Source organism: Schistocerca serialis, chromosome 5, assembly GCF_023864345.2.
Source record: "Schistocerca serialis cubense isolate TAMUIC-IGC-003099 chromosome 5, iqSchSeri2.2, whole genome shotgun sequence".
In the NCBI taxonomy this organism is placed as follows: Eukaryota; Metazoa; Arthropoda; class Insecta; order Orthoptera; family Acrididae; genus Schistocerca; species Schistocerca serialis.
Genome location: NC_064642.1, coordinates 642,779,196 through 643,067,553, shown reverse-complemented (window position 1 = coordinate 643,067,553; position 288,358 = coordinate 642,779,196).

Here is a 288,358-nt window from a genome sequence, read left to right as displayed (position 1 = left end):
CGCAGGTTCGAATCCTGCCTCGGGCATGGTTGTGTGTGATATCCTTAGGTTAATTAGATTTAAGTAGTTCTAAGTTCTAGGGGACTTATGACCTAAGATATTGAGTCCCATAGTGCTCAGAGCCATTTGAACCATTTTTGAACACAACCTATACATCGTGAACAGTCCGAATGAGCTACACACCCACATAGTGCCATCGGGAGCCAGCAGCAGAACTAACAAACAATTGCAAATGCACTTTCGCTTATAATTTGGTGGGAGGTCATGGATGGCGCTACTCACAGCGACCATAACGCTATCATCATGAACATAGACACACACATATACACACCTACACAGGACAGACGTCAGCGATTGTTCATTCAAAAGGCGGACTGGGCAAAATTAAGATAGATGATTGAGGTCTTCCCCCTACATGCAGTTGAGGGGTCAGTGGATTATATAGCACGTATTTTGACTGGCATGCTACAAGAAGCACAAAGGGCTGCAGTTCCGACCGCTGGCACAGGACGGAAGCTAAACATACCATGGACTAGAAGACTGACATGGTTACGCAAAGAAGCAAGCAACAAACGGAATTGGTATAAAAGAGCGACAGCGGCAAGAGACAGAATGTCAAACTCATACAGTTCAGGGAAGCAAAACAGCGCTACAAACAAGAGTTACAAAAACAAGAGAAGAACATTGGAACACACATGTGCAGAAACAGCTCCAAACGAACATTTGAGAGGGACCCTTCATAATACAAACAGAGCGTCTGAAGACGCTAGTCTTAGCAACGCTGAGACGAAATGAGGGTACCATAACAGAGGGATGGAGAAGTTCTCCACAGTTCCTGCTAAACAAATTCTTCCCTGACGACGAAGAGCAGATTCGTACTGGGCAACAACCGGTAATGAAATCTTGCAATGAAAATGGTACCGTCATTATTCCATTTGCATGTGAGGAGGACGCGCTTGCGATTGCAAAACTAAAGAATAAAAAATTCCCTGGGCCACGTACTATCTATTCCGAGACACTAAAAATTGTCGTCCCTCAGATTGTTCCATAACTGACGGATCTACTCAACGAAGCGCTACGGCTGGGAACGGTATCTGCGTTTTGGAAAACAACAAATGCCGTCATCATCCTTCATATCCAAAAAACGAATAGACCTATATGCTTAATTAACACCTTGGCCATGGTGTTAATTAAGTAAATAGGAACGACTTCTGTAAGACCGCTTGCAAACACACAGGGAGCAAGTTGGAAATTTGTGGTAAGTTTTGTGGGACCAAACTGCTTAGGTCATGGGTCCCTAAGATTACACAGTACTTAACCTAACTTGAACAAACACACACAGCCAAGCCCGAGGGAGGACTCGAACATCCGACTGTGGCGAGGGGGGAGGGGAGGGGGGGAGCTGCTCACAGGGAGCTCCTCGGCCTTAGTCCGCACCAATTCGGTTTCAGGGTGGGAAAAGCTATAGAAGAAGCACAAGATAAGGTAGTTGCTATTCTTATAGACATACCGGGCGGCTTTGGTAATCTCTGGTGGCCCGCTAATTTCGCAAGACTCAGAGAGCTGCAGGCACCCAAGACCCTCTACGACAGCCCCTCGGACTACTGTAAGACTGAATGGCGCCCGAGAAACCAGAAAATGATTAAAGAAATACCAAAGGTTACTCGCAGGTATCAGTCTGTGGCCCCGTCTTTTGGGAAATCGGCTCTGAACCCCTCCTAAATGAATTGGATGGGGATAACGTGCAAACAGGACGATAGCAAACTCAGATCACCTACTGATGATGGTCTCCGCGGACTCAAGAGTGCAGCTCGAACACCGGTCAACACAGCTACACACAGGCATTAGCCATTGGTGCAAACATAATAAACTTCAGATGGTTCTACAGAAAATAGTGTATATACTACTCAAAGCAACACTACAAAGTGATCCAACCATCGAACGATACGACATTAGCATACAAAGGCAACGGAAAACACGATATCTTGGTGTGCAATTCGACGAACGACTGTTCTTTGGCGAACACATCAGAATAACGACTCACAGGACAGCGAAGATCATGCATAAGTTGGCCAGACGCAACATAACACATTTCAGGGTACCATTACGAGGGCAGTTCAATAAGTAATGCAACACATTTTTTTTCTCGGCCAAATTTGGTTGAAAAAACCGGAAATTTCTTGTGGAATATTTTCAATCATTCCCCCTTCGTCTCGTATAGTTTCATTGACTTCCGACAGGTGGCAGCGCTGTACGGAGCTGTTAAAATGGCGTCTGTAACGGATGTGCGTTGCAAACAACGGGCAGTGATCGAGTTTCTTTTGGCGGAAAACCAGGGCATCTCAGATATTCATAGGCGCTAGCAGAATGCCTACGGTGATCTGGCAGTGGACAAAAGCACGGTGAATCGTTTGGCAAAGCGTGTGTCATCATCGCCGCAAGGTCAAGCAAGACTGTCTGATCTCCCGCGTGCGGGCCGGCCGTGAACAGCTGTGACTCCTGCAATGGCGGAGCGTGCGAACACACTCGTTCGGGATGATCGACGGATCACCATCAAACAACTCAGTGCTCAACTTGACATCTCTGTTGGTAGTGCTGTCACAGTTGTTCACCAGTTGGTATATTCAAAGGTTTGTTCCCGCTGGATCCCTCGTTGTCTAACCGAACACCATAAAGTCCAAAGGAGAACCATCTGTGCGGAATTGCTTGCTCGTCATGTGGCTGAGGGTGACAATTTCTTGTCAAAGATTGTTACAGGCGATGAAACATGGGTTCATCACTTCGAACCTGAAACAAAACGGCAATCAATGGAGTGGCGCCACACCCACTCCCCTACCAAGAAAAAGTTTAAAGCCATACCCTCAGCCGGTAAAGTCATGGTTACAGTCTTCTGGGACGCTGAAGGGGTTATTCTGTTCGATGTCCTTCCCCATGGTCAAACGATCAACTCTGAAGTGTACTGTGCTACTCTTCAGAAATTGAAGAAACGACTTCAGTGTGTTCGTAGACACAAAAATCAGAACGAACTTCTCCTTCTTCATGACAACGCAAGACCTCACACAAGTCTTCGCACCCGAGAGGAGCTCACAAAACTTCAGTGGACTGTTCTTCCTCATGCACCCTACAGCCCCGATCTCGCACCGTCGGATTTCCATATGTTTGGCCCAATGAAGGACGCAATCCGTGGGACGCACTACGCGGATGATGAAGAAGTTATTGATGCAGTACGACGTTGGCTCCGACATCGACCAGTGGAATGGTACCGTGCAGGCATACAGGCCCTCATTTCAAGGTGGCGTAAGGCCGTAGCATTGAATGGAGATTACGTTGAAAAATGGTGTTGTGTAGCTAAAAGATTGGGGAATAACCTGGTGTATTTCAATGCTGAATAAAACAACCCCTGTTTCAGAAAAAAAATGTGTTGCATTACTTATTGAACTGCCCTCGTACATACAGTGAGAACTTACCATTGCGCGGTCTATGAGCCTGTGGTCTGTTTAGCATGGGCCCACAGAGCACGTCTGGTGACGAATCGGAACAACATGCGGCGAGGGCAGAGAAGTGCCCTGGTAAGGCTGACAGGAGCTTTCAACACCACCTCAGTGGAATCACTCTGCGTGTTGCTTGTAACCTTCCCTTTCGTCATAACCATTCAGTTTCTGGCTGCAATGTACTGTTGAGGAGGGGAAGACAGGAGAAGATAATCGAGATAACCCGACAGGACATTACAGAGAAGCGCCGACTCGTTAAAAGTCGGGTTGATACCTGGTAAATGGAATGGGAATTACGTCATAAGGGCCGTAGGGTACATCAGTTCTTTCTGGGCATCAGGGAACGTCTGCCCTGAGCTATATCAGTCCCAGCCGGGATATGGTCAACCTTCTGACAGGCCAAGGCCATTAATCTGCGCACTCACACCGCGTAGGCCGCAGCCAGAGTGCTACTGGTACATATGGGGAACATGTGTCCCCAGAACGCACACTTTTTCACTGTCTCCGGTACAGCAACGGTAATAAATCGTGCTCGGGTAGCTCAGTTGGTAGAGTACTTGCCCGCTAAAGGCATCGGCTCCGACGTTCGAGTCCCGGTCCGGTACACAGTTTTAAACTGCCATGAAACTTTGACTAGCAGGTCCCAGTCTGAAATGATAGTGGTAACCTTAATTCTGCTCCTTGTTGTAGTTTCCATACGTTAATACCCACAACTAAAAATGTTGGCAACCGATTGTGAACTTTTACAGCAACACCAAATTCGACCAACATTCGCATTTTATTAAAATAATACAGAGGTTACAAAACGCTGACTGGCAACAGTAAGAACAGCGTTTCTGAAAAAGGGAAATTTGTTAGCATTGAATTTAATTGTTAGGTGGTCTATTCTGATAGTAATTTGCGGAAGTGAAACGCGGTTCAGTATTAAAAGAGAACAGAAGTTTTTCATATGATGTACAGAAAAATATTTAATGGGTGGATCGGATAACCCATGAACAGAACTAAGGATAAAATAAATTTACAGAATAAATTGGTCAGAAGAAGGGATCCGTTGATAGGATGCATCCTGAGGCATTAAGGAATTGTCAGTTTGTCAACGGAGAAAAGTGGGGGAAAGGGAGACAAAAACGGTAGCAGGGCGAGAGCAAGAGGGTTCAAATGGATGTAGGCTGCACGAATTATGCGAAAGAGAGGTTTCGTACAGGTACGCAAGCGTGGGGGGCACAGCAAGCCAGTCTACGGTCTCAAGATTACAACAAATACATCAACAATGACACGTCATTCATTTGGAAATTTGTGGTAAGTTCTCTGGGACCGAACTGCTGCGGTCATCGGTCCCTAGGCTTAGACACTACTTACTCCAACTTAAACTAACTTACGCTAAAGACAACACACACACACCCATGCCCGAGGGAGGACTCGAACCTCCGACAGGGGGAGCCACGCGAACTGTGGCACGACGACCTAGACCGAGCGACTACAACGCGCGGTGCCATTCATTGCTCTACGATTCATGTACATTACTACTTCAAGTCAAGTGGGATAAAAACCGGCCGGCCGAAGTGGCCGTGCGGCTAAAGGCGCTGCAGTCTGGAACCACAAGACCGCTACGGTCGCAGGTTCGAATCCTGCCTCGGGCATGGATGTTTGTGGTGTCCTTAGGTTAGTTAGGTTTAACTAGTTCTAAGTTCTAGGGGACTAATGACCTCAGCAGTTGAGTCCCATAGTGCTCAGAGCCATTTGAATCATTTGATAAAAACCGCAACCCCAAGAAGTTTTGCGACAAACATGAATGTTGGCATGCGTGTTTCTACAGCTGAAAGATGGTATCCATTCAAATTTCGAGTTTTAAGGCGACAAGGACTCCGTTATCAACACCTCACTGAGTTTGAACTCGGTCGAGTAATAAGGCTACGAGAAGTGGATGTTCCGTTTGCGACACTGCGGAATGACTTGGAAAGAATGTAGCCATTTTACACGATTGCTGGCAGCGGTGGTCACGAGAATGTACAGTAGCAAGAAGCCTGGACGCCGGACGGCCACGTGGCATTACCGAGAGCGAAAGGCATCGAGTTCAGACTATGGCTCTGGCGCATCGTACTGCATATGAGGTTTGTCCGGAAAATACGTATAAAAGGTGAGTAATGTCTTGATGTTACAAGTTGCAGTCACCGCCAGGTGGGACTACTGCTGTAATCAATCCCATCAACGCTCAGTTCGAGTCAGAGCACTCTGCGTGAAGGTGGGAATGTGTGGCATCTTGTTGACAGTTACCCTTTTTCACCTGCCGTCGGCATGGAGCTCTCTCTGATTGAGGAACAGCGCGTCAACATCAAGTTTCTTGCAAAGCTGGGCAAGAATCGCAGCAAGATTTTTGAGTGTTTGAAACAGGTTTCCGGAGACAATTCTCTGAAGGAACCAACCGTGAACAAGTGGTTAAAAAGGTTCCGGGATGGCCGAGAAGAAGTGAACGATGACCCTCGCCCAGGACGCCCGTCGACATCGAGTTCCGATGCAAATGTAGAACGAATTCGGGCTTGTGTTCTTAAAGACCGTAGATCGACAGTCAGAATGATTGCTGACGAACTGTCAATCCCCAAAACAATCGTTGACGAAATCCTGTGACAAAAACTTGAAATGAAGAAAATGTGCGCGAAAATCGTACCGAAGCTCTTGAAGCCAGAACAGAAAGCAAAGAGGGTTGCGTGCTGTGAGGATTGGTTGGAAGCAGAGGAACGAGGGGACTTTCTCAACTGAGTCACCACTGGAGATGAGTCCTGGTTTTACGAATTCGATGTGGAGCCCAAATCTCAAAGCAAGGAATGGAAACTAGCAAGAGAACCGAGAACAAAAAAAGTCGCGAAAATCAGGGTTCAATGTGAAGACAATGTTGACTGTTTTCTTTGATTCTGGGGGCATTGTTCACAAGGAATTTGTCCCTCCCGGCCAGAAAGTGAGCGGAAATTTTTACGTTGAAGTTCTGACACATCTCAGAGCTCGTGTGGCCCGAGTTCGACCGGAGTTGGCAAAAGGGAGCAGGTGGGTCCTTCATCACGACAATGCACCCGCTCACACGTCGCTCGTTGTGCGCGAGTTCTTGGCCCGAAGTTCAATCAGCGTGACAGACCACCCGCCTTATTCACACGATTTAGCCCCGTGTGACTTCTTCATGTTCCCGAAATGCAAAATGGTGCTTCGGGGGCGGCACTTGAGAGATGTGGAAGCCATCAAGGCGGAAACGACACGGCAACTGAGCAACATCACAACTGAAGACTTTCAGCAATGTCATCAACAGTAGAAACGGCGTTGGCAGAAGTGTATCGCGTCTCAGGGCGAGTACTTTGAAGGAGACCATATTGTAATACCTGAATATTTGTAAAATAAAGTTATTATTCAACTTTTATAGTATATTCCGGACAAACCTCTTATGCAGCAGCAATTGGCCACACAGTGACACAACGAACACTAACAAATCGTTTACTTCAAGGACAGCTCCGAGCCAGGCGCTCCTTAGCGTTCATTTCACTGACTCCAAACCACCACCATTTATGACTTCAGTGGTGTCAGTCGAGAGCTTATTGGAAGGCAGGTTGGAGGTCGGTAGTGTTTTCTGATGAAAGCTGGTTGTGCTTCGGTGTCAGTGAGGCCATGTGATGGGCCTACCACCGACCTGTCTGCACACTAGACACTCTGGACCTACATCTGGAGTTGGGGAGCGATTTCGTATGACAGCAGGAGCGCTCACGTGGTTAGCTCACGCACCGCGACTACAGTGTGTACGTTCGTCTAGTGGTTCGACCTTTCGTGCCGCCATTCATTAACAGCTTTCCAGGAAATATTTTCCAGCACGATTACCGTCGCCCACAATCCAAAGTGCTCTACGGAGTGTCGATGTGTTGCCTTGATCTACTGAATTACCAGATGCATCTCCGGTCGAGCACATTTGGAACATCATCGGACGATAACCCCAGCGCCATCCACAGACAGTATTAACAGTCCCTGTACCGACTGACCAAGTGCAGCAGGCATGGAACTCCATCCGGCAAACAGACACTCGGCACCTGTAAAACACACATCATGCACTTTTGCGTGCTTGCATTGAACATTCTGGGGCTCACAACGGTTATTAATGTACCAACGATTCACACATGCAATGATTAACCTCGCGCTTCCATCAGTCTGTGATCGTGCAGTGTTAATCACTTAAATACGTTACGCAAACAAATGTATTTCCGAAATTATTCTACATTAATCATTTTTTGGTGATGCAATTTTTTTTCCTTCACTGTATTTATAGTATCGTAACACAGCTTTATCATTCTTAGCCACTAAATTAAGCCTTTCTTAAAATCTGTTGACCTTCCAGCCTCTTCTCTCCCTTACCTACACACAATACACCCATCCCCGTACAGTCTCAAGAATAAGAGCCTCTTTTAAAACGCCTTGTACGTTTCTCAACTTCTGAGAAAGAAATAGTTGCTCCACCCAGTTGCTAGTCTAGGCTTGTCTTTGAAAACTTCCAACGCACTTCCCGTACATTCAGCACGCTGGACATAGTACAGAGCAGTGGAATAGACTTGTCCGACGCGATCATGTTTGTGAGACGGTGAGACGAGGTGCTTGCCTTGGTAAACCTCCCACGCTACATTTTCCGGCTGCACCCTGCCAGCGATCACGTCAACGTTTCCAGTCGCTAGACCTCATTGTCGACTCGTGCGTCTTATCAGTTTGTTTAGTCAAATCTTCTACATCCTCCACCTCAAACAGACCTAGACGCACACAGTCGCTGGACAGGTTACAATTGACCACCTCCTTAGGTTTTACCTCGCAGTCTTCATCAACAAAAATCGCCTGATCTTGACTGCATTCCCTCTAAGTGGGAAGATATCAATGCTTCTTTATTCACCTGATAATTTTTCCATCTTTGGACACCTTGAAGGCGTTCATTTACAACATTCCTATTAACGCGATAAAATAATCGCTGGTAGAGGATTACAGCTGCTTCACGCCAATTTGGAAACGATCTGGAGTTTTTCGATAGAGTGTGAAACTCAGTGTGATAACGAAATACTGAAATATATCCAGCTGCAAGTGTTTGAACTCCTCTTGTAACAGATACTAATGAATAGTAATTGCGATACTGTGACTATAACATTTTAAACCAAGGCTTTAGTCCTTGTTCATTAAAAGTAATTGTACCTCGATGAAAGCGAGCAATAGTCCGTTTCTAGCTTGCTTATGTAGAATTTGTCGCTTACCACCACCAAGAGATATGACAACTGGCAATAAGTGCAATGGTTCAAATGGCTCTGAGCACTATGGGACTTAACTTCTAAGGTCATCAGTCCCCTAGAAATTAGTACTACTTAAACCTAACTAACCTATGGACATCACACACATCCATGCCCGAGGTAGGATTCGAACCTGCGACCGCAGCGGTCACGCAGTTCCAGACTGTAGCGCCTAGAACCGCTCGGCCATCCCGTCCGGCAATAAGTGGAATAAAAATTCAATAAATGTCTCGTTTAGTGCTACCATTGGCTACGACATTCACAGCAGAGCACTCAGAACACTACTGAACGGTCACTGGCTGGCGGAGAATGTGAGCAGAACAAGGCTAAATCCGACCGCCATCGTTCGTAACACCGACTTTAACCACTATCAATTTCGTAAGTAGGCCGACTCTTCACTGGCAGTGAGGTCAGCGTCTACTCATTACATATCGTTATTATTATAATTAAAAAACCCAGTCTTGATCGCAAATTTCTTTTAATCCGAGTGACCTGTTTCAATCCTCAAGTATCATCTTCAGACTCCAGAACGGCAGGTGAACTGACTGCTCAGCGTCGTGGGTCGGCGCAGCTTGCTCCACGGAAGTCCACCTGCCGTTCTGGAGTCTGAAGATGATCCTTAAGGTTTGAAACCGCTCACTCCGATTAAAAGAAATTTGCGATCAAGACTGCGTTTTTTAATTATAATGTTAATAATAAATTACTGATAATGTTTCCAAAAATGTTATCTCGTTATTATATAGAGAACTATTTTTTGGGTACCTAGAGTTCACGGAGATGTTTTTACTTCTTGTATCGTATACCTTCAACAGAGTCAGTTTGCGTCATTATTATGATACAGCCGGTGCCTCCACGTAGGGTGCAGGAAAACTAATTTTATAAACTTTTAAAAATAAAGATGAACAGGAAAAAAATTATGATCGGAAGTAGCAGTCAGAAATTTAAATCTTTGCCTTATGGACCTGACCGTGAATGTGATAGAGCGAAGCGAAATTACAATGTTAGCCTACACGTTTTAAATAGCTTTATTTCTGCATGTACAGTTCTCGTATCTGCCACCGCATCACGCTGTGTAAATTCCACTCGGGCGACGGAGTCGATAACTGTTTATTTAACAGACCCACCGGGAAAGACTGAAGTGTCGATTTTACTTCTAGTTCATTGGTACTACAGCAGCAGCTCAACATTTCCAATTTCGCAATTCAAATACAGAGTGTATCTGATAAAAACAGGCGGACGTAGTCACTGGCATTTAGCCGACAATGTCGATGCTACAGAAAAATGAGTCACGATATTTTCCACTCTCTCCATATATCTGGAATACACTAAAAAACACCAGCCCAACACTGCCATGTGCGAAACAAATAGAAAGGTATGTTTTTTCATAAAAATAAAAACTTACTTTCACTGCCAGAAGTTATTGAATAAATTACTTATTAATTATAAAGATGTAACGGAACCAGTAATGTTGCTTTGCTGTGTAGTCGTGACAATATCTTCTTGAAAAAAGTCTGGCAGAACTTCCATATTATTTGAAACGATTTTACGATTAGTACTGACAGTAATTACGTACGTAAATTATTTCAATAAGGAATTTAGGAAACTTGATATAATCGTTTTAACAAATCAGTGAAAGGATTATAAATTAATAAACTAATAAAATTCTGGCTTCCAGCCACATCAACTGATTTAAAATCCACGAGCTTTCAGCTGAGTGCTACTTGCCCACTCTCAAGAGGTCACCATTTGACAGATGCTGAGGAGCACTCGGCTGAAAGCTCATGGATTTTAAACCACTAGACGCAGCTGAAAGCCCGAGAGAATTTTTTCAATATGTATCGCCGCGAAACCATGCAGTCATATACACTGAAGGGCCAATGAAATGCGATATACACTTTGAATATTTTTGAAACATTCCATTCGAAACAAAAAGCAACTTCCTATTTCAGTGATGGTGTTGTAGGATTTTGAAAATAACTTCCTAGGAGTATTCTAAGTAACATTAATACTCAAGTACCTGCACTATTACAAAAATGTTGCATCAAGTACACATATTTGAGATATTCCCGTATCTCTAAAGAATTCGCAGTATGGCTGACAGCTACGAGTGTTGACAAGTAGAGTGGTACTTCTGATAATTGCAGGTTCCCACCCAAGTACAGAGACGCCCCCATTTTGTTGAGTCTGCACGTAAATTGTGAAGTGACTAAATATCAGATGAATCTAGTCCTTCAAGTGTCCATAATTTTGTCACAACCATTACTTTTTTATTTTTATTTCTTTCAAATGTGTCGCCACACATCACTTTTAGAATTCACGCATTGCTGCACTAACTTATCTACGCCAGAAGCAATAGCCCAGTTCATCAATTGCAATCTACACATACATACTACAAAACGCAGACTTGACAGCGAGACTGAACTGAGGGAACTACCGTATCGATGGCTTTAGACAGAGAGGTTCAAGTGGTTCAAATGGCTCTGAGCACTATGGGACTTAACATCTATGGTCATCAGTCCCCTAGAACTGAGAACTACTTAAACCTAACGAACCTAAGGACAGCACACAACACCCAGTCATCACGAGGCAGAGAAAATCCCTGACCCCGCCGGGAATCGAACCCGGGAACTCGGGCGCGGGAAGCGAGAACGCTACCGCACGATCACGAGCTGCGGACGATAGAGAGGGAATTCACCGTCATTGCAGTATCAAATGCATAGGAAGGTAAGCGAGTTATACATGGTAAGATACGAATATAAGTGAAGTTTGTAGGCAGACTTGTATGAAGATTGATAAATAATAATTAAGTGCTTATATTCAGATGAGATGAGACGTTACGTACGTCGATTTGATGCTATGACTAGCGTTCGACGTTACCCTATCAAGTTCGTTCAGATAATGGTGTACAACCAGTCGGTTTCAAATAAACATTTTTCAGTACTACAGGGCAATCAGTGAAAGCCCGTTTAGTACACCAGGTACCTATAAAAGCACTCGAGGCTTAATTATCTGAAACTGATAATAATGCTTTGGCTCCTTCGTCCATCATTATAGAGTCATATACAGCCATCGAAAATTTCAATTGTCCCCCAGGAGTAAGGTACGTTAGCAGACCGGCGGAAATATGTTTATACGTCAACAAACGCTACGATGGTTCTGTTAGCCAGTGCTTGTAATGTGTACATAGCTAGTTCTACCACAAGACGTCGACCACGTCTTCCTGTTCGTCCAGCAGCACATGTCCCAGGCTTTTTCACGACTAGGAAAAGGACATACTTAGAAATCATTTATATGAGACACTGGTAAGTTCGTATATTGGCAAAAGGAAGAGATGGACATAAAATGTAGGCTGTAATATACCTACAGCTTCATTAAAGCTGTATCTTCATATATGTCTTCATATCTACATATACACTCAACAAGCTGCACTGTGCATGGCGGAGAAACCTTGAACCATTATTAGTGATTTCCTTTCCTATACCACTCGCAAGTAATGTTGTGAAAATGACTGTCTGTATGTCTTTGCAGGAGCCATAATTTTTCACTTCTTATATTTGTGGTCTTTACGCGAAATATACTTTGGTGGCGGTGGCATCGTTCTGCAATCAGCTACAGGTTTCGTTTCTCTACATTTTATCAATAGGTTTTGCGGAATGCACCTCCTCTCCTCCCCTTAAGAATGTCCAGATAGTTCACGGAGCTTTTTTTCTAATATTGGCACGTTGATCAAACCTACCTGCGACAAACTTAGTAGCACGCCCCTGAATTTGTACTTCTACGTCTTCCCTTAATCTGACAAGGTACAGATCCCAAACACTCGAGCTGTACGCAAGAATGACTCGCACTAGTTCCTTTATTGATGAGCTACACTTTCCTAGAACTCTCCCCATAGACAGAAGCTGAACATTCGTCTTTTCTACTGCCAGCTTTAACTTTTAATAGATATAGTTTTCCAATGAAGAAGTAAGTATTCATCATCCCAATGTACACAGTTTATAACGGATAAGTAACACACAGTTCATGTTCACACGGGAGCGCGTAATTGTAGCGACGGGATTGAACGTAGCCTCCACGACACGAAAACGAAGTGAATGTTCAACCACACATGGTACACTGGTGCCCAGAGTTTAAGAACGAAAGTAACTTTTTCATGGTGTGCTCGATGAAACTCGGACCACACATAGAAAGAATCACACTGAAGTCACCGCTGTTCAAGATGGTCACCTGTATATTGCAAAAGGTGGGACACAGTTCTTAACGGATGGTAATGCACATCTCGGAATGTTTTCCAATGTTGGCTTCAGGTTGGTAAGGAGTTCTTGTGGTAGGGCGTTCCATTCCTTCAACAACGCAGTTAATTACTGTCGGATGTCATCGGTGCATTTAGAAGCGCTGCAATGTACGCTGAAGCGCCAAAGAAACTGGTACACCTGCCTAATATCGTGTAGGACCCCCGAAAGCATGCATAAGTGCGCAAAACGACGTGGCATGGACACGACTAATGTCTGAAGGAGTGCTGGAGGGAACTGACAGCATGAACCCTGCAGGTCTGTCCATAAATCCGTAAGAGTACGAGGAGGTGGAGATGTCTTCTCAACAGCACGTTACAAGGCATCCCAGATATACTCAATAATGTTCGTGTCTGAGGAGTTGGGTGGTCAGCGGAAGTGTTTAAACTAAGAATATTCCTGGAGCCACTCTGTAGAAATTTTGGACGTGTAGGGTGTCGCATTGTCCTGCTGGAATTGCCCACGTCCGTCCGAATGCACAATGGACATGAATGGATACAGGTGATTACACAAGATGCTTACGTACGTGTCACCTGTCGTATCTAGATGTATCAGGGTGCCATATCACTCCAACTGCATACGCTTCACAACATTACAGAGCCTACACCAGCTTGAACAGTCCCCTGCTGACATGCAAGGTCCATGGGTTCATGAGGTTGTCTCCATAGCTGTACACGTTGAATGGTTCGCACGCTAACACCTGCTGATGGCCCGGCACTGAAATCTTCGGCAATTTGCAGAAGGGCTGCACTTCTGTCACGTTGAACGATCTTCTTCAGTCATCGTTGGTCCCATTCTTGCAGGATCTTTTTCCGGCCGCAGCGATGTTTGAGATTTGATGTTTTACCGGCTTCCTGATATTCACAGTACACTCGTCAAATGGTCATACGGTAGAATCCACTTCAGCGGTACATCGTAGATGCTGTGTCCCACCGCTCGTGCGCCGACTGTAACACCACGATCAAACTCAATTAAATTTTTATAACCTGTCATTGAAGCAGCAGTAACCGTTCTAACAACTGCTCCAGACACTTGTTGCTTATATGAGCGTTGCCTACCGCAGCGCCGTATTCTGCCTGTTTACATATCTCTGTATTTGAATACTCATGCCTATACCAGTTTCTTTTGCGGTTCAGTGCATCTCCCCAACGCGTCCCAGACGTGGTCGATGGGATTTAAGGCGGGGGAATGGGTAGGCCATTCCATTCGCCAAATATCCTCTAGTTCCAAGAGCTTTTGCACCAGCGCTATTCGAAATTTCCGCGCATTGTCAGTCATAAAAATGAGGACCGAACGCATTCTGGAATGGGTATGCCTACCCAGTCGGGTATGCCTAACCTCTTCATAATAACTGGACCATCAAAACGATTAAGTTCGACAGTGGTGAACATACCCTCATAGGGCGAGAGGTGCGAATACGTATTGCAGGCAGGAACATTGTTGAGCATAATCGTTTTGATGGTCCAGGAGTTATGGTGTGGGGAATCATATTGCTACGATGGCGTACTGACCTCTGAGCAAGGTACACTCACCTGTCAACGTTGTTGTGCCACTGTACTACGTCACCCAATGTGTCTTTTCAGGGATGTATTCGGCTCTCACTTAATTCTTGGATGACAATGCATGACCTGGCAGCGAGACGCCACGTAAAAGTTGCTTTCGTCCTTCAGTTTTGCACCCCGGTGTATATCTTCATTTAACATACACTACATCCTGACAGAGCAACGGAAAAAAATGTTCAAATACATGCAGCAACATGTCCGTCTCTCTCTCTCTCTCTCTCTCTCTAGAATGCATCGTCAGTCTACCATTAAATCCTACCTCGTTACAGCTCCATCTCACCCTACCACTCCATCCACTCGCTGTCATCCTTTAACGCATATTCAAGTAAGTTTAGAGGCAGATGGTTCTCTTTTTTTCTAGGAAAGCATCGAAGACATCAGTCATATAGGTAAGAAAAGGGGGTCGCTACGCTTTCAACTACCGAGTTTCAACTACCTTTCAAGGTCATCTCTATTTCGGATGAAAGAAATGGGTGACTGGATGACACCCGCAAAGCAGTGGAGGGGTTGTTTAGCAATGATACAGAAACTTGTAAGCATGCTGCCACATCATTGTTTAGTGTTGAAATTACGATAAAATTGCTAAAATTGATCACGCTATCAAGTATAATGCTTATTATTACAGTACATCGACAGTGTCTTTTCCATCCCAACAGTCCACTGGTACGCTGTTGATTACCACATAATGTGATTTAAACTGTACGATGTCTGATTTCCCCAGGGGGAGTCAAAGGAACAAATGTGTTAATGCCAGTTTAGAATCTGACACAACATCGAAGTAGTGGCGGAAAAAAAATTTATGGGAGTGAACTAAGCGTGTTGCAACAGAAAAAGCAATGTATCAAACAACCAAACAGGGTTCCTCTCCTGCGACTGATAACATGTGGGAGAAGATTCTCGTACAGTACAGGCATTGAAACTTTACACGAGTCTGTGCAAGCGACGTCAATCACTGACCGCCTCCTCCAATGGATAAATATCTGTATGTTTAATAGGATTGCCACATATGCTCGATACCATCAAGTACACGGTATTCGTTTTCGATATATCGGAAGAGAGAGATGAGGTAAAAATCTATCAGATGCTGTTCACAACACACATGAGGTAGCACCTCTGCTGAATGGTACAGAATAACGATGATAGAATGCTGGGTGACGACGTGAATGTATCCTGAGGGATGCGGATCTGCTTCAATGTTGAGTCTTCCTCATTTTCCCAGCAAGAAACGGCACCGTAACTGTTCGTACCTTCGTCGTGTTGCAGTTGCAGGCTTCTTTTGACGCTGACCTTAGACATAGTACATGGGTGGCGGAGCTATGACAATATGTTCCCACTTCCACTGAGTGGCCAAACACGCTCCTACAGGACTAACTCAGCTTACTCTGTTTCTATACAGGTTGCAGAATGTGGTGGCTATTGCTCTCCCCAACTTCCGGGTAAAATTGATAAAATTGATCTCGCTATCAACTACGAAGTGTATTACAGTACATCGCTCCATATCAATGGCGTCTTTCCAATCCCAACTGTCCACTGGGTATGCTGTTGATTACCACATAATGATTAACTGACACCACTCCATTGAGATGGAGGGAACCTTGACGAAACACTGAGTATCTGTTAATTGTCACTGTGAAACATGGGATTAAATGTAGAGGTCATCACCTTAATACAGTTCCTCATTGCTACAAAAAAAATGGCTCTGAGCACTGTGGGACTCAACTGCTGTGGTCATTAGTCCCCTAGAACTTAGAACTTCTTAAACCTAACTAACCTAAGGACATCACACACATCCATGCCCGAGGCAGGATTCGAACCTGCGGCCGTAGCAGTCGCACGGTTCCGGACTGCGCGCCTAGAACCGCGAGACCACCGCGGCCGGCCTTCATTGCTACAGACTCAACCTATTTCCATATGCTGCGATACCCTGCACATGTTTTTATTTTTATTTTTTTATCCTTTTTTTCACCAATAAGAAACCAGTACCCCTTTATATTTGTGCTACCTCATGTGTGTTGTGAACAGCATCTTCCGGCGATGGTCAACACTGGAACAGTAACCGTAACAGGAATCAAGTACCTGACTGCAAAATGGAGGAACAATGATTTTCGAAACGGAGCACCAAGACATCTGCTAACCTGTCGATGGGAAGATGAGACTAACTGTACAGGAATCACTTTCAAATAGCTGTTGGAAGCGCTCTACAATACCTCAAACTCTTCCAGTTTCTGTATGTTGGGATGTCTTCCACCATTTTCTCACTGAGAAACATCGTGTCTGTGTTTTATTTCTACCAGCCCGTGTTGTGGTAGTTGTATTGCTTATGCCATGCGATGTTCAGTTTTCTTTGAGAGCCAGAGGATCGAAACGTCTTAATGTCGGCTAAGCAGCAGCTGACACGAATCTCTAAGTCATGCTAGAAAAAGAAAGTGTATGGCGGTGTACACTGATTGGGTGTGTTACAACCGAAAAAAATGCATTAAACTGCTTATGAAGGAACAATACAGGAAACCTCTCATGTGACAGATAGTCTGTTGGATATGGTCATCCTACAGCACAAGTGATGAAACTTACATTGGTCTGTGGAAGCGACTTTGTTCAAGAACCACCTGCTTCAATAAACCAATACCTGTATATTTCATAGGATCGTCACATATGTTTGGGTGATAGACATGAATGCACCCTGAGAGATACAGATCTCCTTCGGACTACTTGTATGTAGTTTGGAGATGTGTCGCAAAATCTTCGTCCTTCCTCCATGCCATGTATGATGTGTAGTCTTCCTAACTTTCCTAACAAGAAACACCACCATAACTGTTCGTACTATCTCTTCTATTACCTTGTGTTGCAGGGGAAAACTTCGTTTGGCGCTGACCTTACACACTGTACATGGTTGGTGGAGCTATGACACCATGTTCCCTTTTACACCGAGTGGTCAAAACGAGGTTCTGTGGCATTAACTCAGCTCGTCCTGTTTCCCCACAGGATGCAGAAGGTCTTAGGTATTGCGCTCTCCGACTTCTGTGCAGATCAGACTTAAACTGGGACAATCACATGGACTACGCTACAGGAAGGAGCAGTTACAAGATGTGGAGGGACTGTCTAAAAACAGCGCTGAAGTTCTTGGTTTATGGGATCCTTAGCAGATAGGTTCGGAAAAAAAAGTGTGACTCGTTTCGAGATACAAGAGTGGCACGAATATGATTCACTAGTGCCTGTAATCATTAAAAGACGTACCTACAGGAGCTAACGCAAATATGTTGTTGAATAGGTAGACTTGATTCCAAATTGCTGCCAGCATATCGGACAGCATTTCTGCCTGAAAGCTTAACACTACCGTGTGTGTGTGTGTGTGTGTGTGTGTGTGTGTAGAGACTCAATACCGCTTTTTATGCAGGGTGATGGTAACATAGGCAAACGATCGTGTTTTTTTAATAGCGTAGTCCTTACACGAAAGGTGTGTTGTGGGTTGTAGAATCCCTCTGTGGTCAGCTTCAGATGTCATTTCACAATAGTGCTCCTCGAAAAGAACATCATGTTCCCTCCATGAATTCCCTGTTGTCCTACTTGGCGAATGTAATCCGACTGCTGAAAAAACATTACTCGCCATACAAAGTGACTCTTATGATCAATTTAATTAATCAGCCTATCAAACAGATATCAATGACGTGCAGTCTGGCGGCTGGAAGAGATGGCTAGGGCAACACGGAATGATTCTTGACATGCATCTCTTTTTCTTGGTGCGACGGTATCTTTTAACGAAATTTCCATCTCCCACTTACACAAGGCGGGACAGGCTCTCACGATTTTTTTCGTAAATGCTAGTATGATATAGCATCGCACTACTAAAAGTGGACCTGTCGCAGTGTACAAAACAGCTATGTTCTCTGGAATTATAGTTTCTTGTTGTCAAACGTTGAATGAATGTGGTTTTTTTGCGACATGTATGGAAATAGCGTGAAAGAATGTCAGAAATGTTTGAAATACACACGTGCATGAGAGTTTATTTGCAGACAGCAAACGTGTGAGACAATTTTCAGACACCAAACGTGAGAGACACTCTCAGGTCGTGTAATACTTCAACAGGCTGGAAGAAAATGCTTAATATAGATTTTTTATTTGGAGTTTAAATTCTCGCTTTTTCTTTACTGTGATGACGGTTTCGAAATAACGAGGTCATTCTTCAGTGATCAGTAGTTCTCGCATCAGAACAGTTGAAATTTTCTTTCCTGTTTTTACACAGTGTGGTCATATCTCTGCTGATATTTTGTGATCGGTGGCGGTACACTTCGCTGGATGTCACAGTAATAATGAGATGCGACTGCAGTGGAATGTAAAAACTATACCGATTTTGGTCATAAAACCAAAAGAAAATGGACTTTACCTATTTTCATGGAAAGAGGACATTTATTATGGACACAAATGTGTTTTGGTTTTTTTAATAGATGCTTGATTATAGATGCGTTGACGTCAAACACAATTGTTCTCCATAACCGAATGGTGGGCTGCTGTGGGCGAGGAGGATGGGGGGCCGTGTCTGTCCGGGGGGGGGGGGGCTATGGGGGCTCTGTCGCTATCTTTTTGACGAATAAGTTGCACTGGAGGCGGCCATCCTTTTAGCTCCTATTGTTTAGTTGACTAGCTGCAGGCATAGGAGCGTCGCCTTAAGGCGGGGGCCAGATGGTTGAAGCCAAGTGCGGGCAGCAGCCTTAGATGGTGATAGCATTGGTGCGAGACACTTGGCAGAACATTGTAGAGGGGGGAGGGGGAGGCATGATGCGAAGTGAGAAGGCCTTGGTTTTCGGCCATTTGTGATTGTACATCGAGAAGAATGCACATTCAACTACCACCCCCTCTTCACTCTGAAGTCTTTTATGATGACGATTTTCCCTCAGTACATGTGCTGCATTATGACCCATTCAGTATGAGTGCTGGTTTTTTTCATGACAATTTCGAAATGTAATTAGAACTGTGACTCATTTTTTTCATCAGTCGTGGTAGTGTGTAGGCTATTGGTTGTGGTAGCGTGCATTGGCTTCGATTACCTGGGCTGCAGGATGGTTTTTGAGCAGGCATCTGTAGCGAACTCGTCAATACGAGATAGATACTGTACCCTTACAGGTAATACACTTTAAAAACTCCTCTCTGTACAACACCAGCGTTTTGGCAGCAGAAACGTATTTCCCACAAAAAGTATAAAGATAGTACCTTACATCCCTGCCTTTTTCCTGCCAGCTTTTAGGTGTAGAGTAAAGTTTGAGTGTGTCTGGTGCTAGTTGCGAGCTGTATTGCGTAATTTTTTCTCAGCAGGGTAACACCAGTTGTATGGTGTCGTCAGTTTTTGAGCTGTATTGCGCTTTTATGCCGGCCATGTGTAGCGCTATGAATATAGTTGTGTAATTAGGCCTGATATTTGTGATTAATTACGTAATTAGAATCGACTTTTACGTCAGTTTCCCGACCAAAATAAAGTACACTAACCTAACCTTCCTCTCCCGTATCTGGACAGTTTCCATGTGTTATGGCTGCACTTGGGCTTTCCATCCTGTAGAATCAGGGTTCGAGTCCCGGAAAGAGCACAGCTATTTTTAATTTCCGATCAATTCCAAGTGCCTATGGTGGTTTAATTGTGTTAGGGGGGTACACTTGAGCTTTCCACCCAGGAGGACCAGGGTTTGAGTCGTGGAAAGGCTACTGCCAATTTTAGGGTTGGATGTCAGCACAGCCCTGGGACAAAGAAATTCCCACAAAAATTCGAAATTCCCACCAAAATTCGAAATACCTGGCAAAATACGAAATTCCCGCCAATAAGGTAGGTTGAGGGGAGGGGGGGAGGGGGAGGAAGGGGCTGAGAAAAGGATTGGGAGAGGCGGGGGTGATTAATTGATCAGTTTAATTAATTTGCATATCAATTTGATATCAAAATTGCGCTCCTAACCCCACTGTACTATTACTAAAAGAAAGCTTTTGGTTAGTTTTGTAAGTATACTTGCAATTCGAATATGTTTTTGAGTTACTGGTTCTTCAGGGAGAAACACAGGTTGTTTCTTCAATTGGTGTCACTGTGATCTAATGGTTGAGCCAGATCATAATCTGAAGAGCTGGAATTTTGCAGCAATTACTGGAACTAGCGTTACTGTCTGCACGTTATTCATCCAAACAAACAACGTTTCTATACTGGAAATAGATCTGATTTTCCACAAATACATTTGGGTCCTTAAACAAAATTTGCTGTTGTTAGTAAATCTTTTCCACTTGAAACCCAATGCATGTAACAGTCTCATAATCCATCGACAGATAATATAAATTAGATTATTTCCCTGACTTCTTCTTCTCTACTGTGCAAATGTGCCTTACATTATTTCTTATATGAGTCGTATCGTTATTGTCACAGAGAAGTTCTGCACGTATTTTACGAGGAATATAAAAGAGAAGATTCACCACTGTAATTCCCTCTCTTCGACTTTTATAATAGTTCTTATTGATATGCAAGCATAGTTGCAGTTCACAAAATATTTCGTTTCAAGATATGGTGTTTTAATATTCGCCATTATTTCTCAATTCCCGTGACGAATCGTTTATCCCATCTTGCTCTCTGCGAACACTGTAGAGACAGAAGAAATCATTTTGGTGGTACTGGTTTACCCAGGGTTGCCATCCATCCCGATATATCGGGACTGTCATCGTTATGGACCTTCTTGCTCCCATGTCTCGACAAGACCCAATTTTGTTCCGATTTGCAAAATACTATGTTAATCGACACTCAAAGGTGTCTAAATGAAAGGCAGACTGCCAGTTTTATTGGCACGCAAACCAAGATGAATTTGAACAAATTAAAGAATGAGAATCCCAACCAAGTAATTAATTTGGGTTCCAAATCGATAAAGAGACAATAGCTTTCCATACCATAGCGTTTGATTGCTTAGAGAAATGGGATATTTATTTTAATAAATATCTAGTATTTGACTGGATCACGCTATCTGAAACACCATACTGGGTGATGATTATTATATATATCTGACCAAAACTGGTGTAAAGGTTTCAGGCGACAGTTGTTTTCAGGAATATATGTATCTGAAGAACTTTTTACAAACTAAGCGTGTCTTGTAAGAATGGAAGTCTAAACTCTCGGTGGAAGAAAGGTGGATTTAACTTAATAAGGAAACCGAAAATTCTGAACGCAGATGCCAACTGTAAAAGCCATCTGAGTATTTGTTTTCTATTCCCGCACGCAACGCCACTGTGGAAAGAGTATTTTCTTTGATGTCGGCCCAGTGGACTGATTAAAAATCGACTGCTGCCAGGGATTGTGGAATTAATCTTACAGCGCCAGTTTAACTACAAGCGGACTTATATGCAGTTTTATAAATACATAAAAGGGAAATAAGACTTGCTGCAGAAGGTTAAATCTTCCGATAAATATGGTGTTCCCACTATTTTTACCGCAACAAGTTCCATATAATTGTGTTCTAAACATAAAATAATTGCATTAAATAAATTTTCTATTTGATTACTACACCGCTATCTCTGAAAAAAAAAAAAAAGGTTCGAATTGCTCTGAGCATCATGGGACTTAACATCTGAGGTCATCAGTCCCCTAGAACTTAGAACTACTTAAACCTAACTAACCTAAGGACATCACACACATCTATTCCCGAGGCAGGATTCGAACCTGCGACCGTAGCGGTTGCGCGGTTCCAGACTGTAGCGCCTAGAACCGCTCAGCAACACCGGCCGGCGAATCAAGCAATGTGAGACAATAATGAAACAGAAAGCACGGATATAAATAACTAAAAAATGTAATACAGTAAAGAAAGAAAGCTGGTCACTTTAAACTGCAAACAATGAAACACAACTTAGCGACTCAACATTCAGTAGTGACGCGCGATACGAGAGCCAGAACTTCCAAGTTCTCGTTTCCAACAAGCCCTAGTTGTTCCCGAGAACACAACATGGTTCTGTATTAGTTCTCCCTTCTAATGCTGTATGTCGGTTCTCGGTTCTCCTTTTCATATTTGGCTATCGGTTTTCGTTTCACAGTTCTCCATTTTTAGTTCCCAGATGTGCATTCCTTTCTGTTGCCCAATCGAGGCCGAAGTTCTCCGTTCTCGAAATTATATTTCTTTTAAATTTGTCTACGCAAACTCTTATCACAGACATTCGGGCATCATTGATTCACGCTCTTGTCACGCAAATTACGGCGTTGCGTATATTAAAATATATGCAGCAACAAATACACAGAACTATTTAACTAAATGTCCCATTAACCTTATAAGAAGACTATGAAAATGCAAGAGGATAAAATATTTTGGAAACGTTTTGTGATGAAAATAATGAATTTGTTTCCATAAATGGTAAGTGAAGCGGAAAAATTGTTCGTGAGCGCCCCGAAAATACAGGACGGCTGTCGAATTGCTGCACGACCAGGTGACATAAGCCGTCAGCTGATCATGTATCCGTAATTTCAGGGTGGTATTAGCGAGAAGACAGACGGCGTATTTTCGAGATCAATGAATTTCAATATGTGCCGTGACTTGAAAGTGTCTGTTTCATTCGACTTTTTGTGGGATGGAGGGTGGGAGGAACATTACAGAGAAGGTTGTATGTTTCGCAAACGGCCGATGTTAGTGTCAAGGTCACTATATTCAGAGTCACTAGAATTATTAATAACATGACAGAGCTTGGTGAAATAGAATATTGTAGAAATACTTATAAACGAGTTAACTGTTTAGAATATTTCGTAAGGAACATGAAATGGGAAACATCAACTTTTCACCCCATTATGTTCTGAGACATTATTCATCGTCCTATAGAGACAAAACATAGGGCAATACAATCTTTCTTAAATAGCACTCACTTTCATGTAGCTTCCTCCGACATTCAGAACATCTAGGAATGGCTCAGCTACTACATTCAATTCGTTGAGGGGAAGACGAGGACAGAAATTTTTCTTTAAGGCTAACTTTTTTATTGCTTTAATGTGTTTAATAGACAGTCAATTTTTTAGATTCCTCTATAAAAGTGCGCCCTAAACGTCAAAATATGTTAAAACGTCGATTTACTGCATGGGGGTCTAGCGCATCCGAGCGCTCGAATGCTACCGATTTAATACTATAATAGTTACCGACGGAACACGGGTCCTTTTAGTTTCAGGTAGTATCACAGATGGCGTTAGTATCAATTAAAGCACTATTCTCAACAACATTTCTCTTCGAAACATGATTTATTTATGGTAAACAGTCTGAACACTCTTGTCGTCTCACGTCTGCTTGTCATCTGGCTTGTTCTTTTTACGTAGTAAAACGCGAGAGTGGCAGGGAGATGGCAGTATCGGCCAACTTTTAGCATCAAATTGATATATTAATTAATTAAATTGATCCATTAATTACCCCCACAAACGATGTCATCTGTTTTTCTCAGCCTGCACGTGGGACTCCGCCCCCTCCCCCTAAGCATCCCTTCTCCTCCCCCACCTTCCCTATTGGCGGGAATTTCGAAATTTTGGGCGGAATTTTGGAGAGAATTTCAAAAATGATGGGAATTTCTTTGTCCCAAGGCTGTGCTGAAGTGCCATCCCCCCCCCCCCCCCTGCGCCTCCTCCGCACGCCCGCCTGGGAATTGGCGGAAAATTCAAAATGGAAATGCCCTTTCTGGAACTCGAACTAATACTAAAGATCGATGCAAATTACATAACTATATGCGTAGCGCTACACAAGGAGTGCCTAAAATCGCAATACAGCTCAGTAATTGACGATGCAATACAACTGGTGTTATGCGGCTGGTAAAAAATTTCACAATACAATTTGAAACTAGTCGCAAATTTACTCAGACTAAACCCTTCACCTACAAGCTAGGAAGAAAAAGGCTGGGGTGGAAGGTACTATCCGCATTTTTTTGTGGGAATTGGTTCAACTGATGAGACACTGGTGTTGGACAGAGTAGAGTTTAATAAAAGTATTACCTGTAAGCGTACAGCTCAGGACTGTATGCAGATGGCCAGACAGCAGAGACATGTCACCCTGTGTAAAACTGGGGGAAAAACTTCCCCTTTTTCCTGTGAAAACTACCAATCACCGCAGAATCTCCCCATTAGTTCGAAACAGTCATTGGAATAAAGGCAAAATGAGAATTTAAACTACGAAGAAAAAAAATCTATGTTAAGCAATGTCTTTCAGCCTGATTGACAAATTACACGACTTGAAGCGTTCCTCTCGTTCAAATCAATACCTGTAAATAAAATGTAATTCCCATATGTATTACAACATTTCAGACACATGAAGTAACATTAGGGAATACAATCTTTCAGACCATTTGCTCACATATGGGAAAAACAAAATCACTTTACGTTCGACAACAACAACCTATATTTTAAGAGGATGTTGCTGTTTTGTAAGCTATGGCAAGTCCTGTTTTACAAATGTGAAGCTACGTAACACCGGCGTTTACGAAACCAATCGTGAGAACCTGTCCTGTAATAGAAACTCCTATAAGATTTTGCTGCGTCTCCCTTTCTTCCCATATACCGAAATCAGATACCGTCTGCATGCTACATTTGACATTTTTGCTCCAGAACTCTCCTCTACGAACCTGCGTGTAACATTGCTTTAATTAAGGAGGCAATCGTTCGCAATTACAGTTTTATAAGCAGTTTGATCATCACAGCCTGTTTCATGCAATTTACTCACATGTCGGGAAGAACACTGTCGTTTCAAGGTTCCACAAGGTACTATAACTCAAGTGGTGTCTACTTTGCAATTAGAGGTTATGAAGTACGAAATAACACATGTCAGCACAGCCCTGGGACAAAAAAGTTCCCACCATTTTTGAAGTTCACGACAAAATTCAAAATCCCACCTTCATTCGAAATTACCGCCAATAGGGTAGGTGTGGGAAGAGGCAGGGGTGGTGAGGAGTGGGGAGGCAGAGGGGGCGTGGACCCACGTGCAGGCTGACGGAAAACACGTTACATCATCTTGGGGGGAGGAGTGAGTGAGGGGTGGGGGAAATGGTGAGAGGAGTCTTTGATTGATAAATTTAATTAATTTGCTTATCAGTCTGACGTCAAAAGTGGGCTGATATCGCCATCTTCCTACTACTCGGGAGTGTTTGAAAATCACAAACAAACAAACGTACACACCTGGAAATTGAAATAAGAACACCGTGAATTCATTGTCCCAGGAAGGGGAAACTTTATTGACACATTCCTGGCGTTAGATACATCACATGATCACACTGACAGAACCACAGGCACATAGACACAGGCAACAGAGCGTGCACAATGTCGGCACTAGTACAGTGTATATCCACCTTTCGCAGCAATGCAGGCTGCTATTCTCCCATGGAGACGATCGTAGAGATGCTGGATGTAGTCCTGTGGAACGGCTTGCCATGCCATTTCCACCTGGCGCCTCAGTTGGACCAGCGTTCGTGCTGGACGTGCAGACCGCGTGAGACGACGCTTCATCCAGTCCCAAACATGCTCAATGGGGGACAGATCCGGAGATCTTGCTGGCCAGGGTAGTTGACTTACACCTTCTAGAGCACGTTGGGTGGCACGGGATACATGCGGACGTGCATTGTCCTGTTGGAACAGCAAGTTCCCTTGCCGGTCTAGGAATGGTAGAACGATGGGCTCAATGACGGTTTGGATGTACCGTGCACTATTCAGTGTCCCCTCGACGATCACCAGTGGTGTACGGCCAGTGTAGGAGATCGCTCCCCACACCATGATGCCGGGTGTTGGCCCTGTGTGCCTCGGTCGTATGCAGTCCTGATTGTGGCGCTCACCTGCACGGCGCCAAACACGCATACGACCATCATTGGCACCAAGGCAGAAGCGACTCTCATCGCTGAAGACGACACGTCTCCATTCGTCCCTCCATTCACGCCTGTCGCGACACCACTGGAGGTGGGCTGCACGATGTTGGGACGTCAGCGGAAGACGGCCTAACGGTGTGCGGGACCGTAGCCCAGCTTCATGGAGACGGTTGCGAATGGTCCTCGCCGATACCCCAGGAGCAACAGCGTCCCTAATTTGCTGGGAAGTGGCGGTGCGGTCCCCTACGGCACTGCGTAGGATCCTACGGTGTTGGCGTGCATCCGTGCGTCGCTGCGGTCCGGTCCCAGGTCGACGGGCACGTGCACCTTCCGCCGACCACTGGCGACAACATCGATGTACTGTGGAGACCTCACGCCCCACGTGTTGAGCAATTCGGCGGTACGTCCACCCGGCCTCCCGCATGCCCACTATACGCCCTCGCTCAAAGTCCGTCAACTGCACATACGGTTCACGTCCACGCTGTCGCGGCATGCTACCAGTGTTAGAGACTGCGATGGAGCTCCGTATGCCACGGCAAACTGGCCGACACTGACGGCGGCGGTGCACAAATGCTGCGCAGCTAGCGCCATTCGACGGCCAACACCGCGGTTCCTGGTGTGTGCGCTGTGCCGTGCGTGTGATCATTGCTTGTACAGCCCTCTCGCAGTGTCCGGAGCAAGTATGGTGGGTCTGACACACCGGTGTCAATGTGTTCTTTTTTCCATTTCCAGGAGTGTATTTATACAGATAGAAAAGGTTCGAAAAGTAAACCCAATCGCGCAAAAAACGCTTCGAATGGTACACGATAAAATTTCAACTAAATGAGAGTTTTACAACATCGGCAAAAAAGGCTAACTGTACAGTATTGCCTTTGTGATTAAAGGTTTTTTTAGTGTCAGTATTGAAAAACACAAGTTTAAACTTTAAACGCTTGCTTTATCAAAGCAACATTTTTCAAGTTGGCGAGAGTTGAAACACATGAAATATACATGCAGTTACATTACAACATTTTGTCGCTTCCAGCGACTTGTTGAGCCCATGCCACGTCGAGTCTTTGCATTATGCCGAGCAAAAGAACGTCGGACACGATATTAGGAGGTATCCCCATGATTTGTGTCACTTCATTGGATTTGGTGTCTATTCTTCCAGTCATGTCCATTACATCAATGGGGAACAGAACTGTCCATCATTGTCTTAATTATATATTTATATGTAGGGTGCCTGCTCTTTTGGACATGACCAGGCCAAATTGTCCGATTGATATAAATCATTTCCCACTGGCAGCTAATGTCTTTAATACCTTTCGGTCGTTGTTTACTTCAGTTACGTTCAAATGGCTCTGAGCACTATGGGACTTAACATCTGAGGTCATCATATTACTACTTATACCTAACTAACCTAAGGACATCACACACATCCATGCTCCAGGCAGGATTCGAACCTGCGACCGTAGCGGTAGCGCGGTTCCAGACTGAAGCGCCTAGAACCGCATGGTCACAACGGCCGGCGCTTCAGTTACGTTTGCCACGTCAGACAACAACGAATTAATCTTTTGGGGCTGAATACCGAGCCAGGTGGAAAAGATGAAAATTATTTAGATTGATAGGGTAAGGAATGAGGAGGTTCTGTGCGGAATCAGAGAGGAAATAAATATGTGAAAAACAGACGAGAAGAGGGGACAGGATGGTTAGACGTCTGTTAAGATATCAGAGAATAAATTGCATGGTACTAGATCAGTGATTCCCAACTGTTCTTAGACCATTACCCCTGAGTGCAATCAGACGTTAGCTAGTGCCCTGCCCCCACCCCCTCACCCCCTTGCCATCTGTTACACCCCTCCCCTCCCCCAGTTTTTCACCAACTTTGCACCTAACTAAACTGTAGAATGAATGACTTTTAGCCGGCCGCGGTGGTCTAGCGGTTCTAGGCGCTCAGTCCGCAACCGCGCGACTGCTACGGTCGCAGGTTCGAATCCTGCCTCGGGCATGGATGTGTGTGATGTCCTTAGGTTAGTTAGGTTTAAGTAGTTCTAAGTTCTAGGAGACTGATGACCACAGATGTTAAGTCCCATAGTGCTCAGAGCCATTTGAACCATTTTCTGAATGACTTTTCTTGGAACACTCATATTTTTATAATGGTGAAAGATGAATGATATTTAGCTTGTATGTGTGTGTGTGTGTGTGTGTGTGTGTGTGTGTGTGTGTGTGTGTGAGTGAGTGAGTGAGTGAGTGTGTTAAAATGAATTACGAAGGAATTTGCGGTTCATCGCTCAGAAAAGAAAACAGTATCCATGGTGATGGTACACACTTAGTACAAAACATGCTTCCCCTGCATTATTCCTCTCCATTTTAGCACTAGCTTCACACGCACATGGCAACCCCATTTAAAATCAAACAAGTTCAGATCCATGCACTATACTTACTGTTCATATCGCTTCATTGTTGCACCTCTTGCTTCTGAACTAGCAGAAATTGGACGACTTCAGGCTATTAATGCTTTGTGTCTAATCACTCTAGTAATAATAATAAAACTGTGGTTAGTACTATAGTAGCCCTTATGTAGTTTCTGCTGTGTCGTGCTGTCAATTAATTCACTTACCTGAAACTTCCTGGCAGATCAAAACTGTGTGCCGGACCGAGACCCGAACTCGGGACCTTTGCCCTTCGCGGGCAAGTGCTCTGCCATCTGAGCTACCCAAGCACGACTCAGGCCCCCTCCTCACAGCTTTACTTCTGCCAGTACCTCGTCTCCTACCTTTCAAACGTACCTGTTTCGAAACAAGTAATAAAGCACTTTGTGGACTTCTGCAGTTACTGCCTACAAATTGGAGAAGACATTTTCTTGAGACATTTAGCATTTATGACCAACTTTCATGATCAGCGACGTACGAGACAAAACACAACATAAGTTTGTAGTGGGTGGACTATGTGAGGAACCTGTAACCTCCATCGCATTAATGCTACTAATTGGGAAAAAGCAATTATTGATAATTTATATAATGCTAGAGTCTTACAAAATTGTAGTAATAGTAATGATGTTTTGAAAGTAATTTAGTTTCGTGACTGAAACAGAATCTAATCGTTTAGTTTTTACATATCAGAAAATTTCATTTCACCCCTCTAGGGGGGTAATTATCCCCAGGTTGGGAACCACTGAACTAGATGGGGCTGTAGGGGGCTAAACCTGCAGATGGAGACAGAGACTGGAATACATCCAACAAATAATTAAGGACCAAGGCTGCAAATGCTACTGTCAGATGAAGACATTGGCACATGAGAGGAAGTCATACACTCATTCTGGACGACAACGTTTCAAATCCACGGCTGGCCACCTTGGTTTAGGTTTTCCGTGATTCCCCTAAATCGTTACAGGGAAATCCCGGGATGTTTCCTTTGAAAGGGTACTGCCTTACCATCCCTTCCTTAATCCGAGATTGTGCTCCGTCTCTAACGACCTTGTTGTCGACGGGACGTTAAATGCTAACTTCCTTCTGGAGCTGAATGTTTATTTTGTTTTCAAACGAACGTGTTTCATTTTTTCATTGTGAGTGGTCTATAGTGTGAAGAAAATTATTTAATTATGTACGTTTCAATAGAGTTTCCAGGTAGCACATTTTAATTATGTATTTACAGTTATGGAGTGTTAATTTATCACTTACTTCCATTTTTCTGTTCTTTTCATGTGTCCATTAGTTCTTCTGTAGGCACTATGTGCACACAGTAAAGGTTTGAAAATTGATAATATGCTGTACTTCAACGCCTCACTGCACGTAACGCTTGCTGTTGCCCACTGGACATTATCTTGTCCACTTGCTGTAGGTCTGACCGACAACGAGTTATCATCCTTTGTCAAGTAATTTTTGTAAGTTCTTTATATTAGTTTACTTTGTTTTTTATGGTAAACTATGTTTTAGTGAAAATTTTGTCCTTCTGTTGCTGCTTTCTTTTGTCACTGAGCACGAGCAGCTCCGGTTTGTGTTGGGCTGGAGCGCATGATACAACGCTAGTTGTCTCACAGCAGGTACACACACGTGGCAGAACCGCCCCATTTGGAGCTCCTAAGAGCTACGGAACACGGGCGTCGATTTCGTCACCCGCTTCCACTTTAAATTACTGGCGCCTCCCAAGCACACTAAACAAGCTCGCCGTTACCAGGAAGGTTTAACAGAATTAGTGAGGGCACGCTTTACGGAAGCGGTACGAGCGCCTACGTCCAGTTCGTTTTCGGCCTGCTAGGGCTCGCCAGCCGCAGAAAATGAAAGCCAGCGGCAGCCGCTCTGGAGCAATATTTCAAAGCAGAGTCCGACAGCAAAGGCGCGCTTGTAGGTCGTCAAGTTCTCGTATCGCGACTCGGGTGTCAGAAGGCGTCGACCCGGCGCCGGCCTTTGATCTCGCAGCTACGAAAGAGAACGCCTCGGACCAGAGGAGGTGGCGCGACAGAGGCGAGCAGTTTCCGCCGTTTCGTTACACAGAGGCAGCAAAAAGGGCTTCCGCGGAAGCTCGACAAGTGACGACACTGCCCCGCACGACAAGTGCCGCCTGAGGCTTCACGTGCGTCTTTCGATGTTATCGCTGCGAAATATCTCCCATTCCTTCACTTTGGCATCCGGCCTCTCATCTCTCCTTTCTATGAACCTCTGAATGTATTCCTGCGTCACACAGTAATTTCACTCAAATGTCTCACACAGTGGAGACGGTTTCTATCTTTTTCTTTCAGAGACATCCTTCTAACGACTACGCAAAATCATTTACCTTTAATTTTTAGCGGTGTACATAGTCATTACAAGCTGACTTACTGCTCACTATAGACATACACTACTGGCCATTAAAACTGCTACACCAAGAAGAAATTCAGATGATAAACGGGTATTCATTGGACAAATATATTATACTACAACTGACATGTGATTACATTTTCACGCAATTTGGGTACATAGATCCTGAGAAATCAGTACCCAGAACAACCACCTCTGGCCGTAAGAACGGCATTGATACGCCTGGACACTGAGTCAAACAAAGCTTGGATGGTATGTACAGGTACAACTGCCTATGCAGCTTCAACACGATACCACAGTTCATCAGTAGTAGTGACTGACGTATCGTGACGAGCCAGCTGCTCGGACACCATTGACCAGACGTTTTCAATTGGTGTGAGATCTGGGGATTTTGGTGTCCAGGGCAGCAGTCGAACATTTTCTGTATCCAGAAAGGCCCGTACAGGACCTGCAACATGCGGCCGTGCATTATCCTGCTGAAATGTAGGGTTTCGCAGGGATCGAATTAAGGGTAGATCCACGGGACGTAACATATCTGAAATGTAAAGTCCACTGTTCAGAGTGCCGACAATGCGAACAAGAGGTGACTGAGACGTGTAACCAATGGCACCCCATACCACTTTGCCGGGTAATACGCCAGTATGGCGATGACGAATACACGCTTCCAATGTGCGTTCATCGCGATGTCGCCAAAAACGAATGCGACCATCATGATGCTGTAAACAGAACCTGTATTCATCCGAAAAAATGACGTTTGGCCATTCGTGCACCCAGGTTCGTCGTTGAGTACACCATCGCAGGCGCTCCTGTCTATGATGCGGCGTCAAGGGTAACCGCAGCCATGGTCTCCGAGCTGATAGTCCATGCTGCTGCAAACGTCATGGAACTGTTCGTGCAGATGGTTGTTGTCTGTGGTGTCACCGCGAGACACAAGACTTGCTAGGTGGTAGCCTTTAAATCGGCCGCGGTCCGTTATTACACGTCGGACCCGCGTGTCGCCACTATCAATGATTGCAGACCGAGCGCCGCCACATGGCAGGTCTAGTCTAGAGAGACTCCCTACCACTCGCCCCTGTTGTACAGCCGACTTTGCTAGCGATGGTTCACTAACTACTTACGCTCTCATTTGCAGACACGACAGTTTAGCATAGCCTTCAGCTACGTCATTTGCTACGACCTAGCAAAGCGCCATATTCGGTTAATGCTACTAATTACTTCAAGACTGTATTCTAAACAAATAACATTGTGAATCATGTACCGTCAAGAGCGACGTCCATCATTAATGGATTACAGTTAAGTATCAAACTTATTCCGTCCGCTTTCTGAATTCTAATTCCTTGTCATGTTCCAGACCTCATGTCAGTATAGTTCTTCCCTCCTCACGCCAACCTGCGTGAGCTAAAACGCGTGCATTTCGGCTTCCATTCGTAACACGGTGTTGGCTCTTCAGCCGACACAACATTGGCGACGAGTGTAATAACGGTGTTCTTATCTCTACTGCCCTGATTTCATTGTGTAATGACTTCGCCACAATCTCCAGATGTACTGTCCGAATTTTATCGCTTACAGAATCAGCAGACGCAGGCATTACTGGATGCCCTTGGACAGCTCGTCCAGGGTCAACGTGCGATGCAAAACGATGCGGCAGCCGCCGCTACACCGCTAACACAGCCACAACACGCAGTTGCACCGACCTTCCGACCTTTTGATGCTGCACTGGAAAGCTGGACGGAGTAGTCACGCCAATTTGGATTTCATCTCGCCGCCTACAGAATTCAAGGTAACGAGCGGCAGCCTTTTCTTTTGTTGTCCGTCGGTGTGCATACGTCCCCATCTGTTGACTCAGGGATCGAGACGTGGCTGCACGAACCGTTACATCCATGTGGATAAGATGCCTGTCATCTCGACTGCTAGTGATACGAGGCCGTTGGGATCCAGCACGGCGTTCCGTATTACCCTCCTGAACCCACCGATTCCATATTCTGCTAACAGTCATTGGATCTCGACCAACACGAGCAGCAATGTCGCTATACGATAAACCGCAATCACGATAGGCTACAATCCTACCTTTATCAAAGTAGGAAACGTGATTGTACACAATTCTCCTCCTTACAGGAGGCATCACAACAACGTTTCATCAGGCAACGCTGGTCAACTGCTGTTTGTGTATGAGAAATCGGTTGGAAACTTTCCGCATGTCAACACGTTGTAGGTGTCGCCACCGGCGCCAAACTTGTGTGAATGCTCTGAAAGGCATCTTCTTCCTGTCGGTTAAATTTCGCGTCTGTAGCACGTCATCTTCGTGGTGTAGCAATTTCAATGACCAGTAGTGTAAAAGAGGTTTATATGATAATCGTTCACCTATTCATGCCACTAATGCAAACTGCACTTACACTTCTGTGTCATTGGCAAAAAAAATTCTCAATTAATTCTCTGTAACACTGTTGGGAACAATGAAATCAAACAGGCCAAAAAGTCCTCCATTATCAGACATCTTCACTGCCGTAAAAGGAATAGTGTAATGTTTGCTCTCAGTGGTGAAATCACTCTTCTATCCTGTTGCCCTCCCAAGGAGAAGAAAAAGATTCCAGCTATTCAGCAATGCATCACAGAAAGGGTGAGTGTGGAACGGACGGAGTTGCCGAAATCGTAGAGTTCTTCAGTGTCACAAGGGGTGGCGTTGATGGCTTTGACAAATTAAGCCATATTTACTCGGTGCCTAGGAGGAATCGTAGATAGCTATGCATATTCTGAGGGTTGCTGAAAGCTGTTGGATGCTACGGTCGCAGGTTCGAATCCTGCCTCGGGCATGGATGTGTGTGCTGTCCTTAGGTTAGTTAGGTTTAAGTAGTTCTAAGTTCTAGGGGACTGATGACCACAGCTGTTAAGTCCCATGGTGCTCAGAACCGTTTGAACCGTTTGAATGCTGTTGGAATCAACTCTGCGATACTTCTGAATGATTCTGATTCAAAATCTAAAAAAAAAAAAAAAAAGCCCTACCAAATAAGTTTGCTATTAATTTGATAAGGATACATTTTGAGGCAAGAATGAAATTCCAAAGTCTGTCTCGTAGTCTCCAAGAAACAATCGCAAGGATTCCGGGTATACCAGCACAGCGGCCATTGTCTATCCAAAGAACGCTACTTCAGGGAAATGTGCCTCTCCACCCGACCAACGATCGCAAGGGTAAAACTTACTGCAACACATCCAAAAAACTTGTATGTCTAGAAGAAGAAGTGAAAATACTCGCATGTCAAAAATGTACAAGAGAAAGAGAATAAACAAAGAAGGAGAATAAACGAAGCAAAAGCCGGCTGCTGTGACGGAGCGGTTCTAGGCACATCAGTCCGGAACCGCGCTGCTGCTGCGATCGCAGGTTCGAATCCTGCCTCGGGCATGGGTGTGTGCGTTGTCCTTAGGTTCGTTAGGTTTAAGTAGTTCTAAGCCTAGGGGAGTGATGACCTCAGATGTTAAGTCCGATAGCGCTTAGTGCCATTTGAACCATTTGAAACAAAGCAAACGCTTCTGTGGTACATAATTACCTCAACTCTATTGCGAAAACTGAAATGCTTTAATTTTAAATCCTCAGTTTTTCTTCTTTTTAATGTGGGGTTTTCCAGTTTCCCGGGCACGGTTACTGTAATATGTGAAACGAGTAGTATTTGAGGCTTAAATAACCCCATAGCAACAGCACCTCTTCACTGCGACCCTGTTTATTTTGAAGTCAGGGTGTGTTTCTGTGGCTGGTGGTCAGTCTATAGACATTACACAGCACGGTCCCACGTTTTAGGCGCAATGGTGAGAGCTATTTTTTTTATAAGTACATATACCTGTTTATTTCTACAATGGTATACATCAGTTTACAGCTTGAACATTTAGCTATTTTTCGACATAACCACCATTTCTGTCGATGTATTTTTGCAGACGCTGTGGCAGTTTTTGTATGCCCATGTCAAACCATTTCGCCGCCATGCTGTTCAGAAAGTTATGAACCTCTTCTTTCACCTTGTCGTCGGAGCTGAATCGCTTTCCGGCCAAATGTTCTTTTAACCTAGGGAACAGGTGATAGTCACTGGGCGCCAAGTCAGGACTATAGGGTGGGTGAGTGATTATGTTCCACTGAAACTGTTGCAGGAGAGCAACGGTTTGCCGAGCGATGTGTGGGAGAGCGTTGTCATGGAGAATGTGTACGCCCTTGCTCAACAGCCGGCCGCGGTGGTCTCGCGGTTCTAGGCGCTCAGTCCGGAACCGCGTGACTGCTAGGGTCGCAGGTTCGAATCCTGCCTCGGGCATGGATGTGTGTGATGTCTTTAGGTTAGTTAGGTTTAAGTAGTTCTACGTTCTAGGGGACTGATGACCACAGATGTTAAGTCCCATAGTGCTCAGAGCCATTTGAACCATTTTTGAACCTTGCTCAACATTCCTCTTCTCCGGTTCTGAATTGAATTTGATATCCATACACGACTGACCATACACTGCCGTCAACTGACGATGGATTTCAATCGGCGCAGTGCCTTTTGAGTTCAAATACCAAATAACTTGGCGGTAACTTCCAACGGGAGCTCTATTCTCAACGGCTGCCAAGACTGAGCGCCTCAGCGCGGCGTGCGCATGTTTACACTAAGCGCGTGAAGCACTCTTCATAACAGTGTGACCAACTGCCACACAAACAGAGTTCTGTACTTATAAAAAAATAGGAGACCTTCCTTTTGGGATTACCCTCGTATAAGCACGCCGAGAGCCGACAATAGATTACCGGTCAAATCGGAGAAACAGTCATCTTGTTGCTCCTTTGTTGCGCCAATCAGATCATCGGGAACCACGTTGCAAAGCATTATCCCATTATATATCTTTCCATCGCCTTCATTTACATATTTTATTTGTGTCCTCTAATTAGTTATATGATCTTGCTTTATAGACAGTGTTGTCTATCAATACAGTAATAACTATCTGGTATCCAAGAGCCTTTGATATCTGTTTACGTACCTTTTTATTCTTTTCCACCTGTGAACAACTTTGTTAATATGTTTGTGTGTGAAACTTCCTGACAGATCAAAACAGTGTGCCGGACCGAGACTCGCACTCGGGTCCCCAGGATGAACCATGTCTCCAAGGAGCCTCTCTTCCAGGAGTGCTACTCTTCCAAGTTTCGCAGGAAAGCTTATATGAAATTCGGAAGGTGAAGACGAGGTACTGGCGAAAGTACGAAAGTATAGCTGTGAGGGCGGAGCCGGGGTCGTGCTTGGGTAGTGGATTGAAACTATAGTGTTCTCTTATTTATGTAAAGCTGTGCTCCCCCTTCCTTCCTTTACCTATCCACTGTGATCGTGGTGACAAGTTCAGACCACGTCTCTAGTAGGAGACGAATTGGCTGCTTTAGGCACAGTCATGGCAAGACGTAGGTTTCCAAGCCAGACATCTGGTAACGCGGTTTCACGTTTTCACAGTCCCTCAAGAGAAAGTATCAGCCACAGGATACCCTACCATAAAGACTCATTTTATTAGGGCGTTTCTGTAACCGTTAGCAATAAAGTCACTTCTGGTGGACAGCATCGTTTGCATTTGTTGGCCGGCCGCTGTGGCCGAGCGGTTCTACACGCTTCAGTCGGGAACCGCGCTGCTGCTACGGCCGCAGGTTCGAATCCTGCTTCGGGCATGGATGTGCGTGATGTCGTTGGGTTAGGTTTAAGTAGTTCTAAGTCTAGGGGACTGATGACCTCAGATGTTAAGTCCCATAGTGGTTAGAGCCATTTGAACCATTTTGTATTTGTTGGGTGTCGTAGCAAGCCTAGATTTATTTCAGGAGGGGATCGAATGTTTACTACAACACACTTTTACTATAATTCTTTAATATAGAATACTTAACTTAGACGTATTTCATAACCACTTCAGTGAGTGTTGCAGAGAATAAGAATAACTGCTTATATGTGAACAGGACCGAAAGACAGTGACATCAGTATACATTTCAGAGTAACTATACATTTCGTCATCAGTTCTGACAGATTATACTAACGGAGCAAGATGTGAAATACACTTCCGGAAAAAAATTGGTACGCCTGGGGATAAGACGTCGATTTTGATTGGAAGACGGCGTATACCACAGAGGGAGTCCGCCAACAGATAGCGTAGTCGCATAGCTACCAGAACGCCATATATTTCTACCCTTTAATAGGGAATTCTCACAGCCAGAAGGTTCAGTGTGTTGCAAACGTGTTAAACAAGTAGGCAACCATGTCACGAAGACGCACTAGTGCATCCTACAGCCAACTGAGCGAATTTGGAAGTTGTCAGATTGTGGTCTTCCGAGTGGCATGATGGTTCTTTCGGAGAACTGACACACAAGTTGGACGTGCTGCGTCAGCTGTGCAACGATACTGGCTAGTGGTCACGTGAACATTCTCACATACGTAGAGTTCGCTCTGGACGCCCACATACAACAGACGTCCGCCAGGATCGTCGTATTGAAAGGGCAGCAGTTGCAAGGGCAGCAGTGGCAGATCTTACATCTGCCACAAGACAGATAATAGAGGTTGTGAGCCTGTATGTGTTAACACGAACTGTTGCGAACCTTTAATTAGCAGCGGGATTACAGGTACGCGAGCTTCTAGCCCATCTTTCACCCGCACCACACCATCGACGTGCACGGCTCCACTGGTGCCGTCACAGGGCCACGAGGTGAAGTGGCGCGCCTTTGTCTTGAGCGACGAAAGCAGATTCTTCCTGTGCGCAACTGATGGCCGTTTGCGTGTACGACGTACAGCTGGTGAGCGCTGTCTTGTAGAGTGTATTCGTCCAACACACAATGGCCACAACCTTCCCTTTACGGTGTGGGTTACGATAAAGTATAACTCTCGTACACCTTTGGTGCTACATGCACAATGTTGTCAGACCCATTCTTTTACCGTTCTTGCAACGAGAAGTTGATGTGTCGTTCCAATAGGATAACTCTCGCCCACGCACTGCCCATATAACGCAACGTATTCTGCAACTTCCTTGCCAGTCTGATCTCCGGATTTGTCACCGATCGAGCGCCTGTGGGATATTATGTGACGTGCCACTCGTCAACAAACTCTTACAGAACTACATGAACAGGTCGAGCAGGCGTGGCATAAAGTATCCCACGACAGAATACGCCATCTGTACGACCGACTGGATGTCAGATTCAGCGCCTCCATTGCCGCCCGTGGAGGCAACACCATGTACTAATAAAGGGCTTTCACCACGTGTCGATAGCCCCTCAGAACCGCTTGTGCTGTTGGTCTGTAAATGTAGTCATTTCATGCACTCCATATTCACTGCTACAACAATACATCTGGAGTGAATTGGAAACCTTTAAAAGGCTGCATTAATTTTTTTCCGGCAGTGTAATCGACAGTAAGAGAGTGGGCCGAGCGGCAGTGTGCTCTGACGTAAACAGACGTCCAGCGGCGGCGGCGTATGGAACCTATTGAGGACGTATCTTCGTGGATGAATCTAGTAACGACTGTTTTTAGCTTGTGATGCCGTCGTGGCGTACCAACTGTAACCTTGGGCCTCACTCTCCAAACGACACCACATAAACAGGGTGGTCCATTGATAGTGACCGTGCCAAATATCTCACGAAATAAGCGTCAAACGATAAAACTACAAAGAACGAAACTTGTCTAGCTTGAAGGGGGAAACCAGATGGCGCTATGGTTGGCCCGCTAGATGGCCCTGCCATAGGTCAAACGGATATCAACTGCGTTTTTTTGAAAAATGGCAAACCCCATTTTTATTACATATTCATGTATTACGTAAAGAAATATGAATGTTTTAGTTGGACCACTTTTTTCGCTTTGTGACAGATGGCGCTGTAATGATTACAAACGTATAAGTACGTGGTATCACGTAACATTCCGCCAGTGCAGACGGTATTTGCTTCGTGATACATTACCCGTGTTAAAATGGACCGTTTACCAATTGAGGGAAAGGTCTATATCGTGTTGATGTATGGCTATTGTGATCAAAATGCTTAACGGGCGTGTGCTGCGTATGCTGCTCGGTATCCAGGACGACATCATCCAAATGTCCGGAACGTTCGCCGGATAGTTATTTAGGAAACAGGAAGTGTTCAGCCATATGTGAAACGTCAACCACGACCTGCAACATATGATGATGCCCAAGTAGGTGTTTTAGCTGCTGTCGCGGCTAATCCGCACATCAGTAGCAGACAAATCGCGCGAGAATCGGAATCTCAAAAACGTCGGTGTTGAGAATGCTACATCAACATCGATTGCACCCGTACCATATTTCTATGCACCAGGAATTGCATGGCGACGACTTTGAACGTCGTGTACAGTTCTGCCACTGGGCACAAGAGAAATTACCGGACGATAACAGATTTTTTGCACTCGTTCTATTTATCGACGAAGCGTCATTCACCAACAGCGGTAACGCAAACCGGTATAATATGCACTATTGGACAACGTAAAATCCACGATGGCTGCGACAAGTGGAACATCATCGACGTTGGCGGGTTAATGTATTGTGCGGCATTATGGAAGGCAGGATAATTGGCCCCAATTTTATGGATGGCAATCTAAAAGGTGTAATGTATTCTGATTTCCTACGTAATGTTCTACCGATGTTACTACAAGATATTTCACTACATGACAGAATTGCGATGTATTTCCAACATGATGGATGTCCACCACATAGCTCGCGTGCGGTTGAAGCGGTATTGAATAACATATTTCATGACCGCTGGACTGGTCGTCGAAGCACCATACCATGGCCCGCACGTTCACCGGATCTGACGTCCCCGGATTTCTTTCTGTGGGGAAAGTTGAAGGATATTTGCTATCGCGATCCACCGACAAAGCCAGACAACATGCGTCAGTGCATTGTCAATGCATGTGCCAACATTACGGAAGGCGAACTACTAGCTGTTGAGAGGGATGTCGTTACACGTATTGCCAAATGCATTGAGGTTGACGGACATCATTTTGAGCATATATTGCATGAATGTGGTATTTACAGGTAATCTCGCTGTAACAGCATGCGTTCTCAGAAATGATAAGTTCACAAAGGTACATGCATCACATTGGAACAACCGAAATAAAATGTTCAAACTTACCTACGTTCTGTATTTTAATTTAAAAACCTACCTAAAAGTGTGAGCCATATGTTTCTGACTATTACATCGCCATCTATCACAAAGCGGAAAAAGTGGTCCAACTAAAACATTCATATTACTTTACGTACTAGACAATTATGTAATTAAAAAATGGGGGTTCCTATTAAAAAAAAAAAAAAACGCTGCGCCATCTAGCGGGCCAACCATAGCGCCATCTGGTTTCCGCCTTCAAGCTAGACAAGTTTCTTTCTTTGTAGTTTTTTCGTTTGATGCTTATTTCGTGAGATATTTGGCCTGGTCACGATAAATGGACCACCCTGTAGTTACAGTAATCTCCGAAGCCACGAGTCTAGAAAAACCGAAGTCCACAGTAAAATACCGAAACAGAAGTAACTGATACTTCAAGTTCCTGAATTTGAGCATCTATCACAGGAAGCAATCGGTGACAATTGATAACAACCTGAGCGAGTTTCATTAATGTTCCACAAGATCTAGGCCAAGACAGCACAAAATTCAGGAGGAAAGCTTTCCGAATCTATCACCTTGAAATGTGCCTCTACCAGTTGTTTACATAATACAGTCTAAGTCACTGATGCTCATGCACTTCCTCGGTGTAGCGTCTTAAGTGTCTGCGTGTCTGTGCAATTGTTAATACGTTAGAGAACACCATGCCAATGAAAAAATTATACTCATCTTTCCTGCATCCATTTGTGATAGTCGTTGTATTCAGGGAGATTCTTATGGTCCTCAGGTTGCTTTAATGGTGAATGAGAAAGCTAGTACTTTATTATTTTCAGAATTTATTGAACCATCCAGATCAGCACAGTCGCAACAGAATCCTTACTTCCGCCATAAGGCATAAACGTCATCCAAAGCGCTTCCAAAGTTCTCCAATCCAGAAACAAATGAATAACAAAAGATCACATGACAACAGCACAATCACAGACATACATTACTAGACTGGAAATGCCGTATATGGTGTCATTGGTGTCACTGAAGCCAGCACTTCAGAATAGAAATATGGCGGCGATAGCAAAGGACGTGTAAACAGTTGTTTATTTGCTGATAAAACAGCCGAAAGAAATGGAAATAAACTGACGCAACTGCGTTACCTTTACGGTTTTTACATAATGGTTAATACATGCGTCGTGTTTGGCAGCTGATTTCGCCCAGCAGACGGAAGGTACAAGCAAAGGAACATGTCTCAAAACAAGCATAACTAAAAGCATCTCACTTAATTTTGCTTTCGCATTGTACATAAGCCTAGATAATTGCATTACAGTTTGCCTTATCTGAAATACCCGCAGTTTTTAAATAGTTTTGAATATTTTAAGGGGTTTAATAACCTAGCGTTAACAGACGTAGCTTAATGATGTGCTTTTAACCAGTTTTGATCAACTTTGGCATTTCTTCGAATAGTACGCTTGTTATGCAAGTGCTCCTACAAGTATAACGTGCTATTTGTCGTTTATAACAAATATCCTTAGTCATTTGAGTGTTCTTATGAAAACTACGGTCTGCATAAAACGTGTAGGCCTATATGTATAACTTGATGTTCTTCTCATAGCACATTCTACACTGTGTGTGTTAAACTGAAATAGTACGAACATTTTTGCTCAACTGCAGAACTTATTTAGACCATCTCTTACAGCTTACACTCTGACACATACAAACTACGACTGAGCGGACTTTGGCGCCAAACGCTGTGAACTATCTCTCACAAGGAGAATGGAAGTACAGAAGAGGATGCAAACTTCAATTAACGTTGTACTTGGCAACTCTAACCTCATGGGCCTTGGAGATCTTTACATGGAAAAATTCAGTTGTATTCAAAGATGTAAAAAATTGGACAAAAGTTTTATCACTCGTTACTAGCGTGATACCATTTTCTTCTTGAGAGTAATATACCGAACAATGAAAAATTCCTTTTTATTCTTTGAGTAATGTAGTGGCTACACAGATTTCCGTTAAATCTAGTTAGCTGTTCGTCGGAGACGCTGCAAATTCTCGTCGAAAGCTCATATATTTAAATTCATTGCTCTCCCCCTCAGATCGACTGGAAGCCATCGATGCACTACGACAGCGTATTTAATGAAAAATAGGTTGTAGGTTCGTTAATAGTATTCATTAATTGCTTTTGAAAAGAATAACAGTTTTCTTCGAAATTGGCTTCACCGTGCATGCAGTTTCGTGCTACCAATACAGTTTGCATTAATCCGGACAATCAATAGGACGCCGCGGTACTGCATATTGAGGAGTCCAGATTTTATATAGATATTTAAATCAGGCTATATCCTTCAGACAACAGTTTCCTTGCATAAATTCCAACAAATTCTAGGTATGATTCTTTCGCATTAACAACTCAAACTTTCTTGAGATCAAAATATACGCAAAGGCAGATTACAACAACGTCTTTAATTTACAAAGACCCTCTCTGTAAAAAATTTACTTAATTCTCCAACATCTCACATAAAAGAGTGAATGCAGCATTCCGGCGTGCTGTTAATATCTGTAATTCACAGACTAATGCTGCGAATCTAAGAGCGCTGAACTTACCAGTAGGCGTTTCTCTTTGAATGTTAATTATAAGGAAATTAATGCTTCTTTTAATAAGATCGCAGTTCTTCCCTGCTACGCGAGACAAAAACTCTTTTAAAATCACAAATACAGGGAACTGACCTCGCTCGTATCAAAGTTGACTGACCGCATGTAATGGTATACTGTATCTCGTATTTATCATAAATTGCATTGTTCTACAAAACACTAGAACAATGCTGTCAAGTTAATTTACATAGTTAACATCCGGTAATCACAAACAGTGAAAAGGTCAAACAAAGTGTACTATTGTTTTTAAAACTCTGTAAATCGTAATCGTGATGGTGAAAAGTTTAAATAACTAGAATAGCATTAAAAGAGTGCGAAATATATGCCTCGGAAAAGATGATTTTGTTTTACAAAATTGCATTTTTAGGCATGTAACAAAATTTTTCAATGAAGTTATATACGTTTTTATAATCAGATGTTAACAAGTGAATTATAAAACGTAACGGAATACATTATGGAACAGATTTGGAAATCCGTAAGCAAAAATGGTTTCTTTGAAACCAAAAATTGCTGAACAGAAATTAAATTAAATATTTCTGGCATGGTAATATTCCTTAAAATTATATTATTGAACATCTTTAATGTTTAATTAATATGATGGCTACTATCCTGTGACTCAATATTCGGTTGTCGAACTTCTTCAAAGCGCAGTCTTTGTTTCGCCTTTCCCACAATATTATCTATGTGGTCTTTCCAGTTTAAGTTGCTCGTAATTGTAATTTCTAGGTATTTAGTCGAATTGACAGCCCTTACATTTGTGCGATTTTTTGTATACCCAAAATTCATCGGATTTCTTTTAGCACCCATGTGGATGACCTCGCACTTTTCTTCGTTTAGTGCTAATTGGTACTTTTCGCACCATACAGAAATTCTCTCTAGATCATTTTGTAATTGGAATTGATCGTCTGACGATTTTATTAGACGCTAAATTACAGCGCCATTTGCAAACAATCTAAGGGGGCTGCTCAGATTATCACCTAGATCATTTACGTAAATCAGGAACAGCAGAGGACCTATGGTACTACCTTGCGGAACGCCAGATATCACTTCTGTTCTGCTCGATGATTTACCGAACTGTGACCTCTCTGAGAGGAAATCACGAATCCAGTCAAACAACTGAGACGATACTCCATATGCACGCAATTTGATTAGTAGTCGCTTGTGAGGAACGGTATCAAAAGCCTTCTGGAAATCTAGGAATATGGAATCGATCTGAGGTCCGTTGTCGACAGCACTCATTACTTCATGGGAATAAAAAGCTAGCTGTGTGCACAAGAACTATGTTTTCTGAATCCGTGTTGGTTATACATCAATAAGTCATTTCCTTCAAGGTGATTCATAATGTTCGAGTACAGTATATGCTCCAAAATCCAACTGTGCGTAGCATTGCCTGTACCAGAGTCCAGCGGCCGACGGTCACATGTCGTAGTCATTAGCGATTGTGGTGTAGCTGTGACGACCATCGTCTCTGACATCGGCGCGTCCTCGTCTGCCGATGGCAAATACCTAAAATCTATGTATGAGGAGTAAATGACACTTCATTACCACATCGAAACGCACTTGACAGTCGACTGCACAGCTTACCAAGAAGTGTACACTGAGGTGCCAAATCTCATGGGGTAGCGATAAGCACATATACAAATGGCGTTAGTATACCGAGCACAACATGTAAAAGAGCAGTACATTGGTGGAGCTGTCATTTGTACTAAGGTGATTTACTTATGGCCGCACGGCGGGAATTAACAGACTTTGAACGCGGAATGTTAGTTGGACGCAAGGGACACGCCATTTCGGAAATCGTTGTTAAATTCAGTACTTCAAGATCTGCAGTGTTAAGAGTGTGCCGAGAATACCACGTTCCAGGCATTACCTCTCATAACGGACAACGCATCTACATCTACGTATATATGGTGGAGGGCACAATTCGCTCCGAAGTAATATTCCCCCCCCCCCCCCCCCTCTGTTCCACTCGCGCGAGGGAAAAACGACTGTCTGAATGCCTATGACCTCTTATTTCCCTTACCTTTGAACGGTGATCATTGCGCGATTTGAAAGTTGGTGGTAATAATATATGCTCTACGTCCTCGGTGAAGATCGGATTTCGGAATTTTGCGAGCAGCCCCTTCTGTTTAGAGCGCCGTCTATCTGCAAGTGCGTCCCACTTCAAACTTTCTATGAGATTTGTAACGCTCTCGCGATGGCTAAATGTACCAGTCACGAATCTTGCCGCTCTTCTTTGGACCTTCTCAATCTCTTGAATCAGACCCAACTGGTAAGGGTCTGATGACTCTCACTTAACGGCGTAAAGTTGTCAGTGCTAACAAACAAGCAACACTGCGTGAAATAACCGCAGAAATCAATGTGGGACGTACGACGAACGTATCCGTTAGGACAGTGCGGCGAAATTTGGCGATAATGGGCTATGGCAGCAGACGACCGACGCCAGGTCTTTGGCGTCAGCACGACATCGCCTGCAGCACCTCTCCTGGGCTAGTTACCATATCTGTCGGACCATAGACGACTCAAAAACCGTGACCCGGTCGGATGAGTCCCGATTTCAGTTGGTACGAGCTGACGTCAGAGTTCGAGTGTGGGACCGACCTCGCGAAGCCATGGACCGCCATGATGTCAACAAAGCAATGTGTAAGCTGGTGATGGCTTCTTAATGGTGTGGACTGTATTTGCACAGAATTAACTGGGTCCTCTGGACCAACTGAACCTATCATTGACTTCAACTCGTTATGTTCGGCTTCTTCGTTTGAAGCCAATCAACGATGGGATTTTTATGAATGACAGTGCGGGTCACAATGGTTAGGGAGTGGTTTGAAGAACATACGGACAATTCGAGCGAATGATTTGGTTCCCTGATTACCCGACATGCATTCAATGGGACGTAATCGAGAGGTCGGCTCGTGCACTAAATCCTGCACGGCAACACTTTCGCAATTATGGACGGGTATAGCGACTCCGAGGCTCAGTTCTTCTGCAGGGGATTCTGAAAGGCTTGTTGAGTCCATGCCAAGTCGAATGCTGCACTACGCCGTTCAAAACAGTGTGCTGCGGCCACACTCTCGTGGTTCTTTTTCATCTGAAGATGCGCTTATATTCACCCGAAAACGGTCGTGATTGATACAATAAAACTATTTGGAACTGAAGAGATTTATTATCTAATCCACGATGCTCGGTTGCAGATGACCTATTAAAGAAACATGGGTTTAGAAGGCATCGTTCCTGTGACACACAACTAGCTCTTTACTCACATGAAGTGGTGAGTGCTATTGACAAGTGATTTCAGATCGATTCCGTATTTCTGGATTTCCGGGAGGCATTTGACACTGTACCATACAAGCGGCTCGTAGTGAAATTGCGTAGTTAAGGAATATCGTCTCAGTTATGTGACTGGATTTGTGATTTCCTGTCAGAGAGATCACAGTTCGTAGTAATTGACGGAAAGTCATCGAGTAAAAGAGGAGTGATTTCTGGCGTTCCCCAAGCTGGTGTTATAGGCCCTTTGTTGTTGATAATTCTTCCGGGTTATATGGCCGTGGTCCATGGAATTCTTCTATTCCTAACGTTTCGTCCAATACTACGTTGGACATCTTCAGAGGTATGGCTGGTCCTGCTGAGACCTGTCGACTGACGAGTCGGGCGTCGGAGAGCGGCCTAAATACCGCGGAAAGTGGGCGTGGTCTAGCGTGCACATAGTAGCAGAGAGAAAACTAGTCAAAGATAAAATGTAACTATCGATAATAGTCCGCCATAGATAAAAATCACTTATCGATTCTGTAACGCCACTGTCCATATCTCGCTTAAGATAAGATAATTTTAATAGAAAAGAAGAGCCCTTGAAATTAAGCGAGATATGTACACTCTCGTATCTAGCTGATTCGAACACGTTTTGTGAATGAAATATCTTTCGTGAGTGTCTGGTCGGCAAATCGAGGAGGTGTGCTGACATACAGTTCCTGATCACCAGAAATATTGCCGATGTCCAAGGTTAAACACCTAACATCTCCATTGTGTCTCGTGGAGGCCATGTGACACTGATGATGGTGCTTCGTCCGTCGGGTGGAGACATTAAGCTTGGTGTCCACCTGCTCTCTCCTCTCTCAAAGTAACCGACCACACTAAAATGACATTAAAACTCGACATGAATCCAACAGGTACTACGATCTTAATAAGTCCACTTTACGTGAAGGAAATTTCAAAATTTGTACCAAGTAGTACGCTAAATCTAGCCCTCGTGGTTCTCACCGAACAATGCTAGACAAATTTACCTATTTTTACTTTAATAGGTGAAACCAGGTTGGTAGGTACTCATAGTGTACACAGGATAAGATTATGATTGTGGATGGGGCCGTACACAGTTGCTGTGAGCTGCACAATCAAAAACACAACTTTATTATTCTAAGAACCACTCATTTACACACTGATTTAAAAGATCACAACCAAACAATACGGCTGAAGGCCTAGTTAAAGAACTTGAGATTCTTTCTGGGCTGAAGGCCCAAAACCACACTAAAAAAAACAAGAACAGCTGAAGGCCTGGCTTAGAAATCAAAATCAATTAAAAATAGAAGATAAAATTTTTTTCCCTTTGAAAAAAAAGGGCAATTGAAAACAATTAGCGGCTGAAGGCCTATCCTACGAGTCTGAAGAACAACCTTAGTAGGTGTCGTATGACATGCGTTTCTTGCAAAAGTCTCATGAGAGCTGGAGGACACGCAAATATCGGGTGTGCAATAGAGAATGACTGACGATAAACTGTATGCCTGTCCAAAGCCGACCATATGTTGAAAAATTAGCGACCCCAGACTACGTACAACTGCTCACGCTAATACGTTTCACGTAAAATTGCGAATTTCTGTAATCAGACGAATTGGCTGGTTCAAATAGCTCTGAGCACTATGCGACTTAACTTCTGAGGTCATCAGTCGCCTAGAAGTTAGAGCTAATTAGACCTAACTACCCTAAGGACATGACACACATCCATGCCCGAGGCAGGATTCGAACCTGCGACCGTAGCGGTCACGCGGTTCCAGACTGAAGCGCCTAGAACCGCACGGCCACTCTGGCCGGCTCAGACGAAATACAGAACTTCTGTATCACTACGTATATTTACCAACCAAACAGTGCATGCCGATTGATGCATTCTGCAAATGTTCTTTCCAACAGACGTTTTTCCTTATTCCGTTCATGGGAGCTACACAGAACCGACCACCTTAGCCTTTCTTAGTAGTTCCTGTTCTTCCGAATTTTAGGTGCAGCAAAATGGTACGGGTACTCCAGTATATCCTTTGAAACTTTTCTAAAATGAGCAGCTCAATTTTCATTTCATTACCACTGATGCATCCCTCAATCCTCATCGCAAAGAGTTCCCTTCGTAATTCCCATCGTAAAGAATATCCTTGGAGTTATGCATATTGTTAAGCAATTCTACACAACACCGGGACGAAGATTCTAAACGTCAATACAAAAGAGTTTTCAAAAACTGCCACAAACAGAAGTCTTATAAGTATTTTATATTTTCATGGTACCGGAAATCAAGTCCGTGAAGGATACCTGTTAACAGTTATGTGCTCACCAAGAGTGTAAAAAACACTTAAACAGTTGGAGATACGCCTAAGGCAAAAACCTGACTCGCATGTTAACACAAGCAATGACGTGAGCTGTACTTCAAATTTACCTACAGTAAAATGGAACACAAGAAATTGCCAGAGATCCTAAAATTTACAGCTGAACCAGCGTAATGAATGGAGCATTTCAAAAATGGTTCAATTGGCTCTGAGCACTATCCTGGAGGATACTCTCACTATGAATCAGTTGGAACGAAAAGTACATCTAATCTCATCTAATGTAAACAAATATCTCTGGGAAGCGAAATCAACGACAAGCTGGATCCGAGGAGTTGAAGAAACATAAAAGCAGAGGTGGTAGCAGGAAGAGATATTTTCGGAAGGATAGTGTTAAACATAGGATTCCAAAGCAAGTGAATTTAAGGCAGCAGGTACGAATTAGTCTGAAGGATAAAAAAAAGACATAGCGGTGAAAAATTAAAGAAATGGAAACACGAGTACATGAGAAACAAATGAAACTGTGACGTGGTCTCCACTTGACAAAAAGGAAAGGAGAAAAACAAGACAGAGTATGTACGTGATATTCAAATAAGTGTGTTTTCAATATTTCCTTGTAAAAGAGTTCAGTGGTCTTCAGAAAACACAAGTTACACCACAAAGTGTAAGACATATACTTTACATTTCATATGGTCTCCGTGCCTTTGGACAGCATTGGATTAATCATAATGTAGTCACTCGGCCTACAGCCAATTAATAACCACGCAGTCGTAGCGCTTTGAGAGCCCTGCAGATGACGCAGCAAGACGAGCCTTCCCGCGCCGGCCTGCAGGACTCTCGCCGCCAGAAATACGTTTCTTTCAAAAGTTAATCTCCCGCCTCGGAATCAGATTTGGCCGCTCGCAGGCTCTTGTTTCCTGCAGAGAAATCCTGGCCACTAAATCCGCCGGCGCCCGCGGCTCGGCTGCTGATCAAAGACCCCTCCAATAACAGTAATTCGATAAGGCCTATCCCTCCAGTCCCCTCCCCCCCCCCCCCCCAATACCAACCTCTCCTCGTGCCACGCTGCTACCCAGCGTGTAATCAATCCCAAGCGGCCTCCTTGCAGGCACACAATTCGGGCGACGCCACACTTTTTCACGTTAAAGATATCTCCGTTTCTCAGAGACCATGTTCATCTCATATTCCCAGCCTTATGTCAGCGTAGCGACTGTCCGGTCCTGGGAGTGACACTGTATTTGCTATGGCCCATTTCGTCAGTCTCTGTTAATAGAAGTATTGAGCAATCTCGGATCCTAATTTTATGCTCCTCTTCAACATTTTTTTCTGCAAAAACTTATTTTTCATGCAAACCTTATCAACAAAGAGAAGTGCTTATCTTAAATATTATGTAAATAAGTTTGGCAGGTAAATTGATGAGCCTATGCAACACAAAACGGCGGCCAAAATACGTCTACCACGATTGCACAGCTAAACGATTCGCGCTATTGAGCGTGTAGGTCTACAATCAGAATTTAACTTATCTACATTATCAGAGATAAATTCTCGAAAATAAAATTTCCTGAAGTGCAAATCACAATGGCGGCCACTTTAAAACGTAGGTACTGAAACTCGACATATTCTGTTGGCTTTAAGTATAAATAGAGAACAAACATTGTGAAAAATGTATTTTTTTCCGTTCACGCCAAAAATACAAGCTTCTGTTTTATTGAGTCCAAAACGGCATCGAATTTTACCGAGTAGCTTTCTAATCATTTGATTCAGCTTAAAAAACGTTGTCTCGAGAAATGCGGTTTTACATTTTTGAGTTCGATTTCTGTGTATATAACTTGAAAGTTTTCCAACTTAACCATTAATCTGCTATTCCTTTGCCACAGGAAAAGCCTGCCTCTTCTTCGAGATCTCATATTCTAAAGCGTGCTCCCCTCCAGCCGCAATTCTAGCTATGTCGCTGCTCTGGAACGAAAGCCAGTCCGAACGCTTGAGATGTTTCTCGTCCTTTTTCGTGGCGAATGAGCAAGCCATGGTGCCCATAAATACTCCCATGCCACTCATGTTATGCAGGACACCCTTAAATCTGTCGTTAAAAATTACGCGTATCCGATTGTTGTCAATTTGGACGACTTTTACACTCGGAAACATGTGTTTTGCGGCGTAAGTCCAAATTAATGAAGTCAGCCCTTCACTTTTGTTCTGCGTATTGGCTCCAAGGCATCTCTTCATCAAAGTGTCATCAGTCAACTGTCGGTACGCATCAGGAATAACTTTAATAACTTCCTCAGTGGTGGTTTATGGTCAAAAGTACCCAGTGTCCCATTCGTCCAAGATTGCTTCCATTTAGACCAAACTTCAGAACAGTACTTGTCCTACGGATTGATATTCTTTCGGAATGCTGCGATAAAGTGTCGCCCTAGCGCTTTTTTCGACTCACTTTTGTCCAAATCATGAAGTTGAGCCATCTTTCGGGCAAGTACAGCACCTATATCGATATCTGCTAGAATGAGATATCCATCGAAGTTACAAACCGCCCCACGTCTGAGAGTGGCTAGAACGGGCGTATGGGCGTTACCACTAAAGTGTGATTTTCTGGTATAAAGAATAATTTCCCGGCAAAATCCTTTTGATTGCATATTGTTAAGATTATAAGGAGTCAAAATACCAAAACATCGCTTTTCTGAAAACTCGAGACCAGGAATCCCCCTTAATAATCTTGATGAATACGTGACATACCCTAAGACAAAAAAGAAAGACACACCTCGAAGGAATTATCCGAATGGAACGGAAAACGGTAGAGGTGATGTACATGTAAAGCCAAATATACGACCGCAATTGTAGAAAAATTGGGATATTTATTCAAGAGAAAGAACGTCACAAACTATGTCAATAACGCATTGGCCCACCTCTGCCACTTTTGCGAGCAGTAACCGGCTTGGCATTAATTGAGGGAATTGTTGGATACCCTCCAATTGGGGCGTTAGAATGTCAAAACGGCGAGCTGATTGGTGCTCTCTGCCCATAATGCACCAAACACTCTTAATAGGGCAAAGATCCTGTGACCTTAATGGCAAAACTAAAGTTTGAAAAACACGAAAACTAGCAGTAGAAACCCTCTTCGTGGGTGGGCGGGCGTCATCTTGCTGAAATGTCTTAGGATGATTCGTCATAGAGCGCAACATAACAGGACGCAGAATATCGTCGACGTAGTGTTGTGGTGCAAGGTTGCTGCGGATAATAACCAGATAGGTTCTGCTGTAAAATGAAATGGCGCCCCACACGATCACTTCTTGTTTCAGACTTGTCTCCGCTGGTCATCAGAACAAATTCGAAGCGGATCTCATCACTGAAGACAATTTTACTCCAGTCAATGAAATTCCAGGCTGAAGACCTGTCTGGAGATGCTTCCGATGTTCAAATGTTAAAGTGTGTGAATTCCTAAGGGACCAAACTGCTGAGGTCATCCGTCCCTAGACTAACACACTAGTTTAAACTAACTTAAACTAACTTATGCTAAGAACAACACACGCACACACACCCATGCCCGAGGGAGGTCCCGAACCTGTGGCGGGAGGGGCCGCGGAGTCTGTGACATGATGCCTCTAACCGCGCAACCAATCAGCAGGACAGACGCTTCGGACAGCGGTGGGCTACCAAACTGCCTGTCGGCCGCCATACGGTTCAAAATGGTTCAAATGGCTCTGAGCACTATGGGACTTAACATCTATGGTCATCAGTCCCCTAGAACTTAGAACTACTTAAACCTAACTAACCTAAGGACAGCACACAACACCCAGCCATCACGAGGCAGAGAAAATCCCTGACCCCGCCGGGAATCGAACCCGGGAACCCGGGCGTGGGAAGCGAGAACGCTACCGCACGACCACGAGATGCCGCCATACGCCCCCCCCCCCCCCCCCCAACCGGAAGTGAAGGTCAGGGGTGACATTTCATTTTATAGTAGGACCCCTTTGGTCGTAATTCGCCGCACCCTTACATGATTATAGTACGCCGGAAATATTCTAAGCCCGGTTTTGTTGCCCTTCATGGTGAGCCGTGAGGCAACGGCCTTGCCGCAGTGGATACACCGGTTCCCGTGAGAAGTTAAGCGCTGTCGGGCGTGGTCGGCACTTGGATGGGTGACCATCCAGGCTGCCATGCGCTGTTGCCATTTTTCGGAATGCTGACCCCACACCCCTCCTATCTGCATCCTCCTCTGACAAGGGAACCTCCCCATCGCACCCCCCTCAGATTTAGTTATAAGTGGCACAGTGGATAGGCCTTGAAAAACTGAACACAGATCAATCGAGAAAACAGGAAGAAGTTGTGTGGAACTATGAAAAAAATCAGTAAAATATACAAGCTGAGTAGTCCATGCGAAGATAGGCAACATCAAGGACAATGGGAGTTTAGGAGCGCCGTGGTCCCGTTGTTAGCGAGAGCAGCTACGAAACGAGAGGTTCTAGGTTCAAGCTTCCATCGAGTGTAAAGTTTAACTTTTTACTTTCAGTTTATGTAACAAACGCTTATATTTTCATCAATTTTTTGGGAGTGATTATCACATCCACAAGAAAACCTAAATCGGGCAAGGTAGAAGAATCTTTTTACCCATTCGCCAAGTGTACAAGTTAGGTGGGCCGACAACATATTCCTGTCGTCTGACGCACATACCGTCACCAGTGTCGTACAGAATATATCAGACGTGTTTTCCTGTGGAGGAATCGGTTGACCTATGACCTTGCGATCAAATGTTTTCGGTTCCCATTGGAGAGGCACGTCCTTTCGTCTACTAATCGCACGGTTTTGCGGTGCGGTCGCAAAACGCAGACACTAAACTTATTATAGTGAACAGAGACGTCAATGAACGAACGGACAGATCATAACTTTGCGAAAATAAAACTTTCACTCGAGGAGAGATTTGAACCAATGATCTCTCGTTTTGCAGCTACTCACGCTAATCACGGGACCACGACGCTCCTTAGCTCACATTCTCCTTGATGTTGCCTATGTTGCGCATGGACTACTCAGTTTGTATATTTTATTAATTTTTTTCGTAGTTCCACACAACTTCTTCCTGTTTTCTCGATTGATCTGTGTTCAGTTTTTCAAGGCCTATCCACTGTGCCTATAACTAAATCTGAGGGGGGTGCGATGGGGAGGTTCCCTTGTGAGGATGACACGGCGGTTGGATGGTCCCGGTAGGCCACTCTTGGCCTGAAGACGTAATGAGTGCTTCATGGTGAGCCGTGCTGGGCTTACATTAAAACAAGATAATGCCCGCCCACCGACAGCGAGACTTTCTACTGCTTGTCTTCGCGCTTGCCAAATACCACCTTGACCATCAAGGTTGCCGTATCTCTCCCAAATTGAGAACGTTTAGAGCATTATGGGCAGGATCTAACGCGCCATTTGGACAGAATGTGGCACGATATCCGTTAGGAGGAAATCCACCAAATACATCAATCAGCCCACACTCGGCTGCAGAGTGAAAATCTCATTCTGTAAACATTCCCCAGACTGTGGCTAAGCCGTGTCTCCGCAGTATCCTTTCTTTCAGGAGTGCTAGTTCTGCAAGGTTCGCAGGAGAGCTTCTGTAAAGATTGGAAGGTAGGAGACGAGGTACTGGCAGAAGTAAAGCTATGTGGACGGGCCGTGACTCGTGCTTCGGTAGCTCAGATGGTAGAGCACTTGCCCGCGAAAGGCAAAGGTCCCGAGTTCGAGTCTCGGTCCGGCACACAGTTTTAACATGCCAGGAAGTTTCATGTCAATCAGTGCCAAGCTGAATTACTGCTTGCATAAGGTTCCGAACTGGATCAAAGCGTGTTACTGACATGCTCTATTTGAGAAGCTCTTTCTCTTTAATAAATCATCCAATTTTTTTCTGAAATTGTAATCATTTGTTTGTCATTACAGTTACAGCACATCTAGCGATTTCCGTCCCAGTCGAATAATTCCTTCGTGATGCATCGGTTGTGTGTGTGTGCGTGCGTTTTATAGTGTATTATTTTCATCAGTTTTTCTAAAATAAATTGCGTCTACAGATCCATATTTTGTGCGATAGAAAATGCTTCTTATTTGGTTACCCACGTATATACATGTTATATGGGCTATAAAACATCCTCCCTTTGAATGTAGAAAGTGTCGTTTAATATGTGGTCGTTCGTTTCTTGGTGTACCTTACCGAAATGAACACGTCATGCATGAAAAATAATGTACACCAACGATATCACAAATAGCAACTGAAGTATTGTGAGTAGTTAATATGCCTGGATTTTAAAGAGATGCCTACTTCCTGACCTTGGATGGACACCATACATTATCCTCACAGCACACCTTTGTGAAATAAATACTTTGTGTTTATCTGTGTAAGAGACTAGGAAAATGAGTCCAAATGACATTATTGAATGGAAGTACGCCCCAAACACCAAAGTTCTAACTTTCTTTATCTAAATCAGCATTTACAAGCAGAGTAGAAGCTGATGAAGTGAAGCGTTTTGTAAGATCTATAATATTTGATTTCCAACTCAAATTCTATTCAGTATGCACATGTAGAATTCGAAACATACGCTTATACATACCTTTCCCCAAGATTTTGACTGATGTCGTATACAGATTTTTTTTCTTTATTGTTATTTCACTTCCCAAAATGGGGCGGGATAGCAGTGGCAAAATACACTGCTCTTCAGCCAAGAGAGCTACAGATAAATATAGTCAAACGAGAAAAGAAAACATAACATAGAATGGTATAAATTGTTGAATAAACAAGAACAAAAATACATGAGTATAAATGGTAGATTTAAAAACATAGACGAGGGCCACAGACACATGCAGAGAATGAGCACTGTAAGTCGACACGAAAAAAGGAAACACCGCAGTGAGAACATAAATGAATGATGCTGACGACACTGTTGGTGCTGGTGGAACGTAGCACCGCACATGGCACTTGAGAAACACTGAGACCACAACAAAAACGTCAAAAATCAGTGCACAGAAGGGGACCTGCCACTGGGTGAAGGGTAGGAGGGGGGGAAGAAAAGGGTGGGGGGAGAGACAGTAGGGCGGAACCAGGAGGTTGGAGGAGGGGGCGGTGGAGGGGAGAAGGAGAGGAGCCAGAAGCCCGTGGGGGGGGGAGGGTGAAAAGGAGAAAGAAGGTGGTCAGCAGGGGAAAAGGAGGAAGAAGAGAAGGGAGGAGAGAGAGAGAGAGAGAGAGAGAGAGAGAGAGAGGGAGAGAGGGAGTGAGCCCTGAGGAGGGGGGGGAGAAGGAGGGATTATATCTGGCAGGAGGGGTAAATGAAAGGCACGAGGACATCATCCGGGAGGGGGTGTTGGCGGAAGCCACCTTGGGCGATGGTATGGAGCGTGTGCAGATGGAGACCAGGCGGTACATGTGGTACACGTGCGGCAGTGGGCTAGGGTGGGAGAGGGTGGGGGAAACCAAAGGATGGTGGGTGGATCCAGTTTGCAGGAGACATACAGGATCTGTATTCGTTCAAGGAACAGGAGGAGATGGGGTAAGGGAATCAGATCATAAAGGATCCGAATGGGGGATGGGAGACGAATGCAATAACAGAGGCGGAGTGCATGGTGCTTAATTATTTGGAGGGGTTTGTAGTAGGTAGGGAGAGGGGTGGAGATCCAAGCGGGGTGGGCATAACATAGGATGGGGTGGATGTGGGACTTATAGGTATGTAGGATAGTGGAAGGGTCTACTCCCCATTTCGATCAGAGTCGTATACAGAAAAGTAAATTGCTTTTTATAGAAGTGAAATTATTCTTATTTACCGAGAACCAATCTTTTTTCTGTATTTTCATTTATAGTACACTAACATATTTATAGAATACTAACGAATAATATCATGGCCCAGCAGGTCTCAAAAACGTTTAGGTGGATTATGGGCCGTGAAGTGAGGTGGCCAGGAGAGTGCTTTGATGAGTGTCTGCAGACACTTCTTGCCTTGCAAGAATGCGGTTTCCTAGCCAGAGAAGACAGTACCATGTATTGTGGAGTTTTATACCAAACCAGACAAGAGTTCCACCCATCAACTGGTGGTAGAGAATCCCGCGAAAGACTATCGCGAACATAACAACACACTGACGGCCTTGTGTTCGTTCATCACGGGTTGCAGAGTGCTCTTCCTTCGGAATCTTATAGCGGAACATAATTTCTTGGGTTTACAGACAGATCGTGTCCTGAATGATAGCAGATGGAAATGAATGTGTGAGATAAATGAGTTGAAATTTATTCCGTTATGTGCTGACGAGTGAAACAAGAAATAAGAAATTGTTCCTGAGTGAGCTCTTCGCTGCTTTGTTTCTTTTGAGGGACGAAGGAGAGGGTGGGAACCGCCTTTGGCACGCTTTCTGGTAGCCGGAGACTTTAACATTGTCACATTTGGTCGTCAGGAGTTTCTGCCCTGAAAGCTCGTGTCTGGTAATGAGCTGCAGCGAACAACCATTAAAACAAACCAGATCCTAATAAATGAATAATTACTTAATATTCTACCTTCATTTTGTACATTTCATTTATTGTGTAGTTCTCTAGTGATGGAACGGTTTGCGGCAAAGAATGCACGAGTCTACTCGATATCTTTACAGCACAGGAAAAAATAGATACATGCTTCAGGATTTGCGTTTCTTGGCCCTTCGTTCAAACCTTACGTATGAAAATGAGCTGTTAGATATATTACTCTGAAGTGAAGTCACTAGATGAGACAGTTTCGTAATTTGGAAATGCGTCTTTGGTTTACTCCCTCACGTCATATCCATTGCCTGTTACTCTAGTGACTAAGAAGGAACAACTAAATCATGGCCTAATCAACAATAATGTAACAGGTGTCGGAAAGTGAGTAGGGGAGCGCGTATGTCATTCTGATATGTTGTGCATAATTCAATTCTGACGTGGTCCAACCCGGAGAGGATTCTCATATCCTCTCTCATTACTCACGTTGTGGTTTGGGAGAAGCCTTAGGGTGTTCGGGATATCTTTGCATAAATGGTGAGATACTTCTATAATTTACAAAGACAATATTTTATTTCTGAAGGCAAAATTAACTGGTTCCACCGGCGTTGTACAATATCAGTTTGAAGATTACAACAAGACAAGTGGTCCGCTAACACGCAATAGTTTCAGATTCAGTTTAAAAAAAATATCAAAGATGCACCCGTAAGGCGAGGAACTCGGGTAATCGTTAGTGGTGAAAGAAAAAAAGAATATTACTCCCTTATTTCTCATAGACTCGCATGAGAAACATAAATTTCTACTAATAACCGTTTACTGCTGTAAAACACTGGTGACCGAGTACGGAAGTACCGTTGCCTAACGCCGAACAGAGGTCTGACGAGGCTCCTATTAAATTCAAACATGACCATGAAACGAAAAAACTACACAAAACGCTTACCTAACATAACTGAGCTAAAATAAACGTGGTCGAATACGGAAGAATCCCAAATCAATGTAGTCTAATACCTTTCTCCCAAGACTAGGTAGAAGTGGTCTGGCGAGCTCGTGTGCTCACTTAACTGATTGAGCAAGAAGTGATTCGAGAACATGCTCAATAGCGAAGCAATTACTCTGCCCATAAGAGTTGGGAGTGGGAGAGATTCGGTAAGTTTGAAGCGATAAATCAAAATTTTCGCTCCTGTCGTAACTTTTTCATTCATGTCCGAGAGTTTCTGCATCTCCTTCGTGTGTCTTACTACCTTGAGCATCTGTGTTAGCCCGGTAGTCCTCCATCCCCAGTCCCATTATGGCTAACTTCCTTAAGCTATGTTACGAAAGGTCTGGTTTCAATAGCCAACTGGTGGGCACCCCGATTGATTATTAAATCTTATTACTACGAAGTTCTGCTAGGTCTTTCTCTGTTTACTTGATTCGCTGAGAACGAGTAGATATGCCCTTGTTGGTCACTTTGATGATCTTAAAGGATCTACTATGGGGGCCATTCTAGACAGGTAGCCACAGAAAGTCAATTTTCTTCTTCTGACGCCATCGATGAGGTTTTCCCCCTTTAGGTCTGAACCATCATCTCCCGTCGGGTGTGATCTTTGGTCCCACTACCTTTCGTGAGAATTTCCTTTCTTGTAATTCGATGATTCTTATTGGGGTATTCTTTGTTAGTGATAGGCACTCGCCTGCAGAGAAGACTGACAGTCTGCCTATCGTATTATAATGTCTTAACTTGATATTCATCAAGAGACGTTTTTTGTGCAAGCATAGTATGCCCCCTCTAGTCTGATTTTCCTCTGTTAGAGATCTACTGTTTCACTGAGATCAGCTGAGATCCATTATCGAAGGTACTTTACAGATGTGCTTTACATGTAACGCTGATTCTTATCACTCGAGGTGCGTCATCAATATTAGTAATGCTGTTTACGGGTTTGATGCTGCCCGCCACGAATTCACTCCTGTGCCCTGTGCCAATCTCTTCATCTTGGAGTGGCACTTGGAGCTTACGTCCTCGATTATTTGCTGTATGTATTCCAATTTCTAACACATATTCTACCATCCTGCCCCTCCTTCTTGTCAATGTTGTCCACATATTCTTCGCTGCGTGGTGTAACCGCGCGGTCTTAGGCGCAATTATGATACGGTTCGTATAGCCCCCGTCGGAGGTTCGAGTCCTCCCTAGAGCGTGGGTGTGTGTTGCCCTTAGCGTAAGTTAGTTTAAGTTAGATTAAGTAGTGTGTAAGCCTAGGGACCGATGACCACAGCAGTTTGGTCCGATAGGAACTTACCCAAATTCCCAAAATTTTCCATACATTCCTTTCCTGTAAGATTCTGAGGTCAACCTCCTCACTCATTACCTTATTAGTCCACCTAATTTTCAACATTCTTCTGTCGAACAGGATCTCAAATGCTTCGACTCTCTTGCTTGAATCTTAAAATTGATATACGAGATAAGTCTCTGCCCTCATAGACAAATTCAGTGTGCTCTTTCCACCTATCAGCTCTTCCTCTGCTTTTAATAGTGGAATTCCCATTGCACTGTTAATGTAACCAGTCTTGCTTTTAGTTTCACGGAAGACTGTTTTGACTTTTCTATTCCCTTTTCGGTTTCTTCATTTTTTTTCAAGACGCCATTTCATCTTAGCTTCCCTGCACAGCCGGCCGAAGTGGCCGTGCGGTTCTAGGCGCTACAGTCTGGAACCGCGAGACCGCTACGGTCGCAGGTTCGAATCCTGCCTCGGGCATGGATGTGTGTGATGTCCTTAGGTTAGTTAGGTTTAAGTAGTTCTAAGTTCTAGGGGACAAATGACCTCAGAAGTTGAGTCGCATAGTGCTCAGAGCCATTTGAACCATTTGAACCTGCCCTGCACATTCTGTTTATTTCATTCCTAAGAGACTTGTATCTCTGTGTTCCTGAATTTTCCTGAGCATTTTTGTACCTTCTTCTTTCATCAATCGATTGAAGTGTTTCTTCTGTTATCCGTGGTTTATTCGCAGTTACCTTCTGCGTACCTATGTTTTTCTTTCCAGCTTCTGTCATTGCCCTTTTTAGAGATGTCCATTCCTCTTCACCGGAAGTCTATTGATGTATTCCTTATGAAAATACCTACAGCCTTGGAGAACTTCAAGCTCATCCCTTCATTCCTTAGTACTTCCGCATCTCACTTCTTTGCGCATTGATCCTTCCTTTCCAGTCTCTAAAACTTCAGCCAACTTTTTATCACTACTAAATTGTGATCTGAGTCTATACTTCTTCCTGGGTATGCCTTAAAATCCAGTATCTAATGTCGGAATGTCTGCCTGACCATCGAACAGAAATCTTCCCGTATCTCCTGGCCTTTTCCAAGTACAGCTTCTCTTCTTATGATTCTTGAACAACAGAGTACTAGCTGACACTTAGTGCACAACTAAAATAGGCTAGCTCCTCTCTCATACCTAATACTAAGTTCTTATTGTCCATCAGTCAGCGGCTCACGGTCTAGTGGCTAGCGTTGCTGCCTCTGGATCACGGGGTCCCTGGTTCGATTCCCAACCCAGTTGAGGATTTTCTCTCCCCAGGGACTAGGTGTTTGGGTTGTCCATCATTTCATCATCATTCGTGACAGTGGATCGACTGGAATGTGCAAAAATTGGGCTGTGAAAAATTGGGACTATGTACGGGCGCTGATGACCGCGCAATTGAGCGCCCTGCCAACCAAGCACCATCATCATCATACTGTCCATAAACCCTTTCTTCTACTCGTGCCCGTACAAACGCATTCAAATTCCCCATTACTACTATTTTTTTTCATTTCCGTTCATGTACTGAATTACCCGTTCTACATTCTCATATACTTTATTACGACCACTGTATGTATCCCTGAACTGTCATTTCGATGTTGGTTTACTGTTGATTCTGATGAGGACAACCCTATCCTCGAAGTAGTCACAGTAACTCACTCTCTGTCCTACATTCCTGTTCATAACGAATCCTACTCAAGTTATACTATTTTCTGCTGCTGTTGATATTTCTCTTTATTCATCTTGCCTTCTTCCCATTTCACTTCAGGGCCCACCACAATATCTAGATTGAGTCTTCACATTTCCCTTGTCAGATTTTCTTGCTTCCCTATCATGTGCAAGCTCCTGACATCCCACGCCTCGACTCGTAGAACCTAATCCTTTCGTTGTTTACTCAGTCTATTTCTCATGGTCACCTCCCCTTGGCTGTCCCCTCCCAGAGATCAGAATGGGGGACTAGTTCGGAATCTTTTGTCAATAGAGACATCTCATGACATTTTCTTCAATTACAGGATACACGTTATGTGTCCTTAATGCAGTGGTTTTCATTAACTTCTGCATCCACATGCCGTTGATCATTGCTGATTCTTCCGCCTTTAGGTGCAGTTTCCCATTATAAGTGCAAGAGTGCCCTGAACCACTTTCTGCTCCTCCCTCCTCTTTGACATGACCGTTGGCAGAATTAAGGTGACTTCTTATGGCCGTCGTTATTGATCATTTTTATTCAACTAAAATGTTGTTGTTGTGGTCTTCAGTCCTGAGACTGGTTTGATGCAGCTCTCCATGCTACTCTATCCTGTGCAAGCTCCTTCATCTCCCAGTACCTACTGCAACCCACATCCTTCTGAATCTGCTTAGTCTATTCATCTCTTGGTCTCCCTCTACGATGTTTACCCTCCACACTGCCCCCCCCCCCCCCCAATGCTAAATTTGTGATCCCTTGATGCCTCAGGACATGTCCTACCAACCGATCCCTTCTTCTAGTCAACTTGTGCCACAAACTTTTCTCCCCAATCCTGTTCAATACCTCCTCATTAGTTACGTGATCTATCCACCTAATCTTCAACATTTTTCTGTAGCACCACATTTCGAAAGCTTCTATTCTTTTCTTGTCCAAACTATTTATTGTCCATGTTTCACTTCCATACATGGCTACACTCCATACAAATACTTTCAGTAACGACTTCCTGACACTTAAATCTATACTCGATGTTAACAAATTTCTCTTCTTCAGAAACGCTTTCCTTGCCATTGCCAGTCTGCATTTTATATCCTCTCTACTTCTACCATCATCAGTTATTTTGCTCCCCAAATAGTAAAACTCCTTTACTACTTTAAGTGTCTCTTTTCCTAATCTAATTCCCTCAGCATCACCCGACTTAATTCGACTACATTCCATTATCCTCGTTTTGCTTTTATGGATGTTCATCTTATATCCTCCTTTCAAGACACTGTCCATTCCGTTCAACTGCTCTTCCAAGTCCTTTGCTGTCTCTGACAGAATTACAAAAATGGCTCAAATGGCTCTGAGCATTATGTGACTTAACTTCTGAGGTCATCAGTCCCCTAGAACTTAGAACTACGTAAACCTAACTAACCTAAGGACATCACACACATCCATGCCCGAGGCAGGATTCTAACCTGCGACCGTAGCGGTCGCGCGGTTCCAGACTGTAGCGCCTAGAACCGCTCGGCCACTCCGGCCGGCACAAAATTACAATGTCGTCGGCGAACCTCAAAGTTTTTATTTCTTCTCTCTGGATTTTAATACCTACTCCAAATTTTTCTTTTGTTTCCTTTACTGCTTGCTCGATATACAGATTGAATAACATCGGGGATAGGCTACAACCCTGTCTCACTCCCTTCCCAACCACTGCTTCCCTTTCATGCCCCTCGACTCTTATAACTGCCATCTGGTTTCTGTACAAATTGTAAATAGCCTTTCGCTTCCTGTATTTTACCCCTGCCACGTTTAGAATTTGAAAGAGAGTATTCCAGTCAACATTGTCAAAAGCTTTCTCTAAGTCTACAAATGCTAGAAACGTAGGTTTGCCTTTCCATAATCTTTCTTCTAAGATAAGCCGTAAGGTCAGTATTGCCTCACGTGATCCAATATTTCTACGGAATCCAAACTGATCTTCCCCGAGGTCGGCTTCTACCAGTTTTTCCATTCGTCTATATATAATTCGCGTTAGTATTTTGCAGCTGTGGCTTATTAAACTGACAGTTCGGTAATTTTCACATCTGTCAACACCTGCTTTCTTTGGGATTGGAATTATTATATTCTTCTTGGAGGTTATTTCGCCTGTCTCGTACATCTTGCTCACCAGATTGTAGAGTTTTGTCAGGACTGGCTCTCCCAAGGCCGTCAGTAGTTCTAATGGAATGTTGTCTACTCCCGGGGCCTTGTTTCGACTCAGGTCTTTCAGTGCTCTGTCAGAGTCTTCACGCAGTATTGTATCTCCCATTTCATCTTCGTCTTCATCCTCTTCCTTTTCCATAATATTGTCTTCAAGTACATTGCCCTTGTATAGGCCCTCTATATACTCCCTCCACCTTTCTGCTTTCCCTTCTTTGCTTAGAACTGGGTTTCCATCTGAGCTCTTGATATTCATACAAGTGGCTCTCTTTTCTCCAAAGGTCTCTTTAATTTTCCTGTAGGCAATATCTATCTTACCCCTAGTGAGATAAGCCTCCACATCTTTACATTTGTCCTCTAACCATGCCTGCTTAGCCATTTTGCACTTCCTGTCGATCTCATTTTTGAGACGTTTTTATTCCTTTTTGCCTGCTTTATTTACTGCATTTTTATATTTTCTCCTTTCATCAATTAAATTCAATATTTCTTCTGTAACCCAAGGATTTCTACTAGCCCTCGTCTTTTTACCTACTTGATCCTCTGTTGCCTTCACTACTTCATCCCTTAGAGCTGCCCATTCGTCTTCTACTATATTTCTTTCCCCCATTCCTGTCAATTGTTCCCTTATGCTGTCCCTGAAACTCTGTACAACCTCTGGTTTTGTCAGTTTATCCACGTCCCATCTCCTTAAATTCCCACCTTTTTGCAATTTCTTCAGTTTTAATCTACAGTTCATAACTAATAGATTGTGGTCAGAGTCCACATCTGCCCCTGGAAATGTCCTACAATTTAAAACCTGGTTCCTAAATCTCTGTCTTACCATTATGTAATCTATCTGATACCTTTTAGTATCTCCAGGATTCTTCCATGTATACAACCTTCTTTCATGATTCTTGAACCAAGTGTTAGCTATGATTAAGTTATGCTCTGTGCAAAATTCTAACAGACGGCTTCCTCTTTCATTTCTTAGCTCCAATCCACATTCACCTACTATGTTTCCTTCTCTCTCTTTTCCTACTGTCGAATTCCGGTCACCCATGACTATTAAATTTTCGTCTCCCTTCACTACCTGAATAATTTCTTTTATCTCATCATGCATTTCTTCTATTTCTTCGTCATCTGCAGAGCTAGTTGGCATATAAACTTGTACTACTGTAGTAGGCATGGGCTTCGTGTCTATCTTGGCCACTATAATACTTTCACTATGCTGTCTGTAGTAGCTTACCCGCACTCCTATTTTTTTATTCATTATTAAACCTACTCCTGTATTACCCCTATTTGATTTTGTCTTTATAACCTTGTATTCACCTGACCAGAAGTCTTGTTCCTCCTGCCACCGAACTTCACTAATTCCCACTATATCTAACTTTAACCTATCCATTTCCCTTTTTAAATTTTCTAACCTACCTGCCCGATTAAGGGATCTGACATTCCACGCTCCGATCCGTAGAACGCCAGTTTTCTTTCTCCTGATAACGACGTCCTCTTGAGTAGTCCCCGCCCGGAGATCCAAATGGGGGACTATTTTACCTCCGGAATATTTTACCCAAGAGGACGCCATCATCATTTAACCATATAGTAAAGCTGCATGCCCTCGGGCAAAATTACGGCTGTAGTTTCCCCTTGCTTTCAGCCGTTCGCAGTACCACAACAACAAGGCCGTTTTGGTTAGTGTTACAAGGCCAGATCAGTCAATCATCCAGACTGTTGCCCCTGCAACTATTGAAAAGGCTACTGCCCCTCTTCAGGAACCACACGTTTGTCTGGCCTCTCAACAGATACCCCTCCATTGTGGTTGCACCTACGGTACGGCCATCTGTATCGTTGACGCACGCAAGCCTCCCCACCAACGACAATGTCCATGGTTCATGGGGGGAAGTCAAGTAAAATAATTCAAATTAAAAATTTAAGCAGTGGAGAGTTTCCAAACCGTGTCCGAGGCCGTTTTGATTACTATCCCGAGATCCCGGTTGTCAATAGATCTGGTTCCTCTGCTGTTAGATGTAGTGCTTGGAGTTGTGTAGAAGCCTCTTGCAGGTCATTTTCCAGTTACATCAAGTCATCAGTATAAGCCAGGCATGAGGTCCTTAGATCGTCTGCTTTGATCCCCATCCTTAATCCGGTGCTCACATGTAGACATCTGGTCCATTCCCTGATTATTCCTTTCCGGGACACAGTTAAACAATGTTCTCCCAAATATTGATCTGGAAACTCTGTGAGTTGTCCTGTGCTTTGGATATGGTGTTATAAAGGGTGACCTGCACTACCCTATCAAGTTTTTCATTAAGTCCTAGTTCTCTCAGTATTCCAAAGAGTACATTGTATCCATGGAGTCGTACGCCTTTTGGACGTATGTGAAGGTAGGGGCTAGTCTCTGGAAGAAGGTCTTGAGGTTTTGTAATTGCAAGTACAGGATGTCAGTGCTCTGAAACATGGCTTGATATTCTTCTAACTCCTTGTCCAGTTGCGTCGTAAGGTGTCGTACGAATATTATGGAACAGCTTTTGCATGTGTCTCCGAGAGCGATATTCCTCTTCAGCTTCGGGTCTGTTTTGTATTCTTTTGTGAGTTGGGTGGATAACGGCTGAGGACAACGCCTCTGGGAATTTTTCGCTAGCCCATATATCCAGGGCTACCATATGAGTATGCCTGTGTGTGTTTTCTCTCTATTTCTCCTCGACTTTAAATTGGCTTGATACGTGATTTGTGAAATATGATTGAAATAATACTTTGGCATAGATGTGGTGATTCGGCTATGTAAAAAACAGTATAACTGTCCAGCTTATAGCCAAGATCTGATTCCATCTTGCGGAAGTACACTTCAGCTCTGAGTATTACTCCGGCACTCACAGCTAAATAGATCCAGAGAATAAATGATAACAAGGGACCTCGCTGTACGATGAGTGTTCTCAAAATACATCGGCAAAAACACTGGTAATATCAGTCATAAGCTTCCGTTCCAGGTTTATAAACCAGTATCATTATTTGCATATGTCCCGGTTGTATCGAAAATGACTATTTCGAGCCTCTCAGCGGTGGTTAACGAACCTAAAAGTTTCATATTTCTTGTAAATGTTTCGACTTTGCTAAATTAATCACTGGCAAATATTTTTACTCAATCCTATCTCGGTAAATAGACCTTACTGCCTTGGACAAGTCAGTTATATTAGTGATTCAGTACTCAGTATGCCAACAGCACTCTTGTCCGCATAATACAAGAATGATTCTGCAGGACATGGATTAAACAAGTCCTTGGTAGGTTTGTGAAAGTTTGTGGCACGAGATTAAAATACCCGCAAATTATGATCAAGTAGCTTGTGGGCATGGAGCTGGCGTTCGATAGTGTCCCAGATGACTTCTATCCGATCCAGATCAGGCGAATTTGGTGTCCGAGACCTCTGAGTTCAATGTTACGCTACTCAAACCATTACCGCACGATTCAGGCGTGGTGATAGAGACTGTTATCATGCTGGAAAATACCATCGCTGCTGGTTGGTTAGTCGGTTGGTTTGTGGGAGGGAACTAAACAGTGATGTCGTCAGCCCGATAGGATTAGGGAGTGATGGGAACGGGAATTGGCCGTGCTCTTTCAAAGGAATCATCCTGGAGTTTGCCTGAAGCGGTTTAGAGAAGTCACGGAAAATCTGAATCGGGATGGCAGGACGCGGATTTAAACCGTCGTCCTCCCGAATGCTAGTCCAGTGTGCTAACCACTGCGTCATCTCGCTCGGTGCCACCACTGCTGGGCAAGACATCAAGCACGATGCTACGCAGGTGGTCCGCAATAATTTCCATGTACTCCACACTTGCCAATGAGCGTTTATTACTACCGCAAGAATCTATGTCCTTCATTGCACAATACTGCCCCCAATTGGCACGTCTGTTGCGCAGTGCATGTTTCGAGAAGCAGTTCGATTGGATTATGACATCTCCAGACACCACCATCGACACTGTGTGACGAGAAACGTGAATTCCTAAGGGATCAAATCGCTGAGGCCATTGGTCCCTAGACTTACACACTACTTAAACTAACTTGTGCTAAGAACAACACACCCATGGACAAGGAAGGACTCACACCTCCACGGGAGGGGAAGCGCAATCCATGACAATGTGCCTTAAAACGCGGCGCCAATCCGGTGTCATCACTGCTGGGCAAGACATCAGGCACGATGCAACGCAGGTGGTCCGCAATAATGTCCATGTACTCCACACCTGCCAATGAGCGTCGATTACTACCACAGGAGTCTATGTCCTTCATTGCACAATACTGCCCCCAACTGGTACGTCTGTTGCGCAGTGCATATTTCGAAAAACAGTTCGATTGGATAATGACGTTTCCAGACACCACCATCGACATTGTGTGACAAAATGGGTCTGACAAAATGGGTCAAATGGCTCTGAGCACTATGGGACTTAACATCGGAGGTCATCAGTCCCCTAGAACTTAGAACTACTTAAACCTAACTAACCCAAGGACACCACACACATCCATGCCCGAGGCGGGATTCGAGCCTGCGACCGTAGCGTTCGCGCGGTTCCAGTTGGAGCGCCTAGAACCGCTCGGCCAAAACCGTCCCGCCATTGTGTAACAAGAAACGTGAATTCCTAAGGGACCAAACTGCTGAGGTCATTGGTCCCTAGACTTACACACTACTTAAACTAACTTATGCTAAGAACAACACACACACCCTTGACTAGCGAAGGACTCACACCTCCGCGGGAGAGAACGCGTAACCCATGGCATGGTGCCTTAAACCGCGCGGCCACTCCGCGCGGCGGCAGTGTTCATAATGTTTGGTTCATCGGCATTCGTATAGACAACCTGTCAGTCAGTATCTATGACCTTTTCGTGAGTGGATTCCACGCGACACACTCCATAAGCTGCTCGCAGCGGAAGCTACATATACCAGATACCTACAGTGCAGATTTCCTCCGCCAGACAGCCGATTCCAGGAGCGCGATGCGCGCCCCCACGCCATCCAATTTCAATCTGCACTTTGGCCGAATGAACGGCCACCGAAGCACTCGCCGCCGGGCGCACTAATCGCAGAGTTAGCGTCGCATCGCAGGTGCCGGCCGGAGTTACAACAAACGTAAAAAGTTACGGCCTGTGAAATTCACGGCCGCTAATTTTCATTGGGAGGCGAGTCGCGGTTATTCCTGAGGCGGGACGTGCCTCGGCGATACTTTGCGACGGCAGCCAATCGCGACGGCCGCGCCAGTCAGATACGGCCGCCGTAATTTGATTCGGCTCCCCGCGGCGGCCTATAAAGGCCACCGGCGCCATGAATCAGTAAACTGTGTGGGCATTACTCGCGCTCGGCACGCGTCCGCCCTGACTCCGGCGAGCATTACTTCCGATTAACGCGGCTGCCCCGTCCGCGACCGACCTCGCTCTCTGCAGTCGCATATCACTGGCCTGTGTCACGTGGGCAGAACATCTGTTGCCCTACCACTTGCGACTGACAAAGAGGATACAGATGAAGCGCTTATTGCTAGACGCGTTAAACAAGGATGATCTTTGTCACCAAGGGCATACCCAGGATCTGAACTAGGGGGAGGGGGGAGGGCAGGTCATACTAGTCTCAGGAAACAAGGGCTTGAGACAACATACAGTACTTCTTATTAAATAAAACAGTAAACTAGTGAAAAACTGCTTTCAATAAACATTTCAAATATAAGAATGCACTTGTTTAAAATACAACTTTTTAATTCAGTCATAATCTTCTAGGATTTGCCGACAGTAACGTGCCGAAGACGTAAAAATTACTCCCTGATCTCGCTGGGTACGCCCATGTTTGTCACCAGAACTTTTCATTATATGTGCTGGAAAATTAACAAACAGAACATTATAAAAAGCAGATGCCATAACAGCAAGAGGAAAAAGGGTAAAAGCGAGAATGCACAGCATCAAGCAGTGCCGTTTACATCAGCAGTCGTAAAAGTGGAAAAGTATGTGTAATGATGATTTATTTTGAAAGACCAAAGTAATGAGATCAAAATGGTTCAAATGGCTCTGAGCACTATAGGACTTAACATCTGAGGTCATCAGTCCCCTAGACTTAGAACTACTTAAGCCTAACTAATCTAAGGATATCACACACATCCATGCCCTAAGCAAGATCCGAACCTGCGACCGCATCAGCAGCGCGGTTCCGGAGTAAAGCACCTAGAACCGCTCGGCCGAAACGGCCGGCAAAGTAATGAGAAAAGACAATCATGAACTTCCCTACACTGGTGAATTTACTTTATGTACAACCTTTGAAGCCGGCCGGAGTGGCCGAGCGGTTCTACGCGCTTCAGTCTGGAACCGCACGACCGCTACGGTCGCAGGTTCGAATCCTGTCTTGGGCATGGATGTGTGTGGTGTCCTTTGGTTAGTTAGGCTTAAATAGTTCTAAGTTCTAGGGAGTGATGACCTCCGATGTTAAGTCCCATAATGCTCAGAGCCATTTGAGCCATTTGCACCACAAGCGTTGACATAAAATCCGGCTGCCGACTGGCTCCTGCAGAGAGCAAGTCCGTGTCATTCACTTAAGGTAGTAAAAGTGACCATCTGGCAAGTCATATGTCTGGCCATCTACACAGTCTCGAATACTGTACGATGCCAAGATGTTGTCTTCAGGTTGAGCTGTTCAGGCACTGTATGTTCCCCTGGTCTATTGATTGAGAGCTTTGTAGTGCACTCTCGTAAATAGAAAAATTCCGACTAAGTCCAGGTTCCACGCAGACCATATAACAGACTTGCCTATGAGTATAACATGCCGGCCGTTGTGGCCGAGCGGTTCTAGGCACTTCAGTCTGGATCCGCGCGACTGCTACGGTCGCAGGTTCGAATCCTGCCTCTTGGAACGGATGTGTGTGATGTCCTTAGGTTAGTTAGGTTGAAGTAGTTCAAGTTCTAGGGGACAGATGACCTCAGATGTTAAGTCCCATAGTGCTCAGAGCCATTTGAACCAGTATAACATGCAACATAATTGGCAGTGCTAAACACAGAACTTGTGCAGTTTCGAATGAGATATATGGGATTACAATTTTAAACATGGCTGACAGCAACAAGTGGAAAGAAACTTTCAATAAATGACGCATATAGCCCATTGGTGGCATAAAAGTTATTGTAATAAGCCTTGACCAGGTTTCAATACCACTAGGGGCACTTTCTTCAGAAGTAACAAAGTAACATTACTTTAAAATTACAAGCATACGTTGTTGGCATACATTTTAGCACACAGTGTAGGCTTATGATTTTTACTTATCCTGACTTTATTCCTACTGAAGATGAAACGCCTAGTGGTACTGAAATGTGGTCAATGCTTATTAGAATAAACTTTGCGCAACCAAATGACTGTGCACGTCATTTATTGGAAAAGTATGTAATATTACATAAGACAGAAATTGATAAACGTTGGATTACACCGAATGCACTAACAGCAGCTTATTTCATCAACCATTATTAAATACCGTTTACAGAGACGAAATGGTGTAAATCGGTCAATAGGGCACATTGTGTACTACATCCTGAGTGAAGAACACAAGAAAAATCGAGATTTTGCGATTTACCTAATAATACACCGCCGCATGATCGAATGGCGGAAAATTGCAAGGACAATTTTGCCAGTTTCGTGATAAAAACCATTACTTAAAACAAATTTAGAAATGAAACTCCCTGGCAGATTAGAATTGCGTGCTGGATCGAGACTCGAACACGAGACCTTTGGCTTTCGCGGGCAAGTGCTCTACCATCTTATCTTTTCATTCTGTTCGGTATTGTTCGTTGAGTTTGTTCTGGACGGACATCACAAGACATCCGTTCAAGTTGATCGTTGATTCCTTTACTCAGATTTTTTATTACAAGCACGCGTCACGCCCCCTCCTCACAGATTTATTTCTGCAAGTAACTCGTCTCCTGAGCGCACTTATCTGCGCAAGCAAAGGCGCGTTCGCAGAGAAACATGTAACAATCTTCAGTTTTCGTTTATTTTTATATTTATTTGGAGTTTAAGAGCAATCATTGCAACGTCGACGGGGGGGCAAACTAATATGTATGCTCAGATTTTAAGATTTTATGTTCTTCTGTTTACAACTTATGCAGAACCAAGTTTTAGTCTCCCCTCAAGAATATGAACGCTAGAGATGAGATATCTTATGTTACATGATGTATGTAAAACGTTGTTAGTGTTCAAATTCATTGCAAATCTTTACTTATTTTAATGAACATATTTTAATTAGAGAAGAACATGTGCAAAACACACACGCGCACACACATACACACACACACACACACACACACACACACACACACACTTCTTGCGTTACAGTTCCCTGATTTCAATCTTAAGAAGAATACAAATATCCTTTTCCATTAAGGAATATAAATGTACAACCAACGAGAATAACTACAACAACCGCACTGACCGTTACAGTTTCGTATGTGTGCAGAAGATAAACAAATGAAAAACATCAACAAAACACTTGCCCGTAAAAGATGAAGGTTGCAGGCTGGAGGAAGAAAACGAATCAAACGTCGCTCTGGGCAAATACAAAGCCGCTCCCTCCTGTATTATTTAAACTATATTTGTTCTGTCTACTTTTCAGTCTGATGGAACCTTAAAGATCATTTTTCACTTTCGAACCATCAGCAATAGCAAACCCTTACAGAAATATTTCCGTGAATTAATACGTGGTTTCATTCGAAGGTTTCTCTGTGATGCAGCGTCTAGCGACATCCAATCACTTGACGCCACCTGGCGTCGATCCAGGTGATAGCTCACTGGCGCACCTTGAACACATTTCTACTCTGTTGTTGGGAGTCAAAAAATGTATTATTATTATAGTTTGATTTAACACACAAAATAACTTCGGAAAGCCAAGATAACACATTGAAGTAATACATCAGACGTTGGTTGCTTTGGGCGTATTTGATCAATTATCAATTTGCTATTTATCCTTATGGTACACTGAGGTGAGAGAAATCATGGGATACCTCGTAATATCGTGTCGGACCTCCTTCTCCAGGCGGAGTGCAGCAATTCGATGTGGAATGCACTCAACAAGTCGTTGGAAGTTTCCTGCAGAAATAGGGAGCCGTGCTGCCCCCATAGTCGTCCATAATTGTGAAAGTGCGGTCGGTACAGGATTTTATACTCGAAGTGACCTCTTGATAAATGTTCCATGCGACTCATGTCGGGTATCTGAGTGGCCAGATCACTCTCCAGAATTGTACTGGATATTTTTCAGATAAATCACGAACAATTGTGGCCCGGTAAGATAGCGCACTGTCATCCATAAAAATTCCATCCTTGTTTGTGAACATAATGTCCTTGCATAGCTGAAGATAGTATCCAGGTAGCCTAACATAACCATTTCTAGCCAATGATCGCCTCAGTTGGTTCAGAGGACACAGTCAATTACCTATAGACACCGCCCACACCATTGTGGAGCCACCACCAGCTTTCACAGTGCCTTGTTGACAACTTCGGTCCGTGGCTTTGAGGGGTCTGCACCACAATCGAGCCTACGATCGGCTCTTATCAACTGAAATCGGTACTCATCTGACCAGATTACGATTTTCCAGTCGTCTAGGATTCAACTAATACGGTCACGAGCCCAGGAGACACGCTGCGGGGCAGTCTGCTGCCATAGCTCATTAACGCCAAATTTCGCCGTACAGTACTAACAGACACTTTACACATGGATTTCTACTGTTACATCACGCAGTATTGCTTGTCTGTTAGCACCAATTACGTAAACGCCACGTCTCTCGGTCATTAAGCGAAGGCCGTTGTCCGTAGTGAGAGAAAATGCCTGAAATTTTGTATTCTCGCTACACTCTTGACACTGTGGATCTCGGAATACTGACTTCCCTAACGATTTCCGCAGTAGAATGTCCCATTCGTCCAACTACCATTCCGTATTTAAAGTCTGTTAATTATCCGAGGTGCGGCCATAATCACATCGGGAACCTTTTCGCATAAATCAACTGAGTACAAATGACAGCTCCGCCAGGTCACTGTCATTTTATACCTTGTGTCTAGGGGTAGCGTCTTTGATTCATAATCAAAACGTCTTCGGTTCCAGGTTCGAATCCCTCCTCTGCTTAAATTTTGATAAATAATCAGCATTGGCGGCCGAAGAGTTCCGGCATAAGAAGTCAGCCTCATTCTGCCAACGGCCTTGTCAAAGAGGGCGGAGGAGCGGATAGAGGTTCAGGGCACTCTCTTGTCCTAGGGGTGGGAAATTGCCCCTAAAGGCGGAAGAATCAGCAATGATCAACGGCATGAGGATGCAGAAGGCATGGGAAAACACTGCATAATGACACGTAACGTGTATCCATAAGACATGTGGCCTCTAATTAAAGGACGACGGTTCAATCCCGCATCCGGCCATCCTGATTTAGGTTTTCCGTGATTTCCCTAAATCACTCCAGGCAAATGCTGGTATGGTTCCTTTCAAAGGGCACGGCCAACTTCCTTCCCCGTCCTTCCCTAATCTGATGAGACCGATGACCTCGCTGTCTGGTCTCCTTCCCCAAACAACCCAACCCTCTAATTAAAGAATTGTCATGATGGTCTCGCCTTTGGCAAAAGATTCCGGAATAGTCCCCCATTCGGATTTCCGGGAGGGGACTGCCAATGGGGAGGTTACCATGAGAAAAAGAGTGAATAATCAAGGAAATAATAACGTTCTACGATTCGGGAACGTAGAATGTCAGAAGCTTGAACGTGGTAGCTAAACAAGAAAATCTGAAAAGTGAAATGCAAAGGCTCAATCTTGATATAGTAGGGGTCAGTTAAGTGAATTGGAAAGAAGACAAGGATTTCTCGTCAGATGAGTATAGAGTAATATCAACAGCAGCAGAAAATGGTATAACGGGAGTAGGACTCCTTATCAATAGGAAGGTAGGGAAGAGAACAGTTCAGTGACAGGGTCATTCGCATCAGAATCGACAGCAAACCAACACCGGCAACGATAGTTCACGTATACTTGCACACGTCGCAAGCTGAAGATGAAGAGACAGAGAAATTGTATTAGGATACTGGAAGAGTAATACAGCACGTAAAGCAGAGGTTCCCAAACTGGGGGGCGCGCCCCCCTGGGGGGGGGGGGGGGGGCGTGATGATGTTGCAAGGGGGGCGCGGGTGGAGTTAGTGGTATAAACCTAATATTTCTTTTTAATAACGATATTTTAATAAAAATGAATGTGCAGGTATTAATGATAGATTATGGTGCTAAATGCAATCGTTTGGCGTCCCACTTCCCGCAATCCTATCTCAATAACCTATCCTAGAACATACAGCTTTTGAATATCACGTTTAGAATGTCACGTTTAGAATGTCTCACACAGAAATTCTCAAAATAACGAAGGCGATATGCGTTAATTCCAGTATATCAGATTTGTAAACAACTTACTTCTGACAATTAGAAAACAGAAAAGTCAGGTATTAACTATTCCGTACATTTGTACACATGAACTGAACGTAATCATGTCATAACTTTTAGCCGTAGTAGGCTATGTTCATCAGAGTAATAATCACTTATACTGCGTAACTGCAAAAATGCTGTTTTATTACCATATCAACCCGCGGATCCCCATGTGATGCGATTACAGTGACTTTAATAAACTGTATACGCTTCAAATGAACTGGCGGGTTCGTAATTTGGACGCCAGGGTTATGCCCTTTGTCACCAGAAAAATGTGCAAAACGTGAATGCGAAACTAGTACAAGTGTTCGTTCTGAGCAGAGTACTTCATACAGAAGTACGCTGGCTCTCAAAAGGAAATATGCTAGGAAGATTATTTGAACTTCGAGACGAAGTGATGCAGTTTTTGGAAAATAACAAACAAACTGAATTGTATGTGGAATTTAGAAAGCCCGGTGTTCATGTTGCATTGGCTTATCTGTTAGATGTTTTCGAATCTTTAAACACATTGAATTTGAAATTACAAGGTAGAGAGTCAAACATAATTTTTCATCGGGATGCCATCAAAGCGTATAATTTTAGCCTTCAATTATTCCTGCTTTCCCAGATTGTTTGGAATCCTGGAAGAAGCCCGATTTCAAAACGATTTTAAGGATACTGATACTAAGAGTAAAATATCAAACCATTTGCAGCACCTCACTTATGAATTCGAACGATACTTCCCTAACAGTTGTGATGATAAAATTTATTATAGGTTAGCGACGGATCCATTTCACGTTGACGTGGATGTGTTGTCAGTCAGACTACAAGAGGAAGTCTTAGAAATTAAAAATCATTCTGCAGCGAAGTATGACTTTGAGAAGATGGATAAGCCTTTATTTTGGGTGAAACATCTCACGGTGTATCCCAGCACAGCAGAACAAGCACTGAAACTGTATTTACCATTTTCAAGCACTTATTTGTGCGAAAGAGCATTTTCAGCGGTAGAGGGGATAAAAAATGAGGTTAGAAGCAAACTCAGTTTTGCCAATGATTTACGTTGCGCAGTTTCTACTATTCAGCCAAGAATTCAAAATCTTGTAAAAAATATGCAAGCTCATCCTTCACATTGATTTATTTGTTTGTTTCTTGCAATATGTGTGTGGAAATAACATTTTTGTAATAAATACGTCACATCATAAGAGAACTTGTTATTTTCCTCCTAACTATCCTTACACGTAGGTAATACTGTAAAATTATAAAAAACTATTTCGAAGAAACAATGTAAAATAAACCTAGTGAATCTGATTTAAATATAAATACTGCGTGTGATCCTTATGGATTCTGATGTTACGTGTGGTATGTTATTTCAACTAATAATAGTATTTCTTCTGGATGAAGACACAGCGAAAGTTTATCCTAGATATGGCAAGCGAAGAGCAGTCCTAAAATCGTATACGGGTGAAGAAATGGTGTGCAGCAAGGGAACGTAATCAAGGTAAGGAAGTTGTTTTATTCATATTTTTAAAGTTCTGTGTAGTCTGCACGATTATTGCGTGAAACTAATTTTTTTATTTTTTGTCTGGTTCTGGGAACTGGGCCTTCGTCGCCGTTCGGTAACTGTCGTCGTTGACATAAATGCCAACCTATGCGCAATGACAATGAGGAGCGCTATAGGCGTACAAATCAGTGATGTTCGTTAACACCGTGACTGAGTGACTATTTTTGATAATGAGTGAAAGTAATAAACTACACTCAACTTAAAATAATAGCCCGCATCCACTAATCTGCAAAGGTCGCGAATATTTTTCCTTGTTTACCAAGGACTTTCTTTGCTTTAGGAGTAGCCTATAATCATAAGACTAGACTGATGACGTAATATCTGTGACTCGATACATTAACAGCCCACCATGTTATATGACGTCACCATCACAAATTTTTCAATAGTTTCTTGATAATTAATAAAAATCTCTACATTTTTTTTTTGGGGGGGGGGGGGGGCACGGAAGTTTTATTTTCGGCAGAAGGGGGGCGTGACAAACAAAAGTTTGGGAACCTCTGACGTAAAGGGATATGAAAATCTAAGAGTCAGGGTAGACTGGAATGTAGTTGTAGTGGAAGGAGTAGAAGAAAAGGTTACAGGAGAATACGGGCTTGGGACAAGCAGTGAGAGAGGAGGAAGACTAATTGAATTCTGTAACAAGTTTCAGCTAATACTAGCGAATACTCTGTTCAAGAATTACAAGAGGAGGAGGTATACTTGGAAAAGGTCCGTTGATACGGGACGATTTCAATTAAATTACATGATGGTCAGCCGGAGATTTCGAAATCAGATACTAGATTGTAAGGTGTACCCAGGGGCAGATATACTCGGATCACAATACAGTAGTGATGAAGAGTTGGATGAAGTTTAAGACATTAGCAGGAAGAATCAATACGCAAAGAAGTGAGATACGGAAGTACTAAGCAATGACGAGATACTCTTTAAATTCTCTAAGGCTATAGATACAGCAATAACGAATAGCTCAGTAGGCAGTATAGTTGAAGAGGAATGGACCATTACAGAAGATGGGAAGAAAAGTATGGGTATAAAGAAGGTGACTGCGAAGAAACCATGGGTAACAGAAGAACTACTTCAGTTGATCGCTGAAAGGAGGAAGTACAAAAATGATCCGGGAAACTCAGGAACAGAGAAATGCAAGTCGCTGAGGAATGAAATAAATAGGAAGTGCAGGGAAGCATAGACGAAATGGCTGCAGGAAAAATGTGAAGACATCGAAAAAGATATGATACTCGGAAGGACAGACTCAGCATACAGGAAAGTCAAAACAATCTTCGGTGACATTAAAAGCAAGGATGATAGCATTAAGAGTGCAATGGGAATTGCACTGATAAATGTAGAGGAGAGAGCGGATAGGTGGAAAGAATACATTGAAAGCCAAAGAATACATTGAAAGCCTCTATGAGGGGGAAGATACGTCTGAAGCGATAAAAGAAGAAACAGGAATCGATTTAGAAGAGATAGGGGATCCAGTATTAGAATCAGAATTTTAAAAAACTGTGGAGGACTTAAGATCAAATAAGGCAGAAGGGATAGATAACATTCCATCAGAATTTCTAAAATCATTGGGGAAAGTGGCAACAAAGTGACTATTCACGTTGCTGTGCAGAATGTATGAGTCTGGAGACAAACAATCTGACTTTCGGAAAAGCATCATCCACACTATTCCGAAGACGGCAAGAGCTGACAAGTGCGAGAACTACCGCACAATCAGCTTAATAGTTCATGCATCCAAGTTGCTTACAAGAACAATATACAGAAGAATGAAAAAGAAAATTGAGGATTCGCTAGACGACGATCAGTTTGGCTTTAGGAAAGGTAGAGGCACGAGAGAGGCAATTCTGATATTGCGGTTAGTAATGGAAGAAAGACTAAAGAAAAATCAAGACACGTTCATAGGATTTGTCGACCTGGGGAAAGCGTTCCACAATGTAAAATGGTGCAAGATGTTCAAAATTCTGCGAAAATTAGTGGCTAGCTATAGGGAGATACAGGTCATATACAATATGTACAACAACTAAGAGGGAATAATAAGAGTGGACGACCAAGGAACAAGTGCTCGTATTATAAAGGGTGTAGCCTTTCGCCCCTACTGCTCAATCTGTACATAGAGGAAGAAATAATGGAAATAAAAGAAAAGTTCAGGGGTGGAATTAAAATTCGAGGGGAAACGATGTCAATGATACGAATCGCTGATGACATTGCTATCCTGAGTGAAAGTGAAGAAGAATTACATGATGTGCTGAACGGAGTGAACAGTCTAATGAGTGCAGAGTATGGATTGAGAGTAAACCTAAGAAAGACGAAGGTAATGAGAAGTAGTAGATATGAGAACAGCGGTAAACTTAACATCAGAATTGATGGTCATGAAGTAGATGAAGTTAAGGAATTCTGCTGCCTACGCAGTAAAATAACCAATGACGGACGGAGTAAGGAGGACATCAAAAGCAGACTAGCACTGGCAAAAAGAGCGTTCCTGTCCAAAAGAAGTCGACTAATATCAAATATCGGCCTTAATTTGAGGGAGAAATTTCTGAGAATGTACGTCTGGAGTACAGCTTTGTATGGTAGTGAAACATGGGCTGTGAGAAAACCGGAACAGAAGAGAATCTAAGCATTTGAGATGTGGTGCTACAAACGAATGTTGAAAATTAGGTGGACTGTATGTAAGGAATGAGGAATCGGAGAGGAAAGGAATATGTGGAATATAAGGAGAAGGGCAGGATGATAGGACATCTCTTACGACATAAGGGAATGACTTCCATGGTATTAGACGGAGCTGTAGAGGGCAAAAACAGCAGAGGAAGACAGAGATTGGAATACATCCAGCAAATAATTGAGGAAGTAGGTGGCAAGTGCTACTCTGAAATGAAGAGGTTACCACAGGAGAGGAATTCGTGGCGGGCCACATCAAACCAGTCAGAAGACTGATGACCAAAAGAAAAAGGCGCTACTACTACCATCTGTATATCCGCATATCGTTATCCCATGACTCTTGACACTTTAGCGTATGCTTATTGGTCTTATATGTTGGATTTTGCAAACTTGATTCTTATGAACGTAGTTTATGTGGTATAAAAAAGAAGTGAAAGTGAAAAAAGGTATAACATTTGCGACATATTGTTAGCTTTGGTTTATTAGAAGGGTAAAGGCATCGGAGGAAGCGTGTGTGGGGTGAATACTATGGGGCTAATTATGTGAGAAAAGAATTTCCAAGTTTCGAGAAAGATCCTTGTGAGATGAGGAATTTTCCACATTCAGAAAGAATCATTGATTGACTTACGTGATGAACTGTAACAATTTAACCTTTGTGCGACATTTGCATTCACTTGTAGTGTGCCAGGGGTTTTTGTCGACTTCCTCAGCAAGGTTGGGTTCCGGTATTGGACGTTGTCAGGATGTTAGCCATCGGTGGCATATGCGAACAGTATGAATAGTCAAACATTTTATCCATTGGTAAGTTGCAACACTCGTAGCATCGACCAGTAGCTAGAGGCGAGGATAGCAATCGCTAAGGCAGTGCCCGGCCAGTGCCCGACTTGACGTCAGCGCCGAGTAGGCGTGGCCAACGAGGTATACGGGCCCTGTGGCGTAAGTCACAGAACGTGACACTACAGGTCTTACGAACTGCAGCGAACGTCACCAGTGGAGAGCGAGTTATTATTTCAGACCACTTCAATCCTTCGTAGCTACGTGTTTAAATAGGTTTAAGGCTCTCGATCAAAAATAACAAAATTAAGTATTTTATTGGATACCTTTTCATTGACATACTGATTTCCAGCCTGGCCCCGAGAGTGCTCGATGCATGTCGGACAAGGCAACTTGTGTCACGTGACAATAACGTTGAGGGGCCCGTATTTCCCGTGGGCGCCAGGAGAAGGACTGCTGACAGGGGACACATGTAGGGACACGTGCACCGGCCCAGAATGGCTCTGCAATTCAGGTGAGGGCACGTCTGCAGAGTTGGAATCCTGCCGTGGTCATCGTGGCGGAAAACAGTCTCTACCTGTGGTGTCTGCCCCTACGAGCGGTGGCATGCAGCCACATTACAGTGGTTGGGCTGCTGCACCGCCCTGGTCACGAACTGCTGCCCTCCAAGACAGGAATCCAGTAGTCCAGCACCAGCTGAAGCGAGTCCGAGGCGGCCCACCAGCTGGAAGACACCAAGTTCCCAGGAGTGGACTCAGCCCAATAGTCGGCTCGTCAGTGGTGGTGCTCAAGTCTCACGGAGGCTGTTCAGAAAATCATGTCGCCCCTCGCCAGGCATAGAACTTCCGTCTTTGTATGTGCTGCCAAATTGCGAATTCCAACTTTCCATTCCACTAACTGACCTCTACAGGTGGGCCACCTTTCCCCCTCCAATCCGCTCCCTCCTCTCGCCCATCAAGTCACACCATCACCTTTTTCTTTTTCTAAATCTTATACTATTTGACATAATAATATCCACTCCTATTTCTTCTCCCTCCTCCCTCTCTCCGCGTTCTCTTCCCCTCTTCCCGTTTTGTCATTCATCTTGTTGTATTTACTACTTTTTTATGTTATTACTGGCACTTACTATATCGTTAAGTGCGATTCATTGAAAAATGGAAATTTGTGGTAAGGACTATGGGACCAAACTTCTGAGGTCATCGGTCCCTAGGCTCACGCACAACTTAAACGAACTTAAACTACTTATGCTAAGAATAAAACACACACCCATGCCCGAGGGAGGTCTCGAACCTCCGACGGGGTGAGCCGGGCGAACCGTAACAAGACGCCCAAGACCGCACGGCTACCCCGCGCGGCTGTGACTCATTGGTTTCTGTACTTTATTTAGCCTGTTCCTTACGCACTTCGGTTACTCCATGCTACATATCGTATGTTCACTTCACATTGTTAACAATCGAATGTTTACATTTGAATCCAAAGATGAGGATTCACAATGCCGCCTCCAAACGTAATCACATACGGCCATGTGAAACCAACACTCATAACATTATATTTGTGATACTTCTACAGTGTACTATGTCAGGTTTTCTAGAGTCTACATTCTTTGACGTCACTTTAATAGCTACATCTTAAAGGCATGTGCTAGTCTTTTGTTTACCTGATCTGCGCGAATTTTACCAGATATGACGTGGTTGTACAATAATCTGCTGGATTTCTACAAATTAATTTTGTACATTTATACCAATGTTAAGCAAATATGTTGAACAGTGTGCTGTCGTCCTGCACAGTACACGGCAAAATGATGATAATGGTCTGAGAAATAAGTGCGCATCTCGTAATTATATATTAGCTTGCATCTGAATTTTTTTTAATTCAGCTTTTACAATGCATATTCCTGCTTTTATCATTATACTCAATAATGGCCTGAAAGCCGAAATATAAATTGTACTGAAGAAAAATGCAGTAATATGCAGTCAAATAGCGGTGCATTCTTTTAAAAACAAGTAAAAAAAAGGAAAGAAAGGTTGAGAACACTTTGGCTGGGAACGACGGGCATTTGTAATGGTTAGGTGCTCATTTGTTGTGCTGATCTCGTAAACACGTACAACAAAATAAGGCGGTGGCCAGCACGTGTGGTCGGCCCGTTTTGCTGCCGCAGCGGCGGTACTGCAGGCGATGACACCGGCAGGCAATGTAGAAAAATATGGTTCTGAGCACTATGGGACTTAACTGCTGAGCTCATCAGTGCCCTAGAACTTAGAACTACGTAACCCTAACTAACCTAAGGACATCACACACATCTATGCACGAGGCAGGATTCGAACCTGCGACAGTAGCGGTGGCGCGGTTCCAGACAGAAGCGTCTAGAACCGCTCGGCCACCTCGGCCGGCCAGGCAAGGTAGAGACCGGCTGGTGGTACTCCTGCGTCTGATTCAACTGTGTTTTGCGTCCGCTCTGTGCCTGTCCTGAGGTCCTCTGCCAATTTGTGACACCTATGGCAGCACTACTGTCAGTAATTAGCGTCAAAATATGACAGCGGCGTTACAATGCCTCCCCAATACTGTGGACACGACAAGCGGATCTCTGTCTTTGACAAAATTGCAGTGATTCTACGAACACGGACAACAGTATACAATGCATCCAGTTCATCCTAATGTACTAGTCTGGTTGAATCACAGGGTTCAGCGACTGTGAACTTGATCTATGGTTCAACCCACCAGCTAACCATCTACATCTATTTGATAATCTGTCAGAAATCTTCACTACAACTAGAAAGTTACTGCTATTTGTTCCGTTGTGAAGCCATCATATATCTGTATCATGAATCAAGAATGCGAATGTTACTAACCAGTTGTCATATTTCCCACAACATGTTTAGGCCTGCGTCATCCAGTCATCAAGCGCTGTAAAAGAAGAAAACAAATCAATACATCGCAATACTACAGACACTGACAACCATGTAAGTATATACCGGGTTATCAAACAGTCAGTATAAATTTGAATACTTAATAAACCACGGAATAATGTAGATAGAGAGGTAAAAATTGACACACATGCTTGGAATGACATGGGGTTTTATTAGAACCACCCTATATTGCTGGACACGTGAAAGATCTCTTGCGCCCATCGTTTGGTAATGATCCTGTGCTCAGCAGCCACTTTCGTCATGCTTGGCCGCCCAGGTCTCCAGAGCTCAGTCCGTGCGATTATTGGCTTTGGGGTTACCTGAAGTCGCAAGTATATCGTGATCGACCGACATCTCTAGAGATGCTGAAAGACAATATCCGACACCAATGTCTCACCATACCTCCGGACATGCTTTACAGTGCTGTTCACAACATTATTCATCGACTACAGCTATTTTTGAGGAATGATGGTGGACATATTGAGCATTTCCTGTAAAGAACATCATCTTTGCTTTGTCTTACTTTGTTATGCTAATTATTGCTATTATGATCAGATGAAGCGCCATCTGTCGCAAATTTTTTCAACTTTTGTATTTTTTTTTGGTTCTAATAAAACCCCATGTCATTCCAAGCATGTGTGTCAATTTGTACCTCTCTATCTACATTGTTCCGTGATTTATTCAGTTTTCAAATTTATACTGACTTTTTGATCACTCGGTATATTATCCTGCCCTATAACATACCTTATAGTTTCTACGTCATTAGGCGCCGTCAAAAGTAAAGATTCAGCAGCAAATATTTACTGTGATACACAAAGCTCTTCAATGAACATCTCATGTTGGTGCATAATACATTCACAAGGTTCAGTTTTAAACTAAAGGCAGTCGCCTTCACCTCCCAAAGAGAGTACTACCCTGTAACGCATACATCAAAACTCTCAACGGTGCTACTCTGTATCGAAATTCTACGAACAATATCTCAAACCCTCGAAAATGCTAAAACTGATATTAAACTTACGTCCCAATTTGTGCACCAATACAGAATGAGAAAGAGTACACATTAATACTTAGTGCCGCTAAGGAAAATAAATTGGTGGCTGCTGCTCCAGAAAGAGATCGCTAAAGTGGGGCCAGAAATGCTCGCTGGAAACTTCCGCCTTTTCATTTAACATGCTCACACATTCTTCTTCTAAAGCGCAAAAAATTTTAACTTTTACTAAAATTGAGAGCAGTTATCCTTTCTCTTCCAAGTGAAATACATTCATGCTATCTGTGATGCTACCTAATGAATGCTGCTTATTCTTCAGTTGCTTACCCACAACTGATCAGCCATTCTCTTTATCACTGTGTCGTTAAACCTTATTTTAAAGTTTCTTCCCCTCTGCCCCGAATAATTCATTTCACATTTCTGACATTTTACTTCATAAATTCCCGCTTTTCCCATCCAGTTTTTCTTTGTGCCAGTCTTATGCTTCAGCCTCTGCTCCACTTTGTTGCCCGCCCGGAATGCAATGTTAATCCCGTTTGTCGTCAGATAACATCGCCAGTTTATATGATAAAATTCCCCAGTATGAGTTGACTATATATTTTTACGGATTTTTCCGTTTTGTTGGTTTATGCATTGGCAATTTACACAGTAAAATTCGACAGTATGGCTTCACTGTATACTATTGTGGTTTTTTCTGGTTTTGTTGGTTTCTGTATCCTACTGATGTATCAGTCCCATCTATTAAACCCGCGTAAAAATCGTTTTCTACCGCTATTTTCCTATCCGTTTTTATTTGCTGCTCTCAGATCTTAGCTGGATGGAATTAGCCCTCTGTGCAGCGTTTTTGAAGAATGCTGTTTTATGTTTATCTGGGTGGTATGAGGTCTTATCCGTTACTGCTCCTGTGATCGTGGGTTTCATAAACATTTCTATTCAAGTTTGTTATTTCTATTCTCGATCCTCTAATCAAGGTATTGCTTATTGTTTTCTATGAAGGTTTGATTGTTTTACAGCTGGCCTTTATTGCATTGCTCTCTGATTTATTTAGGACTGTGGTCAGCAGTGAATAATCTGGTTTGTGTGTTTCATTAATTATGCTCCATTCTCTTGTAAATTAATTGTTTTGTTTGTGGAGTCGGCTGTAGTGATGAATACACGCTAAGACAAAGAAGATGACCCAACATGAACGATTTATCAGAATGGTACGGAAATCGGTAGATCTGATGTACATCCACAGACAGACGATTACAGTTTCAGAAAAACTGCATGATTTGTACAAAAGAACATCACAAATTCAGCAAGTCAATAATGGATTGCTCTACCTCTGGTCTTTGTGCAAGCAGTTATTAGGCTTGGCACTGATCTACAGAATTGTCGGTTGTCTTCCTCAGGCACATCGTGCCAAGTTCTGTCCAATTGAGGAGATCAATGGCGACCAAACTGGCTAACGTAATGTTTGGCAAGCACACAGACAAGCAGTAGAAACCCTACCTGTGTGCTGGCGGGCATTATATTGCTGCCACGAAAGGTAACAAAAGTGGGCGTAGAACATTGTCGGCGTACCGCTTTGCTGTATCTGTGCCGCGGATGACAAGCAAAGGGGTCGTTCTATGACATGAAATGGCACCCCAAACCATCACTGCAGGTTGTCGGGCCGTATATCGGGCGAGAGTCAGACTGGTATCCCACCGCTGTTTGGGGCGTCTGCAGACACGTCTTTGGCCTGTTATCTCATTGACTGGACCAGTATTGTCTTCAGTGATGAATCTTGCTTCGAACTGAGCTCCGATCACCAGCGAAGATGTGTCTGAAGACGCCCCAGATAGCGGTGGGAGACCAACCTACCGTCCGCCATAAGGCCCGCAAACCAGCAGTGATAGTCAGGGATTTCATTTCATTTCATAGCAGAACCCGTTTGGTTGTCATCTGCGTCACTCCTACAGCCCAGCGGTAAGTCGACGATATTCTACGCCCAGTTTTGTTGCCCTCCACGGCAAGTCATCATTGTTATCAATTGAAGACATAAAGTCTGAAAATGAGTCCGTGATCATATTATTGGCACTTTATTTTACAGGTCTGATCACACAAACTTGTACACTTCAGTATTACCGGTTTCGGCTACCGCCATCTTCAGATCATACAAATATTCTCATGTAGAATCAAACTAAACATGTAGGTGCATAGTAAGTACAACTTGTACAGAAATCAAATGGTAGTTGTAAGAGTCGAGGGGCGTAAAGGGAAGCAGTGGTTGAGAATGGTCGTGCGGTAGGGTTGCAGTCTATCCCAAATCTTATTCAATCTGTACACTGAGCACGCAGTACAGGAAACAAAAGAAAAATTTGGAGCAGGAATTAAAGTCCAAGGAGAAGAAAGAAAACAATGTCATTCTGTCAGAGACAGCGAAGATCTTGCAGGAGCAGTTGAATGAAATGGACGGTGTCTTGATAGGTGGATATAATATGAATATCAACATACGTAAAACGAGGATAATGGAATGTAGTGGATATAAATCAGGTGACGCTAAGGGAATTAGATTACGAAATGAGACACTGAAAGTAGTGGATGAGTTTTGCTACTTGTGGAGCAAAATAACTGAAGATGGCCGAAGCAGACAAGATATAAAATGTAGACTGGCAACTGCAAGAAAAGCTTATCTGAAGAAGAGAAATTTGTTAACATCGAGTATAGATTTAATTTTCAGGAAGTTTTTTCTGAAAGTATTTGACTGCAGTGTAGCCATGTATGGAAGTGAAACATGGATGTTGAACAGTTTAGACGAGAATAGAGGGTTTTGAAAGATGCTGTTACAGAATTCTGAAAATTATATGGGTAGATCACATAACTAATGAGCAGGTACTGAATAGAATTGGGGAGAAAAGTAATTTATGACACAATCTGAGTGGAAGAAAGGATCCGTTGGCAGGACACATTCTGAGACATCAAGATATCACCAATTTAGTACTGGAGGGAAGCGTCGGGCCGATGAGACGGGGGGGGGGGGGAGTGAGGGGGGGGAGCAAAAATCGAAGAGGGAGATCAAGAGATGAATACTGGATGAAGAGGCCTGCGCAAGATAGAGTAGCGTTGAGAGCTGCATCAAACCAATTTCGGATCTAAGATCACAACAATCACTTGTTTTTCTGTACATGTATTTCACATCCACCTATTTCCATCTCATTCGGATAATTCCTTCATAATGCGTAGCTTTCTTTTCTTTTTTCTTTGTCTTTTCCTTAGAATGTATTTTGGGTTACTGTGTTCATAGAAGTTATATCGTGTCTGGCTCGGAGCTGTCCTTCAAGTAATCCACTTGTAACAGCTCGTTATCCCACGATGGTGCCAACTGCTGCTCAAATTGCTGCTGCACGTGCAATATGTTGCACCAGAGCCATACTCCGAACACGATGGTATTACCTCTCGGTAGTGCCACGTGGCTGTCCGGATTACCGAGCGAGGTGGCGCAGTGGTTAGCACACTGGACTCGCATTCGGGAGGACGACGGTTCAATCCCGCGTCCGGCCATCCTAATTTAGGATTTCCGTGATTTCCCTAAATCTCTCCAGTCAAATGCCAGGATGGTTTCTTTGGAAAGGGCACGGCCGACTTCCTTCCCCATCCTTCCCTAATCCGATGAGACCAATGACCTCGCTGTTTGGTCTTGTCCCCCAAAACAAACCCCAACAATCCCCGTCCGGATTCCGGTCCTAGCCTGGTCTTCTGGCGGCCGTACATCCTCGTGACCACCGCTGCGAGGAATCACCTTCAGTGTCTACATTCCCGCCAAGTCTTTCTGCGGCATTAATTCACCACGTCCAGTTTTGCTCACGACCGTTACAGCGCGTATTTAGTAGGAGCTGGTGAGCTGCCACTCCTTTCAAAACCACACGTGAGTGTAAATACAAGATGATGAACACAGTTTATGGCCTGAAACATCCCCTCAGACAGTGAATGTGACCCACTGAGAACCCGTTCTGACATTCGGGGCTCAGGTTGTGGTAGTAATGGATCACTCTAGTGATTCGACCTGTTGTGTTGCCGTTCCAGGGGGTGTTTTCCAACAGGATAACACTCGCTAACATATCGCTTTAGCAAACCCAACATCCTCTACAGAGTGACGACATGTTGCCTTGGCCTGCTCGATCACCAGATCTGCCTCCAGTCGACCATGTATGGGACATCATCGGCCAGCAACTCCAGCGTGATCCACAAACAGCATTAAACGTCCCTGTACCGACTGACTAAGTGTAACAGGCATGGAACTCCAACCTAGAAACTGACATCCGGCACCAGTACAACAGAATGCATGCACGTTTGTATGCTTGCAGTCAACATTCTGGCTGTTACACCCGTTGTTAATGTGCCAGAGTTTCACATTTGCAATGGCTTATCTCGCCCTTGCAATGTCACTCCTTTAAATACGTTACCTAACAAATGTATTCCCGAAATTTCATTACTCTGCATTAATTGTTTTTTTGTGTTGCGATTTCTTTGCGTAAGTGTAATATAACCACAGTTCTGTTTCTGTAACCGTAATTTCATAGTTTATGAATGTTCTCATGTCACTGTTACCTGGGCTAGGATCCTGTACCTAGTCCTAATAAAAAACGATTGTCATTGAGTTAATAAAATAACATAGAGAAGCATAAATTGTTTCCAATAGAGATTAAAACAATAACTTTTTTCTGTGTTCAAAATGGTTCAAATGGCTCTGAGCACTATGGGACTTAACATCTGAGGTCATCAGTCCCCCTAAACTTAGAAATACTTAAACCTAACTAACCTAAGAACGTCACACACATCCATGCCCGAGGCAGGATTCGAACAAAAATGGTTCAAATGGCTCTGAGCACTATGGGACTTAACATCTGTGGTCATCAGTCCTCTAGAACTTAGAACTACTTAAACCTAACTAACCTAAGGAGATCACACACATCCATGCCCGAGGCAAGATTCGAACCTGCGACCGTAGCGGTCACGCGGTTCCAGACTCACGCGCCTAGAACCGCACGGCCACACCGGCCGGCGTTTTGTTTTTATACAGTTTGTTCTTGAGTAGCCTTAAGACGGTGTGGAAGAGTTCAGTTGGCCTAGTTAAATGGTGGCCGTTATTTGAAAAATTTCTCAGAAGTTTACTAGTGCTTTGTGTCTCTTGCAATCAAATGATTTTATTAATAGAGTTATCCATGTCTGAGTCAAAGTTTCTGCCGAGTGTTTCTATGTTTCAGAGTTACTGGAATGTCTTTGTGATTGGCGCAGGAACTTTTGATTGTGCCAGCGCCTTGGCGGGGAGTGAAATGTCATCCGAGGTCTTGGCCTGGCAGTGTTCAAGGAACCTGGCCACTATTGGAGTTGTTCACATATCGCCTTCCAAAATTTAGTGTTTATCTTCCTTCCATCAAGGCGGGTTAAGCTGGTGTATATATACACTCCTGGAAATTGAAATAAGAACACCGTGAATTCATTGTCCCAGGAAGGGGAAACTTTATTGACACATTCCTGGGGTCAGATACATCACATGATCACACTGACAGAACCACAGGCACATAGACACAGGCAACAGAGCATGCACAATGTCGGCACTAGTACAGTGTATATCCACCTTTCGCAGCAATGCAGGCTGCTATTCTCCCATGGAGACGATCGTAGAGATGCTGGATGTAGTCCTGTGGAACGGCTTGCCATGCCATTTCCACCTGGCGCCTCTGTTGGACCAGCGTTCGTGCTGGACGTGCAGACCGCGTGAGACGACGCTTCATCCAGTCCCAAACATGCTCAATGGGGGACAGATCCGGAGATCTTGCTGGCCAGGGTAGTTGACTTACACCTTCTAGAGCACGTTGGGTGGCACGGGATACATGCGGACGTGCATTGTCCTGTTGGAACAGCAAGTTCCCTTGCCGGTCTAGGAATGGTAGAACGATGGGTTCGATGACGGTTTGGATGTACCGTGCACTATTCAGTGTCCCCTCGACGATCACCAGTGGTGTACGGCCAGTGTAGGAGATCGCTCCCCACACCATGATGCCGGGTGTTGGCCCTGTGTGCCTCGGTCGTATGCAGTCCTGATTGTGGCGCTCACCTGCACGGCGCCAAACACGCATACGACCATCATTGGCACCAAGGCAGAAGCGACTCTCATCGCTGAAGACGACACGTCTCCATTCGTCCCTCCATTCACGCCTGTCGCGACACCACTGGAGGCGGGCTGCACGATGTTGGGGCGTGAGCGGAAGACGGCCTAACGGTGTGCGGGACCGTAGCCCAGCTTCATGGAGACGGTTGCGAATGATCCTCGCCGATACCCCAGGAGCAACAGTGTCCCTAATTTGCTGGGAAGTGGCGGTGCGGTCCCCTACGGCACTGCGTAGGATCCTACGGTCTTGGCGTGCATCCGTGCGTCGCTGCGGTCCGGTCCCAGGTCGACGGGCACGTGGACCTTCCGCCGACCACTGGCGACAACATCGATGTACTGTGGAGACCTCACGCCCCACGTGTTGAGCAATTCGGCGGTACGTCCACCCGGCCTCCCGCATGCCCACTATACGCCCTCGCTCAAAGTCCGTCAACTGCACATACGGTTCACGTCCACGCTGTCGCGGCATGCTACCAGTGTTAAAGACTGCGATGGAGCTCCGTATGCCACGGCAAACTGGCTGACACTGACGGCGGCGGTGCACAAATGCTGCGCAGCTAGCGCCATTCGACGGCCAACACCGCGGTTCCTGGTGTGTCCGCTGTGCCGTGCGTGTGATCATTGCTTGTACAGCCCTCTCGCAGTGTCCGGAGCAAGTATGGTGGGTCTGACACACCGGTGTCAATGTGTTCTTTTTTCCATTTCCAGGAGTGTACATATATGTTGTATGTAAGGTGTTTCTATATGAACTTGTTTTCTTAAATATTAGGGACTGGCAACTCACTAAACCTTAAACTGCATAGCATCTACTGAGTTCCTTGTGCAGCTTTTTCTAGCAATTTTTTTATTAACACGTCTGAGCAAGTGAACATATATTTTTTAAAGATCAGTGTTTCGGTTGTAGTTTTTCTTATTTAAGTGGTTCTATCATGTTATATAATGGCACCTTAGCTTGGCACTAGTGTTCAAGTGTTACTAAGTCACCCTTTATCTGTAATTGTTCTCATTATATATGTATTGAGGGAAGTCCTATACGGAAGTTTGAAGTTCTCAAGTTTGTCAGTAACCCTGTTCTCTTAATTTGCAATTGTTTGTTAGAGACTGAGTACGTTGAGATTCTAACTTTATTTACAAAGTTTTATCTAGTGGCTCATCCACAACTTGTAATTGTCAATTTTTCGAGGGGGTAAAATCAATAAGCTGTCTTAATTACAAATTGTGACTACCAACCATGATTCCATCCCGCTTCCTCTTTTATGGTATTTAAGATATGGTGTGTAATTGTGGTACGATTAAGGATGCACGTATCACTCTTCTCAGTATGAGTTGAGGTATTACATGTCATGCCCGTCGACTTTCCCGCTTTGTTGGGTCAAGTTGCAGTTCTCTGCCGCTAGAGGCTCCCCAGTCGTAGCGTGTAACGTAACGATGTGTAACATAACTGTGTCGTGTGAGTGAGAAACAGCGTGCTGTAATCGCATTTCTAACTGCAGAAACGTGCCTTCAATTGAAATCAATAGAAGAATGAAGGTGTGAGGGTGATGGATTCCTTAACAGCATTGTGGCAGGTGATGAAGGCTGTGTTCAGTATTTTGAGCATCAATGGGGTTCTGCCACAAAGAATCAACGACTCCAAAAAAGTACAAGACCAAACCATTAGCAGGTTCAACGGTGCTTGCAATGTTCTGGAATGTTCAAGGTATGATGCATTTGGAATTCATGCCTAAAGGTACATCCATAAACAGTGCAAGGTACTATGAGTTCAGCAGTAAACTTAACGCATGAATTCGAAGAGTTCGTCCACACGTGGAGCACCATCTCCTTCAGCTTGACAATGCCTGACCACAAACGACCGCTGCGACATCTGTAACAACCTGACGCATTGGTTCACTGTCATCGATCATCCCCCATGCAGTACCATCCTGCGCCCAATTCGATTTTCATCTGCTCGAAGAGTCCACGGGTATACTGCCGGCTCATAGTGTCCAACGGGCACAATATTTCGGCGATGAGACATGTCGCCATCGTCAGGTGCGCTGACGCCGATTTAAATCTCCTCCCCCCGCGGGCCGCTCTCTTCGCCGTCCGCGCCCGCGTGCCGGCGTTCGCGAAGATGTGGGCGTCGGAATCTGTCGTAGCGTCGATGTGCTTGCTACGTTCGCCCTGGTCGCCAGATCGTACTTCTTACTGAGAGTCTTCTTAATTACAGTCAATGCCGGGTCCCAAGCCTTGCTGAGATTATAGCCGCCCGCCCTCAGGAGCTCTGTTCGTCAGCGCACCTGACGATGGCGACATGTCTGATCGCCGAAATATTGTGCCCGTTGGACACTATGAACCGGCCGTATACCCGTGGACTGTTCGAGCAACAAATACGCCGGGAGAAACTGAAGAATCATATCGATTTTCATCTGTTTCCAAAACTTAAACAGGATCTTCGAGAACTTCACTTTGAGAATGATGAAGAGGTGCAAGCAGTGGTGAGATTGTAGCTCCGTTAACGAAGTCAACTCAAGCGTGGCCAAGACTTCGGATCATGAACCGTGCCTTAGCAGGAGTGCCTCAGTGCTCATCTTCGCTGCACATTTCCCCCACCTACCATGGCAAGTTGTCTGAGGACGAGGAGAGAGAAGAGAAGAAAACTGCGAATGTGCCGCGTTTAAATACCAGTGCACCCGCACTTCGTACATCTTGTATTTATATTTCACATTTCGCAGCAAAGTAGATCACAAACAAAATAAATTTTCAACATTATTTAACTATTTTTCTCCCACTGGAGACACGATTTTTATCTGGTACAAACGGTTTACGAACAGACTCAGACAATTTGACCGATTTTCGAACTCATGTTGCCACTTTATCGTCACTTATTTAGTTTCATAAGTCTACAAACAGTATTTCGCACAAATATGACCGAGCGAGGTGGCACAGTGGTTAGACACTGGACTCGCATTCGGGAGGACGACGGTTCAATCCCGCGTCCGGCCATCCTGATTTAGGTTTTCCGTGATTTCCCTCAGTCGCTCAAGGCAAATGCCGGGATGGTTCCTTTCAAAGGGCACGGTCGACTTCCTTCCCCGTCCTTCCCTAATCCGATGAGACCGATGACCTCGCTGTCTGGTCTCTTTCCACCAAAACCAACCAACCAACCAACAAATATGTCTATCTAAATACTGTAGCACATTTGCAGCCTCATTACGGGGACGTGGAAAATACCTGAAAAAAGCAACGTAAACGTCCTGGACAGTTTTAGCGTAAGAGGATTTGCCATTAACAGACAATTATTTTGCAGATCAGTCATTTAAATCGGCAACTGCACAGAGGCGCTTTCAACGTCTTGGACAGTTTTAACGTTGAAGGATTTGTCATTAAAAGGCAATTATTTTGCAGGTCAGTCAATTAAATCTGTAAATGCACAAGGGCACCTTAAACTGAACCGGTAAACCACTTCGAAAATAGATGTAAGGTTGGCAGTGTCTTAGAAACATTTAATGCGACAATGAATTCTTCAAACCTCGCGCTTTCTTTAATGGCAGTGAGCTTAGGGAAGAGGACTGTGTGTGTCTCTTCTATAAACAAGATTTTCTTTTTAATTGTGTCCTCATCAACTCAGAAATAAGTTGTTTCTCATCCTGCAGTGTCTTACTGTGGGCACCGAACTGTGGAGCCCACTTAAAATGCGACATCTGCAATCCATTCCGTATGACCTAAATTAGTTCCTGGACTCCTTTTTTTTTATAAATTCAACACTAGCGTGTTAAAAACTCGTTCCAGACATGCTCCTTGACTTAAACAAAATTCTTTGCAGTAATATATAAAGTCTCCATACTATTCGCTCAATTCCATCGAAAACTGTTGCAGCTGACACTGGCATAATGCGCGGGACTTCAAACATTCTAGTATTCGTACCACCAGTTTCTTCAGGTGTTGCATGCCCGCAAATTTAGCACTAAGTGCTTCTTGATGTACAGAAGATTGAATCTCATTTTTGTCTCTTTCATTGTCAACTAAATACTTAAATTCTTTCTGCGTATTACTGGAATATCGTTTCATAGTAAATAAGCATTACTCACCACTTAAGCGATTGCTTAATATGTATCGAGAATTCTCAATCCTTTCTTCTGTCATTCCCATTCATTTTGAAATATTTGTGACATGGATCGCTTAGACTGCCTCTTTTTTTGGGAAACAGCCATTGGACCTGTGAACGTCTTTCATATGAAGAACAAATAGCGAAGAGCAAACAGCGCTGACATTCTGCCGAAGTGAAGACAGTTGGGGTCCCGCTGTACAGACTACTTCCGGAAATGAGCGAGCGAAGCCGAAAGAGAGGCGGTAGCCTTAGCCACCACGCGTCTCGCACATCTCGCTCACAAGAAGTTTGGCGCACCGTGGCCGATCCCATTCTACAGAGATGGTATCAATATACCGGCCTCTCGTTGGGCGAAAAATGTGTTCGTCGCAAGGTTGATCGTATTGGGAAATAAATTTGTAGACATGAAGAATAAAAATGTTGAATGTGTTAATCAAAAAACCTTAGGGTTTTTTAATATAAAAAATTCGATGGCATTACTTTTCAGTAAGCCCTCGTACAATACACTGAAGCGCCAAATAAACGGATATAGGCATTCGTATTCAAATACAGAGATAAGTAAACAGGCTGCTGAAGGCGCTGCGGTCGGTAATGCTTATATAAGACAAGTGTCTGACGCAGTTGTTGATTGGTTACTGCTGCTACATTGGCACGTTATCAAGATTTAAGAGAGTTTGGACGTGATGTTATAGTCGGCGCACGAGGAATGGGACACAGCATCTCCGAGGTAGCGAAGGAGTGGGGATTTTTCCGTACAACGATTTCACGAGTGTACCGTGAATGTCACGGATGCAGTAAAACACCAAATCTCCGACATCGCTGCGGTCGGAGAGAGATCCTGAAAGAACGGGACTAACGACGACTGAAGAGAATCGTTCAACGTGACAGAAGTGCAATCCTTCCGCAAACCGTGCAGATTTCAATGCCGCATCATCAACAAGTGTCAGAATGAGAACCATTCAACGAAACATCATTGATATGGGCTTTCTGCGCCAAAGCCCCACTCGTGTACCCTTGATTACTACACGATAGAAACCTTTGCGCCTCAACACCGACATTGGACTCCTGATGACTGGAAACATGTTGACTGGTCACACGAGTCGCGTTTAAAATTGTATCGAGCGGCTGGACATGAACGGGTGTGGAGACAACCTCATGAATCCATGGACGCTGCATGTCAGAAGGGGACGGTTCAAGATTGTCGCGGCTCTGTAATGGTGTGGGGCGTGTGCAGTTGGAGTGAAGTGGGACCCCTGATGCGTTAGGTACGACTCTGACAGGTGAAACGTACGTAAGCATCTTGTCTGATCACCTGCATCCATTCATGTCCATTGAGCATTACGATAGACTTGGGCAATTCTAACAGGAGAATGCGACGCACCATACGTCCAGAATTGCTACAGAGTGGCTCCAGGAACACTCTTCTGAGATTAAACGCTTCCGTTGGCCACCAAACTCCCCAGATATGAATATTATTGAGAAAATGTGGGATGCCTTGCAACATGTTCTTCAGAAGAGATCTTCAACCCCTCGTACTCGGATTTGTGGACAGCCGTGCAGGATTCATGACGTCAGTTCCCTGCAGCACTACTTCAGAGATTAATCGAGTCCATGCCTCATCGTGTTGCGACACTGCTGCGTGCTCCGGGGGTGGGGGGGGGGGGCGCTACACGATATTAGGCAAGTGTTCCACATTCTTTGGGTCTTTAAGGTAAAAATAGCAGGCAAGATGAAACTGGCTCCAAAATTATTCCATTCACCTTAAGATAGGCAATACAACATACATAACCAACACCTATGGCAGGTGATACAACTGGAGTGCTTATCTCGAGGTGAATGAAATATTTTCTGGGCCAGTCTCATTTTGCCCACACTGTGCAAAATATGTAGGGTGAATGTGTGTTGTATGTATTCAAATTAATTTAACTTAAAGTTGTACGTAACCAGTATGTGTGTGTGTGTGTGTGTGTGTGTGTGTGTGTGTGTGTGTGTGTGTGTTTGAATTCCTAAGGGCCCAAACCGCTAAGTCATCGGTCCCTAGGCTTACACACTACTTAAACTAACTTATTCTAAGAACAACACACACAACCATGCCCGAGGGAGTACTCGAACTTCCGGTGGGAGGGAGTGTGCAATCCGTGACCTGACGCCTCAAACCGCGCGGCTTCTAACCGCGGATTAATCAATCTCAAATTGGTTAAAAGTCTTAAAAGTGGAAATTAAAAAGAAAAAAGAAGTTGTCTTCTGTGTGAGATACGAACCTTCTGTTTACTTCCCAGATGCAAGTATCTTCATCCGTTAACCCACGAACATCTTAATCACAAATATTTCTATACTAAATAAGAATATAAGATATGGAAGAAAACTCCAATGAGCGATGTGGTCCTTATACGTAATGGCGAAAAAAGTGAATCTAACCATATCCACAAAGGAAACTAAAGTTATGACCATTTGTGGAGAAGAACGTCTTAGAGCTAAAATTATAACAGAGAACAAAATCTTGTAACAAGTTCATATATTGAACTACCAGGGCCGTGATATTATGCCTACAATAATGATACTGAAAAAAATCTACAAAGGTACTTACACACGATGGGTATGATTGAATTTTGTAATCCGATGATCGTACCTTTGCTGCTCTATGGATACGAAGAGTGGATATTAACGAAGAAATTATTACAGTTAATTGAATCAGCAGAAGTGAGACTTGAAACATTTGGCAGGATACGGATTAGACGAACATAAGAAGAACGCTGAGACAATAGCGGAGCTCCAAGTTCTAGAAATACGATAAATGATCCAACAATACAGTAAGAAACATCATCTACTTACATACGGGTACAGACCCAGTGGTAGAAGAATGTTAGGAAGACCACCAAGAAGATGGTGCGACCAGCTTTGAATTGCTTGGTTTCGGAACATGCAAACATGTCCAACTCGAAAATACCCTTGATGATCATGATGTCAATACTGAATTAGCTGCTATGTTCGTCTCTGTGAAGGAATAGTTCCATGAGTCACGTTAACGACAGCTCGTCCAACACTGGCTGTGTCTGTAACAGTGATGCATAGAACAGACAAGAAGAGGTGTGACGCTTGTGGTACCTTTTCCTGGCACCGTTAGACTTGTCTATGTGAATTAGGATTTATACGCCCGCCCCTGTAATTGAACGTGACTCCGTTTACGAACGGAATGTGAGTGCAACGAGTATTACTTAGAGTTTCTGCGAGATGCAAACAACGCTGTCATCGCAGCCGTCGGCTTTCTGTGAAGAAAACAATAAACTTGTTCTAATATTCAGTATGCAGGACTATCTTCCGCCATCATTATTATGTCTCAATCTGTTCATCATGTCACTATTTCTTCACGTAAATTGGTCCCATTCGCCAATGTTCATTCTCGTCCGATCCCAACTTATTCTCGTCCCCAGCTGCCCTCAACTATCCAGTTAATCATTTCTCATCAGTTGTATCTTCTCGGTTGACGCCAGTGGGTAGCACTACAGTAAGTTGAAAAAGACATTAAGGGTGAGAGGGTGATATATACGTGCATGTGATAAACCTCTTCCCTCTAAAACTTCTCTCCTTCATACCTCCCTTGTGTTACCACAGATGACGTGTCACTGACCTCATTTGTACATGCGAGATGCTTCCACCGTCCTGAGTGGAATGCGTAAGTTCTAATTAACGTTCACCAACCTGCAGTCATCTGTTATTGCTGTCCCCAGCGCAGAAAACAGCGCGTAGGTCGTGAATCCGTTATCTTGAGGCTGTAATAAACTCTTAGCGAGGAAGAAATATTTTAGAAATAATTAAATTTCCAGTTAGTCTGTTAATAAGGGATGCCACTCGCTTTTTATTAGCAGAACGTAAGAAACTGCATAATTACATTCCACTTTAAAGTCACAAATAGTTTCCATTCTTCAACAAAATAATGAACTGCGTATTTCCGTAATTACAATCAAATTGTTTTCAACTACATTTCCAAATAACCATTCACAGCTACTAAAGTGTTAACCTGATGCCGACCGCGGCATGTAACATGTCTGTCGTCCGAGACTGCCGAACCAGCTATATTCTTACGGCCGAACCACTTCGCCCGCCATCCACGTTAGGTGTGATCCCAAGATAACCGAAGTGCTTCGTCTCCCTTTCCGTTTAGCAATTATTTATTATTCTGCTGGTTATTAGTAATTGTGAAATCATGGGACGATAGTATGCTATTTAGAGATGCTTTAATTTCAAATGCAAGTAAAGACGCTGTTTAGTTTTCTAATATTCAAAACAGAAGATTATCGTTTTTGCCGCCCCCCCCCCCCCCCTGGTACCAGAGTGGTCAGTGACAGAATGTCAATCCAAAGGCCCGGGTTCGATTGTCGTCTGGGTCAGAGATTGTTTCCGCTCAGGGACTGGGTGTTGTGTTGTCCTAATCGTCATCATTTCATCCCCATCGACGCGCAAGTCACCGAAGTGCCGTCAAATCGAAAGACTTACACCCGGCGAACGGTCTACTCGACGGGAGGCCCTAGTCACACGATATTTACATTTATTTATCTTTTCGGCCCGCAACTTCCGAACGCAGCAGCTAATCTTGGAGAAAGACCACAATTTAGGCGGTCATTTCACGATACCCGTATCAAAAAGGTACCTCCCACTACTGTCTTCCCAACTGCTCTAAGAAAAAAATTGTTCAAATGGCTCTGAGCACTACGGGACTTAATTTCTGAGTTCATCAGTCCCCTAGAACTTAGAACTACTTAAACCTAACTAACCTAAGGACATCACACACATCCATACCCGAGGCAGGATTCGAACCTGCTACCGTAGCGGTCTCGCGGTTCCAGACTATAGCGCCTAGAACCGTTCGGCCACCCCGGCCGGCACTGCTCTAAGAAAAACTTCTTATACCTGAATATGATAGTTCTAAATCGAGATGTATTTCAGCGTCTTTACACCATGTGTGATGATTTCTACTTATTACAACATATGTCTTCACATGATATCACGGCCGGCCGGAGTGGCCGAGCGGTTAAAGGCGCTACAGTCTAGAACCGCATGACCGCTACGGTCGCAGGTTCGAATCCTGCATCGGGCATGGATGTGTGTGATGTCCTTAGGTTAGTTAGGTTTAACTAGTTCTAAGTTCTAGGGGACTTATGACCACAGCAGTTGAGTCCCATAGTGCTCAGAGCCATTTGAACCATTTAGCCATGATATCACGATGAACGCAATACTCTTTCAATAATTTCGTATTCTGATTGGTGCTTTCTACTGATCAAACTGCTGCATACTCTGGAGTTTCAGTTCAGGATTTGTTAACATGTTACTTTACATATATGAACATTAAAAACTGATAAGTGAAGAAAGCTTCACAAGCTAAGATCGCTAAGAAAAAGGATTTTGTTAGATGACCGCTTTCGACAGAGCTGTGTTGTCATCATCAGATCTTATGCTTCTGAATTTTTATATCGTATTATCCATCACTGGTACAAGTCTCCTCACACTGCTTATATACAGCCCACTGTACGCCCCAGCTGGTAGTGAATATGAACAACTGAAGTCGGTGCAGTATAGTTATGTTTATATTTGTTAAAATTCATAGTGAAACCTTCAGCTTGATAATAGTCATTGACCGAAACTAGTAGCGAATTGTGCAAAGTAAATGACAGCCGAAAGTTTCACCATTATTTGGCCGCTCAATATCCTCACCTGCAAATATACAACATACATAAAGTTATGTTTATGTTGGTAAATAATACTTTTACATTTGACATAGTACCTGGGGTGATGTTCATGGTAGTGAGCTGTACATATCCGGTGCGCAGGGACTTGTAACACAGTCTAAAATACGTTGATAGCTCTGTCGAAACAGGTCATCTAATAAAATTCTCTTTTAGTCATCTTGGCTTGTGAAGTCTTCTTCAGTTGCAATACATTGCAGATCGCCCTTAGGCTGACCATGTCAGGAACACTTAAGCTTAAAAACTGCCGCTGAATGAAGTGAATGGTGACATCAGAAGTTCCGCAAACATGGTCGCCTTAAAGACGTCTCGGTAAACCGGTGTAACACTAGCACAACAGCTATAATTTACAACTGTTCGTTCCAGCCGTAATGCCCACATCAAACGACTCTGAAGTTTGTCCTACGGTTGAAAATGTTTGGAATATTTACTAGCGTATTTTCGAATCTGGTAGCGCCGCAGTCGTGAAGGCTTGTTACTGCTGTTTTAGAGGCTGGAGTGCCTTTTGTTTGCAGTTTTACGGGGCTCGTGAATCTCCACTCGGGACAACGCAGTGCGTACTTCATACGGTCTGAAATGCATGCTGACCAGATGCGCCGTTCTCCACACATGTGACAAATTGTCGGTCTCCGGACAGTGACAAAGGCCACATAAAGTACCGACCGACAATGCGGCTGCAGGCGTCACACTCTGTAATTTGGCCGTTTATCTGTCACCGGCGGCCGCTGTCACACATCTGACATTCGGGCTTTAATATTTGAACCGTTTTAATTGGCCCCACAGTTACAGATGCAAACGAGTAAACAGTCTGCGCTCGTGCGAAGTGGTTTGCCAGCGGACACCATTAATTACGGCAAACAAACCACAAAATTACTTGTTTTCATGATTCTGGAATATACAGCCGAAATCATCACAGGTTCGATGGCTAGACAGGCGAACATTCATACCGTCACTCCTATAACGTCCCGCACTAATGCAAACTGAAGCAAATATACTGCCAGTTCCTCATGATGAGCCTACACTATTTTACTTCATTTATTTATGTAACGATGATGTTCTCAGCAACGTTCAATCAAGTCCTATAATATTTTGTGTTCAGGAATAGGTGTGGCGTCTTCTGTCATCGTCCAGCGCCGTGACATGCTCGGGTGTTTGGAAGTACAGTGCTGCGAAACTTTCCCGCTGGACGCTGTACACAAGCAACATTTGTTCTTTGTTTTATTCTTTGATTGTTGATTTCATTTCCACGTTTTACTCCGTGGCGAAAGCTTGAATCCAAGTGTGTTTGATACGGAGTAATTTACCGTACTGAACTTTTCTCACGCCTTCGCAAGAGTTATCGGTTGCAGTGTAATATTGTCTGTTTCGACCGCAGGGCTTCGTAAGTAAATTATTCCATCAAGCTGAGACAAGCCTACTTCTCTTATTCAGCCTACAAGCGCACGCAGATGTTAAGCCGTCGATCGCGGTAATTCAAAACGGTACCGACAATAGGTAATGTATCTACTGTCACTGGCATAACCACAAAATTAACAGTTGTCTTCTTCACAACTTGATTCGTAGCCGTCAAATACTGGTTAAATGAAAATATATTTGAGCTCACGCCGTAACTGTATGTAATACTTGCATTTGGTGTTGGCCAGTTTCAAACTCATGATCAGTATCAAGCACTTGTATGTAAATGGTTGTGCAGCAACTTATCGTAGACCACACATGAACCAAAAAATAAAATATTAGAAAGAATCTGAACATAGAGAGGGGAAAAAAGACCGCTTAAAACCGATACCGGTGCTTTAATTCTGAATAACCGGTATTTTTTGTTATTTATTGGGTTTCGATTGCAACAGGAATTTTTTGGTTTTTACCAATAACCGTGTAAAAAGAACAAAATATCGATTAGGCATAACAGCAGCGCTAAATTTTTTTGCTTTTAAATAAACCTGTTTTAAAGAAGGAGCAATTTTTGTTTGTAAAATCTGGTTTGGCTTGAACCATTGCGTTACTATAGAAAATGGGAAATATGATCAGCACAATTTTAATAGCAATGCCGACAGAAAAGAGCAACAAACACATGGCATAAGAACTGGTACAGCGCTGGTGAGACAATATTGTCCCTATTGCCGTGCGTTGTGGCTTAACGTTAGCGTAGATGAGCTGTGCACAAGATTTGTCCCCCACCTGGTCCATACGGTAGTTTATCGACGTCGTCGCGGGACATCCGTTGTATCGCAGAATCGTATGAACCTTAGTGTGGAATATTGTCACGAAGTGACAGCATTTCCATTAAAACATTAAAGATTTGTCTGCTATTTTTGTAAAAGAGTAAACGAAGAAGGTAATGATGGTCGCAAGAACAAATTAAAAACTTAACAACAATGCATTCATCGTACGCTGTAAAAATAGAAAGTAGCTAATCTGTTGTTTGTGCCTGAATAATAATACTTTATCTGCTTGTAGCCCTTGAAAACGGAGAAATTAACACGAAAAACAGTTCTTCAGACACAGTTTTCACTGTTTAACACTGACGATTCGTTGTGCCCAAGAAGGGGTATGATCCCTAATAACAACACAATTTTTCTGCAATGTTTCAAAAAATTTGAATCAATAGAATACTGATGATTTTTGGAGTATTCAACCAGTTCTCACTTTTCTAAAAAAAGCAGCAAATAGTGGACGAATTAAGTTTTCTTTTGTTTGCCTATTTAATTTAATATTTTGATTTTCTGCATCTTAAAACTCAGAGTCAAATTTTTTCAATCTTTGTTCGATTTCTAGGCTTTATTATAGGAAATAATAGACATAAAAACTGAAAATCTGTTATTTCAGGAAACGGTTATTTTGAGCGGTTTAAAAAGTGAAGTTAAACTGGCGTGGAAAGGATCCGATATAACCAAAAACCGGTTATTTCAACGATAACTGCCATCCCTATGCTAAGACATATTCCAGCAAGCACTGAGGAATCGTGGAATATCGGTAGATATTACAGAACATTTTCACACCTTTAAACTTCTTTGTAAGAACCGTTTCATGAGATTTCGCTTGATTCTTATTCTTATTGCAAGTCATACTGGCGCCACTGATTTTCGGTGCACTTCTTGATTTAACCTGGAAGAATGCCTAGCAGTGAACTATATTAATTCAGCAATAGTTAACGTTACGATCCATATGATACGTATTCTGCATAAATTTAAATCAAGTTTAAGTGTGTATAATTTTTATCTATTGTTTCCCACATAACTCACATCTCTATCTTATTAGAGTGGTGCACAATTTCGTAACGTTTTTGTTTTGCATGTTGGTATTCCTGTTCTTAAGCTTTATTTATCGATTGTCATTTTTTATTTGAAGTTCGCTGTCGCTATCTGAGTTTACATATTGTCATCTGGAGATAGTGAGTGCAGCTGTGGACGCTAGAAACAGGAGTGCCAAATGGAGAAATCGGAACACTTCTGACGTATTCTTCTGTTTGAATTCAATAGAGGTCTGACAGCAGTGGAGGCAACCAGAAACATCTTCGCCGTTTATGATGATAATGCCATTGGACAGAGCACAGCGAGAAAGTGGTTTTCTCGTGGTAAAAATGATCGTTTTGACATTAGCACTCTCCACGTTCAGGATGAAGGTCGGGGTTTCATGAAGATCGTTGAAACACATTAATCAACAATGATCCGCTTCAGTGTACTCGATAAGTGGCAAATATGGTGAACGGTGATCATTCCACCAACGTGTCACGTTTTCATGCAATATGATAGGTTCAAAAATCGGGTGTGTGGGTACCGCATGCTCAAAGACGAAATCACAAAGATCAGCGGGTGGGCATATTTGCATTTCTGCTTGCTCATCATTAAATGGCCCATGATCAACACCGCCTATTCGTATCCCGTATCGTTACTGGTGGCGAGAAATAGTGACTTAATGGTAACATATGGAAAGGAGTGCAACAGCGACGGTGTATGTACTACGAATTGCTTTCTCGATGTGTAACCATCGTTGTTGACATTTATTGTCAGCAACTGAGGAGTCTTACAGACGCCCAAGAACAATGACCATGGAGAATGTGTGATGTTACTCCATGATAACGTCGTCATTCTGCTAGACTGACAGGAAATACTGTGCAGGAGATGGGTTGGCAAGTCACTCCGCACCCACCTTATTCGTCTGATTTGCGACTTTAATCTTCCCCGCTCTCTATCAAACAAGCTTCAACAAACTTCCTTCCCGGACGAAAAAGCACTCAGAACATGGCTCGACCAGTTCTTCGCCTCAAAACCACTTAATTTCCACAGTCGTCGAATCGAGATTTACCCCAGCATTGGCAGACTGTTGCAAACAGTGATGAAGAATATATTATTTGTGACTAAACTCTCTGTTATTTGTGCATCTGTTGTGTTTATTAAAACCTATGAGACGATATGAACGTATGCACTAACCCAATACATTATTTGTATCATACATTCCCATACTCTTTCCTTTCCCACCCGTTTTGTATGACATAGTGAGTGAATTCGTGTGTCTGCTTGAGATTTTTAAAGTGGTTATAGTGTAGCGTCAGATGCCTGTTGTAGCGGCACTATGGTTGAGTAACTTGACCAAGGCAAAGAGTTTTGTCCCCTCTGTGTAACTCATTAGACTGTGGTTAGGTTGTTGGGGGAAAGAACCCCTTTGGTCAGTTCTGTTAAGCTTGAGATTTCTCTGGCCAGAATGCGTGCTCAGGTACTCTGCTGCTGGATTCTGTAAGTGGACATCGTAGGTTAAGCGCGGGCTTGGTAACGTAGAATCATTATGAGGCTCTGTAAGTCTTCAGCTTCACTGGAGTACTTTGCCTTTTCTTTTATAGCTTTGTCTTCGGAATCGTGTTCCATGACTTATTTAGAACAGGTAGTGACAAGTTTTCCGTGATTTGTTCATTTATTTAGTGACCGGTTTTGTTCCAGTGGAACTTTGAGATGTGCAAGTGTCAGATACGACGTGAAGCTTTGTTACGTGAGGAGAGTTCTTTCTTCAGTGTGAATACCTATGAAATTACCTCTTTGTGGGCATGTAATTCTTTTTCTTGTTATCGTTCCAATAATTATTTGAGTTTCTTTGTGTCCTTTATCCGCGTGCTTTGAGCCGCTGAACTCACGCGTTCGTGTTTCGTTCAATGATTCATTCGATTGAATCAATTTTTTCGTATGAAATTTGTCTTAAATTTTTATTTTACTGGAATCTGCTTTGATTATGTGTACCACGTGCTGCTACCAGCAGTTGAGTCATTATTTAATCGGTACTACTGCATTTCCCCTATCCTCTTTCGAACGTTTGTTTCAACCGTTTATATGTTTCGCTTGTTTGCTACCTTGGTTCAAATACTCCACCATCTGTCCTTTTCCTTTCGGATCCGCGTGTACATACTCTTCGGCTTATTTACTGTATCCTGTATTTGTGCTTGATTCATTTATTGTTATCCAGAGGTCAGGCGGTACGAACCTCTTTACCGTAAATACGTGTGTATGGTAATGATAACTTCTGACAACTTTAATCTTTTCTGGTTCAAAATGGTTCAAATGGCTCTGAGCACTATGCGACGTAACTTCTGAGGTCATCAGTCGCCTAGAACTTAGAACTAATTAAACCTAACTAACCTAAGGACATCACACACATCCATGCCCGAGGTAGGATTCGAACCTGCGACCGTAGCGGTCGCTCGGCTCCAGATTGTAGCGCCTAGAACCGCTCGGCCACTTCGGCCGGCAATCTTTTCTGTTTGGATCCTATTATGAAAATGTTAGTCCAGCCTCCATTTTCCTTGAATTTCGAATGTGACTCAACAAAGAGATGCCTTTTGGCATCTTTGGCGTTTTCAGTTTAGAATTCCTCCATAAGTTAATCAGGCCCCAGCAACCGTTGATGGTACAATTTCTTCTTTGCATATTATGCCAGTCTTCATGAAAATAGATGTTCATTGTAAAAGATTACAGTTTTTCTCTCCATGTAATTTCCACAAGTAGTCTCACTGAGCTTTCCATGCTCCATCCTCAGTGTTACCAAATCGCAATTAACGATACGGCAGATGTGTTATGCTTTTGTGAAAATTTATGCGACGATTTCTAAAATGCTCAAGGAGGTTATGGTTTTAAGGAGTCCTTGTTATTTCTCCTATCCTCTTTCGAACGTTTGTTTCAACCGTTTATGTGCTTCGCGTGTTTGCTATCCTTCCATAAATTAAGATTGCAACACCCATCCCCCTCCCCCCCAAATCCAATGTAAAAGATTGCCAGATGTGGTCTGGTGTAGCGAGGCATACCCTCTTAAATGACTTTTCAATTAGATTGTCGTGTGGCTGCAGTGTCAATCGTTTTCAGTAATTTAATTGGTGCTACTTCGTGTTGAGTTCTTATAACACAGTATCTGTGAGTGGCTTCGTCGTTAAGTAGGCAGTTTTACTTCATTTAACATCGCAGCCCACACACATCGATTCAGTTCAGAAAATCAGCCACATGCTTCTAACTTTAGTAACATCACTACCATCTAGAGTACGATTACAATCTTAGCCGTAGTGCAGTTGCTCAGATAACGGTGCATTACTATTAGTTCCTTCAGGGAAAGTGACCAAAACTGCTTCACTAACTCGCGCAAAATTACAGTAATATTTGGATCGTTCTAGCGACTGGCAGACAAGTTTGAGAAGACCAGTCTTGGACACAGAGCTCCACCAACGAAGCTCACAATTTGCTGCTTTGTTCCCAGAACTGATCGAGGCCCCCTTGTTCTTAGTCGAATGGAAGTACTGGACCAGAGATTTCGAAGATTCTGTGGCAAACTACGCTGCGACTTTCTCGTTTTGCACCATAAAGGTGAGAACTGTAGGCCCTCGATATGGAGCAGGTGTGCACTAGACAAATAATGATACGTGTAGGCGACACGGAATTGTCGTTATAAGATCCTAACAGCCGAGAGTATTAAAACCTTAGTGATAAACTGCTGAAGCATTAGCAAGAAACTACCATAGTTTTAGACCTCTCGCACAACAACACCCAGTGACTGGAAGAAAAGGCAGGTTAGCTGAGGTAATCGCCAAAACTACCGTCCAATATCTTTAACATCCATTTGCTACACAGTCTTAGAACAAATTCTGAGCTCAAACGTAATGAGGTATCTCGAACTAAATAGCCTCATCGATACCAACAGCACCGATTCCGTAAAACGTCGATCATATGAAAACCAAGTCACTCCTTTCTCAAATGACATCCTGAAAAACATGGATCAAGGCCGTCACGTAGACGCAGCATTTCTTCATTTTCGCGCAACAGCACCCAGTGACTGGAAGAAAAGGCAGGTTAGCTGAGGTAATCGACAAAACTACCGTCCAATATCTTTAACATCCATTTGTTACACAATCTTAGAACAAATTCTGAGCTCAAACATAATGAGGTATCTCGAACTAAATAGCCTCATCGATACCAACAGCACCGATTCCGTAAAACGTCGATCATATGAAAACCAAGTCACTCCTTTCTCAAATGACATCCTGAAAAACATGGATCAAGGCCGTCACGTAGACGCAGCATTTCTTCATTTTCGCGCAACAGCACCCAGTGACTGGAAGAAAAGGCAGGTCAGCTGAGGTAATCGCCAAAACTATCGTCCAATATCTTTAACATCCATTTGTTACACTATCTTAGAACAAATTCTGAGCTCAAACGTAATGAGGTATCTCGAACTAAATAGCCTCATCCATACCAACAGCACCGATTCCGTAAAACGTCGATCATATGAAAACCAAGTCACTCCTTTCTCAAATGACATCCTGAAAAACATGGATCAAGGCCGTCACGTAGACGCAGCATTTCTTCATTTCCGAAAATCAATTGGCTCAGTATCACACTTGCGCTTATTATCAAATTTACAATAGAATGGAATATCATTCGAAATTTGTAACTGGAGTGAGGATTTCTTGGTAGGATGGACACAGCATGTTATCTTGGATCGAGTGTCATTGACAGACGTATAAGTAACTTCAGGTGTGCCCCAGGGACGGGTGTTGGGATCGTTGCTGTTCATGTTATATCTTAATGAGCTTGCAGACAATATTAAAATTAACCTCGCCTATGATGCAATTATATATAATGAACGCAAAACACCTGCAGGAGTACTCGATCTCGGGTTTGATAAAATTTCAAAGTGGTGCGAAGATTGACTATTTGCTTTAAGGTTCAGAAATGTAATGCTGCACACTTCACAAAACGAAAAAACGTATTACAATATCAACGAGTCAAATTGGAATCGGTCAATTCTTACAAATACTAGCACAAAATGATTTCTATGAATATGAAATGGTACGATCACACACGCAGGTGGCAGACTTCGGTTCATTGGCAGAATAATGCTATTGTATACAGAGAAGTCGTAACGTTAGAAAGTTGTAGCGAAACGCAGGAAGACCTGCAAAAGGTCGACGTTTGCTGCAAGGAGTGGCAATAGATACTCAACATAAAAAAAAATGTAACCTACTGCGAGTATATAGACAAAAATATCCTTTTTGTATGATTACATTATTGCAGAACAATCACTATAAACATTTACTTCCGTAAAATATTTAGGAGTGCGCCTACGGAGCACGTCAATAGAACGGGAAGAAACCTTAATAAGTGGTGTTGTGGGATGTACCCTCTCTTGTTGACGCACATCGCTTCGTATTTCACCTGTACTGTAACCGTTGCAACCAAACTTAGTATTACTCAGAAATAGTAGCTGGACATCAAACTTTCACCTAAATGTCCAGATTCTTTTTAATATTTTATAGATTTTTTTAAAAATTACTAAGGTCCCACCCACATAGCGTGTAGAACTAAGGACCTGGTTGTCGTGCGTCCACGCATAATTCATCATTGTCATCATCATCATAACCACCACCACGACTGTACAGTTTGTTTCTCCCTTAGTGCACAACAATACACGATCGGTAATGTGTTTGTAATTAATAGTGCTTAATGAAGTGAAAAGATTTGTGTTTATACACTTCCGTTTCATTTCAAAGTGTCTCTTGGGATTCACGCACTCCTTTCATGAAGGACGTAACATCCGCTCCAGATAGTTTCTGATTTAGTTTTGTTGTCACACGGAGTGAAACGAAATTAAAAAGAACTGTTCCGTAACTGTCTAGCTTCAACTGCGAAATTTCCGTCGATGATCGGTAAAACACGATTACAATTAAAAAAAAAACTTGCATTGATGTTCTGGAAAACACATTTTCGTATAACTCGTTATTACTCTCTGTTAATTTTCGAGTAGACCAATTTCCTAATACTTACACTATTATGATCTACAAGTTCCAAACAACCCAATAGTAATCAAAGAAGAGAAGGCTGAAAAATGCAGAAAATATATAGGAGTAGACAAAGGAAATAATGTTGATAATCTTATGGAACGTGAAGGGGAAGTGAAATGAGATGAGACTCAATATGCAATATTGCAAGCAGTATTTAAACATCTAATGAAGAGACATTTTTCAGAAATATTGTTAGCCTTCAGATAAACAACCAAGAAAAATGTATTCCATCGGGTATGCAAGATAAATATGAGACAAACGCAATATCCCCAGACTCCAAACACGAAAAAGGCAAAGCGCAATATCCTCAGACTCCCGATACGAAAAAGGCAGATGCTTACAGATGCTACCGAACTATATTACAGGTATGTTACTGAGTAATCTTGACAAAATTCTAATATGAATTGTATACAAAAGAATGGAACGATTAATAAAAGGCCACGTAGGGAAGATCAGTTTAGGTAATAACTGGCAACGTAATAACTGGCATTACGGCTTATCTGAGCAACTTCTGTTACCTTTTGACAATGTTCACTGAAATACCTCCTTTCAAATTTTGAAGCTATCATAAATAGTATAAAAGGAACAAAAAGTTGTCTTAAAGTCATAACGTCTTCAATTTGAACGGATCAACAAGAACAGTTTCATACAAAAAGGCTCTCAGTGTGAACTTTATCAACTGTTTCGTGCGACACAAACTAACTGTATGTAATGGTGCATTCGACATCTTGCTATCTCTAGCACGACGCAGCTGACGACGTCAGGCTAACTACCAGCCGTATAATGGCGAAAGCTAAGCCACCGACGTCTAATATTAGCCAGGAGGAACGACACGGCTTACCGTTATTGCGTGACAACGAGTACTCTGTTGTCTTACCAGCGACAAAGGAAATTCCACCGTGGTTCTGAGCACTGAAGAGTACAACCTGAAGGTGCTATCTTTAGTCGAATATGACGTGTACCGGAAGAAACAGGTCATCGTCAGAAAGGCGGGTAAGTTATTAAAGAACTCTGATTTACCAGGACAAGTGGTGAAGAAATTAATGCCTCGTGCTACCAGACTTCCCACGCGTTATGGCCCGCCGAAGATGGTAAGGAAAATGTCCCTCTGTTCAAAAATGGCTCTGAGCACTATGGGACTTAACTTCTAAGGTCATCAGTCCCCTAGAACTTAGAACTACTTAAACCTAACTAACCTAAGGACATCACACACATCCATGCCCGAGGCAGGATTCGAACCTGCGACCGTAGCGGACGCGCGGTTCCTGACTGTAGCGCCTAGAGCCGCTCGGCCACCACGGCCGGCTGTCCCGCTGTAGGCCATTGTTAATGCAAGCAGTTCGCCCACCTACCGACTGGCAAAACACGTGGCTAAATTATTAGCATCTTAACTAGGACACTGTGAATACCATGTCACAAATTCGCAGATATTTGTTGAGGCACTGAAGAAAATTAAAACCGGCCGAATCGATGTAATGGTCAGTGTGGATGTTGTGTCACTGCGTATCACTCCAAGACACACTCCATCTCTCGGCCCTATTGTATCCATCTGGAATGATGAAGTTGTTCCGTCATGTTCTAATGAAAACGTACTTCTTCTACCGCGGCGAATAATATGAAATGACAAATGACAGAGTGATGGGACACTGTCTGCGGCTTTCGCGAATTTCTTTATGGAGCACTTGGAGGAGCAGGCTCTGAACTCGGTGACGATGCGTCCGTCTTGCATCCTCCAGTACGTGGATGACATTTTCCTGATATGGTCTCACGATGAAAATGCACTGCAGCAGTTCGTGTATCACGAGGACTGTATCCAATCCAACATTAAATTTCCTCACATAGGAAATACAGACACTGACTGTAAGCGGGCATTGATTGAAATCAGTGAGGAATGTTGAAAACAGACGGGGATTCGAACCTGGGTCTCCTGGTTACTATGCAGATGCTCTGACTACTTTTTTTTGTTTTTTTTTTTGTTTCGGTGTATTTGGTCGAAGCGGACGTCACATGACATCCATTGAAGTTCTTTGTTGATCTTTTCACTCAATTTATTTATTACATAGACAAGCCACGTCTTTCACCGAACACGCTGAGCTACCGTGCTGGGAGTACGACATCCAGTCCGTGAGCGGAGAAAATCTCCGACCCAGCCGGGAATCGAACCCGGGCCCTTAGGATTGACAGTCTGTCACGCTGACCACTCAGCTACCGGGGGCGGACTACAACTAAGCCATCCGGACACAGTGGTTATTGCAACTGCACCGAGGCATGCTACGGTAGTCCGTGCAATTATAATGACCATTGTGTCCGCATGGCATAGTGGTCAGAGCGTCTGCCTAATAAGCAGGAGATCTGGGTTTGAATCTCTGCCCGGTAAAAATTTTCAGCATTTCTCCATTGATTTCGATCAATACCAGTTCGCAGCCAGTATCTGTAGTTCCTCTTTGTCTCAATTCATAAAGGCTGCTGGATCAAAATGCTGTATGTATTTCATTTACTACCGAGATTGAGAAAGACGGCAAGCAACCGTTCTTGGACGTTTCAGTTGAGCGGAAGTCAGGAGACCGGTTTGGTCATTCAGTGTACAGGAAAGTAACGCACCCTGATAGATAACAAGAAAGCCAATACTTTTTACTTTGCAATCCTAAAGCCTCGACTGCACTCCGAACAGCTCAGCGCCACTAAACGGTATGAAGAGGCCGCTGACCCGCACGCCAATGAAAAGAGTGGCAGCGCCCCACCATCAGGAAGACAGAATTCAGCGCCTCCTGTCAACACTGAATTAACCAGTCGGCCATGGCTGGTCGACCCCAGTTCGGTCCCAGACTTCGAGGAAGACATTACTAGCCCGCGTTCAATGATTTTATCTTGGTCTTCCATTTGGTCCGTGTTTGCATAGAAAACAGTAATATTAGAAATTGAGTCCGCCTTGATGCAAAACACGTTGTTATTCGTTTATTTCCAGAGCACATGTGAGCTCTAAAGAGTAACAGCACACATTCAACTTCTGCAGAACATATAATGAACAAAAACCATAACCCCACTAATATCGAAAACGATCTACATATTCTGACAAACAGCAACAGTCTATACCGACAACAAACAACAGAAGAAAATTACTAAATACAAAAGGCTATAGTCGAAGAGAAAAATGTAATAAACGAAAACACAACACTTTGCAACAACACACTCTTTACCGCTCTGAGAGAACTGACCAAGGACACAAAACAGAAAGCATGCACACGCAAAAGAACCATTCCCCATCACACACAGAGACGTAAATAATGAACAGAAGTCGTAGCAATTCGCGCTACAGTTTTGATAGCCTTTCTCGCCACATGCGATGCACCTCTCGTGACACATGAGAACAGCAATATGGCGTAATATTCTGGATCAGAAACAAAGTGCGAAAGTTTTGTTTTTCTGTGTATAAAAGCAGCTACATTTTATCCAACGAACGTGAGTACACGAATAGCTAAGCAACAGCTCAGTACACCAAATAACTGGTTTCCACAACACTACCACAACCCCCAAGTATATATTGCTGACATACGAAGTTCACCTTTTAGTATTTGTTTATTAACAGTCGCTCACATGGTTGCAGATGACACGATGTTCGCTAAGTAAAAAAACGGCAACAAAAAAAAGTGCACAAAAAATATGTCGCAAACAGCGACAATAATTGCTTAAAATATGCTGTAACATACAATAAATACGGTAGTATGAAAGTATCAATAGTAAACTATATTTTTAAAAAAATAGTAAAAAATGTAATAATGTGCTAGTGTGTTTGCGTAACCATGCTATTTTCTGCATCTTTTAGATTAAAAAACCCCACTGAGGATGGTGATACTTGACGCCGAAACTAGTTTGGGAGAATAAAGAAATAAACGAATAACAAGGTGTTTTGCATCAAGACGGACTCAGTTTCTGATATTACTGTAACCTGCGTTCTGCGTGTAGTAATAGATTTCTTCTTTGCGCAGATGGTTTTGGATTCCTGTAACAGGCTATCGCCGCGCAGGGTAGCCGTTCGGTCTGAGGCACCTTGTCACCGTTCGCGCGGCTTCCCCCGTCGGAGGTTCGAATCCTTCCTCGGGCATGGGTGTGTGTGTTGTCCTTAGCGTAAGTAAGTTAGATTAAAGAGTGTGTAAGACTAGGGGCCGATGAGCCTCATAGAAACTTACCACCACCACCAGCCATCGCTGCTTGTCTCCTTCGTTGTCTGCGTCGGTGCCGACCCCCCACAGTAGCCGACACAACATTCCCCACAATAGTTTTCACCACCTTGTACACTAGAAAGCGGTCCTGAACACGTTAGTACACAGAGCAAAGATTGTTTCCGACGACGACCACGTACGGTCTGAATTGCAGCGAGATGCATGTTCAGAGAGAATGATTACAGCAAAGTAAACATTGCAAAATCTTTCAGGTGCCACAGACGAAGAGCGCCTTGTGAATCGTCAGAGGAGGCCAAGTCAACTGCTTTCTTGCCATACTACGAGGTTGCAACGAGCAGCAAGTTAGGACTTGTGCGGCAGAAACGTGGAATGACACCAGTATTTCGGCCAGCCCGCAAGATTCAAGATATGCAGGGGACTGTTAAAGACGGCATAGCTTTGCGTGTGTCCGTAATATGCGTTGTCCATTGCGAATGTGAGAGGGTCTATGTACTTCAAACAATTCGTGCTGTTGCGGAACGTTTTTCTGAGCACTAGCGACACATTAAACAAAGGGAATGCGACAAGCACGCCATAGCTGAAAAATAGACACAATATACAATTTGAAAAGACCGGAGCCTTGACTCATGAGTCAACATATTAGGATTCAGTCACAAAGGGGGTGGGGGCTGAGATTTCAATCAAGAACAACTGCCAAGATGAGAAACGTAGAAGTAGATATCCTCGGTGTAACAAAGCAGCTTAAATCACTTAATAAAGGCAAGGCATCCGGTCCAGATTGTATAAGGGTCAGGTTCCTCTCAGAGTATGCTGATAAAATACCTCCGTATTTAGCAATTATATACAACCATTAGCTCACAAAAGATCCGTACCTAAAGAAAAATGCTCAGGTCACACCAATACCCATAAAGGGAAGTAGGAGTAATCCGCTGAATAACAGACCCATATCACTAACGTCTATTTGCAATAGGGTTTTGGAACGTAAACTACATAAACTGTATTTGAACCCTATGAAGTACCTCGAAGAAAACGATTTATAGACACACAGTCAGCACTGATTTAGAAAATATCGTTCTTTCGAAACACGACTAGCTCTTTATACTCATGAAGTAATGAGTTCTATCGACAGGGGTTGTCAAATTGATTCCATATTTGTAAATTTCCAGAAGGCTTTCGACACCGTTCCTCACAAGCGTCTTCTAACCAAACTGCGTGCCTATGGGTTATCGCCTCAGTTGTGCGACTGGATTCGTGATTTCCTGTCAGAAAGTCACAGTTCGTAGTAATAGACGGACAGTCATCGAGTAAAACAGAAGTAATATCCGGCGTTCCACAAGGAAGTGTTATAGGACCTCTGTTGTTCCTGATCTATATTAACGACATAGAAGACAATCTGAGTAGCCGTCTTAGATTGTTTGCAGATGATGCTGTCATTTGCCGTCTTGTAAAGTCATCAGATGATCAAAACGACTTGCAAAATGATTTAGATAAGATATCTGTATGGTGCGAAAAGTGGCAATTGACCCTGTATAAAGAAAAGTGTGAAGTTATTCACATAAGTACTAAAAGAAATCAGCTAAATTTTGATTACCCGATAAGTCACACAAAACAGAGAGCTGTAGATTCAACTAAATACTTAGGGATTACAAATAAAACTTACCTAAATTGGAACGATCACATAGATAATATTGTGGGTAGAGCAAACCAAAGACTGCAATTCATTGGCAGAACACTTATAAGGTGAAACAGGTCTATCAAAGAGACTGCTTACACTACGCTTTTCCGCCCTATTCTGCAATATTGCTGTGCGGTGTGGGATCCGCATCAGGTGGGACTGGCGGATGACATCGAAAAGTACAAAGAAGGGCAGCTCGTTTTGTATTATCGCGTAATAGAGTAGATACTATCACAGACATGATACGTGAATTGGAGTGGCAATCATTAAAACAAAGGCGATTTTCATTGCGACGGGATTTTCTCATGAAACCAGTTTTCGCCTCCGATTACGAAAACATTCTGTTGGCACCCACCTACATAGGGAGAAATGATCATCACGATAAAATAAGACAAATCAGGGCTCGCACAGAAAAATTTAAATGCTCGTTTTTCTCGCGTGCCGTTCGAGAGTGGAACGGTAGAGAGACACCATGAAGGTGGTTCATTGAACCCTCTGCCAGGCACTTTATTGTGAACAGCAGAGTAATCACGTGGATGTAGATGAAGATTAGAATAAACAGTTACAACTATAACAGGACCAGGGCACTTACAAGCGCGTGGGGGCAGGCTTTGGATATCGAAAGAAAACAGAGACGGCTCCCTAACGTTTGGGGAAAGGCGGGAGTGGCAGTTTCGTAAGTGACACCGGCCCCTCGCTCCAAATGACGTCACTGGCCCTCAGGAGACTGAAGCTGCTGAGAGCTGCGAAACTCGCCTTCCGAGTACGTCTCATTTCAGCTCTCTCTGGTGCCAGATGCTGCAGTGCTGCCTATATAATCGATTGTGTACATATCCAGTTACCATACTTCATCTGACCGATCTGAACGCATTATGACCGAAAATGGTAAGCTTTGTCGTCTATACAGTCATAAGAAACACACCGTTGGGTTAAATTTATCTACACATGTCAAGAAATTATTAACTTTATACCAAATAATTCTACGTTGTTGTCTCCGTACATGATATTAAAGAATATTGAACCGCCGAACAAAATTATGGAATTAGTAGCATTTCCTGTTTCACGACGACTACATCGTCACGAAGTCATCGACATTGCATTCACCAATATTAAGCGAGCATCTAAACGAGGAAAGGAACAACAGAAACAGGTGAGTCATCTCCGCGAATTTAAAATCGGTCAAAAACTATTATTACCTACTCATCATCTTTCCTACACAGTCAAAAATAGGTGCAACAAGTTCGAGTTTCTGTGGAGTAGTCCGTCCTGAATAAGACATATTCCGCATCCAAATGTTGTTCACGTAGAAACTCTGCGTGCGCAAAAGTCACGAGGGTACCATCATCTCAGTAATGAAAAACATGTTATTGAATGAAACAAATTTTTTCCTGATTGAGACGATATTTGATACTGCACTGTCACATCGTGACATAATAATTATTTTCGCACTTTTCTCTACTTTCAGCACTTTTATTTCTAATATGTACCATGTATTTGTTGTTTGTCTTGTAATTTATTACTATTTTATACACTACTAAGTTTTAACACAAAGCTAGTTTTTAGGAAGTGACAAAATTTCACGTGTTTACAGTATATTAGCATTACTATTTACTCACCATGCTCATTCACTGTTTCAGAACAAGTTGTTACCGTGTGAAGAAAAATAAAAAGAAATAAACATAAACACATTTTGAAGCATCAAGGATATACAAAATGGTTCAAATGGCTCTGAGCACTATGGGACTTAACTTCTGAGGTCATCAGTCCTCTAAAACTTAGAACTACTTAAACCTAACTAATCTAAGGACATCACACACATCCATGCCCGAGGCAGGATTCGAACCTGCGACAGTAACTGCCGCGCGGTTACAGACTTTAGCGCCTAGAATCGCTCGGCCACCCTCGGACGGCAAGGATATACAACACGTTAATGAAAAATAAACGAAACAAGTGCAACAAAGATCATCCTTCGTCATATACCAACTAATTTTTTTTTCTTGCAGGTTTTACAGGAAACAACAAGGTATAACATTAAAGGTAACATCCGAATATTAGAAACTGATTTATATGCTGTCACAAATCAATTCTTTTTCAGCGTGCTACATGAGTATTACTGCAATACCAAGAATCAAGAATGACATGTTCTAATCATTTTTCTATGTTTGCTAGATATAAGTTTCAATTCGATTATAGTACAATTTTATGAAGTGATAATACTATAGGCACAATGATGTTCTGCTAATGATAATAATGATTATATTCGAATCCTAAGGTAAAGAAAAACGATGAAACAGAGTCGTATTGTTATAATGAGAAATGTGTTATGATAATTTGAAGTTAATGAAAACACAATAATGGGTTAACAGAGGTACGGATACTATTTATTCAACTATTTTAGAAGAGCATGACATTACCTGGTACATACATATAGTATTCCTTGTATTACGAAGAAAATATTTGCTTTTGAATGGTAGAGTAGTCATGCACGTTCCGCTTGTTACACTGCGATATTCTGAACTAATAATGCTCTTACATGAGATGTAGACTGACATTTAACACCTGCTGCTATTACTTTCGTTTGTATTAACTATGCCATTAACAATTCCGGTATAATAATTTCCTCATGGTTTATGGGTACAAAGAGCCATTTCTCTTCACCCTTTTTTCCTCTTTTATATACTTTGAAATCTATACTTATACTACATGCTTCTAGTTGTTAAGTCATTCTGATTTCTGTAATATTTCCATGTCTATGCTTAGAAGAGTCTTGTGATCACATATTTTTATCTTGCTTTATTTTTACTGACTAATTTGACGACTATGGACGTTAAGAATTTTATTTTGCAGCAAAAGTGCATTTTCCTTTGCTTTATTCCCACTTTTCCCAATAATCATGCACATTCCATACATCTAGTATTATTATTTTATTTTCGCTTCCCTGTATGAGCTATATTACTTATGTATAGTCAATATTTGCAAAAAAAACCATTTTCAAATCTCATGTACTATAGAGATATTGACCTTTCTTATGAGCTCTGACAGCATATAGACTGATTAATTATGAACTATGCATTTTCTCATTTATTACTGTCAACATACGTGTACTATTTTCTAGGATTATTGCCTGTATACATTAAGTTAATTTCTCACTTATATATTGATGGCGCTGCCATAAATAATACAGTTTTTACCTGCATAAGTTTAGGATTTTATATTAATATCCACAAATGTCATACTCTGCAATCTTAAATGCTTTTAATGCCTGTTTAAGTTCCATTTTCTCTTATGCTATTGTCCTTCTCTACCTTATCCACTGAGATGGTCATGAAAGATATAGTTGTACGCAACAATGTAAATATATTCAAGGTTCCTGATGTCGACGATAATAAACTACTAATGAGAGAACTGTAATGACACCATTCATTGCACTCACGACTGTATTACACAGCACTTAATATATAATTGGCTTAGTTGTCATAGGGTACCACATCTACTGCTGCCACAAATGAGTCTGCTCAATGCCAAATCTCACTACTTTGACATACCTAGCGATGTTTAGAAAAATATTCCAGATAACATGACTTACAAATACAATCGTCTCATGAAGAAACATGAACCAATGTCTACAGATCCTCGATCTGCAGACCATCCAGACTGTAACTTTATCTTAACCATGACTTTGCCCTTGCCTTTTCCACTCGTTAATTTATATTTTATACTCATGATATAGCTACACTATGCTTTGTGTAACAATGTCTATGATTAGTCAGAACTATGGAAATGAGCATTGTATAGGAACACTTGAACTCACATACTAATGCACAAAAGCACTACATTTCTTGATAAATTTATAAATACCTAGCAATGTTTTTCTATAACTCCGTATTGTATAGCTTACGTTGTTTTAATTCCCATGTACTTTATAAAGTGCGAGTTGGTCAAACTAACTGTTTTTTTCTTAGATATTAGTCTACATTTTAAAGTTTCATAGTGCATAGGAGCACTATCATACCTGACTATTTGTACATTCATCATTCCTAACCACAGATGTTAGATGGTTAAAGAAAACGCTTCACAAATTAACCATGATACTTTTATGTTATTCAAAGAGCGAAATACTGACAAAGATTTATGTTTATTCATTAATTATCTCTTTTATGCTACATTCCCAAACTTTTATCAGCCTATACTTATGTTAGGAATTTGTTGTATTATTATGGCCAATTGCCATAACAACCCTGCCAAATTCTTCAGTAGGAGGCCGCAGGGCTATGAAAGGTATATACAAAGGATAAATTAATTCAAATTTTGTGAGAAAATATCATATTGAACCAGAGATAGTCAAAAGTAGTATCGATTGTGCAGCAGCGTCGCTGCTCAACAGTGATCACTGATTCAAGGTGTTACGGGTAATTTGTTAGAGTAATCTTAGATCGAGAAATGTGTGGAGATTTCTCAAGTGTAAAGACGTGCTATACCTGATGTGTGCTGCATATATACTTAATCGCTACGGGCAGTAATGATCTTTTTATTTGCAAGCTACTATAATGTTCGCTACGGGCAGTAATGATTTTTTTTATTTGCAAGCTACTGTGATGTTTGCTAACTGTGAAAAGGAATCTCAACAGACGCTGGAAATAATTAAGGTAAAGAAAATTGTTTTGTTACTAATGCGCCGGCCGCGGTGGTCTAGCGGTTCTAGGCGCTCAGTCCGGAACCGCGCGACTGCTACGGTCGCAGGTTCGAATCCTGCCTCGGGCATGGATGTGTGTGACGTCCTTAGGTTAGTTAGGTTTAAGTAGTTCTAAGTTCTAGGGGACTGATGACCATGGATGTTAAGTCCCATAGTGCTCAGAGCCATTTGAACCATTTGTTACTAATGCAATGCCCATATTCATACGTGAAGATTGAAGCAATATATGATACTCACGTCCAGTTATATTGTAAAGAATCGAGCTGACCCGAAGAGTTATAGGCCGATCAGCCTTCAGTCGGTCCTGAGTAAAGAGTACGAGCGTCTTCTACTGCAGAGGTTGTGCCTGAAGGTCTCTGAAGAAAACTCGTTGCCGCAGTTTGGCTTCCGCCAGGGAATTCTACGACACAGCAGCTTCTTCCTGTATTGGGAAGAGGCTACAACAGCGTTCAACAACAAGGAATTCTACGGTGCAGTCGTTTTAGACAGCGCTCCTGTGATCGACAACGTTTGGCGTAAGGGGTTGTCGTTTAAGCTCTTTAAGCTGGCCTTCTCGTCCTGCGCTATACTGCTTTCCACCTATCTTCAGGGACACAAGCATGTTGTCTGCGTGGACGGAGCATCATCGACGACGCTGGTAACGAGAAGTAAGTGGCCCGCTGCGCTACACCAGCGTCACCAAGAAACCTGTGATGCAATTGAGATCTGGACGACGAAATGGCACTTTGGGGTTTAATGCTACCAAAAGCCAGCTGCTGAAATTATCCGAGGGACATCGACCACACATCCCACAAGTGTAATTTTTGGGCGAACCAGTTCAGTGGGCCACGTCGGTCAGATACCTAAGTGTGATTGTCGACACTGGACTCATCTGTCAAAAACACGTTCAAGAAGTTCGTAGCAAGATGTCACAGCGATTAGGGGCGCTATACGCTCAAGATAACGAAAGGCCGGGCTCTCCGTCCGTTGTGGTCTCACGGTCTACTGGCTCTTCCTGCGACCAGTGATGAATTATGCTTGTGTTGCCTGGGGTAATGCAGCAAAATCTCACCTTCACCGGCTGCAAACCCTCCAGATTAAGGCATTACGGAGGATTTTTCATGTCCCTTGCAACTTTCCATCTGGCTACCTTCACTATGCAGATGAAGAACTGGAGGTCATCGACCCGCTGCCCAGTCTTTCTACTGATTGACACGTGGATCCGCTAAGCCATTCATTCACCGATTAGGTAGATCCGACGATCCTCGAGACCTTTACAAACTCCCAGTTGCTTTACTCAATAGAGTATGACACATTGTCAATATTGGCTCTGGCCATCCTTCTTCGCACACCCGAAGGCACACAAAATAACGAGACGTCCTCACACACCTCATTTCTTCCCTACAGATGTATCAGTAAACGCCGTCAAGCTAAACACTGCACCCCAGCAAATGCTCAAGAGAACGTGCAACACTGCTGACTCTGAGATACAAGTCACTGTAATCTGTTTATTCGGTGATTATTCAGCGGCCTACCAATACCGACGTGGCTCTTCAATTTCGCACCATTTTCTCAAAATACGAATTAAAATACTTAATCTCCTTCGAACTCGTGGCTGCCCTTGAAATGGGGACCTGCTCTCTCCGACTAATCACTGTAGATGTGTAGTTACTAGATGTGGTGAAGAACAGTATTTTATTCTTGTTATACGTGTGAACTGATTTCTAATTTTCCTTTGTTACTCCCATTGCTTCCAGCATCATTCCGCGTCTCCTACGCTACGTGTTTTAGTTCCAAGTATTGAGCGATTAAGTAACCCCTTATTTCTTTCTTATACTGATGGAAAGGAAATACGAAGCATTATTACAAGCAATGGTCGCCTTGTTTGTCATTACTATTGCGCATCTATTGACCATCTTGTACAGAGTAACAGGTCTATGCATTATTAATAGGACTGTGATTCCACAAAACTTCCTTAAACATGATGCCATACAACATAAAGCACTCTGGTAGAAACTTTTAGATATTACAGGCAATATTGAACTCAATTAATGAAAGGAGAAACTATAAAAAAAACAGCAAATGAAGGGAAAGGAAATACAGAAGTTTAAACAATGTGATTGAAAGGAAGTTCAAATGCAGTAAAGATCGCGTGTTGTAATATCTTGTATTTTATTTCCTCGGTGACCGGTTTCGACAGAGTGTAGCTGTCGTCTTCGGATCTCCTGGAAATAATATTACTGTGCATAAACAGCACTAACATACCGAGCTCATAGCCTGACTATAGAAAGCAGGTCTAAGTAGTTGTAGGTTGCAGTTGGTGTGCAGAGGGACTTCCACAGGAGAGACTAGCATCGAGGACTACTACAAAACAGTTTTCAAACAAATCAGTTACATTCGCAGTAGTTTAGAAACAGCTGGTTTATTCTCAAGCCTGGCCTATTGACACCGTACTGAAACTGCTTGGCGTTAATAACAAACATCAGAATGGTAATACAAGTGATCGAAGATGATTGTCACAATCAACACGTGCCTTCTTACAAAGTCAGAATCAAACAACAGCGAGCTGTCTGATGTGTTGGATTGTTCTACTTACTGTGTCCAGCCTAAGCGCCTGCATCTCTCGCTTCCCGCGAAGCAGACCGGTACAGCGGTCCCCGGACCGAGTAGGGGTCAGCCTGGCCGGTCGACCCGGAAACACAGACGCTGCCCAGAGACCGCCAGGAGGCGTCCACGGCGCCGCAAGAGGTCGCTACAACCGCGGACCTCTTTCCTTCCGCTCGACACGTGACTGCAAGTAGAGCCAGCCATATCCATGCGCCAAGCAGTATTTAGGCTGGCTCAGGAGGCTGGAGAGGCAGTTCACGCCGAGCGAGCCCACTGGTGTCATCGTAGCCGCCGCGTCATCGTCCACCGCCTCCATCGTACCAGAGCCATCCTCGCAGGGCCTCTACTCGGCCTCGGACTCAGGTGACGGCCACGTGAGCTCCGCGCCGCTCTTCACGAGATGCCCGGGGCTTGGTTTGGTGAAGTTGTATGGTTACTACAGACAGTTTATGTTTGGAAGAATCTCTGATTTAGTTATGGGTAGGCTTGGAGGATCAGTCCTACCTCACGAATATTGTTTTGTAAATTTTGAAGAAAGACTTTAGTTTAAATAAAAACGCTATAACTCACACTCTGAGATTTTCCTATCCGCGGACGGCGAATATTTTATTAATAGATGTCATAGTGCCGAAGAACAACAAACTGAACGTAGGGGTGCACATGGTCTCCCAAGAACAGACGCGTTTTGATCTATTGAGCCTTCCAGAACGACGAGATCTCATAAGAAATGGCATCCAGCCTGGACCTTCACACGATTCTTGCAGGGTGTTTGCTTTCAGACGTTTCAAGGCCTACACGCCAATGCTGCCTGTTCAGTAGAGCATAAAACGTGATTTATACGGAGATGACGATAGACAGCAGTCAGCAAGGCTGCATGAACCAGGTGCTTGTTTCTGAGGCCCATACGCAACGACGTTCGCTGAACGGTTGTTGAGGTCGTTGGCCCTTGGTTCATCTGGGCAGTCAGTGGCTCAGCAGTTGGACGTCTATTCGCCTGTACACATCTCCAAAGCCTTCGGTCACCTCTGTCATCTATGGCCAATGGTGCAAGACAGCTGCCACAGCGGCGGTTTTGAATGTTTCCATTTGGCCGTTCACTGTAAGCTTTAACCAGGACGGCACACAAACAGTTTAGAAACTTAGCCGTTTTGGAAATGCCTGCAACCTTCGTCCGAAAGGCAATGATAAATCGTTGCGTTCCCACCCACCACCGCCCGTCCCGGACGTAGTTTACATATCCTCCACTGCTAGGGTTGCCACCCGCTGTGTCTGCAAGTCATTATTTTACGTTAACGTCGAACATTGGCGGTGGTCACATTAATGTGACTGGACCGTGTATGTAAAGCACAGCTGGTCATTAAAATTACGACACAGTGAAGGATAGAAAATAAAGACATTTTACTTTTTGTGTTTAAACAGTATAGAAGGTGTACAGGGTCCGAAATTTGGTACAGAGAGCGTCCATCTCTGACAGCACACCATTCTACTCTGCTTCCCTCATAAGCCATATTTCTTCACAAGTGGCTGGCAAATGGTGGCTTGCCAATCTCCCGGCACCTCATGGCCAGACGTTTTCAGTTGGTGTGATATCTGGCGAACGTGCCAGTCAGGGCAAAAAGTCGAACATTATATCGAGGTAGGTGAGGACACGAAAGATACCATATTGCATTATCTTGTGGAAATATAAAATGAAGAAAGAAAAAATGGCATGGAAACTGGACCTGATGCGTCAGAAACGAAATGGCTCATGTCCAAATTACCGGCTATGCGAACAAGAGGTGAAAATCATGTGCACCTGGTGGCATTGTCCAGCGCTATGTCAGGTGGTGCATTGCAACAACTGCAGTCTTCGATGGTCGTTTTTCTCTGAGGCGCGACACACTGGTAGAGACTCGGCTGAAAAGACGACATCGCGCCACTGCTGTGTCGAGGGTTGTCGTTGGACGCATCACCATTTGCGCATCCCTCTTTGCTGTTGCGTAGAGGGACGCCGCGAACAGCCCTAAGCTCTCCAGGTGTCGTCACACAGTCTGATTTTTCTTTTTTTTTCCCTTTATTGGATTTCGATTCCCCTCGAAGGGGGCGGGCTGCCAGTAGCTTAGTACGCCGCTCTTCAGCCTATAGTGCGATTTTTTTTAGTCGTGATTTCATTCCCCTGCCCCATATGGGCAGGGGAGGGCTGTCAGCGGCACAATCCGACGCTCTTCAGCCGAGTGACATGGCAACTAAAATAAGAATAAAATGTTATGTACATAAGGTGATAAAAAAGGGGAACATAAAACAGAGTAAAGGGAAAACATGGAGGTAAAAACAGATTGACATGGAGACGTTCATGGGGGATAGTTAAAAAAAGTCTCCAGAAAGTTAAAAAAAAACACAGTTGGAGATTATTAAAACACAGAAGACACTGAATGGACATGCACAGGTTAAAAGTCGGCCACAGTATTAAAAACACTCCAGAACAATACACTTAAAACCCACTTGTAGCACACACGACGAAGAATAAAACTACCAGATGGGACCTGCCAAGGGAAAGGTCAGAGAGGATGGAAAAGAAGGGGAGAGCAAGGGGCAGCAGGGGAAGCGGCGGGATGAGGAGAGGAGGGGCATCAGTGGGTTCACGAAGAGGCAGGAGACATGTGGGGTGGGAGATGAAAAGGGAAGACAGGGCAAGAGGGAGTGCAGAGACACTGAAAGGGGGCACAAGAGAGGGAGCGGGAGTAGGAGGGGGAAGCCGCTCAGGAGGAGAGAGGGGGAGGAGAGGGAGCCCTGAAGAGGCGCCAGGAAGATGGGGTTAGAGTTGGTAGGAAGGGTAGATGTCAGGGCGACGCTCATCTTTTTTTTTTTTTCTTGTTATTTTTAAACCCGTACAACAGGCAGGCTGTCAGCAGCATGTTACGCTGCTCTTCAGCCAAAGAGTAGACAAAGAAACAACAGAAAGAATACACATAAGTTACATAACGGTGGGTAATAAAACAGTAGACACACAAAGACAAACACGGAGCTGTTCACACACGACGATAATCCACACTACAAACTGTTGACATGACGCACAAACACTGAAGATGTCGATGGCACAGGTGAACGATCGAGTTGGACGGTGAACACTGAACACTAAACATGACGGCACACACGAGACACTGATGGCGATGATCTCCAGCGCGCGAATGTCCACGTAGCGTGTGCGAGTCCGGGGACTTGCCAAGAGGGGAAGAAGGCTGAGGGATGGGGGGGAGAGGGGAGAACAAAGATGCCTATGGCTGAGGAGATGGGAGGAGGAGTAGAGGGACAGGGGAGGGGAAGCCCGGGGGAGGAGTGGGGAGAAATGGAGGAGGAAGGGGGAGAGATGGGAGGGAGGGTGCCCAAAGGAGCAAACACAGGAATAGGGAGGGAGGATCAAAGTTGGTAGGAGGGGTAGATGGAGGGGAGGAGGGCTTCATCAGGGAGGGGGAGCTGACGGAAGCCACCTTGGGAGAGGGCAAGGAGGGTGGAGAGATGGAGTGCAGGTGGGACATGGGAATACAGGCATGGCAGCAGGTGGGGGTGGGAGAGGATGGGAGAGACAAGCAGGTGAGGAGGATCGAGTTTACGGGAGGTTTAGAGGATCCATATCCTTTCAAGGAAAAGGAAGAGGTGGGGGAACGGAATGAGGTCATACAGGATCCGCATGGGGGAGGGGAGACGGATGCGATAGGCGAGGCAGAGAGGGGACCTGAAGAGACTTGTAAAAGGTAGGGGGGGCGGAGATCCAGGCAGGATTGGCGTAACAGAGGATAGGGCGGATGAGGGATTTATAGGTGTGGAGGATGGTAGACAGGTCCACACCCCACGTACGGCTGGAAAGGAGCTTGAGGAGACAGTCAGGAGCGTGCCTTGGCTTGGATTGTCCGGAGATGGGGGGGTCGAGGAGAGGCGACGGTCGAGGATGACGCCAAGGTACTTAAGGGTGGGGGTGAGGGCGATAGGACGGCCATAGATGGTGAGATAGAAATCAAGGAGGCGAAAGGAAGGGGTGGTTTTGCCTACAATTATCGCCTGGGTTTTGGAGGGATTGACCTTGAGCAACCACCGGTTGCACCAAGCAGTGAACTGGTCAAGATGGGATTGGAGAAGGTGTTGGGAACGCTGCAGGGTGGGGGCGAGGGCAAGGAAGGCGCAGTCATCGGCAAACTGGAAAAGGTGGACGGGGGATGACGGCGGCGGCATGTCCGCCATATACAAAAGGTACAGAAGGGGGAGGAGGACGGAGCCTTGGGGCACACCGGCGGAGGGAAAAAAGGTGTAGGAATCCGTGTTATGGATGGTGACGTAGGAAGGATGGTGGGAGAGAAAGGAGCCAATCAGACAGACGTAGTTAATGGGAAGGGCGAAGGTTTGGAGCTTGAAGAGGAGCCGAAATGCCATACGCGGTCATAGGCACGTTCAAGGTCCAGGGAGAAGAAAATTGTGGCGCGACGGGAATTAAGTTGTTCGGAAAGGAGAGGAGTGAGGTGGGGGAGAACGTCATCAGAAGAGCAGGACACTGGGTAATGGGAAGGAGGCGGTGCTGGTGGAGATGCTGGTGGATGCGTTGGGTGAGGATGGATTCCAGGACCTTGCTGAAGACCGAGGTAAGGCAGATGGGACACTAGGAGGAGATGGTGGACGGCGGTTTACCGGGTTTATGGAACATCAGGATACAGGAGGTTTTCCACAGGTCAGGTAGTGGCCGGTGGACAGGACTACATTGTAGAGCCTGGCCAGGATGGAGAGCAAAGAGACAGGAGCTTCACGAAGGTGGCGGTAGGTGACACGATCGTGACCAGGAGTGGTGTTGCGTTTTGTGTGGAGTGTAGCAATGAGATCCTGTGTAGTGATAGGGGCATTGAGTTCCATTGAAAGGTTACAGTACCGCCCGACATTGAAAATAGGTACAACATACTTCATTATTTTTGTCAGAACAACACATTTTTTTGTAAAATAACTCAATTTCAATTAATACAGTGAAGCCGGATACCAGTGTGGGAAAGAATGACTATTTATTTATTTAATGGATCACATGCGCACTCCCACAAAATAAATCCCTACATCCAGTTTGGTGAGATCAGTGAAATGAATGAATGTATGGTCATCTGCTAACTGCAGATAGTGAATGTGAATATATGATCATCTTTGAGACGATCCTTTGGCCACCTTTGGTGGGACCAAAGAGATGAAATTTACCTGAGCTTTGAGCGCCTGAAATGTTGCTGACCACTACGGTAGCAAGGTGCTCCCCCACTTCGGCAGAGGTGCGAGAGAACCTGAAGAACGGCCATGTTTCAGCACTCTGCCGCTGGATCTTGTGTTGTTAAGACCTGTCTTAGGTGTGCTCCGTAAAGACAAAAGAGTGGAGACCTGGTATGCATGTGGAATACTTAAGAGTAGTTTGAAATAATAATTTCTCTATTTCAGGAACTTTTGTGGGGAGAATTAAATGTCAGGCAGGTAATATTAATGGGACCGTAGTAATCTTCGGAAGAGACCAACGGTCACAATGAAACCACGTGTAGCAAGAAGTTGAAATACTTCCGTGTGCTTAAGTTAAGCTGAATTACTAGCGTGTGTACTATAAGTTGAAATATTTAAGAAATGCCGTGTGCAGGACTTGAAATTAGAGACGAGTACTTCCACGTGGTGAGTACTGTGTGAGTCTCAATCTGTGTATGAGACAAAGGATAAAGAGAAGTACTCGTCCATGGTATCAGTTGAGGACTCGCGTGTGTGATGAATATGTTCTTAATATTACTTTGCGTGATATGTTTCCGTGTGACGCTTGATTCAAACTATAATACTCTGAGAGAGAAGCAAGGTGAGTCAGGCGTCTATCCAGCAACGCCACTTGGTTTGCATTGCACAGGAAGATGTGCATATATCTCCAGAGTTCATAGCAGGAAAGAAAAATTACAAAGTGGGGCAGTGACGTGTGAAACTGGGATAAATATTAATTGAAGTGGGAAAGCTGAAAGTGATAATGTTGTGACTATTCCCTGTATTGTATTTCATGTTGTAGTGTGGTGTATGTCATGTAATTTAAGTATGTGTGGTTTGCATGGGAGAGTAGCAAGGTAGTTTTAGAGGTAGTGGGTTATGCGTGTTCCTTCTGTACCGCTCGGTCTGGAGGAAAGTTTCGTGATGATGGTTGTGAGAGTCGAAGTGTGAGATATAGAAAAAGATCCACCATCCTACCCAGAAAGTGCACTGTAGCGTTAAATAATTACGAGACCATAAGATAGAGAATCACCAATGTAAAGCCATGCCCACTGGGCGGAATTTCTCATGTGTTATTGTTGTAGGTTATAGAATTTGTGTGTTTAGGTTATATAATTTATCGGAATAAATAAGATAGTGAAAAGAAAAAGATTGGTGGCCTTTTCCTTCGAATTGTATGTTGTCATGATATCCAGAATTTATAATGTGTGCGCCACTCATATTCAGTGCGATGGCCACGTGTTGATAAAAGCCATTAAATAAAAAAAAAAAGAAAATGTGGTATTGCCAGTGCGTAGTGAACAGTCAGAGTTCTGTAAATTACTGATAGTCAGATGTGCGTTTCCGTTGCGTATTATTCATATAGGAGGAAAATCTGTAACTTAATTGTGAGTACGAGAGTTCATGTTACTCGATAAATAAGAATGAATCCACTCGCTTGGCAGACCACTCATCTTGCAGGCCTGACTGCTTGATGCCACAGTATGAGCAAGGCATCTGGGTGCCTCTCACCATGTGTGCAATGTTGTCCAAGTACTGGAAACCAGGTGCGAGGGGAGGGACAGAGGTGTCAGTTCGATCGTGGACATCCGGGAAGAGGGAGTAATCGAACTGGGGATCGTTGGGGATGGAAAAGACATCGGAAAGGTAGGAGGCAAAGTGATTGGCCTTACTAAGGGGGTCAGGAAGGGGTGATCATCATGGAGAAGAGGATAGTAGGGGGAGGGTTTAGTTCCGGTAAGGCGACGGAAGGCTGACCAGAACTTGGACGAGTTTATAGGTAGGGTAGTATTTACACAGCTGCATGTCTGTCGCCAGTCCCGGCGTTTCTTAGCCGCGAGCAAGTTTCGGATGTGTCGCTGGAGTTGCCGGTGGCGTCGTAGTGTGTCCGGGTCACGCGTGCGGAGGAAGGCACAGTAGAGACGGCGGGATTCACGGAGGAGGAGGAGGAGGACGACGACCTGTGGGGGTAAGGTAGGACGGTGGGGGTGGATGGCGACAGTAGGGATGTGGGCCTCCACGGCCTCAGACAAGGTCTGCTGGAGAAAGGAGGCGGAATGGGTAACATCGTCAGGGTGGTGGTAGGTGAAGGGGTAGCCTTCGACCTGGGTGGAGAGGGTATCCCGGTAGGCATTCCAGTTGGCATGGGAATAGTCATGGACGTACTTCGGGGGAGGGTCAGTACGAGGGTCGGGGCGGGGGCGACGACCGTCTGAAACGGTGAGGAGGACAGGGAGATGGTCGCTACCAATGGGGTTCAGGACATCCACCGCTATGCGGCCAAGGAGGTTGGGGGAGGAGAGGATGACATCGGGAGTGGAGTTGGATTTGGGGCGGGTGTGCTGGGGAATGGAGACGAGGTCGCCTTGAAGGGTGGAGAGGAACCGATGCCACTGCCGTAACTGGGCGGCGGAACGACTATGGATGTTGAGGTCAGCGGCGATCACGTAGGAGGAAAAGGTACGATCAATGTGGGAGAGGAAGTCGAAAGGAATAGGGGCGTTAGGGCGGACATAGATGGTGGCGCAGGTGACAGTAAGGCCGGGGAAGAAGAGACTAAGGATCAGGTGTTCGATGGGGTCGGGAAGGAGAGGTTGGAGCCGAACCGGGACCTGGCGGTGGTGACCAATGGGAAGCTCATCATCCGGGAGGGGTATATAGTCCAATTTCACTACCGTCCATAAATCTGGAAACAGCAAGCTGCGTGTTACAACACACAAAAATGGGAGTCATCTGTTTGATTTATTGGTTAGCATACAGAATATAATTCTCAAATAACTATTAAAAATGACGGAGTATTGTACAAACAATTATTATATATACACATTCATATTGATACGTATTGGTATTGTTCAGTTTTATACAAACTGTCATTACCTGTCGAAGCAGCTCCACTAAACACGCCAGGTGGCGCTAGTAGACGGCACGACTGTGTAAAAATACGTTGTTGACGCTTCTGTTCAATTGTTGTTCTGATTATACGACGGTAGGACACGCCGCGAAAGAAGGTAGTACACTCATAGACCGAGGAACTGGGCAGTCCGCAACTTTTTCACCCAGGTTCCGTTGGAAAAACGCTCCCCTCGACCCTCAGCTGCTGTAAGTTTTTACTGCAGTCGTTTAAATCAGCACCCTCTTCCTTTGACAGCAAGAAAAGCTTACCGCTATTCCTTCACTACAGAACACAAGCAAGAACGTTAACTACTGCTAACCATTTCGTCATATGAATGAAGTCAGAACATTACGCAGCATAAGACCATATTAGAAGTGAGAGTGCGCTGCAATCTGTCAAGTAAACGCAATAGATTCGCATCTGTCTGTGAATTGACTGCTGAACTAAACACAGCAAGCGACACACCAGTGAGTGAGGTAACAGCAGCGTTGCCTACAGTATATGGATCGTACTTGAATGATAATTTATGATGGTGCACAAACATACGATCTAGCCTTCAAATCGCATGTCTGTTGTACGATCTTCTGCAACGTTTACTGTTGTTAAATTTTCATCCTTTTTATTATTTTAATTTTATGGTTCATTTAAGTTTTGACAGTTTATCTCACAAGTACGATTTTGAGCAGCCTACAAGCCAGGTTGTCCAGCCGTGGGATTTCCCAATTTCATTATTGCATAAGTCAGCTTAGGCTATTCCCCGAGATGAATCCCCTGGGAATTCACAGCACTGACTACTTTGCATCCTGCACGGCCCTCATACTTACGTGAAAACCATTACAGTTAACTTGTTGGCTCAGGTGAGGACAGCAAGCGATTAACAAGGTGTGAAGCAGTGCAAAATTGCGTCAATGGGAACAGGAGACAGTGATAGTGGTCGTGGTACTCCCAAGAATTATGCAGTGGGCGTGGTTAAATGCAAAAGGCGTAACAAAAATATTGAAAAGTCTGAGAAACTAATCCTGAATTTGAAAGTTGGTTGTGCGCTGATGAATCGAGTTCTTAGGCCACATTTAGAATCTGTAACGTAACTTTTCTGTCTGGATTGTGATGTGTTAAAAGGATATTGTAAATAATATAAAGAAAGTGAAGGTAGCACCATCTAATAGTTCAAAATTTTTAATAAATTTTTGAAATCAGTTACAACTGATGCGTCTTTAAATAATCAGGCTCGCATTGCTGAAATTAAATTGGCGGGATTCGTGGCAGAACGCAATCTTCCTTTTAGTGTTGTAGATCACCTGGAGGGTATGGGGGTATGTTTAACAGTTGCTTTCCTGATTCGAAAATCATCGACGCTATACATTTGCGTCGCACTAAATGTCCCCAGATCGTAAGCAACCTGACAGAAGGGAGCCATAACAACGAACTTGTAGAAAAACTGAGACGTACAAAATTCAGTGTTCTTACTGATGAGGCAACAGACAGGGTATGTGTTAAAAAGTCGTGTGTCGCGGTTAGATACTTCGATAAAGACGCAAACAAAATTGAAAGTAAATTTTGGAATCGTTGTGAAATTTTTAAGCAGGGTGAATATGATAAGGGATACGAAGGTACAACATGACTGCCTTAGACATACTGTCCAGCGAGTGCAGCAAGGTGGAGGTTCCCTGCTGTTTTGGGGTGTCATTATGTGGGGCCGACGTAAGCCACTGGTGGTCATGGAAGGCGCCGTAACGGCTGTACGACACGTGAGTGCCATCCTCTGACCGATAGTGCAACCCTATCGGCAGCATATTGTGGAGGCATTCGTCTTCATGGACGATAATTCGCGCCCCCACGTGCACATTTTGTGAATGACTTCCTTCAGGACAACGTATCGCTCGACTAGAGTGGACAGCATGTTCTCCAGACATGAACCCTATCGAACATGCCTGGGACAGATTGAAAAAGGCTATTTATGGACGACGTGGCCCATCAACCACTCTGAGGGATCTTTGCCGAATCGCCGTTGAGGAGTAGGACAATCTAGACCAACAGTGCCTTGATGAACTTGTGAATAGTATGCCACGACGAATACAGGCTTGCATCAATGCAAGAGGACGTGCTACTGGGTATTTGACGTACCGGTGTGCACAGCAATCTGGACCACCACCTCTGAAGGTGTCTCTGTATGGTGGTACAACATGCAATGTGTGGTTTCCATGAGCAATAAAAAGGGCGGAAATGATGTTTGTGTTGATCTCTATTCCAATTTTCCGTACAGTTTCCAGACCGAGGTGATGCGAAACTTTTTTTGATGTATGTATAAATGTTATGTCATAGGTTACAGAACGTCACACAGTAACAACTGCCGTGACTAGATAAAGTTTACAGCTCTCCTCAATAGATAACAAAAAACCACCGTCAGTTAAAATTCTGACGAAAGTCATGTCTATGTTAACCCGCGAACTCTACACTTTCTCCTTATCAAATAAAAAAAAAAATGGCTCTGAGCACTATGGGACTCAACTTCCGATGTCATTAGTCCCCTAGAACTTACAACTAGTTAAACTTAACCAACCCAAGGACATCAAACACATCCATGCCCGAGGCAGGATTCGAACCTGCGACCGTAGCGGTCTCGCGGTTCCAGACTGCAGCGCCTAGAACCGCACGGCCACTTCGGCCGGCTCTCCTTATCAAATGATCGTGAACTAAAAATCAGGGCAATTATAACTTGTAAGGATACTTGTGGGCCTGTTCTTTCCGCACACACCATTCGCAAGCAGAATAATAAAGATAAGAAATTATGGCACGCGTCAATACACAGCATAAGGTGGCTTGTCGAGTGTATATTTGGTATTTGGTTGTACGTATGTCTCTTCGTCGAATCTTGTGCATAAATAGGCGAAGAGATTCACTATTGTTCGATTACAGTATTGTTGACAAACAGCTGTACACAGTAAGTACCCTCAAATACCTATGAGTAACCATCTGGATCGACCTAAAGCGAAATGCATTCTTGTTCAACAAAATCGCAGCAGTAGTTGAGTAATCCCTTATTAGTATAGACGCTTTCGCAATCTCAAGTTGCACCATCAGGTTCATATTCCTATAAGGATGTTTTAAGACAACTTGACTGAATGTGATTGAAGAGTCCAATAATTTCTACGTTTCATCGTAAATGATTTTAATATGTATCTGATGATACACCTTTAGGTTGAGAAAGCGGCTGCGCAAACAAAGTATTATTCAACAGCTGTTGCGGTTTTGTTTAACGCGAGTGCATTCTGACAGATATGGTTGGTCACGGTATAAAGTGTATTGGTAAAGTGGGATCACGGCATATAACAAAACGTAGGAAAAGCAGATGCCAGAACTGCGATTTATTGGAAGAATCTTAAGGAAACGTTAGTCATACAAGAAAGAAGTAGCTTATTAAACAATTGTTCGGCTCGTTTTTGAGTGTTGTTGATCAGTCTGGAGCCCTTACGAAATTGTATTAACAGAAGAGATTGCAAAAATCCAGCAAAGAGCGATCATTAATTCAGCGCGAGAGCGTTCCGGAGATGCTCAACAAACTCCAGCTGTTGCAGACGCTACAAGAGAGGCGTTGTGCTTCACGGAGAAGTCTACTGTTGAAATTTTGAGAGCGTACGTTCCAAGAACAACAGGGCAACATATTACTTCGTCCCACTTACTTCTAGCGAAATGATAATGAGAAAATCGGAGAAATTAGATATCATACGAAATTTTCCCGACAATCATTCTAGCAACGCGTCATTAGTGAATGGAACAGGAGAGGTGGGGAAGAGAGAGTCGTCGCAGAAGTACCTTCCGCCACACACCGTAAGTTGGCTTGCACGGTACAGATCTAGGTAGCAACAGAATCTTGAAGCTGTAAGAAAAAAAAAAAAGGAAAAGTTTGGTTTCACCAACAGCGGCGCCATTTAAAAGGTAACTGAGGCTGACGATCTGTTCCCCTTTGAGATAGGAACAACTTTGTTGGGAACGTTTAATGGCATCCATGATTCTCGCTATATTTTTGGAGTCTCATGATAGACTACTGTGTGTAGTTTTAGTACGTTTTTTCATGTTGTTGACACAGCCACAGTGTTATTAGAAGACAATTCCATTTTTACACTGACCGTTGATTTCAGGTACTACTACTATTGTCATAATTTATCAGCATCACCTTCCCCATCTACATCCACATTCCGCAGTCCATCTTACGGCGCGTGGCGGAGAGTACACAGTACCACTAGCAGTTGTTTCCTGTAGTCAGATCGAGGGTAAAACGACTGACTGCGTAAGCCATAATTTCTCGTATCTGATATTCGTGGCCCTTACGCGAAATGTACGTATATTGGTGGCTGTAGGATCGTTCTGCAGTCCACCTAAAATGCTGGTCCTCTAAACTTTTTCAACAGTGTTCCTCGAAATGCAATCCACCAGCGATTCCCATTTGAGCTCCCGAAGGATCTTCGTAACACCTGCATGTTATTTGAACCTAACTGAACTGCTTCGATGTTTCCCTTTAACCCGACCTGGTCCGGATGGCAAACACACGAGCATCACTCAACAATGGGTCGCACTACCGTCTCCTTAACAGATAGACCACACTTTCCTAAAAGCTATCCCAATAAACAGAAATCGCCTTTCCTATCAGAATCCTGACATGCTCGTTCCATTTCATATCACTTAGTAATGTTACGACCAAATGTTTAAAGAATGTGGCCGTATCAAGCAGGATACTGCTAATGCTGTATCCAAACATTACAGTTTTGTCTTTCCTACTCATTTGCATTAACTTACATTTTTCACATTCAGAGCGAGGTGCTACTCACCACACCAACTATACATTTGGTATATGTTGCCATGTATCATCCTGTAGCCACTAATCTTCAACACCTTCTCGTACAGCACGGTAACAGCAGCATACTGCTGCCCATCCTGTCTGCAAAATCGTTTATGTAAATACAAGCCGGCCGCGGTGGTCTAGCGGTTCTAGGCGCGCAGTCCGGAACCGCGCGACTGCTACGGTCGCAGGTTCGAATCCTGCCTCGGGCATGGATGTTTGTGCTGTCCTTAGGTTAGTTAGGTTTAAGTAGTTCTAAGTTCTAGGGGACTGATGACCACAGATGTTAAGTCCCATAGTGCTCAGAGCCATTTTTTTGTACATACAAAATATTTGCGGTCCTATCGCACTTCCCTGGGGCACTTCTGACGATAGCCTCGTTTCTGGTGAACATTCACCATCGAGGACAACATACTGGGTCACATAACTTAAAAAGTCTTCGAGTCACTCATGTATCTGGGAACGTATTCCATATGCTCGTACCTTTGTTAACTGTCCGCAGTTGTTAGGATCTTTCGAGGCATGTTCGAACAGAGTTCAGTTTTAGTTTTTTAGTAGTGAGGTAATGTGTAAAATGTTTTTTCGGAAATTTTGAAGTATAAAATCTGCTAGTTACCCTTCATCCATAGTTCGCAGTATATAAGTGAGAAAACAGCAAGCTGGTATCGTACGAGCGATATTTTCTAAACTCGTGCTGATTCGTGGACATAAGCTTTTCGGTCTCTAGGAAGTTTATTACAATCGATCTCAGTTAACCGATGTTATGGATATTTGTCTGTAACTTAGCGGCTCCGAGCTTCTAACAAACGTGTATAGGAGTAGCGTCTTTGATAAGTAACTAAAACGCCCTCGGTCGCGGTTTCGAACCCCGTCATCCCTTAAATTTTGAATAAACATCATCAGCAATGGCAGCCGAAGGCGTCCGGCGTAAGAAATAACCCTCATTCTGTCAACGGCCGTGTCAAATTGGGCGTAGGAGTGGGCAGAAGTTCAGGGCACTCTCGTGACCTGGGGAAGGCAAAATGTCCTAAAGGCGGAAGAATTATAAACAATCGATAGTATGACGATGCAGCGGCCAACTGAAACCACTGCATTAAAGAAACATAATGTGTATCCACAGGTCTTGTAAACTGGAATTGAAAAAGTATCATTCCTTGTTTGCAAAAGATTCCGGAATAGTCACCCAGTATTCGAATCTCCGGAACGAGCTGCCAGGGGGAGGTGACCATGAGAAAAAGATTGAATAACCAACGAAAGGAAAACGTACTACGAGTCGGCGCCTAGAATGTCAGAAGTTTGAATGTAGGAAAGCTAGAAAATCTGGAAAGGAAAATGCCAAGGGTCAGTCCAAGTACAGTGGGCGTCGGTGAAATGAAATGGAAATAAGATACGGATTTCTGATTAGATGAGTATAGTGTAATATCAACAGCAGCAGAAAATGGTACAACTGGAGTCATTCGTTATGAAGGACAAAGAGTGAGCAACTGTGAATAGTTCAGTGATAAGGTTGTTCTCAGAGCCGACAGCAAACCAACACCGTCAACGATAGTATAGGTACACGTGCTGACGTTGCCAACGGAAGATAGGGAGAGTACATGAGCATATTTAACGGATAATTCAGTACATAAAGTGAGATGAAAATCTGTCATGGGGGACTGGAATGCGACAGTAGAGGAAGGAATAGAAAAAAATCGTTACGGCATAATATGGGCTTGGTACCAGTAATGAGACAGGAGAAAGACCAACTGAGTTCTGCAATAAATTTCAGTTTGCAACAACGAATTTTCTGCTCAAGAAAGAGGAGAAGGTATACTTGAAAAAGGCCTGGAGAAAAGATTTCAGTAAGATTACGTCATGGTCAGGCAGAGAGGAGGAGGAGATTAGTGTTTAACGTCCCGTCGACAACGAGGTCATTAGAGACGGAGCGCAAGCTCGGGTGAGGGAAGGATGTGGAAGGAAATCGGCCGTGCCCTTTCAAAGGAACCATCCCGGCATTTGCCTGAAGCGATTTAGGGAAATCACGGGGTCAGGCAGAGATTGTAAGACGTACCCAGGAGCAAATGTAAACTCAGATCGCAATTATGAAGTTTAAGAGACTAGTCAGGAAGAATCAGAGAGCAAAGAAGTGGAATATGGAACTACTGCGTAATGAAGTTCTCTGAGGCTGTAAATACTGCGATAAGGAATAGCTCAGTAGGCAGTTCTGTTGGAGAAATGGCCATCCATAAAAAGGGCAATCACAGTAATTGTAAAGAAAAACATAGGTATAAAGAAGATAACCGAGAAGAAAGCTTGGGTAACAAAAGAAATATTTCAGTTGATGGGTGAAAGAAAGAAGACAAAAACGTTGAGAGAGTTTCAGGGACACAGACATACAAGTGATTTAGGAATGATATAAATGGGAATGAGACACTTAAAGTAGTAAAGGAGTTTTGCTATTTAGGGAGTAAAATAACTGATGATGGTCGAAGTAGAGAGGATATAAAATGTAGACTGGCAATGGCAAGGAAAGCGTTTCTGAAGAAGAGAAATTTGTTAACATCGAGTATAGATTTAAATGTCAGGAAGTCGTTTCTGAAAGTATTTGTATGGAGTGTAGCCATGTATGGAAGTGAAACATGGACGATAACTAGTTTGGACAAGAAGAGAATAGAAGCTTTCGAAATGTGGTGCTACAGAAGAATGCTGAAGATAAGGTGGGTAGATCACGTAACTAATGAGGAGGTATTGAATAGGACTGGGGAGAAGAGAAGTTTGTGGCACAACTTGACTAGAAGAAGGGATCGGTTGGTAGGACATGTTTTGAGGCATCAAGGACTCACAAATTTAGCATTGGAGGGCAGCGTGGAGGGTAAAAATCGTAGAGAGAGACCAAGAGATGAATACACTAAGCAGATTCAGAAGGATGTAGGTTGCAGTAAGTACTGGGAGATGAAGAAGCTTGCACAGGATAGAGTAGCATGGAGAGCTGCATCAAACCAGTCTCAGGACTGAAGACCACAACAACAACAACATAAATGGGAAGTGCAGGGAAGCTAAGGCGAAATGCCTGCATGAAAAATGTTAAGAAATTGAAAAAGAAATGATGGTCACAAGAACTGATTCAGCACATAGAAAAGTCAAAACAACCATCGGGAAAATTAAAAGCAGGGTGTTAACATTAAGAGTGCTATGGAAATTCCGCTGTTAAATGTAGACGAAAGAGCGGCTAGGTGAAAAGAGTACATTGACGACCTCTATGATGGGGGAAGACTTGTGTGATGACGTGATGAAAGAAGAAACAGGAGTCGATATGGAAGACCCCGTATTAGAATCGAAACTTAAAAGAGCTTTCGAGAACGTAAGATCGCATAAGGCAGAATTTCTAAAATCATTGATGGAGGTGACAACAAAACGACTGTTCATGTTGGTGTGTAGAATATATTAGTCTGGTGTTACACCAGATGACTTTCGAAAAAAGATCATCCTCACAATTCCGAAGATTACAAGAGAAGATAAGTGCAAGAATTAGCGTTCGATCAGCTTAACAATTCGTTCATCCAGGTTGCTGATAACAATAATATAGACAAGAATTGAAAAGGAAATTGACAATCTGATTGTGATCAGTTTGGCTTTAGGGAAGATAGAGGCACCAGAGACTCAGTTCTGACGTTGCGACTGCTAATGGAAGCAAGACTAAAAAAAAATAAAGACATGTTCACGGGATTTGTCAACCTGGAGAAAGCGTTCCACAATGTCAAATGGTGCAAGATGTTCGATGTTCTGAGAAAAGTAGCGGTACGTTGCAGTGAAATATGGATGCTATATTATATGTACAAGAACTAAGAAGAAGACTGAAAGACCAAGAACGATATGCTCGTATTATAAATGGAGTAAGACTACTGTTCCATGTACACATAGAAGAAGCAATGACGGAAATAAAAGAAAGGTTCAAGAGTGAGATTGAAAATCAGGCTGAAAGAATATCAATGATAATCGGTGATGATATTGCTATCCTCAGTGAAAGTGAAAAAGATTTACACGATCTGCTGAATGGAACGAATAGCCTAACGACAACAACATGTGGTTTGAGAATAAACAGAAGAAAGACGAAAGTAGTTTGAGTAGCAGAAATGAGAACAGCGAGAAAGTTAACATCAACATTGGTGATCACGAATTAGATGAAGTTAAGGAATTTTGCTACCTAGACAGCAAAATAATTCATGGCGGATGGAGCGAGGAGGACATAAAAAGCAGAATAGCACTGACAAAAAAAGCATTCATGGCCAACAGAAGTCAACTGATATCAAACATAAGTCTTAATTTGAGGAAGAAGTGTCTGAGAATGAACGTTTGGAGCACAGCATTGTGTGGTCGTGAAACATGTACTGTGAGAAAACAGAAAAGAAGAGAATCGAAGCATTTTAGCTGTGGTGCTACAGAAGAATGTTGAAAATTTGCTGGACTGGTAAGGCAGGGAATGATGAGGTAAGGAGCACATGAAAAACACTGACAAGAGAAAGGGACGGGATGATAGGACACCTGTTCAGACATTACGGAAAAACTTACTTGGTACTAGAGGAGGGAGCTGTAGAGCGACCATAAAAAAGGGAAAAAATACTGGAGTCAGCTGCGCTTTTTTCCAGTCGCTCGGGACCTCGCGCTGGCCGTGAGATTCGCAATAAACGCATGCTAAGCAAGGGACCAATGGCGCAGAGTGCTATTAGTGAAGCCGAATTGTGATTCCATCCGGAATTGCCGATTTACTTGTTTCCAAATCTTTCAGTTGTTTCTCTACGCCAAGGATGCTTATTACTACGTCGCCCATAGATCTTTTCACAGATGCAAAAGTCTCTTCTAACCTTTGCGTGTCGTAATTTGCGCGTTCTCTTTTGAACAAGACAAGAGAAAGGGACAGGATAATAGGACACCTGTTCAGACATTACGGAATGTAATTAGTGACGAAAGATCCGTACCCAAATACGGGGAAGTTACACAGGTCACACCAATATTCAAGAAAGGTAGTGGGAGTAATACACTTAATTACAGGCACATATGCTACAGGATTCTGGAACATATACTGTCTTCGAACACTATGAATTACCTCGAAGAAAACGGTCTATTAACACACAGTCAACAAGGGCTTAGAAAACATCGTTCTTGTGAAACACAACTAGCTCTTTATTGCTGTAGAGTGCTATTGACAAGGGATTTCAGATCGATTCCGTATTTCTGGTTTTCCGGAAGGCTTTTGACACTGTACCACACAAGCAGCTTGTAGTGAAATTGCGTGCTTATGGAATATCGTCTCAGTTATGTGACTTCCTGTCAGAGAGGTCACAGTTCGTAGTAATTCATGGAAAGTCATCGAGTAAAACAGTAGTCATCTCTGGCGTTCCCCAGGGTAGTGTTATAGGCCTTTTGCTGTTCCTAGTCAATATAAACAATTTGCGAGGCAATCTGAGGAGCCGTCTAAGGTTGTTCGCAGATTATGCTGTCGTTCATCGACTGATAAAGTCATCAGAAGATCAAAACAAATTGCAAAACGATTTAGAAAAGATATCTGAATGGTGCGAAAATTGGCAGTTGACCCTAAATAACCGAAAGTGTGAGGTCATCCACATGAGTGCTAGAAGGAATCCGTTAAACTTCGGTTACACGATAAATAAGTGTAATCTAAAGGCGGCAAATTCAACTAAATACCTAGGAATTACAATTACGAACAACTTAAATTAGAAGGAACACACAGAAAATGTTGTGGGGAAAGCTAACCAAAGACTGCGTTTTAGTGGCAGTACACTCACAAAATGTAACAGATCTACTAAGGAGACTGCCTACTCTACGCTTGGCCGTCCTCTTTTAGAATACTGCTCCACGGTGTGGGATCCTTACTAGATAGGACTGACGGAGTACATCGAAAAAGTTGAAAGAAGGGAAGCACGTTTTGTATTATCGCGAAATATGGGAGAGAGTGTCTCTGAAATGCTACAGGATTTGGGCTGGACATCATTAAAAGAAAGGCGTTTTTCGTTGCGACGGAATCTCCTCACGAAATTCCAATCACCAACTTTCTCCCCTGAATGCGAAAATATTTTGTTGACACCGACTTACATAGGGAGAAACGATCACCATGATAAAATAAGGGAAATAAGAGCTCGCACGGAAAGATATAGGTGTTTGTTCTTTCCACGTCTATACGGGATTGGAATAATAGAGAAATGTGAAGGTGGTTTGATGAACCCTCTGCCAGGCACTTAAATGCGATTTGCAGAGTATCCATGTAGATGTAGATGTAGAAGAGTGCAACAGGTGAGGTAGCATGAACTCTGTTCATCTGTTGGTTAATATTCACTACAGATCTGACGATGGTCATCTTTACTTGAGTGGCGGTGCTAATATTCATGGTGTATGTATGTGTGTGTGTGTGTGTGTGTGTGTGTGTGTGTGTGTGTGTGTGTGTGTGTGTGTATGTGTGTGAACTCTCTTTCGTCACAAGCTCAACGTACCGAAATAGCCACAACATTTTTCGAATTTCGTTGCTAAGGCACCGTGGGTCATTTTCGACCTTAATTCACTTACTAGGCACATATTAATGCAGAGCTAGAATAGATTTACAATCTGTTTAATATTTGCCCATAATTTATCTATGTCCATCATACTGGAGGTAAATGATAGCAACTCACTAAGTGAGATGTTAACAACTGCTTATTTCCTCTTTCTTCACTGATTTATTGACTTTCGTAAACATAGTCGCTATGATGGCATCATGACAATTATTCCCCGTCTCTATGCTACCGTCATTGATAAGGTTGGGCCTTTTTGTAGCTACAAGGTCTAAGGTATGTGTGGCTGTATACATTTTTTTTCCTTTATTGAATTTCGATTCCCCCCGAAGGGGGCGGGCTGGCAGCACCTTAGTACACTGCTCTTTAGTCTACAGAATTTTTAAAACATAAGAAGATAAGAAACAATAAAAGCAGGCGATAAAACGGTGACTGAAATTTGCAACGGTGGAAAATTGTGGAAAGTTAAAACATAAAACAAAGGGTGGGCGATGTTAATAAAATACACAGGAAGCAGACAGATAAAATAGTAGACAGATAATTAAAAAACACGGCGACAGTCTGGTTTCTATTCACAAGAGATATAAAAATCACACCCAGCGACAGTACGATGTCCGTTGACAACACTTCGGAAAAGTACCACAACTCTTTTAACAATCACTGGAAACACTGCAGTAAAAAGTCGGTACGAAGATGACACACCACAGCCAAGGGCAGATGGGGTGCGGACCTGACAGATGAGGGGAAAAAAGGGGGAGAGGAGAGGAAAAACGAAAGGGAGGAACGGAAGGAGGGACAGGACTCATAAGGGAGAGGGGGGGGGGGGGGGAAGCAGGGCAGACACGAGAGGGGAAAGGCAGAGGAGGGAAATGCAAAAGGACTCGGGGGAGAGAAGGGAGGCAGGGAGAGGGTAGACAGGGAAAAAACAGGATGGAAGGGGGGGAGGAGAGGATGCCCAGGAAAAGGACAGAGGGAGGGAGGAGGCGGTGAGGTTCAGAGTAGTTGATAGGAGGGATAAATGGAGGGAGAGAGGGCATTATCCGGGAAGGGGAGTTGACAGAAGCCACGTTGGGAAAGGGGATGAAGGGTTTAGAGGTGGAGGGTAGGGGGGACACAACAGTGAAGGCGCGGCAGAGTGCAGGAGTTGGAGAGGAGGGGAGCAACCAGGGGATGAGGGGGACTAAGGCGGCGGGAGGAGTAGAGTATGTGGATATGTTTGAGGAGTAGGAGCAGATGGGAGAAAGGAATCAGGTCGTAGAGGATCCGTGTGGGGGATGGGAGGCGTATATGGAAGGAGAGGCGGAGTGCATGGCGCTCGAGGATCTGGAGGGACTTACAGAATTTGGGGGAGTATACAAATGTGCATATGTCACTTAATATAAATGTCGTAGCAGACTCGCGAGAGAACAAAGTTCCGTACTCATCAACAATCTAAAACTACATTACCGATGTAGCGACACGTGTGTGTAAACAGGAAAACTCATATCCCAATAACTTAAAGAAAGCAATTGGTTGACTTATTCAAAAGCCGGCAATGTTTTGACATGTCCAACACTCTGTCTTACTCGAGGCACAAATGCAACAAGAGAGCGCTGTGGAAGGGTATTTAAAACGTCGGTACTCAGAGTATATGCCGACAGATAACACGCACACACGCAGTAAACACTAGCACCATCACATAGCTAAGATCAGATATTATCGGTAGTTAGTATTTATATCAAAATGTGAGGTAGCATTAACTGTGTTGGTTAATATTCATTATGGATAACTTTTGACATTTGTCGTCTTTAGTTGAGTGGTGGTGCTAATGTTTGTGGTTTGTGTGTGTGTGTGTGTGTGTGTGTGTGTGTGTGTGTGTGTGTGTGTGCGCGCGCTCTCTCTTTCGTCATATGCTCCGCATACAGAGGTTTTAAATTTCCTTGCACAGCACTCTCTGTGACAGGGTATGAATCTGTCTAAATATGGTCGGTTGCTGAAGATGTCACCCGGTTCAATCCTATAAGTTATTTGAACATTTTACGCATTGAGAGAAACTAAACACGTGTAGTTTTACCTATTGTACATTCCTGTTCAATCATTGTGCCATGAGAAAGAACACTCGACTAAAACTGAGGTATCGGCCGGAGTGACCGTGCGGTTCTAGGCGCTACAGTCTGGAACCGAGCGACCGCTACGGTCGCAGGTTCGAATCCTGCCTCGAGCATGGATGTGTGTGATGTCCTTAGGTTAGTTAGGTTTAATTAGTTCTACGTTCTAGGCGACTGATGACCTCAGAAGTTAAATCGCGTAGTGCTCAGAGCCATTTGAACCAAAACTGAGGTGCAGCATACACTTTTAGTAAATGCCACTTCTGGAATCTTCCCATTTTACGACTATAGCGTATCGTGGTGGGTACACCACCAGCCGCATCACACTAAGTAATTGAGGGGCACTGCTGTTCAGTTTTGCCTTCTTGCCTCAGGATGAGATTCTCCGTCACGGCACTATATATCGTTTAATAAGCCGCCGGCCACCTCGTACGTCGCCCTTTTTCTCCTTTTTCCGTTATATCGCCGCAGTCGGTGCTGTGGCGCGTCAGAAATCCAGGCCTCGGGCAGAACGGGCGGCGGAACTCTCTCTCAAACGTGGCGCTTTCCCCTCGGGGCCCGGAATTTGCCGCCGTATTTTGGATTCTTTGTGGAGAGATAGCAGAGGCGGAAGTCGAAGGTCGGCGGGTCAAACTTTAATGGAAGGCGGGGAGCGGGGAGGGGAGGAGGTGGATGCCGCCGCTGTTATTATAAGTTCGGGCAAGTGTCGGCCGTCTCCCCGGGCTGCTGGCGAGGCGATGCACTTAAGGGACACCGCTCCCCTCCAGACACACACAACTTCTGATGGCAGACGTTTCCACTGCTGCTCCTACATATTGATCCCGCCCGTATGGAATTAGGTTCCACGGCAACTTTTCCGTTGTATCGTAAAACAGGCACCGTATTGTCTTCCCGTACGTACAGTCGGGTGGCTCCTGAGTACAGCAAGCAGGAAAATCGAGACGCACCAGCGGAGGATTCTTGTTGCCTACCGGGTACGAGTAGTTTACGAATCAACTTTGTGTAGTTCAGAACTCCTTTCATCTTCAAGGAGCATTGACGGTAATGATAGCGGATGTAGAAGTTTGCTGCGATATAAGCAGACCCCATAACTTACCAGAGGTAATGGACTTTATAAAAGCCAACAGGTTGAGAAAAAGGGTGAGGATGAGGTGAATTTTTTGTGGATCAAGGAATACGATAATATTAACTGCAAATTAAGCAATCGACGTCTTAGCGAAGACGACTGCTGAAGAGGACTACTTCACACAAAAGCAAAATATGTTAATGGAAAGGCTAAAATGAAGTATCGCTGTGAAGGAATATGGAATGTGAATCTCGCAGGCGATAGCGATTAGTTTTGTTTTGGTGCTGATGGCTCTCGAAGGCGATGTAGACGCTGTCGAACTGCAGACAGCGCATATATTCTAAATAAATGATAGAGGCTGTAACAACAACGACTCTGTACTATTGTACATATAAGTAATTCTTGTCATCTGATTTTACGATAAACTTGTGTAGTTGATGTTCTGATTTCATTTCTTTTTGTTTCATGCCATTATGTTAAGAAAACTGTAAATAAGTTTGAATGTGTTTATGTCAAATGTCAAGTAATATTGTAATAGAATTGAAATGTAACAAATGTTGAAACTGTTGTAAGATGTTTAAAATTGTAACTGTGCGTCTGGTCCATACGTAGGCAGTGTGTTAGTATATGTAGAATGCAAAACCTCGGGTGAATAACCGGTCTGTCAGGGAGCGGTAAAGGGTTGATGGGAGGCGAGCGCGGGAAAATTCACTCGGGCACTGCACAGCACAACGGGCTCAGTAGTAGTTGGAGTTTGGCACTGGTTTCAGCAACACCTTCTGGAGCGAGGAGGCTCTTCTGGAAGACATAGCTTCACTGAGCCTCGGGTATGCCGTTCCAACGCCCACACAGCACGGCAAAATTCCATAGGCATTAAATGGAAAACTATTGCTACGCTAAGAAGAGCCATAGCTGTGGTTGTATGTGTGCTCTGTGCCTCGCCACCTTGCCGCCCGCCACATCGATACTAGTAGGTTGAAACTTTTAGTACTGTATTTGTATGGATCAGACAGTGAACTGTGTATGTTTGGTGCAATAATAACCTAAATTTTACCAGAACTTTTCCATCATTTAATTATCCTCACAACTAAACTAGACAGTGCCCTTTCCATGCAGGTGATAGAAGAATTTACAGATAGTTTGAGAATTCGCATTATTACAGTCTTGCCACAGAAAACTTAAGTTCAAATGAAAGTCCAATGAAACGTGGGTCCAATAATCACTGCAGCACAACTACAGCATAGCACTGCGTCCCAGAACATGTGGTGGGCGACTGGCAATGTAATATGATGCAAGATATTCGAAATTCTCAGAAAAATAAGGGTAAGCTATAAGGAAAGACGAGTGAGATACAATATGTGTAAGAGACAAGCGGGAAAAATAAGACTGGAAGACCAAAAATGAAATGCTCAGATTAAAAATGGAGTAAGACAGAGATGTAGTCTTTTGCCCCTCCTTTCAATCTGAACACGAAGAAGCAATGACGAAAATAAAAGGAAGGTTCAAGAGTGGGATTAAAATTGAAGGTGAAAGAATATTAATGGTAAGATTCGCTGATGACGTTGCTACCCTGAGTGAAAATGAAAAAAAATTACAGGATCTCCTGAATGAAATGAACAGTCTAATTACAAGACCATATGGATTGAAAGAAAGTAGAAAAAAGATGAAAGTTATGGGAGTAGCAGAAATGAGAACACCAAGATTACGAAGTACACTATGTGATCAAAGGTATCTGGACACTTGGCTGAAAATGGCGCCCTCCATCGGTAACGTTAGAATTCAGTATGGTGTTGGCCCATCCTTAGCCTTGATGACAGCCTACACTCTCGCAGCCATACGTTCAATCATGTGCTGGAAGGTTTCCTGGGGAACGGCAGCCCATTCTTCATGGATTGCTGCACTGAGGAGAAGTATCGATGTTCGTCGGTGACGCCTGGCACGAAGTCGGCTTTCCAAACTATCCCAAAAGTGTTGTAAAGGATTCAGGTCAGGACTCTGTGCAGAACAGTCCATCACAGGGATGTTATTGTCGTGTAACCACTCCGCCATAGGCCGTGCCTCAATAACAGGTACTCGATGGTGTTGAATGATGCAATGGCCATCCCCGAATTGCTCCTCAACAATGTGAAGCAAGAAGGTGCTTAAATCATCAATGTAGGCCTGTGCTGTGATAGTGCCACGCGAAACAGCAAGGGGAGCAAGCCCCTCCATGAAAAACATGACCACACTATCACACCACCGCCTTCGAATTTTACTGTTGGTACTACACACGCTGGCAGATGACGTTCACCAGGCATTCGCCATACCCACACCTTGCCGTCGGATCGCCACATTGTTTACCGTGATTCGTCATCCCACAAAATGTTTTTCCACTGTTCAACCGTTCAATGTTTACGCTCCTTACACCAAGCGAGGCGTAGCTTGGAGTTTACCGGCGTGATGTGTGGCTTATGAGCAGCCGCTTGTCGATGAAATCCAAGTTTTCTCACCTCCCGCCTGTCATAGTACTTGCAGCGGATCCTGATGAAGTTTGGAATTCCTGTGTGATGGTTTGGATAGATGTCTGCTCTTTAGACATTATGACCGTCCTCAACTGTCGGCGGTCTCTGTCAGTCAACAGACGAGGTCGGCCTATACGCTTTTGTGCTGTACGTGTCTCTTCACGTTTCCGCTTCACTATCACAATGGACCTGGGATGTTTAGGAGTGTGTAAATCTTGCGTACAGACGTATGACACAAGTGACACCCAATCACCTGATCACGTTCGAAGTCCGTGAGTTCCACGGAGCGCCCTATTCTGCTCTCTCACGATGTCTAATGACTACTGAGGTCGCTGATATGGAGCACCTGGTAGTAGGTGGCAGAACAGTGCACCTAATATGAAAATATATGTTTTTGTGGGTTTCCAGATACTTTTGATCAGCGGAGCTACGACTACAGTTGGCTACTGGTCGTCGTTGCTTGAACTTCACGAAGTGTGCTAATTAGCTGCCGGCCGGTGTGGCCGTGCGGTTCTAAGCGCGTCAGTTGGGAACCGCGTGACCACTACGGTCGCTGATTCGAATCCTGCCTCGGGCATGGATGTGTGTGATGTCCTTAGGTTAGTGAAGTTTAAGTAGTTCTAAGTTCTAGGGGACTGATGACCTCAGTAGTTAAGTCCCATAGTGCTCAGAGCCATTTGAACCATTTTTTTGCTAACTAGCTGCTGGCGGTTGCTCCATGGCTTAAGTATGCGGTGGCGGAGGAATATCCGCAGTCTCTTGATGACCACGTGGCCCACAGACGCAACCTAGTTCCATTTTACCATCATCGCCGTTGTTGGTGCGTGTACTGTCTATGAATTCTGGTGGCACTTCCTCGTGATACCTGCCACCGTTTATCCTGTAAACAGAATGTTTACCATCTCCACCGAATCCAAACACTGGATGTACTGGCGAGATACCTCGTCTGAACTTCGAAGAGGGAGCTCTTGTGTGTCAGGGGCCGGCAACCCGCAGGGCACAGATGTCATGCCAGAAATGGGAGTGGCCAACTATGCAGCGACACACTCCTGCGTACCATACAGTTCTTCTTCTTCTATAGCAGTTGTTAGGATGTTATGTATGGTAGATGTTTGTGTATTGCTGTGAGGATATTACCATGCAGGTCTCTGTCTGTTGGGCGTCCTTATTGTGTTTGCCTTGCGTGGGCAGCCCAAGGATATTATGCATGAATTGATTGTTGTTAGCTGCTAATATAGAATGTACTGGGCTGGACCGGGGGGTGAGGGGGGGAGGTGTGAATGTATAATCCTACTTCCTGCAAGAGGTCCAATTTATTGCCTTTTTAGGGGTATGTGATGTCTGTAAGTTATTTTTAGTGCTATAATCAGAGTGTTTGTGTTGACCCATGTGAGTTTCTAGTACAGATTTCTTGAATTTTTTAGTCTAAAGCCGTCTGTACGTTCACAGCAACTTATATTAAAGGTTTTGCCAGTGTAGCGAAGATACAAGCTGTGGCAGTTGACATAAGCAATATAGTGAAATCCTGGTGTTTCAGGTTGTAATCTGGTGATTATGGTGCTGTGGATCATGTTCTGTTGCACAGTGTTATTGGTGCAGAAAATTAATTGAACTCGTGTCCTTCAGAAAAGATATGCGGTTTGGTATGATTTTGTACCGACGAAGGGAAGGCACACAAATAGTTTCTTTTCTCCTGCCAATGGTGAATGTGCTGCTGGTAAATACCTATCTTTAATTTTATTATACAGGCTGTCATTGATTGGTGGCTTGTAGCAATTATCTTTAGCTACAGCTTTTGATGATATTGACTTCTTTCTCCTTCGCAGATGAACTGATGGGAATTTTGTATACACAGTTTAACAGGGACCTGAAAGGATCCATTTTGTGCTTCTAGGGTGGTATGAAGAATTGTTTATAACTACATCTGTAGTGGTGGTTTTGTTGAAGACAAAGTCTCTATGAAAACTCCCCAAGAACTTCTTAATGACGTCATTGATGTGCACACACCAAGACAACTTTTCCATCAAAAAGCGACAAGAAGTTATAAATGCTTATACTTATGTGCACATATCAGACAGTGCCAGATTTTCCTCTCAGGACTTTGTGTACCAGGACACAAATACACCTGTCCATGACACTACTGAAATAATTAAGTGCTGTTTAATTAAACATAAACAGCACAGATGTATGCACTCATAGGGGTTAGAAGTAATTCTATTCCATAACTATTTCCTGTTCAAAAGACTATGTATATGCAGCCAGATGACTAGCAATAGGAAGCAGTCTTGTGGAGCTTTCAGATCATATTTACATTAACCATTTGGAAAACAAATTTTTCGAGACCACTACCCATTTAAAAGATAAACTGATCTTTTTCAAAAATTCAATCGTATTGTTCAATGGTAGAGTATATGAAACAGAATCATTTCCATAAATAACATGCACCGCAATATCAAATTCACTTTTGACCATCAGACATATGATGGTAAGATCTTTCTTGAATTAAAAGCATGCTTTTGAAATTCATAGAAAACTCAGAACCACAAATGTAATTATGAATAATTATTCTTCATGCCGTGCTACATAGCATAAAATGCCATATTTCGGAGCTGTGTTAAACTGTGTGCACAAAATTACCATCAGAACATCTGCAAAGGAGAAAGAAATCAACATTATCAAAACTAGTTAAACGTGATGACTTCTTACATAATAAAATTAAAAAGAAAATTATTTGCACTTAATTTACAATCACACAGCAGGAAAGGAATTATTTGCCTGCATTCACTTCCTAGACGTGCTTTCACGCCAGATTACCAAACCGTTCTGAAGGGCAGGAGTTCAAATAAGTTCCCCCACCAATAATACTGTGCTACACAGCACAATCCACAACGCCAAAAACCCAACCTAGGCCTTGAAAAACCACGAATTAAAAACACATTTGTGACACTTGCCCACGTTTCTGTCTTGGCCAGAATGCTATAAGCTTTAATGTAAGATACAGTGAATATATGGATCCGTCTAGAATAAAGTTCTTAAATAAATCTGCAGCAGTCATTCACACGGATCAACAAACATACTTTACTTGTAGCATTAAAAATAACTTACAGATCTCACATACCCGTGATAAAGGCAAGAAAATGAATGTGTTGGTGAACTTGAAATATAATTGTCCACACCCCTACGTTCCAAACATGCGACTGGAACGTGCAAACAAACGATGTATTCGTAATTTCCTTGGGCTGGTCACACAAAATACTCACGGTATGGACGTCCAACAGTCATAAATCTGCACAAAAATAATCTCACTGCAATAGAAGCACATTTACAATACTTAGCATCCTGACAACTCCTATGGAGGAAAGAGAACAGACGCAAAAATGAACACATTCAGAATAGCCTAATAACAAATATTTCAACTTTTTATACTTTATAAAACGTGCAGCATTGTAACTAACAAAAAATTATGTTTGTAACAAACTTTTTATTTGATGTCAGTATAAAGTCATGAAATTCTGGACTCTAATGTTAAGCAAATGTGTTGCCCTCGCCCTGCCTTCCACTTTTTTAATTTTATATTTCCCTCAACTAATTTATAAACTGTAATGATCACCAAAAGTTCCGTATAAATAGCAGCAATTGTGTGCAGGTATATGTCTAATATCTAATATGCAATCTGATTGCCTAATAATAGGCCGTTAAAATTTCTGCTACCAGCTGTTGCAACAAAAATGAGAACAAAGCTTCCTATACTACTTTACAAAAAGTTCACTCTCCGAGAACAAGCATTTGTCTGTTATTAACATGTTACCTGTTGCACAACCCACACATATTCATTGTTTAGTTTACATCTTTGCTCAGTAGGAACTGAATGACATCTTTGCTTAAGAGATGCTCTTTACGCTGTGAACAAACTCATCGATTGACTGCAAAGCACATGTGTGATGCTCTATCATTAAGAGTATTATGAAGCCTGGCACAGTGATTTATTTGTAATACGTGAGCGATTTGCAATTGAAAAGCGTATATCGGCTTGGATAATTACGAGGACCACTACAAAACTAATCCACTGGAAAACATGTAACTGAACAGAAGTGTTTCACGTTATACCTAAATAAATGCAGCCTCATTAGCATGTTTTTAATAAAGAAAAAACAAAGAAAGTGGCTCTAAATATCCGAATATTGTCGTGCAGTGTAGGAGCAGCAGACATGATGCTGACCGAATCATCAGTCTAATTGGAAATGTCAGCCATCTGAAGACAGTTATCGAACTGCAATAAAGCCGTTTAAAAGTATTTGTGTTCGGTTGCGTTATTCACCAACGATCTTTTGTTGATGTTGAAATTACAAGACGCTATTGTGTAATTCTTGCAAATGGGAAAGTTTATTGTAGTCTTTCTGGAATATTCTGACATGATTGGGATGTTACGGTATTGAGTTTACAGCTGTTTGCATCTGTAATCAGATGAAGGGAATAAATGTGCTACATACATCCTATGAGCAATCACATAAGAAAGATCAATCCATTTCTTGTCCTTCTTGTTAATTATGAGAGCCCATTTTCTAAGGGCAGCGTCTTTGATTAGTAATCAACACGTCCTCGATCCCGGGTTCACATATCTCCACTGCTTTAATTTTGAATAAAAATCATCATCAATGGCGGCCTAAGACTTCCGGCATAAGAAGTCACCCTCCTTCGACCAAGAGCCTTGTCAAAGAGGGCAAAGGAGCGAACAGAGGTTTAGGCACTCGCTTGCCCGAGGGGTAGGCGGAAGAATCAGCAACTATCACAGCATGAAGATTCATTAAAGACACATAATGTGTATCCACAGGACGTATGGCGTGTAACTAAAAAAGTGTCACGGTGATCTCTCCACTGGAAAAAGATTCCATACTAGTCCCTTCTTTCGGATCTCCGGGAGAGACCTGCCAAAGAAGAGGTGACCATGAGAAAGAGACTGGAAAATTTGACGAATTGGGGTGTGTAATGTAAGAAGTTCGATTGTGGTAGGGGAGACAGAATATCTAAAAGGGGAAACGCTGAGGCTCAAACTAGTAAAGTGAAGTGGAAAGAAGAAAAAGATTTCTGGTCATACGAATGTAGGGTAATACCAACAGCATCACAAAATGGTAGAATGGGAGTAAGATTCGTTATGAATAGGAAGATTGGCCAGACAGTGAATCGACAGCAAACCAACAACAATAGTTCATGTCGTCGTCGCAAGCATAAGATAAAGAGAGAGAAAAATTATATGAAGATACTGACTGGGTAATTCAGTATGTAAAAGAAGATGAATCTAATGATCATGGGGGGTTGGAACGCGGTTATAAGGGAATGAGTATAAGGAAGGTTTAGTTTTAGGCATGAAAGAGGAAAATTAAGCTCTGCAAGAAATTTTAACTTTTAATAGAGAATACTATGTTCCCTCTGTGTTGGGGAGGACTTATATGATTATATGATAGAGGAAGAAACAGGAGCAGATAGGGAGAAGACAAGGCATCCATAATTAGAATCAGAATTTAAAAGAGCTTTGGTGGACTTGAAATCAAATAAGACAGAAGGAATACATAATATTCCATCGGAATTTCTAAAATCATTGAGGAAAGTGGCAACGACTATTCACGTTGGTGTGTAGAATGTATAAGCCTCAAGATATACCACCAGACTTTCGGAAAGAACATCGTGCATAGAAATCCGACTAGTGCGATATTTACTGCACAATCAGCTTAACAGCTCATATATCCAGCTTGCTCAGAATAATAATATACAGAAGAACCGAAGAGAAAATTACGGATCTGTTAGATGATGTTCAATTTGGCTTTAGGGAAGTTAAAAGCCCGAGAGAGCTTGATAATGGAAGCAAGATTGAAGAAAAATAAAGACATGTTCGACGATGAAAAATGTGGAAGATTTCTAAATCCTGGGAAAAATAGGAGTACGTTACAAAGAAAGACGGGTAATACACAATAGGTACAAGAGCCAAGTGGAAAATCTAAGACTGGGAGACAAAGAACGCAGTACTCGGTTTAAAAAGGGAGTAGACAGTGACGTAGTCTTTCGCTTCCACTTTTTAATATACAGGGTGTTCCATTGATAGCGACCGGGCCAAATATCTCACGAAATAAGCATCAAATGAAAAAACTACAAAGAACGAAACTCGTCTAGCTTGAAGGGGGAGACCAGATGGCGCTATGGTTGGCCCGCTAGATGGCGCTGCCGTAGGTCAAACGGATATCAACTGCGTTTTTTGAATAGGAGCCCTCATTTTTATTACATATTCGTGTAGTACGTAAAGAAATATGAATGTTTTAGTATTTGCTTCGTTATACATTACCCGTGTTAAAAGGGACCGTTTACCAATTGCGGAAAAGGTCGATATCGTGTTGATGTATGGCTATCGTGATCAAAATGCCCAAGGGGCGTGTGCTATGTATGCTGCTCGGTATCCTGGACGACATCATCCAGGTGTCCGGACCATTCACCGAATAGTTATGTTATTTAAGGAAACAGGAAGTGTTCAGCCACATGTGAAATGTCAACTACGACTGTCTACAAATGATGATGCCCAAGTAGGTGTTTTAGCTGCCGTCGCGGCTAATCCGCACATCAGTAGCAGACAAACTGCGCGAGAATCGGGAATCTCAAAAACGTCGATGTTGAGAATGCTACATCCACATCGATTGCACCCGTACCATATTTCTATGCATGGCGACGACTTTGAACGTCGTGTACTGTTCTGCCACTGGGCACAAGAAAAATTACGGGACGATGATAGATTTTTTTCACGCATTCTATTTAGCGACGAAGCGTCATTCACCAACAGCGGTAAGGTAAATCGGCATAATAAGCACTATTGGGCAACGGAAAATTCACGATGGCTACGACAAGTGGAACATCAGCGACCATGGCGGGTTAATGTATGGTGCAGCATTATGGGAGGTAGGATAATTGGCCCCCATTTTATCGATGACAATGTAAATGGTGCGATGTATGCTGATTTCCTACGTAATGTTCTACCGATGTTACTACAAGATATTTCACTGCGTGACAGAATGGCGATGTACTTCCAACATGATGGATGTCCGGCTCATAGCTCGCGTGCCGTTGAAGCGGTATTGAATAGCATATTTCATGACGGGTGGATTGGTCGTCAAAACACCATACCACGGCCGGCACGTTCACCGGATCTGACGTCCCCGTATTTCTTTCTGTGGGGAAAGTTGAAAGATACTTGCTACCGTGATCCACCGACAACGCCTGACAACTTGCGTCAGTGCATTGTCAATCCACGTGCGAACATTACGGAAGGCGAATTACTCGCTGTTGAGAGGAATGTCGTTATACGTATTGCCAAATGCATTGAGGTTGACGGACATCGTTTCGAGCATTTACTGCATTAATGTGGTATCTACAGGTAATCACGCTGTAACAGCATGCGTTCTCAGAAGTGGTAAGTTCACAAAGGTACATGTATCACGTTGGAACAACCGAAATAAAATGTTCAAACGTACCTACGTTCCGTATTTTAATTTAAGAAACCAAGCTGTTACCAACTGTTCGTCTAAAATTGTGAGCCATATGTTTGTTTCTATTACAGCGCCATCTATCACAAAGCGAAAAAACTGGTCCCACTGAAACATTCATATTTCTTTACGTACTACATGAATATGTAATAAAAAATGGGGGTTCCTATTTAAAAAAACGCAGTTGATACCCGTTTGACCTATGGCAGTGCCATTAGCGGGCTAACCATAGCGTCATCTGGTTTCCCCCTTCAAGCTAGACAAGTTTCGTTCTTTGCAGTTTTTTCGTTTGACGCTTATTTCGTGAGATATTTGGCCCGGTCACGATCAATGTACCACCCTGTATACTTTGAAGAAGCAATCACGGTAATTAAAAGACTGGGTCAAGAGTAGAATTAAAATTCAGGATGAAAGGATATCAATGATAAGATTCGCTGATGACATTGTTATCCTCAGTGAAAGTGAAAAATAACTAAAGGCTATGGTGACTGGATCGAACGGTCTAGTGAGTGCAAACTATGGAATGAGAGCAAATCGAAGAAAAAGGAATGTAATGAGAAGTAGCAGAAACGAGAACAGCTAGAACCGTAATAACAAAACTGGTGATCACAAAGGATTTGAAGTTAAGGAATTCTCCTACAAACGCAGTCAAGTAATCTGTGACGAACTGAACATGGAGGACATAAAAATCAGACTAGAGCTAACAAAAAAAACGTTCCTAACTTAAGTCTACTGATATCTAACACAGGCTTCAATTTGAGGAAGAATTTTTTGAGAATGTATGTTTGGAGCACAGACTTGTGCGGTAGTTAAAATACGGACTGTGGTAAAATCGGAATGGAAGAGAATCGAATCATTTGAGATGTGGCGCTAAGGTCTCATGTTGGAAACCAGGTTGACAGATAAGGTAAGGAATGAGAACATTTTCCGCAGAATTGGTTGGTAAAGGAAAGTGTGGAAAATACTGGCAAGAAGAAGAGACAGGTTGACAGGATATTGGTTAGGACATCAGAGAATAACTTGTATGGTACTAGAAGGGGCTGTAGAGGATACAAACTGTACAGGAAAATTAGAACACCTCAGGCAAATAATTGAGGACGTAGGGTACAGATGCTACTCTGAGTTAAAAAGGTTGTCACAGATGACGAATTTGGGACAGAAAGCATCAAACTAGTCGGAAGATTCGTAAAGAAAAAAAAAACTGTGTGGAGTCAGACTAGTTGCTGGTCGAATTGTCCACCTTGCTTTGATTATGTCCATCCTTGTTCTGAATGGTAACTTACAGAAGCAACATTTGACATGTACCTAATGTATTCCCTTAGCTACGAAGGTGAATGTGTTCGTGTAGTTTAACCAGTATATAGCCACAAGAGGTTTCCATAAACCACTTTCAGTTGCTATAATCATAATTTTTTTAGACCATATGAAATGCCACATACGGTCACTACATACAGAGTCGATATTTGTCTTACGTTCCAGGATTAGAGCCTCATGCAGGTCTGTTTCAAATCTGGTTTCCGTTGGTAATTATATGTATTCTTAAATATACAATTGTGAAGTGACTCTGAAGCTACGCAGTCAGATACGGTTACATTTTCGTGTTTATTCAAATAGATCTGCATTCACGCACAAGCCGCAAACATAGCCATCATACAAGTTGTTCGTATGAGGAACAACTTTATTGCACTAAAGGTTTTATATATTTATTCATTCCACATACTCACTTCATTACACTGAAGACTGCGTTTGCACTGGTCAATAGTACTTCAGGATAACAAAAGGTAAAGCTTTTCATCTTGACTACACCCAACGCCACCACGCTCCACGAAGATGATGACAGTATAAAAGAGGCAATATGACAGTACTGTAAATAGCTGAAACAAATTTGTGTGGAAATGAAACTCCGTGTGTAGAAAATTACCAAGAGAAAAACAAGAAGTTAGAAAAAATGAGAATGGAGTCGTCGATTGATACGACTCTTATCCCACATGGCCAACACGGGAGCAACATTAGCGTATTTCTAACAGCATTCGCCACTTACTCAGTCCAATTATTTTGCAAATTAAAGGTACGTAGACTATAGCTGAATTAAATGTACAGCAGCGTTCACGAAAGTATTTTAATTGTGTTTCGGATCTCATGTTGTTTGTCACAGGAAAGCGAATGAAGGAGGGTCAGATCAGGTGGAGCAGCGAAACAGGAGAGGAGGGGTGTGGGGGGAGGGAGGAAGAGGAGGCGAAGGGAGGGTGAAAGAAGCGATCACGGTCCTTCAACCCGGAGGAAGAAACTTAAACAGGGAGGAACAGAACTACAGAGAATGATAGAAATGGCATCGTGTATTACCTACTGCTCAATGTTTTTTAACTAGAATATCTGCTTAAAGTTTTACATGATATCATTTGTAAAGTTTGTAAAAATTGGGGAACATAATCGACAAACTATATCGTACAGACAATAGTTCTCGTCCTAATTGTACAACCCCTTTCTGTTCGATTCATGCCACTGAGTGACCTCATCAAATTCTCATAAACATACAAGAAACAAATGCCAAGGAAATAGCATGACAGTTTCGTGAGACGCTGTTCTTCAGCTTCTAACATTGAAAAGCCAAAAAAACTAGTACACTAGCCTAATATCGTGTAGGGCCCCCGTGAGCACGCCAAAGTGCTACAACACGACGCCGCATTGACTCGACTAATGTCTGAGGTAGTGCTGGAGGGAATTGACACCTTGAATCCTACAGGGCTATCCATCAATCTCGGGGTGGAGATCTCTTCCGAACAGCACGTTGTAAGGTACCCCAGATATGCTCCATAATAATCATGTCTAGGGAGTTTATTGGCCAGCGGAAGTGTTTAAACTCTGTTCCTGGAGTCTCTCTGTAAAAAATAAGGACGTGTGCGGTGCGGCATTGACCTGCTGGAATTGCCCAAGTCCGTCCGAATGCACAATGAACATGAATGGATGCAGGTGATCAGACAGGATGCTTACGTACGTGTCACCTGTCAGAGTCGTATCTAGACGTATCATGGTGTCCCATATCACCCCAACTGCACACGTTCCATACCATTGCAGAGCCTCCACCACCCTGAACAGTCCCCTGCTGCCATGCAGGGTCCATGGACTCATGAGGTTGTCTCCATACCGGTACACGTCCATCCGCTCGATACAATTTGAAACGAGACTCGCCCGACCAGGCAACATGTTTCCAGTCATCAACAGTCCAATGTCGGTACTGACGGGCACAGGCGAGGCGTAAATCTTTGTGTCGTGCAGTCATCAAGGGTACACGAGTGGGCCTTATCGATGATGTTTCGTTGAATGGCTCGCACTCTGACACTTGTCGATGGCCCAGCATTGAAATCTGCAGCAATTTGCGGAAAGGTTGCACTTCTTTTCACATTGGACGATTCTCTTCAGTCGTCGTTGGTCACGTTGTTGCAGGATCTTTCTCCGGTTTGATGCAGCTCTCCATGCTGCTCTATCCTGTGCAAGCTTCTTCATCTCCCAGTACCTACTGCAACCTACATCCTTCTGAATCTGTTTAGTGTATTCATCTCTTGACCTCCCTCTACGATTTTTACCCTCCACGTGGCCCTCCAATACTAAATTGGTGATCCCTTGATGCCTCAGAACATGTCCTACCAACCGATCCCTTCTTCTAGTCAAGTTGTGCCACAAACTCCTCTTCTCCCAAATTCTATACAATACTTTATCGTTAGTTATGTGACCTACCCATCAAATCTTCAGCATTCTTCTGTAACACCACATTTCGAAATCTTCTATTCTCTTCTTGTCTAAGCCATTTATCGTCCACGTTTCACTTCCATACATGGCTGCACTCCATACAAATACTTTCAGAAACGACTTCCTGACACTTAAATCTATACTCGATGTTAACAAATTTCTCTTCTTCAGAAACGCTTTCCTTGCCATTGCCAGTCTAAATTTTATATCCTCTCTACTTCGACCATCATCAGTTATTTTGCTCCCCAAATAGCAAAACTTGTTTACTACTTTAAGTGCCTCATTTCCTAATCTAATTCCCTCAGCATCACCCGACTTAATTCGACTACATTCCATTATCCTCGTCTTGCCTTTGTTGATGTTCATCTTATACCCTCCTTTCAAGACACTGTCCATTCCGTTCAATTGCTCTTCCAAGTCCTTTGCTGTCTCTGACAGAATTACAATGTCATCGGCGAACCTCAAAGATTTTATTTCTTCTCCATGGATTTTAATACATACTCCGAACTTTTCTTTTGTTTTCTTTTTTGCTTGCTCTATATACAGATTGAATAACATCGCGGATAGGCTACAACCCTGTCTCACTCCTTTCCCAACCACTGCTTCCCTTTCATGTCTCTCCACTCTAATAACTGCCTTCTGGTTTGTGCACAAATTGTAAATAGCCTTTCGCTCCCTGTATTTTACCCCTGCCACCTTCAGAATTTGAAAGAGAGTATTCCAGTCAACATTGTAAAAGCTTTCTCTAAGTCTACAAATGCTAGAAACGTAGGTTTGCCTTTCCTTAATCATTCTTCTAAGATAAGTCGTAGGGTCAGTATTGCCTCACGTGTTCCAACATTTCTACGGAATCCAAACTGATCTTCCCCGAGGACGGCTTCTATCAGTTTTTCCATTCGTCTGTAAAGAATTCGCGTTAGTATTTTGCAGCTGTGACTTATTAAATTGATAGTTCGGTAATTTTCACATCTGTCAACATCTGCTTTCTTTGGGATTGGAATTATTATGTTCTTCTTGAAGTCTGAGGGTATTTCGCCTGTCTCATATATGCTGCTCACCAGATGGTAGAGGTTTGTCAGGACTGGCTCTCCCAAGGCTGTCAGTAGTTCTAATGTAATGTTGTCTACTCCGGGGGCCCTGTTTCGACTCAGGTCTTTCAGTGCTGTGTCAAACTCTTCACGCAATATCATATCTCCAATTTCATCTTCATCTACATCCACTTCCATTTCCATAATATTGTCCTGAAGTACATCGCCCTTCTATAGACCCTCTATATACTCCCTCCACCTTTCTGCTTTCCCTTCTTTGGTTAGAACTAGGTTTCCATCAAAGCTCGTGATATTCATGCAGGCTTTCTCCAAAGGTCTCTTTAATTTTCCTGTAGGCAGTATCTATCTTACCCCTAGTGAGATAAGCCTCCATATCCTTACATTTGTCCTCTAGCCATCCCTGCTTAGCCATTTTGCTTTTCCTGTCGATATCATTTTTGAGACGTTTGTATTCCTATTTGCCTGCTTCATTTACTGCATTTTTATATTTTCTCCTTTCATCAATTAAATTCAATATTTCTTCTGTTACCCAAGGGTTTGTATTAGCCCTCATCTTTTTGCCTATTTGATCCTCTGCTGCCTTCACTATTTCATTCCTCAAAGCTACCCATTCTTCTTCTACTGTATTTCTTTCCCCCATTCCTGTCAATTGTTCCCTTACGCTCTCCCTGAAACTCTGCACAATCTCTGGTTCTTTCAGTTTATCCAGGTCCCATCTCCGTAAATTGCCACCTTTTTGCAGTTTCTTCAGTTTTAATCTACAGTTCATAACCAATAGATTGTGGTCAGAGTCCACATCTGCCCCTGGAAATGGCTTACAATCTAAAACCTGGTTCTTGAATCTCTGTCTTACCATTATATAATCTATCTGATACCTTTTAGTATCTCCAGGGTTCTTGCATGTATACAACTTTCTTTCATGATTCTTAAACCAAATTCTAACATACTTTGCTTTAAATGTATCTACTGACAGCCCCATACCAAATCTGACACAGGAACACATCTCATGCATTCTAGACTGTCATCTTACAAAGTTTTACTGTTGTTGAGAATCGTGCGGTCATCATCAGGGAATAAGGCGGTTTCGGTGTTTACCATCGTTGTGTGTGTGTGTGTGTGTGTGTGTGTGTGTGTGTGTGTGCGTGTGGTTTTTTTTTGTTTTGTTTTTGTTCACGTTAACATAATCCCGTCATAACTGGCGCCAACAGGTAGGGGCCAGTTTTCTTCTCAGTGTGCTATATGCTAATATAATTGAACCGCGCAGTACTGTCTCTAGTCGTTCTGCTGCAGGAGTCTTTTCAGTTTTGGGACACCCCAGCTGTAAGGCGGATTGTGAAAAACACTTCCTAAAAAATTGGAAAAGTAAGTCCTGTGTTTCGTATGACTCAGTATGAGCTCGTGTTGTTCTTGTAAATACATCCAATAATCCATCACGGACTTAATATCGTAGGAATACAAATATTTTGTCCCATGTCCAGCGATCCAATTGACCGCATACGTCTTTTGTTTGGGAAAAAAGGTCTTGTCCGGTAGAAAAAGTACATCTGATGTGATTTCTGTGTAGTTGGTGCGCCGAAGGCCAGTATTCGACGCGTCAGCATCCAGACGTCCCTCGCTGCGCCACACACTAAACCATGTTCTTCCGTTGCTAACAGTCCACAGTTTGTGCAAAGAGGAGAATCGACCATATGAATTGTATGTAATCGACTCCTGGTCACAAGTTTACGGTTTATAAGAATATACCACATCGATCTCGCTGCTGTTGACAGTAATGGAGTATGCACTGCACACCAAATGTGGTTCCACGTTCTCGATGGGTATTTGAATTCCATTATGTTGCGGCCATGGTGATCCATCAAGCACCTATATATCCCCCGAGTCGTGGGTACTCTCGTCGAAGGTACTTTCAGACGAACGTAACTGTAATCGACAAGAAATGAGGCAATGTGTGCAAGAGAAGGCGAAATATTGCCCACCGCAATAGGTGGTTCGTACGAAGGCAGAACAAGTACTTCTATCAGAGCTGACGTTATGGTATGCTTTCGTTGTTACCAATTTCGTATCATCGCTCGCATGTAAAGCGCCAGAGCTTTGTTTCGCACGGTTGTGAGAATGAGGCCACCGTTCCGGAACTGTAGCGTTAACGTGTCATATTTGATCTTAAATAACATCCCAGTACTAACATAGTAACCAAAGGCAGCCATGAGGCGGTCTGCAACACCCTTCGGTATTGGTAGGATCTGCGCTAAATGGGGCAGTCGTGACGCTATGTGAACGTTAGTGTATGCCACACGCTGGATCATGTCAAAGGCTCTCAGTGAGTTGTTGCGTATCGTCAGACGAACATTCTGCAGAAGCCGCCGAGAACTCGCCGCCGCTGACCGCCGTAGTGAACGGGTAAATGTGATCCCCAGACATCTCAGCGATTCCACCGTCTGAAACGGTCCCGGTTCATCTTCCAGACCCCGTCCAATGCGCATAATTTTGAATTTCGTCATGTTAACGACACTGCCTGCCGCCGTCCTGTAAGAGTCTAGATGTTCAACAGCCTGGCGCACTTCATGTCCCGATCTGACAAGAAGGATCAGGTCGTCCGCATATGCGCGACAAACGAAAGAGTTCTCATTAAGCGCTATCCCAGTAAGTGAGCGCCTCATAACACACATGAGCGGCTCAAGCGCTATCGATGGCTCAAATGGCTCTGAGCACTATGGGACTTAACATCTATGGTCATCAGTCCCCTAGAACTTAGAACACAACACCCAGCCATCACGAGGCAGAGAAAATCCCTGAGCCCGCCGGGAATCGAACCCGGGAACCCGGGCGTGGGAAGCGAGAACGCTACCGCACGACCACGAGATGCGGGCTCAAGCGCTATCGCAAACAGCATCTGGAGAGTGGGCATCCTTGTCGGACTGAGCTGTTAATAGGAATTGAGCCCGCTTCCCGACCGTTTACAATCACCTTCGATGTAGCCCCTCGTATTAGTCTCATAACGATGGAGATGAAAACGGGTGGAATCGCCATTCGGCTCATGACTGACGCCAAGAAGTCATGGTTTATCCTGTCGAACGCACGATCGAAGTCCACAGATATTATCGCTGCTCGCATTTTACACGTTTCCGCAAGGGCGATAACGTCATGGTATTCACTTAACGCCGAGGAGATGTTGCTTCGCACCCCTAGGCAAGCCTGATCAGGGGATATTGTCCTGGATATCGCCAGCTTGATACGAGACGCTAGTAGTCGTGCAAAGATTTTATTGTCGGTGTTTAGCATAGTGAGAGGCCGATACTGATTAACACTGCGACTCCCCGCCATCTTCGGGATGGGAAGAAGAAAGCCCGTCACAAAATCCGACGGTAGGCGCATGTCCGGACGCATCGCCTCATTGTACATCGGCACCAACTGTGGCATCGTCATGTCCACGAATTCTCGATAAAACTCTAGCGTAGTCCCATCTGGCCCTGGTGATTTATGGGCCGCTCCTTTTGTGAGTGCCACCTTTATATCGTCTTCTGTGAGTGGCTCCATAAGCGCTGCCTTATCCGTCTCTGTCAGTGTCGTTTGCAGATGTTGCAGTATCTCTTCCCCCACCAGACGGTCCGTCGGTGTACCGGCATAGAGGTGGCGGAAATGCAATGTCCTGTTGTGTTGTCAGTTGACGGCCATCTAAACCGTGGAGCACTGTTGCCAATGCCCGGCGGTAACGTTTATGTTCCCGCGACACATAGTGCAATGAGGTACGTTCCCCAGTGATGGTGTCGAGACATCTTGCCCGTATTGGGATGCCACCCAGTCGTCGTCGCGTGATCGATAGAATTTGTGCCTTGGCACGATGAACTTCCGCATGATGTTCTGCAGACGGCACCTGGAAGGACAGCTCACGAAGCGTGGTGTAATAATAATCAAGAGTGTCTCTTTGCCATCTCGTCTTATCCCGACCATACTGTATTAGAGCTCTTCTTATTGCCGGCTTAGTACACTCGAGCCACCACTGAAGCACGGAGGTATATGTTGGTAGACGGCGTTGACATGTGGCCCATACCTCCTCGACTCTCTGACGGCATTCGGGGTCCGCCAAAAGCTTCCATGGCCCGCGGCTTCTCCACACACTTTGCCTAGGGAGAGATGTGGTACAAATGTAAGCCAGATGATCAGTAAATACCGCAGGCCATCGTTCCGCGTCGACCACCTTATCCTGCAGGCCAACCGAAAGATATATTCGATCGTGTCTGCTCGCCGAGTGACTGGTAAAAAAAGTATATCCCTCACGGTTCCTATGAACCGTGTCGCAGGTGTCTCTTAACTCCAGATCCCGGCATAGCACATGCAATTCACGACATGTATTGTAATGTGGAGTCTGGTCTTTTTGGGCTAAAACACAATTGAAGTCACCACCTATAAGGAAATGATCGAATCTGCCGGTAAATAAGGGCACAATCTCTTCCGAATAATATCTCGCAGGCGCCCGTCTGTTGTCTGTACCGGAGGGGGCATAAACATTGAGAATGCGAATTCCATTAACAGTTATCGCCAGTCCCCGTGCCGAAGGTAGGTAAGCCAGGTCCGCGAACCGGAATCCCGTCCCGGACCAATATCGCCGTTCCACTGTCGTTGTTCGAGTGCGGCGAGATGTAGGCGATGTATCCATGTACTTCCTGGAACTCAGGATTGTAAATTTCCTGCACCATCAGTATATCCACATCCGACGCGTATTTCATGTCCCTAAACAACTGCTGTTTCACGGGCGATCTAATGGTATTTACATTCACTGTCCCTATTCTGTATGCCTGGGGTCGAGTAGCTGTCATCTCCACATGATGTTAAAATGACAAAGTGTCACCGTATCGATAGTCCCTTTGCACATCCGCAGAGGATCGCCCGAAGAACGTGTCCCTGCGGCATTAGGTTTCTTGAGAGGCGGACGGATGCAAGTTCCCACCAATAGAATGATCCGCAACGGTGATGGTTCAAATGGCTCTGAGCACTATGGGACTCAACTGCTGTGGTCGTAAGTCCCCTAGAACTTAGAACTACTTAAACCTAACTAACCTAAGGACAGCACACAACACCCAGCCATCACGAGGCAGAGAAAATCTCTGACCCCGCCGGGAATCGAACCCGGGAACCCGGGCGTGGGAAGCGAGAACGCTACCGCACGACCACGAGATGCGGGCCCCGCATCGGTGATTTCGTCGTCGTGCTCATACCAGCTGATATTATTGGGGTGCTCCAAATTTTCCTGTGCGGCATTGATGTGTAACATCTGTTGTTCTTTCGCAGCTTTAGACTCCACCGCAGAAGGGGTAGCAGGCCCCTGAGTGGGTGTGTCGTCTGTACGACATGACATCTTTTCACTGTCCGAATTCATATGGTCTGCGACATCCGAAGCTTGTGGTTCCAAGTCAGACAGGTCCATAGTGCTAGACTCATCTGGGCTCCCAAGAAGAGAAGGGAGCGTCTCCGCAGAGTTTAGTCGGCGCTTCTTGCGGCGCTTTGGCGAGCGTTGTTTGCGGGCCCTAACCTTGGCCTCTGGTGTTGGCGAATCTTGCATCTCCTGCGTTCCCGCCGCCGCCACAGTGACCTGGGGCCGTTCCACTTCAGCTTCCATACCTATTGTGATGCTGTCATCCTCTTTCTGCACCACCTGTAGTGTCGGAGATTGGAGGTCGATCGGAGCCATTCCTTCTTCAGTGGGGTCCGAAGGCGCCTCAATCAACTGCGGCGTAGGTTCGATAGTGCGCTCCGACCTCGGCGTCACCTCCCCGCGAAGCGCCGTCACGTAAGTCATCGGCAGTGACGTTGGTGTAGTCGGATTCTGGAAGTCTCCGCTGGGGAGTTGCACGAGTCTCCTCTGCATACACGCAGAAAGAAGATGTCCTTCACCACCATACCCGGAACATGTCCGGGGCTGTCCATCATAGATGACAATAGCTCTACAGCCGCCGATGTTTATGTACGATGGCACATGTTTCGTAAGGGCAATTCGCACCTGTCGGACACCATTGAGCACTGGATACGTGCTAAAACTTGCCAACGTTCGGCCGTGTGACTAATAACTCTGCCATATGGCTGGAGTGATTCAGTGACCAATGATTCGGGTACCTCGAAAGGCAGCTCGAAGATTCGAATCGTACGCACGCCCAGGCCCGAATGAGCGACTAAAACTTCGCCAATATGACCATCGGAGTGTCGGGACTGGAATCCTCGTTTGGCGGCTTCAATGATCCTATCGCATGCTGCGTCGTCAATCATCTTTACGTAAAGAGTGCTGCTCACGATCGATAAATGAATTCCAATAATCTCCGTGTAATTAAGATGTACTTCGTCCCTCAAGAAACGTTCGATTTCGAAAGCCTTCGGTCTTGCATACTCGCTACAGAACTTGAACTGTATCGTGGTTTTTCGGAATTTGTGTGCCATTGCGTTCGATTCAAACAGTAACACACGCGAGTGACGACGGTGTAAACACCGCTTTTCCGCGAACGTTCGCAGCCGGGACGTAAACAAGTCCGAGCTGCTTCGCGGCTAAAGGCGGACTGAACTGAGCTACCCAAGCACGACTTACGCCCCGACCTCACAGCTTTACTTCTGCCAGTACCTCGTCTCCTACCTTACCAGTGACGGTGTTGTCTCAATTCTTTTGATGTCTTCCTCAGAATCCACGCACCGTCCCGACGGGATATTGTACTTTTGGCGACGAGATTTTCTTGGTCACTTCTCTAACAGTGCTACCTGACATGCAAAATAGATGAGACGTGCTAAATATCTTCGGATTTCAAGAAAAGGGTAATACGTACTACAAACGACGAATTTCGCATGTGCTGGTACGTGTGAATGTCATCACACCATTAGTTGCAGAGATCATGACTACATGTTCTTAAACCTATACGAATTACAAACGAATACTGGTAGAAGCTGAACTCAGCTTGATTTCCCGAGAAATTCAGAAACGTAGAATATATTCTGAATAAAAGGTGTGAGGCATTGTTGATTGGAATACAAATTCAGACAGTTTGAAGGTATCAGGAATATTTTACGAGCGATAGGTAGAGGTTGGCCTACGTAGTTCAGTTGTCCCGTGTCTGGCTGTAACGTGAAAGATCTGGGTGCGATTCCAAACTACAGAGATTTTTCCTTTGGGGGAGGACTGAAACGGGATGAGCTCGGTCTAGTGATACCAACTCAAAAGCAGCCACTCGAGTAAGATGTAGCAGCTCCAAGGTCAAGAAAGCCGACAACTCTCGGGAGAGCGCCCTTTCATACCATATCCAATTACCCCATATACACTTTAAATAGTTTATTTACCTAGACATTAAGAGGTTGAAATTGCGAAGTAAATCCTCCCGGAATAACAGCAAGCTCTGTATTTCTACATCTACATCTACGTGATTACTGACTGGAAGAGGGTTCAATGAACCGCCTTCAAACTGTCTGTCTAACGTGCCACTCTCGAACGGCGCAGAGGAAAAACGAGCACTTAAATTTTTCTGTGCGATCCCTGATTTCTCTTATCGTGATGACCATTTCTCTCTATGTAGGTGTGTGAAAACAGAATGTTTTCGCAATCGGAGGAGAAAACAGGAAATTGAAATTTACCACTCCACGTATCATGTCTGTGTCACTATCACCCCTATTTCCCTATAATACAAAACGAACTGTCCTTATTTGAACTTCTTCGATGTCATCTGTCAGTCCCAGCTGATGCGAATCCCACACCGCCCAGAAATACTACAGAATAGTGTGAACAAGCGTGGTGTAAGCCGTCTCTTTAGAAGACCTGTTACTCCTTCTATGTGTTCTGGCAATGAATCGCAATCTTAGGTTTGCTCTACACACAACATTATCTATGTGATCGTTCCAATTTAGGTTATTTGTAATTGTAATCCCTAAGTATTTAGATGAATATGCAGCCCTCAGATTTTTGAGACTTATCGCGTAATCGAAATATAGCTGATTTCTTTTAGTACTCACGTGAATAACTACACACTTTTTTTTATTCAGGGTCAAGTGCCACTTTCCGCACCATATAGATATCTTACCTAAATCATTTTGCAATTCGTTTTGGTCATCTGATGTCTTTGCAAGATGGTAAACGACAGCATCATCTACAATCAATCTAAGACGTCTACTCAGATTGTCTCCTATCTCGTTAATGTAGATCGGGAACAATAGAGGGCCTAGAACACTTCCTTGGGGAACGCGGGATATTACTTCTGTTTTACTCGATGACATTCCGTCTGTTACTACGAACGGTGACCTTTCTGACAGGAAATCACAAATCCAGTCACACGACTGAGGCGAAATTCCACAGGCACCTAGTTTGGTTAGAAGACGCATGTGAGGAACGGTGTTGAAAGCCTTCTGGAAATCCAATAATATAGAATCAATTTGACATCCCCAGTCGATAGCACTCATTACTTCATGAGTATGAAGAGCTTGTTGTGTTTCGCAAGAACGACATTTCCTGATTCCGTGCTCACTATATGTCTATAACTCGTTTCCTTCGAGGTACTCCATAATGTTTGAATACAGTATATGTTCCAAAACCCTACTGCAAATCGCCGTTAGTGATATGGGCCTGTTATTTAGCGGATTACTCCTACCTCCCTCTTTGGGTATTCGTGTGATTTGAGCAATTTCCCAGTCCTTAGGTACGGACCTTTCTGTGAGCGAATGGTTGTATATACTTGCTAAATGTGGAGCTGTTGTATCAGCATACTCTGAGAGGAAACTGACTGGTATACTATCCGGACAGGAGGCCTCGGCTTTATTAAGTGATTAAAAAGTTGTTTTGTTACACCGAAGGTATTTACTTCTATGTTTCTCGTCTTGGCAGTTGTTCTTGATTGGAATTCAGAAATATGTACTTCGTCTTCTTTAGCGAATGAGTTTTGGAATATCGTGTTTAATAACTCTGCTCTAGTGGCACTGTCGTCAGTAACTTCACCGTTGTTATTGCGCAGTGAAGGTATTGATTGCGTCTTGCCGCTAGTGTGCTTTATGTATAAACAGAATCTCTTTGGGTTTTCTATCAGATTTAGAGACAGAATTTCGTTGTGTAAATTATTAAAAGCATCTTGCATTGAATTATGCGCTATATTTCGAATTTCAAAACTTTGCCAGTATTGGGAATTTTGTATGTTTTTAAATTTGACATGCTTTTTTCGCTGTTTCTGCAACTGCGATCTGACCAGTTTTGTGTACCATGGGGGATCAGTACCATCACTCATTATTTTATGTGGTATGTATCTCTCATTTGCTGTCGATAATATATCTCTGAAATCATTCCACAACTTTTCTACGCTTACGTGATCAGACCGGAAGGAGTGGAGACTGTCTCTTTAAAACGAGCTCAGAGCATTTTTATCAGCTTTTTTAAATATATATACTTTGCGTTTCTATTTGATCGTTGTAGGTGTTACGGTATTCAGCCTAGCGGCATCTGCTTTATGGTCACTAATCCCTGTATTCGTCACGATACTCACTATTTGTCCAGGATTATTTGTTGCTAAGAGGTCAAGTATGCCTTCGCAACCATTTACGCTTCCAGTGGGCTCGTGAAGTAATTGTTCAAAATAATTTTCTGAGAAAGCATTCAGTACAATTTCGGATGTCCTTCTATGCCTGCCGCCGGTTTTAAAGGTATAATTTTTCCCGCATATCGAGGGTAGATTGAAATCACCATCGACTATAATTGTACGAGTGAGGTAGCTATTTGAAATGAGACTCAAGTTTTCTTTGAACTGTTCAGCAACTATATCTTCTGATAAAACGACCCAATTAATAGTTTAGTCCGATTGTCAGGTATAATCTCGACCCATAATATTTCGCAGGAGCTATCTACTTCAATTACATTACAAGGCAAACTGCTTCTGACAGCAATAAATACTCCATCACCAACGGTATTTAATCTATCCTTTCTGAACATCGTTAGATTGTTTGAAAAAATTTTGGCTGATAGCTCTGATTCTTTCCCAACACAGCTACGACAATTTACAATTACAATACCGATCGTTTCTACAACTACCTTACTATGCTTTACCCGCCCCTTTTAGAAGGACGCCCTTTCTGTGGTTCCCTGAGATCCTCTAACCTAAAAAACCGCCCAGTCCCTTCCACACAGCTCCTCGTACCCGTGTAGCCGCCATCTGTATGTAGTCGACTCCTGACCTATTAAGCGGAATTTCGGAAACCCACCACCCGGTGGCGCAAGTTTCTTTGTCACAATTTTTCTTTCACAGAATTTTTTCAAGTGACTGCTAAACTGATCTAGCAACAGAGGTAAACACTTCTTCAGTAAAGCACTTTTCCTTCTCTCCCACACTCTGCTTATCCCTAACTTCATACCAGCGTCGTCCATCCAACGCTTGTCACGTACAAGAACAACAACACTTGGCGCTATTTCAGAAGGTTTTGGGATTTTTTTTGTGCTTGAAAGTGATCATAGGATTAAGTTTAGTACCGTCAGCACAACATGAAAAGACAACAGTCTAGTGCATTTTTTCATGACCACTTGTTTTAATAGTTACAGTTTTAGCACCTTTTATGGCAACATTTCAGTTAATCGGCACATCAAAAGTCAGAGGAGTTTCGTTAAAATTCGCTACTTGGCATAGTTCCACACTGGTTTTCTTTCGATTTTGAATAATAAAGCGATGGGAAGATAATATTTTCTCTTCATACTCTTGTGGCTTTTCTGAGATATTCTTGTTTTGGGTCGCATGACGCTTCATAAACATGTAGCACCAACCAATTCCACCCATAAAGTCTTTTAAATTCCATTGTAGCGCTTACGAGCGTGTATTTGATTCAATTTTGTATTAATTCCAATGCTGCCTTGCTGGTGTCCTTGTATCCATTTCAGTGCCTCATCTTCTAGTTTTGGCCATTTTGTATTCAGTCCTCTATTTGCACATTTAGTCTTCCTCATTTTTTACAGCTCTTCTTTACGAGTCCGCCAATCTCGAATACTTGTTTCTGCTGGTGGAAGGTCGAAATGCCTCTCAGATGCTCTGCTTCCATGTTCTCCTGCTTATGTATTACTTTCAATTTATTGCGTGCATCATATGAATACTTTTTATTTTTTCGATCATGAAAGTAGCTAGTAACGAAAATATTGTGCTGTTACCGACAACACAAATCACTTTCAGTTCAAGTTCACTGGCACCGTAGGCTGCAGTGACGCATCGTAGGCTGGACAGTGTTCTGGGTATGTGATGTCTGAGCTGGAGGGAGATAGAGGTGTGAATCCCCGCAACTCATGTTCGTTGCATCGATGCACTACTGCTGGCAGTTGAATCCAGTGTTGGCCGATAGAGTCATGTTTCCCGAGGTGTCGAACATATTGCGATTTTCAAGACTGGTGGGAATTTCGCAACAAGCTGACAGTGACCTGATCGACTGGCCTATTCGAGCGCCGAACTTTAATCTCATTGAAAAACTGTGGGCCAAAATGAACCGTCACATGGCCCCCGGTCCTGGTGTTGGATACATGGGCGTGTCTCACAGGCGATGAGACATATTTCCAGAGGCTTACCGCCTCTACGCCTCGTCCGATCATGAAGGTAATTGAAGATAATGCTGGGAGGACCCCATACTATCCTCATCCCTGATGAGAAACTTCCCTCATCTCACATTATTCCACTTTATATTAAAACATTTGACTCAACAGTATGTGTGGGGAATTGGAAATTCACGCGAAATCCGTTCACTTTACATTTTGTTTGTTTACTTCGTGTTACGTAACGTTCAACACATGTAAATCTCAAAACTGCTCAAGTCAGTTTAAATACACTACTGGCCATTAAAACTGCTACACCACACAGATGACGTGCTACAGACACGAAATTTAACCAACAGGAAGAAAATGCAGTGATATGCAAATGATTAGCTTTTCAGAGCATTCACACAAGGCTGGCGCCGGTGGCGACACCTACAACGTGACATGAGGAAAGTTTCCAACCGATATCTCATACACAAACAGCAGTTGACCGGCGTTGCCTGGTGAAACGTTGTTGTGGTGCCTCGTGTAAGGAGGAACAATGCGTACCATAACGTTTCCGACTTTGATAAAGGTCGGATTGTAGCCTATCGCGATTGCGGTTTATCGTATCGCGACATTGCTGCTCGCGTTGGTCGAGGTCCAATGACTGTTAGCATAATATGGAATCGGTGGGTTCAGGAGGGTAATACGGAACGCCGTGCTGGATCCCAACGGCCTCGTATCACTAGCAGTCGAGATGACAGGCATCTTATCGGCATGGCTGTAACGGATCTTGCAGCCACGTCTCGATTCCTGAGTCAGCAGACGGGGACGTTTGAAAGACAACAACCATCTGCACGAACAGTTCGATGAGGTTTGCAGCAGCATGGACTATCAGCTCGGAGACCATGGCTGCGGTTACCCTTGACGCTGCATCACAGACAGGAGCGCCTGCGATGATGTACTCAATGACGTACCTGGGTGCACGAATGGCAAAACGTCTATTTTTCGGATGAATCCAGGTTCTGTTTACAGCATGATGATGGTCGCATCCGTGTTTGGCGACATCGCTGTGAACGCACATTGGAAGCGTGTATTCGTCATCGCCATACTGGCGTATCACCCGGCGTGATGGTATGGGGTGCCATTGGTTACAAGTCTCGGTCACCTCTTGTTCGCATTGACGGCACTTTGTACAGTGGACGCTACATTTAAGATGTATTACGACCCGTGGCTCTACCGTTCATTCGATCCCTGCGAAACCCTACATTTCAGCAGGATAATGCACGACCGCATGTTGCAGGTCCTCTACGGGCCTTTCTGGATAGAGAAAATTTTCCACTGCTGCCCTGGCCAGCACATTCTCCAGATCTCTCACCAATTGAAAACTTCTGGTCAATAGTGGCCGAGCAACTGGCTTGTCACAATACGCCAGTCACTACTCTTGATGAACTGTGGTATCGTGTTGAAGCTGTATGGGCAGCTCTACCATTACACGCTGTCCAAGCTCTGTTTGACTCAATGCCCAGGCGTATCAAGGCCGATACTATGGGCAGAGGTGGTTGTTCTGGGTACTGATTTCTCAGGGTCTATGCACCCACACGCGTGAAAATGGAATCACATGTCAATCCTAGTATAATATATTTGTTCAATCAATATCCGTTTATCATATGCATTTCTTCTTGGTGTAGCAATTTTAATGGCCAGTAGTGTGGAAAAATGAGACATTCAGAGAAAACGTCTTATATCGACCACCATAAGAACCACCATAAGAACCTCCCCCCCATGAACCATGGACCTTGCCGTTGGTGGAGAGGCTTGCGTGCCTCAGCGATACAGATAGCCGTCCCGTAGGTGCAACCACAACGGAGGGGTATCTGTTGAGAGGCCAGACAAACGTGTGGTTCCTGAAGAGGGGCAGCAGCCTTTTCAGTAGTTGCAGGGGCAACAGTCTGGATGATTGACTGATCTGGCCTTGTAACAATAACCAAAACGGCCTTGCTGTGCTGGTACTGCGAACGGCTGAAAGCAAGGGGAAACTACAGCCGTAATTTTTCCCGAGGGCATGCAGCTTTACTGTATGATTACATGATGATGGCTTCCTCTTGGGTAAAATATTCCGGAGGTAAAATAGTCCCCCATTCGGATCTCCGGGCGGGGACTACTCAAGAGGATGTCGTTATCAGGAGAAAGAAAACTGGCATTCTACGGATCGGAGCGTGGAATGTCAGATCCCTTAATCGGGCAGGTAGGTTAGAAAATTTAAAAAGGGAAATGGATAGGTTGAAGTTAGATATAGTGGGAATTAGTGAAGTTCGGTGGCAGGAGGAACAAGACTTCTGGTCAGGTGACTACAGAGTTATAAACACAAAATCAAATAGGGGTAATGCAGGAGTAGGTTTAATAATGAATAGGAAAATAGGAATGCGGGTAAGCTACTACAAACAGCATAGTGAACGCATTATTGTGGCCAAGATCTATACGAAGCCCACGCCTACTACAGTAGTACAAGTTTATATGCCAACTAGCTCTGCAGATGACGAAGAAATTGAAGAAATGTATGATGAAATAAAAGAAATTATTCAGATTGTGAAGAGAGACGAAAATTTAATAGTCATGGGTGACTGGAATTCGAGTGTAGGAAAAGGGAGGGAAGGAAACATAGTAGGTGAATATGGATTGGGGGATAGAAATGAAAGAGGAAGCCGCCTGGTCGAATTTTGCACAGAGCACAACATAATCATAACTAACACTTGGTTTAAGAATCATGAAAGAAGGTTGTATACATGGAAGAACCCTGGAGATACTAAAAGGTATCAGATAGATTATATAATGGTAAGACAGAGATTTAGGAACCAGGTTTTAAATTGTAAGACATTTCCAGGGGCAGATGTGGACTCTGACCACAATCTATTGGTTATGACCTGTAGATTAAAACTGAAGAAACTGCAAAAAGGTGGGAATTTAAGGAGATGGGACCTGGATAAACTAAAAGAACCAGAGGTTGTACAGAGATTCAGGGAGATCATAAGGGAGCAATTGACAGGAATGGGGGAAATAAATACAGTAGAAGAAGAATGGGTAGCTTTGAGGGATGAAGTAGTGAAGGCAGCACAGGATCAAGTAGGTAAAAAGATGAGGGCTAGTAGAAATCCTTGGGTAACAGAAGAAATATTGAATTTAATTGATGAAAGGAGAAAATATAAAAATGCACTAAGTGAAACAGGCAAAAAGGAATACAAACGTCTCAAAAATGAGATCGACAGGAAGTGCAAAATGGCTAAGCAGGGATGGCTAGAGGACAAATGTAAGGATGTAGAGGCCTATCTCACTAGGGGTAAGATAGATACCGCCTACAGGAAAATTAAAGAGACCTTTGGAGATAAGAGAACGACTTGTATGAATATCAAGAGCTCAGATGGAAACCCAGTTCTAAGCAAAGAAGGGAAAGCAGAAAGGTGGAAGGAGTATATAGAGGGTCTATACAAGGGCGATGTACTTGAGGACAATATTATGGAAATGGAAGAGGATGTAGATGAAGATGAAATGGGAGATATGATACTGCGTGAAGAGTTTGACAGAGCACTGAAAGACCTGAGTCGAAACAAGGCCCCCGGAGTAGACAATATTCCATTGGAACTACTGACGGCCGTGGGAGAGCCAGTCCTGACAAAACTCTACCATCTGGTGAGCAAGATGTATGAAACAGGCGAAATACCCTCAGACTTCAAGAAGAATATAATAATTCCAATCCCAAAGAAAGCAGGTGTTGACAGATGTGAAAATTACCGAACTATCAGCTTAATAAGTCACAGCTGCAAAATACTAACACGAATTCTTTACAGACGAATGGAAAAACTAGTAGAAGCCAACCTCGGGGAAGATCAGTTTGGATTCCGTAGAAACACTGGAACACGTGAGGCAATACTGACCTTACGACTTATCTTAGAAGAAAGATTAAGGAAAGGCAAACCTACGTTTCTAGCATTTGTAGACTTAGAGAAAGCTTTTGACAATGTTGATTGGAATACTCTCTTTTAAATTCTAAAGGTGGCAGGGGTACAATACAGGGAGCGAAAGGCTATTTACAATTTGTACAGAAATCAGATGGCAGTTATAAGAGTCGAGGGACATGAAAGGGAAGCAGTGGTTGGGAAGGGAGTAAGACGGGGTTGTAGCCTCTCCCCGATGTTGTTCAATCTGTATATTGAGCAAGCACTAAAGGAAACAAAAGAAAAATTCGGAGTAGGTATTAAAATTCATGGAGAAGAAATAAAAACTTTGAGGTTCGCCGATGACATTGTAATTCTGTCAGAGACAGCAAAGGACTTGGAGGAGCAGTTGAATGGAATGGACAGTGTCTTGAAAGGAGGATATAAGATGAACATCAACAAAAGCAAAACAAGGATAATGGAATGTAGTCTAATTAAGTCGGGTGATGCTGAGGGAATTAGATTAGGAAATGAGGCACTTAAAGTAGTAAAGGAGTTTTGCTATTTGGGGAGCAAAATAACTGATGATGGTCGAAGTAGAGAGGATATAAAATGTAGGCTGGCAATGGCAAGGAAAGCGTTTCTGAAGAAGAGAAATTTGTTAACATCCAGTATTGATTTAAGTGTCAGGAAGTCATTTCTGAAAGTATTCGTATGGAGTGTAGCCATGTATGGAAGTGAAACATGGACGATAAATAGTTTGGACAAGAAGAGAATAGAAGCTCTCGAAATGTGGTGCTACAGAAGAATGCTGAAGATTAGATGGGTAGATCACATAACTAATGAGGACGTATTGAATAGGATTGGGGAGAAGAGAAGTTTGTGGCACAACTTGACCAGAAGAAGGGATCGGTTGGTAGGACATGTTCTGAGGCATCAAGGGCTCACCAATTTAGTATTGGAGGGCAGCGTGGAGGGTAAAAATCGTAGAGGGAGACCAAGAGATGAATACACTAAGCAGATTCAGAAGGATGTAGGTTGCAGTAGGTACTGGGAGATGAAAAAGCTTGCACAGGATAGAGTAGCATGGAGAGCTGCATCAAACCAGTCTCAGGACTGAAGACCACAACAACAACAACAAGAACAGGTAAATCCAAAAGTAATAACATTCTCTTCTTTACTGCCTCTTTAACATTTTCTGCTTTTATTGTGCAAAAGGAGAGCGGCAAGAGTATGCAAAAGCTCTTTTCCTAGTTAACACTCTTCGACAACCCAACGATAGTGTTTCATGTACTGTGCCTATTTCTGTCTGTTAGTCTTCCGAGAAATTACCACTGTATAACATGCATTCAGCGTCTTCTTCTTCAAATTACCCATGTGGAGCAGTGTCATCGGTTAAATTTGTATCAGACTACGAATGACTTTTTCTTTTTCAAGAACAACACTTTCGCTTCTGTCTCCTCTGATTTCGCTACAGCTCTCTTCTCTTTGAATTGTTTCAAACGTTCTCTGCATGGACACGATGTTAGTGGCTTAACAGATTCAGAACATGCTGATTTTACTGGATCAGATGGCTCTTGATGTAGCCTGCTTGAATTTGGTACGTGCACGGACACCAATTAGCCTCACATTTACTCCGTTGTTTGTCTTCTATGTCAAACTCCCAGTGTATTGCAAAGTCATTGTCTCTAAGTATGTTCCAATTACCTTGTTACTGCTCTCAAGTAGGCCGCTCCAAATAACCTAGCAAGCAAAAATGAGATTCGTACTTGACCTGGGTTATCTGTCTACCAGACGTCTATTTCTCGGGGATAATACGTTGCAATTCCACGCAATAGGCTTTTTTTAATGAGTGAAATGTTGTGACAAAACAGATGATGTGGATACAGTTTTCTCTTGCATGGTCTATCACACAAATCTGGTATGATTCTCATCGAGTGTTAGCACAACGTGATCATCATCAGATGGTTTTACAATGTTCACGAAATTGTGAAAAAGCATTAATCTCAATTCATCTTCAAGAGTGGCGAGGTGAAGTTACCCTAATATGAGATACCTTCTTCTAATAGGCGGTACTATTTCATATTGGGATACCCATTGTATCACATACTAGGAAAATGACGTCTTACGCTAGAAACCTAGCCTCATGGTTAACGTTAATCGGTTTGAAGGACACGTTACTACAGCAAATGAAAGAGTTCTTTGTGAAGAATATAATTTTATGAATATTTTTAAACACCTATTCAACCTTCCATATCAAAGCTCTACAGGCACTTGCACTCAAAAAAAATGAAACATTCTACACTTTTAAAACCAAGTACTCTCCTCAGTATCCAGCTCTGTAATGGTCTTACTGTCACTGCTCTGCACCTCATCCGCTGTGGGAACTAAGCCGTAGTAACTCCCAACAGAGCTGAACACTTACTTTAATCAGAAACTATCTTTCTCACATTAGCAAATTCTTCCGCAATAGGCACCTATCCTCTACATTCAAACTTATTTTCACTAACGATAGTATCATTTGGGTAAATTAAAGAATGTCCAACCAGAACATAAGTAATCATTTTCTCAAATTAAATTCTAATTTCAGCTAAGACAAAGAGTAGTGCATTCCGTCATCTGGCGTCTGTAGTTTCACACCAACTGGCCACCTACGTGACTGAGTTCTATTTTCCTTGCAGATTACGGAGAAATAAACAATACTTTTCCTTTGAGGAACCATATCTACGCTAGTCATACCAGCTGGAAGACCGTGCAATTTCGTACTTGCTCATCCCTTTTGGGTCATTAAAGAACTCCAGCCAGATGTCAATAAATGTTGTCTGACAAAATTTAGACACCTTACTCAGACCCATTACGTTGATTAGTTGAACTTATATTTCCCAGGATATTTGTAATTTTACTTCGAGACCAAAATTTATGACCTCATCGTTACAATTTATTCTCCCTTACTCAGGTTCATTTTAATGACTTTTCTGCTGCATCTGTTTTCCCGTACTGTCTCCTACTTCCGTGAATAGTTTTAGCCATATTGACAAAACTTTCTCTTTTGCAATTTAATTTGGACGAAGTTGTTTTCGAAATTGAGAGTGATAGCGTATTTTAGTGCTCCGAAGAAAAGAGTAAAAGGTTTGCTGTTGAGCTTGGTGCCCACATTTCAGTGCGTAATTGTACAAAATCTTCACCAGATTCATTCGTGCCAAAGAACAGCATCATTATGTGATCAGTTAATTTCTCCTACATATGAAATACGAGCTTTGTATAAGACAAAAGTTTGCTAAAAAGTGATTGATCTAAAATACCTTACACCTCAATATAATAACATTCTCTCACACCTATAAAACGAATGCCCTTACATTAACTTGGATGACTTCTATCCAGAAATTTGTGAGTTTTATGATATAGGTTTTTTAGTTTGTACTACAATAATTCCTCTGTGTTGTTCTCATCAAAACAAGAGAAGCTGGGACATAAAAGCCGTTGGGAGCTACCATAACAGGGACATACAGAACACGCTGGCCACAAAGCAGAACCGAATTTAGATTCAACAAATGGCGATCAGGGACTTTGACCACGAGCTTACTTGCACGGCGATGTTAACACTTTCTTCAGACCACATCTAGCACTGTCGATCAGATCATTTCAGTTTTCGACATTCCTATCGATCTCCTATACTTTCATGTATAATGTTTAATTGGTATAAATTTCCTATGTTGCATATAGAAGAGTCTTGCATTTGACATTTATGCTCGGTCGAACTGCTCGGCACACGAAGTTCCGCCTAAGTGCGGCAGATGTCGGGATAGTCACTTCGGTTGCACACAACAACTGCACTGGACTTCGTTCGAACATCTCATACTCGAATGGCACGGACGTTTACTACAGCTAACCGAGTGCCCCTCAGTTACCTGCAGTCGAATCCTGGCACGTGAACGTGAGATAGAGAGTGCGACAACGAAACTTGATTAGAAAAAATATATCCTGAATGTGAAAGAGGATGATCGTAACAATATTTGGGGAGGGATTTTTTTTTAGCGACTGATAATAATGCCGGCTACATGTACTGTGTCAAGCGCTCTGTTCTTGTGTCTTACAATTCCACCACCATACATCTGAAGGCATATGTCTGCAGAATATGACAAAATGTAGGGTCTGAGATATTACGTTTCATTGAAGGCTATGGTAATAAATAAGGGATGCAGAAATGTGTGCCAGAGATCTTCATTTAAATTAATATGAGGTGTAGCATTTCATGCTTTATGTCAGTACAGCAGTTCATAATTGGGAGATGTAGAGATTCCCAACATTTTGTCTCATCCTACGACAGTAGCTTGAAACACTGGAAGACAATCCGCCTGTTTCTTACGTTGATTTACTGGGGCCCATTCTTCAGCATGTTGCTTCATAATTGGTAGTAGTTCCTCAAGATTCCCCCTTAATATTGTATTCTGTGTCTTTTTTCTGATATCTGTCATTGTTTATTAATTTATGTAGGTCATACTTTATTTTATCTCCAGTTGCTCTCTTATTTCCTTAACAGGGTAAGTTTGATTTTGATTTTGACCAAATAATGATCTGAACCTGTATCTGCTCCTCTCAGTACTTTAACATTTCGAATTTCTTTATAAAAGAATTTATCCCTGAAAACATTGTCCCGCTGCCATTGTCCTCTTGACCAGACGTGTTTCCATGCGATACGTTTGCTTGCTTTGCTTTTAAAATACGTAGATTCAGAGATGAGCCCATGTGTTCTGCAAATTTCAACGAGGCTTTGTCCGTTTCTTTTAGTCTGTTTATGTGGAGCCCGTTTTCCAGTAATATCTCTGTACTCCCTCTCCTTTCCCAGTTGGCCATTAAACTCCCCTATTAAGATCTTTAAGTTGTTTTTATTGACTTGTCTTACTGTCTGATCCAAAAGACCCCAGAATTTTTCTGCTTCTACCATAGTTTTTGTTAGAAAATTTTTCTCATTGGTAGGGGCTTGGGTGTTTATGATAGTATAGATCTTGTGTGTGGTTTTCAGAGCTGAAGGAGGAATAGCTTTAAAATCAGTTATTGAATCTATCATTTCCAAATGTTCCGAATTGTAGGCACTGTTTCATAACTCTTCGACCTGGTTTTCCATTGTAAAATCTGTAACTTGAGATTCAAATGAATCTTCTGTTGTCTTTCTCACTTCTTAGAGTCGTGTTATTATGATGTTTTGTCTGTCCAATTCATTTGTAAAGTTTTTGAGCTTTCCAGTTCTCAGTGAAGAGTTTATGTTATTTGTTGCAATGTAGTTGACGTGTTAATGTTTTATTTTTTGCATTATGTGCTTGATGAGAGTCGAGTGAATTCAAATGCTACGATCCGTTTGAGTTTTCTAGCTCGCTACCCACCCAATCCGTTGTAGCTTTATCCTTCGCTACTGGGTTGGACGGTGGGAATTCTTCTCTGAAAGACCTTTCCATGTTTGACTGTCAGAGGCTATCAACCTCAAGTGTAGCCAGCTCCGTGTTACAATTGTTGTTATTAGCCACAGAGGATATCAATCAGCAGGCACTTACATGTGTAACAGACGTTGTTGGGGAACGCCATTGACATATGGAGCCGTTGTGCCCTTGATACCATTTTGGTCCACCCCCGGATGTTTTATTTCCCCGATGCCCACCACATTTGGTGAGCATTCCCTTATCAGCCATCTGGGGTTCGGTCGGAGGCTAATAACTCCCCGAGGTGGGCTGTAATTATCGTATGGTAGCCAAACTCGGTAGATATTCTAATGCGTTAATACGGAACCGATTTAGGCTGGAAACTATTAGTTCCAATGTTGGCTTCAAGGTGCAGATCTGGCGCTGTACAGATTCGCGTCCTTGTCTCCGGTGTTCACATTCAACAAATTGTACTAGCGGCGGTTAATAATAGAATCAACATCACGCTTTTCTCACCTGTTCGACCTTTCCTGCCTATACACTATTCCAAATCCAGTAAATATGGTAACTTTTTGATACGTTCTTCTTTTATTCACAGCGCCTGATTTGCACCTGATAACCCAAACTGGAACGAGAACGAGACTTTCACTCTGCAGCGAAGTGTGCGCTGATATGAAACTCCCTGGCAGATTAAAACTGTGTGCCGGACCGAGACTCGAACTCGGCACCTTTGCCTTTCACGGGAATGTGCTCTACCATCTGAACCACCCAAGCACGACTCACGCCCCGACTTCATGGCTGTACTTCCACCAGTACCTAGTCTCCTTCCTTCCAAACTTCAAAGAAGCTCTCCTGCGAACTCCTGGAAGAAAGGGTATTGTGGAGACATGGCTTAGCCACAGCCTGGGGGATGTTTCAAGAATGAAATTTTCAAATTGATGGGTGCAGTTGCTATAATTTTTGTTTTCTTGACATTCAGCATTAATCCCGCCTTTGCACTTTCTTCTTTCCCCTTCAGTAAGAGGATCTTTATCTCTCCTTCACATCCTGCCATCAGTATGGAACCGTTTGCATATCCTTGGTTATTTATATTTACCCCAAATACTTCAGTTCCGGTTTCTTCTTCATCCAACCCGGCATTCCTCATAATGAGCTCTGCATGCAGGCTGACTAAATAAGCCTTGTCATACTCCTTTTGAGCCTTTACCCATTTAGTTGTTCCACATATATGGTTCTCACCATCGCTTCTTGGTTAGAGTATAAATTATGTACGATGTTAAGTGAGATGATCTGACACTTTCATGTTTGTCAGTACTTCCCTTAATTTACTGCGGCCGACACAGTCAAAGGCTTTAGCATAATCAGTAAAGCAGAGGTACACATATTTCTGGAACTCTCTTGCCTTCTCTAAAATCCATCGGATGTTGACACCTTGATCTCTGGTACGAAATCCAGTTTGCTCTTCAGGTGCTTGTCGATCTGTATACTGCCGAAATCTATTTTTTTAGCATGTAAGCATGACTTTGCTAGCATGTGAGGTAAGTGCGACTGTTCTGTGACTTCTTTGGAAGCGGGATGAATACTGCCCTTTTCCAGTCAGTTGGCCACTGTTGGTTTCTCCATGTTTCCCCACAAACTGAATGCAACACTTCCACTTTAATCTTTCCAATGATTTTAAACAGTTCTGCGGAATTCCATAATGCCCAGTAGCCTTGTTCTTAGCAATATCTTCTAGGGATTATTTGACTTCTCTCTCCAAAATATTTGGCTCTTGTTCTAAAATCAAATTAACTTCATTATTGTCAATATGCATTTCTTTCTTATATAGATTTTTTACGTATTCCGACAATCTTTCTTTAATGCCCTATGCTTCTGTTAAATTTTTACAATTCTATTGTTTATCATTCCAATTTTGGCCTGGAATTTTCCTTTGATGTCTTCAATCTTCTTGTAAAAATCCCTCGCCTTCTCCATTCTGTTATTCTCCTAATTGCTTTGCGCCGTTCGTTTAAGAAAATACTCGTGTCTCTTCTAGCTAATTTGCGAAACGGTGCATTTAAAGTAAACATTGTTTCTCAATCCCTTTTGAGTTTTTGCTTTGCTTCGTTCTTCTGCAATTTGCCTCAGCTGATAACCGTCTGTCCTTCTTTCTACTCTTTTTTTTGGGAATGTGTTATTCTGCTTCCTCCTTGACAGCATAGGCTACTTCCGTCCACAGCTATTGTGGCTTTTGGCTTCTAACTGTAATGCATTAAATCTCTCCTTGGCTTCCTCTGTGTAATCAGATGTTATGCCCTTAAGGTTGTATCTGTAAGGTGGAATAGCTTTAGTTACTTCCGGGAGTTTGTAGTTGTATGACAATATATTGCCACCATAACGCAACACGCTCCTCAAGGGGGCGAAAATGTTGCCACAAATTTAGACGGCGCTGTAAATTCCGAGAATGTCCGATGTGAGACTTTGTCATTTTCCGTCCTAACAGTTTCGTATTGTCGACTGTAGACAGTAGGATAGAAATAGGTAACTAGTTCTAAAATGGTTCAAATCGCTCTAAGCACTATGGGACTTAACGTCTGAGGTCATCAGTCCCCTAAACTTCGAACTATTTAAACCTAACTAACCTAAGGACATCACACACACCCATGCCCGAGGCAGGATTCGAACCTGTGACCATAGCAACAGCGCGGTTGCGGACTGAAGCGCCTAGAACCGCCCGGCGACAGCAGCCGGCGGTAACTAATTCGTGCAAACATATATTTATTATTAGAAAACAGTAACATTTTACTGACGTAATGGACTAGAACTGGGCACACATACACCTTTACATAGGGTGATTCAGTTGCCTATACTGCTGGATTTTATGCAACTTGCAGCGCCTTAAGATACTACATGCAACATTTTCTTATTCTCTCGCTTACTACTCCCAAACAATCATCCTACAAATGAAAGAACCTTTTTGTGGAAATCTGAATGTGGTTAAATTGTGCACTGGTTTACGTTTTCGCTAGAGTCCATAGTTTTCGAATTGTTAAGAAAGATGTTCGGAAGTGAGCTTCAAACGTGTTCGTTTTGAATATCTCGAAAACCGTGGCCTCCAGCGAAAAAGTATCCCAGTACAAAATTTAACTACACTAAATTCCCTACAAAAAAAAGTCCTTTTCATTTTTTGTGCAGTACCAATAGCTTGCGGGTAGCGAGTGAGAGAATTTTTTATGAAGGTATTGCAGGTTCCGTAATACTATAAACAAACGTTATTTTTAATTCGGTCTCGTAGTTAATCTTGTGTGATCGCTGTGAATTATTTGTTACTGAATGCTTCTTCTTACTGCATACTTGCCGGCCGAAGTGGCCGTGCGGTTAAAGGCGCTGCAGTCTGGAACCGCAAGACCGCTACGGTCGCAGGTTCGAATCCTGCCTCGGGCATGGATGTTTGTGATGTCCTTAGGTTAGTTAGGTTTAACTAGTTCTAAGTTCTAGGGGACTAATGACCTCAGCAGTTGAGTCCCATAGTGCTAAGAGCCATTTGAACCATTTTTGAACTGCATACTTCCATGCTTCATTCCAAATATACGACGGGAACCAACGATAGCGCGATTTTATTCGGCACAAATGAAAATACACCGAACATATTCAACTAAGAATGCCGTTCGCAGTCGCTCTATGCTGCAATTTACGAGTTCTCGTGGTTTTGCTGCAACCGCGGTGGAACCTCTTGTTCAATTTCATAGTGGAGTTACACTTGCGTGAAATAGTAATTAATGCTCTGAAACTGTAAATACACACATGACATGATGTAATTGCTCCAAATTTGCGTGTACGGACGGCTATTTATAGTGGGACAAAACTCTGTTTGCCAGTCGATCAGTCTCAATACGTTCGGTGAGTTATTTGCGTTGGCAACAGGTAAACAAGAAGTAATACACGAGCGGACACGTTAATTACGTAATCAGGACGTAGTTAAATGCGTTCGGTGGCAGAACGTGCTGCCGATGGGTAGCTGGGAATGAGCCCTGCCATTACGTTGAGTTTTTCTACTTGGTTACTTTGTATCCTCACTGCAAGCTGATAAAACTTTCTTCCTCCTTCGCAGATGCAGATTTTAATCACCGAGTCTGGCCGAGAGTCTGAATGTCAAACAGAGAGTTAATTGCTTATGAGCCTTTGAGGAATACTGTAAAACAAACGGCATCGCCATTGAGGTTGCAGAACGAGTTTAAGCCTGGTAAGAACACAAAGGGGCGCCTTTGTGATAAGGAAACAATGAATTCGGCGAGGAGATTTCAGCGGCAACTCAAATACGAGCCTTAAGCCTGGTGGTAATACGTCAAGATACGCCCGCGGCACAAACACTGCGCCCTAAATCGCTTGTTTGCGGAGCAGCAAAGCAAACCGAAATACCATTTCCGGCGCGCTATTTTAGTGAGAGCTGAAGGAGTATTAAAGAAACGCCACGCGCGCACGGTGCCGGCTTTCACCCGTCCTCTTGATATACAGACCTTTCCACTCGGCGGATTATATTTCGGGAGAAACAACTTCAATTTTGTTCCTTGGTGTTCTTATTGTGATTGTATCTGAGGCATGAATGGCTAACTAAACAAACCTGTTATGCCAGACCAGCATGTGTTGGCGTTATTACTCTGTAATTTAGCAGTCATATATTCAATCCAGTTATTAATACAGGGTAATTGTGAAGTCCACGAAACTTTTCAAAAATCAGTACAGATAACAGGCCAAACAACGTAACAAATGAAATAGTATGCGAAAGATAAACTCTCGAAGCGTTTTTTAAAATGCTTATAAATTTTCTGTGATTCCACAATTCGTCACACGGCATAACTCTAATGCGTAGCCCAGTCTTTCCATACCCATCTCACCATGTCCGGAATGGTGGTACGTACAGCCACTGTGATGCGGTGTCGCAAGTCAGCGAGTTTTTCTGGTAGAAGATAAAGGCAAGCCTTGATGTAACCCAACAAGACTAAAATGTGTCAAGACCAGCGCCAGGTCACAGGTCCCAACACAACATATCTAGCGATGTGGCAAACATCTCATTCACATGTCATCTTGTACACAGATGTCCAATTTTGTCCTATCTCGATAGGTAGACGTAGTAGAGCTCCATAACATAACGTCCCTTGCACGTTACACTATCTTTTCTGACACGTGCGATCGCCCCGAACGTTTCGCATCGCACAAACAACCATCTTCCTTCAATTTCTTGTACCACTTCGTTATTTTGTTGTAAACTGGTGATGTCTTCTAAACTTTCCAATGCAAAACATTCATTACCAACGAATTCCACTCGTTATTAATTGTCAACGGGCAAATTCTAGCACACGAAATGCTTTTCTTGTCTAATTTACCGCTGTTTGCTTCAGTTACGGTCGGTGGCACTTCTGTCAGCGGTTTTACAAACTATCGTGGGGCAGAGAGGGGGGGAGCGGCGGGACAGAATGAATGTATTTCAGGTACTGTATCATCGTTATGTTGTGTTTAGCCATTTACCTACACCGATTCTTCAAATATCTTATGGACACGTATGTACGTATAATTTAAATTAAATTAAATAATTTAAATTAAATTAAAATATCGATGGACTGACAATTCACGTGTTTCATTTTCACATTTTATTTAAATTCGTTTTCTTTTAGTTCGATTGACATCAGTTGATGAGTGGTCTCGTTTATAGCAAGGAAGCACTGTAACTGAGGAGATTAAGATGTTAATATCTGAAACTTTCTGGCAGATTAAAACTACGTGGCAGACCGCGACTCGAACTCGGGACCGCCGGCCGGAGTGGCCGAGCGGTTCTAGGCGCTGCAGTCTGGAACCGCGCGACCGGTACGGTCGCAGGTTCGAATCCTGCCTCGGGCTTGGATGTGTGTGATGTCCTTAGGTTAGTTAGGTTGAAGTAGTTCTAAGTTCGAGGGGACAGATGACCTCAGAAGTTAAGCCCCATAGTGCTCAGAGCCATTTGAACCATTTGAACTCGGGACCTTCGCTTCTCGCCTGTGAGTTCTTTACCAACCTTTCTCCTTCTTCCGATTTTTTTCGAACCTGCGACCGTTGCAACAGCGCGGTTCCGGACTAAAGCGCTTAGAACCGCTCGGCCACAGCGGCCGGCGGAGACCAACACTAACACAAGGTAACAGGTTCAAATGGTACAAATGGTTCTGAGCACTATGCGACTCAACTTCTGAGGTCATCAGTCGCCTAGAACGTAGAACTAATTAAACCTAACTAACCTAAGGACATCACACACATCCATGCCCAAGGCAGGATTCGAACCTGCGACCACAGCGGTCGTTCGGCTCCAGACTGTAGCGCCTAGAACCGCACGGCCACTCCGGCCGGCCAAGGTAACAGGATACAATACACTATAACGTTTATAGATGAAACAGTGAACAACCAGAAGTATGGCTTAAAAAGGTTTACGTGAATCAAACCACGAATGGTTTCGGATTTCTTACAAATCCGCCATAAAACTGTTGTTACAGAGAATGGTGTCGTGTAAGGTGTTTTCCAGTGAAATGAACAGCACTCACATAGTGCACATCCCCAAATGTGTTAACTTTAAAATTCATAACAGAAGTACAGAGCGATTTAGTCACAAAGAATCGTACAAGTAAGTCATCGCCACATTTCAAGTTTCAATAGCTACGTAACCTTTTCATAAATGTTTTGAAAGGGGTCAAAAGGATTATATCTGTAGTACGTTTTAGCAAATATTGAACACGAAAATTTCTATCTATCCTGTTGTAGCAAACCAGTAACAAATTCCCCACGAGGTCCTAGCAAGAGATCAACCAAAACTGCAACAAGAATCTGAGCTGGATTTGTAAGAAATCCGAAAATGTTTATGGTTTTATTCAAATAAACCTCTTTAAACTACACTTCTGGCCGGTTGCTGTTCAATATATATGCCTTATAGTATCACTTCGACAGTCCGCCACCGTAGCTGAGTGGACAGCGCGCTGGCTTGTCATGCCGGGGGACCCGCGTTTGATTCCCAGTTGGGTTAAAGATTTTCTCCGCTCGGGAATTGTGTGTTTGTGTCGTCGTCGTTGTCATCATCATTGCATCCTCATAGACGCGCAAATCACCGAAGTGGCGTCACCTCAAATGACATGTACCAGACCATCAGGTCTACCCACCGGGAGGCCCTCGCCATACGACATTTCGTTTTTCACAGCCACAGTTGTCAAAATGTCAATTTTCGCCAAAAAGGCGCCAATACACTACTTCAAAAAATGGTCTGCTGTACCCAATATCTGGACACAGTGTATGACCAATCAGAATTGGTACAGATCTGAATCACCAAGTTGCCAAATTGGAAACCAAGGGAAATTACCGTAGTAGGAAGGAATGTGCATAATGTAAAAGTATTTCAAGGTATTTTACTAGATGTAGAGTACAATAGGTGTAGAGAGGCACAAAAGTTCATCACAGCCTTCCACCAGACTGGTGTGAACCAGAAAATATATAGTGAAGAAACAGATAATGTCCGCAGCTTTATGGTGCCTGGTGGAAAACACAGGTGCAACATGGCCATTGGCCATCACACTGCAGGCAAGATGAGCCTCCTTACCGTGATAGGCGGAATGATGGAGGCTGTTAGGATCGAGCAAAAATAGTCAAAATTTGCAATCTCAAACCTCAGCAACGTGACACTTGCAATGATCAAAATGATACACAGTGTAGTTGAATAGTAACATCAGCACTGGGCGGATATAGTGAAGATGCAAGTACACTCATGGCACTGTATGCAGATATTGTTGAACCAAGGGAGACACTGCCAGGAAAGAAGAATGTTAAGACAAGCTGTATACATCTGGTAACGAGCTGCACTTTTTGACCTTTTCGGGTGCGTCAGTCCCACCTGATGCGGATCCCACATCGCCCAGCAATACTCCAGCAATACTTCCTGGCTGATATGCCGTGGTCTAAGTATAAAACTCTCCCCTGACGTTTCGTCTCCGACTGCGGGAGACATCCTCGGAGGTACAGCGGCGCACTGCGAAGAGAACTCGAGGAAGCGCTGATTGTACAGGCAGTACAGAGGGCGCCACTGTCGATTACCAGAGACAATCTCATAGCCGACGCCATGTGATCGGCAGTGGCGCCCTCTGTCCTACCTATATAATGAGCACTTCCTCGAGTTCTCTCCGCAGTGCGCCGCTGTACGTCCGAGGATATCTCCCGCTGTCGGAGACGAAACGTCAGGGGAGAGTTTTATACTTCGACCACAGCCTATCAGCCCGGAGGTTTTAAGTGAAGATTATTGTAATGTATAATTCTATTTAATTTTTTTTCTGTGTATTTATGTACTGTGTAAGAGTAGAGAAGGAATAGCGATGGAGATAATTTTTTTATGGAAGGGGGAAACCACGATGAGTGGACGTAAGCGTATAGCAGCGTGAAGGGTGTGAGTTAGAGGAGAAGGTGAGGAGCGAGAAGTGAAATGAAAGTGTGGGTGGGGGGCGGCGATTGTGGAGGAGTGGGAGGGGGTGAAGGATGGCAAAGGCTCTTTTCTTTTTCATGTAATTTCATCGATTATTCTGTATAGAGTCTGGTTTCCAATATTTATCTGGTCATTGAACAACTGTTTATTTTGAATTAATGTTTTTTGTATGTGGAAATTATCTTTGAAAACCTGTCTTCACTGATTTTTATGATATTCATATCGTTCTCAATATTTCTTGGCCTATGGTGTTCTTCTTTTAGATGATCTGCAAATGTTGAATGATTTGTAGCATATTTGAATGCTCTGATGAGTTCTTTATATCTTGTGTCAAATGATCTGCCAGTCACACCAATGTTTATCTTCTCACAATCTCTACTAATGAGCTGATAGATACCACAATGTTGGTATCTGTCTGGTTTTGATTTTAGTTTTGGGATGTGCTTTTGTAATGAATGTTGGTTTTGTAAGCAATGTTTATGCCTTGTTTTTTGAATATGTATCCTATTTTACGAGCTAATTTGTTGTGCTAGGTCATTGTATGACATTTTGTTGTTGTAGTGTAAGTTGTATGAGTTAGTGTGATTTGATTTGTTTTTTTAATTATTTAATTTTTTATTTAGTTTATCTACCATTGCTTCTTTGTGTCCATTTCTGATGCTATTTGTTTTATAATGGCTAACTCTTTCTGGTAATTAGAAATGTTTTGGGGGATCCTGTTCAGCCTGTTTAATTTGTATCTGATTGCTGCTTGTTTGTGGTTCTGTGGGAGGTTTGAAGTTTCCTTTAAGATAATGTGACTTGTTGTGGGTTCTCTGTATATGTCAAATGCGTGTTTATTACTGTCTTTTATTATGGTTATGTCTAAAAAGTTGAGTGTGTTTTCTTGTTCTTCTTCTATAGTGAATTTGATGTTTTTGTGTACAGTATTTATGTCTTTGTGTAGTTGCCATATTCTGTTTTTCGGTTCATCTACCATGCATATTATGTCATCCATGTATTTGTATCAGTGGATGATGTTGTACCTTTTCTTCGTTATTGTGTCTTCTAATATTAATTTTTCTGTCTGGTTCACGAAAACGTTGGCTAATGTTCCTGAGGTAAGTGAAATCATGGGTAAACCTTCTTCTTGTAAGTAGTATTCTTGATTGAATTCGAAGTAATTTTGTTGTGTTATTAACTGCAATAATTTTACGGTTTCAACTGTGTGTTCATGAGGTAACTGTTTATTTTCAGGTTTTCTTCAATTATTTTTATGATTTCATTAACAGGGATGCAACTAACATCAAAGGAGAGCAATGTTGCTGTTCTGGGATTTTTGTGTTTATTATATGTTTTACCAGTGGAAAGGTATTTCTGATTGTTCTATCATTTTATAGTTTGTAATAGTAGATAAGCTGTGACTGCATTTATTTGCTAGGAGGTATGTAGGAGTTGCTCTGAAATGTACTATTGGACAGACTGGATAATTTTCTTTATGGGCCTTTGGTTGACATCTCATGTTGGGGGCTAGAGGTTTTTTTTGTCCAAATCTGTTTCTCTCTGTCTGTAACTGTATACTCTCTATGTTTTTGAGTGTGTTTTTAACATGTGTTTTAAATCTGTTAGTTGGGTTTGATTTTAACTTTTTTATGTTGTTTCTGCTGATGAATCCTTCTGTTTTTTCTATGTATTCTTTTGTTTTCATGAAGACAACACTACTATCTATGTCAGATTTTGTTATAATGACATTTTCTGTCTGCAGTTTTTTCTTTAGATTTTTAAAATGTGTAATATCACAATTATTTTTGAATTTATTGTTTCCTTTTTTAATCTGTGTTGCTATGTTTCTAATTTCTTCTTTTATTAACTCCCTAGTTAACCCAGTGTTTACACTACTGTTTTCAATTTTTTCTTCTATAGTGAGTTAATAAATTCTATAATGAGATCTCACATCTGTTGTTCATTTGTTGGTGAATCAACATTGTGTTTTAGATCTTTTTCTAAGAACTGTTTTTTGTTTTCATCTTGTATTATTTCCGTAAGATTGACCACCCTAGGATAAAATTGTGTTTGTGAATATGTTTGCTGTTATGAGGTTTTGTGTGGCGCAATTTGAGATTTTCGCTTTTCTTATTATGCTTTTGTCGCATCTTGTACATAGCTCTGCATGTGCAGCTTTCGACTTTTTCCACAATGGAAGCAAATTGCCAAATTATTTAGTTTTTGTGCTAGCTGAAGGTTAATTTCGTACAATTCTTTATTTAATGTCTGTTTTTTTGTATATAGTGATTTAATTTCGAGTTTCAGCAAGGCACTTTTAGTGGCCCACTTAGCAAGTTTTGCTGCTTTCCAACTGTTTTTGATCTTTACATTTATGTATTTCGGTATAAGATCATTGTGTTCACAGTGGTTATTCAATCTGAAAATTTTAACTGTTTTATACAAATTAAAATGAATCTTCTTAAACTGGGAATAAAGGCCAACTGCGAATGTTGATAAAGTGACATTAAATTCTTCACTTTTGTGGCTATAGTGTCCGTAGTTGCTTTATAATTCATGAGGGTATTTTTGATCCCTCGTTGCAATTACAAAAATGCGTGATTTTTTTCACCAGACGCGTTTCGCTTTATTGAGGTAAAACATCATCAGTGGTCTGAAATTAAGTTGTTTACATTTTAATTTGCTTTTCAGATCGATTTTTGTAGTTGCAACTACGGATCAAAAATATCCTTGTGAATTATAAAGCAACTAGGAACACTATGGCCACACAAATGAAGTATTTTACTATTTAGTTCACGTTTTGGGGCAAAATGTCTATAGGTTATAAACAGATCTGGTGGTTAGTCTATACCTATACATACATTGCGCCAAAATGTACACTAAAGATTCAAAAGTATGCAAATATTCCAGGCCACTGAAGAAGTGTTGCAGAGAATAAAAGCGAAGCGTGTATGGGAAAATTGTGTTCCATGCAGTTGTAGTTAGACGCCCAAAAGTAAAAGTTATCAGTATACAGTAATATTACACGCAACTGAAGAAGACAGGACTAGAAAAGTTGAAGAAGGAAACCTAAGTCTACAGTTGGGGATAAGATATTGCTGAGACTGAGGAGACGTTTGCTTTTATATAACAAATTCTTTTACCTTTATTGTGATCCTTACATGATAAGAAAAATAATCGACAACAACCCTCTTGAGTTGGAAACTGTTATAAATCACAAATTGAAAGGCAAAAAATACATCACCTATATTAAGAAATTCAGTGAGTAACCAGAATATTAAAAGGTTCAGAGGTTCACCAGACTGTCTAACTGACCATAGTGACATGTGAGCTACTTTTCTGAATGTACTTGTGTTAATTTTTAATCATATTTTACTTTATAATGATTTTTATGTGGAGGGAGGCTCAGTTGGTGTAGGAGTGATTCATGGCCACATGGTGGACAACACATGAAGAAGAGGTGTTATGATAGCCATTGTAGTGCACCGGATTTAAACATGAGGTATATCTATTGTATTCTTTTTTAGTATGTTATGATATTTGAGAAATACTGACGTTATTATTGATTCCATGCTTACAGTAGGATGAAGAAAAGAGAAAGCAGAACCAGAAGGAGTCAATAAGGAAAACTAAGTTTACAGTAAGATATTATTGAGATCGAGCTGATGTTTGAAGAAGAGCAAGTAACCACACAACAAGAGGGAGTTTAATGGAGCAGGACGTAAGGGAGCACTGAGCCATTGGCAAAGGGAATTAAGAATATTGCGTGATTACATAATTGAAACTAAATGGTAAACAAGCCCAGTGGGGAAGTGGTATTGTTTTTATGTGTTTTTAATCAGGACTATTGGCAAGAAAAGTGTCTGCACGATGAAGGAATCCCCAGTCCGCTGTAAATAAGGAAGAGCCAATATCTGATGATGAAGTTTCATTCATGACAAAGGAGGACTGTTGTCAGGCCAGAATAGAAATTGAGAATCCGTGGATGAATATAGGTGTAATCCAACATGGAAAAATTAATGACGCTTGATATGTGCGATAATATGTTCGAAGAAATTTTAGTGAAATTGTTTAGAATGGAGTCATTGTGTTAAAGATTTGTGTGTAGGGTGCTGTTTCCTTCTTTCATGTTACAGTTAGGAGAGCGAACAATAAAGAAAGCATGCTTTTAGTGACTATCGAAAATGTATTATGAGGGGAGAGGATTTAAAAGTGTTGTAAATATGAAATGATAACTAGTTACAATGTTAATTGATTTTACAGTGTTAATGAGACAATGCTGCAATATAAAAGAAGCGTGTAATGTTAGACTGTTTAAAATTTTTAGATATTGAACAGCATTTATAAAAAGCATAAGTGAACCTCACTTTTAAGATAAAGTAATGTGTAAACGAATTTTTATTTCATTATGTAAAGCCAGTTAGGACTTCAGTGTTTTATAAATTTTTATTGTTTTTATTAGTGATATTAGACTATACATATTATTGGTTAAAACTTGTTTCAGGGACTATGGGACGTGGCATAAAGGTGAGATTTATGAGTACGTGAAGGCGAACACTGGGGCATGGCAACTCTACACGTATACCAAGTGCCAACTGGAGCTGGACGCTGTTGACACAACTAGTGCACCGCCACCAACACTGAGGCTGTGGGTGTTCACAATGAATCGCTAGCTCAACTCGTGCAGGTACTGGTGATCAGGTCTTTACCTCCAATCAGTCATTCACTGTCAGGCGCACGCTGGCCGACCCAATTTGGCGAGTTCCAGATTGCCTGAGCTGCCACTGACAGGCTGCCAGGCACCAGTACTGGCCCATCTCAAAGGAAAGCTACCGTGTCAGCTGTCGGATGTCTGCAGCGAATTACCAATCCAACTGCGTGTCTGTCAAGGAAGCAATAACCGGCAGTCGTGTAGCAAGTAACACAGAACTTTTATCGTTGAGCTGTTAATGATCACGAGAAGCTTGCAATCGACAGTTATCATGTTTTGCTGCCCATGTGACTTGATGAACTTCTACTGTGGTAATGCAAAAGTTCGCATGGGATCTGCATCGGGACAGTTTATATTTATTATTGCTCATGAGGCAAGAAGATCTTGTGTGTACTATTCAGACGGATACACAATGAGAATTTTGTATGCTTCCTCACAAAACGTTACTAATGCAAGTAAGAGGACATAAATTACTCGAGATGAACATTATATCTAGCAGGAACTATGAAGTGAGAAGACATTTGCTGCAATAATGGGCTTCTCATAACGAACTAACTAACTGACCTGCCTGAACTAATGAACAATGTAGATAGCTGTGTTGAAATTAAATTATGCACTGTTCTTGACACATACGCGAATTTCGTGGTCACACTGACCTCAGTTAATATTAGGAACAAGTGCCATTTATGAACTCGTAATCTGAGGACATTTAGTAACAATGAGTTCGGTTTTCCCGTGATCAAGGGGTAATAACTGCACATAAGAAGACAAGTCAGTGGTTCCAAAGAGGAAGATGCGAACGACTTTGAACTGAATCGTTTCAAGATCATTTATGCCCCACAATGTCCAATGCCATGTACCCCCAGTGAACCAAACGAGTGCTTAATGTTCTCACATGAGAACATATATATATATATATATATATATATATATATATATATATACAGGTTGTCCCATTTATCTTGACCACCCTAAATATCTGTTTGTCCAGATGCAAATTACAAAATGTTTCGCGCAAATGTTCTTTAGCCGTCAGGGGGACATCACTCAGCTTGATTGCCTTCGTTGTAGCTTCGTTTTTTTACAGAGATATGAACAGCGGTATGTCTTTTTTTAATGGCACCCTGTAATTTTTATTTGGTAATTCGGTTCCTCTCCGGAAGACCTATTCAAAAATGTATCACAGTGTACCGTTCACTGAAACACAACGTTATTAACTGCATAACACAACATTGACGTTGACGCTACCAGCGCTTAGTGCAGGTACTCGGGGTAATGGAACACATCCACGTGCTGACGTTGACAGAGGACAAATGTAAACATAAGTAGAATGCACACCCGTCATTTTGTCAACCATCGTCAGTTGAAGAGTTGTGTGAGTAGAATGTACAGCAACGAAGAGAAGGTAGAAATGCTACTCATCTATGGGGAATGTAAGTTAGCAGAACAGTAATTCAAATATTGTTTTCTTATGTACGGGTACATTTAGTACAGTAGTTTAATCCTTTTAAATACTGTTGTGTAGAGTAGGCATACAGTAAAGGTTGTCCTTCCTATGAACTGCATCTACATAACGTTTCTTTTATTTTTGTTGTTGAAGGTAGGCGAAACGCTACGCAGGCAGCGGAACGGTAGAGAGAGTGATATCCTGACAAAAGCCCACCTTCCCGACGGATGTTTTCTCGCCTTGTTGCGACGCTTCAGGAAACGGGAAGTTTCAGCACACGACAACGCAATCGCCGTAGCAGTCGCACAGATGAAGCTGCCGAAGTTACTGTTCTCGATTCCGCTGCTATGAATCCACATTGAGCACACGAGCGCTTGAACACGAGATTGGCATTCCTAAAACCAGTGTACATCGTATTCTTACACGTCACCGGTTCCATCCTTACCATGTAAACCTACATCAAGAATTGCATGGGAATGATTTCCAGAATAGTGTACAGTTCTGTCAGTGGGCACAGCAACAAATCCTCGCAACCCGAACTTCTTCTCCAATGTTCTATTTACCGATGAATGTTCATTCTCAAACAAAGGACAGGTAAATACAAGGAACATGCATTATTGGTCCAGCGACAACCCACGATGGCTTAGACAGGTGGAACATCTCCGTCAATGGAGAGGTAACGTCTGGTGTTGGGTTTCTTGGTACTACAATTATTCAATAGTAGTCTAAATGGGCAGCGTATCCCAACTTCCTCAGACGAATTTTCCTCCTCTTCTGGATGAAACGCCGCTAAGAACCAGATTGATTATGTGGTATTAACACGATGGTTGTCCAGTACATAATGCTGTGTGTGCACGTCATGTTCTGAACCGAAGGTATCCTACCAGATGGATTGGTCGAAAAGGCGCAGTTACTTGGCCTGCTAGGTCTCCTGATTTCAATCCTCTGGACTTTTTTCTTTGGGGATGCATTAAAGACGTTGTCTGTGGCGATATTCCAACAACTCCCGAGGACATGCAGGAACGTATCGTGCTTGCTTGTAAATCTCTTCAGCAGGCAACACTGGAAACGACTAATAATTCTTTCACTCTACGAATGCACCAGTGTATCAGTGTCCAGGGTCACCACTTTGAGCACCTTGGAATATTCTACTCTTGGCCAATGGTACAGGAGAGTCAAAGTCAGTTTTTAGTTTGCATGGTACACTGTGATACATTTTTGAATAGGTCTTTAGGAGAGGAAATGAATTACTGTCATTTAAAAATGTCATTTAAAAATGTCATACCGTTGTTCATATCTTTGTAAAAATCAAAGCTACAACGAAGGCAATCATGCTGATTGATGTCCCCCTGACGGCTAACGATCATTTGCTAAAATCATTTTGTAATTTTCATCTGGACAAACAGTTATTTAGGATATCCCTAAGCACAAAATATAGGCACACAGGTTTGGGGGTATTGTATACATGCATATGCAAAAAGAGAACATATAGTAAATGACTCGCACCTCCATACAACTAAAGATGACCAATGTCAGAAGCTATCAGCAGTGGATATTAATTACCATTGGGTGAGCAAGTTGCACTAACGCTGCCCCTCTCCTATTTGACCAGGGAGAGAGCAGGATTCCAGGCAGAATTTAAGCGAAAACCTCCATGCCTATTTATAAAGTCAATTGTTAATTTAATCTCAACTGCTTTCTTATTCATGCTATCTCAAAATATGTAAGTATATGCCAAAACCTCTATGTTATTAGGTTCTGTAGGATGACTGGTTCCACGGCTGTTGTAAGTGTATGTAATCAAACGTACAACTTTTTATAAAACTTTCAAAAATTTTCTATGTACTGTCTGAACTGCATTTAACATTATTTTAACCTTTGACAAAGGGTGTTTGACATTTATGCTCTATACATCGTTTCTCCACTGCCCTGGTAGTCTTATTGATGCATGGCATGCCATAACTGCATGGAATGTAGTAGACACAAGCCTTTGTGGAATATTTGGGACGGATCCTCGAGTGCACCACACTGGGACCTTCCTCCCTTTGTAGACATGAAGACGACAGTTTTGTCGTATGGCCTTATCGCATTGAGATTTTGAACAGGTATTTGGAATTTATAAATAATAGAGGGCACCAATCAGTCGTTCTTTTTTTTTTTTTTTTTTTTTGCAGATTTTATTACGCAAATACACATTTTGGCTAGTGTTTAGGCATTATCAATGCACAGTTTTTTTAATCTCGATGCATCTTAGTTCCCTGTTGTTCTGTTGTTTGGGCGTCAGTCACAGATCATTCTGCAAAGAAAATGATGACCGATCGCTGCGCTATATCATTTATAAATTAAATAATAGTCGCTGAGTGCCCCACATTCCTAATGGAAGGTAACCTGAAGAAGATTTTTAGAACGTCTGAATTCATTCACTATGAATATGGATTGCTTATCTTTCCTTGAAGTGTTGTCAGAAGGAAGGTTGCCAGTGTGTTGGAATATGACGTTAGAGGAAGGCAACTCAAACTGATGTGTGTATTCAGGCTGATGGTCCTCACCATTCTGCGTTAATGATGTCTTATTTCACTTCACACGGCTCATTTCATCCCAGACTCTGAAGGGTCGTCAGCTGAATTATACTATGTGATCTAGCATCGGGACACCCCCAAAAACATAGGTTTTTCATATTAGGTGCATTCTGCTGCCATCGACTGCCAGGTTCTCCATATCAGCGACCTAGTAGTCATTAGACATCGTGAGAGAGCAGAAGGGGGCGCTCCGCGGAACTCACGGACTTCGAACGTGGTCAGGCGATTGGGTGTCACTTGTGTCACATGTATGTGCGCGATATTTCCACACTCCTAAACATCTCTAGCTCCACTGTCTCCGATGTGACAGTGAAGTGGAAACGTGAAGGGGCACGTACAGCACAAAATCGTACGGTCCGACCTCGTCTGTTGACTGACTGAGACCGCCGACAGTTGAAGAGGGTCGTAATGTGTAATAGACAGACATCTATCCAAACCATCACACAGGAATCCCAAACTGTATCAGGATCCACTGCAAGTACTATGACAGTTAGCCGGGAGGCGAGAAAACTTGGATTTCATGGTCGAGCGGCTGCTCATAAGCCACACATCACACCAGTAAATGCCAAGCGACGCCTCGCTTGGGGTAAGGAGCTTAAACATTAGACGGTTGAACAGTCGAAAAACAGTGTGTAGAGTGACGAATCACGGTACACAATGTGGCGATTTGATGGCAGGGTGTGGGGGTAGCGAATGCCCAGTGAACGTCATTTGCCAACGTGTGTAGTGCCAACAGTAATTCGGAGGCGGTGGTGTTGTGGTGTAGTTGTGTTTTTCATGGAGGGGCTTGCATCCCTTGTTGTTTTGCGTGGCACTATCACAGCACAGCCCTACATTGATTTTTTAAGCACCTTATTGCTTCCCTCTATTGAAGAGCAATTCGGGGATGGCGATTGCATCTTTCAACACCTGTTCATAAGCTTCCTCCTTGTGATGGAGTGATTACATGACAATAACATCCATGACAATAACATCCCTGTAATGGACTGGCCTGGATAGATTACTGACCTGAATCCTACAGAACACCTTTTGGGTGTTTTTTAAAATGGCTCTGAGCACTATGGGACTTAACTTATGAGGCCATCAGTCCCCTAGAGCGCAGAGCTACTTAAACCTAACTAACCTAAGTACATCATACACATCCATGCCCGAGGCAGGATTCGAACCGGCGACCGTAGCGGTCGCGCGGTTCCAGACTGTAGCGCTCGGCCACTTCGGCCGGCTGGGGTGTTTTGGAACGCCGACTTTGTACCAGGCCTCACCGACCGACATCGATACCTCTTCTCAGTGCAAAATTCCGTGAGGAATGGGCTGCCATTCCCCAAGAAACGTTCCAGAACTAGATTGAAATTATACCTGCGAGAGTGGAAGCTGTCATCAAGGGTAAGGGTGGGCCAACACCATACTGAATTCCAGAATTACCGATGGAGGGCACCACGAACTTGTAAGTCGTTTTCACCCAGGTGACAGGATACCTTTGATCACATAGTGTAGCTCACCTTCAAGTCACTTTTCGCCAGAATGATGAAAGACAAATCAGACGCACATTGCCCTATAGATCAACTGTGAATCGGATGACAGGTGAAAACAAGTTTATAGCTCATTTGACATGTGCAGGTAATATTTCGAACAAGTTTGGTGGTAATCTGCGGACAGAAAGTGTGAAGTGTGTTTCTTAACCACCGTTCAAGATCAACGCCACTTTATGTTATTTAAAGGATGATACTGCTTTGTGTAAGACAGGTGTCAACCTTGACCCTTGCAGCATATCATGCATTGGTCAGAGAATCGGGACCGTGGAGGATCGGTGTCTAGGTAATATTACTTAGGAATGGAAGAGCAAGTAGCATTGCTGTATCTACTTTTCGACAGGTAACAGAGCAGGGTCCTTGTTGAATTTAAACAAAAGCTTCCTCCTCTGTTCATAAGGTCACTTGTTAATTTAATCTCAATTGCTTCCCTTACAACAACCTAATAGTGGAAAGTGCACACCAGAGTCCCTGTGTTTGTGTAGTCCATAGGATAACTGGTACCAAGGTAATATTCTGGAACAGCAGATTTGCTTGCTTGTTATAAGCCAAGTGACTCCTATGGTCTACACACCGATCCTCCACTGTCCTGATTCTCTGATCAGTTCATGTCATTCGGACCGAAGGGACGAATGAAAATTTTTACCAAATGACATTCTAGGGTAGTCCGTGCAGTTATGCAAAGCCACCATGACAGGCAGGGTGGCGTCGTAGTTAGCGCATAGGCCTGGTGAGCAGGAGACACGGCTTCGAATCCTGGTTTTGGTACGATCATTTATTCGTCACTTCAGCCTGCGTATATACATCATAGATATTAGAGACATGAAAAGGTAACCTTAATCACATATACGAGTATTTTCATTAGATTAAACCAGTTACGTCTGGATTTCAGACAGGATCCCCCGATTCGTTCGATGCTGAGGTGCTATTCCAACATAGCTGGAGAGCCTCTGCAATGCTACCCGATTTTAGGTAGAATAACATGTGGGCTGAGACGTGAAGTATAATTGCTGTTGAGGAGGAAGGCGTCCTTGGGTTGTCCATGCAGTTGTGCAAAGGAGACGCATCCTTTACATAAATTCTGATTCGTCGATTCAGTCTGCATATATAAATCTGATGACAGTATAATTTGCTGCAGTAGGCATAGTTGGTTTGAGGCACACCATTTAGCACACATTACTGAACGTGGTGCTTCACGGCAGACGATACCTGTACGTTGACAACATCGTCACTTACGACTGTGGTGGGCACAGGATCATTGAGATTGGACCGTGGATCAACGGAAACTTGTCGCCTGTTCGGATGAACTACGTTCCTTGATATACTAGGTCTATAATCGTGTCTGAATACACCTTCATCCAGATGAACACTTGCTCAAAACATATACCATGCCACAGACGCAGGCTGGTGGAGGCAGTATTGTGCTGTAAGGGACATCCACCAGATCTTCCATGGAACTTGTGGTAGTAATCGAAGGCGCCATGATCTGTGGATTACATGAACGTCACGCGGACTGCCAGTATCCCTTCATGGCTGGTGTCTTTCCCAGTGGCTACGGCATCTCTCGTTAGAATAGCTGCAGGAGTTACAAGGCCAAAATCGTGATACAGTAACTTGAGGAGCATGGTAGTGAACCAGCATTAGTGTCTTAGTCCACAAATTCACCTTAGCTGGCCCACATCTCGTGGTCGTGCGGTAGTGTTCTCGCTTCCCACGCCCGGGTTCCCGGGTTCGATTCCCGGCGGGGTCAGGGATTTTCTCTGCCTCGTGATGGCTGGGTGTTGTGTGCTGTCCTTAGGTTAGTTAGGTTTAAGTAGTTCTAAGTTCTAGGGGACTTATGACCACAGCAGTTGAGTCCCATAGTGCTCAGAGCCATTTCACCTTAGCTGATCCTGAGGCAACACATCTAGGACGCTGTGGGACGGCTGTTCCGCGCCCGCTAACCACCGGCCCATAATTGAGGGGAATTACGTGAAATGTGTGTAGACATCCAGTGACACATAATTTCCAAAACCTAAAAAGAACTTTTTGAACGCATCCTACGCAAATCTGTATGTACAAGATGCCCAATGGGCTATAAATCAGATGGCCATAATGTTTTGTATAGTCAGCCTTTGTTTATCTGGATGTTACGTACTGCATCAGTTCAGTGCATCGTGGACAGTGTGCTACAGTTTCGAGCAATTTTTACTTGTTTGATAACACGCCATTAGCTTAGACTGGTGGTAAAGTTAGCCAACACGTTAATGAATATATTTAGATAATAGTGAGTGAGCCGTGCGTGGCTCGTGTTCGTGCCATGTATCATTTGACATCCTGTTTTTACTGTACTACCACCTCGTTATGTTAATTTCAATTACCAGTGTCACCGCCTTGCCACCTTGCCTGCCCGTGAGCGGCAGCAGCGGCGCTTGTCGACAGGTTGCCCTGGTGTATTATCTTTGCTGACTGCTGTTACATCCCGGTTGTCGTGTGTTCGGACTTAGTTCGGATCTGCCAGTGAGTTGGGAGGCGCTAGCAGTGCAGTTCGGACCTGGCAGTGTTCGACTTAGGACGCGGCAAAAGTTCAGTCGGGGGCTGGCAGCAGTGAGGGCCGGACATCCATGACTCGCACGACGGTTGCCGATACGTATCACTTGAGTGCGGACCACCTTGCCTGATCGTCGGTCAGTAGTCTTGTTGGACGACGTGTATGTTGGCTGGCGATCGCTTATGGCAGGGCCGGGCAAACGCTGCACAGTGTGCAAACGTGCGGAAGTGCTGCACATGTGCGCACGTGTGCGACAGCGAGCGACAGCGACATCTGTTATTAGACATGTGTCCTAAATGAACGGCGGCGGCTCCACTTCCCTGTTTATGTGGTACAAGCAAGAGCGCAACATACCCAGTCTCGTTTACCCCTGGTAACCATAACCTTAACAGAGAAGTACTGAGAAACGGCAGGTACTGTGAAAAAGCAAAGGACGGGAGATCTATGTTCTCAGTCGTTTAAAAACGACTGGGAACTGCAATTCTTTTTTGTAGCCGTTGGTGAAAACTCACAATGTTTGCTGTGCCGCCGAATAATAGGCCGCCAGCGTAAGTTTTCAATTGAAAGACACTGCAATACATATCACAAAGACGAGTGTAGTGTACTCAATAGTGAAGAACGGCAAGCAAAATTAAATGTCCTTAAGAAAATGGATGAGACACATCAACTCGATTATCATTTCACATGACCAGTGACAAAAATGTTTGGATTTGTTCCTCTCATAATTAAAAGTTATTGTTTACTAACTGTGCATTATTGCCTCATTCTGCTCCATGTTACATTATTATCAGGAATGTTGGTCATTAAATCGATTGTTCCAATGTATACTTACATTTAGGATTTTTTTTTTAATGTGTGAAGGGCTACGCTCAGCTGAAGTCGATAAAACATAACATTCATCTAATTGTCGGTCATTGTGCAGATTTCAGACGTAACTGATGAAAGATATAGCAGTAATAGTATTGAAATAACAGGTGATCATCGAGAGGTCTGCGGTTCTCATTCTGTTCAGAGGTCAGTCAGAAAGAAATTATGTGGGTGTAACTGAGGGCACCGAGAATTAGTTATAGGCTGGCTCTGAGCACTATGGGACTTAACATCTGTGGTCATCAGTCCCCTAGAACTTAGAACTACTTAAACCTAACTAACCTAAGGACATCACACACATCCATGCCCGAGGCAGGATTCGATCCTGGACCGTAGCAGTCGCGCGGTTCCGGACTGCGCGCCTAGAAATTAGTTATAGGAAACCTTGCATTAGTTTAATGTTATTTGAAATCATGAATAAGGTTCGTTGGAAGTCGCTAAGTGCTCTCTTTCTGAAATACTAGATCAAAAACATTCCGCGTATTTACGTGCCATCAGTCAAGCTTCCTTAATAAAAACCCACGGTTGTTAACTGTATTACTTGTCTTATCGGGTTAAACTATTAACATACAAGTAGACGTCTCAATGAGTAGACTGTGGCAGTATTTTAAATGTTTAATACGCGAAATACCTTCCCATGGTTGGCTTGCAAGCTGTGGAAAGAGCACTAGAATGCACCGGTACAGAGTATCCCAGCAAGTGGATAAAGCGACATCTGTGGGTAGAAACATGCACTACATGAACGCTGACGGCTGCGGCGTGCCCACTGTGATCCGGAAGTTGCACATGTGCAGGAGCACCGCACGTGTGCACAATTTATGGCCGGCCCTGGCTTATGCGTTGCCTGCGTGTGCCGGCTCGTGATTGGTCCTTGTTATTGCACAGTTGCTGCCGTTAGTATAGTCTAGTCTTTGAAACTGTGTGTAGCTTGTGACGTCGACTGCTCAGTTATTTTAGTGTTGTCTCTGTGCTGATGTGTGGCAGTCGGTCGGTTGGAGTGGAGCAGCGCGGAAATCTCCGCGGGGCGTAGTTTGGCTGCGCCCGCTAGCGGTCTCTACGCAGTATCAGAGTGTGTGGGGCTGTTCCCATTGCTGCGTGGTCCGTGGCTCACCGACCCTGGACACAAAAGTTGAGTTTGGATTTAATTTACCAACAAGTCAAGACTGTTCGCATTGTGCCATTTGGTTCTTGTTGTTGGGTGTTGGGACATTCCCACGAGCAACAACGTGTGTGTTCGAGTTGGCGAAGGTTTAGCCACCGTCCGGTGGAGTCCAACTGTATTTGGTTATTTGCAATTGAAGTGCACCAGCAGAATTTTCTCCCCTGTGGCCGTTAACGTTCCGGTTACCTGTCCTGGCCGTTGACGTAAATTTAGGCAGTGCCCTTTCCTCGCCTTGTTGTTGCTGTCCAACACGATGTGTAATTTGATACCTTAATATGTGCTTGGTTGTGGGCGTCCATGCCTTGTACGTATACATTGAACTCCCGGTTGTGTGCTCGTCGAGTGGAGCGAAAGTTGCCTTGTCGGTGGGTCCGTTGACTGTCTGTTGGTTGGGTTGTCGTCGTATCGTGAATGGTTGGGCGGAATACCTGTCTCACCAAAGTGAACGTTAGTATTTCAAGTGCTGGCCGACCCCCGAAACTTCTGAGCACCGTTAGCTGCACTACCCTTTCTTATTTTCTGTGGTGTGTATTTGTATGGCTCATAGCCGATGGTCTTGAATTAAAGCTGAATTGTTTTTAGCGGTGTTTTACGTCATCGGCCTTCAGCCTCTTTAAAATTAAAGTTCCTTGCTTGTCAAGTGTTAGATTGTTTGGGGCCTTCAGCCTAATTTAAAATAATGCTTTGTTGTTTAAATTCATTTTACCTTGAGTTTTAAGTCATGAGGCCTTCAGCCGTTTTTAAATTAAGGATCTTTGTCTTTCGAGCATCAGACTGTTTGGGGTCTTCAGCCTAATTGAAGATAAGGCCTTCTACCTTGTGTTTTTTTATTTAATTTTACCTTGAATGGGCCTTCTGCCGTCTTTTAATTAGGGTTGTTGGTTCTCAAGTGTTAGATTTTTGGGCCTGCAGCCAAATTATAGAACTTACATAACGTGAGGTCTGTTGCCTTCTAAATATTCTCTTTGGCGTCTGAATTTTGAGTTAATGGCTTTTAACCTTTTTTTTTAAATTAAAGTGGTTGTGCACTTAAGGCATAAGATAGTGTGGCGTATTCAGTCGATAACTAAGTTCAAGAATTTGTACTGTAATGTTTGGTCAAATATATAAAGATATATGTGTTCAAGTGTAACTGACAGCCACTCATTTTGGCCGCTTTCCACAATTTCAACTACCTGTCGTGTCCTGCTGGTTTAGCTGGATGCGTTAAGATAATAGTCTGGAACCTGGAAATATGAAACGCGTCTGTTCACAAAGTAAGAATCATTGGGTCATACTCAGAAGACACGGGTTGCTTTAACGGTCAGGCCCACTCAGAGACCTCACCTGAAAACGAGTGAACACCTCCGGTTAGTACTACGGTATTAGTCACACGAAAGGTCAACAAGACCTATCCTCAGTCTGATGTTGCTTTGAACACAATAGTGCAATCTAGTCATTGTAGGTGGTATGACGCTATCTGCCGTAGACAATCGAACTGCTTTATTTATCCAGTTGTAGGAGACTTCGAGACATGGAGTAATTAGACGTATCTCATGTATGCAGGCCATTGCTAGTGGTGAGAGAAGTGATTACTATTGCTACAAGTCCTAGCAAAGAATGAGGTTTGAACGCACAACTTTTGGATTTATAGTGTGGCACTTACTTAATCTCCGACCTATAATTCATACAAAGACCTAATATAACATGGCTGTTCTTCGCCGCCGGCCGAAGTGGCCGTGCGGTTAAAGGCGCTGCAGTCTAGAACCGCAAGACCGCTACGGTCGCAGGTTCGAATCCTGCCTCGGGCATGGATGTTTGTGATGTCATTAGGTTAGTTAGGTTTAACTAGTTCTAAGTTCTAGGGGACTAATGACCTCAGCAGTTGAGTCCCATAGTGCTCAGAGCCATTTGAACCATTTTTTTGTTCTTCACCAAGATCTCCCACGCACTTCTGTATGTCGAAGGTGCCCAATGGGCTATTGAGTAGATGCTTCTGAACTGATGAATTTAAATCAGTGAATCATCGACAGAGTGCTACGGTTGAAAGCTATTTTTACTTATAGGATATCAGGACTGATCCGTGCTGTGGCTCGCGTTGGTGCTGTTTGTAGGTTTCCGCCCTCTGTTGCAGGCCAGACGGTATCGTTTAGTTGGCATGGTTGCGGTTGTTTGTCTTCTTCTCGTGTTGACTGGCGCCACTCGGTTTCGCAAGCGTTGCCTGTCTGCTAGCGGCAGCAGCGGCGCTTATCGATATGTAGTAACTGTTGCCCAATCTTTGGGGCGTCGTCGTTGTTTTGAGAGGTCGTGTGAGTGGGCCAGTTCGGTTGGGGACTCAGGAGGAGCCAGGTTCACGAAGTGCCAGAACACGCCGGGACCGCCGGCGGCACGCATGGACTGCCGGATGGAAGGGCTGTGGTCACGAGGGTGCATGACCTCGCCGTAAACCGGATCCAGCAAGACTTAAGATGAGTGCATTTCAATACAAGTAGAGAAACCTCTACCACTGCGATATTTCGCGATTATCCAGTGACTTGGGTTCGTGTTGCTGCTCGTGGTGCCGCCGAGGCGAAGAGCAGCGAGTGGAGTACTTTCTACTCTGGTGGTAGTGCTTCCTTTCTCGTTCTTCGCGCTCTAAACACAGTATTCTGGGGACGTAGTGCAGACCGCCGGTTCCGGCTTTGGCTTACGGTTCCATCGTTGCGTTTGGTTTATCGGATGTTCGGTAGCTTCAGCAAGATTATAATTAGTCGTTCGTTAGACTGCCACTAGTCTGAGTTACCATCTTGTGAAGTGAATGCAACTGTTGGCTGCGTATCGCATCGCTCGCGAAAGTGTTTTTTGCAGGATCTTGTTAGAGGTCTGGATCAGTTGCTTGTTTATTTAATTAACTTTTGCTATTGTATTTGTGGTTTTACAGGCGCTTTCAAAATTTTTTTATATTATTGCCGTTCCTGGCGTGTAAGGCCTTCAGCCGTGATTGTGGTCACCTGCCTTAAAATTATTATTTGGTATTTGTATTTACGCAGTAAGCCTTTAAAATCTTATTTACTGCCATTCCTGGCGTTTGATGCCTTCGTCTGTGTTTGTGGCGACTTGCCATTAATATTTCTATACCCGTAAGTTGTAAATTGCAGCGAGTTCTTAAACAATTCTTAATTTATTGCCATTGTTGGCGTGTAAGGCCTTCAGCCGTGATTGTGGTCACCTGCCTTAAAATTATTATTTGGTATTTGTATTTACGCAGTAAGCCTTTAAAATCTTATTTACTGCCATTCCTGGCGTTTGATGCCTTCTTCTGTGTTTGTGGTGCCTTGCCTTTAATATTTCAATACCTGTAATTTGTAAGTTGCGGCGAGTGTTAAACAATTCTTAATTTATTGCTATTCCTGGCGTGTAAGGATTTCTGCCCAGATCACAGTGGCTTGTTTTTAAAACATCATCTGTTGTATCTGTATTTAATGGTGATTTGCTAAATTGTAGCTCGCTGAAAACACTATTATTTGCACAGTTGTTTCTTCCTTCATTAACAACGTGTGGTATTTTATTTATTGTTGAGTCTGGAATTACTAGTTTAAAGTAAATTGTGTGTAACTGTAAAAGACAACCAATAGTAACTAATTACGGCTCTGTCCATAATCGTAACCGAATACTGCCTTCCCTTGACTACCAGGTTTCAAGGACTTAATTGATAGGTTTCTCCAAGAAAAAAAATACTGTAATAGAGTATAAAAGAACTCCTGCTTGCTATTGGCTGCAGTAGCTGGTGCCTCCCACCGACAAAATTCTGGAGATTGTTCAGCGACATTTTCTATTTTGGTGTAAATGATGCGTGGTATCTGCTGGCTCGATACATATAATGAAGCAATTATAATTTATTCACTTTCTATCCGAATTACCTTTGTTTCTTCCTAAATGCCTTCAAAATAGTGAACAAGTCTGGAATAAGCAGTGACTAAAACAACACAAAACACAGAGTAATGCAACACATTTCAGACTAAACACCTAAAAGCTTATCACAGTCAACTGAGTTTGTTCTGTGAGCCTATATTACAGCAAGTAAGAAACGCAGAACGATTCCCTGACCGATATTGGTCAAAACATCGACCACCATAATGATGGCAGATTGTGCAGTGACGTACCAGCGACAGTCCCACTGCATCGAGAATCCTAGGAGTTTGGCGTACTGCTTTGGCCACTGCGACAATCGCAGCAACCAGATCCAAGTAAGTACTAACTGCAGTCTTATTACCTTGGCACTTCACATATCACCGGCAAAAGAGGTATCTAGTTGCGACTGCACCGACAGTTTTACAATCCGATGCTGGTGTCTACAACGCTCGATCTAGACTATTAACTTGGCTTATTTCAGTGTCGTAGGAATAACCCATGGCAGCCGCAGCAAGGAGGATATAAAGATCAGTCAAGCACTGGCGAAAATGGCATTCGTGGCCAAAAGAAGTCTACTAGTATCAAACACAGGCCTTAAGTTGAGTAAAAAATTTCTCAGATATGAACTGTGAGAAAACCAGAAGAAAAATAGAAGTATTTGAGATGTGGTGCTACAAAAGAATGTCGAAAATTGGGTGGAGTAATAAGGTAAGGAACGAGAAAGTTCTCTGCAGAATCGGCGAGGAAATAAACATGTAGCAAACACAGACAAGAAGAAGGGATGGGATGATAGGATATCTGTTACGGCATCAGGGGATAACTTACATGGTACTAGAGGGAGCAGTAGAGGAAGACACATATTGGAATACATCCAGCAAATAACTGTGGACGTGGGGTGAAATTCTTAATCTGTGCTGAAAAGGTTGGCACAGGAGAGGAATTCTTGGTGGGCTGCATCAAACCAGTCAGAAACTGAGGTCTCAAAAGAAATTGACCAATTTAGGAGCCTGATTAGCGAAATGATTTAGAAATAAACTGTATAAGTAAAGACTCTTCGTTTTCCCCATTTTACTAAGGTTTCAAGCTACTCTTTTGGTTCTTCCGTGTTTGTAATTTTAAAACTGGGTTGTTTGGAAATCAGCCTTATGCAAACACAATTAGTTTATTTGTATATTTCCCCAGACATATTTCGACACCAGTGAGTCATCTTCTGTTGGTTAAATTTTTGTTTCTGCAATAATTTAACTACTGAAGGCCTAAGAAATCCAGTATTTGCAATTTGCTTTTTTTTGTTTGGACACTCACCTTAAAATTACATCGCTAATTGAGCTGTATTATTGTACATCGATTTTAGTGCTCGTTATCGTCGCTTTATTAACAGCATGTTATCTGCAAACTAGCCATGAAGAAAATTATTGCGTATTTGTGGAGAGCTGTTTCGAGGGTATAGGTTATGTACGTTTCTGTACTTGCGTTTTCCGTCCTGTTTCGTGTCCCTGGTTGGTGCCTGAATCAGCTACTATTTAGTGCATTGCTTTTACTCAGTTTTTCATAAATTTCCGCTCACAACTTCACCTCACATGCACTTACACAAAATGTGGCGAAATGAGATCTGAGCAGACGCTTCTGACATTACACTCAGTGAGATGTGTCATGTTATTGTCGTTGCTCACTTGTTCGTCGTTAGTCTTGTGCTTGTTATGGCGCTGATTTTGAATATGCGTGTGTGTGTGTGTGTGTGTGTGTGTGTGTGTGTGTTTGTGTGTGTGTGTGTGTGTGTGTGTATGTGTGAGAGAGAGAGAGATGGAAAGATGGGTGGGGAGAGAACCAAGAAAACACATGGTATTGTTGTTGTTTTTTTGTTTTTTTCAGTTGTGTTTTTTGTAAGGAGTCACCTTTGTATAGTTTCTTCTTCATTTCTTTTTTCCTTACTTCTCTACAAATTCGGCATTGTTATGTTGGTTTTTGGCAAAGTTAGTGTCAGTTGGTGTCCGGATGGCGTTCCTGATGTCACTCATGGATGAGATTTGTCACATCTACCTGCAGAGTAAATCTTAGGTTCAAGTGTGAGAACGTTTTCTAATAGATTGTGTAGCATATAGCTGAGGAGGTAGATGAGAGCCAGACCGATATTTACCTAGTTGCATGTGGAAAACCACCTAAAAATCGCATCCAAGATGGCTCACGTCTTTAATCTGTGAGGTGGATTCGATCAAGAGCAGGTCCACCTCCTCAAATCCCGGAAGTGGAGCGTTAACGCGCTAGGCTGTCTATGCGGATTCAATAAATAAATCCCGTGGGATTAATAATGTTTACGAAACAGGATAGTTATCTGCATTTCAGGCTTTCGTGGTCGCTGTCGTTGGGTTAAAATCTGCTAGGCTGTTAGGCCGCATTAGGTTCCTCTTCAGTATCTTCAACACTACTAACATTTCGACCTCTGTATGGGAATATTCTTCAGGATGTTGTACTATCCGCTTTTAGCTGACACTAGAATGAAAGACCATGAAGAAAATCCCAGCAGAGGGACTGAAAACGTCTATCACATATAAGAAGTTGAAGAACAACATGATGCTGCTAGACACCCAGAACATTTTACCTTCTTTGGTTAATATATTATCATTTAAATCATATAACTGCTGATTGATAACAATTCAAACATTAGTCAATACTGGATTTACACAAGTGCAGATTCAAATTAATGTAGTGAAGCAGAGCGACATAAATAGAACACATGCATGCAACTATTGTTTAACAGCCCGCTCATCACTGCATTCGGAAGCATATACTCAAAAACCGAAAGCACAGTTTCTCACTGTTAATCATGGCATGAAACTAAGAAAATCACTGCGAAAATACGCAAACAAGCCCTTCACATGCGAGTCTGAATGTAAAATGCAGCGAAATAGTTATAATTCTCCTTTGCCTCCCAATAACAAACTTGAAGTTTGTAGAGGTATTCAAATTATATCACTGAAATTAGCATAAAATATTGTCCAGTAAAAAGACATCACACTGTCCTCAGTCAAAACTATTCAAAATCCAACTAAAAATGTACGTAGGGGCCTGCATTCACCAAAAGTATTCTAAGTCTAACGATTCGCACTCAAAGTTTAACTATCGTGACTGTTTCGCCGTCCAGACTAAATGACTGCTGCTACAGAACAGCTGTAGTGAAGAAAGATTACCAAAAACTGCCTTTGAATGCTTTTAGTTATGACACAAACTACTGAATCTATTTTAAATATTGAAACTATGACTATATAACGCCCGTTATATGGAATCTGAGCTGAGAAAAAAATTCAGAAACATGTTTCTGACCAGATAATGTCCAAAGTCGGACTGATTCATTAAAGAATCGTGGTCTGAGATCACATAAAACGAACGTCACGTCGATGAGAGCGAATACTACGGTGAAATTGTTGATTACAGTTGTCTTACGACAAAATATCTCTCACCCTGTAAATTAATAACTTAAACATGAAGTACCACCTTTTGAATTAACAGGCTTAGTTAAACAAAATTGAAGGATACTCAAATTGATAATTATATATGTACCAATTTCTTTTCACATAAAACACGCAGGTTCTATGTAATGTACGTAAGTAACAGTTATCTCAATGAGATGGCCACAATGGCGGCTCAACAAATCGCGGCCAGGCCAGCTAATTCTGATTACAAAAACTCACCCCTTATTACATGAGGTGAGCTATTAAAATGAACGAGCACAATACAACATATTCCTTTTCATCGCAACTTGTTATGCAATAAGAAGTCTTAAATGTTCCTACCGATAACACCAAGAAAGAAAGCATAAAAACAGATAACAAGAGAGGAGTAAAAACAAATGACACAAAAATGAAGACGATCCTTCTTTCTTACTCGTGGAGATAAGAAATCAGTGTTATTACGATTCAAGACCAAATAGCTTGCGAATCCTTTTCTTGTGATAACAGTATTATTTCTCATTCAATAAATCACCTTCTTTACAAATTACGTCATGCAGGCTGCGAAAGAAAATAAAAATATTACTGAGTTCTTTCAACCATCATTAAAAACTAAGGAAATGTGCACATACATACACACATGTCACTACAATAAAGCCTTGATTATAGCTGTCATTTTGCGACCTGTCATTAAATAAACAATATAATTTTACATAAGTTATAAACAAAATTTATAAACATAATTGCATCTAATTTGGTAATATGAGGAAATTACATCAAAACTACAAAATATACGTGACCAGCTTGAAGAAACAGTTTCCTTCTGTCCTCTAGGTACATGTCCTTTTATTCTGTATTACACTTTTTATTAATCGCCTTCTCTAGTGTTTTATTAAACGTTATCAATTGTCATTTACCTTTATAATCATTTAAAGCAGGGTCAGTCACGGCTTCCAAAACTACACGTATTACAAATCGACACGTAATACAAAACTACATACAGATCCCAAAGGGCAAAATTTGTACTTGTACAAGTCAAATGGTGTATTGATAACATGTTGATGACCGCAATGCATTATGATTCCTCATCAAGTACAATCAGTAAATAAGCATCAGTAACGTTTATGTTACAAAAATATTCACCGCCAACAGCTTTGTTAGAAGGTCCTCTGGATGTGGTATGGGACAGGTTTCCATGTGTGCCTGGGCACTGATTTTGACCCAAAATCTCCACAGATTCGGAGGAAGCCATTTGGTTTCTTAACCACTACCATGGGTGTGGCCCAAGTACTAGTTTTGACAGGTTCAATAACGGAGCTTCACTGCCATCCTTAGGGAAACCGAAAGCAGACATGCCCAACAAGAACAGGGCACTGCATCTTGACGTAGAGAAATATGCACCTCGAAATTGATGTCGCACCCCAGGCCAGGTTCAAACAGTGACAGGAAAGAGATACAGACGTCGTCCAGTTCCTGGAAGAGAACAGTGTTCCAGGCGACCTGAATTTCGTCCATGATGGAAAACCCAAACAGCAAGAAGGCACCCAAGCCGAAAATGTTGCCAGTTGAGTGACTATTGACAAAGTTTTCTGAATAGACCTCTGAGGGAAATGGAGCTGTCTCCGTATGCAACAAGCTTCCGGGAGGGCGGGGCCAGTGCTGGGTAATCCAGACGTGCATACGTTGGAAGGTTCATCGGGGAAACCACCGCTACCATGTTAACCTGGAAACGAATGCCCTGATATGAAACTCTAAGATCAATAAACAAGTTGGTAGCAGGACGACTGCCCTGGCGAGCAGAGGCGCAGAGCTCATGCACCATCCCTGTAAGTAAGTGTGGAGTGGGGTTCGGCTGTTCTGATGACTGACGGCAGACAGTTCATAGATGCCTATCCTTTTAATAACGAGTGCAATGCGCTCAGCGATCTGGACAGTCTGCACATTGGTGCGTCGCGAAACAGTCAGAACTAGATGGGAGAACACATTGCTTATGGCTGACGTGATATGACGGGCTGCTCAGATACCACTGACCCGTGGAGAATCACAATGCTGTCGTCGGGAAAAGGACTTACAATAATTTCGGCCCCTTGGCGGAAAATGAACCGCTGCTATATGGGGACGAACCTTTTTTTTTTTTTTTTTTGTCATCAGTCTACTGACTGGTTTGATGCGGCCCGCCACGAATTCCTTTGCTGTGATAACCTCTTCATCTCAGAGTAGCACTTGCAACCTACGTCCTCAATTATACGACCCATAAGACGTTCATTTGCTGCCTGCGTGATTTCGAAAGAGTGCACAATTTTCAAAATATCATTCAACGAAGGATTGTCCAGGTTGAGAGGTTCAAAGCGTACTTACGGATCGGGGCCAATTGGACTACGGCGTCTCGAATCAAGGAATCCGCGTATGAAGCTTAGTAAGACGAGTTTATGCAAGTGAAATTACAATGTCGACTCAGTCCTGGCAAATCTGTCACCCACGAGCTATGTGACTGACCATGTTGCTTGTGGTATTCGTGAAACTCAAGGCGCTACACAACTACATGGTATCGTTGCGAATACTAGTTCGACAACAATGAACACTTCTCCTCGAATGTGAGAGCAGCTGGATCTCAGTAAGAAAAATTCCTTTAGTAAGAAAAATGTCTCCAGAGAAACTCAAGAATGGAAGCGCGACCATTAGATTGTAACATCAGAAACAAGAACATCGGCGAAGTACTGTTTCAGCCGCTGTAAATACACTCCTGGAAATTGAAATAAGAACACCGTGAATTCATTGTCCCAGGAAGGGGAAAAACAGAGCATCCACAATGTCGGCACTAGTACAGTGTATATCCACCTTTCGCAGCAATGCAGGCTGCTATTCTCCCATGGAGACGATCGTAGAGATGCTGGATGTAGTCCTGTGGAACGGCTTGCCATGCCATTTCCACCTGGCGCCTCAGTTGGACCAGCGTTCGTGCTGGACGTGCAGACCGCGTGAGACGACGCTTCATCCAGTCCCAAACATGCTCAATGGGGGACAGATCCGGAGATCTTGCTGGCCAGGGTAGTTGACTTACACCTTCTAGAGCACGTTGCGTGGCACGGGCAACATGCGGACGTGCATTTTCCTGTTGGAACAGCAAGTTCCCTAGCCGGTCTAGGAATGGTAGAACGATAGGTTCGATGACGGTTTGGATGTACCGTGCACTATTCAGTGTCCCCTCGACGATCACCAGTGATGTACGGCCAGTGTAGGAGATCGCTCCCCACACCATGATGCCGGGTGTTGGCCCTGTGTGCCTCGGTCGTATGCAGTCCTGATTGTGGCGCTCACCTGCACGGCGCCAAACACGCATACGACCATCATTGGCACCAAGGCAGAAGCGACTCTCATCGCTGAAGACGACACGTCTCCATTCGTCCCTCCATTCACGCCTGTCGCGACACGACTGGAGGCGGGCTGCACGATGTTGGGGCGTGAGCGGAAGACGGCCTAACGGTGTGCGGGACCGTAGCCCAGCTTCATGGAGACGGTTGCGAATGGTCCTCGCCGATACCCCAGGAGCAACAGTGTCCCTAATTTGCTGGGAAGTGGCGGTGCGGTCCCCTACGGCACTGCGTAGGATCCTACGGTCTTGGCGTGCATCCGTGCGTCGCTGCGGTCCGGTCCCAGGTCGACGGGCACGTGCACCTTCCGCCGACCACTGGCGACAACATCGATGTACTGTGGAGACCTCACGCCCCACGTGTTGAGCAATTCGGCGGTACGTCCACCCGGCCTCCCGCATGCCCACTATACGCCCTCGCTCAAAGTCCGTCAACTGCACATACGGTTCACGTCCACGCTGTCGCGGCATGCTACCAGTGTTAAAGACTGCGATGGAGCTCCGTATGCCACGGCAAACTGGCTGACACTGACGGCGGCGGTGCACAAATGCTGCGCAGCTAGCGCCATTCGACGGCCAACACCGCGGTTCCTGGTGTGTCCGCTGTGCCGTGCGTGTGATCATTGCTTGTACAGCCCTCTCGCAGTGTCCGGAGCAAGTATGGTGGGTCTGACACACCGGTGTCAATGTGTTCTTTTTTCCATTTCCAGGAGTGTACGTATCGCAATCTTCCTCGGTGTCGTTAAATAGCGGGAAGCGACTACTGCCTGAACGAGTTGTGAACACTGCACCTGCAAACATTCTGACAAAAACTGAATTTCCTGATGCAGCAAATGGGTTTGCTGCTTCAACTGTTGTTTCAACTGCTGTTGCAGGTACTGCTGCAGCACTAGCTGTTGCTGTTGCACGAGTTTCACAACCAGTCCTTTTTTTTGTGAGTCATCAGTTTTCTGACTGGTTTGATGCGGCCTGCCACAAATTCCTCTCCTGTGCAATCGCTTCATCACAGAGTAGCACTTGTCACCTACATCCTCAATCATCCGCTGGATGTATTCCAGTCTCTGTCTTCCTCAGCAGTTTTTACGCTCTACGTCTCCTTCTGGTAAAATGGAAGTTATTCGGTGATACCTTAGGAGATGTCCTGCCGTCCTGTCCCTTCTTCTCGTCAGCGTTTTCCATGTAGTCCATTCCTATCCAGTTCCCCGCAGAATCTCCTCACTCCTTACTCTATCAGTAAACCTAATTTACGCTACGGTCGCAGGTTCGAATCCTGCCTCGGGCATGGATGTGTGTGATGTCCTTAGGTTAGTTAGGTGTAAGTAGTTCTAAGTTCTAGGGGACTGATGACCACAGATGTTAAGTCCCATAGTGCTCAGAGCCATTTGAACCATTTGAGCCAAACCTAATTTACAACATTTCTCAGTAGCGCCACATTTAAAATTCTTCGATTCTCTTCCGTTTTGGTTTGCCTGCAGTCCATTTTTAACCACCATACAATGCTGTGTTCCAAACGTAAGTTCTGGGGCAACATGGATATCAGCACTCATTGCGAGTTGCCTATTTCAGGGGTATGTATACACTCAGGGGTAAACCGACTGTTCTCTTTTCATTGACAGGCCCTTAACCTATAGTTCTGCTAAGAAGACTAAGACTCCCTTGGGATATTCTGCCCTTCTCATTTACTGGTCCTTAACCTGCTGTTCCGTTAAATGATTTCCATATGACCCATTCCCCTGCCCCTCCCCTCCTCCTCACCCATCCCTCTGAGAACTACCGTCGCCAATACAAGCATTATTTTCATTTGATTGACTCATTAATGAAATCTATCACTTAATTAACCCCCCCTCTCTCTGGAAAACCCCTCAACCATCCTCCTCCCCTCCTCAACCCGGAAATTGGAGTGAGAAAGATTCAATTGATTGGTCACTTGGTGGGAAATCGAATGCAGCATATGAAATATTGTTTAAACAATTCAGGCCATGTATGCAATATTGTTTATTTAAACAATTTGTGGGATACAAGACAGTGTATGTTGATTTATTTATTTAAAGAATTTGGGGAGAAATCGACTGCAGTTCAAAAATGGTTCAAATGGCTCTGAGCACTGTGGGACTTAACATCTGAGGCCATCAGTCCCCTAGAACTTAGAACTACTTAAACCTAACTAACCTAAGGACATCACACACATCCATGCCCGAGGCAGGATTCGAACCTGGACCGTAGCAGTCGCGCGGTTCCGGACTGAAGCGCTTAGAACAGCTCGGTCACCGTGGACGGCTCGACTGCAGTGAATGGAATATTGTTTAAACAATTTAGACAGTAAATTATATGTATTTGTTTAAAGAATTTGGTGAGAATTAAATGCAGTTTATGGAATATTATTTAAACAGTTTAGACAATGTGTGGAAAATTGTTTATTTAAACAATTTACGGAATATAAGGCCAAGTATGGAATATAATTTATTTATTTATGTAAAGAATTTGGCGGGAAATCGATTTCAGTGTATGGGATATTGTGTAAACAATTTACAATTGTGTGGAATATCGTTTATTTAAACAGTTTATGGGATACAAGGCAATGTATGGTATATTTAAACAATTGTGATGCTTTTCCTTCCGACTGCGTAAGGAAACATGTATTTACACTGTCAGAGACCGCTCAAATATATCTGAAAAACTCTCGTATCTCGGCACACGCACAGGCTGCCAGGAGACGGGTCGCACCAAAAGGATTTTGGAAACGCCAGCGGATTCGCTGCGACACTATCGGCTGTCGGCTGCAGTCTGAAGTAGTCTGTATGCATGAACCAACGCGTCGTATACCAGCACGCCCGTGAGATGCCTTCCTTCCATAGTAAATACCTGCTTGGGAATCGGTACTGAAATATTGCTGAAGTTAATAATTAATTTCCGGTCACATGATCGTGATATAGGGAATATATGGCGGACACGATAGCTATTTCACACTCACACACAGTGACGATTACACAAAACTAGTAGCAGGCAGACTCGAAATACACTTAAAAAAGATCGTTGCACACAAAGAGAGAGAGACCTGTAGTTTGCTTTGCCGATGACAAAGTAACTATCATAAGATATTTCATTCTGTCATGGGCTCTACGCTGCCCCATACTCCTTAGCGCATTTCATTGTGGTATATTTCACGAACTGCTTCAGGAGTTACTAAATCTGGTGCGGAATATCACATCTTGAATATGGCAAAGCGTTGCTTAAAAAATATATCCCACAGGAGATATTAATTAAATCGCTAATATAGCGTTTAAACAATTTGCTTCTCACAGTTTAAAACTATTCGAAATAAAAAAAGATCGACACTGCATTTACATCTACATCTACGTGATTACTCTGCTTTTCACAATAAAGTGCCTGGCAGAGGGATCAATGAACGACTTTCAAGCTGTCTTTCTACCGTTCCACTCTCGAACGGCGCGCGGAAAAACGAGCACTTCAATTTTTCTTTGCGAGCCCTGATTTCTCTTACTTTTATCCTGATGATCATTTCTCCCTATGTAGGTGGGTGCTAACAGAATGTTTTCGCAATCGGAGGAGAAAATTGGTGATTGAAATTTCATGAGAAGATACTGTCGCAACAAAAAACGCCTTTGTTTTAACGATTGCCACTTCAATTCATGTATCATGTCTGTGCACTATCTCCCCTATTTCGCGATAATACAAAATACACTGCACAGTAATGTGTGCATAAACAACAGTGTTATGTTTTTGACGAAAATTTTCATTAAATAATCCAAACCTATCATTATTTGACGTCACGTTTCGAAGCGGTGACGTATAAAAATGATGGTTGGAATTTCAAATATCAACACGTATTTATGTGATCATGGTTATGGAGCCCTAGAAGTCTCCTATGTGTATTTTCTTTTTTTAAAGCGCTATAGATTTCCTAAGTTGACTGGCTCTCCTCTGCACCAGGACGAAGAAGGAGAAAGGATCTAGTACACGATGGGTCAGTAGCAACAACAACAACAACAAATATCTAAGCGAGACAGACTCCACTGCAATGTACTGAGAAGCACTAAACACGACACACTTAATCACGATCCAGTCCGAAGCAAATCTGTCATGGATAGATGTCAGAGATCGCCGAAACACTCACACATCCCACGTGCTCATGTACCGATGTCTACACGAAGCGAGCCGGAGCTCGGAGTTCGGTGAAAAATACGCCGTGGGCGCAGCCGCAGTCTTGGACGAGCGTGTACGCCAGAGAGCGCTACACCGGCCATGGAGGGCATCCCAGGATGATTAGAGTGGCAGGAATTCGAATTTATCAATAGGTCCGGCACAAACACATGTCCATATTGAATTGTCTCTCACGCAACACGCAGGTCCACTTATGTCGCTCTCACCCAGCACACTGGTCACTTCGGCAGCCCTCGCTGCTGTGGGCAAGATCAAACAGGTCGGCGCATTCTTTGTACACGTCACAGGCTGAACTAATGCGCAACTTCCAGTCGTAGAATCCTCGCGACTGCACTTGCAGCCAGCTGCGAAACAAGCAGCTGCACCTTGGACGTATACAGTCGGTCTAAACAATTCCACCCTGACATAAACCCATCATTGATTGGCGATTCCATAGAGTGCTGTGTGCGCAACGACCATATACGTGAAATTAGAAGGAAGGTCTGCGTTGTCCGTAATTTTGATGATTTATTGACAGAAAAATCGATTTTCAAACACATAGTGATCATCTTCAGTGCTGCAGTGTACAAATTAAACTCATAGTCACAATAACTCGTAATCGTTTCATAGCTTTGGTTACTGATAATACCTTGACATCAGTGCCTATGAGTTTAATCTGTACGCTACAGCATTGAAGATAATGACTATGTAATTGAAAATCGATTTTGCTGTCAATAAACCATCAAAATTACGGACAACGCTGACCTTCCTATTAATAAAGCCATCAGTTTAAAAAAAAACTTGACATAAACCCATCAGTTCAAAAAATCTACATTACCCAACCCATGGCAGCGATGTTGTTGACCACACACGAATTTGTCACGTGAAATGCAGATTTCTCTCTTTTATACGAGTTATTTTGAAGACAAGAAATCGAGGCATACACGCGTTGTCAAATCGCTAAAGTATCGTTACTTATTGTGAAAATCCTCTAACAGCATGGCATAGGCTGCATTTCCTCTGAGTATTTTCTTATCAGGTAGGAAAAAAATCTTTTCGTATCTGTTACGTCATGCATCAGAGGACTAGAATCTTAAAATAATTTTCGGCTCAAGACTCCTCCTCACTTTCTAACTCCCATGTCGTAACCAAATGCCTCGACACATGAAATCTCTTAAGGTAACAGCTGAGAGATGATGTAAATATCAGGTTTACACTACGTATCACTTTACAAATTTGGCCATACATTTGATTTTATTACGACGGTTATTTCTCCCTATGTAGGTGGAAGATTGAAATATCGCTAAAAGATACGCAACGGAAAAAACGCCAAGTCAAGAATCATTTCCGTGGTGGCGTAGCCACCGCCTCCACCTGCAAGGCGGCACGTCATTGATGTCAAATTGATACGCCAATTAATGAAATAAATCTTGAGAGTCACTTTGCATGGCGAGTAATGTTTTTACAACAGTTGGATTACACTCGCCAGGTAGCTCAAACGGGAATCTCTGGATAGAGGACGCTATTGAAATCGACATTTGAAGCTGACCGCAGAACGAATCTATTGCCCGTAACATACATTTTGAGTAAGGACCGCGCTATTAAAAACACAATCACAATGACTGTGTTACTGTCACCCCGCATAAAAAGCGATTTTGGTTCCACAGGCACACACAACAATCACTGATAGTGTTACGCTTTCTGGTGGAAATGCTGTCTGTGATTTAGAATCAAGTCTATCCATTCAACCACACACTTGTACTGTATCCTTTTAATGATTACAGACACTGCTGACTCATATTCAAGACACGCTCATGTCCCGAAATGAGTCACCTTTTTTCGAATCTATCTGCTACAGCAAAAGGCCAGCACGGTTTTTCATACAGTCCCTGTGCGTCTTGTAACGATTCCTCAGTCTGTGCCCCGCCCTCCCTGCAGCTTTGTGCTTGTGATCTTTCCAGTTTAAGTCAGAACGGAGCAGAAGCCAGGAAGCGCTATAATTACAACCGTCTGCAACCTGTGGAGAAACAGGGTGAGCTGAGTTAACGCGACAGGACTATGTTTTGATCACTCGGTGAAAATGAGAACATGTCGTAGCTCCGCCAACCGTACAATGTGTACGCCAGCGACAAACGAAGCTTTCTCCTGCAACACGAGATAGTAGAAAAGAAAGCAAGAACAGTTATAGTGGTTTCACAAGCTGCGATATGGTAGCAAATAAAACAGTGATCCGAATGTAGAAATAATTTTCTTGACTTTACGGCTATGGTCACAAATTTTTTGTCATCAGACTACCGGTTTCGGTCTATAATGGCCATCTTCAGATCTGTTTTATAAAAAACATGTAATAATATACCGGAGCCATAGTGGCACTGTCAAATGTTAAATACAAAATTAGCACCCGCGTCGTCAAATATGTATAAATAACAGTATATGCAAAAGTCATCTTGTCAGTAGCTGCCGCCGCAACACACAGGATGATTGGGAAAAAAAGACAGTGGCGGTGTTCCTTATTAACAAAAAAAAAGAAAAAAAGAATAGAAAACGTAGAAGACATCGCGACTTATAGATCCTGGAATAGTTTTGCTGCATTATAGGGCAGCTGTCTGAAGGTGATTGGTGACCTCTACATTTAAAGTTATCTCCATAGTGACGTGGTAGCTGATGTAGGTGTTCCGTTTCGATTGATCCCTCACTGGCGATCTCTGCATTTAAAGTTATCCTCCACAGTGATTTGGCAGTAGATGACTAGGTGCCTCATTTCAATTTTATCTCCCATATTTCAGTCATGCATGTGATCAATGTTTCAGTGCAAGCCTTCCCTAGAGGGTGTTGCTCCCACTAAGACACACCCTCCATCTCAAACAAGTGATGTCAGTCAGTCGTTGTGTGGTAATGAACAGCATACCAGTGAATGGATGGGATGGAAAAGACACCGTCTATGGGCTCTAATAAGCACCACAGTTGACAGTGCGACCAATTTTAGCAATGTTACCACATTTCTCCGTAATTTCAGCGCCGACCAGAGATATGTCAGCATGCTTCCCAATTTCTGTGCCATTACTAAACCACCCCTCTACTACTTTGCAAGTACCTAACAGCAGATTCCGAATGTAGACACATGATTGTTCATTTACTGTTAATTCTAGAACACCAGACAGCATTCTACACTAGTCTACATACTTCTAGCACTTCGATGACAGTGCGTAATTCACAGTTACCATTGCCCATCTTCCAATATACAGATGGGAGTCACAGTATAATCTCACATTCTTAGGATAAAGTTAGAGATTGGAACATCTCCCTGCAGTGTCTTTGACCAATCCTTCCTCCAACACTGTCACCGATTTAATTTGCAGCTGACCAAAAGTAGGAGGCTGCATTCCACGTCTCAGGAAGCAACAGAGTGAGCTGAGTCCGAAACTACTGTTCCGCACCAATCTTATGCAGGCACCCATCCCAGTGCACAAGATTTCTCCAGATGCCCGCTTGTCGAGGAGGTTACCACACCCTATTGGTGCTTAGTAAATATGAAAGCGTTGTGACGATGTAACAGATAGTTAAGGAGAAGAAACGTGTGGTTTTTATGCATAAAGGAGTTCCAGACGGACGTAGTTTGAAGCATTTCACGTAAGTCATCTGCGCTATCAATTCTAAAGTATTGTTTTAGGGTCTGCGGTCAGTACCAAGTACGTATTGGTTAGAGACAAATGATCGTTGAACATAAATATATACGTTCGTAAGGCTACACGGTTTTGTACTTAAACCTCTGCTCTCCATTATTGTGTATATGTAGCTTCAGTCTATCGCTTCCTCCAGAACACGCAATTTTATTGATTTTGTTCAGTATCCTTTTCATGATATTTGTCTATAAATTTATGTATTCTCTGTCAATTTTCTTAACTGTATTAAGGTTTCGCGACTTTACATATTTCATGGTATTTCCTTTAATTTTTACTTATCTCGCATCAATTTTTCGTGTTTATACCAGGTCTTCCTCGAATTTTAGAGATTTTATGTCGTTTTCCACATATTTTCCACAGTTTTCCAAATTTATATGGTCATATTTGTGGCATACACATGTGCTATTTGATTTTATACGAGAATGATTGCGCATCTTACACAGCAACCTACCTACTAAAAAATCCTAAGACTTTCCCTCTCCCTGCTGATCCGCTAGCATACATTTAGGATAGGAAAAACATGAAAAGTATAATAACAGTCACTTCATACCTATATTAAACTATGGACTCGATTTACGTCCGAGATGGACAGAGAAATGGACATCTTCGTTCGTCTAGAGAAATGGACTACTTCACATACATCTTCGTTCGTCTAGAGGAGGGTACCGGAAGAGGTTTTTTCCATGATGGACATGTTTGATCACACATGAGTTGGACGTCCAATGTTGAGACACATGCACAGACACGACATGCAGGAAACGAGCAAACGCACTGCAGCTGTCGAATATCTGGTTGGAGGTCACTGAATGCATTCGAGTACAGTGCTATTCTATGCCGTCCGACCAGAAAAATTGTGCACTTGCGCTGTGTGTTGATACCTGCACTACATTTACAAGTAATTTTAGAATACGGAGCGATAAGTGATGTCATGATCGCCTGGATAGAAGTGACACAAAATCTATAAATTTATGAAAAATGACGGGAAATACGCTTAAGCCGAGGTAAAATACGTCAAAATGCGGCGACATTGAGGGAGTACTTGTTTCTCTTCTGTTTGGTGCAGCACAATTCTTATACATGGAAACGAGTATGCGAAAGCAAGAGGAATACGAGAAAAGGTTGAGGTGGAAGCACTGGGAACTAGCAATCTTTTTTTTTTATTCGTTGACAGCAATTAGACGGTTGGTATAGGATATTTAACGTGGTTGACCAACAAATATAGAGTAATAAATTTATATGTGTCGGATCACAAGCCCAGGTGTGACCTCAAAGTTATCGGCAACCACCTTATACATTTTCATAAAGTGTCCTTAGCTAAACAGCGTTGTATTACCAGCTGGGGTGAGCGCATTGTACAGCTACAGAATGGAGCGTGTGTCTGACGCTGTGCAGGACTGTTTAGGTGTTTTAAATCCTAACAAACAGTATTTTCAATGCGCTCCTCTGTACTTTCCGCCAATCACGGCCTTACGGTGTAGCTAACAACGGTCACAGTTTCGTTTTTTTAACAATATTCTACTGTATGTCTGCTGAAGTAATTGTGGTACATGCATGCATGTTGACTGCTGTCTTTGTTGCTTACCTTGAAAAGAGATGCATCTGTTTCTATAGTAAAATGGGTTCGCTTTAAAGGACTATAGACAGTAGGTGGAGTCATTGGTTCAGAGGGAAAGAGGGATATGTTGCTGCATGCCATTTATTACGCATTTAACCATTTTTTCCGTTGTTCTCTCGGGGAGTATCAGTTGTACGATATAAACTGCAATCGATTTGTATACAACTGCGTGTTATGTGTATGAGTTAGAGCACTATTTACCTGCGACGTTAACAGTAAACTTCTCCAAACCACAGTCCTCACACGACTTCCAATTAATGTGTGAGGAAACATGTCCATCGGTGAGAAAGCGCTTCTGGTACCCTCCTCTAGACAAATGAAGATGTACGTGAAGTAGTCCATTTCTTTGCCCATCTTGGACGTAAAACGATTCAGCCTTGATGACAGCTTCCACTCTTGCAGGCATATCTTCAATCAGGTGCTGCAAGGGTTTTTGGGGAATGCCAGCCCATTCTTTACGGAGTGCTGCACTGAGGAGACGTATCGATGTCGGTCGGTGAGGCCTGGTACGAAGTCGGCGTTCCAAAACAGCCTAAAGGTGTTCTGTTGGATTCAGGTCAGGACTCTGTGCAGGTCGGTCCATTACAGGGATGTTATTGTCGTGTAGCGACTCCGCCATAGGCCGCTCATTATGAACAGGTGCTCGATCGTGTTGAAAGATGCAATCGCCATCTCCGAATTGCTCTTCAACAGTGGGAAGCAAGAAGGTGCTTAAGACATCAGTGTAGGCCTGTGCTGTGATAGTGCCACGCTAAACAACAAAGGTGCAAGCCCCCTCCATGGAAAACACGAGCACACTATAACACCACTGCCTCCCAATTTTACTATCGGCACTACACACGCTGGCAGATGACGTTCACCGGGCATTCGCCATACCCACATCCTGACATCGGATCTCCATATTGTGCACTGTGATTCGTCACTCCACACTACGTTTTTCCACTGTTCAATCGTCCAATGCTTACGCTCCTTACACCAAGCGAGGCGTCGTTTGGCATTTGCGGCGTGATATGTGGCGTATGAGCAGCCGCTAGACCATTAAATCCACGTTTTCTCACCTCCCGGCTAACTATCATAGTGCTTACAGTGGATCCTAATGCAGTTTGGAATTCCTGTGTGGTGATATGGATATTGTACCTGACGACCCTCTTCAACTGTCGGCGGTCTCTGTCTGTCAACAGACGCAGTCGGCCTGTACGCTTTTGTGCTGTACGTGTCCCTTCACATTTCCACTTCACTATCACATCGGGAACAGTGGACCTAGGGATGTTTAGGAGTGCGGAAATCTCTCGTACAGACTTATGACACAAGTAACACCCAATCACCTGACCACGTTCCAAGTCCGCAGTGCGCCCCCTTCTGCTATCTCGCTATGTCTAATGACTGATGAGGTCGCTGATATGGAGTACCTGGCATTAGGTGGCAGCACAATGCACCTAATATGGAAAACGTATGTATCGGGGCTGTCCGGATACTTTTGATCACATGGTGTACAATTGGAAAACTGTGGAAAAAATATGGAAAATGGCATAAAATCGGTAAAATTCGAGGAAAACCTGGTATAACACGAAAAATTGATGCGAGAGAGGTAAAAATTAAGGGAAATACCATGAAATATGTAAAATCGCGAAAACCTAGTACATTTAAGAAAACTGACTGAGAATACATAAAATTAGGGACAAATACTTTGAAAAGGGTACTAAGCAAAATCAATAAAACTGCGTGTTCTGGAGGAGAAAAGTAGACTAATCCTACATACAAATCTTAATAATGGAGAGCGGAGGCATTCTAGAGACGTAGCATCAAGACGAAAGGACATGAGCAATACGGCCCAACATCGGGCGGTGACTTTTGTATGCAAGAAGAAGGTTACCAAGGGCAGTGGTAACATTTAAAGAATGTTACACCTCCTCTGGCAACTGATCGTGGTGTTTAATTCAGTGTACGATGTCACTGTTTCCTTATATGCATTTCCGGCTGTCGACTATTATTTATAAGACTGTTGTAAACATATAATCATACAGAACCGTAATAGGGCTTGAACTTCGTAACCAGAAGACGTCATACACCACTGGAAGCATATGTAGCTTTATCACTTTACTGGTCGTCATCATATTTTCTCGTAGAGAAACTTGGACGGAGAATATAATTATATTATGCGCTGGGAATATATTTCATACATTGGAATATTAACAGCGTTGCCTACCTCATGACTAATAGATCGTAAACTGCACCACTCTAGCATTATACACTCCTGGAAATTGAAATAAGAACACCGTGAATTCATTGTCCCAGGAAGGGGAAACTTTATTGACACATTCCTGGGGTCAGATACATCACATGATCACACTGACAGAACGACAGGCACATAGACACAGGCAACAGAGCATGCACAATGTCGGCACTAGTACAGTGTATATCCACCTTTCGCAGCAATGCAGGCTGCTATTCTCCCATGGAGACGATCGTAGAGATGCTGGATGTAGTCCTGTGGAACGGCTTGCCATGCCATTTCCACCTGGCGCCTCAGTTGGACCAGCGTTCGTGCTGGACGTGCAGACCGCGTGAGACGACGCTTCATCCAGTCCCAAACATGCTCAATGGGGGACAGATCCGGAGATCTTGCTGGCCAGGGTAGTTGGCTTACACCTTCTAGAGCACGTTGGGTGGCACGGGATACATGCGGACGTGCATTGTCCTGTTGGAACGGCAAGTTCCCTTGCCGGTCTAGGAATGGTAGAACGATGGGTTCGATGACGGTTTGGATGTACCGTGCACTATTCAGTGTCCTCTCGACGATCACCAGTGGTGTACGGCCAGTGTAACAGATCGCTCCCCACACCATGATGCCGGGTGATGGCCCTGTGTGCCTCGGTCGTATGCAGTCCTGATTGTGGCGCTCACCTGCACGGCGCCAAACACGCATACGACCATCATTGGCACCAAGGCAGAAGCGACTCTCATCGCTGAAGACGACACGTCTCCATTCGTCCCTCCATTCACACCTGTCGCGACACCACTGGAGGCGGGCTGCACGATGTTGGGGCGTGAGCGGAAGACGGCCTAACGGTGTGCGGGACCGTAGCCCAGCTTCATGGAGACGGTTGCGAATGGTCCTCGCCGATACCCCAGGAGCAACAGTGTCCCTAATTTGCTGGGAAGTGGCGGTGCGGTCCCCTACGGCACTGCGTAGGATCCTACGGTCTTGGCGTGCATCCGTGCGTCGCTGCGGTCCGGTCCCAGGTCGACGGGCACGTGCACCTTCCGCCGACCACTGGCGGCAACATCGATGTACTGTGGAGACCTCACGCCCCACGTGTTGAGCAATTCGGCAGTACGTCCACCCGGCCTCCCGCATGCCCACTATACGCCCTCGCTCAAAGTCCGTCAACTGCACATACGGTTCACGTCCACGCTGTCGCGGCATGCTACCAGTGTTAAAGACTGCGATGGAGCTCCGTATGCCACGGCAAACTGGCTGACACTGACGGCGGCGGTGCACAAATGCTGCGCAGCTAGCGCCATTCGACGGCCAACACCGCGGTTCCTGGTGTGTCCGCTGTGCCGTGCGTGTGATCATTGCTTGTACAGCCCTCTCGCAGTGTCCGGAGCAAGTATGGTGGGTCTGACACACCGGCGTCAATGTGTTCTTTTTTTCCATTTCCAGGAGTGTAGCATGTTTTATGCATAAAACCGTGCAGCCTTGGGAATGTATGTGTTCCATGATCATATCTTTCTTACCAATACGTTCTGGGTACTGATCCCAGATCCTATAACAATACTTGAAAATTGACAGCGCAGATGACGCTGACGCTGGAATGACGATCCTGTCCTTGGCTCGTGGTGATGCAGTTTAGACAAAAGTTTGTCATTCCTGCGGTTCCTGTAAGAGAGAGAAAGATATATTACCACTCTTGTTGATGGGTCCTATCTGGTGTAAGTTGAAAAAGAGAATGACACGCTCTGTTGAGGGATTAGTAAAACTTAATCCCTCAGCAGGTCAGGCCAACGCGTGGTTGGCCTGTGATGATATCGCAGTTGACTTACGTAAAATGCTTCAAACTATGTCAGTCTGGAGCCCTATCATGCATAAAAACCCCACGTTTCTTCTTCTTAACTATCTGTTACATCATCACCACGTCTTCATAGCTACTGTGCACCGATAAAGAGTGCTAACCTCCTCAACATGCGCGCATCTGGAGAAATCTTGTGCACTTGTATGTGTGCCGCGCGTTAAGATTGGCGCGGAAAAGCAGCTACGGACTCAGTTTGATCCTTCACTAGAGGTGGAACGCAGCCTCCTACTTATGGACAGCTGCAAATTAAATAGGTGACAGTGTTGCAGGAAGTGTTGGTCATAGACACTGTGAGGAGTTCTTCGAATCTCTAATTTTATCCTAAGAATATGAGACTGCTCTGTGACTCCCATTCGCATAGGGAAAGATAGGCAATGGTAATCGGAAATTACCCACTATCATCGAGGTAGATTGGTGTCAGATGATGTCTGGTTTACTTCGGTATATGTGTTCGAAAATTAACAGTGAATGGACGTACTGCACAACCATCTACCTACATACGGACTCTACTGTCTGGTAGCATGCTGCCGTGTCTCTGGTCAGCGTTGAAATTACGGAAAAAACTGGTAAAATTGCTAAAATTGGTCACACTATCAACTGTGGTGCTTATTAGAGCACATCGATGGTGTCTTTTCCACCCCATCTGTCCACTGGTATGCTGTTCATTACTACGTCGAAATTTCAAATTCCAACTATCATTTCATACATCACCGCTTCCAATCGTGACATCAAATAATAATAGGTTTGGATTATTTAATGAACTTTCTCGTCAAAAACATAACACTGTTGTTTACGCACAGACTACTGTGCACTGTCGATCTTTTTTTTTTTATATCGAGTAGTTTTAAACCGTGTGAAACAAATTGATTAAATGTTATATTAGCGAGTTAATCAATATTTCACGTGGCACATCTTCTGAAGCAACATTTGTGACATCTACAAGACTTAATATTCCGCACCAGATTTAATAACCCCAGAAGCAGTCCGTGAAATGCACCGCAAGGAACTGCGCCCGGAAAGCGGGGTCAGTTTAGAGACCATAGCGGAATGAAATATCCCATGCTAGTCCCTATATCATCTGCGCAACAAACTAAAGCTCTCTCTCTTCTTCTTCTTCTTCTTCTCTCTCTCTCTCTCTCTCTCTCTCTCTCTCTCTCTCTCTCTGTAGGCAACGGTCTATTTTTAAACATGTATTTCGTGTCATCCTGCTACTAGTTTTGTGGCATCGTCAATTAGTGTGTGTGCAAGATAGCTACCGTGTCCGACTTAAGTTCCATACATCAAGATCATGTAAACGGAAACTAATTATTCATTAACTTCAGCAGTATTTGAGAATCGATTTCCAATCAGACATTTGCTTTGGACGGAAGGTATCTCAGGCACGTGATGGTATCCCATAGGTTGGTTCACGCATCGGCGGCCACTGTGACCGAGCGGTTCTAGGCGCTTCAGCCCGGAACCGCGCTTCTGATACGGCCGTAGGTTCGAATCCTGCCTCGGGCATGGATGTGTGTACTGTCCTTAGGTTGGTTGGGTTTAAGTTGTTCTAAGCCTAGGGGACTGACGGCCTCAGATGTTAAGCCCCATAGTGCTCAGAGCCATTTGAACCATTTGGTTCACGCATACAGACCAGTTCAGACGGTAGCTACGCCGACAACGGTGCGGCGAACTCGTTGGCGTCTCGAAAATCCTCCGGTGCATCCCGGCCCCAAGCAGCCTGCACATGGCGAAATGCGAGAAAGTTTTTCGGATATGTTTAAGCAGTCTGTGACAGTATAAATACATGTTTCCTTACGCGATGGGAATGAAAGAGCATCGCAATTGTTTAACTATTCCATACAGCATCTTGTATCCCAGAAATTGTTCCAATAACAATATCCCACACAATTGTGAATTGTATAAACAATATTCCATAAACTGCAATCGATTTCCCACCAAATTCTTTAGGCAAATAAATTCTGGAAACTTCCTCCAGGCTGCAACTAAGCCATGTCTCCGCAGTATCCATTCTTTCAGGAGTGCTAGTCCTGCAAGGTTCGCAGGAGAGCTTCTGTAAAGTTTGGAAGGTAGGAGACGAGGTACTGGCAGAAGTAAAGCTGTGAGTACCGGCCGTGAGTCGTGCTTCGGTTGCTCAGTTGGTAGAGCACTTGCCCGCGAAAGGCAAAGGTCCCGAGTTCGAGTCTCGGTCGGGCACACAGTTTTAATCTGCCAGGAAGTTTCGCTTTAGAGACTGTCTCTACAGTTACATTCATCATGCCACGAAGGTCAATAGCGACCAACGATCGCGTCCGTGTCATCACGTTACGGATAGAAAACTTGCCAGTCAGGGAAGTTTCTCGGCGTGTCCATAGAAATGATCTCGTATAGACATGGCTGACAGATGGTTGAGGACTTACACGGCACAGACTATCCAAGTTCCACAGGTGCACAGGATGATCGATATACACGACTCTTGAATCAAAGGAACCGAAGGCTGAATACTTCAGAACTGAGATTAGCGTTCGAAGAGGCTACAGTGAGTCGTGTATCGCGTCAGACTGTTAGGTGACGACTGCCCGATGCGAATCCCCATTGCCGATGACGCTGACAAGCACTACGGCGTACACCGCAACACCATGGACTCTGTTACAGATGGGTATCAAATTATAGCGAATGAACACCCCAGGATTGGCGTCAGTTTTTTATGGACGAAACTCGGATCTATTTGTACTCTGATAATCGCAGCCAACATGTTTGGAGGCAACCTGGTAATATATGCCTCCAACACTATGTCCTACATGCGCAACATGATGGTGGTGGAGTGATGTTCAGTAGTGGCATTACATGGCGCCACTGTACACCTCTCGAGATTGCTGAGCAATCTCACTGCTCTACAGTATCGGGAGGAGGTTCTAGAACCAATGGTGTGACCATATCGCCGACATTTTGGTGACTTTTCATCTTGGTGAATGATAATTTGTGTGTTCAGCGTGGTCTTCTCGTGAAAACGTATTTTTAGCACGCTAGTATCAACAGAATGGAATTATCTACCTATTTCCTGGACATGAAGCCAATCGAACATCCATGGAATCGATTGAAATGAGTTGTTTTTCGATGTCGACAACAACAACGCAGTCTGCGCGACTTAACCAAAATCGTCATTGGAAAGTGGTACAATTTGCACCAGAGCCGGCTAGAGAATGTCATCGATGGTATGCCACGACAGGTTCAAGCCTCGATCCGAACAACGGGACGTTTCACCACTTGTGGACGTTTCTCAAGACAGCCGTGATAAACCTCCCATCGGAAACAGATGATTTTGTCGTTGTACTTTTTTAAAATCTAATCACATTGCAAATAAATATACTTGTTAATTTTAATTTTAAAAACCAACAGCCGCAGTTGCAAAGTTTACCTAGATTTACCTAGGTTACAGTCAGAATAACCCAACCTTCTTCATAACAAAAGTAACTACCGTTTGTCCATAGTGGACATCGTCAAGCTAAAACTAAAAATCCATAAATTACCGTCAGACTGTAAAAACTTATCTGAAATGCCTCGGCCCCACTTCGCGACCGCTGTGCGACAGCCACTAGTGCTGTACTGGAACTGACCGTAGCGCCATGAGGCCCGCCTAGGCGGACACAATACATTGCGCCTGCACATAAACTGTGTGATGGGTACTTGTTGGGACAAGACGCGAGCCTAACTCCTGACCTTGAATTTACTAGTAAAGTGAAATAAAAGAAAGGTACAGCTGAGAAAAAGGACGTATATGTTATCCTGTGCAGAACGTACTTAGATCGACGGTCTTAACATGTATGAAGCATTCGCAGGCCATGATATGAGCAAGACATCACGTGCTCACAACGTATGGCCTGTCTAGGAAAATTTTGTGCTTAAGCACGAAGTTTAATCACCTAAAAAGAACTTAGGAGTGCCAAGCATAATATATAGCCAACATCGTCATTAGGAGCTGTCCCAACAAGTACCCATCACACAGTTTATACGCAGGCACAAGGTATTGCTTCCGCCTAGGCGGACCTCATGACGTTACGGTCAGTTCCAGTACAGCACTCGTGGCTGCCGCATCGCAGTCGCGAAGTGGGGCCGAAGCAGTTTCATATAATTTATAGATTTGTAGTTTTAGCTTGACGATGTCCACTATGGACAAACGGTAGTTACTTTCATTCTGAAGAAGGTTGGGTTATCCCGACTGAAACCTAGGTAAAGCCAGGTAAACTTTGCAACTGAGGCTGTTGGTTCTAAAAATTAAAATTAATATTTATACAGTTGCTGACAGGGCCGCGAAATGTTGAAAATATTTAAATATACTTGTATATGCAGGCCTGATTGCCAATATTTGGTTTCTGTGCCATCTATTTCGAAACGAAGGGGTGATGCAATTTTTTGTTGTTGTGAGACCTTAACTTTTCCTGGCGAATCGAATGTTCAAATAACTTACGGGTTTGCTGCCGGGTGACGTCGTCGAACACCGCCGAAATTTCGACAGGAGCACACCCTTCCATTCTGAAGGCACAAATGCAAGGAAGAAAAATTGTGCAAGCAAATTTAATACCTCGGTTCACAGAGGAGAAACAAGTAAGATACCACACACAGAACAAGTGTCAACATAACCAAAGATAACCAACATCAGAAATATCAATAGTTACTATTAATCAACAGGTGAGGTAGCACTAATTCTGTCCCTCTGTTTTTTGATGAGAGACAGAGTCGGATTCCAAGCAGCATTTAAACAAAATCCACCATCTCTGTTAATAAGGTTGCTTGATAGTCTGATTTCAACAACTTCCTTAATAACACTATCCCAATAACTGGACGTGCAAGCCAGAATCTCCGTGTTGTTGTATTCCGTAGGATGACTGGTGTCAAGGCAATGTTCTGCAATAGCGGATTTGCTCGGCCGTTGTAAGCGTGTGTGACGCTTATGTTCAATACACCGGTCTTCCACAGTCCTGATTGTCTGACCAATATATGACATGCCACAACTGCAAGGAATACGATAGACCCCAGCCTTACGCAAACCAAGATCATCTTTTACGGCCTTAATCTTAGAAGGTGGTCGAAAAACACATTTCACATCATATTTCAGCAAAATACGGCCAATCCTGTTGGAAATGCTTCCTGCGTAAGGCAAAAAGGCCGTAGACTTAGGTGCCACTTCGTTGCTATCGTCACTCACCCGTTGCACAGAAGGTTGATGGCGCAACGCATGTTTGATCTGCCTCTCACTATAACCATTCTGACGAAAGGTGACTTCGAGATGTGATAGCTCAGCTGCCAAACTTTCAGGGTCTGAGATAACGTGGGCCCTGTGAACCAAGGTACGAAGTACTCCTTCACGCTGAGCTGGATGGTGACAACTATCAGCTCGCAGATACAAGTCAGTGTGGGTGGGCTTCCTATAAACAGAATGTCCCAACGTACTATCAGTATTCCTTCTGACCAACACATCAAGGAAGGGAAAGCGCCGGCCGTTGGTGGCCGAGCGGTTCTAGGCGCTTCAGTCTGGAACCGCGCGACCACTACGGTCGCAGGTTCGAATCCTGCCTGGGGCATGGATGTGTGTGATGTCCTTAGGTTAGCTACGTTTACGTAGTTCTAACTTCTAGGGGACTGATGACCTCAGATGTTAAGTCCCATAGTGCTCAGAGCCATTTGAACCATTTGAAGGGAAAGCATCCATTCTTTTCCACCTCCATAGTGAACTGAATATTAATTCAGATGTTCCAAAAATCGGTTTAAATTCTCACTACCATTGTTGTTTGTAATTCAGTTAGCGTTTTGTAGTCAGATAAATGTGAAATGAGTGTCTTGTGTTCTCTCACGTAGTGTACGGGGAACATGATGATATAAAATATTCATTTACTCAAGTGACCTTCTCTGTATTATCGTTTGTCTATTATTTAACATCAATGGCTGGCTGTTGAAGACAAAATCCTAAAGACAAACGTGTCAGTTTCAGCTTGTGCTGGCAACATCACTATCCCCATTCGCTCCGTGAAGGTCTGTCAAAAGACGTAAGTTATTTTAATACAGCTATAGTAGGCCATATCGATGCTCTATTCTAAATACACTCGCTATTGTCATCGACATTGTTAGGTTATATGTTCGACAAGTTTCGTAGGCGAGCCACCGACACTGGTTCGTTTTGAAATCCCTGCTGTTGGTTTCCGGAGCTTGCACGCTGCTGCGGAGGCGGGCAGATGCCGGAGACGGCAAACTTGTACGCCGGTGCGAGCCGTAGAGTGTCAGGTGAGCCGAGCCTCTGCGCCGATCCTCCCCGGTCGCTGGCGCCGGGGAGTTAGGGCTCGGGAATCCCGTTATTTCTAATGAAGTCACAAACTACTTTGGCTGCGATCCCCGTGGAAGGCGCGCGTGTTCCCGGCGCCGCTCATACATAATTCAGGCAGCAGCGGGCGGCGATGAGGGAGCGAGCCGTCGCGCAGCCATTGTCTCCGGCAGCGCCTGACGACCTGCTAATGGCTGCCTGTGGGGGGGGGGGGGGGAGGGGGGGAGGGGCAGGGGGGTCTGGTCTGACCCGAGAATACCTGCTGCCCCGGGTCCCAGGGGGCACGCGAGCTTGTTGCCACGGGGGAGGGAGGGAGGCGCCGATCGTGTGACCATTACAGCAAGAGGCGGGCTATGTGTGATCAGTGTACAAAGACTGGTAGAAGTGACAGCACAAGAGATGATCACGGTGACGTGATCTGACCAGTAAGCTGATTCATCACTCCAAATTCAGCATTCTCCCACTTCTTCACCATCCTTTTCATAGCTGTACCTGATGCGAAGTGAAATTTTGGTTTCTCTCAGTATACAGGGTGTTACAAAAAGGTACGGCCAAACTTTCAGGAAACATTCCTCACACACAGAGAAAGAAAATATGTTATGTGGACATGTGTCCGGAAACGCTTACTTTCCATGTTACAGCTCATTTTATTGCTTCTCTTCAAATCATATTAATCATGGAATGGAAACACACAGCAACAGAACGTACCAGCGTGACTTCAAACACTTTGTAACAGGAAATGTTCAAAATGTACTCCGTTAGCGAGGATACACGCATCCACCCTCCGTCGCATGGAATCCCTGATGCGCTGATGCAGCCCTGGAGAATGGCGTATTGTATCACAGCCGTCCACAATACGAACACATTTAGTACCGGGGTTGCGTAGACAAGAGCTTTCAAAGGCCCCCATAAATGAAAGTCGAGAGGGCTGAGGTCAGGAGAGCGTGGAGGCCATGGAATTGGTCTGCCTCTACCAATCTATCGGTCACCGAATCTGTTGTTGAGAAGCGTACGAACACTTCGACTGAAATGTGCAGGAGCTCCGTCGTGCATGAACCACATGTTGTGTCGCACTTGTAAAGGCACATGTTCTAGCAGCACCGGTAGAGTATCCCGTATGAAATCATGATAACGTGCTCCATTGAGCGTGGGAGGAAGAACATACTGACGAAACTAAGATGATCTCTAACATGGAAATTAAACGTTTCTGTACACATGTCCACATAACATCTTTTCTTTATTTGTGTGTGAGGAATGTTTCCTGAAAGTTTGGCCGTATCTTTTTGTAACACCCTGTATAAAATGTTCAAATTACTTACAGAAATGCAGTCAGGTTCCAAGATGCTACTCCAGGCGGGTGTAAAATGAATGTGAGCAACGGAAAATAATAAATGCTAAAATGAAGATTTGGCTCTGACTGACTACCCCCTGAAGCTGATCTAAGGATCTCTTAATGGACTTTCACATATCATTTACAATCTAAATATAAATGAATGGTGAAGGCAACACATCCTACTAAATGATAAACGTTGTTCCTGCTTATATATTTATTGTAGATAAAAAAAACTTTATGTTACAAAGTTTACATTTCCTATGTAAAGTTACTCATCAATTGCCCAACTCTGCCCCTTATTACGACTGCGTGGTCTAATATCAATAATGCAGAATGACTGACATCTCTACGTACCAAACACTAGAAGACACTACTTTCAAAGATGATCTACAGTGCTGTGGAACCTCTGTGGAAATAAACTATCGTGATCACAGCTGTTTAGATTTTATAGCCCTAATAACCCGAAGCAATTTTGCGATATCACCATATGTACTGCGTCCGGTGCGTCGAAGTGATGGTTCTCATACTCGTCTGCGACGATGGAAGAACTCCAGCCACAAATAAATTCTTTCAAACACTAGGACGGCAGAAAGTGGACCTCTTACTAATACACTCTAATACTGTCTTCTCCTCTCTGTGTCTACAGACGAGAAACGCGAACTCCCAACCACAAGGACCGTGTTCAGATAACGTCTCAACGTAAGAGTAGGCAGAGGAAGTGTTCTTAATTAGTGAACGCTGCATACTCAATGACGACTTCCAACCCGGAGGTGAAGTCCAGAATCGTATAGGTTCACAACAGTACAGTTCCTAACTGTTCTAACTATAAACTCTACTGCCGGCCTGAGTGGCCGATCGGTTCTAGGTGCTACAGTCTGGAACCGCTCGACCACTACGGTCGCAGGTTCGAATCCTGCCTCGGGCATGGATGTGTGTGATGTCCTTAGGTTAGTTAGGTTTAAGTAGTTCTAAGTTCTAGGGGACTGATGACCTCAGCAGTTAAGTCCCATAGTGCTCATAGCCATTTGAACCATATAAACTCTACTGAGAGCAAAGACAGAAAGTCCGTCTGTACCGACACAAGCTGATTTCGACCGACCCTCACACACGGGCGCTCACAACGGAAGACCCCATCTCTGCAGCGCTGGCTTCCCAGCAAGGGTTGGCTCCACACCATCGTAATTCCGAAAACGAATCATATTCCCGAAACCAAGGAATATTCTACCTCTCCACAGATTCTTCCGAACGCCGACCAACCATATTTTAGTCTTTTGTCGTCCAGCGCGGAAAGTTTGCGAGGAAAAACCTATAATCGTACAAGGGTACTCTTCTGAGTAAAAATCCTTGGAAATAACCCAGCCTGTGTGGTTTCCGAGGTGCCGCTTCTTCGTTCCTCTCACTTGCTTCCAAGACTTTCGTAGTTCCCTAAGTATAATCTTTCCGGATCGGCTACAAAACCGGCCGATCGCGACTCTATTGTGCTCCAGCAGTTACATGCTACGACGTCCGTCTTGCTATTTTCTATGTTTAAGCAGGACCAACACACCTGTGTGGGCCATCTTCCCAGGGCTTGAGTTCCGCCTGCCATTTCATTTCCACTGGCATTCCAACCTCTACTAGTATAGTTAATCATTCATCACGCCGTTTTTTTATAATAAAGGCGCTCCGCCACCTTTCATGCAATAAGCGTTAACAATTATTTACAAGGTGTACTTGACAATGTCAGTTTCCTTTGTATATTCATATATACGATGTACAACCTATCACATGATACCTAATTGTGTTTGCAGATCATGGCAAAGTATGTGGGTGAGTTCTTGTAAGGTGCGAAACTATAGCCACCTTACAAGGTTACGTCTCCAACAACAGCCAATGTTTCGACTGGTGAATATCCCATCATTATCTATGTACTGTATTAAGTCGAGAATTTTTCGATGTCTTACATAAAACGGCATCCAGATTACTGATGACATTGCTCCAAGCTGGGTGGCAATGATTAAGTGACATGAAGGAAACTCAGACAGCAAACTGTTATGAGATTGAAGAATTGATAAGCGAATGGGATTGTTCAGGTGATGAAAATACGAAATATTAGCTTCTATTACTGTACTTTTTCTACGTAAAAGTACAAATATCAGGGCCAATTTGAGTTTGCGTGGACACGAGGTAGTCATTAAAGGGAAGTAGGAGGAAATGAATCACGTCACCATACTTAAAAGTCATTTACAGTGTGGTGATGTTGGCGGTAGTCGCTGGGTTGCTAAGGCGCGTCTCCTTGTAGTGGTGCAGGCGAGTCGGTAGCTCTCATTGGCGATCAGCAGCTTTCCGGCGAGGTCGAGGTATGGTCTCCACGTCTTCAGCTGGTGCTGCCGTAGCCAAAGCAGCGATATTACCGTGTCGGGAGACTTTTGCAGACGATGGATGAAAGAGCCCTATGTCCTCTTGGTGCCACACTGTCTCACCAACTGTCACTTCACTTCTCATCACTTTCATAAACTCATCGACTCCTGGAAATTTTTCTCCTCTTGACGTTGTCATTGGCAGACTAAATTTGCTATGCCGCCCAATGACTGATCACCATTTCATGACCATGCCTCGCAGTGCGAAGTGGAAATTTTTTTAGCTGGAGTGAGCTGCTTTTCAAACTTCTTTATTTCAATGTATGAATCTGAACTCAACCTGCTGAACGACTGAGAAGATGAAACTTCTACTTTATTTCATTCCGAAACAGCCGAGTAAAACTTAACGTACTGAACCTGCTTCCTCTTTACTTTTCTTATCATGTCAACAGTGACCCACAATATTCTAGCGCAACGCAATCTGACAGCTCAAAAAAAAAAAAAATTTTTTTAACCTGACTTCAAATAATTAATACAGAATAATGGCGCTGAATAAGAAGCAGTCCTGGTGATAACCTATACATTTCATTAAGCAATTACAAAAATCTTCATTACACGAACTATTGCAATACAGCGAGCGTCAGTACTGCCAGGTAAATAAAAGATTCTAACTACTAAAGCCACTAACTACTAATAGGCATGTGGTTAGCAAGGGAAAGATTTTATTATAAACCAAATAATGTATTTTTTACCTTAATAACGTCACATCCAGTTCAAACATGAATATAAATCGTCATTGACATCCAGTACAAAGATAAATAATCATGAATAATTTTCAGTCTCCAAGTCGGATATTTCCAGATCATTAGCCTAAGCTAACACTTCAGATCTCTACTCTCCATCAATGCTAACTTCTCACTTTTAACATCCATCACTGCTGGCTGTTCACCTCTAACTGCCCAACAGTACTTCCATCACTGCTGGCGGCTAACTTCCAACTGCCCAACACTACTGGCGATTAACTTCCAACAACAATTCCAACCAGCCACAGAGTCTCTTAAAAAGAAAGGGCGGTCAGCGATCCAATGCAAAGCGCTACACAACGCTGCCAACACACAAGCAGCCGACTTAAACTTTGTCACTCGAGAACTGGCGTCTTTCTTACCTTTTCACTGTCAAAGCTGTTTCCAGCGTGGTCGCACAGTGTTCTGTTGTTTCTGTGCATTCCCTAGTTGCTGGAAAAGCAGCCGCACAACGCTTCTTTGTAATGGCTATCTCTGCATGAGACCTGAAGAATTCTCTTTCTCTCCACCTAAGAATCTGCTGGCGTTTGTGATTTTTAAGCAACCTCGTTACTGTAAGCAAAAGAATTCTTTTAGAATGCTGACTTCTTCCATGATTCTTTAGCTTCACACGCCTGCCTGCACGAATTCGTAGCACTTTGTGTCTATTCTCGGTATCTGTGTCCGCAAAGGTCTGTCAGTTATCTGCGCATTTGGCATTGTCCCCAAGGCTCTTCGCAAGGAGTTCTCTACTATGCGAAGCTAGAAGCTAGCGTATCAGTTGGGCTACCCCCCCCCCCCCCCCCAGTCGAGGTATCACAATTAAACGCAATGAGGGACCACTGTGAAAGGAAAACCCGCAATAGACAGAGCCACACAGGCCAAGACCCACATGATACGACATACGCAGGAACATCACACACACACCATAAACAAGTAGTGCCTACACATAACCAAAGACGACCAACGTCAGCTATATTAATAAATAATAATGTAGTACACCTCACAAACCTGATGCAAGTCTTTCAGTTGGACGGCACTTCAGCTACTTGTCTGTCCCCGAGTCTACATCTACATCTACATTCATACTCCGCAAGCCACCCAAAGGTGTGTGGCGGAGGGCACTTTACGTGCCACTGTCATTACCTCCCTTTTCTGTACCAGTCGCGTATGGTTCGCGGGAAGAACGACTGTCTGAAAGCCTCCGTGCGCGCTCGAATCTCTCTTATTTTACAGTCGTGATCTCCTCGGGAGGTATAAGTAGGGGGAACAAATATATTCGATACCTCATCCAGAAACGCACCCTCTCGAAACCTGGCGAGCAAGCTAAACCGTGATGCAGAGCGCCTCTCTTGCAGAGTCTGCCACTTGAGTCTGCTAAACATCTCCGTATCGCTAGCACGCTTACCAAATAACCCTGTGACGAAACGCGCCGCTCTTCTTTGGATCTTCTCTATCTCCTCCGTCAACCCGATCTGTTACGGATCCCACACTGTTGAGCAATACTCAAGTACAGGTCGAACGAGTGTTTTGTAAGCCACCTTCTTTGTTGATGGACTACATTTTCTAAGGACTCTCCCAATGAATCTCAACCTGGTACCTGCCTTACTAACAATTAATTTTGTATGATCATTCCACTTCAAATCGTTCCGCACGCATACTCCCAGATATTTTACAGAAGTAACTGCTACCAGTGTTTGTTCCGCTATCATATAATCATACAATAAAGGATCCTTCTTTCTATGTATTCGCAATACTTTACATTTGTCTATGTTAAGGGTCAGTTGCCACTCCCTACACCAAGTGCCTATCCGCTGCAGATCTTCCTGCATTTCGCTACAATTTTCTAATGCTGCAACTTCTCTGTATACTACAGCATCATCCGCGAAAAGCCGCATGGAACTTCCAACACTATCTACTAGGTCATTTATATATATTGTGAAAAGCAATGTTCCCATAACACTCCCCTGTGGCACGCCAGAGGTTACTTTAACGTCTGTAGACGTCTCTCCATTGATAACAACGTGCTGTGTTCTGTTTGCTAAAAACTCTTCAATCCAGCCACACAGCTGGTCTGATATTCCGTAGGCTCTTACTTTGTTTACCAGGCGACAGTGCGGAACTGTATCGAACGCATTCCGGAAGTCAAGGAAAATGGCATCTACCTGGGAGCCTGTATCTAATATTTTCTGGGTCTCATGAACAAATAAAGCGAGTTGGGTCTCACACGATCGCTGTTTCCGGAATCCATGTTGATTCCTACAGAGTAGATTCTGGGTTTCCAAAAACGACATGATACTCGAGCAAAAAACATGTTCTAAAATTCTACAACAGATCGAAGTCAGAGATATAGGTCTATAGTTTTGCGCATCTGCTCGACGACCCTTCTTGAAGACTCGGACTACCTGTGCTCTTTTCCAATCATTTGGAACCTTCCGTTGCTCTAGAGACTTGCGGTACACGGCTGTCAGAAGGGGGGCAAGTTCTTTCGCGTACTCTGTGTAGAAACGAATTGGTATCCCGTCAGGTCCAGTGGACTTTCCTCTGTTGAGTGATTCCAGTTGCTTTTCTATTCCTTGGACACTTATTTCGATGTCAGATATTTTTTCGTTCGTGCGAGGATTTAGAGAAGGAGCTGCAGTGCGGTCTTCCTCTGTGAAACAGCTTTGGAAAAAGGTGTTTAGTACTTCAGCTTTACGCGTGTCATCCTCTGTTTCAATGCCATCATCATCCCGTAGTGTCTGGATATGCTGTTTCGGGCCACTTACTGATTTAACGTAAGACCAGAACTTTCTAGTATTTTCTGGCAGTCGGTAAATAGGATTTTACTTTCGAATTCACTGAACGCTTCACGCATAGCCCTCCTTACGCTAACTTTGACATCGTTTAGGTTCTGTTTGTCTGAGAGGTTTTGGCTGCGTTTAAACTTGGAGTGAAGCTCTCTTTGCTTTCGCAGTAGCTTCCTAACTTTGTTGTTGAACCACGGTGGGTTTTTCCCGTCCCTCACAGTTTTACTCGGCACGTACCTGTCTAAAACGCATTTTACAATTGCCTTAAACTTTTTCCATAAACACTCAAAATTGTCAGTGACGGAACAGAAATTTTCGTTTTGATCTGTTAGATAATCTGAAATCTGCCTTCTATTACTCTTGCTAAACGGATAAACCTTCCTCCCTTTTTTTATATTCCTATTAACTTCCATATTCAGGGAATTCCTAGTGGTCCCCCACCCAAGTACTAACCTGGCCTGGCATTGCTTAACTTTTATGGTGGGGAGAGGACCGGGGTATTCAATGTGGTAAGACCAGTGCCACATCAGAAGGCACTGACAGGTAACATTACTTATCAACGGGCTAGCATGTAGCATTACTGCACCTATTGTTCAACTGGTGAGACAGCAAGGCCCTAGTAGAAAAAAAGCAAAAAAAAGTGCACGGTCCTAGAAGAACTGAACACCTATCCTGTTTTAGAGGGCAGTCATGAGTCCGACCTCTACATTCTTGTGCGGATATCCAACACCACATCGCGTGCTAGCGGTTTTTTGGTGTCATTCGACCACATTCCAGAGATACTCAAGACAGTGACACGCAAATAACCGACCAGCTTCGCTGTTTCCAGGATATTCTTTCCCAATTTCCAGGTCATATCGATCTGCCCTTTTCCAAAATCGCTTCTCCCCTGTTTGTTGCCCATAACCGTCGCTAAAACGATTCCCCGTCGTCTCTGCTCCACTTATATATAGTGTTATCCGTAAGTACCTCCAGGGTTTCAGAAGACTGCAAGACATACAGAAAACAGATATACAGAGTGTCAGAACACAGCGGTTACAATTCTCCATTAAAGGTGGAGAACCCCTGGAAAATGGAAAATAACGTAGCAATGTAGAGTCGGAAATGCTTTCTTAGTGCGGTAGTGATGACACAAAACTCTATAAAGGAAGGACATCAACAGGATGTGTATTGTGCTTAGGACAGGAAAAAAAAGAACAAAAACGGACAATGGACGTCATCAAAGCAGGTATCCGAAACTACGGGCCCAGGTCGAGATGCAGGTCTCACATCTCTATCATATGGAAGATCTGATATTCCGGAAAATACTGGGTGCGTCCCAGACATTCCCAGCTGCTACCATGATGTGTGCAAGAAGTTACTCAGCCCCGTTAACGGGGGTTTCGTATGCCAGTGCCGTGATGTATCCCCAGAGGAAGTAGTCAATGCAAGCGACGTTGATAATCTCACTGGCCAGTGCAATGGACTACCCTGGCCAGTCCATTATTGACGACACATTGCAGTCAACTGGCGACACACATCAAGACTTTAATAAAGGGGGGCCTATCATGGTGAAACCACATGGCAGAATGCATCACAGCAGGTACGTCTGCATTGTCCAATAGCTGCGACAATACTTGCTGAGGAAAACTGAGGTTGGCTGCTCCTGTCAAACGTTGGAGCTAATCAAATAACTTCCGGGAATTCAGCCAGGTAACACTTTCAGCGACCGCCGATATTTCGGCGGGAGAACACCCCGCCATTTTCAAGGCAAACTGCAACGGACAGGCGGCGTACATGCAAATTTAATACCTCGGTTCTCGGACCCAAGCAGGAAAGATAACACACACACACTGAACACTAGTACCACCAAAGATGGCCAAAGTCAGAGCTATCGATAGTGAGACTATGAATTCGCAGGTGAGGTAGCATTGAGTCTGTCCCTCTGTTTCTTGACAAGGGAGAGAGCCGGATTCCAAACAGAGTTTAAACAGAAACCTCCATCCCTGTTAACAAGGTTGCTCGCTAATTTAATCTCAACTGCCTCCCGAATCACACTGTCCCAATAGCTGGACGTGCATGCCAATATCTCGGTGTTATTATATAACATGGAATGACCAGTATCCAAGCAATGTTCGGCAATAACAGATCTATTTGGCTGCTGTAATCGTGTGTGCCGTTTATGCTCAGTACATCTGTCCTCCACGGTCCTGATAGTTTGACCAATATATGCCATGCCGCAGCTACAAGGGACACGATATACACCCGCCTTACGCAGTCCAAGATCATCCTTCTGTTTAAACTCTGTTTGGAATCCGGCTCTCTCCCTTGTCAAGAAACAGAGGGACAGACTCAATGCTACCTCACCTGCGAATTCATAGTCTCACTATCGATAGCTCTGACTTTGGCCATCTTTGGTGGCACTAGTGTTCAGTGTGTATGTGTTATCTTTCCTCCTTGGGTCCGAGAACCGAGGTATTAAATTTGCATGTACGCCGCCTGTCCGTTGCAGTTTGCCTTGAAAATGGCGGGGTGTTCTCCCGCCGAAATATCGGCGGTCGCTGAAAGTGTTATCTGGCTGAATTCCCGGAAGTTATTTGAAAGTTGTATACGCCAGGAGAAACTCAGGTCTCACGTTGGAGCTAATAATTGGCAACCAACGCTGTACAATCGCAATAAAGTCATGAGATGTTCAATTGATTCTTTTATTAGAACATGTTACGCGTTTCGGGATTACACCCATCTTCAGACATCTGTTACAAAAAAGTACAAAACATAAGCGAACAGCACACTCAACACAACGTTACAGAAAATGAGATCGGGTAATATGAGTTACATACCACAAACTTCAACTCCTTCCTAACCAACCAGGCGTACAGCCTTGACAACTCAGTGTCCCATAACATATGACTATAACTGCGGCACAAACAGTCTTGAAGCAGAGCATATAGAGACGCTAAACAAGTGAACTAGCAGCGAAGAGCCCCCAGTAGGGGGCGCTGCATGGTCATGTGCTCCATGCATTCTCATGTAATTTAATAATAATACACTCCGCATATAACATCTAACAGGGTGTAATTACGACTAGCAACCGGAATGGTACTTACGTACACGTTAACACTAAAGGTTTTTTTTAATTTTAAAATCTCCAAAAATTATTTTTACATTGCCAAACTATACCTGTAGCCAGTAGTACCATACCTATAGCACTAAGCACAACTCAAACCATATGTCAATATAAAATAAATAACAGGGGGGGGGGGGAGGGGAGTTCTTTCGTAAATAAACCTTTCAACCTCCCAAATCCCACCAAATTAAATATAACCAACATTATCCATCACAAACTAAAACCCTGTGTTCAGCTCGCGTACGCAAACGTCTTAGGCGCCATCTGCCAACGGCAACCACGTCGGCGACAGCCATCCGCCTATCGAATTACAACCAAGTGATATTCATGGGCCATGATTGCCCCAATAAAGCCTTCAAACAACAGCTTACACCCCTCTACCACATGGAAAAAAGTTTAACGGTGAGAGGAAGAACATTTTCATAAAATCCCAAAAAACGCACTTGGGTTATACCTCATACATTCCTTACATAAACTAGTGGCACGACAATTGCCTGAGTCCTACCTATGCTATCCGGATACTGCGGAGCTCTAGATTTTTAAAAAACATAAAACAAAACATTAAAAGTGTTAAAACTTTAAAGTCTAAAATCAATCAAATAAACCATTCTGTCACCAAGGACCACCCAAAGGGTACAGTGGTGAACAATCTGTATATGCCAACCTATCTGTCCATCTAACTTTCCCCATATGGCGTTAAACTAGCCAACCAATCTGCAAAAAACTTAGCCTATCACAACGGTACATGCACAGAACACTACCAGCTCCTATGAAATACACTATCATAACTCCTTATGAGGGGCTAACAGACACAAAACTCAAAATAGTGTCCGTTCAAACAAGCCAAAAAAAAAAAAAAAATTGTTCCCACCCGAAGCATGTTCATTAAAGACTGGGTGGGCAGCCTGCTGTATATGCCCATAGATCTCCAGATCTTCAAGCTTATCTAAAATCTTCCCTTTTGGTTCTAAATGCAGAATCGGTAGGCTATCTTCTATTGGGCCAACTTATGGCCAGTCTCTTTCATATAGCACCCCAGCCCACTAGTATTACTATAGTTGTGTTCTCTATACCTTGTGGTAAAATCCCTACCATCTGGCCAATGTATGTCCCAGCATATCCTTCACATTTAATTTCGTATACACCGGATTGCTTAAACTTATCTGTTTTCCCTTCTTCCTTATGTTGTAATGTTTCCCCCAACTTCTTCCTTGTACGGAAGCCCTTGCGAACGCCAGCCTTCCTGAAGCATCTAGTTATTTTTTGGCAACATGGTCCAACATATTCCATTGACACAAACTTACTATTTAATTTTTGGTGGTCTGGCTGCTGCGTCTTGCTAAGAGTTTTAGCTCCAAACTCTCGTGTAAATTTTTCCCGGTACCCGTTAGCCCTTCCTATCCTTACAATCACTTCAATCTCCCTATCAGTGGCTTCTTTATTCAAATTAAATCTGTATATCCTGTGCAACATTGACGAAAAGAACGCCCTTTTATTGAGATTGTACGGCATTGGTTGCCAATTATTAACATAAAAATGATTGCAGGCCTCAGGCGGGATTTTGTGTCCTGTATATCAAACGTTGGAGCAACAAGTGAAGCCTGCCGAGGTGGTCCCAGCTGATACTAGCCCATACATTAACTGAAAACTGTCAGTGGGCTGCAGAAGTCCTTGCTAGATGTGGTTTCTCTTTCTACCACAGATGGGTGATATGTGGGTTGAAGATTCCCTTCCATGTAAAGGTCGCCTCATCGGTGGGCGAAGTGGTGGCTGGGAAATGGGGATCTGTTGTGTCTATCTGTAACTACTACCGTACCAACGTCACTCGTGGAGAAAAATACTCATCGTCCAGTAATTGGACATGCTGGATGTGATGAAGCTGCAAAGAACTGTCATTCAGGGTTTGACCAGTCGCTGCAGAGGAAAATTCTCATGCCTGGCGATGCCCATGTACTGGTATCGGGACTGTTCTGTACCAGTACCTGTTGTTACTGTTCACTCACGTTGTTAAGTCTCCTTGCTGAAGGGTCCCCTCTCAGACAACCTCTTGTGTAAGGGTGCAAAGGCGCAGCAGTGTCTTTGCCTCGTGGGGTACCGTTGGACGTACAAGCATTGTGCACCTCGCTCACTGAAAGCAGTCATTCCATATGCCAGGTGCATATCAGTGAACTCCACGTTCTTGTAACGTGCCATCCTACCTCAAACCGGTCGGTAGGCTACGTGAAGCTTCACAGTAAGCGTCGCCGCAGTGACCGGACACATGCTGCATCATACGGTGTTGCAGTGTATGTAGCGCGATTTACCGTGCACACTAGTCAAACCTGTCCTAGTAGTTTAGCTGTAATAAGCATAACGAACACATTTTTTAAAATTCTTTTTTTTAATTTCTTCATATCGTTCCTTTCTTGTGTTTGTGTCGTCACCACCGAGCCAAGAAACAATTTCCAGAGTGCATTGATATCTAATTTTCCATTGTCTACATGATTTTATCTCTTCTAAAAGTTTTTTAGCTGCTTTGCTGTAACACCCTGTATGTCAGTGGTTAGAGCATCTCACCTACTTTTAACTCGCGTACATGTGCTCAAACAGCGAACGTCAATACGGACAGATGAGCACGTTCATGCAATTCATTGAAGTCGCTGTTTGCACCTGGTATCTTTTCGTTGTATTGTCTATCTTTAGGCGCAAAATGATTCGTTATGACAATACGGAACAGCTGATTGGTCTACACGTGTCAATCGCCTGCGCTTGTAGTGATGTGCTCTGTAACTACATCAGGTCGCACATTACAAATCGAATCTTGGAGAGACACTCTCTCCACTGATGTATGTCATTTTTCTGTGTGACTTGTAGTTCTTGCACAACAGTCTTCTGAAATCCCAGAGGTACTTATCAATAATCCTGTGCTTTTCGTAGCGCTCCACATGCCTGCAACGCCACTGGATGACCTTCAGTCTCACATTGGACATTGGTCATAATTTTGTAGCTCACATGTGTAGGTCCATCTCAGTGCCATGTCACGCACAGTGACCAGAGAATACATTACTCCCCAGACAGTCTGCATCTGGGCAGCAGCGTGAACAAGAAATCTGAGCACGTCACATCTGCTTCTGAATTTTGACAGAAGCTCTCTGCTAGTTGACAAAGGTATCTGATACTTGGTATCTTCTTTTTAAAACTTACTTTTCTGGCGCAATCACATATAATTTCAATAAGAAATTATTGGTTTCAGCTGTCACCCACCATCTTCAGATCATGAGAAGCAGCTCCGTGAGGAAACGATAACTATAGGATGTCCTAGGGATGTTGCGAAAAACTTTGATGGGTTACAGAACGTGTCTTGAGGTACAAATCGAGGATAGAAACCTGTGTCCCGTTATGTCATCCAATGATGCTACAGAGCATTAGGCAGCAAAGGTTACTTTGTACGCTGTTGGACCATAAGCGGAAATTTCTCACAATGTTGTTTGTTATTTATTCAGTGACTGCAACTGATTGCCAAGATCGCCAGTGGAGAAGATGGAGTTAGATCCTGTGTACAGAGGCCTTGTCTCCTTTGAATCGATCGTCTGTTTTCTTGTTGGATGACGGTTTCGGATGTGAGTTACCATCGGCTGTTCACTTTTCTCTTGTGCAGCGAAAACGTTTGGAGATTTTAAAGGTTTCCAGGAGAAAAATAAATGGCAGATGGCAACCCCTGTCTGAAACCATCATCCGCCGATCATTTAGCTACAATATAGCATGTCAGCAACTGGAAGCAGTTAATCCATAAATTATCTGGGAGTAGGCATTAGGAATGATTTAAAATGGAATGATCATACAAAATTAATCGTCGGTAAAGCAGATGCCAGACTGAGATTCATTGGAAGAATCCTAAGGAAATGCAGTCCGAAAACAAAGGAAGTAGGTTACAGTACACTTGTTTGCTCCCTGCTTGAATACTGCTCACCGGTGTGGGATCCGTACCAGATAGGATTGATAGAAGAGGTAGAGAAGATCCAACGGAGAACAGCGCGCTTCGTTACAGGATCATTTAGTAACCGCGAAAGCGTTACGGATATGACAAATAAACTCCAGTGGAAGACTCTGCAAGAGAGACGCTCAGTAGCTCGGTACGGGCTTTTGTTGAAGTTTCGAGAACATACCTTCACTGAGGAGTCAAGCAGTATATTGCTCGCTCCTACGGATATCTCGTGAAGAGACCATGAGGATAAAATCAAAGATTAGAGTCCACACAAAGGCATACCGACGATCTTTCTTCCCACGAACAATACGAGACTGAAACAGAAGGGAGAACCAATAGAGGTACTCAAGGTACCCTCCGCCACACACCGTCAGGTGGCTTGCGGAGTATGGATGTAGACGTAGAAGCAGAAGAGAGTGTGACATTCCTGCGAGACAAGACCTGCCTACGCAGTAGCTAGTTCCATTTTCTCCATGTGCTGACGTACACTGGATACAGCTCATCATATGGCATAGAGGTTACGAGAATATCGATAGAGGCCAACGACAAGACTCGCTGGAATGCGCTGCCAACGCCCTCTCAGCCGCCAGTAATTAAGATCGTCGCCACGGACCGGAGGGCCAGTTAGTTCAGTTCGTTTGCGTTTAGCCAGTTAGTTCGAGCCTGTTACGCCAGTTAGTTCGACTCTGTATGCTGTACAGTTCCATCGTGTCGCCGAGACAGAGCCATAGACTTAGCCTCTACCATAGAGACAGGCAGCACATAGTGACCTTATAGTGAGCATAGCGAACTTCTACTTCAACAGCATTGAATGGACTAAACAGAGAGCTTGTACCGCAGCACATGGAAACTTAAGTAGTTTTTTGTTTATGAGCAAAGAACTCAGTTATTAATTGCGTGCAGTTTGTGTTATAGAACGAGGATACCGGCCACCAATCAACATCCTCTCCTTGCTTCCCATGGTATAGCTCTACAGAGACAACAAGACGACATAAGAGCGGCTAAAGATAATACAACAGTGGCAACGAGAACATTTCACTGAAGAAGAATTTGCTTGTTTCTTTTGTGTTTCAGATTGCAGGAGTTTCTAATTGCAAATTTTTTGTAATGTTCTTGCATGTATTCCAGGCGGGGAGCCTCTGAACTAATCAAATTTCTCTTTACAGAGGCTTTGATAGCTTGTTTTTTGCTATTACATATTTGTGGCTACCCCATCCCCTCCACCCCCCTGCCCCGCGTCTCAGCCGCAGACGGCCAATGTAATGGATCGAACACAAGTTTTTCAGTTTCAGAACCAACAAACTGCTGCCTTACTGACGACGGTACAACAACTTCCGGCTGCACAAGAAACGGGGGCGCCCAACAGACATTCGAACACCAAACAAGTGCCGCCGACCAACATGCCTAAGTCCCGGCAATGTAACGACAAAGAAGAAGAAGGCACGAATACCTAACTCAATTGAAAGCTTATTGAGCAGCTCACTGCGTTCAAGGTAGTGTGAAGCTACTATACTTTGTTTCGATTGCGGGGTCCCCAGTGTTCAGGTTTGAAAAAAAAAAAAAAACTATTCCCAACAGAGTCTCCCGACTAATTCAGTTATGAAGAAATAATCACTGCCTTAACTAAATACTATGATCAGCAAGTTCACGTATCTGCAGTCAGATATCAGTTCGTTCGATTACAGAAAAATCCGGAACAGTAGTAAACAGAATTCACGGGCATGACTAGGAAGTGTAAATTTGTGTACTTGTGGCAACTTTTACAGTGACCTCATCATTCAAGACGCTATAACATTCAATGTCCCCGATAGCAGAATGCGGGAACTGATCCTAAAGTACTCTGACTCTTCACTTCCTCAAGTGTTGCAAATCTTAGAGCAATATAATTCAGGTGCCATAGCAGCCTAAAAGTTTGACAAGGCCCCGATTTGCTGGGTCGAGTTGTTCCAAGCAGCGAACGCGTACACAGCCGCGCGGACAGCCTCGTAAATATATAAACAGGCCGGTGAACTTAGTGAAGTCTTGCCCTAGATGTTTTGCTCGCCATGAAAGAAAAGATAGCCCATCACATAACGCAACGTGTTACTCATGTGGAAGAAAAGGCCATGTCCAAGCAGTTTGTTTGCAGCGGCGCCCGCACCAAAAAAAAAAAACAGGCTCATGCACATGCAGTGAACGTTGTGTTTTCCTAACCTGCCACAGGTTCTGACAAACGAAAAAATGGGAAATTTGCGGTAATTTCCTATGGGACCCCACGCGGCAACAAACGTAAGCTTCAGTTTGGCACTGCTGAGCGTCGTGTGAAAAGAACATTTTCGGTTTAGATGCCTTTGATTTCTTTGGCCTTAGCATCCACGACAATGTACTGTAAGTCTCTAAGCACAAAACGAAAGTGTCTCTAACTTGCTTAAATAATTTTCTGAACTATTTTCCGAAGAAATGGAAAAAGTCAATAACTATGTTACGCATGTTAAATTGAAAGGCAATGCACTGCTGAAGTTTTTCCGCGCACACCCTGTTCCAGTTTCTTTAAGAGACAAAGTAGGCAGTGAACTGCAATAATTGCAAGATAATGTAGCTGACACTTATCCGCTACTTCGCTCTGAGGAACTCATGGACAGACTTGGTGCAGGACGTTACTCTTGTAAGATAGATTTGCGTGATGCCTGTTTGCAAATGCCATTGGATGAAGAATCACAGAAAGTTTTGTATCCCGTCTGAACCCACCCGGTTGGCCGTGCGGTCTAACCCACGGCTTTCCGGGCGGGAAGGAGTGCCTGGTCCCCGGCACGAATCCACCCGGCTGACTTGCGTCGATGTCCGGTGAGCCGGCCAGTCTGTGGATGGTTTTTAGGCGGTATTCCATCTGCCACGGCGAATGCTGGCTGGTTCCCCTTATTCCGCCTCAGCAACACTATGTCGGCGATTGCTGCGCAAACAAGTTCTCCACGTACGCGTACACCACCATTACTCTACCACGCAAACATAGGGGTTACACTCGTCTGGTGTGAGATATTCCCTGGGGGGGGGGGGGGGGGTGTCCACCGGGGGCCGAACCGCACAATAACCCTGGGTTCGGTGTGGGGCGGCGGAGGGGTGAAGTGGACTGCGGTAGTCGTCGTGGGGTTGTGGACCACTGCGGCTGCGGCGAGGACGGAGCCTCTCCGTCGTTACTAGGCCCCCAGTTAACATACAATACATGCAATCCAGTCTAAAGGGCGACGCTTGGGTCTGCTCCTGTAAACTGAAGGGGAGGCCGAATGTAGGAAGTAAGTAGGAGCAGAAAAGGTGAATTGTTTCGGTACTGCGGTTAAATTAACAGAACATTTAATAGAGAATATTAATCAATGACATACGTAACTTTGCACTAAAGATGAGCACGTAGGTGCGAAACTGTACATCAATCTAGTTACACTGGCAAAATCTGTAGTGGCTGGCCGCTATGAAACCTAAACAATGTTGCTTGGTCGTCTACTTGGAATCAAAACGGGCTGAATCTGGAGCGGAGCTCGTAGAGCCGCACAGCGCCGGCTAGATGGCGCTGTCGTCGGTGTCTGTGTCTCAGTGCCAACCTACGAACTTGCACCTACGCCGTGGCATCGTAGCTATCGATACCACAGTAATTACACTCTTAGGACTGTTCAAGTATTTGCGTTTGCCCTTTGGCAGTGCATCCGCACCCGCAATTTTACAAAGTTACTTGGAACAGCTGACTGCATAAGTGCCATCTCGTTCAGACTACCTTCACGATATTGTTGTCTCAGGACTCAAGTTGTCTCAGGACTCAAGTGTCGTCTCATAAAATTGTGACTTTTTTCAAACTGTACTACGGTGCTTAGGTCATGTGATGAACAGTCATGGTGTGCACCCCGTCCAATCTCATTTGCTTGCAATCCGTGACATGCTTGTTCCTCGCAATGTGTCTGAACTGCAGTCACTACTAGGCCAGGTTGGCATACTACATTCGGTTCATACCGAATACCGCTCAGATCCGAATACCGCTCAGATCGCGGCTCCATTGCATCGCTTGCGTCGCAAAAATGTGCCTTTTCTGTGGTGTAAATACTGTCAAGACGCTTTTTATAAACTCAAAAATGCTTTGCTTAGTGCCAGGCCAGTAGTTTTGCAAGTCGGCGCTTCTTCCTACGGAATCGGGGCTGTGCTTTCGCACAGAATTGGTGCTCAAGACAGACCTATTGCTTTTGCCTCAATGTTGTTAAATCAAACTCAGTGCAATTATTCTCAGATTAAAAAAGACGCTCTTTCTATTGTGTATGGTGTCACAAAATTCCATCACTACTTGTATGGTCACAAATTCTATTTAGTAACAGATCACAAGCGTTTACAGTCCTTGTTTCATCCGGCAAAGACGGTTCCTACATGCACAGCTCAAAAATTGCGACAATGGGCTTTGTTGCTTTCGTAGTGTCAGTATGAAATTGTGTACAGACCTAAGACAAAGTGTGGCAATTCAGGCGCCCTATCTCGCCTTCCGATTGGCTCAGACTCTGATTTTGATGCATCTGCCACATCTTATTGCCAAATCGATGCCCAGGACTCTGGATTGCTGGAATCTTTCCCCTTGCACTACAGAAAAATGACACAGGCCAAGGATGCAGACCCAGACCACAAGACTTCGTTGCATTATATTTTCGCAAATCTTTGCCTCGTTCATCTAACAGTATGCTGAACTCAGTTGTGCCCTGATATTTTGGACGTCAGCATAGCCTTTCAGTTCAGTAGGTTGTGACTCTCGTTCAAGATGATAATGGAGAATGTTGTGTGCCTATTCCCAAAGCGTTGCAAAAGGATGTGTTGCAGCTGCTCTATCAAGGGCATTGGGAAACTGTTCGCACTAAACAGTTAGCGCCACGGCACTGTACTTGGGAGGGCATGGACGCCCACATGAACAGAAGACAGCACAGCGTCGGACATGTGCGGAGAACTAATCGGCTCCGACACAGACATTTGCAGCTTGGCCAAAGACTCAATCGCCATGGCAACGAGTGCACATAGACTTTGCAGGACCATTTTGGAACACTCGTTGGCTCATAGTGGTAGACTCTTTGCAAGTTTCCATTTGCAGTGCCTATGATTTCTACCACATCACGTAGCACCATTCAAGCATTATCCTCACTAATTTGCATCGAAGGTTTGCCAGAAGTACTTACGTCGGGTATTGGACCACAGCTCACGTCACGTGACTGAACAGTTTTGTGAACGCAACGGCTTTCGTCATCTAACAAGTGTTCTGTTTCACCCACAGTCCAACGGAGAGGCGAAATACTTTGTACGGACTTTCAAGCAACAGATGGCCAAGCTACGCACCACCCACACATGGGAACCGGCGCTGCAATTCTTTCTCGCCTCCTGTCGCTCCGACCCACGAGAGGTACCAGCACCGGCGGAACTTCTACATGACTGCCGCCATCGGCCGCTGCTCTATTTGCTACACACAGTGCAGCATCCGGAACCGACAGTGGTCCGAAAGTATGACTTCGCGTTGCACAATCTTGTTCTTTTCATTGTTTATGGAAACCATGGGCGCTGGATAAGGGGCGTAATTCAGGAACGCACTGGCTCATATGTGTACTTAACTGCAGGTCCCGATGGTTTACAGCGCCGCCACCAGAACCGAATTCGCGCACGTCATTTGCCCTGTGATTCTGCTGCTTTTGTTCCACTAGATTCAGGGCTTCGCGGGACCACGCAGCCTTTGCAACCGCCTGCTGGTGCCACCAGGGCACTCAAGGAGGAGCGGGTGGTGGATGCACACTCGCCCCCGCCGTCCCCACTCGCCGACCTCATGGACCTAGATCCGCCACCCCGTATCCATCGGTATTGCCATCGCCCCAGCACACGCCCTCAGGCCTGTACGTGTGCCCTGGCAGCCGTTTTCTGGAGGATGTTTCTGTTGCCTCCCAAGACAGATGGCGGGGTACGGTCGGGAGTATGCCGTACTCCACAGTAACAGCTCCCAGCCCATCACAACGACTAGCGTCCTGCCTCCCTCCCCATTGTCATTCGCAGCCACACTAAACGATAAAAGTGCGGGATTTAGGACGGCCGCCGCGGACCGGAGGGCCAGCTAGTTGGTTCATTTCGTTCGAGTTTAGCCAGTTAGTTTGAGCCAGTTATGCCAGTTAGTTCGAGTCTGTACGCTGTGGAGTTCCAGCATGTCACTGACACAGAGCCATAGACAGCCTCTAGCACAGAGAATATCGGCACACAGTAACCTTATAGTGAACATAGCGGACTTCTATTTGGGGCTATGTGGACTATATTGGGGCTATGTGGACTATACAGTAGAGAGCTTGTACCACAGCACATGGAAACTTAAGTAACTCTTTGTTTACGAGTAAAGAACCGAGTTATTAATTGCATGCAGTTTGTATTATAGAACGAGGATGCCAGCCACCGACCTGTCCTTGGTTCCATGGTACAGCTCTACAGTGACAACGAGCCAACGTAAAAGCGGATGAAGAAAATACAACACTCCACTGGTGATCGTGGGAATCAGTTACCATCACCGAATAACAAACAATATTGTGAAACGTTTCGCCCATGGTCAGTCAGCGTACCAGTCATGTTTCCTGCAAACGTGGTGGCCTAGTGGCAGGAGCCGCCGCCTACAGCTAGAACTCCTGTAAGTCTGTCACAACATTTCTGGCAGACTCTGTATACTGCCCATCCAGAATTAGCATTTATGTGTACTACACTCCTTGATAATATGGTTTTCTTAAGATTCATAAAAGTAAACTATTGCTTTCTTCTTATGATGTGAAGATGACAGGCGCCAGCTGAAATTGTATGTGATTGTGCAAGGATATAAATCATTTAAAACAATCATTTAAATCTCTATCACGACTGAAACTGCGTTCAGCGATCCCCACCGTTTAATTTGTTGTACTACCAGTGTTCCTCTAAAGTTTCCACTTTAAAATAACTTCGTATGCAACAGACTTATGTTTTTCTCAGAATTCCTGATGAAACAGGAATGCGCTTGCTTTACCTGGACCTGACACCGTTGACTAAGCAATGAATATTATTTAAACTTTATTGTAAAAGAGTTGTGGAAACTTGGAAAAAGATGGTTGAGATTAGCTTTCAACATAAATGTGTCTCGAAGTTTAATTTCCTGTAAGAGAATGTTGTGGAATGTGATGTGTCGGCAGCTGGGCCAACAGCTTGTAGCTAGAGATGGCTGAAAATGCACGCTAGACTAACGCAGACGGGCGTGAAGTACTGGAACAGGCTACGTAATTAATGCTATGAAGAAAAGTACGTAGCGGGATTAATACTTATCTTTAATCAATCATTGTGGTACATCGCTCTTGACTATACACAGGACACTTTAATTACAATCACTGTAAGGCTAATGGCGCCTTGCTAGTTGGTAGCCATTAACTTAGCTGAAGGCTATTCTGTCTCTCGGCTAATGAGAGAGAAAGGCTTCGTACATCTAGTCGCTAGCTACGTCGTCCGTACAACTGGGGCGAGTGCTTGTTCGTATCACGAGACCTGCCTTGTGGTGGCGCTCGGTCTGCGATCACACAGTGGCGACACGCGGGTCCGACATGTACTAAATGGACCGCGGCCGATTTAAGCTACCACCTAGCAAGTGTGGTGTCTGGCGGTGACACCACAGAATGAAAAGTTTTTATGTCAATGAAGACAGCTTAAGTCTCTGGACGCTTTTGATTTAGGTACGAGGGCATGCTTGAAGTAATACCTCTGAATTTATTATGTGAAAACTCTTGAAGATTTTGAAACAAAAAAAACCTTATTAACGTTCTACATCTTCATTCTTGACGTCTACTTATTTATTTCTCAACGTAATTACCCTAGCGACGAAAATATTTCTCTCAAAGAGAGATGACTTTGTTGATACTATCACTCTAGAATGTTTGACTTTGTTGACGGAGCCACAATCTCATCTCTGCTTGCACCGCATAATCACTATCAAAGTGAAGTCCTCGAAGGTGTTCTTTAAGATTCAGAAACAGATGGATATCAGACGGGGCCAAGACGGGACTGTATGGAGGACGACCGACGACAGGTGAACTCAAGGCATCGGATTGCTGCAGCTGTCGCGTCGCTGGTGAGAGATCTGACATTGCCATACTGAGGAAGACGATCTAGCCATGATCAGATGTGAACAGTGGACGCTATACATATTGTACTCGTATCACACAGAGCCAATGTTTTAAGGCAGTAGTTTTTTCGTTTTACAGTTTGATAACATAGTTTATCGTAGAGAAACCGGGAAGAAGGATGTATCTCATGTGCTTGAAATACATTTCTTACATTGGAATATTAACAGCGCTACATTCCATACGACTGATAGGTCGGAAACCCAAGTGATCTAACATTACAGCCCATTTTAAGTGCAGAACGTTGTAGCCTTAGGAGTACGTGTGTTTATGTTATCTCTTACCAACGCCTACCTGGTACCGATCCTAGACTCTGGAATAATACTTCAAAATTGATAGCTTGGTTGATTTACGTTAAAATGCTGCGAATTCCATGCGTCTGGAGCTCCATCGCGCATAAAAAAAAAATGGCTCTGAGCACGATGGGACTTAACTGCTGAGGTCATCAGTCCCCTAGAACTTAGAACTACTACTTATTTAAAATCAGACAGTGTGTGCAGCGTATTATGGTAGGCAGAATAACAACATGACATGACATGACATGACATGACATGACTAGGGACATCAAACACATCCATACCCGAGGCAGGATTCGAACCTGCGACCATAGCAGTCACGCGGTTCTAGACTGTAGCGCCTAGAACCGCTCGGCCAACCCTCCGGCCGCACATAAAAATCACCTGTTTCTTGTTCTTCTTCACCGTCTGCTATTACATCACAACACTTTCAAATCTGTTACTATACATCGATAAGGAGTACTAAACCCCCTCGACGTGGCCGCATCTCGAGAAATCTTGTGCACTTGGATGGGCAGGACTCGGCAAGCTCCATTAATTCACGAGATGTGGAATGTAGCGGTCTACTTCTGGTCGATTGCAGATTAAATCAGTAACGGTGCTCCCGGGAGGGTTGGTCAATGACAGTACGAGGGGTGGTCTTTCAGTTTCTAATTTTACCCTAGGACTGCGAGAATGCTCTGTGACTCCCATCAGCATAGATCGTAAATTAAGCACTATGCTCGAAGTGTTAGAAATATGTAGAGCACTGTCGGATATACTTTGATGATGGATGTGTTCGAGACTTAACAATGCATGGACATACTGCACAGTCATCTATCCACATTCGCAAAGATATTTGCAAAGTGGGGAGGGGTGGTTTAGCTATGATACTGGAACTGGGAAACATACTGTCACATCATTGGTCGGTGTTGAAATTACTGTAAAATTGGTAAAATTGTTCACACAATCAACTGCAATGCTTATTATTTCAGTACATCGGTGGTGTCTTTCCCATCCCAACCATCCAGTGGTACACTGTTGGTTTCCACATACTGATTGACTGACGTCGCTTGTTTGAGTTGGAGAAAGAGTTTTGGTGGAGGGACAACACATTCTGGAGACGGATAGTACCGAATCAGTGATCGTGTACAAGACTGCAATATGAGGAATCAGTCGAAACGGAACGCGGAGCCATCAGCTATTTTGTCATTGTGACTGATGAGATTAAATGTAGAGGTCGTCAGTCACTTTCGGACAGCAGCTTGGAAACTCTCCACAGCGCTGCCAAACTCTTCCAGTTTCCTTATGTTGTAACTGCCTTTTATTTAAAATCAGACAGTGTGTGCAGCGTATTATGGTAGGCAGAATAACAACATGATTTACACAGTGCAACGTCTTGTTTTCTGCGAGAGGCAATGGATCAGAACGTGTTAATGTCAGTTTAGAACCTGACACAGACCTCGAGGTCGTGGCGGAAAAACATAAGGTATGGCAGTGTATTTCTTACAACCTCAATCAGCACACAATCTACTACTGTTTGTGATCCTTCTCAATCAGTCATCGCCTATAACTCAGTGGATACATCGCAGAACCTCTGACATGGTATCAAGACAGAATAAGTAACAAAAACTGGACAAATATCTAGTGAGGGGGTTGCAGATAGCGGTTTCATACCACATTTCTTAGCCGAATCACTTTCAAAATTCAGAGATATTATGACAAGGTTGCATCGTGGGCTGCGTGTAACCACACTGATAGTCTGGTAATATAAACTCCTATGATCACTGTCTCGGTATGTCTAGAAAAACCATGTGATTTGTAGGTAATGCCATAGTGGATTTATAAAGCCGATATAGCCCTTAACATGCATATTTGTGTGCACATGTAGAACCAAGACTGCTTGTGATTATAAAATACAGTAGTAGTTGGGATCGGTTTTTTTTAACATCTGGCGGTTTGTAAGACGATTAAACCTCTCTTTCTAAGACACAGTGGTAGCACTCACAAGAAAAACTTATGAGACATGTCCACCCATCGTTGATTTTCGGTCAGTATTATTTCGTATCGCCAGCGATTAATTATTGACGAAGTATTATACTTAGTAGTAGGGGGTGCGTGATCAGTTCACCTTGAGATCAGGGTTATAAAGTATGTGTTTGTGTTCCGACATGTGCGAAGAAAATTACTATCTCCATTCGTAAAGAAGGTATGGATTTGATTTCGAGTACTGTGATAGCAAAGGGAAGAGAATGTCAAGTCATAAGAATGGTACTGATATTTCTAATTCCAGAGTCACAGCCATCATCAGGGTGTATTTCCGATACTTTGCACATTGTCGAATGTCGTTCAACTGATACCACAATCATAACATTTAGTTGTAAGTACAGGGATAAAATATATATGTGAATGATTTCTTAGGATGACGATTCTATCTGTGTCTGTTTGGCGTGCAGCGCCAGTGACCTGTGCAGGGATGATTCACGTTTCCCGTTAACGGTAGGAGCTGTCCGAATGGAGAGACCTATTGGGGTGTAGAAATGTAGATGACTTAACCGAGTTTTCCTCCAGATGACTGAATACCGAACTAATACTTAGTATGTGCTGGATAGCTTTCGTGATCACGTAGAAATCTGAGAAGATTTAATATGGAGATGTGTTTGTAATGGACGATTATTCCCTCCCATGTAAATTGTTCGGTTGACTGCTTCTGCTCATTTCGCCCCTTTATTTAGTTGACAGAAGATCGATTATGGTGTGTGCATCTAGCATGTGGATGACATGTTTGCCAGTTCTCTAGACATGACAAACACCTTAGTTGACCTGATGATTTGGAATCTGCTACATCACAGACATCAGTATTTGCGAGTGGAAATATGAGTTTTCTCTATTTTTTTCTAGTTCATGCATAAATGCCTTCGCATACGTGACAAGTTTCTAGTTATTCAGTGGTTTACAGCACGCCCCACCTACCTAAAATTTTCGGGTTTTTAGATAAATAATTTCCAGTCTATTTCTGCGGAATTGTGTTGAGTGAGCGATCAGTCAGATACTGCTGTGTGCTTGATATCGAAAAATACCGCGAAAATGGTATGATATTACGGCAATCGACGCGAAAATACATGTGTTCTTGTAATCCCAGAGTCTCGAGATGGGTGTAGAAAAGCAAGCAAGCAAACAGGTCTTGACCAGAAACAGTAACGCGTTTCTGCTGAGGAAGAACGAGCCCGAATTTGTAGAACAGTTCTGAAAGTGACTTCAGTCCACTGAGGGTACTCTGGTCACCTGTCAGGGACAGATGATCGCCGACCTCACAGGGAAATATCTAGTGCTACAATCAGTGTATACGGTGCTGTCTGTCTTCACGGTATATGTACAAACAATGTAAACGGGCTGACTTTGTGTGGCACATGATACAAATTGTATGTTTACGCCATCGACACAATACGCGATGATGTATTGCTGGGTTGGAGATCTGTTTCATGCTCTAATATTCACAGTCCTCAGTGGGAGAGCAGTGTAATTGAGTAAGAGTCTTTTCGTATTTGATTATCTGTAGGCCACTTTGCAGGGTTTAATTGTCGGTGCGATATGGTGATCTGTACAAAACACAATCATAATGCTCTATTCATTCACAAGACATCCTTTGTGCCGGGACATAGGAGCGTCTACAAACTGATTCAAAGAAGATGGACGCAAGGTATGTATCGAAAGTTCTGAGAAAGACAAGTTGAAGCAAACCATCCATCTCTGGCAGGGATCCCATCACTCATCCACCACTCTGCCTATAGGACATCTCAGACCCTGCAGCTGTAGGATACCGAAAATTCCGGCCATTTTTTTCTCTTCTGTAAGACAGTGCTTCGAATTCTGTTTGCGTAATTGTTCTGATTTCCCCCCGTCTGTACTTACAGAGTGCTCTCTTTCCAAACAACAAGAACTCTTTTATGATTGACAGTGTTTTTGCAAGCGCACACAGGCTTTTAATGGTGAGAACGTTTCATGTTTCTGAGACGTATATTGATAGCAGGACGAACATTTAGCGTGATGCATCAGCCAAACTGGGTATGGGTGCACTGCTAGACACAGTTCACATAACCTGTTAGGATCAGTAGGAACAATGCAGCCGGTGCTATTCTGTGATTTCAGTATCCATACGTATCGCATCAGTACAGTAAACACATGTGGTGCCCAGAGGCGGCTCTCATATGGGACCGGTGTGAGCATGCCTTGGAGTTCTGTGATGTCAGTGTAACACTTGATGAACTCTAACTGTATACCCGAAAATAGAATCAAGTTTCACCTGCTCGCTGTAGGCAGCTTGAGAGTGATGGCTCGCGCTGGCTTGCATGTGGTGGTGGCTCATGGCTGCATAGATGCGCGTGTGCCCTTGGAGCATCTGTGCTCTACAAATAGGTCTTCACTCACATTCAGTCGCATTAGCTATGGTGCCTATGTGATCATGTATTTCGAGAGGAGTTTCTCAGGTGTCAGGTATGAAACGGATGCCAGTGCCTCATGTATGAGTGTTCCGAACGGGCACCTGTGCGTGGCTTGGCTGCGATGGCCGTGTCACTATGCGGGGGATGTTGGTGCATCCGGACTTCTGGGAGCATGTGTGGTAGCCTCCTGTGTGGTCCAGTGGAGAGAGGGTGGCAGATGGTGCCTGTGCACGTTGTTTGTGTGTCTCTTGTATTATTTTGCAAGCAGGTCTGTAGGCTGTGCATGCGTTATTTGGACAGTTTACGAGTCCATTTCATGTCTGCACATCAGTGTACTGCATTATTTAGGAGGAGTTTGCATATCTGTGTGCTGTGTACTGAAATTATTTCGGTAATTTAGGAGTTGTTTGTGTGTCCGCAGAGCGTTATTTCGGTAATTTACGAGTAGTTTACAGGTCTGTAGGCTGAGTGGCATGACCTCAAGCATACCACAGTGTGTGTTTTGTACTAGTGTGATAAATATACCATCTAAAACCCATCCCTAAATAAACTGTTGCAAAATAAATAAAGTACACTCCTTCCTCTCTCCAGCAGCCCAGCGCAGGCTGAGTCATTTTCCCCTTCAGACAGCCATCTTGGGTTACGTCATGAAATGGACCACAGCACCCTCTGGTGACGATACTGTGTACTAGGTCAGTTGGACTCTGGACCCCATGGTGACCACACTGTTTCCTGCCATTTCCTCCCACCCCAGACCTCCATCTTGGATTACGTCAGAGAACAGACACAGTTCCCTCTGGTGGCAGTACTGTGTCCTAGGTCAGTTGGACCCCATGGCGACTACACTTCATGGTGGTACTGCCTCTAATTGTTTAAATAAGTAGTGCATGCAAAATAAAGACTTATGTTCAGCACAGGTCGAGTCCTCTTCCCATTTCCTAGGACGAGGTGATGGTTGGATGACTTAGGTTAGTGGAGGTAGCCGAAGTGCCCTTTCTTTCCCACCATTTTGTTAGGTTAGTAGAGACAGCCCAACTGGCCTTTATTTAATGGCAAAATTCAAATTTCCTGCCAATTCCTAGGAAGAGATTGCAGTCGGATGACTTAGGTTAGTGAAGGTAGTCCAAGTGACCTTTCTTTCCCACCAATTTTTTTAGGTTAGTGGAGGTAGCCATGGTGTGTTGCGTTGTCGTGATGGAACTTGAAATTCCGGCCATATTCTAGGTTAGGGTAGGGGAGGGGGAGAGGACGGGGGAGGGGAGAGATTTACCAGCGAATGAGATATTAATTAATTCATCAATTTAATTAAGTAGTCAATAAAATTGATAAGAGTGAGAGGACCTGTTCCAGTAACTCAGACCTGAAAGTTTACCTGTAGCAGCGAAGTGGGAGGGGGAGCAGGGGAGTGGTTGGGAGAACTATAGCTTAAGTGCCTGTCAATCAAAAGGAGGGGTCCTTTTAGCAGAATAATAGGTTAAGTACCCGTCAATCAAAGGAGAACAATAGACTTGCCCCTGAATATATACCTGCCCCTGATGCAGGCAACCCACACTAACAATATGGACTGACGCCGGCCTAGTCCCACAACTACAGCCTACATTACCCCAGCAGTTTCAGATCCTTGACATACATCCTGGATTCATTCATCTTCCACAGAAGTCACCTTAGCTACTTAATGTTTCCTCCTATTACCTTTCCAAAGAGGTGCAGAGACTGTAATGGTCAGGGAAGGGGTAGAAGTAGGGGTGGGAGTAGGGCATTCTGAGGCCATTCTCAGTTCGTATGTGTATTTGACAGAAGTGATAAAGACTGGTAGCCTTTCTTGCAGGGTAGCAGAGGATACAATTTACAGTATTGAACCCAGAACCGACTGGAGCTGAGTGGAGTATCTCAAACAGAGGGTCTGTTTATTATGAGACAGTGTTGGCTCGATCTACGTTACGGGATGGAGAATTGTCGGATTCCTTTAAGAAGTACAGCATCCTGGCAAAAAATAAAATAGAAAAAAAAGAAATCTCAGCTGATTGTGACGTATGGAGTCAAACTCCAATACGAGTGTGACTGCGAATTCTTTCTCTGTGTTACCAAAGGAGACACGTAACTTTGTCTATTTGTAATGGACTAGTATGTCATCTAAGGCGCATAGTTTCGACATGCTTTGTCAAACGAAAACAGAATTTCGAGTATCTCAACCAGAGGGTCCATTGATTCTAAGACGATCTTGGCTCGACCTACGTTATGGGGTGGAGAACTGTCGTTGTTCTTTTGCCAGCAAAGCATCCTCGCAAGAAAACTTCACATCTGAATATCACACAAAAAGTCAATCTTCAGTATGAATGCGACTGCGATTTCCTCCTCCGTGTTAACACAGGAGGCACGTAACTATGTCCATTTGCAGTAGAGTAACAGGACGTGTAATGGGCCCAGTATGTGTAAGGGGGCAAGTTGCGTCTTGTCGTGTCAAAGCAAAACCCAGAATTTCTAAAATGTTCGCCAACTTGGTGTCTTCAGGTCATATCGTCATCCGAGCACAGAGATAGCACAGAAGAGTCCGCTGCTTTTGGTGTGAGGCCTTAATGGAGCTATCAAGAAATAATTAACATAATACTTTAACGGAATCCCAGAATTTTTTTTTCTGTGCACATTTCTTCGGATCAAACTGCAAAATGTGCAATTATGTGATGTACCAGTAGAGAAATCACACATAAAGTTGCTAAACACACTTACCGCTCACAACACAATTCTTTCTGATTTTCAAACTCCTGGATCGATTTCCACCAAATTTAGCACAGAAACAACAGGCCTTATGAAGAACAGCTCTGTAGGGTTAATACCCTCCTAGCTCTGGATAACTCAAGATTTAGGGGTAGCGTCTTTGATAATCAAAACGTTCTCGACCCCGGGTTCCAAACCAGTCAGTGCCTAAAATTTGATTAATAATCGGCGCTGGCGATTGAAGACTTCAAGCAAAACAAGTCACCCTCATTCTCCCATTCTTGTCAGGACGATCTGACAGAGGTTCAGTTAACTCCCTTGTCTTTGGAGGTGGCAAACTGCCCCTGAAGGAGGAAGAATCAGAAATGATCAACGGCATGAGGATTCAAAAGGCAATGGAATCCACTGCATTAAATTCATATAACGTGTGTCCACAGGACACGTGGCCTGTAATTGAAAAAGTGCCGTGAAGATCTCTCCATTCGCGAAAGATTCCAGGATGGTCCCCAATTCAGATCTCCAAGAGGCGACTGCCAGTGGGGAGGTGACCATAAGAAAAAGGATGAATAATTAACGAAAGGATAACGTTCTACTATCTACGAGTCGGGGCGTGGATTGTCAGAAGCTTGAATGTGGTAGGGAAGTTAGAAAATCTGAAAAGGGAAATACAAAGGCTAGGTATAGTAAGGCTCAGTGAAGTGAAATGCAAAGAAGAGAAGGATTTCTGGTCACATGAGTAAAGGGTAATATCAACAGCAGAAGAAAATGGTATAATGTGACTAGGATTTGTTACGAATAGTAAGGTAAGGCAAAGAGTGTGTTACAGTGAACAGTTCAGTAACATGATTGTTCTTGTCAGAATCGACAGCAAACCAACAGCGACGACGATAGTTCAGGTATACATGCGCAAACTGAAGATGAAGACATAGAGTATATGGGGATATTGGAACGGTAATACAGTACATAAAGGGAGATGAAATTCTAATAGTTGTAGCAACAAGTAGAAGAAAAGGCTACAGGAGACTATGGGCTTGGGACAGGAATGAGAGAGGAGAGAGACTAACTGAGTTCTGTAATGAATTTCGACTAGTAACAGCGAACACTTTGTTCAAGCGTCACAAGAGGACCGGGTGATACGGAAAGATTTCAGTTACATTACATCATGGTCAGGCAGATATTCAGAAATCAAAAAAAGGTTCGTATGTGTGTGAATTCCTACTGCCGAGGCCATCGGTCCCTAGACGTACACACTACTTTAAACTAACTTATGCTAAGAACAACGCACACGCTCATGACCGAAGGAGCACTCGAACATCCGGCAGGAGGGGCTGCGCAATCCGTGACATGGCCACCACGTGCGGCTTCAGAAATCAGGCGTACACACGAGCAGATATAGACTCACAACACAACATAGTAGTGACCAGGGTAGGCTATAGTTCAAGAGATTAGTCAGGTAGAATCAATACACAAAGAAGTGAGCTACAGAAGCACTAAGGGATGACGAGGCAAGCTTATACTTTTCTAAGGCTAGACTCGTAGATACAGCAATAAGGAATTGCTTACTAGGCAGTACATTTGAAGAGAATGGACATCTCTAAAAAGGGCAATCGCAAAAGTTGGAAAGAAAAACATAGGTACAAAGAAGGTAACTACGAAGAAACCCTGAGTAACAGAAGAAATACTTCAGTTGATCGATGAAAGAAAGAAGTGCAAAAATGTTTAGTGAAATTCAGAAATACAGAAATACAAATCGCTAAGGAATGAAATAAATAGGAACTGCAGGGAAGCTAAGACGAAGTGGCTGCTTGAAAAATCGGAGAAGAAATGATCGTCGGAAGGACTGATTCAACATACAATAAAAACAAAACGACATTCGGTTAAATTAAAGGCAAGGTTGGTAACACTGAGAGTGCAACAGGAATTCCACTGTTAAATGTGGAGGAGAAAGCGGATAGGTGGAAAGAGTACATTGAAGGCCTCTACGACAGCGAATTTTTGTCTGATGTGATAGAAGAAGAAACAGGAGTCGATTTAGGAGAGATAGGGGTCCAGTATTAGAATCGGAATTTAAGAGAGCTTTGGAAGACTTAAGACGAAATAAGGCAGAAGAGATTGGTAACATTGCATCAGAATTCCTAACAATCATTGGGGGAAGTTGCAACAAAACTACTATCCACGTTGTTGTGTAGGATGTATGAGTTCGGCGACATAATATACAGAAGAACGGAAAACAAAATTGAGGATATGTTGGACTACGATCAGTTTGGCTTCAGAAACGTAAAGGCACGAAAGAAGCAATTGTATTGTGACGGTCCGGTTGATAATGAAAGCAAGGCTTTAGAGAAATCAAGACACGTTCATAGGAATTGTCGACCTGAAAAAATTGTTCGACAGTGTAAAATCGTGCAAGACGTTCGAAATTCAGAGAAAAACAGGGGTAAGCTATAGGGAGAGACGGGTAATTGATAATATGTACAAGAGCCAAGACGGAATAATAAGAGTGGACGGCCAAGAACGATGAGCTCAGATTAAAAAGGTTGTATGACAGAGATGTAATCTTTCACCCCCACATCTAAGAAGGAATTGTGGAAAAAAAGGAAGGTTCATGAGTGGAATTAAAATTCAACGTGAAAGGATGTCAGTGATACGATTTGCTGATGACATTGCTACCTTGTGTGTAAGTGAAGGAGAATTACATGACATGCTGAATGGAATTAACAATCTAATGAGTACAGAATATGTATTGAGGGTAAATCGAAGGAATACGAAAGTAATGAGAAGTAGCAGAAATGATAACAGCGAGAAACTTAACGTCAGGACGGATGGTAACGAGGTAGATGAAGTTAAGAAATTCTACTACCTAGGCAGCAAAATAATCAATGACGGACAGAGCAAGGAGAACATCAAAAGCAGTCTAGCACTGGCAAAAAGGGCATACCTGGCCAAGAGAAGTCTACTAGTATCAAACATTGGCTGTAGTTTGAGGAAATATCTCAGAATGTACGTCTGGAGCACTGCGTTGTATGGCAGTGAATCACAGACTGCGGCCTGGAACAGAAGAGAATCGAAGTATTTGAGATGTGGTGCTGCAGCCGAATGTTGAAAATTAACGTGACTGATAAGGTAAAGAACCAAGAGATTCTGTGCAGAATCGGGGAGGAAAGGTATTGTTGAGCGCACTGACAAGAAAAAGGGACAGGATGATAGGACATTGTTACAACATCAGGGAGTGATTTCCATGGTACTAGAGGGAGCTGTAGAGGGTAAAACCCATGGATTAGCGATTTCGTCTTTGATTAGTAATTAAAACGTTCTCAGTCCCTGGTTCGAAACCCACCACCACTTAAATTATTTAAAAAAATCATAAGCAGTGGCGGCCGACGTTCGGCATATGAAGTCACGCTCTATCTGCTAACGCCGTTGTCAAACAGGGTGGAGTAACGAATAGAGGTTCAGGGCACTCTCTTGCCCTTGTGATGGGCAACTGTCCCTAAAGGCGGAAGAATCAGCAATGGCCTACGAGTCGGGGCGTGACACGTCAGAAGTGTGAACGTGGTAGAGAAGCTATAACATCTGAAAAGGGAAATGTTAAGGCTCAGTCTAGGTATAGAGGAAATCAGTGAAGTGAAATGAAAATAAAGCTCTGATTTCTAGCCATAAGAACTTAGGATAATATCAAAAGCAGCAGAAAATTGTATAACGGGATTAGGATTCGTTATGAATAGGAAGGTAGGCCAGAGACTTAGATACCGTTAACATTTCAGTGACAGAGTTGTTCTCATTAGAATCGACAGCGAACCAAACCGGACAATGATAGTTAGGGGTACAGGCCAAGGTCGTAAGCTGAAGATGAAAAGATAGAGACATTGAACGGATAATTCAGAAGGCGAAGGGAGATGAAAATCTAATACTCGTAGGGGACTGGATTATGGTTTCATGGGAAGGAGCAGAAAAAAGATTTACAAGAGAATACGGACTTGGTAGTAGGACTGGGAGAGCAGAAAGATGAACTCAGTTCTGCAATAAATTTCAGCTATTAATAGCGAATACTCTGTTCAAGAATTATAAGAGAAGGAGGTATAGTTGGAGAAGGCCGGGAACACGAGAAGATTTCAGTATGATTACATCATATAAAGGGTTCCTAGAAGCAGATACAACCTCAGATCACATTTTAGTAGTGATGAAGAGTGGGCTAAAACTTAAGAGACTAGTCAGGAAGAATCAATGCACAAAGAAGTGGGATACCGAAGTACTAAGGAAGAAAGCGAAACTCTTGATGTTCTCTGAGACTGTAGATACTGTCAGAAGGAATAGTCGAGTAGGCAGTTCAGTTGAAGAGGAATGTATATCACTGAAAACGGCAGTCACAGAAGTAGAAAAGAAAGCAGCAGGTAGAAAGAAGAAATCTTAGGGGATCGATGGAAATAGGAAGCACAAAAATCTCCAGGGTAATTCGGGAATACCGAAATAGATGTCACTTAGGAATGAAATAAATCGGAAGTGCGAGGAAGCTAAGACAAAGTGGATGCATGAAAAATGTGAAGAAACTGGAAATGAAATGATTCTCAGAAAGACCAATTCAGGTTATAGAAAAGTCAAAACAACCCTCAGTGAAATTAAAAGCAAGGGTGGTTTCACTGTCCTACCTCTTTCCATTGATGCTCACGAGAGTAGTAAGCGAACACTTGATCAGCTTCGCCGTTTCCGATACCCTCTTTCACAGGCTCTGTTAATAGTAATTTGTCAAAATCGCTTATATCAAGGGATTTACCCATTTACGACCGACATCTTCGTTAGGGTGATCGGTTGTCCGTGTCTGGTCCGGTTACGTACTTTGTTACCGCGTCAGGTGCCAGCAGCGCAACCAGGCGCCATCCAACGGCGCGATGGGCAGTGATCTTAACGTTTTGGCTGGTCAGTGTATGTACTGAGCATATAATAAAACATGAAAGACTGCAAATGACCATTCTGGAAGAGTAAATGGAAGGAAAAACTAGCTGACGACACAGCGCGCTTGCCAATGGTTGCTGCAAACAAACCTGCTGGTTGATCATTTATGAGATAAGTTCAGTGCTGATATACATCATTATTTGAGCGCCTTTCAGGTTCTACTACATCTAAAATTCACGTTTGCTCAACGTATAACTGGAACATATTATTTCAAGGATTATTGCTGCCAAATTGAGTTCAGGAGCATCTTACGACACAAAATAGATGAATAGTCTACAATGGCTACTGTTGGCTTCAGAAGGTACAAGATCATAAGTTACTATATTTTATGACAACACACATCATTAGCCGTATCTGGCTACTACTTTATAGAGCAAAGTGTGCTAAGTGCGGAAAAAGAAACATATGTTAGAATAATGAGAGATCAGTAGTAAAGTTAGCATTGAAAAGCGCGCTGCAGCACATAGTGTGAAGCAGTCGCCCTCCATTTTCTGGTGATGGCGCCGCTGTCGTAATTGAAGGCTTCGGTGTCTCCCTCTAGCGGGAAAGGGGAAAAGTGGGCTGTTCATGTGGGTTTAAGAAGTGGCTGTATGGGCTCTCGTGGAGTCCTTCACGCCTACAAATCCTTGATCCGCCCCATCCTCTGTTATGCCAGCGTAGCTTGGATTTCTGCCCCTCCCTGGTTCTATAAAGCCCTCCAAATCCTCGAACGCCATTCGCTCCGCCTCGCCTTCCGCATCTGCCTTCCGTCCCCCACGCGCATCCTCTATGACCTCATCCCATTCCCCCACCTTCTCCTTTTCCTTGAACACATCCGCACACTATATATTGTCCACCACCTTGGTCCCCTTCACCCCCTGGTGTCTCCCATCCTCTCCACCCCCAACCCACTGCCGCGCCTTTACCGTTGTGTCCCACCCTCTCTCCATCTCCACACCCTTCCTTTCCCAACACAACTTCCACCATCTACCCCTCCCGGATGATGAGCTTCGCCCTGACATCTACCCTTCCTACCAACTCTAACCCCATCTTTCTGCCTCCTCTTCAGGGCTTTCTCTCCTCCCCCTCCCTTCTCCTGAGTGGATTCCCCCTCCTACTCCCCCTCCCTCTCTTGTGCTCCCTTTCAGTGTCTCTGCACTCCCTCCTGCTTTGTCTTCCCTCTTCATCTCCTGCCCCACATGTCTCCTACCTCTTAGTGTACCTGCTGATGTCCCTACTCTCTTCATCCCACCGCCTCCCCTGCTGCCCCTTGCTCTCCCCTCCTTTTCCATCCTCTCTGACCTTTCCCTCAGCACGTCCCACCTGGTAGTTTTATTCTTCATCGTTTGTGCCCCAAGTGGGTTTTAAATGTGATCATCTGGAGTGTGTAACAGCTACAACGCCTCTCGGTGTTAATAAACCAAAATAGCTCCCCAATTAGCTCCCATGCCCTCGAAATATAAATTCAGAAAATGTCCCAAGCCCCTCCACAAGTAGTAATTTACGAAATAGAAATAAGAGACAAATAGAGGGAAATCTATAGGAGAAAAATATTAGAAAAGAAAAGAACTTTAATCATAAATTTTGGAAGCATGGGAGGGGAGAAAAACGATAGAAATGGTTAAATTATTAGTTATTCTTATATATGAGAAAATCAATATTATAGTCACAGAATGTAGGTCTTGAACACCAAACATAGCGTTTACTAAAGTATAAATAGACATACAATGTAATTATGATACTCCAGTCTCTATCCTCTAGTCTGTTCGAAGTCAATTAGGACATGCAGCTTTAGGAAGCAATAATAGGAGCTTTATTAAACCAGGGCGCAAGAATAAATTGCGACGAGATTGTTTTTTGGGAAGCATTAATTTCAGATCAGAATTAGAACTTTTGTCATACAAGAGGAACGGGGAGGTGATCAATAATCTCTCTGGCTTTAACGTCACTTCGTGTGAAGATTTAAATATTTTATGGAATTAACGATTTTTGGCCAGATTCAGACTTTGTATTGTGATAGTGGAAAAGTTTTACTTCTCGCGATTAGTAATCATAGTTCGTGGCAGTTTATGGATATTAAACTAGAACAATTTTTTTATCGAAAGTGGCAGAACACTGTTTAGTATCTCTGATACTGATGGGATTCCAGATTATACACTTATTCAAAGAACCCCTTTGAATGCGATCGTGTAAATGAACTGATTTATTAATAATTATTGTTAAATAAAATTACATGTTAATTTGAAACTGACTATTCGCCTTGAACTTTACTTCGATTTAGGTTCATAAATAATTAGGTTACGTGATTTTCACCAAGAATAAACTGCAGACTAGTAACTGAAACAAGTGAACGAGAATCTATTGAAAACACTAGTATTAATTTACGTATGGTTTTTTTCCTTCAGAACTAGGAAGACAATACGTGTAGTGACTCACTGGGGTTAATTTAAGAACCAACTGGGATAAAACAAAACCCCTCAATACCAGTCAATGTATAGATAAATTAACATTCCTACTTTCATGCAAGATATGGAAGTCGGGATAGAAAAAATGGTCGCTACAAGTGTTTTTAATACTGTGGCCGAATTTTAAACAGTGCATGTGCATTCAGTGTCTTGTTTATGTTTTACAAATCGCCAACTGCGTCTTTTAACTTTCTGGTGAATTTTTTTTTGTCCCCCATGAATGTCTCCATGTCAGTGTATTTTTACCTCCATTTTCTCCCCTTACTCTGTTTTATGTTCCCTTTTTTATCGCCTTATATATGTAACATTTTATTGTTGTTTTAGTTGTCATGTCACTCGGCTGAAAGAGCGACGGATCGTGCCGCTTACAGCCCTCCCCTGCCCATACGGGGCAGGGGAATTAAATTACAATAAAAAAAAAAGCTCTCCTGGTGAGTTGGCAGTCGGGGCATCAAGAAGCGACTTCTGTGCTGGTGCTAGAGGGACGGCACGCAGACCGTGGGATTAGTGCAAGCGACACGAGCAGCTACTCCTTGGTAGGGGGCATTAACTGCTCATCGTGAAAGGAATCTTCCTGAGTGTGGGTCCGCAAGGCACAACTAATTTGCAGTTCGGTGGTATGCTGTCGACCGGCAAGGAGGTTCTGAAAACCGATGCGCCTTCCTGCGCCTGTTGAAATGGCTGGCAGTGGGCGGCTCGGGAGAGCATTTGGAGGTGCATCGTTGGTTCAGTCCTGGGAGCTGTAATGCACCAGAAGCTGAATATTGATTGTTAACAGATTTTATGAAGTTTAATTGAATTCAATTTACTTATTCTTGTTAATTATACCAGCCCTATATTTTGGGGGTTTCCCGCCATTCATTCTCGTCTGCCCACACGCAGGAAGGTGGTAATATTAGAAAAGGTGGTCCGTTTGTCTCCTTTGAGGCCGAAAGGGAAGGGGTCAGAGTAAATCTGTGGTTCGGATTGCTTCTTTCCCCTTCCAGCTTACCTACGTGTTTATTCGACTGTTAGCCTCTGCTATGTCTGTGAAAGTCTAAGTCACCAATGGCTGTACTGTTTAAAATGCAAGGCACTAAGACCTGATCCATTCTCTCGCCTGCCATAACTAGTATTACTAGACTCATGTGTAAAACGTACTCCAAGAATGAAGAAAAATTCCTTTTGCCTCGTGGTAAGAACTAATCATTGCATAACGAATTCCTGCTCATCTGGAAGCTGTAACTTACGTAAATTTGTGTTTATGTATATTTGGCTATAATCAAGCAAGGTTGTTAATGTACCCCATAGTGGATTTTTTTATATTGTTTCTAGTCAGCAAAAACTGTTGTGTGTTTTTCCAATTCAATACCTTTTAAGGCTTTTACTCAATGTGCTTATGTGTTTTATACAGGTAGTTGGTTATTAGTGTGTTTTCTTGCCATGCAAAAGTTTGCCATTTCATTACGGGTAGAAATTGTTGCCTTGAAAGGAGAATGTTGTAAGAGTTCGCAAGTCCTAACTTGCGAACATGTGTGTTTGCCGTAAGTTAACGGGCAGAAATTTGTAAAATTTGTTCTTTTATATATATTTTGGAAACGTTAATGTCATTAACTGTGAATGTCCTCCCTCACCACACCCTCACCCCACTCCCCCCCCCCCCCCCCCGTGTGCATGACTCATGCGTTTTGGTTTTCCTATTTTGAGAACTTTTGTAAACAGAATTGTCTTATATGTTGCAGACAAGTTAGATTCAGCGCCATTTAATCAGCCTGAGTGAGGCTGTTGTGGGCGGCCGTAATTACGGCTGTTGTAACCAAATGGGAAATATGTGATGTTTAAAGCTTTCCCGGCGTACTGATTGTTCCATAAAAACACGGGAGAACTGCCGGATATCAGTAACGTCCTGCCACGATATTTCGGCGCAGAGTCTTCTGGCCATCTTCAGGTGGGTACCACTGTAGTAGTACTGGCGAGTATGCGCAGAGCTCCGCTATTTAAAGCCTTACTGAGGTGACATTGCGCATGCGCTGCTCAGCGTGCGCGTTCATAACGGCTCCGTGCGCTGCGCCTCTCGACCTCCACGGTGAAAGCCTGGCGTATCGGTGTCAGGTCGATTTCCATTTTTATGCAGATAACTACGTCGACTACGAAGTTTCTCTATAACAGGATTCCAAGCAGAGTTAAGCTGATAACCGCTATCTCGTTTGATGAGAGTCTCGTTGTCAATCTTATTTCCACAGATTCATTGATAATCGAGCTCCAAAAGTTTGATGTATGGGCCAAAAATTTTGTGGCGTTGTAATTCATGGAATGGTCTGTGGAAATACAATATTCGGCGATTGCGGACTTGCTGGGTTGGAGAAGGCGAGTATGCCGTTGGTGTTCCACAATGCGTTCCTGCACAGTTCGTGTTGTTTGCCCTATACAGGGTGAGTCACCTAACGTTACCGCTGGGTATATCTCGTAAACCACATCAAATAGTGACGAACCGATTCCACAGAGCGAACGTGAGGAGATGGGCTAGTGTAATTGTTTAATACAAACCATACAAAAATGCACGGAAGTATGTTTTTTAACACAAACCTACGTTTTTGTAAATGGAACCATGTTAGTTTTGTTAGCACATCTGAACATATAACAAATACGTAATCAGTGCCGTTTGTTGCATTGTAAAATGTTAATTACATCCGGAGATATTGTAATCTAAAGTTGACGCTTGAAACCTCCGACGTTCAGTTGCGTGTTGTAACAAACACGGGCCACAGTCGGCGAGCAGCATCCTCAGGGGCATGTTTACGATGACGACCGTGTTTACGAGTGTGGCTGTAGTGCACTATTGTGGTTTGGTCTACCTGTCGCAGTGTCCGCATGTAGCGCTTGCTGCTATTGTTATTCTGCATTCGTCTCCGCACGCAGACCAACTGTAGTACACCGTGTTACCAGACGTCTGTGATAGTGTAGTGTTGTAGGAACTGTGACAATGGTGTATTCGAACTCTGAAAAGGCGGAGATGATATTCATCTATGGCGAGTGTCCACGAAATGCAGCTGAAGCCTGCAGGGTGTATGCAGAACGGTACCCGGACAGAGAGCATCCAACGTGCCGCACATTGCAAAACATCTACCGCCAACTGTATGCAACAGGTACGGTCGTAGCACGCAAACGGGTCCGTAACAGGCCCGTCACAGGAGAAGCGGGTGCAGTTGGTGTGTTAGCTGTGCTGTTGCCATGAACCCACACATGAGTTCACGGGACATTGCGAGAGCCGATGGACTGAGTCAAAGTAGTGTCATGCGCATACTGCATCGTCACCGCTTTCACCCGTTTCATGTGTCGCTACATCAGCAATTACATGGCGATGACTTTAATCATCGAGTGCAGTTCTGTCAATGGGCATTAACAGAGAATGCGTTGCAGTTCTACCTGTTTACCGATGAAGCGGGTTTCACAAACCACGGGGCAGTGAAACTACGGAACATGCATTACTGGTCCGTGGACAATCCTCGCTGGTTCAGACAGGTAGAGCGACAGCGACCGTGGACTGTAAATGTATGGTGCGGAATCATTGGCGACCACATCATTGGACCTCACTTCATTGCAGGGCCCAAACAGCTGCAACATACATCGCGTTTCTACAGAATGATCTGCCAACGTTGCTCGAAAATGTCCCACTGGAAACGCGTCGACGTATGTGGTATCAGCATGATGGTGCACCTGCACATTCCGCAATTAACACTAGGCTGACCATTGATAGGATGTTCGACGGGCGTTTCATAGGACGTGGAGGACGCATAAATTGGCCAGCCTGTTCTCCTGATCTTACACCTCTGGACTTCTTTCTGTGGGGTATGCTAAAGGAGAAAGTGTACCGTGATGTGCCTACAACCCCAGAGGACATGAAACAACGTATTGTGGCAGCCTGCGGCGACATTACACCAGAAGTACTGCGGCGTGTACGACATTCATTACGCCAGAGATTGCAACTGTGTGCAGCAAATGATGGCCACCACATTGAACATCTATTGGCCCGACATGTCGGGACACACTCTATTCCATTCCGTAATTGAAAACGGAAACCACGTGTGTACGTGTACCCCACCCCTCATGGTAATGTACATGTGCGTCAGTGAAAAAGACCAATAAAAGGTGTTAGCATGTGGACGTAATGTGCTGTTCCAGTCTCTTCTGTACCTAAGGTCCGTCACCGTTCCCTTTGGATCCCTACGTAATTCGGTGCTCTCCGAAACACACGATCGAACAGCGGAGGAGTGGTACTCAAGCGTCAACTTTAGGTTACAATATCTCCGGATGTAATTAACATTTTACAATGCAACAAACGGCACTGATTACATATTTGTTTATATGTTCAGATGTGCTAACAAAACTAACGGAGTTCCATTTAAAAAAACGTAGGTTTGTGTTAAAAAACATACTTCCGTGCATTTTTTTATGGTTTGTATTAACCAATTACACTAGCCCCTCTCCTCACGTTCGGTCTGTGGAATCGATTCGTCAGTATTTGATGTGGTTTACGAAATATATCCAGCGGTAATGTTAGGTGACTCACCCTGTACGTGATTTGCCGCATTCACACGGATTTTTGTAAACACCTGATTTACGCAGGCCCAGGTCATCTTTAACGGATCCCACCAGTGATGAAATTTTAGAAGGAGGGCGAAAGATGACTCTCACTTGATACTTTCTCAATATTCTGCCTATCTGTGAAGAAATATTCCCAATAAATGGTAGATAAACAGTCGACCTGAAGGCCTCTTCCTCTTCCTTGTTCCGTCATTTGTAGGTCTTCATCACTCTGTTCATTTGCCTAGGCAACTAGAGAAACTTCGTAGTCGACGTAGTTATCTGCATAAAGATGGAAATCGACCTGATACCGATACGCGAGGCTTTCACAGTGGAGGGCGCGAGGCGCAGCGCACGGAGCCGTTATGAACGCGCACGCTGAGCAGCGCATGCGCAATGTCACCTCAGAAGGCTTTAAATAGCGGAGCTCAGCGCGCACTCACCTGAAGATGACCAGAAGTCCCTGCGCCGAAATATCGTGGCAGGACGTTACTGATATCCAGCAGTTCTCCCGTGTTTTTATGGAACAAATGGGAAATTTGTCTGCACAAAAGTGAAGTCATATATTCATTTATTAATGGAGTGAAATTCACCTGTAATTTAGCTGAGCTTGAAATATTATACAGCGTCGCATTGTATACGTTAAATGGCTTGCCTGTTCTTGCCTTTTACTGGCGTGAAATTTTTTATCGTAATTTAATAATTTAAAAGTCCTTTCCTATCGTAAATTGTGACTTATTCGTTAAATGATTGTTGGTTTTTTTTTAAATATCGTAAAGTCTTGCACCAAATTTGAATAAAGAGTGTTACTGTAAATTGTGTGTAATTTCACCAGTTATTCCTTGTCACCTACTTCCACTTTACATTTTGTGTATTAATTGTAATTAATAACCTTTGGTGAACCAGTAGTAATTTTACGATTCAACTATTAAATAATTTTGAAAGCTAAATTAAACGATTCTAGATTCACGTATAGTTGCACCGCTGTGTCTACAACATACAGGATACATCTTTACCCAATATCCATCATGTATATATGAATAAACGCGAAAATTCTAGATTCACGTATAGTTGCCCCGCTGTGTCTACAACATACAATACACATCTTTATTCAATATCCATCATGTATATATGAATAAACGCGAAACTTATGTTGCTTATTTCGTCTTCATTCCAAAGAATGGAGTGATGCAGTTTATTTCCTCAGTTTAGTTCAGTAGCTCCTCATTAGTTTTTAGAGCTACCCTCTAATGCTTTATTTTCTTGTCTGAACTGTTTACCCCGCAGGTTTCAATTCCGTAGAAGGTTGCTCTCCAGATAAATACCTACACAAACATGTAAGTATATCAATTCATTGCTTTCACTCGAACCACTCAAAGCAGATTATTCATCAAAATTTGCTGTTATAATAAAATGTGGTTATGATACCTTAGGATCAAGCCAACAGAGGTTCGGTATTGAGGGAGAAAAAGAGACATAAAGAAACTGAAAGTCACATAACAACAGTTTTCGATTGCAAGCGAGCAGTAAGAGCATAAGAGGAATTGAAATACACCGATAATTGACATTCTGAGGAAAACAAGAAAACTATAACGCGACACGCATTTCCACTCTCACGGCTGACGCAATCGTCATTGAAAAGCGATAGAAAATCGCTGGAAAACATGGCCATAAATTCGATTACGGCTGTCCGCGGCTGTTAACCCCGATATTTCACGCAAGGAACCGTATTTCACGCCGACAGAGCGGATCCACGGCGAGGCGAGGTTTCAATTTGGAGTGCACAGCGTGACCGCGAATAACAATATTCGGAAGCGCGCCGCTGATGGCAGTCGTGATAAATAGCGTGCCAGCCGCCACCTGCCGGGAATGCCTCTGTGCGAGCCGCCGCCCGTGGTAGACCTGCGGCCTGCAGTCCACTCACCACCAGCACCAACACCGCCCCCACTGGCTGCACAGGCAAACAAGCAGTTTGACACAGTTTCCGTCATATTTATTTTTCATGACAAACTGGTAAGGTTAAGTAGCCTCTCAGAATATTTTTATTTGTTCCTTTATACAGGGTGGTCCACTGGTAGTGACTGGGCCAAATATCTCACGAAATAAGCATCAAACGAAAAAACTACAGAGAATGAAACTCATCTAGCTTGAAGGGGGAAACCAGCTGGCGCTATGGTTGGCCCGCTAGAAGGGGCTGCCATAGGTCAAACGGATATCAACTGCGTTTTTATAAATAGGAACCCCATTTTTTATTACATATTCGTGTAGTACGTAAAGAAATATGAATGGTGTAGTTGGTCCACTTTTTTCGCTTTGTGACAATTGACGCTGTAACAATCACAAACATATGAGTACGTGATATCACGTAAGATTCCGCCAATACGGACGGTATTTGCTTCGTGATACATTACCCGTATTAAAATGGACCGTTTATCAACTGCGGGAAAGGTCGATATCGTGTTGATGTATGGTTATTGTGATCAGAATGCCCAACGGGCGTGTGCTATGTATGCTGTTCGGTATCCTGGACGACATCTTCTAAGTGTCCGGACCGTCGCCGGGTTGTTACGTTATTTAAGGAAGCAGGAAGTGTTCAGCCACATGTGAAACATCAATCACGACCTGCAACAAATGATGATGCCCAAGTAGGTGTTTTAGCTGCTGTCGCGCCTAATCTGCACATCAGTAGCAGACAAAATACGCGAGAATCGGGATTCTCAAAAACGTTGGTGTTGAGAATGCTACATCAACATCGATTGCACCCGTATCATATTTCTATGCACCAGGAATTGCTTGGCGACGACTTTGAACGTCGTGTACAGTTCTCCTACTGGGCACAAGAGAAATTACGGGACGATGACAGTTTTTTGCACGCGTTCTATTTAGTGACGAAGCGTCATACACCAATAGCGATAACGTAAACCGGCATAATATGCACTATTGGGCAACGGAAAATCCACGATGGAGGAAGGATAATTGGCCCCAGTTTTATCGATGGCAGTATAAATGGTGCCATGTATGCTGATTTCCTACGTAATATTCAACCGATATTACTACAAGATGTTTCACTGCATGGCATAATGGCGATGTACTTCCAACATGATGGATGTCCGGTACACAGCTCACGTGCGGCTGAAGCGGTATTGAATAGCATATTTCATGACAGCTGGATTGGTCGTCGAAGCACCATACCATGGCCCGCACGTTAACCGGATCTGACGTCCCCGGATTTCTTTCTGTGGGGAGAGTTGAAGGATATTTGCTATTTTGATCCACCAACAATGCCTGACAACATGCGTCAGCGTATTGTAAATGCATGTGCGGCGAACATTACGGAAGGCGAACTACTCGCTGTTGAGAGGAATGTCGTTACACGTATTGCCAAATGCACTGAGGTTGACGGACATCATTTTGAGCATTTATTGCATCGATTGGGTCTTTACAGGTAATCACACTGTAACAGCATGCGTTCTCAGAAATGATAAGTTCACAAAGGTACATGTATCACACTGGAACAACCGAAATAAAATTTCAAATATACCTACGTTCTTTATTTTAATTTAAAAAACCTACCTGTTACTAACTGTTCCTTTAAAATTGTGAGCCATATGTTTGTGACTATTACAGCGTCATCTATCACAAAGCGAAAAAAGTGGTCCAACTAAAACATTCATATTTATTTACGTACTACACGAATATGTAATAAAAAATGGGGGTTCCTATTTAAAAAAAAAAACGCAGTTGATATCCATTTGACCTATGGCAGCGCCATCTAGCGGGTCAACCATAGCGCCTTCTGGTTTCCCCCTTCAAGCTAGACAAGTTTCGTTCTTTGTAGTTTATTCGTTTGACGCTTATTTCGCGAGATATTTGGCCCAGTCACGATCAATGGACCACCCTGTATACAGGTGAACTACACACTATGCCAAAACTGTGACTCAGACTCTGTATTGGAAGATTTTGTGGTAACTAAACTGAAAAGTAGTTTTTAGAGTAATATTCGATTTAAAAGTCTACAAAGCAGCATTTGAAGTTTATTAATTAAACCTAAAATATGTTACTATACAATTATGTTATTAATGAACTGATGACACTTAAATATGAAATAGATCTTATTAAGGTATTCAGCATGAATTTTTAACATCATATAAAATAGTGTAACGCACCTACAAATATGTAACATAACTACAACAAATATAGCCTATGTTCGTCTGTGAAAATGGAATCGATAAGCAACCTGAGCTATCAGTAATCGGAATATAATCTGCATAACACTGTGTGCGTATTGTATGAGTGTCAGTTTCACTGTCATTTAAGTCCTCAACAAATCGTTCCATGGAAAATTGAAGCTAACATTTGGATAAGCTATCTGACTGCGTGTTTGACTAGGAATTTACAAGTGATACAGAATCTGACTTGTGAAACGAAATTTACTGGGTTAGAGTACATCACATGTGGCGGTGTGTCAGTGTTCTGGCCCTAAGTTTTGCACTTACCTGTTTAGATGACTGCCTTTTTCCAAGTGATTTACAGCAATTCGCAGCAACATGCAGCAATAGCGGCTAAAGGTTATTGTAACAAAGAATGGATTTAATAAAAAGGAGTTTTCTTCGGTACTGTTAACAACTAAATAACTTGTAATGAGGAATTTCATATATTAAGTCTATTTAAAAACTTCATAAATCATCATGACCAATAACAGTTTGACAAGTATTAAAAATGGTGAAATGCCGGACAATAAGTGTCAATAACGGCTGAGTGCCAGATTAACAAACTGTTTCAATTTCAAAGTTACATTAACATTTGATAACCACAGCATATTTATGAGTGGGATGTGGAGAATCATTATTATTATTTGGAGGATAAGGATGCTTCTTTAACTGACAAGAAAAACATGGGATTATTGCAAAAACTGACTAACAATCACGAGCCTAGACCTGAAATTGCGCTTTACGCTATGCTAGCGAATTTTACCGTGAATTCCATCTTCAAGCGTAGTTAAACTATCTAAATCTCTGCTAGACATATAAAATGAAATCAAGCATTGAGTGTGGTAAGATCTGCCATCACCGACGTGAGAGCAGCGTGACGCGTCTTCTGTCTACGAGCTCTCGGCCAACACTACTGACTCGTCTCCCAACAATGCTTAGAATCGCGCTACCATGTTTCGCCCACAGATTGTTGCTATCGATATATGAGTGCTTATTTATTTCCAGTCTTACACAATGCAAATAACAGCGTTAAGTTGACATATTGTTTTCAATGTAATGCAGAGTTCTGACATACTTCTTTCAGTAGTATACTTCTTTCAAGAAAAAGAACAAAAAGCTGAGACTTATGTCCAAGCAAAACTCAGCATTTCTGTTTTAAGAATGACATATTGTAGTCATAAGCAGTTAGTACTAGTATAATTAGTAGTGCAGAAAATTACCATTAATAACACAACAAAAAATTGGAATTCACTGAGAAATACTATGTACCAGAAGAATGTTTACACATGGGTTCACCTATTTCAGGAACACTAAGCAACATCTTCAAGAATGATATAGAAAAACTAATATTTGAAGTTGTAATAAGGAAGAAACGCCAGAACATCATCTACTGGAACAGTTACATGAATGATATAATATTCACAGTAGATGAACCTGAAAACAAAATACAACAAGTACAGAGATATATAAATGCTATACACAAGAGCGCAAAGTTGCTCAGAGAAGAAAAGGCACTCTCCTCCCCCGAATTAACTGGAACAAGGATCACATTCCAAAATAACTTAACGGTCACCAGTTTAGGCTAGAATAAGGCAAGCAACTCAGCTTAGATATCTCGGCAGACAAATGGCCAGAAAGAAGTCTGGAATCAAACTGCCACACTGGCGACTATAATACGCGCCGGAGCCACGCTGCAGATGTCAACACAAGCTGCACTTGACTACCTCTCACTCCTTGCGTTCGCATCCTCCAAGCAGACATCGGCCAGGACCGCCACAAGAGACAGAAATCCACAACTAGTTCCAACTGAAGAACAAATATAAATATCAAAGGAACGTAACTGAAATCAACTGACCTAAAAAAAAAATCAATAACAGAAGGATGCGACACAAATAATCTAACGAAAGGCCCTTGATTGTTCCTCACCAACCCCTAATAGCGTCAGATTACCAAAGTTTCCAAAAGCAAATAACCAACTACAATTAATAGTCAAAATGATATTATTAAATTTACATAAAGGTGTGCCTAAAGGCACTGAACTCGAATAAGACTACTTAAACAGAAAACTGGAAGGACAGAGACTTGGGTAGAAGGTCCATAGCATCGAGCTTACTTTAAATAATACAGAAACAGTAACCGTATTGACAGATGAAGAAATGTGTGTAGCTGGTACACACCAGGACATCTAATCTAAAACATAGTTCAACAAGATACTTAATTAAAAACAGGTAATTGGAGAACATTCAGTATTGTAGAACACTCAGTATAATATCGTTTATTGAAACTGAACTACACTTCTCGAACAATCACTATATACACACAAAAACAAATAACTTGTAGACGGCCATTCATGAAGAGTGTCGGTGAGGTCCATCAGAGCTGGTCCTAGCTCGGCAAGGAACTGGCTGTACTGCTGGTGCCCTGGCCTTATAAAGCCGGTGGAGTACTCCAACTTTCCCTGTATCTGTGAGGTGACCTCTGCAGAAAAAGGTTCACATTAGTCTCTAGCAAGTTCTGTTTGTTTTGAAGAATTGTTTTCCTCTTGGTTGCGCCTGCAAGTGCTTGTGTATGTTATATGGTACACAGGGGTGTCTTGAGTGTAGTCTGCCTCGCAGGGGCCGTCTGTGGCAGACGTAACAGTAATCATCATAACATATACAGAATTTAAAAAGGGTAAACTTTTAAGCGTATTTAGAAGAACAAACTAATAAGATATTTAAAACAATGCGTAAATTGAACAATCCCTTCCGCAACACACTCTGAAAGCTATGCTGCGCTCAAAACCCCTTTACAGATATCAAGTAGGCGCCTACACATTAATGGGACACCAGAAAAATTACCCAGTAAGCCACTAAGAAGGCAGTAGTCAATGGAGGCTGCAGCAACACTCGATTATGTAGCAGCAGACACACCTCCAGAACCAACAGACACCAGTCATGCTTCGACAATACAAGGAAGCCAGAAAGAACAGGTTTCATAAGCAACGCTCGAATAGCCTTCCAAAGGCACCCAGCCCATTAACCCACCAAGTACCCCAAACACGAAATAGCAATCACTCCAAGACACAGAAAGCAATACATGGTGAACGCCTCTCGTCCACAGCCACGCTCCACCTACAGCCCGAAACGCTGCCCAACTTCCACTCATCTCTCTCTCTCTCTGCCGCTATGGATGTTCACCAGGAGCCAAGGCGCCAGCCCACAGAGCTCAAACGTGAAAGGTTGCGCCAACAGGTCGAAAGAGGAATCGAGGCGAGCCAGCATGCGTCACACACAACTAGTGTATGCACTTGTGTTGTTCCTTAGTGTGTGCTGCCACAGGCATTGTACAAGTGACGGTGCGCGAACTTTTCAAAATACATCCCTTAAAGGACTCGCACTAGAATCCTGCAACATTCACCACTAATGTTCTAATTTACCATACTTTCCGTCTGTTCATGTCAACACGCATTGTTCCATTTCCAAAAGTGCGTGCCTGCACGAAAAATACACTCTCTAAGTGTTATTACAATCTGTTAATTAGCTAACAGTACGAGCCCCTGGCTATCAATCCATTCTTCAAAATTCATATATCCCTTACGTATAATCTTGCTTCAGATGAAGTTCCCTGGATTTGCATAGCATCCGCCATCACACCATTTACACAGCCAACCACATTGTGACGCTCGTAACGGCCACGCGACGTCCCTCACATATATTCGTGAAATGTTTTTGCAATATACATGTCGCACATTTATCATTCAAGTAAAAACATCAACTTTTTCTTTATGTGCATTCCTCGATGCATACTACCTGAGGCAAAAACAACGTAGAGTATAGGGTTTTCTTCCAGTATGAATAAACCATCCTCTTCACAAATGGGGCATTGCAGTTGCCTTTCTCTGTGGCTTTCAGGCTATGATGAGGAAATAGGCACAGGTTCCTCATAAGCGACGTTTTAGGAATCCATATTGTTTAGCAAGGTCATTCTGTTCGAGATAGTGCACTGCAGTTTCTGCCTTTTTTTCTGTCCAGGAGACCATCATAAATCGCGGTGACTTCAGTGTAATGATAGTCTTTGAATTAAATTGTCATTTCTGATCATCTCATTGCGTATTTCTTTTTAGTTGCCCTCCGTACTGTACTGTACTGTAGCAGTTGTATCTTTGTATGGTCCAAGTTTCATCGAGCTATGTTACTGGACAGAGACACATTCGTAAGTTACTTTCATCTCAAATTTTCCACACCATTGTATTAGTTGCAAACAAAACTTAATACTCCAATGCTATGTTTGTGCACCACGAGAATAAGAACAGATAAGTTGTTACTACTCCGAATGGTAATTTGATTAAAAATTGCGCGAGTTTTCTTGTTGGTCCATATTTCACACTGCAGTGGCGCTATAGGTGCTGTCACTAGCGCTAGATCTTAAAAACATTCCTTCTCGGATACAATTCGCTCTCTGATACTACCTGGCCTACCTCTAATTGCTCAAGTGCAAGGAGGCACATGTCATGAAATACTAAGCAGTACTGCATAAACATTTCTTTGTTGTCCGCCTGCTTAGCTGTGTGGCAACGTGCTCGCCTCCCATGCAGGTGGCCCCGGGTTCGATTCCCGGCCGGGTTGCAGATTTTCTTCTCTCGGGGACTGGGTGTTGTGTCGCCCTCATCACCATTTCATCCTCATCACTAGCGCGCAAATCGCCCAATGTGGCGTCGACTGAAATGAGACTTGCACTTGGCGGCCGAACATCCCCGGATGAGGCCTCTCGACCAACGATGCCATATGCTCATTTCTATTTCCATTTCTCTGTAGTGTACAGTACCACAGAGTGAATCTGAAGATTATGTCTTTGTGCACAGCAGCAATGATTATGCATCGATTTATTATTGGTTTTTCTATAGACTGGTAAAACCAGTAACAGATGTACTGGCGATGTTGGTATGTGTGTATGGAAGAGTAGCTGAAAGCAAGATTTGCATTCACATTCGATTCAAGCGCCTTCGGGTAGAGAAAAACTTGTTTATGCTGGACCAAATTCAGGAGTATCGTCATGAAACATAATCAGATTCTAAATTGAGCAAATAGCAAGTTCAGCATTGGTACCGTATCGAAGATAAATACCGTAGGAGTTGGGAATTTGTAAGTGTAGTATCAGTGCCATCATTCAGAAATATTTCGGTAAGCGAAAAATCTTTTTTCAGTTTGTGGCGCACAAATTAAATACCGGACAGAAGACAACGCAATTAGCAGCTGATAGAAATCTCATTGCCACGTGAGAGCGAGACTAGTCTTTTCTACAAATCACCATCTGAGAAAGAGACATGGTTCTTATTAGTTAGATTCAGAGCAGTGTACATAACCATCATGATCGCAGAATAGCTCAGTTGTCTGCGACGCATTTTTGCGGGTATTGCGATACAAATCCTACTACAATGACTTTCATGAATTAAAGATCAACTGCATGTACTAGGTGATAAATTACTGGCTTTTAAGGACTAGAATTTCTATGGTTCATGATTCAATTTATTGAATATTTTATTTAAATTTCGATTGTTTATAACATGCAGTTCTGAGACTCCTTCTATTTGTTAATAATTTTGTGATTTGTGTGGTATCTGAGATATTCATGTGGATATATGTGAGGGTTTCCAATATAAACGCCCACTTCTCCTCAAAGAGAAATAATATTATATTAACGTTTACTGAAAAAAGATAGTCCATCTTTTTATAGTTGCATAATAGTTTTTGGAGTAAACTGGTTCATTAAACTGACTTATCACACTTTATATATAGTGATAGCCTGTTTTGCATCATTTTGATTACATCACATTTCTGAATCAGTGGACTACTGCACACAAATCATGGTATAAAACTACCTCTTTGCAAGTACTCTAATACATAAAATGACATTTATTTCAGTTAGCACGAAATTAAGACAGTCTCACTGAACTTAATAACTTTATGAACATTCATCACAGAAAGATTTTAATGCCGGAACCAGCCTTCACATACAAGATGCAATTGGTTGACAGGTATAAGCAAATTATTTAGGAACTTAAATTCTGAGGATGAAGTAGTTATTGTTACTCTTAAATGTCATCTGTATTGTCTTCTCCTGTAAACATATCATATGATAATAGCTAGTGATTCTATTCTTGAATATTAGTGTTGTGTTAATGACATTGTTTAATAGCACAATTCATTCATCCATAATTAAATCTGGATTTCAGCCGACAATAATGTCGTTTGAGCCACAAACGCTGACAATCTTAATGCTGTTTCCAGACAGAACTTGCGATGTAGTTATCTCAAGCAACTACTTAATAACATAAAGAAAATCTGATGTATTATCCTTCTGTTACCTTATAATGAAGTTCATATGATGTAGTCCTTTCAACAGAGACATTGCTTATGAAATTGCCTGCACTAATTAAAATTGTAATGAGTAGGGTTTGTTTTTGTCAGTTTTTATTCTAAATTAAATTAGCTAGAAAACACCAATCATAACTTGATGGAAAGTGTCTGAAGAACACATTATCTTATCGAAAAGTGAGTATTTTACATTTCATACAGGAAAGTCCTGTCAGGATTTGATGATCTGTATTCTATACACAAAAATATTTTGAATGTTTTACAGGTTTTGTGAAGAACAGTAGAATTATCAAGTCATCTATGTAATTGAAATTTGATATTATTAACAAAAAGACAGATCAGTTTTGAAACTATTTTTCTATTCAACTATATGAAGTGCAATTTTAGGTAAATGCTATGTGTCTGCGGGTTTTAGAATAAATTTCAATACTTTGGTACAATTTGTGTCATATATCTATCATTTTTAATATTCCATTAGTGTGCCAAGAATTTTGTAAAATGCAGATATAAGGATCTCCCATGATGATAACATTACTGAAAGCATAATTGTAATGTCATTTCTATATTTTAAAGCAAACCAAGATACATTATTCAAGTGAAAAATAATTTTACATAATAATTGTTCTGTAAAATATAAAAAAATATTATATGTATATAACATATAATGCAATCCAGTGAAATATGTGATTTATTTTAGGAATGAAGATGTATTTATAAGACAAGAATCTTCAACATCTACAAACCCCACTGAAAGAAGTGGAGGAATAATAAAATTTGACACATACTTCAATACAAGAAATAGAAAAAGTATAGTAAACAAATCTTCCATCAATATTAAACACTCCTTGTCACTATTCTGGACTAATGTGCAATATGCAATGCATTGCAAAATAAAAGAAAATGAAGCACTACAGTAACTTGTTAATTCAAATTGTTTCAATTTGAAATAGTAGTCTAGAGGTGGAAAGTTCATGTACTAAAACCATAATGGCCAAACATTTTAAATTACAGACTGCTTCAGAGAGAAACTGAGCTTTCTTGCTAATGAGACATCTGTGTGCTATCGCTGTCTAATAGACAAAATTATTATAAATTTTACGGAGAGAACTTATAAGCTATGTTGGCTTGTAGTCAAGAGAGATACTTAGTTTTGCTTCAAAATTAAGTATGGGACAGTGTTGCACCTTGGATCACTTTTCAGTATTTCGCCTCTAGCCATACAAGTTCAGTATATTTTCTTATTCCATTTCTGAATAATGGCGTTCACTTTTTGTATGCTGTAATCTTGTTGTAAAATTACAAAAATTATTCTGAAAATCTACGTTTTTGTAAAATTTGAAAAAGGTGTTGCAAGTTACAAAATGGTCCTGTACCTAAAAACAAATATTCTACTGAAATTGAAAAGTCTGACAGTCGAAAATAGTGTCAGAACTATACTTAGAAGTCTATCTGTTACATGATTACTATACTACACACCATTAATACCAGTCGGCAGTGAAAATCTTTCCAATTTGAAAATTGCTATTTTTGAATCATTTCATCGTGGAGAAGACGAAAATGAGATTTAAAACTCAGAAAGCTCCCATTTAAGCTACAGGTATAATTTTCACGGAATATGACACCTGGAGATTGTACTGACGCATCTGAGCACAGTAGTGATGGGTAATTTTTACAACTGGTAGCAAAATTTGGAGTCTAGAGATAATGTTGGCCGAACAATTCTGTTATCATCAGACACGCTTCCTAATGTTTTGTAAAATTTGTCGTTCCTTTTAATGCTTTGTAACGTTCGCTCTGTGTAGCTTGTCTCAGGTATTGAATTATAATGAGTTTCTTTTACTTTGTGTGTATATTTAATACACTATTTACTCTGAAAAATCATGTTGTTTTGTTTTATTTTGGGTTACATAGAATCCAGTGTACCAAATAAATGTAAAACACTCCTCATAGTTTTGTAATGGATGCAGTGAGATGACATTTTCTCTCCAGATGCGTCAAATTACCTCAATGATAAAAGCACATCACAACTGATATGGGCTGCATTTTGAAGATCTCGACTCCACATGCAATCCGAAA